Here is a 278,793-nt window from a genome sequence, read left to right as displayed (position 1 = left end):
GACAAAAGATTGAGGGAACGTTGGATGGAGGCAGAAGAAAAGGATAAATTTGACAGGTGTCCCCGGAGACAGAGGGAGAGACAGACAGACAGCACGATGTGATAGCCTTAATGGCTTTCTTCTCCTGGGTCCGCAAGGGTCACTTCCTGCAGCTGCATCAGGCTACTGTCCTACGCACAGTTGCTGGCCTAGTCCTGGAGGGGCCCCAGCGAGAGGGTCAGTTGGGTTGAATGGAGGTCAGGCAAGCATGCTGAAAGTGTGCTTTGATACTTTCCTCCCATTGGTTGAGGCATCAGACTCAGTCAAGTGGCAGAGAAAGCAACACCTACTCATCTACTCTCAGATAGAAAAATGGGGTGCTGGGGGTGGTAAATGCCTGGAAATAAAACCCACGATTTGAGAGTTTATAGTGAGGGAGCAGCAAGGGGGTGTTTGGCCTTTATTCTGCCTGACACACCTACACATCACTTTCTAATTTTGTATACACTTTAAAATAGTAATACTAACCCTCATGGTTGTTTTCGTTCTGGTTATGCTTTAAAATTAAGTGAGTGCAATAAAATGGCAAGTTATAAGCAATTGAAGTGTGTGCAGATTCTGGAAATGAGTCCAAATGAAATGCTGCTTGCAGGCACAAGCAAACCCTCCCACGTGCCCTATGAACAGGACACAAGGGGATTATTACAGAAGACAGGGTCAAGCATTGATTCGTTTTCTAAGGTGATAGCATGGATGGGTTATTGAGATCAGTTATGGAGAATGCCTGCTTGAAAAAAAATGTCGCATGTAGTAAGGGAAGTATTGTAGCAGGAAGGGATGAAATAGAATGGAAAAGACTGTCCGTAAGAGGTGAGATACTATCCTGATCCTGAGGATTGTGCTAACCCTAATGGAATAGCAGTGGTCGATGGTCATACCTGCTATATTCTTGGATTTCCTTCACCTCTTCTCCTTCTGAGGAGGAAATATGTGCGGACCTGGATGATTGAGGTCATAAAGTGTCAAGAGTGGACAGTAACGCACACACAACTGCAGAGGTACAGCTCTCAGATATGATAACAAGTCACGGGGGGGGGGGGGGGGGGCGGGGGAGTAATGACCACAGAGGAAGGAGACTGGCGATTACGACAGAAAGTGACAGTGGGTTTGGGTGCAAAAGGGAGAGGGTAACACATGAGAGAGGAAGAGAGAGCAAATTTAGTGCCCTTTTCTAAGAATTTAAAGGGAGTGACAGAGAGGTGAGAGGAACTGGTGTTTCTTGTGAACGTTCACTTGTAAGTTATATTTATTTTTTTATTAAGACAGTTATTGGACAATGTTTAAGAAAGCAGTTGGAAAAGGTTGATGGACTGGGCGCTGTTGTCCAAGTGAACACATTCTATGGTAGCAGGATGAACAGACTGCCTTATTGAGCATAGATAACAATATGGCAGTCTGTTCATCCTGCTACCATAGAATGTTGGGTGCATCCCAATTGGTTTCCAAGACTGGATGCTCATCCCCCCTAACTGGCGGCTGATCTCGGGCCCAAATTTTCTTCATCCAGTAATCACTGGTCTTTCAAAGTATGAAGAGAGGTAGTCGCCATTGACATCAGCTAAATAAGCAGTCCAATGAGAATGCAGAATCTTAGAAATAGGGAATGCGTATGGTGTTTAAAAGGTGGATTTAGCCCTGTTAAATTCCCTGACAAAGGCAGTCTAAAGCTGCTCTGCATGGGCACCAGTCTCTACTGCTTTTAATTTAGCTGATCAACCAGGCATTTAAAAAATATCTGTCATTCTGCCTGTGACTTCTTAGTGGCGAGTTCAGCCTTTCCAGACCGTGTCTCTTCAGCTGGTGCAACCACAACTATTTCTGCCAGTACCAGATCATGGAAGTAGAAGGGGAATATCGTTAAATATTGAGACTGAGAATATGTGCCCTCTATATTTTTTAGGTTTCTATTTTATTAACGGCTCTGTTGTTCATTTTTCACTTTGCAGTTTGACAGTAGACGTGGTATGGGTTACTTTGACTTTGAAGAGCAAGAAAATTATAAAGGAGCATTCAGTTATAAATGAGCATTCAGCGGCAGCATCATAAGCTACAATTAGCATTAAATCACTCAACCAGTAAAGCAATTCCAGAGCCGGGGTTGTGTGGTGAAATATTTCTCTACCCTTCTCCAAACACTTCCAGCTACTCAGCCCCATTGTCTCAGACCCCTTCCCTGCTTCTGAACCCTCCTCCCCTGATCCCCCACTCCAGCTTCCCTCTCCATCCCGTCTGCTCCCCCCGGTAAACCTAGGCTCTCAGCTCCATTACATGCCTTTCCTCCAGGCGTCTCAAACCTCATTTGAACAGATCTGTTTAGCCAACACAGGAAGCAGCCCGCGCCGCTAACGAAATTAGCGACCGGCCAACGAATAGGCCGCAGGGCTGGTCTGGAGGGACCAATGGTAGGCAGTCCGAGCTGTACCATGTTTAGGGTAAAGGGGGAGAGAGGTTATGTGGTTTTTACCGTTTACTGTAGATCTGCCATTTGTACCACATGGGTGGTTCAAATCAGAGTCCATTTCTTCCATGCACCATCACTCTCCCTCCATTTCATAAGATTATCCACTTTCAGATTCAGACTAGATTGATAGTAATATAGATTCATTGAGTAGTACGTAACATGTGGGCTTACTGTTGTCTGGTTCATGCCCATTTTAGTGTGATCATTATCTCTGTTTGACCCATTACTACATATTGCATATTTCGGGGGAAAAAAGACAGTTTTAGTACTCATAAGAGTTGACGAAGCTGGAAAACGGAGGACATTTGAGTGCACATTTGACAAAGCCGTCCAACACACACTGCTTGGGTGCTTTGAGAAAAACTAACCTCTTGATCAATTCTGGCATCCATGTTCCAACCTGGGCATGAGCAGTGGTGGGCATGTGATGGAGAAATAATGATCAGAGCACTGAACTCTGAGGTGCCTTATGTTGCTTCAGCACCAACACAATGATACAGGACTGCAAGTTTTGTAAGATATCTTGCAGAAGAGTGTCCACCAATCAAACCTATAGAGACATTTGAATTCTGAATGTAGAATGGAACTGATTGCAAAGAAAATGGCGCTAACAGGGTTTTACTGGTCAGCATGTTGACTGTGACGTCCCACTGGGTTTCACTCCCAGTGGTTCTCTTAATTGTGAGGCAATGTTTATCTGTTTCTCTGGCTGATAAATGTTTCATATCACCTTGTTTTTGGATCTTTATTTTCAAGGGAAACACAGGGCCATTGATTCACCATGTGATCCCCAAATGTGACTTTGTGTTTTGTATGCGCGCGACGCTGCTGTGAGCGGTGTGTGATATCTTTCCCATCATCCCTCTCTCCCACCATTCCCCTCTCCATGCGCGTTGCCCAGGTAATTAACTTCTTTTCCTGCTCCCCACGCTGCCACCCCTCCCCCACTTCTCTTTCTGCTTCTTATCAGTCCTCCTTTCAAACAGTTAAAACTATCTGCCTTTTTTCTCCTTCCTGGAGTTCTAATTCTCAGGCATTGATGTGCAGAATGGTAATTTGCTAATCTCAGGCGCCTCTCCCTCTCTCTCTCTCTCTCTCTACAACCCTTCTTCCCAGTTTTTACCTGTTCTCCACAGAATAAATGACCTGTACACGTTTTTTTTCTAAAGGGACTTCAGAAAAAGATTGTATTAATTAGAGGTGTTATCCCAATCTTTGTGAGCGAGACCCTTTACAACTCCATCCTGATTAGAGCTGCCCTTGTGATTGCGTGCACGCCCGTGCGTGTGTGTGTGTGTGCCCGTGCGCGCGTGTGTGTCTGTGAGAGTGTGTTTCACAAAGCCCCCACGGAATCAAAGAGGTGAACACACGAGGTTAAATCTCTGACTTATGGTACACAAGGAATAAAAAGAATCCTAATTACTTTTCATTCATTCCATTCATTTTTATTGTAACCTTCTAACTCGGCAGACAGAGAGAAAGGCGAACACGGAGAGGTCGTGGCTCTGAGAATAGTCTGGCCTGCCGCCGTGCATGAAGACATAAAGGAAGGCCTCAGCCTTCGTCTCCCAAAGAATGAAACCTGGGGACCCAAGCGGGCCCCTCCGCTCGAGCACCGACGCGACTTATTTCAAACGCAGCACTTAATGGAAATAAGTGGCCTTACATTTATGAATAAAGAGCAGCGGCGGTGTCGAGGCATTGATCCTTCCTGATAATCGCTTTTGTAATTATGGAGAGGTGATAATGGAAATGTCTGTCCTGTTATTGAATGTCAGAAGTATTAGAGGCTGGATATCTGCTGCTGTCTCCCTCTCTCTCCTGTAATATCACTTAGTCTTTATTTCCAATCTCAAGCCTCCTCACATTCCTTAGGAGGAACGCCGAGGTGAAGCAACACCTTTTTTTACCTGAAGAAGTGAGGAAAAATAGGTAGCCTTCATAATGGTGTTAAAGTGCTTAAATGGCGGTAAAGGCAAGACTGTAGGTACTGGGAACTCATTTGAAATAAATTTGAAAATATGTTGCCCATGAACTGTAGAATCTGGAAAAATTATGTTGGTGGAGACCATGTGGTGGGTTTTCTCCTCCTTTCTCTCTATGTTCGAGTTTTAATTCAGACAGTACGGTCAGCTAATGATTAAATGCGCGCATTGATGCGTAATTAAATGTTTTCAGTTTCCTTTGTGTGTAAAATTGTTCATCATGGAAAGGTGTGTTTTGTATGATTTGTATTAGTTTCAGATATTCAGTAAATGGCATTAAGATCATTCTCCTTCAATCTCTTTCTCCCCAGCTCTCTGTATACCTCACCCCACTCTCTTTGTGTGGTCAGGTCTGAAGGGGTGAGGTCAGGATCAGGGTTAAGTGCGTAGACTGGGCCTCTCACTGCTTGTGTCTGTGATCCAGGACAGCACAACTCCGAGGGTGGAGTCTTTTTTCTTAGGCAAATTCTGGAAGAAAATGGAAGGTTTTTTCTCTTTAATTTTGAGTTTATGGTGGATATTGTTTTAATTCAGAAGTAAATGGGTGTTCATCTGTATATTATTAACAATAATTAACTGATTAATTGGAAGATAATAACATCAAAATTTGAAAGTGTATTTCAGAATTTCAGTGCATTCTACAGGGCCTTTGGTACATTTCTGGATTCTGACAAAATGGAATCTTTGTTATTTATTGATATCTTGTGGACCTATGGGTGGGGAATGGAGGGGAAATGTAAAGAATATTATTTTGCTCAATGAAGGGCGGTTAGCAGTCTGGTTCTCTTCCTCTCTCTTTCTGAGTTTCGGAGGTATGCACCTCACCCAGCTCAAGTCGCTGCTGACTGTATCGTGTTGCTGGTGCAGCGCTATACAGAGCTTGGCTCTTTTATGCCTCTATCTGCAATGGCAGACAAAGGTTTACACACCCTTCATTTGAACCTCATCAAGTGACACTAATTTATTCATTCAGTCAGATAAATGATGTTGGATTATATTGTCATCCGCAGCGAGCAATCATACTGTGGCCATGTATGAGATGGCCCAGTGCAAAGGTGTTATGATTACCGCTTACATCTCATTTGTGTGTCAACAAATACATTTGGTCCCTTATCTAGTCCCTTCGGTTAAATTGAAACAGTATTTCACACGGGCCGGTGTTTCTGTTATAATTAATGTGCCTCATTGCGCATGTATCACGCCACTTTAATGGAACAGTTATTCGGCGCTGCTCATATTTGTTTGGCGGTACGTGGCTGGCCTGCGTTTTAACACAATGTCCCCTTGGGTCACGGTCGCACCGAGGCTGTTTGCTGATACAGAGCATTACAAGCACCGGTGCAGGCCTCTGCGCAAACCTGAGCAATGGCACGCAGACGGAAAGATAAACGGAGAGAGAGGAGGAGAGCGGGAGAGGGCCGTCACATTTCGCTCAAAGGGAAGAAAGCAGGCGATGAAGAGAATAGTGACACGCCGTATAAGAAAAGCATTTACAATAATAGTAAATAATCTCTCTGGGCAGTAACTCACAACAATAAAAAGACCATTTCATCTCATAACCCAACCCTGGTTTTTTCCCCTCTATCAATCTTTCCCTTCCTCCGGAATGAGCGCAGTTCCTCCTCTAGAGGTCAGAGTCACAGAGGGTCTTGACCCCCACTGCTTCTCCCCCCCCCACCCCCCCAAAAAAAGGCTTCTTCGAAAACTGTCACATTTTTTGGAAATTCATGATTCGGGTTCCGCCTGCCTCTCCATCTACACATCTGTCCCTCATACCAGTCTTAGATTTCCAACTCAAATTCAATGGCTTTGTTGGCATGACAAAGCGATCACCAAGTACTCAAATGACATAAGCAACATGTTACACAAAACAAGCATCTCTTGTATACCATATAATGAGAACAGTCATATAACAAGTTCTTTCTTTATCTCGCCTTTGTCCTCCGCCTATACCATCTATACGTGGTTGTTCTTCTAGACATTTCTGCACCCTTATCCACTCTCCTATCCAAAAGGTCAGTCCACGCTGTCTAGCTCCTCATCGCTTCATCATTGCTCTTGCTTACAAGTGCAAGAAGTCTATGACTGCTGAAAATACTACTCATATAATTTTTTATGACTGGGCCTGCATTTATATGCAAGAGTAAGAACACTGATCTGGGACCAGGTTTTCTTGTCAGTGCCCTAACTTTATCTGCCATCAGCTAAAATTGCCTAGATCAGCATTTGTACTGTGAGATACAGTATGAGTGTGATCCAAGGGCTTATTGTGGGCATTATGTATTGTGGTCAGTCTGTATTAGGGCCGTGTCTTCTGTTGTATTTAAGCTTCTGTTTTTCACCTCTACCTGACTGTTTGCCTGTTTTTGTGACAGGAATTTGTATTGGACGATGTGTGTGATGAGATTTCCCCTCCTCCTGCCATTGGTTCATTTGAATGTACATAATCCCACCCGTAGTGAACCAGTAGTGAACCAGAGCAACACAGATGCTCCTGGGGGTCATTGTAATCTGTGTCCTTTGGGGGATGGGCATAGGGGGATGAGAGAGAAAGAAAAAAAGTGGAAAATGGGTACAGCTGAGCATTGGGGTTAATGAGTGACAGTGTGTATTCTTTTCAGTCTGCGTTAACTGTTGTGATGTTTTCTCCTGGTGTGTGCAGAGGGGAGAAGTTATGGATCCCACAGATCCATCCCTGCAGGCTTGTCAAGGTGACCATAATAGGATTAGGATGGATGGACTAACTTCTGTAACGAGGAGAGCATTAGAGAATTGTATTAGTATGTGTAGTTTAGCCAATAGGAATCTATTCAATTCAATTCAAATACGTTCTGTGAGAAAACCAAGAAGGACAATTCAGTAAAGGTTGTATTTATTGCTCTCTGTTGATATAATGAATTATTCTTGTAAAAACCAATGTTGTTTCCTGTTGCAAAAATGAAACAACATTGGTTTTTACAAGAATAGTTCATTATATCAACAGAGAGCAATAAATACAACCTTTATACCATGATACCATGATAAGTGAAACAAACCACAAACACTGTTAGCCACTCTAGGAGTGGTAGATAACCATATCACTAAAAATTGCTGCTCAAAGTGATTAATATTATTTGTGCAGTATGGCAGTGGCTTTAAATTAAAACTACTGATATGAGAAAAAATTGCATTTTTTAATTTGTCTTGCTAAAATGTTCCGTTTTATTAATTGTATCTATTCAACCATAGCTTTTTGAAAATGTTTGTGAGTAGAATTCTAATTGAAACATTTAGCAAAGTTAGACACTGAATATGGCAAGTGAAACTATAATGAGGTTGAGGAAGGAGAGGTTCCATAGATAAAGACATTAACTCACTTATTTTGCTACTGGACCATAGTTGTTCGCATGGAGTTCAAAATTTTGTCTTGGGGCATTCATTTCTGATGAATCCTTTTTTTTGTGCCTCATCTAACTTTCAACTTCCCATATAGTGCAGTATATTAAATTTATGCACAATACTTTCAGGGTTCGATAATAAACAGTACCATTTGAACAATTAAACCTGAACTCGGTATTATTGTAAATTAAATCAGAATTATTTATCAAGACAAATTATCTAGGTTTGTGTTTATATGTCCTAAAGTATTTGGATCATTATATGGTTGTTGCATTGGGACAGTGCAGTCTTTTCATTTAAAATGGATGTCAGGAGGGAATTTTGTATGCGTGTGCGCTCCATGGTATGGAGTCTGCTTGGCGAAGAGATGGAGAGATCAAGCAAATGAGAAGAAAGAATAAACTTAATGAGTGAGTGAGTTTGAGTGAGTGGAGGGCCTCTCTCGGTACCAATCACAATCTGATCAGGGTGATGGATGAGCACTGGGCAAGCCCTTCAGACTCTCCTGTGCATCTCCAGAAAGCAGAGATTTGGGTCTCTGTAAGAGTGAGTGGAAACAAGGGACTTGGAAGAGAGTGTAGCCAGGACAGGGAATCAACTTGGATCTATGGCAAATGACAGAGAGGAGTCAGAGACACAGATAACCTTGGTGGGTAAAAGCATCCTCTATCAGTTAGCACAGCCATAATTAAATTAACGAGCTCTTTCCCCCCTCCGAACATCTGATCTCCCCACGATAAACGTAATTATTAATTAAAGAGCACAATTAAATCTGCATCTGATGGCCGGTCACTTGGCAATTAGGAGTTGGAGGACATTTTGTGCAGGAATCTATTCATGTGAATGTCCTCCCACACATGCTGACGTGAGTCAGGGGACACAGCCTGGGCCCCCTGCATCTTCGTTCCTTTGGAAGTGTGTGAGGGCTAGATATGTGACAACCCCAAACACCCTCAGTCCTCACACCCTTAAGCTCGAGTGCACCGCACACCCCTGAGCCTAAAGGTAATGCTAAGCATTTGGAATGAGTTGAATGACAGGGTCCTGAGTTGTTCAGGAAGAGCCTGTTCACAATTAGGTTCCTCGTGGAGAGGCTGTTTCAGGGCAGAATGCTTTGGGTGACAGTGTATGGATTATCCCCATACATGCTGTGTCAGGTCCAGGTGAGTCAGTTCGAAGAACTCAAAAATCGGCAGTGAGCTTAGATCTCTCTCACTCCCCTAAGCTCTCCTGATGAGAACACAAACTGACCTTCCGGCTAACAAGGGGCTATCAGAAATCATTCTACACACTTACCAGTAAATGTGTCAATATGTGTGTCGTTCTTATTAATTTTACAAACGTCTGTGTGGAAATCCCCTATTTCCTGACCAAAATTGCTTGTGCAATTTCTTGGTAAATTTAACATGAATGACCATGCATGATTAAAGTCCTTTTTCCAATAATTATTTTATTATTTTTAAACAGTCATAACACACAAAATAGCTCCCAATACAGATTAAAGTTCTTTTTAACTGAAGTAAAACTGACTAACATATCAAGATTATTTCTCAAAGACTCTTCCTTGTGACACAACAAAGGCTTTCAACGGACATCCTGGAAACCAGATAGCCATCATTTAAAAAGCAAAACCAAAAATGAGTACAAACCAGAGTTTCTTAAAAGAGTGAAAAGATAAGTACAAATCCATGTCCAAGAATCGGTTGTCTTTTCATCATACACCTCTCTGGACACCTTAAACATCAAAAGAGTTGTGTAAAAGAGCACACTGTATGACTAAAAGTGTCTGGACATCCCTTAGTCTGGGGCAGTTTTTCATGGTTTGGGCTTGGCCCCTTAGTTCCAGTGAAGGAAAATCTTAATGTTACTATCACATTCTAGACGATTCTGTGCTTCCCCAACAGTTTGGGGAAGGCCCTTTCTTGTTTCAGCATGACAGTGCTCTCGGGCACACAGCAAGGTCCATATAGAAATGGCTTTGTCGAGAATGGTGTGGAAGAACTTGATTGGCCTGCACAGAGCCCTGACCTCAACCCCATCCAGCACCTTTGGTATCAATTGGAAAGCAACTTTGAGCCAGGCCTAATCGCCCAATCAGTGCCCAACCTCACTAATGCTCTTCTGGCTGAATAGAAACAAATCCCTGCAGCAATGCTCCAACATCTAGTATAAAGCCTTTCCAGAAGAGTGGCCATTGTTATAGCAACAAAGGGTGGACCAACTCCATATGAATACCTATAATTTGGATGAGATGTGGGATGTCAGGTGTCCGCATACTTTGGCCATGTAGTGTATCATTGACATGTAAAATGGGGACTCTGGGTGTCCAAGGCATGGGATCAAAGAATAATGTGAGCGAGTACATCGTAGATTGATTTAGCTGATTTGTAACTCCTCCATCCCCTCCTGCCCATTTTCAACAATTTATTGCTATCAACTAATAGATGCCTACTGAAAATGAGTTCTCACAGGCATGCTAGTGTGTGGTTTGTGCTTGGTGACAGTTTCATTGTTTATAGATTAGGTGAAAATGCGGATTGATGATCGTCTTGGCAGCGGTAACCAGACATGGGGCCTAGGTCAAATATTATCACCTGGTCGATCGGACCTGCGGTAGAAACAAATGAAAGTGATGTACTTATCTGGTCATGATCGTGGGTCTGGACCACGCTGAGGGAGGTGAAAGTGGGAGAGATTTTTGGAGTGTTGGGGGGTGGGGCTATAAAGGCTTGGCTTGGCTTGGCTGGGGGGAGTTTGGGGGGAGGGAAGAGGGCCTTGGGGGAATGCTAGAGGATCAGATAATGGGCCGTTCCCAGGGCAGGACGCTATTGACAACATGTTTGAGGAAGAATGATGAGAGGGTGCCTGAGAGTGCGTGCTCTCTGTGTGGGGCGGTCTGCCCCCCTGGAGCACCCCAAACACTGCTACGACCCTCCCGAATTAAACCAGTCGCCCTGCCCTGGCCCTGAGCTGCTCCGGGGCTCAGCGCCGGCTGGTCTTTCAGGGCCTCCCACGGCCATGAGGCTAGGCTGGGCTGGCTGGGCCAGGGCCTGGGGGCGTTGGGGTTAGTTAGTTCTGCTGGTTCTTCAGGAACTAAAGGGTCAAACACATTGTGTTTAGGGAAGAGGAGGGGAGGGGTTCTGACATGTTAAAGGGGTGTGGATCCATTAGGATGGAGCAGCGCTGTGGTCCTCAAGGGAGTTGCTACAGCAATGATGGTGTGGATGGGAGATGCTGCCACACACTATTCCCACACAGTATTTATCACCACAGACGCTGGGTCATCACCAGGCCTCACAATATGGGAATGATATTACTACCTTGCACTGGGGAACACTTATGGAATGATATCTATGGTACCTCCAGAGGCCTGAGGGAATCAGGCAGGCTGGTGTGGGAACAATAGCAGTATCACTAGGGAGATAACACACTGATGATTCTCACTGATTTGACTAATGTCCAGATTCACATATTCATCGCCGCCTCTCTGACAAGCTGATGCACAGTGCTTCGATATCCTATGAAAAGGCAATGGCATTCTGGTCGCCCCGCAGTGGGATGAGTTTCCCACTGCTGTCCGGACAGTGGAATCCCCAGCCATCTTCTGACGCAGACTGGAGATCCATCCCTTCAGACTGTACCATGGTTCTCCTGAACCTATTAAGCTATAAACCTATTTATTTTGAGATAGTAATATTATAGTTATTGCTGTGTAAAGATAGACTAGGTGTAAAGTGGAATTTACCTTTTTACGCCGTACTAATTGTTGATTTGTTAGGCTAACTATATAGTTGGTCATAAATGGGCCTTCTGTGTCTTCTTCACACCTTTGTAATCATGAGTCTAACACTGATGTTCTCTACTTAATATGTCACTCTGAATAAGAATTGATTTTATGACTTTAATGTATTGTCATGCATTGCAGAGTTTCTGCCACGTGGCCCTTCAAGCTCTGTTACATTATTAAAGGCTAATCACACAAACCATTCGTACTTCCTCCTTTGTTCATCAAATGTAAAAACTTGGTTTTATTGCTCACAAAACTGCCCGCCAAAGTCCCTCGCAAACTCAGAAAGCACACGTCGGCTTGGTCTCTGACACGCGGCCATACACGACATCAGACCCCCCCAATGAACTCAGACAGACGCAGGCAGCAGGGAAACATCTGATGTGGCAGCACGTGCAGTAGCGCACACGCCACACGCCGCAGCCCCCTTCCTCCACCGCGCACGGCCACAAAGACACACAGACGGCGGCCGCGGCGCACAGACGGCCCCGGCCGGACAGACAGCCAGCCTGGCTCCCCCGCTCTCAGGCTAATTGAGTTGAGTGCGTGGCCCTGCGTGCCCGTAGCCTGACCCTTTAGGAGCCCGCGCTAGCGCTGAGGCCCAGCTTTGATACATTCGATACGGTTTAAGTGTGGAATGAAGACCTAAGCCTGTTTACATTTGAACTGGATTAGTGTTAGGTTGACAGTGGCGTCATTTGAGAGACAGAAAGAGTGAAGGAGACGAGAAAGAGAGAGTGCGAAGATAATGAGAGAGGCGGTTTTGTCAATCTGTAAACAGCGGTAATACGCACAGGAAGGTGATTAATGATTCATGGCGGCGTAGCATTTTGAGTTTGAGAGCAGGACTGGTCTATTTGTTGTGTTCTTCAATTGGCATTTACCACATCTCAGCTTTTCTTCTGCTATGGTTTCACCTTTTGACTCTTTCTGAGTCTTTTTGTCTCTCATTGTGTGTCTTTCTCACAAGGGTTTACAATGAAACATCTAAAAGTTTTACCTCATTTTCTTTGTGTGTTTGAGCTTTATCAAATAATTGTAGTTGAGGGAAACTGGAAACGGCAAAGGCACTGTACAATAGCTGAGAAAAAAGACATTAGACAGTTTGAATTTAAACTGTGAGGGCATTTATTAATTCCTCGCAAATTTTGGAAAAACTTGCCATAAATTCCTCAACTGGTAGTGTGACAGAGTTAAAAGAAGGAACACAATGAAATGCTTTTAATTTAACTTTAGTGTGGTAATTGGGTTTAAATTCTGTCTGCTCTTGTAGAAGAATGTGGAGTCTAACAGGGTTAGACATCTCAGTTTGTGTGTGTGTGTGTGTGTGTGTGTGTGTGTTCTGCCTCTCTCTCTCCCTCTCAAACCCTAATTCATTGTGTAATGCCGTTTATTATGGGTATCAATGTGCTTTTATGCATTAGTTAAATGGGCCCCAGCACATTACAGTAATGGAGTGGACACATGAAAACATAGGGAAACCTGATCTACCTCTCTCTCTCTGGCTGTACTGATTTGATGGCGCTAATGGCTTCCTAAATTTTGTAGAAAGGCCAGAAGCGGTGAAGACTCAGGTTACCGGTGTCTGGAGTGAGCCGGAGCTCGGGGAGAGGAGGGCGGGAATGACACGCATGGTAAGGGCTGAGATGCCCAGGTCTAGGGGTCTACATAATGATGAGAAAGAGAGGGAGAGGAGGAGGAGGTGGAAGTCATTGTCATGCTGTAGAGAGAGGAAGGAAGAGGAAGAGTGTAGATGTGGTTTAAGTGTCCCTGCCCCCCTCAAATCCACTCAGACAGGTCAGATGGGCCTGTTGTGTTCTGCAGAGGCTGGAGCTGAAGCCTTACCGAGCACGTCATAACTCAGCGAGAAGTGCAGGTGCGTGCGTGCGTGTATGTGTGCGTATGTGTGTGTGCGTGTGCGTGTGTGTGTGTATGTGTGCGTGCGCACAGGATTTATTTGGTCTGCATTTCTGGAGCAGATCCCAGGGTATGTAGAATACCTGTCCTGCTCTGGCATTGCCTCTACCAGTTGTCACATCCAGGGGTCATCTATAATTCAGTAACCTATGAAGAATTCATCTCTGTGCACTGCTTACTAGAAAATGACATTACTCCAGATCCACTTAGTCCTTAGACAAGAGGAGACATGCCTGACCGAGAGACAGAGAGTGACTGATCTTTTTTTTTTTTTTTACTGAAAGAGCGCAACAGAGCAAGAGTGTAAATCTGAAAATGCTCTAATTTGTCAATGTAACTTGACCTAAACTAGGGGGAAAAAAACTTTGTCGTAAAATGTTTGTTGTGAATCTCTTCTTGGGATAGTACAGCAATTGTACGATTTGTTGTTTTGCTGGCGTGACGTTAGCTGTGGTTTTGATGCTCATTATCACATGCCATGCGGAGTTCATCTCCCTTACACAGCCAGAGAGGTCATTTTGGTACACGTTAATGTCAGCGCTATAGGTGGATTGCATAAATGCGCGCAGATGTAGGCCACGGCCCAGCGAATACATAATGATGCCTGTGAATTAGCCGGTTGTGCTGCGCGTCTGGCAGTGGGCACCCCAGCCACATGACAGCCCCCTGGCAACCTCTGACAAACCGTGTAGGCGCCAGCGAGAGAGGGGGAGTGGTGTCTGACCCCGATCACATGAGCTGCTGAGTCTGCAACTGCTCTCCGCCATTCACACAATGGCGCTTTAATAATTATGCGTGACCCGCGTGCGTCGGGCCCGGGCCGGTCCGTCACGCGCGGCCCGTTTGAAGCGCCTCGGACACGCCCACCCGCCACCCCTCTGCCTGCGTTGGGCGCATTGCCGAGGCTCGCCCAAATGCTTTCGACGCAAACCAAAGAGGTGGCAAGTGCTGCGAACTTGATGGCGGTGGATCCCGATTGGCTTAGCTGGAAGGGCGGGGCTCTGAGCTCACACTGTCTCCTGGGCTCCCCAGGAGGCTGCGGTCCTTCAGAATGCAGGGGTTTCCCCGCCAGCTGAACTTCAAACTGCTCATCTGTGGGATTCCTGAGTAAAGAAAGCTGGGGAAGGGATGTTGCCCAGGGGGGTTCCCCTGGGCTGGGGGGGGGGGGGGAGGGCTGCAGGAGTGACAGACGGGGAAGTGCCCCCCCCAGGAATCTCTCCAATCCAGCCTGTTTCACCATGGTGACAATTTGGACATGCAGAGTGGCCAAGTGCAGAGAAATTTGAAACCAACTAAAAGCTTCTGCTGTAGGTCAGAGTACGCTAAAGGAGATTTACAGTGTGACATTGAGAGAGGGCATCATGTACTGTCATTGGAAGTTAATCCAGACAACTGTTTCTCTCAGTAGTCTTTCTTTCTTTCTTTCTAATTGCTTGAATGTGTGACAAATACACATTCATAATACGGAAAGAAAATTAAGGAACCGATATTGCGAATACATGAATTAAAATGAAAGTATTTTAGGGATAAAAGAGAAACATTAAGATGGATATGAAGATTTAAAGTCCCTAAGGCAGGAAGGAAAGACGTGTTCTATCCTTGGAAAGTAAGGGACTTTTCCTTCCCTGTACTGTTCACATCTTGAGGCCAAGCACAACGCCTTGACCTTCTTAGATTGCAGTCTGATCATAGCCTGAGCTCTGTAGGTTACCAGGTTTATGCTGGCCAGTTTTAATCTTCACGCTGTCTTCATTATCTTCACCCTTGCTTTTATTTTCTTACAAAAAAGGCCAGAGTATTTTTTGCTGAAATGAGGAAATGCACAAGCAGGAGTAGGTCTCAAGCTAGCTAAATGCTTATGTATGGGTGTCCCAGTCTGTTTATTGCACTCCCTCCCTTCCCTTTCTCTCTCTCCCGCTCTCACTCACTCCCTCTTTCAATGGCTGATCATTAAGGGATTAACTGGGTAAGAGGAGGTTTGAAGTGGCCTCAGTCCTGAATGAGCGTCCTTGTGTAAACAGACGGCGCGTGCCTTCTGCCAATCACTCACTCACTCACTCCATCACACTCCTCTGTTGTTGTCACCATGGGGATTGGCTCTTAATCACCTCTGCAAACTGCCATCTCAACTCAGCTTGAAAGCGTACCCTGGAGAGTCTTTAAACAAGTAGGCCATCAGTGAAGTCCACTGCTTATACTCAGCAACTGCGCTCTTCTGGGAATGTAGTTGTAATGTTGTACACGTCTGTGAGTAAAGGTTCAAGGTTCAAAGTTATTGCTCTCTCTCTCTCTCTCTCTCCCTCCCTCCTTCCCTCCCACGGTGCCAGCACTAAGCCTCCTGCGTCCCAGCATCCTTGGTGTGTGGGCCGGCTCCGGTCCCACTTCCTGTCATAGAAATTGGCGGAGCCACCCTCTCCACTTCCCCCAGGCTCGTCTGTAGGTGAGTGTCTGTGCGTCTGGGGGCCGCTGGCGCACACAATAGGGGCTCTTGCTAATGATGTGGGCTGGTCTGGCCCAACTCAGCCACAATGGATAAATAAATAAATACCAAAAACAGAGGCAGAAACTGGGCCCCAGGTCACGGCACGCTACCGTTATAGCACTCAGAGAAAGAGCATTGTAGTCTCGCGCACATACGAAAAAAGGTCCTTTCAAAACAAACCTGCGTGGCGTTCTAAACAAATGTCAGCTACTTTCACATGAACAATCTGCACTGGGAGGCTGGCTGAAAGACAAGTCTGACGTTCAGGTTTGCCTCTGCCAGTCATGGACCTGAATGGCTGAAGAGGGCCTTCATTGGTCCATATCGGCCCGTAACTGGGTTCAGACTGGCTGAGCCCATCTGGCATCACCGTCCCCACACCACGCCCATCTGCCATCAGACACACACTTCACCAGTCCTCCCACAAGACTGCTAAGGTGAAAACATGGACGAAAACGTCAAACTCTTTGTGAAAATCTACTTGTTGATCTCTGCTTGCTCTGTGCTTTTCACATGTGATTTGGTAAGGTCATCCATAAGTCTTGTTCACTTACAAAAACCCTCTTTGCTGAGTATTTAGTTTATATGGTCATTTTTAGGTGAAATAATTTCTCAAAAATTAACTGGAGAATAACCGTCTCCTTCTCTTGTTTGTCAAACTAGGCAACTGTTTCAACAAAGTTAATGAGTTACCAGGTCTTCCATTAGGGTTTCAATTAGTTCTTTATCACAAAACAGGTGATTAAAAAATAAATTAATAATATTTAATCAGGCTCAACAATAGTTGTGTTATTTTAGTTGTATGGGTCAAAAATGAGCAAAAAAGACCTGTCATCACAAAACCTTCGAACAACCCAGTTCTTTCACAGAGATTTAACTGCACAGGCCTGTCGAGAGAGGCATCACTGCTCTCTTCAATGAATAGCTCAGTCAAACCGAACTAATGGTGCAACTTGGAATGGGAAACAGGGTCTCTTGAGGACCAGGGTTTGAGACAGACTGGGTCATATGTGAGACACTGTTTTTGTGTCTTTTCTTGTTTTAGTTATTGTACCTACGTAAATGTGTGGCAGCAAAATTTAAGGTGTGATAAAACAATAAAAATAATAAAAATAAAAGAAATGATTAAGTAGAAAACAATTGGTTGCCAGAGAACTAGTGTTTATATTATTTATGAACAAATTACAGATTAGAACTTTGGAAGGGGTTGCACATAGCCATGAGGGAAGATCTTTGCACCTCCCTTGACAGCAGAACATGACAGAGAAGCTGGGAAATGTGATTGGGGGTGGGCGGGGTTTCTGAGGGGGTGGGGGGGGGCTAAGAGCAGTTGACTGATATGTGGGAAACTGACACTTGTAGCAACAAGCTTAGAGTAACTGCGTGGGGATCGTCTGAGCACTCCACCTCTCTCCTCCATTTAATTCCAAAAGCAAATAAGAATGCAGTAATCTGTGAGCAATGGGACCTAAGGGACAGAGAGCTCTGGTGCAGTCACTCTGAGTAACCAGAGTAACGTCCGATTTCGGCAAGACGAACGTCTCCGGCAAAGTGATAATGAAGTGTAACTGAGCCAGTGTACAGTTTGTGTGAGGGATTGGGGTTACAGTACATGGACTAATAACTCCTCTGTCACTCAATACAGTGTAATTTGCTCGGGTCGAGTTGTCAGGATGATCTTCTGTATCGACATTCGCGCCCGCGGGGCACCTTTTCTGAAGGAAGTACTTTCTTACATGACAATAAAAAATTGGGACAATAAAAACTGCTCATTTACACAGGGTTGTAAATGAGCAGTTTGATCATGTTTGCCTGCAAAGTATTAAAGGAGATAAGGAGAGCTCCATATCCAGGCTGTGTGTGTGTGTGTGTGTGTGTGTATGTGGGATACCATATGCTTGTGTGTGTTTTGTCAGTTGAATTTGTGTCAAGATCCACAAAAACATTCGGAACATAAGTTTGACACTCAGCAAGTTGAAAAGTTCAGATACACAATAGATTACACAAAGAGTTTATATGAATGTGTGTTATTTATGTATTTTTTGTATGGAAATGGGAACTGGATTTGAGCAGAAAGGGTGAGGCAGGGAAGCATTCCCAGGCAGCTTCACCTCAGCGTGACTCTTCTTTGGCTGCTGCGTTCAGCTAATTTGCGCTTTGCAGGTGCTTAAAAACCAATAGATCAATACTAGGAGTAATAGCTGGTTATACAAAAATATATATATATTACTTTCTTAATACAGTGCGTTAGCGTTTCATTGACAGAGTTTAAAAAGAGGGGACCGGGCTGTGCAGTCAGTGCTTGTAGCTGTGGAAAGACACAAAGTCTTGAGGAGTGGACGTGTCCGACCACGAGAACAGAGGCTACATTGCTGCTCACAACTGTTCATCACACAGACCGGGCTATCTTGTCATCTCCAATGAACTCTCAGTATTAATCACTGGCGGACGGAGGGTGCGAGCCTCTGTCATCTTATTTACACAGTCCGGAAGTAATGGCTGGCCCAGGGCCTGGGACGGGGGGAACGCGGGCGGTTGAGGGCGCACTGTGGAAATGGGCATGACAGTTACGATAGGCCGGCGTGCTCGGAGGGAACACAATGCAGGCAGTGTGAGGCCGGCGATCGCACTGGCTCTGTGGAAGCCCACCTCCGGACCACCGGCGCGAGGGCTCGCCCTCTCCGAACCCGGCCCTCGGGTGCAGCCCCGCTCACACCCGCGCTGGCACCTGTCACATGGTGTTTAACCATGTTCCAGTCTGCCTTGCTTGTGCCTTTTAAGAATGGACTGGTCTCTGAAATGGTCTGGTCTCTAAACTGGTTTCTCCAGTGTCTGGTCCGTGTCCGCAAGTGTACCTGGCCTTGGATTCTTTTCAGTGTCTTCAGAGGTCAAGTGACCCGACATGGCAGCTGTTCACACGACACCTCATGTGGTTTTCTTTGTAAGTGCGCGCTAATTACAACCGTCTGCATGAGCTGACTTTAAAGAGCCACTAATGAATCATGGAAACTTAACATGAGTTTCATTTTGTATACATTTCCAGTGGGCTTTTGCCAATCGTACGGTGTAAATGTGAAAGTTTTAGCCTCTGTCTCAATCATCGGGTTTTAAAAAAAGGAAATATGTCATATTTAGCCCGTCAGAAGTATGGCAGATGCATAGCCCTTGTGACACCCGTTTAATTAGTTTGAGGGAAAACATTCAGTCATACCTTGGCCTTCTTTCGTATCGTCTTGTTTATCTCCCTGTCAACACTTTCATCTGTCATATTTCCCTTTTGGGGCATGATTGAAAGAAATGAAGAAATTGCAGAAACTCTCAATGCCGCAGAGGAAGTGTGTGCAAATGGAACTTTATCAAATGTTATCTCTTATTTCAAAGAGGGTGGCTTTACCACTGGGGTGTGTCACGTTGTGGTTCTCATCAGCGGATGATACATGGTCTGTGCAAAGATGCACTTGTTCATATCTCAGGATCAATTGGTAAAAAAATGGATGAACTATATGAATGTCGGCAAAGGTGAAAAACCATGCTGTAGACCAATAGGATGACCTTTCGAGAGAAAAGATACAAGAGCAAATGCGCTGATATCCCATAATAAATATCCAATACTGAAAAATGTAATCTACAATATGAAATAAATGGCCTCCCATGACATGTTAGCACTCTGTCACACTGACATGCAATCAAGTGCATCCAGTGGACGATTAATCACTATCATATTTCTAGTTGGCTAATTCATAGCATTTCCCGTTGCTAGGGAGCACTCGGCAAAACAACATTTTGCTTTGGTTTGGTAGCTGATTTTCATGGAGGCTGTCTGACCCAAACCTAACTGGGTGACCATGTGGATCCTAGCGCTCGTTAGCCAGCACTGTACAGAGCCCTTTTTCTCATTCACAGTTCATGCCCACATCTACAGGCTCTTTGGGGAGAAGGTTTGTGCTAGAGGGATTTGCATTCTGAGTTTCATTTGAACAGTGCTTTGTACATTTTCTGATGTTCATGTAACAACGATTGATATTCTAAAATAATTTGCTGTAAAAAAAAAAAAAAAAAAGCTTGTGTGTTGTTCGATCAAAATAAATTACTAACAGACTTTTCATCCCCTAGGCAACATTCTACGGGTCGTTCTTAAAATTTTCAATTTACCACAGTGGTGGAAAACTTGGCGGGTAAGTCCCTCATTTGCAAAATGAGGTGCACAAAAAGGAAAGAGAGGAAAAAGCTAAAGAAAAATTATTATTATTCTAAGAACTATTTGACTAAAATTATAATTCTTGGGAAATATAAACACATTTAGTGATGCATATATGTGTATATATATATATATATATACCTATATTGAATTGGTTTAGCCAGACATGTATCATATATAGAACAAACAAGGAATACGCACACACAAAGGTCACTGCAGCTGAAGGGAACTCAGTCCTCTAATGTATCCCACCCATGAACCAATAACTATTTAAGATTTACATAAACAGCACTTATGTGTGTTGACAAAGAACTACGGCCCCGGTCAGGATCTCTTCTGTGTTTTATTTGTGCGTTACCGACTTCTCCGCAGTGTTTGATCGACGTCCAAATGTGTCGTAAGCCCATGCCGGGAGGATAGCTAGTGAAGGGGGAGTGGTCTGGCACTCTGCCCTTGGTGAAGAAGTGAGTGACGGGCAGCCCCGATGTCCTGACTCCATTAGCCTTATTCTAGAGCAGTCAGGCAGTCTCAAACCAGGCCTCTTTGGGGCTCTGTTGGTCCGTTAAACTTCCACCCCGTTCAAGAGGAGCCCGATGCTGGGTGACCTGGCCCCGAGATGCTGACCCGAGAACAGTACGCACACAGTCATGTGATTCTCACCGTAAAGCATGCGCTGTGCCTCCCCATTGGCTGTGTTCCGGTGGTGTCAGTGAGGGGTGTCACCCCAGCTCTCTCTCTCCTAATCGACAGTCTGGGGGAAATACAAGGAAGAAAAGCAACAGAAGCATTGAGCGGAGAGAGACCGAGAAAGATAGGGAGAGAGAGAATGAGGAGGAGGATCAGAAGGAAACAGAGAAGGCATTTTTGCATGGCAGGCTTGTTCAGCAGTCTGGCCTTCTTTCCCTCGCCTTCTTCCCGCTCCTTTCTCTCTCTCTCCCCGCTCGCCCGCATTCCTCACAGTTTTGTCCGCCTGCCAAGGAAACAAATCGCATGACCCTCCTTTTTCCCTTCTTCCCTCTCCTTTTCTTCCTCGTTTCGCCCCCGAAACTATGGTGGTGTCAGCGCCCCGCAGCCTCCGCACGCTCCACATTCATCCGCGCAGCCCGTGATGTCACCCCTAAAGCAGGGGCTGATGGGAAACTGACCCAGGGGTGCAGCGACATGTGCCAGGCTGACCTCGAGTGCCCAAAATGTGTTCGTTTTTGAACAACACCCCAAAGAAGAAGGCAGTATGTTTAAATGTTTTAATCTTTTAGCCTCATCTTAACTAAAAACATTTTGGGTGGATCTTTCCTGAATATTGTTTAGATCTACACACCTCTATTTTTAATCCAAAGGGGTGAAATAAGAGCTCAATCCATTTTTATTTACTGTATTTACTTTTTAAGTAGAAATGGCATTGCAAACATATGTGCATGCATACACGCAAACACACATTTTTATTTTTAGTGGTCATGTTCTTCATAAAATATATCCAGTGGGGACATGATCTGTCTAAAACCATAACCAATACATGACACAGAAAACCTTTTTGAAATTGTATTTTTAGGAAGCAGGAAATTGAAATATTGTAGCATCTATAAATGATAGCAGTGTTTTCTGTACACATAAAATGGCTTTTCTCTGTTGACAAAACATTATCATTATGTGGGATTTTATGGAGCACAATGCTACAGAGGGGCACTGTGAAACAGAACAATAGCTGTGAAATTGAAGACGTTAGCAGGCAGTTTACAGTGAAAACGTTGACAAGGGCTGAGGTGTTTCTGCTCTGCTATGCCTGGATTCCCTCTTGTGTGTGTGTGTGTGTGTGTCTTTGTGTTTATATGCGCATATGTGTGTGTGTTCATGTGTGTTTATGTGCATGCATGTGTGTGCATGTGAGCGTGTGTTTGTTTGCTTGTGTACATGAATGTGTTTGTATATGTCTGTATGTGTGTGCGAGTGAGTGATAGAGGAGAAGAGGGAGTGAGGGAGAATGCTTGAGTGAGTCCCAGAGCTCAAGCCCAGGTAGTGTGCTCCAGTACCCCAGGTGTCGTTCTCTCTCAGTGGGAGAGGCCCCTGGCCCGACCCCCTGTGTGAGCTCTGGCGGCTCCGTGGTGTTATAGTTGTTCTCCGTGGTGTTATAGTTGCCACATTGTGACTCTTTATGGCCACCTGCCATGGATTGGTAAAGTGGGAGGTGGTGCTTTGGAGTCAATGGAGGCCATATGTTCATATGTTTCACTAGCGGGGGTGGAGAGCAGGAGAATTTGGGGGTTTGTAGAATGAGTGTCTCAGTGTTCTTTATTTGAATGAACTGGGCTCCAGGAAACTGATATACAGTGTTCCAATTCCTACAGTGCCCATTGAGGCCTTTTCAGAAAGGTTGGGCCGTGGTTCACATGAATACGTGGTATTTGTGTGTGTGTGTGTGTGTGTGTGGGGGGGGGGGGGGTTACTCCTTACTAGGTAGCAGGCTTCTGTTTGCACATCATTGAAAGCTCACACTAGAAAATTAATGTCTAATACTGTTGCTGTGTATCCTATCCGCTTATAAACACTGTCAATCCCCATAACAGAAATAATGAAAGCACAAGCATTGCAATTCCCTCCTCCACCATAAGTTAGTAATCAACACAACGGTATGACCGATTACCTCACCAGTTCACTCGCAAACAAATGTGATTTAGCCCAGGCTTGGCAATACAAGTGAGTATTCTTTAAAGATTTTCTTTGATTAGGAGGACGTGAGCATTGGATGAAACATGGACACTTGAAAGCACAAACTGTTGACATACTGTCACTTTGAGTCTACAAGAATAACACTCGTACAGCTCACACAGGTTAGTGAAAATACTATTAAAACAGAACTTTAATACAGTTTTTCTGAGAAATTTCCGAATGAGTCCATTTGTGTGGTCTGATGAGGACATCAGCAGTATCTGTAAATGCTTTTGATATGCATGTCATCAGGCCACGCAAATTCTGCAGTCAAAACATTCTGTGGGAATATTCGGAACCAGGCTCAAGAAAATGTCTGACTGGTTTCTCTATGTGTGAGTTTTTACCTCCACTTCCATGTACTAACAATGCGCACAGGCCTGTGGTGGAAGTGGTGAATCATTTCGTCCGTTTGTTTTGTAGTACTGGTTCATTAAAAGGGGGAAGTATAAAGTCCCTGTCACTGGATGTACTTCATGTTCTTCCCTTTGGGCCGGAGACGATTTTTTCTCACGCCAGCTGTGTGTTCCACCGTGTGCCCGTAGCTGCAGAATGGTGCGTACCCATATAGCAGGGCGCTCGCTGCTGGAGCAGAGCTTCAGTGCTGTGCGAATGGTGCGTACCCATATAGCAGGGCGCTCGCTGCTGGAGCGGAGCTTCAGTGCTGTGCGAATGGTGCGTACCCATATAGCAGGGCGCTCGCTGCTGGAGCGGAGCTTCAGTGCTGTGCGAATGGTGCGTACCCATATAGCAGGGCGCTCGCTGCTGGAGCGGAGCTTCAGTGCTGTGCGAATGGTGCGTACCCATATAGCAGGGCGCTCGCTGCTGGAGCAGAGCTTCAGTGCTGTGCGAATGGTGCGTACCCATATAGCAGGGCGCTCGCTGCTGGAGCGGAGCTTCAGTGCTGTGCGAATGGTGCGTACCCATATAGCAGGGCGCTCGCTGCTGGAGCAGAGCTTCAGTGCCGTGCGAATGGTGCGTACCCATATAGCAGGGCGCTCGCTGCTGGAGCAGAGCTTCAGTGCTGTGCGAATGGTGCGTACCCATATAGCAGGGCGCTCGCTGCTGGAGCAGAGCTTCAGTGCTGTGCGAATGGTGCGTACCCATATAGCAGGGCGCTCGCTGCTGGAGCAGAGCTTCAGTGCTGTGCGAATGGTGCGTACCCATATAGCAGGGCGCTCGCTGCTGGAGCAGAGCTTCAGTGCTGTGCGAATGGTGCGTACCCATATAGCAGGGCGCTCGCTGCTGGAGCGGAGCTTCAGTGCTGTGCGAATGGTGCGTACCCATATAGCAGGGCGCTCGCTGCTGGAGCGGAGCTTCAGTGCTGTGCGAATGGTGCGTACCCATATAGCAGGGCGCTCGCTGCTGGAGCAGAGCTTCAGTGCTGTGCGAATGGTGCGTACCCATATAGCAGGGCGCTTGCTGCTGGAGCAGAGCTTCAGTGCTGTGCGAATGGTGCGTACCCATATAGCAGGGCACTAGCTGCTGGAGCGGAGCTTCACTGCTCTGCGTAGTGGGGTTACACTTTACCAACAGGTTGAGGCCCAGCACTGAAGTAGAAGGAAGACAGTATGGCACCTATAGTCGGCAGTATACTTAGTCAGAAGTAGACCTTTTTGAGCAAAAAGACGCAATGAGAACAACTGAAGAACAAAAACACGCGGTGTTGTGCGTTCTCATGGTGCAGTGTGCGACGGCCCCCAGGGAGAACTTTTAAGCCGCTTTTCCACCGCATGGTACCGGCTCGACTCGACTCTACTCAACTCTACTCGCTTTTGGTACCAGGTACTTTGTTTTCCACTGCAGATAGTACCCCCGTCAATGTAGCTGGTCGTCATAGCGACGCCGCATTAAACTGTCGTGACGTCATCTTCAACCCAACACACACAGGAACAATGGAGGATATCGAAGGGATGGTGTTCTTGATTCTCGGTATGTGGCTGTTTGTCACAGCAAGGAGACAAATTTTGTTTCAAAAGAGGCTGAAGGCAGCAAGACAAAAGACTGCTGAAAAAAACAGGAGAGTTTGGGAAATCCTACATCAGAGCTCAGATGACGAGACGACTCTGGTTGCTCAAAGGCGACGATTCTAGTTACGATTCTCTCTGACCAATCAGTGGTCTGCAGTGTTTTCACATCACCTTTTGGTATCGCCTCAGCTCGCTTGGAACCTCGATGGAGGTGATACCAATAAAAATACCAGGTACCAGGTACTATCCACAACTTTTGCCCGATGGAAAACCAAAAAAGTCGAGTTGAGTTGAGCCGGTACCATGCGGTGGAAAAGCGACTTTAGAAAATGTCTTTCTTGTTCTCCAACCTCCCCCTCTTAGCTATTGGTCCAAATATCACATGGTTGGTTACGTCACGGTTGAGAGTTCAGAGGGCTCACATGCTGATGTACGGAGAGTCAACGCCAATCTCTCTTCTGTAGAGATTTCTGTGATTTCCTGTATATTTGATGAATGGTACTACTCGTTTCAGCAAGTCATCAAAACGCCTAGCACACATTCGGAAATAAGAGAAGCAGACCCCCTCGTTTGAACTCCGCATTTGCTGAATGTACAGACAAAACTCTCCATTCTCCGTCCTACTCTGATTTAGAGGGCTTTAAAGTTTTTGTTTTGTGTTGTGATCTCGCGTAGCCCTTCTCTTTATACTTCCATGGCGTAACTGCGAGGCAGGTCTGGGTGAGATTCCAGTCCCGGTTAATAGCTGCCTCGTAATTATTCTGTGCCCCCCAGCGGCGTGGAGTGACATTGAACGGTGTGGTGTTCTCACTGAGTTTACCGACAATGGTGTTCGTGGACATGTTCGCCAGTGGTTCTCAATCCTGAAGTTCTTTCTTCTTACTGAGTATACCGCCAGCTTTATACTGTACAAATGGAACATTTTACAAAAGTCTCCAAGATTAGAGGAGTTGTCTGAATTTAAGACCTTATTCACAAAAATATATCTAAATTAGGAACAACTGTCCGTGTGCCATTATTCAGTCTTTGTGTCATTTTGTGACTGGCCTGTGTTTGGCTGAAATGTAACGCACTTCCCTGCTGACTTTCTTGCCAGGTCTTACTCGAAAAGATGTTTTCAATCACAGTCTTAACCAGATATCATGGTTATATTATGGTTAAATAAATAAATAGCAATAACCGATACCCAGGTAAAATGAAGATTAAGTAAATAAATGGGAATCATGAATATTCTGATTAAATTACGGTTAAATAAATAAATGGAAACAACTTCCTGCATTGTATGAGTGCCTGAAAATGGTCGGCCATATCGGAGCAGTGTAAAGGGTTAGTAGAAGAGACTGTGTGGGTGGTGTCAGTGCAAGGCTTTACAGAAAGGATTCATATTTCCGTGTGCATCTGTATGTGTATGTTTTTGTGCATCTGTATGTGTATGTTTGTGTGCATCTATGTGTGTGCGTATGTTTGTGTGCGTGTGTGTGTGTTCGTGTGAATGTGTGTATGTTTGTGTTCATCTGTGTGAATATGTATAGGTTGGTGTGCATCTGTGTGTGTGTGTATGTTTGTGTGCGTGTATATGTGTGTGTCTGTTTGTGTGCATCTATGTGTGAATGTGTGTAGGTTTGTGTGTGAGTGTGTGTGTGCAACCAAACACTGGGATAAGGATACAGGTGGTGTCTTTGTCTTTGAAGGCAAAAGGTCTCGTCCAGAAACATCCAGACTGCCATCAGGGGTGTGATTCCCTGGGAATCACGGGGCAGTGAAAGGGTTAAAGTGCCAGGCCTGAGAATAAAAAGGCAATAAAGCTGCAGTCTGCACAGAGGAAATGAAAGCGCCAGTCGATGCTGGCAGTGATAAGAGAGCTGCCGTCTGCTGAAGTGGCAATCAGCTGAAATTAAAGCAAGATTGAAGAATTGGCGTGAAGGAGAGGAAAAAAGAAAACCTGCGGGTCTTCTCGTAGTTCCACATCACGACCACACCCCCTCACCCGCCAGGCCCAAAATCAGGAGAAACTATCAAGGGGAAATCAGGATGAGATTTACACAAAATAGACACCAGGCAGTTTGATCAACTCAGACTACAGCGTGATAGGCCAATCTGAAATTGAAGAGCGGAACACAAAATGAAGGCTGGGGTATAGTGAGGGGGCGGGGATGCGCGGGTACAGCAGTTGGGGTTCATTGAGAAACAGCGCTTTGGCATTTTTCTTTTTCTTATTTTCACTCATCTTGCATTTTGGTAGGAGTCATTTCCACAGTTCTGAGATGCATATCAAATGCTGTGATCTGCTTCGAGAGATAAGGCCTGCAAAACGTCGCAGTTGCAACATCTCACCAAACCGGCAGGCTGTTTTTGACGCTGATTTGCCCACCGATAGGCCTGCTCTGTCGCCCTTCCTTCGTCTGATCCTCCTGATAATCTCTCTGAAATGGCTGCCCAGTGACACCCGTCATCCGTGCTGTCACATGTCCAGTCACTCGCCGATGTCAGAGGGGCGGCGATGCGGGGCCCGGTGCGGGCGTCACGGGGTTAACGCCATGCGGGAAGAGCCTGTGCGTGCTCCGGATCAGAATGACGGCCTCCTCTCTGAGCCCCACTGCGAGGCATTGCATCTGAACCCGCTCCCTTCACAGAGCGCCCAACCTGTCCACTGCTTTCATTCAAGGGGACTGGAGTTCATCACTCGAGAGATGATAGAGTAGAGTAGCACTGCTACGTGATCGCTGGAAACCGGTTCAATTTGCATTTAACTCTGAGAGCGCACTTAACACCTTCCTAAATTCTAATCCCTGAGGGAAGGCGGGGCGCCTGTGTGCAAAATTCATGAGCATTTGTGTGCTTTCAGGCGCAGTTAGTGTAATGGAAACCTCGCTGTCGTGAGTTTCCACTGAAACTTCCAAACTCTGTCCCAGTCAGGTGTTTTTACCTGCTGCTGTTCACTGTGTCAGTTATATTCCCTTTATTCTTGCTGTGTGAACTTCAGGAAGATTTTCTCAGCTAAATTTGTTACCCATCAAATAGTGCGCACATTGATCCAAATTTGTGAAAAAAGAGAAGGTGCCCTCTTACTTTCCTGGATTATTGCTGCTACCTTTTCTCACTTACTCTCCCTATTTTCTTTGTGGTTGTCTTCTTTTTCTCACATCTTCTCATTTCTGTGAAGGCTTTCAAAATGATTCTGGCTGGCTGGACAAAGCTGAATGTGTCTTTTCTGTAGTTTTAGAATCTATTATGACGCATATCTGTCCATTCAAAATTATGTGGCATGCTACCATGTTAATGTGGAAACTCCAGCAGCCTCTTTAGCCAAGCACAGCTCTGCTTCAGCAGAGCATGAACAGAGACTGTCTAGGAAAAAATGGATTCCCTGCTGCTGTCCCTGCGTGATTTTTCACCGGGGATGAAGTGTGGTGCTCTTCAGGTGTGTGTGTGTGAGTGTGTGTGAGAGAGAATGATAACTCTCTACAGACAGAGATAACACATTTATTTCACTCCACTTTCTCAATTCCCTAATGAAATGCAAAGGAAAACAAAGTCTTAGATGATTTGCTGTATCCATGTCCCATCTCTGCTGTCTCCTGGATCTCCCCTCAAATGTCAACAGTACAGTTGTTGTCGAAAGCACCATGTTAGTTCGCTGGAGGTAGCTGGTACCGAGTTGCCATGGAGGGTTGTTTGGGAGCTGTTGTGCTTGTTGTTCAGGGATGCGTGAAGTTTGTCTCTCAGTCGACTCGAACGGGCGCTCCTGAAGAGGACCAGATACCAGGGAGATAGGAGAGACTATGAGGACAGGAGGACGCAGACACAACAAACAACCCAGGCCACCTCCCTCTTTCAGAAGCAGCAGGCTGATTTTCAAGCCAGCGTGGTCAACAATGACAATTAGGATGGCAGTGTGATACAGTGGTTTGGGAACTGTACTTATAAGTCTGAGGATTGATTCCCAGGTGGGACACTGCTATTGTTCCCTTGAAGAAAGTACTTAACCAGAATTACTTCAGTTTTATGTCCATCTGTATAAGTGGATTGTCTCATAAATGTAAATGTACAGTTGCTTGCTGGCTCTTCACTCAGGCTGATTAATCAAGCCCTGAGATGGTTCAAACGCCTGTGTGCACACACTGTAGTTCTTTTGGTTTCTTATCTCAGTGGCCTGTGAAGCTCTTCTTTTGTGCCAGACTGCTAAAGAGAGTCAGTGTTGAACTGAAGGGTTGATTGGACCCCAGTGTAGGAGAGCCTGGAGCAAAGGCACTTGGGTGTTATTGGCATCTTTCAGTAGCCCTGAGGACTCTGGCTCAGCTGACTCTGGTTCTGCTATAACAGCATACGGGTGGCTGCAGCCAGCACGGAATTCTGTCCCAGCACCTTGCACAGCACAGCACAGCATCTCATTACCTCAGTGGCAACCATGGCTGTGAGCAAATGAGCTCCTCTTCTATGGGGGGGGGGGGGGGTAGGGGGGAGGTGTAGGTGGCCCCTGGAAGCGTGGATACTGTCGTCCGATCGCCTGCATCCAGGGCTTTGTGGGCCAGTCCAACAGCAGACACCCACACCTGCGGGGCTCCGCCCCCTGGCACCGTCCCTGGCCTAGTTTTCTCCCTCTCGGGTTACCTGCCGGGGAGAGCTCTGGACCATTGTCAGCTGCGGAACAGGATAGCAGCTCCAGACGCCCACTCCCATGAGCCCTCACACACAGGCTGCCGCATTAGCGCTCGCCTTGGCGTAAATAGGAGCCTTCTTTCTGGTGCCGTGGGTAAAAAAAGGCCCGATTGTGTGAAGACAGAGGGATGAATTTGTCTGCCTCAGACAAGAAAAGAAAGGTTTGAATGCTGCCTCTCCTCCGTGGGAGGGCTGTCCCACTTTTGGAAGAAGCGCAGCGAGGCCACACCTGTGTCAGCCAGCTCGGCCGGGTCCCTGGTTAACCCTTCGTTGCAAGTACGCGCGGAGACGAGAGCAGAATATAGTTCAGTTCCAGCAGTGTTCTTGCAGTTATTTGGCTGTCCTGATGTACTGATATTTCTCAGGATACAAGGTGCAACATTTCCAATAAAACAGCTGGTATCTAAAAAATGATGCTGTGCTTGAAAAGGAGACTTGCATAATGAAAACCACGCAAGCCTTGGAAATCTCTCTAAGGATTATTTGCTATTAAAAATAGAGCACTGGTAAGCATGATGAGGGGTTAAGGCATAGGATTCTTTCGCCCTTAACAACTGACCTTAGCAACTGATCCTGGGTCAGGATAAAAAGTGTAACAAATGGTTGATGTATGAGGTTTAAATCCTAAAGGAAGCATATTTCCTGTATGAGGAGCTTTGGATGAAGAGCTGCTTCTTTGTACTTTGTGCTCCACTGCTGCAATGTCCTCCAGCCTTTTCTGAGGGTATACTGTAGCACTCATGGCTTCTAAAAGGAGCTGACAGAGTCTGCCTCCATTCGCTCTGCAGTCCACCAGTCAATCTGTGTGGTTGTTGGATTTTTATCTCAACAGGACTCAGCTGGACCTGGATAAAGCGCCAAAAAAAGGTCCATGGATCATCAAGATTGAAAATAAAATTTTACAGTTAGGTTGAAATACCCCTGCCAATTTAAGCCTTCCATCCCTGGGCTAGTCTGTGGCAAGTTGTGCAACTACCCATGCACAGGCATAGGTTTCGTTTCAGCTTTGGGTGAGGCTCACTGCTCGACCACCACGTCATGAGTAGTCAAACACCAATTCTCACAAGCATACTAACTACTCTAGCAATGGCTTCATATGAAAATTTTGTACGTCTCCTTGTCTCCCCCCAGATGCATATGACTCCATGGGATACCCAGCCACAATCAGCACTGCCACGGTCAGGATTTTGATCTTACATAATTTGCAGATTACTGTATTTGCCATACAATGTCTGCTCTGGATACAGTAATGGGTGGAGTACCTACCAGCATCAGTTTTACGCTCCACTTAGTAACAGTATTGATTTTTATGTTATATTTAGTTATATTTACCTTTATGTGTATATGCCTTTGTTATTTAATTATGACAACGTATAACAACTCAGGAGTTATTTCTTTCAGGTCTTTCAAGTTTTTATCAATGAAGATTTGACTTATATAATATGAATCAATAGGTGAATACAGGTGGAATATACATTTTGTGAATACACTCAGAACATTCAAAAGTACGGAATTTTCCATCATCATATTCATATACTCACGAGTTTGTATACAGCTGAAAGAAAAACTTTGTCAACCTCTAACCATAGACAATGATATGAAACCACATCTCACTATCTCCTCTCTCTCCCTTACTACTTCACTCTTTCACTATCCTCCTCTCTTTTCCCCTCTCTTTTTGTCTTTCTGTTTCACTGCCTGTGTCAGCTTTTTTTATCCTTTGGTCTTAATAATACTCCACAAGTATTTCCTGTTTAAGTTTTTCACTTCCTGTTTTTTTTCAATGCTTGGAAAAAAATCTGGGCTCAGCAAAGCTAAAATGCAGCTGTGTTAAGGTGTGGCTGAACTGAGGTGGGGGTTTTTGGACAGCGGGGGCTCAGATGATTAAAGGGGGGAGGTGGGAAGGGGGTAATCAATTTGGAAATTTAGGGTGACAGTGAAAGTGGGAGGTGGCAGTGCAGCCACACTTTGTAGCATTAGTAGAACACCCACTGAGGTATTACCATTTTATGACCACTCAAAAAAGGCTTATGACATTTTTACTTCTTGTTTCTGGCAAACCAATAGGTTTGTTTATCTTGTTTTCAGGACATGTATTTAATCAGTCATCTCACAATGTCCTAGTAAGTCTTTCTGGATGAGACTGGCCCATGTATGTCACCTAGCACATATACTGTGTTATTCAGACCACACAGCATGGGTTAAGCCATGACTTCTGCCACTTATATAGGTTTTGTCAGTCAGTACCTTTACATGCACAGTTGAAATCGAGCTATATTAATAGCTCGATTTGGCCAAAGATGAGATTTGATTGGATTGTTGTCGTTGTCCCAATATATATGATTTGGAAAGAATCGAATTATTGACCAAGGTATGTCTGACTAAAGCTTCTTATAAATCCTGCTTCCTCCAATTTTGTCGCACCTTTTTTGAATAGTTCGTCATTCCGCGTTTTTCTTCCATCCGTGTATTTTAGGATATTTAACTCCTTTAGTTGCAATAGCATGAAGTTGGTCTCCTTGTCCGTCCAGAAATGTGTTTTTTTCACCATGATACTAGGGAGGGCAAAACGGAGCTTTAGAATGTCGCCAGTGGTGTATGCGTGTGAGCTCGACAATGCATTTCTCACAGAAAAGGTCGTCTGTCGCCTTTTTTAGTTCATTACAGTTGTGATAGAAGTGACAATAATTAAGTGGTACTGTGCTCTTAGCCTTTATTGATCGACGTACAAGGTTAATGTGAAGTACAATTGGACAGCACTAACCCATAAAAATGTACTTTGAATGGCAGGCTACTTGCTCAATGGAGCGGTAAATGTGAAGAACATTCGATTATAGTCAGCGACACCAAAATTTTCAGTCACACCCTCAATAAATGGCAAAAGTCCCGGTAGAAGATTGAATTAAATTGTTTAAATTTATATTTTTTTTGAAACGTTATCGAATCCACTTGGCCACCGTGAGCGTAAAGTTCCTATGTAAATTACGGAACATGCGTAGAACGCCTAGGCCAATTGTAGTCCGATTGAACCGTATACATGCCGTAGTAAATCGACCCCAAACTGCATTATCTAGGTATGTTAGTCCGACTTTGAAAAATTCGACTTCGTACGATTTCAGTCGGACTACGATGTTTACATGATTCAGTCCAGTTTTAGCCGGGCTAATACAATAAATCAACTTTTTCAAACATCATGAAAACCCACTGAATGAGATTTGAGGTTTTGTCAATGAGACTGTCTTTGGACCCCCTCAACAGGGATACTGCAGGTGTGAAACCTAGGGTGTGAGGGGTCATCAGACTTGTCTGGCAGTCTTTCTCGTGTCCCACTTTATTTTGGATATTCTTGTGGGAACAGGACAGGGCACAAGCCGGTCACAGGGTGAGCCGCAATCGGTATAAACGCATCGGTGTCAAAACCGTTTTTTGTTTTTTTTGCCTGATTAAAAGAAGTTCAAGATTTGTTGCACCACTTGCCTTCTTCTCTACTGAGATATCCAGCCATAACCACAAACTAACCAACCGAATGCTGTCCTGTAGTCGCATACTCTAATGCATTTTAGTCATTATTTGCCTTTCTCTAGTGTAGTTTGTGGGAAAATGGTGATCCAAGATGGATGGCCCATTCTCTTCATTCTGCATTCCCATTTTGTGCATGGTTTTATGTCTGTGCCAGAGGCTGTAGGCATCCAAGCTCAAGCCCTTTGTGCTCCTATGTTCTTGTTAATCGGCATTGTTACAGTGACTTGTGGATAGGATGAGGGTGTATGATGGATCCACTCGAGATCATCACTGTGGTGACCAGGATAATACCAGCATAACTTTTTAAGCACAGTGGATCCACGTGGCAATATGTTAAAGTCATAGGGAGGCATGTAAAGCTGCAGGATTACATCATGTGGCAAATAATTCTGCCACGCCCCGAACTAGCCATCAAATGTGGAGATATGAGCAGGTCAGCCTGGGTTCTGTGAGATTGTGGCCTTGAGCAATCTGTGCTCCCTTTTCCTGCTCTCACTCATCCCCCCAGCCCCTCCCCACCCCCTAACTGACACTGCGCTGTCAAGGGACTGCATTTCTATGAATCTCTGGTGCCCAGCTGAAAAGGGAAGTTCACAAAGACTTATTCTTAGCATTCTGACCCATTCTGGGGGTGCAATTTTCTGTCCTGTTTCATTCTTTCTAGGTGAACAAGGCCCTGTATCAAAGCAGAAAATAACATTGAAGCCAGTCAGAAGACACATGTGCATTCAACGTTTTCAGATAGTAATTAGGGTTGTAATACAGTGCAGGAGGTTGTAGTACAAGCCGGCAGCCTGAATATAAGGGCTCACATAACACACAATGGCATGTACTATAATTACTACCTTGATCAGGGCTGAGCATTTGGTCTGTGGAGGATTAACTCTTTTTTCAGTTGTTCTTTTTGTTGTTATTCTTCCAGCTTTCTCTGTGGTGCCCATGTACTTACTGCTATTGGTCCCATTTGAACTTGTCTCTCTTCTCCCACACATCTGCACTAAATTGTACACTTTCTACCCATGAACTGCAAGCCTTGGAACGGGATACCTCCTTTTCTACTGTCCCTGTGATCAGATACTGTCTACCCTATATACATTTAAATTTGCACAGCTTCTCCACTTCTACACCTGAACTTGGATATTCCTCTTCACCCTACTCCACCGCAACTCCAGTCTGCTTTAACTCAGGTATCTTTTATGTTGCTGCTCTGTTGAGAAAGCTCATCACATCCCCCTATCCTCTGTGTGTCTCAGTCTATACCCTTTGGTTACACCACCCAGTACATACTGTTAATGTACACCTACACCTCCCCCCCATAGAAGAGGAGCTCATTTGCTCGCAGCCATGGTTGCCATTGAGGTAATGAGATGCTGTGCTGCGCACGGTCCTGGGACAGTATTTTCTATGCTGGCTGCCGTCCCCCGTGTGCTGTTATAGCTGAACCAGTCTCCTGTAGTTGGGCAGTTCTGTGTCCAGTTTTGGTCAGATGGGATTGTGGCATCCCTCGGTGGGGGAGAGGGGGTGACGGTGCTATCAGGCAGATCAGGACAGGCTCCCAGTCCCTCTCCCCTCATAGGGACTGGGGAACTAGACTGAACCAACCTTCTTTCTCTTTCATCCTTTATCTCCATCTCTCCTAACTGCTCTCTCGCTCAAGCCAGGGCACGCATTCCGTTTGATTCCGTTAATTGAATTTGGTGAAAAAACAAATCTGGAGTGTGGGGGGAGCGGGGTCGGTATGCAGACCAAGGACCCGTAAACCTTTCAGGAGACTGATTTAAGAGACCCCCAAAGGCTCCTCCGGTTGCTCCCTGCTGTGACTTAGCCCCCCCCCCCCCCCCCGCCTTTCTTATCAATCCATATTCTGCTTTTATTTCATGACCAAGAGCTCTTTTATATATTGATATGTTTGTGATGTATTGTTCATAGATGAGCATGCTTGCAGGGACAATGCAGATAAGTGCTTGGGTAAAGTGAGATCCTGAGGGTCTGAAGGACAGAAGAGGCCTTAATGATTGTGCTCAGGCCAAATTATACTGCATGTTGTATGCTTAGCAGGGTTGCCTATGTGGTTTTTCAATAACAGTTCTGTGTGAGAATAGTGTATGTAACAATGCCAGTCAAAGTGCTCATAGAAAGCTTCTCGATTGTTTTGTTATTAGTATGTGAGATATTATACACCCATGCTTACCCCTTCCCCCTTATGTTTGTGACCTTGTTCCGCCAAGGTGTGTCCACATTTACAAACACAAACAGACACACACACATGCACAGACATCCATACACTCATACATGCACACACACACACACACACACAAACACACACATACACACATGCATAGCCATGCATACGAATACACACAAGCGCACACACACACACACGCAAAATTAACAGTGACTGCATAAACACATTCATTAAACCACATATGGAATGGTGATGACATCTTTTAGTCTTGCCTTATGTCCTGTTGTAATACTCTGTACTGAGGAGATGTATCCATAGTTTCTATTCTGTTTGTTTGTTGACCTTCTGTTTATTCATTGTGAGTACAAATCGGGTCATACTCTGTAGAGATAGTAATGCTCCAGGTAAATGTGAGAGGTTAATGGCACATGAAGGATCAGGAAGCATGCCCATTGTAAACTCACATGTCTGTGCAGACAGACAGACGGACGCGTGCCACTGCCCCGGAGGATGAGCGCAGTGCCGCCGGCGGACTGGCTGTCAGTCCCCGGCCTCCCCAGCAGAAGAAAGCAGCCTTTTAACCCGCTCCCGGGCTCTGACGTTGGCAGACTGCTTATTATTTTTGGGAACACAGTTCGGTCCCTTTGGAGACGGCATTGAAGTTCGCCGGCCATTTCATGCTCACAAAGGGCAGCCAAAAAATCTAAGTTAAAAAAAACACACACACACACACACACACACACACACACACAGTTTAATTCCCTGTAATGATTTATTAACTCTAAGTGCGCTGTGTCCGATGCTTGGCACCAGGGCCGGTGCCTCCATGTTTCAGACCGAAACCGTGTCGCCTCTGCAGCGGTATCCAGGCCTTACCCCCGCTGCTGCCAGCCCTCCACTAGAGCAGAGAAAGCAGGGCTGGGCAGGGCACGGGTGCTTGCTGCAGTGTGGTGCAGTCTGGGAGTGTTTAGCGGCGGAGGCGGGTGGGGTACGTGGAGGGGGAGCCTTAGCTTTACCGGACGGGGGACGATCGTGCCCGTAATTGGCCCTAGTCCGCTGCTCTAGTTAGCTGCCGGCTCGGCTGATTGTTTCCTCTGAGCTGTTTGTTAAATGGTTAAAAGTGAAAAAGGTTTGGGGCAGTTTCCTGAAGCCCTCAGCTGTGAGTACATCTGTGTGAAAGATCCAGCCCTCCCCACATGTGTGCTCACGGGCTGCCGGATTGTCTTTCCTTCCTCTATCCTACTAAAGACCTGCTGCCCTTCCTCTCACTTCCCTCAGCTATTCAGAGAGAGTCGGAAAGTGAGGGAGAAAGAGAGAGAGAGACAGAGGGGGAGACAGAGATGGAGAGAGGGGAGAGGGAGAGGAGGAAGTATGAAACAACATACAGAAAAGCACACAAACAGTGCTGTAGTAAAGCATAATGGCTAGTATAATGCCAGTGTACTATATAGGTTAGGTAACCAGGCTTGTAACTGAGAGGTTGTAGGTTCAATTTCCAGTTGGGGTGATGCTGTTGTACCTTTGGGCAAGGTACTTAAAGTGAATTGCTTCAGTTAAATGTCCGGCTGTATAAATGGATTGTATGTAAAAATGTTATCTGTGTTGTTCTGGATAAGGCCATCTCCTAAATGCATAAATTCACATACTGTTGGAGGACCCTGTAACATAGAAGCTGGATAGTGTGCATATCTGGCTGTTATTGTGTGTGTGTGTGTGTGTGTGTGTGTGCGTGCGTGCAGCGTGCGTGTGTGACTGAGTGTGTGTGTATGAGGTGGATCCTTCTTTCTGTACTACCCCTGTTTGGAGCCAGTAGTCTGGGTCACTGCGGTGCACCCTGAGCATCAGTCCCACAGCGACACCCTTTATTCCTGCTGCCACATCGCCCAGAGCAGGGCCTGCACACACACATGCACACGCATCCACACACACATGCACACACGCACACACACGTCCACACATACACACACACGGGCACCACACAGCCTACATGCACACACACCCACCATCACACCGCACCCCACACACATGCACACGTCTCACACACACATCCACACATACACACACATGCAAGCACACACACACATGCACACATATGCACACACACATACACACACACACGCACTCACACTCACAGGAGCTTGTATTGATTATATCTGATGATAATAAGAACAATGATCACTACAGCAGAGTAGCAAATGGTCACTGTGATAAATTTCAGTGACAATATCACTGTTAATCAGCAAAGGGAATTGTGATAACAACATATTATGATAATCAAACTGCAGAGTCACTGCCAGTATGCACTGGACATGTTAAGTGCTGGTGGCTGGGTGGCTTAGACTGAGAACACCGAGAAAACAAACACTCAGCAAAAATATGGAGGAAGAAAGCAAAAAAAAAAGAAAAAAAGTGTGACCTAAGAGAGAAGAGCCGGTGTCACTGTCCTGTTGCATTCGCACTGCCTGTCTGCAGGTTTGCTGCTCTTTGCCCCCCTGCTATCCTCTCTGCTGCACATCTGGACATCAGCTGGGCTACACCAGGTGTGGAAAGACTCACACATCGAAGCACACCTGCTTGCTAGTCTGAGGGATAGGATGCAGCCATGGGAACCACAAGCTGACATCATCTTTCTGTCTATCTGAACAGAAGTCTCTGTCTGTTTGTCTGTTTGTCTGTCTGTCTACTTTGGATAACTGATATGAAATGGGGAGGGGGGGGGGCATTTATTGTTGTTCTTGAAAAACTGTGAAGAACATTATTTTATTGTATTTTATTTCATAATATAATAAATTAAAGGAGGACTGCTCAATTAAGCCTATTTTTAAATAATAGTTTGTGTCTCCATTTAGATAAATATTGAAGAGGTATAAATGATTATGTATGATAACAGAAATATGGTTAAGATTTTGATTGCTCATCTGCATGCCAGTTTGGGACTGCATTTAACAATCAACGTGTAATCATAAGAGAATTATATCAACTCTGCGCCTCCATTGTAACGAAAACGATTAATCACAAGTGATGTAATGTCCCCTTTTTAGATTATTACAATAGGAAAATACTAGAACAAAGGTAATTCTCAAAGCGGCTGCAGACAAAATGGCAAAGGAATTTCACCTCAGAGAGAACAGAACGTGTGGCTGACTTGCTTAACCGAAGCACAAAGTGCTTTCTCATTGTAAATGCATTTGATAGATGCCAGCTATGAACCAACTCACTGAAGGGCTATGGAATTCTGAATGTTGGGTGGATCAGCTGCTTTCCTCTGTACAGGCTGCCATATTTGGAGTGATGCTCGTGAGCTGTATATCTGTGGAAGCTATTGGTTTCCTTCAGTATAAATGTTGTTGCTCACGTACACATTCTGTACCATAGAGCTTCAGTCCTGCTTTATGTCACTGGAGAGTGCCAAAGATTCCCCTTTTCAGAAGACCCCTTGTTGTCAGTCTGAGACAGTAGGGGAAAAATGAGAGCTAGTTCTTTCTTTCTCATGCTGACCAGTAATGTCCTGGTGGCGATCTAAATGTTGAACTAAACACAATAACAGTGCCATGTCTCAGAGTGAGATTTACATATATTGCAGATGAGGAGCAGCTGTCAGAAGGTCTTAAAGAAAAGAACATAATATGTATACTAACAACAAATATGGTGTACAGTTCATGACCTACTGAAGAAGTTTGGGTCAACAGTTGGGTTCAACATCACAAACTAGCAAAAATGTTTACACCCTAATTCATTATTTATTTATTTACTTGGTAAACACCCTTATCCAACACAAGTTGCATAGCTCAGATTTTGTTTAACCCATTTATATGACTGGTTGTTGGCTAATGTGATTCATTGCTAATTCATTAACATCTTGTTACAACAGCAGTGCTCAGCCTTCTGATTATAATCTCCAGTTCACTGACCACATTGTTCTGCCACCCTGTTCAGCCTGGGCCTTGCATTTCCAATGTTACAACTAACCATCAATGTTGCCTATTGGCCTGAAGTGTTTTAAGTAGTGTCTAAGAAAAGCAGTGATTGGCTGAGCCTTATCCACCTTTGTGATTGCCCTTGTCTACACCCGACAGGCTCAGAAAAGGAATGAAAACAAGATCTCAGAAGCATTGCTTTCACGTACAGTTTCTTTATTATCAGTATGCAATTGTTTCTAGATTGTCAGGTTATATTTACTTCAACAAGCAGGTAGAAGCCGGCCTTTTTTTAATTTTTATTTTTTAGAAAAAAGCTGTAAAGTTGACAACACAGAGAATAGCGAAATACAGGCGTGTGCACACTACAGCGCAGTGCCAAAGTGATGTGAAGCAGAGATATCCTTCCGGAAAGGTCCATGAGGATCTCTGTGCCAGAGACCTGCAGTCCATCAAAAGCCTCAGATTTCACATAAAAGACATTCATAAACAAAGCTTCTTTTCTAGTAGCTTTTCATTTAGGAGTCTAATGATGGAGCGGATATATAGTATCAAAAATGGATCTCTTTATTTATTTTTTTGCAGAGGAAACATTTTCAGATCAAAAGTCATGTTTTACAGCTCAGGGAAAGCACCTTGGCTAATAAGTCAGTGTTTGCTTGAATTACTATTAATAATAGAAATGATGACGATAACAATAGCCATATGTTTAGAGGAAAAGAAATAAAATGCAGAAAGAAAATAAATTATCCGAATTATAATAATAACAATAACAATAATAATAATAACAACAATAATAATAAACTGTTTTCAAATTAGGGTTTATAAACTTTTTTGTTGCTTATTTTTTTCCGTAAAGTCCTTTAAAAATAGGAGAAGTCCATAATCAGTAATCCAGCATATATTTAACAATGCGGAGGGAATCGCTCAGTCTCTCCCGGCAGATCCACCTCTTGTATCTAAGACATTTACAATATTCACAGTTTCTACAGACGTGCCCACCCTCTGCTTCAGGGCCTGGTGGTGGTGGCGGTGGAGAGATGAGGGAGGGGGGCAGTGAAAGGGCAGGGCTCACAAGGAGGGGGGAGGGGCAGTGCTTCAATGGATGGATGACATCACATGATGGGAGTTTGGTGGGCGACAGTAACCCCTACTGATCTTTCGAGCGCCGCTCATCTGAGGAGGTACCAAGTGACAAAAAATAATAATATAGTCTAATATTTGCACCCTGAATTCTCCAGGTGGCCCTTACAGTGAGGGTAAAGTAAAGAGCCCCAATTGTTTCCACAGCTCCTGTTATCCCCTCATCCTTATAGTACAGAGAGAAAAAAAATTCAACGAGTCTCTTGAATTTCACTATCTCCCTCTTTGCTTTATCAAGCCAGATTCTGTACCTTCTTTAAATTCCAAATCACACTGCTTTCCCCCCGATAAAAAAATATAGGAAAACAAAGCTCACTGCTCTCCACTTCGCAGCCACATGCACTCGCTCACTCTCTCTATCGCTCTCACTCACTCACGTGCTCGCTCACACTCCTGTGCCCCTCCTGTAGCTGAAGGGGAGGATATGGGCTACTCGGCGCAGCAGGGAGGTTTAGGGGGAGCTATAGGCTCAGCCCATGGCAGTGACCATGCTGGAGTGGTGAGGGTGGCCGAAGGACGGGTGGATGGGGGTGGGGGTGGGCAGCATGTGTCCGGAGTGGCCGAATGGTGGCAGGTGACCCATGTGTGTCATGTGACCAGCCAGCGCGGCGGCGCTGAAGGGCGAGGCCTTGTCGTGCATGCACTTGGAGAGCTCCTCGTAGCCCTCACCACCCTTCTTACTCTTCTTGGACTTGTTGGACATCTTGCGGTTACGTGTCTGAATGCCCTCTTTCTTCATGGTGAGAGGTCGATTCACCTGAAGAGGTGGATGTAGGATGTTAGACAAGTGGACATGGATGCGACTAGCTGAAATTTAATGGAAACGTGTTTAAAAATGATTACTTGTAATAACTTTAAGTATATATAGCCATAAACAAATATTGTCTGATTTTTATCTATTTGAAAACGGAAGGATTACAAGGGGTGTTCTTTTAGGTACAAATTTTTGTTAATTACAAAATAACATTCACAGTTTTCATTTTTCAGCAATCATCCTGGCCATAGTCCTTTAGTATTATTATATCAATATTGACCAACACTGAGAATAGATATTTAAAAATGTCTTTGCTGGACATGCTGTTCTTATCGTCACTAACTGGACCAAGCCTGATGAATAAAGGTAATAGCAAGCTGTATTAGGGAGCACTGAAATGACAATTTGTATAGTTTGACGCTTATAATGCTTTTGTCTAATCTCTTTTAAAAGCCAACATATCTACTTCAAATAAATAGCGATGGAAGCCACGCTGAATCTGAAAAGGCTACTTTTAACCAAACACCCATCAGTTTAACAGACGCCGTTGCTTGAATGATATTACTACCCTCTTCTGTCTCTTGGGGATAACGCCTCTAATGAAAGCAAAAAAAGACATAAAGAAAGAGAAAAACGGTCAACGGGTTGCGCTTGACGGGATAAATAGGCTTTGCGTCCCCGTCTTCCCCCTTGCGTTAATCAATAAAAGCTGTCCGCCCACTTGACCCATTCGACTGAATCTAGGTACATTTCGCCGTCGGCGGTAGACTACTTACGTTGTGCAGTTTGTAGTAAAGCCCGCAGGCGTTGCACACTGGATCGCCATTTGCATTGCGTCGCCAGAGAGTAGTCGTAGTTGTCTGGCAGTTAGCGCAGCAGGTGCCCGCTCGTCTCGCAGCAGACTGTGGAAAAATGAATTAATTACATTAGCACATGTCGCAAAATAATTGAAACTAGAAATTAAATTAAAACGGGAACGGTTATGTCAGTGCATTTACATTGTGTGCTTTTGAGTATTCTATATGCAAGCTTTCAGCTGAAAATGAAGCGAGAAATGATGCGTACATTAACAATTTACAATTTTGTGTAAACCTATAGATACTCATGGGAGTTTTATTTAAAACATTGCAATCGAATTAAAAGTAAAATATTGATGTTAGTTCCACCCGCTTGACGCTTTGAATTCATTACTTCCTTTGGTACTGCTTCAATTACGAACTGTTACATCTGAAGTGGCCCCAATGCTATTTAAAGGTAGGCCTACATGAATGAAATGCCGACGGCCAAGGATGAAGTACTGAGCTAGGTCTTTCTGTGTTTGGGGTACTTTAACAAACAGCAAGCTAATTATGGCAGTTTCGTGTTTCTGTTCTTAAATGTACTGGAAACATAATACCTTTCATAGACTAGCAAGTTTTTTCGCTCCCTTGGGCCACAGTTTGTTAATATATCTGATTACAATACTATTCAAATATTTTAATTTTTATAATACATTTTTAATACTAAGTTATAAATCAGTATTTTCTTAGGTGTTTCTTACACCTTCGTTCATTAGTAGATTAAATGTAGCCTACTGTCTGTAATGGAGAGGGCAGGGGAGCTGGTAAAAACCTCTGATGTACAATCTGTGAGTGCGTTCTGTACCCATTGCCGATCCATTTTCACACTTAATAAGAAACATTTATAAGCATGCAGTTTAAGTATACCCCTACAGCCATATGCGGAAATCTATTTTTCCTTCAGCAGTAATCTACACTGCAATAGTAAGGTATGCCCTGGTATGGAGTTGATGTGAAATTAGATAACTGTGAAAACAAGGGACTATTCCAATTTGTACAAAACAGAAAGTCGACAAGCGCGTGCACTGCGTAGGCTCCTGACCTTGGCAAACAACTGGGCCAGAACATAAATCCATTTATTTTCCATGTACCCCCCTCCCCCCTCCCCGTCGCCCCTTGGTCTCTCAACACAAAACTGGGTCCTACAATGTGCTAATCGCTTTACTGTATGCGCCGAGGTCTCGCCAGTAAGGACTATAGAAAATTCAGCGCGGTTAGTTGCAGACGGAAACATGCGTGAGCCCGGCTTCCTTATCGGTCCAGGGCAGATATCCGGATAGGAAACAACTGGATGGCCTTTGAACGAGCTCAGAAAACACTTGAGCTTAAAAAGTACAAAGTAGTGGCGAATGACTCCATGGAAAAAAGTGATGAACTTTTCAGAACAAGAGAGGGAAATTAATTAAACGAAAAAAAATTGAAAGAAAAGAAAATGGAGGCAGACTAGACTTAATGCATTCTCCTTGTATAATAGCGGTACTGCTACTATACTATCACTACACCTACTAATACTAATACTAATTATTATTATTATTGTTATATATTATTATTTATTCGTTTAGCCTACAGTAGCGATGTTAATGACATTTTGCTATCTAGCAGTATTTTGTTTGATACAAGCAGCTGGGAGTATTATTGTAGAAGTCAGACAAACCAGGAGAGCAATAACCCCACATCATGTTTGCTTTCAGGCACGATGATTATTATTTCTAGCTGAAATGTGTATTACTTTTTGATCCTAATCTCAGCGAATTCCAAAACAAACAAACAAACAAACAAACAAAAATCAATAAAACTTGCAGGGCTACCGGGCAACGTCTACGTATTCAAATGTCTGCGTGTAAACCTGATGCAGGCGCAGCGTGTAAACCACTGCTGAGTCAGAATCATAAGATCTGGAGCGCTAGATGGAATTCTATAGCTGTAGTAAGAACGCGCGGCCGCTCTGCCACGAATTCATGGGGTTAGGTTCGACGGAGCCCACGGCATTTTTGGAGACGCTAGATGCCCCTCTTTGTTCGGTTCCAAAACCTGTTTAAAAGCGAATAGTTATATCCATTTAAGTATTTTCTTACAACTACTACATCTGACTGGAACCTGTTGAACAATTATGGGCAGCGAAATAAAACAACTGGAAACAGGCTGTATTTCTATTTTTTAAATTCTGTCATGCACGCAGAAGCCACACGTATTTTATATAATTTATATTGTAGACTACTGCGATGATTTTACATGTAGAGGCCATATCAAATGTAAGCCTAGAAAAATGTCATAAATGCATAGCGCAAGTGGTTTTTTTAAAGCTAGACTTGCTACCACCTTAAATTAATTATATACAATTAGTAAATTCTGCTTTGTCCCATTAAATGCTTTGTTTCGGAGTGTAAAATAGAGAAAAGGTCACGGAGAAGTTGCGCTTCTATCTGTATTCTACCGACAGCATTTCAGGATACTAATTGTTTGCTTGAATTTCACTCTAATAGTTATGTTATAACTTATGTTATCCAGATATTCTAACTGGCTTTAAATTCAGTGACTAAAAATCATATTATATCGAATAAAAAGCGCTTAGCGCTCATCCGCCCCCAAAAAGTAAATCGACAATACATTTGCGGTAGTATCTGTTTACTGATTATTATTATTATTATTATTATTATTATTATTATTATTAGGCTCATTCAAAACGGTGGTATACTTTCAGTTAGCTTGGAACCGAACCTAGTAATAATAATGATCATAATCATAAATATCATACGTCTAAAATTCCACAATTTACTTCAATTGAACACTCGATGTCGTATATTATATGTTCAACAACGCAATAATAATATAACGGACTGTGTAAACAATGTCTCCATTTATATTATTTTTGTTTTGTAATTATGTGGTCTGTATATTTTTTCCTCTAGCCGATGTTAAACAAAATGTTAAATAAAAAGTACTACCACTGTACTTCTCTATCTAATTCTATCAGTAGTACTTTTCCGGATTATTTGTCTTTTACTTAGACGCCCTGCCATATCTGTGTAATTTGTTATATAACTAAAAAAACATTTCATTTGCATTTATTTTAATCCCGATGATGATAGGCTATCCTTTGATCATTTCCATTTGCTCCGGCGAAACTGTGCTTATTGTGCCTACATTTTGCATACTCGTTTATAACACTCCCACGAAAAGCGCAGGGACCAAGCAGTCCGACCGTAACCTCGCTAACGATCATCACACGTAAATTATGACGAATATGCACAGTAAAATGTCCAGTGTAGCACCAGAGTGGGACTAAATGTTATTTGTTAGATTGAATGAACACTGGACATTTTATTGTGTGGGTCTGACATTTAGCTCAGAAAGCCAATCCACAATAACAGCAACATTACAACATTATACGTTCAAAACAAACGGTCCTCTCTGCTGAGGCCTTGGTGTATACATTATTCAAATGACCATTCTAAGTCAATAAGATAAGTCTTTTAATAAGACTTATTAAAACAAATTAATTTAGAACACCAATAATAGCCTGTGAATTGCATTGATGATAATAAAACCCACACGAGTACTATCAGTGACAGTATCAGAAGTAGCAGCAATAATGATAGCAGTAACAATACCAATAGCCGTTGTATTGTAACAGGCGTTGTATGGGATCACCAGGGTGAGTGTGAAACACAATTCCAGGAAGCTGATCGGGAAAATATAACTTTCCTAGAATTGTGTTTATGGTCCCCTCTTGTGTTCTTAGTTACCCCCTTCTCAGAGGCCGGGCGATAGTTGTGGTATACGCACCAGTCTGCGTTTGGGCTTGATGAGGGGTCGGTTTTGGCCGTTCATCTTGTGGTAGAGGCCGCAGGCATTGCAGAGGTAGTGCCCGGTGCCGTCCCGCCGCCACAGGGGGGTGGAGGTGGCCCCGCAGTTGACACATTCTCGTCCCTCTGAGCAGCATGCAGGTGGGGGAAAACAAAGGGATATTTATAAAATTTATGAATAAACACCCCGGGACACAGGTATACACACAAATGTCTCATGAGCAAAGGTCACGGTATTGAAGTCGAATATTTCTGTAAGGCTATCATATTGTTTGGTTGTTCTTGAAAATATGGAGTGTGTTGTTATACAAGCAGGCTTTCAGTGCAACCAGGCTGCCTACATATTATCACTAAATGTTTGACTCATTAACTGTGACCAGACTGATAAGGCGTATTAGCCCTTCAGTGTTTGTCCAACAGTGTTTGTATAACATTAATGGATGCTCCATTTGCAAAGAGCAGTTTATAAATTCCAGAACAATATTGTGAAGTAAAGTCCAAGATCATGACAGATTGGGTGTGGAGGCAGGGACACGGAAATTATGCATATATCCTGTGGAGTTCTGTGGGCTCGGGAATTGTGTAGAATGTGGTCTTTAAATTAAGTTCCATGTGTTGTTGTCTTTGTTTTAGTAACAGCCCTAATTATTACATTCTGTTTCTGTCACTAATTGCATTTTCATTTTAGTGGTACCACGCAGGGTAGGGTGTTTGGGAAAGTGTATTCGGTATTGAGTGAATGTAGGCAAATGTGTTTAACCTTCCTCTGACTTTTAGAACAGAAAAATCAAAAACTGCTCCTGGGTTTTCTTTGTCTGATTGGCTTGTGTAACTCCATGGCTGGTCAGATTCAGCTGCTGACTGGATCATGTGAAGCTCATAACATCCAAGCTAGGCAGTGGTTGCCAACCAGAAATTTTAAGCTAATTATGGCTTTATAAATAATCTTTAAAAGTGGTGTAGGGTATCACATAGTTGTTCCCACATATAGTAACTACCTTAAATATTCGTCTGGATGCTGAAGCTTGCCATTTTTGTTGAGCGTACACCTTATGCATTGTGGCTGGTTATTTGCTTTTGTTACCCTTTATGTGGGCTTTAAGCACAGGCTTGTGTTCATCACCTGTCCTGTTATCCCTGCGGTCTTTACCGGCCTAAGAGCACAAGCCCTGTGCTGGGTTAGGGAATATGGATACTGCGGCATGTGTGGAGCAGTGATATAATTTGTGATTGGCATCTCCCAGTGAAACCTCAGCCATTGCTGGCTCTTCTCACAGATCGGTACCTACACTGTGTAGTAATCATGATGCCTCTTTTGGACGCACCTATTTTACAGAGGTTTTTCTTCCCTTGGTATCTCACTCAAACACCATTCCCAACCCCACCAACCCAAACGTGAAAAAAGAGTGTTTATTCCCCATACCCCTTTGCACTGGAATTCTAGTTGTGCTAAAGCGATGGAATTGATGAACTAACAGTCTGTGGGAACTGCACTGATTTAAATGAGGCTGTTGCTTCAGTCAGGGGAATACATGCCAGACGCAGACCATGTGAACAGAGCAATAGAGAGGAAGAGAGGCTGGGGAGAGGGGATGGGGCCGAATGCAGGGTTAGTCCGACAGGAAGCAGATCTAAGGTATGTATGCTTAGTGACTTCCAAAATTATACCATGCCAGCATCTTAAAGATTAATCTAGCAAGGTGACAGATATCTATGTTGGATCTCACAGATGGGGAAGAGGTTTTTTTAGCAACCGCTATCCTAATGTGCCAGGGGAAACTGGTGCTTCATTAATCTATCAGCAGAGCTGATGCACAGCCAAATACTTTGGTCCTCATAAAGCCTATAGTGTGATTCTGTCAAATGTGTGACTTAATGGAGTAAGAAGTATATTGTCTTGCTATTAACGTTTTACTTATGACACACTTTACATTATTATTATTATTATGTAGTCTAATCGACATTTGCAAGGTCAAAACAGTTATCATTTTGGTAAAAAGGCTACTACCAGGTTCCTGAATTCACATCCTGAATCAATTTAGCTTGAATAATAATAGTAGTAGTAGTAGTAGTAATAATAATAATAATAATAATAATAATACATCTTGAGGGCAATATCAATTCAGTCCGTTTACAAAGCAGTTAATAAACGTGTCAGAAGTGGGAGTATGATGCAGGGGTAGTAAATGGATCACGTTGGGACAATAATCTTTTTCAAAATAATGAATACTTGAAAAAAAACAAACGAGCTAAAATACTAATTCAAACAAAGGGCACGATGTAAATAAAATTTTTAAAGGTATTTTATGTCCTCAGTGTGATACTATAATTAAAATGGAGATACGAATCGAATTTTTGTTTGTTAAATTTACATTAGAGCACATAATGTAAAACGCATTATTATTATTATTATTATTATTATTATTAATAATAATAATAATAATAATAATAATAATAACAATGATGATGATGATGATGATAATAATAATAATAATTATAATAATTCAAATTGTTGTTGTTATTATTAGCCAATCGAACGGCTTTTGATCCGACGTGATGGGCAACCTAATATTACCACTTAACTTATATATAATTTACTGCCACTGAGATCTTCTAAAAGTACACAGCAAATTTCTCAACTCTCACAGAGTACATTTAATCAATATTGGACTCACATAAACTAATATAAATGTTTTTCTGTTTACATTCTCTGCTACTCAGTGCCGCAAGCCAAGACCTTATACTCAAAAAAACAAACAGATTTATTGTTGCCATTGATGGCGTGTAGCGTCGCAATGGTTTGTTAGTCTTGGGGAGAGGAGTGGGGCGGGGGTGCATGTCGTGCCCTGTCCACTTGGAGGTAGACAGGATATGGCAGGAGACGGAGCGTCGTGACTCCTGCCTTTAAATGTATAATATAGTCCACATTTCAGAAAAAAACAGCAAAGCATGAAGCGGGTTCTCTAAACAACAGACGCCACGAGGGACATATTAGTTCAACATGCAGCTTTCACCCTTACTACCTCTGCCCCAACGGGACGTCAGTCATAGTGTTCTAGCCCTGCAATGCGTAATTATGTAAAAGGAGAAAATTATGCCAGTACTTTTTAATATGTATCTATTTCATAAACGCTTAATTTATTCGTGTTCCAGCTGTCTAATGAACCGATTCGTTTCTCGTTTTAAGGTATCTCTAAAACAAACAATAGCCTGAATAAATAGAATTGTCTTGCTACGAAGGAAATGTTTTCCTACACTTATGTTTGAATTCATGAAAATATATTATATCTTCCATCTTTAAGCTTTTTTAGGATTTAGATATCGGCTGTGGATGTATTAAATTCGCGTTGTGTCAAGTGTTTTATATCTGTCTTCGCTTCGATTTAATAATTTGAAAGTTAATATAAAATAATAGATAAAATGGCATTAAGTCTTTGTCAGTGGAGGAACCCCATGCTTACATCTGCATGTAGTGGACGTATTTATTTATGAGACTTTGACCGCGACTGGTTTTGTTTGTGTAACTTCATCTAAGGAGAGTGTGTTTACATTTGGTGGCGAATTGAATCGACATGTGATTAGGGCTACTGAAACAAGTTCTGACAACTACTTCACGATAAGATAACCCAAAAGAGCGAACATTAGCCCGTCTGCACACACCCCATACCCACCCCCAGGTATCACTGAGACTAATTCAACGAAGATTTCAGTAGGGTACCTTTTGTCCCCGCGCTTGTTATGTTAACTAATCAGGTTACGCTTTGTAATGATAGGTCACTTAATTCTGATAATAATGCATACCACTTCTAATAGCATCCAATTTTATGATTAACTTAGAAAATCCGTCGACTGATGAACATTGACAGTACCAGACAACCCTGTCTAGTGTTAAAAGAAGAAGACTTAAGTAAGGAGAATATAAAGTTTGTAAAACTATGATTCTTTTTAAAAACAACAGCGACATCTGTAAACTTCTGGCCAAAACAATTAGCGAGATTTAATAGCCGTAATTTAATAGCCATTTTATACGAGTGAAACGCATGCTTACTAGTAGGACATTTGGATTGAAATCCACTTTGTGACTCTACGAGTTACATTTATCCCTTTTGCACATGTATAAAATAATAACTTAACTCAATGTTACATTTATACAGATCTGGCATTTTTCGGCTTAGGCCTACTTGATAAATATGGGTGATCACTTGGATAGGTTCTGGGAACATTTAACCGCGTTTTTAAAGGAACCAAAAGCTTTGTTTATTTTAAGCTGCCAACATTCAGAATTACAGTGATTCGAAGCATATTTTTTCTTTTATAGCTTTCGTGGGCAACATCTTAACATTTGTGTTGTCAATTACCAACTGAATAGTTTGGTTACCTTATCTGGTTTAGAGGACATGAATACGTTTTGAAAATCATATTTAGATGCATCGTAGGCCGACTTGTACCAGTTTGGATGCGTTTCTTTAACAGACTGTTAGTGTTTGAATAATACTCATGTTTCTCATTTAACTGCGAATTTGACGGACAGTTGCATAGACGTTTCATTTGTTCTCATAAAAAAAAACGGGATTTGGTCACAAGGTTTGTGCACATATACAGCCCCATAGACGTTTGATCATATTGGTCAAACACAAAATTGGACCACTTGTCTTTCTAATGAATATATTGGGTGTCACACGTGGCATATCGCAAACCATCTTTAAATTTTTATTAATGGCAACAAACCGTCCGTTGATAGAAACTTACCTGAGCAGGAGCGGGTTTTGCTTTTGCACTTTGGAGTGAAGCTGGACGACGATCCTCCGAGAAGACTACCAGGGTGGAACAGGCTGCCACCGTAGTCATGCGCCGTCGGGAGCGAATAAGCAGGGTAGGTCGGGATGGGATGGTGTGTTGATGGGGTCTGACCACCCATTGACGCCAGGCTGCTTCGGAGCGGACTGGATCCTTCCATCTTCATGCCATCCGCAAGCGACACATACTTGATGGACTCTTTTTCGTCCATTCTGTTTGATGAAGAGGAAGGGGACGCAGCCCCAGGATCCGGAGACACATCCTTTGGAGGGGTAGGAGGGAAGCTGTAAAGATGTGGGCTGGAGTGGGACGCCGGGGTAAGCGAAGACGCCGATGCAGTGCTTGAAGTACTGCTGCAGGAGTAGACAGCGGACAGGCCGCCTGGAGCTCCGGAGCCCCCGGGATGCAGCCCGGGCTTGCTGAAGTGACTAACTGCCCATGCGTTGGGGTGGTGAGCCGCGGAGAGGGCTGCTTTGCCGCTGTCCAGCCAGGGGATACCTGGGCTATGGATAAGGTGCGGCCGGCAGACTTGACCCCCTGTGAGGCGAGCTGGGGAAAAAATTACGCGTTTTATTCTTCGTGTTCAAGAAAGTATTGAAAGGCTATAGTATTGTAAAGAAAGTTTCCCAAGTGGTGAGGAATTTGATTCTCACCTGTTGTGGCAGACATACAATACACTCCTGACATTGTACCAAATATATTGTCATATGCCGTCATAATTGTAACCAGATAGCTGTGGCTAATGCTATAGCTTGAAAACGAAAAATATAACTCGATAGTATTTCCTTAATATTTACCTCATTTGTCTATTCGTAACTTTTAGGAACTTACACTTTTAAAACCTAGTGTCCCACATGCGCATAGTTTGCCTATATACCCCGTGTATAAAACAGTCTAAGAATTCCCTGCAAAAGAATAAATGTTTTTCCTGGTCTTGTTTAGTTTAATGTCGCCGCCAGAAAAGGCAACATGTAGCCTACGGTATGGCCTATTGCATTTCGCAACAAGAGAACTTAAGCTAATTGTTAAATCTGTTGCTCGATGCCATTGCAAACTTTCCTCGCACAGCTTCAGCGCGAATAGTGCGAACATTATTCACGATTTTCGTTTTGATTTCATATCCGGGAAGTGCTTCGCTCTCTCCTTTTATTTTTCTTCCCTCTGAAAGCCCCCGCTCCAACAGAGAGGGGTTAAATTACTTGTGTTTCCTTTTCCCTCTCTTCCTTTTTTGTTGTTTATTTTTTATTTTCGGTGAATATATTTTGTTGAGATAAAAGTTTGAGCACCCATTTACAAAATCAGAGGTTCACTTTATAGCAAATAATTGTCGGATACAATCAATGATGTGGTCTGTGTATAATAAAGCTGTTTAAACTTTTCGAAGGGCTGACGTTAATAGAGATTTAACGTCATAGTAACCCAGCACAAGATACGTAGGCTATATCATTCTTAGTGACTGAATAGTAAGAGTACGCCCGACACGCTACAACATATTTACACAAATAGAAGTAACAACTTCAACTTTTTGGAAGTCTTAGACATCTTACCGTGCGCTTGGCTGTAAGAAACTCGGGCCCGAGCATGAGCGGGATTATGGTAGTAGGGGTTTCCCTGCGAATCCAGATGATTAAAGAAAACGTCCACTTCATCCGGCGGCAGAAGCTGTGTAGTTGAATCCATGTAGTTGTGTGTCAAGCCAGGGTGGTGCGAGTCTGGGTGCTGGCCGCTCAGTACAGCATGGTGATGCGCCATCCACCGAGTTTGATCCGCTGCTACATCCATCTCCAAAACTTCTCTCCGCAAATTAGTAGGGTTTGCAACTGGAATGCCCCTCCAGGGAGCGCACGGTTGTTGCTCTCCGTTTATCAGTATCTTTTTGTTATTCGGCAATTCCTTTTCGTTTCTTTGAAAAAAGTGTTTTTGTCCAGAAGCCGTGAAAGGTGTTTATTTAAAAACTGGATAATAATGTCCTCCCAACTTGTTCTCACAAAGCCGAAGTCTCGATCTCTCTCTCAGACGGGTATCGGGCTATGCTTGGCATTGGACACCTGTAACACAACCAAGTAAAGGAAGTTAATATTTCAAACGTGTACTTTTATGAGCTAGAGTGGTTGTGTATTGGTAGTTGTTCCTGTAAAACAAACTACTGTGTCTCTCGCTCCTCTAAGTTGTGTTTTGTAAGCGATGCATGTGAGATATGTGATATACGATAAGGAACACAAGCTGTTCCCACCCCCTCTGCCGACCCTGTAGAGTTATACCGGTCATCACAAACGCCTCAAGTCAGTTGGGTACAGTTAAAACATGAAACGGAACAAGCTTAATTTAGACTTTGAAATAAATTCATTGCAATAAAAGGATACTTACAGTTTTAAAATCAGAAATGCCTTTTAGAGCCCCCCCTTTCTCGTTTAATACTTCTCTTATTCCGATTTACAGTCCCGTTGGGAGCATGTCCAGTCCAGAGTCACAACTGGATATTGCAAATTTTGCTCGGTGTTCGCGCAGCTCGAACAGTCTGCTTATTTTATTTTGTCTTGTTTTATGCAGCGTCGTCTACCGATTAAGCCACTGCTGACTAGAGAGGCCTTTTAGCGACATGCAGCTGTATAAACTGTCAGAGCTGGCGCCAGTAAATTCCATATCATGCGCGCAGGGGCGGGGTCTAGGGTTCGGCAATGACCTCCTGCTAGCCAATGGACATTAGCCTTTCTTGTGATTGGCTAATTCGTCAGCGGAGAACCCTCACTCCTCAATTTCCATTCCAAACTCAAACTGGCGGACAGCACCGTTCTCCGTGCCCCACACATCTCAAGACATATTAATCAACACGGTAATTTATTGAGATCTCTGCAGCGACCCGAATCAACGGGACAATTGCCCCTTGATAATGACTTATTTTCACACAAAACCTAAAGGAGAGAGAGAGGGAGAGAGAAAGTGTGTCCAAACGGGGGCATCAATTCAATATTGTAATTCTTTCTGAAAACAAAAACAATGAGCAGTCAATAAGCTAAGACAATTTTCACTTTGTAGCATATGGTTTCCAAATTTAAGCTTCTGACAGTTCTTTAAAATAGTTTCTGACATTTTGTCAATATAAAATGACTTGTAACATTGTAAAACATGTAGGAATATTTTACCATGAGCTTTTATAAAATAAATGTAAGTAATAACGCAGAATTTGGTTAATAAGTAGTTACGTTTTAAAACTGCGCTCGAAATAACTCGAATGGATACTGTTAATATTAGACTATGTTAGTTGAAGTATACCTCTTTTGATAAACTGAAATCTGTTTGCTGTATCATTAATCACATAACTCTGTGGCGGTAATTATACTGAGGTAATAGCCACGACATCCCTTTTAAAATAGAAAAGCATGGAAATAAATAAAATTCGACGCTTTGTTAATCAGGGAAAAACCTACTTTACATCTCAATAGCACTAAGACATGGTGCGCGCGTTTTAACTCAAAAGACAATTAGTTGCCATTTACTGGGTATGCACATTTGTTTTTCCACAGTTGCATGTTGTCAAAACAACCGAGTGTCATATACATATATAAAGACAGGGTCCCGCAAATTACGCTGATTTGTGATTAGACGTGAAGTCCTATAATTTAATATTTTGGCAGAGGCTACGAGGAGTTGTCAGAAAGGCGTTTGTTGTTGAAAACAAAACGTGAATTGCCAAGTGTTTCACATTTTGTGTCTGATGTTTTTTTATAACGTTACCTCTGCCCTGAGGAAAATAACGTGTAGCTATAGACTACCTAACCTTCCAGTCTTGCTGTAATTTTGCATACAGAAATGTTCCACGTGCTCTTTTCTCAATCGCTTTTTAACACCTATCGCCGCTCACCGGCCGCGAAACTCCTTGCAGCAACACTTGATGGGAATAAATTATTCAGTGAACCTGCTTGTCTGGTGTGTTACCATCTGCGGGGTTGAATGTCGCAGCAAACCGCAGGATAAACTCGCTGGCCGGGGTGTTCCGGCTTAGCCGCCCGGGTCAGTGACACTTCTCACTGCAGCCCCCCGTCACTTTCACTGAGACGGTAATGAGCAAATGATTCATCGTCCCGAAAATCAATGAAGGGAGCTTCGCTAAACCATGTTAATTAGGATATTGAAACAATAGAAAATCAGTATTAATAACAACAACATAATGACAAAAAACATTTGTGTACACCCCTTAAATACCGATAATTCATTAAAAATGTTTCCACTTCTCCCACGCAAATTGCGCGTGTGTGTGTGTGCGCGCGCGCGTACGTGTGTGTGGGATGGGGTGGGGTGGGGAACTTAAAAAGGATTGACAGGCAATAATTGGAGAGAGCTCGGGGCCCTGACCGGCCGACTAGCCGCCACTCTGACGCCGCACCCTGACGTCAGCGCATCACAGAGAAGAAAAAAAATATATAATCAGGAAATGAACTTTTAATAATACAAAACGAGAGAGTGAGCGAGGGGAAGGAGATCTATTTACGTCCCAGCGGACGGATTCTAAGAATGCAGATTCGTCAGTCCAGGGATTCAAGGATTTAAAGACAGCATATATATATATATATATGATGTCTCTAAATCGTCAAATCATGTGAGTCTGTGGTAAAATTAATGTTCGCACTGATTAGGTTCAATATTTATGTCATATCGGCTAATAAATCTAACATTAGCTCATCAACTGTATCTTTTTTGTCATGGTTATCTGAAATTTTATCATTAAATCATTTAATAGCGCGTTTTGTTGAAGAAATTTTATAAGATTGTGGTTGGAACATTTAAAATGTATTGATAATCAAGACTTATCAAGGCAGTAGGCAATTGGCTGATAGAAATCCCAACACCGATTGTTGTCTTTCAGACATTACCACATATTGAATCATTTACACTGTCCTCAGAAGCCTGCTACTTTGAAGTCCCCTTTAGCACCATATGTCTTTGAACCATGAGTCTGAACTAGACACCTCTGCACTCGACTCCACGTACAGTCCTATACATGCTGTGTTCAGGATGCTATTTTCAAACAGTCATCATTGCCACATCTATTTCCGATAGCTGAAAATTACTTTGGATAGTCGTGGATTGGCCTGCCCTTAATTACATCCACGTCATCTGGCCTGCTGGATGCATATTTTGGCTTTACGTCAAATACATGGGACAGTCACAAGGCGAGTACACAACAGGTTCCCTACAGTCACCCACAATATTTTATCTGAACTGTCCTTTCCAAGGCGGTGACTAGTCTGACTAACTTTGGTTTGGTGGGGGTTTTATCTTTTAACCTGATTGTAAGACTAAGTATTGTCCTACTATTGTCCCGGTAATATAATGACAACACGAGTATATATTATAGGCTTGGAATGTTTCTTTTTTTGTTTGTTTTTTTTAAACATTATTTTATACTGGTTAATACAGGCGAGGGTAGTGTTTATACTCTGAACACATCGCTGTTTTAGGATAATGAGAAAGATTGGTTATGATTGGCAAAAATGACATTCATAGCCGCAGTAATCGTTCAAATGATTAACAAGTGTCGCGACACGGATTAGCGTTCTTAACCTGTTTGTTCCCACCGCGCATGATCGCCTTCCATTGTCCAATGGGGCAAAGACCAGGTTTGGGCGGGTGAGGAATAAGCGAGCTCCTGATTACAGAGAGAGAAAGAGTGACACAAACCAGCTGCAGCATTATTGTACTACTCACGGATAATTCGATTGTGGCTTAGCAGAGGGGGCCTGAAACTAGCAACAAAAAGTCACAAGTCCAGCCCGAGGGAACACTGGCTCAGAAGAATAGAGACCTTGAATCCTTTGCCTGTAACTGGATTAACATTCAGGCTCAAAATCGTATAAGGCTACCGGAGTGTCTTTGTCTGACGTAATTCAACAACATTTGTCACAACTGGGGTGCAGATAAAATAAATATTTTCGCAGAGCAGTGGATATTTTGAAAAGTAGAGTGCATTTTGACCATATGTTTTTTCGGTCATATGTGACTTTTTGGCCTGCAGTGGTGTCTAGTGTGAAACACAACTGCCTTGTCATTGAAAAACGGGCATAAGCATCTTGTATTTTTGTTTTCTATTTGTATCATGGAAACGGAAACACGTTAGAGACCAAATAATTTGCAGCCCCTCCCCCAATAAGCTGCCATTAGCTTTTTAAAAGTGGTGATTTAATTTTGGAGTCACACGCCAGCAATACTCCAGTGTATTACAGACAACCCTTTTATATTTTTTCCCCATAGCTGGTGTAATTATAGGAAGGCTCATGCCATTGTACAATGGAGAAAAAACGTACCTTTTCAGGTGTGGACAAAATACGTTTGTTTATCTGCGGTGCTTTATTTTTCTGACTCAGTCTCAACCTTTGGTTTATCTCATTTCACTGGTTTTGAAGTAAAATGGTTCATTATTGGTTATGCTAAAGGTTTTCATAGCCTATTGTTAATTATCATTGTCAGTAGCCTATACGATGGAATGATTTAATCTCAATGTTCATTGTCACCAATTCTAAACAGTTTCAAGTATTCATCTCCAAGAAAGGAAATAATTCAATTTGCAGAATTACTTAACTAAATAGATGAAAGTGAATGTTAAGTTTCATGAACTGCAGTATTGTGTCCATTTTATTTAAATTAATATCGTGTTGAAACATACTGATATTGTATACTGATATTTTGGCAATTCGAAAAATATTTTTTTTTCGGAAGGATGTCACTACGTAGAAGAACACATAGCCTATACACAGTGAAATGTCCAGTGTTAATTCAACTCTTCACAGATAACATTTGGTCCCACATTCCAAAGTGGGACCAAATGTAATGGATTAAGAGTTTAATTAACACTGGACATTTTACTGTGTGGGGCCTAAAGGGCCTTGTTTGGTATGGTCGTACACTTTATTATCGTAACTTATGGTTTCTGATAAACTGAGCTTTTGAGAGTAAATCACGAGTTAATTGTGCAAAAGAGAATTTCTAGTGCGTGAATGGTCCGTTTCAGAGGCGAAAGAAAAATAAAATAATAATTTACTAATGCTGAATTTGGAAGCCAATCTGTTTTTCATTTGGAGAGAGTAATGCGAGACATCTAATTACAACATCTTATTAGAATTCCACGGGTAAGCGGCATAAACATTTAGAATTTCTGTATGTTCTTTGATTTAACCTAAAGTTCCGTGTGTGCGTGTGTGTGTCTGTGCGTGTGCGTGTGCGTGTGCGTTTGTGTGTGCATGCGTGTGTGTGTGTGGGTGTGTGTGTTATAAATGGTGAATGTTGCCGTTTTAAATCTTGTAGGCCTACATGGTAAGCAAGCAAGTCGGAAAATATTTTAAACGTTTAATGTATTAGTGTCGTTAGGTGCCAGTTATGATGTCATATTAATGTGATGTCAAGGTGTAATTCCGTGGAAAATTTGCTTTAGCAGCAGGAAGAGCGATCTTGCAGATGCGGTTTTCTATCCATCATACGCTCGATTTGCAGGTTTGGGGATAAGGCGTTCCCCTGAGCTGTTGATTTTCAGTTTGCGCTACCCAAATGGCTAGCGATATAATAATAATAGTAATAATAATAATAATAATAATAATAATAATAATAATAACATACGAATTAAAATGCACCAAACAATGCGGTTTTCAAAGCTGTATATGCTTATAATAGGTGGAATAGAGTTGGCTAAGTCACTGGCAATTGTGTATATTATGAAATAAAATAAAGTATGATTATTGGAATGAAGACGGTCTTTAGCTCAACCAGGTAGTTGGTGTGCGTTTTAAATATCCCAAGATATGGCATGCTTTTTCTACCTGTTCCATTTAATTGAATGTGGTGTGGGAGGCTGCAGCCACGCGACTTCACTGTGAGTCTACATGCAGGGCTCCTGGCTTCTGTGTGCAGACATATCTTGCATTCCATGCGAATGTACACCTCAATGGTACGGAGACGACTGTCAATACTTCCCTTTCTATTTCTTAACGCATTTCACACTGTAATACATTAATTGCAAGCGCTGTAGATTGATTTGCTATACGATCAAGCCTTTCCAATTTATTTAATCAATTTTCAACTTCAATTTACTCCCTTTGTATTTTGACGAGTCACAAAAATAAGCAGTTTTTTGTCCATGAAACGAATACTTTTTTGTTAATTTTCATTTTGTTAATAATCTTTTTGCTAATAGCGTATTGCCATACACACGAATGAAGAGAAAATCCATAAAAGTGACGAACCACTCACAGCCAACTCAGAATTACATCTTCATTCCAATGTTTGAATGGTAAGCACAGTGTGCATAATCACGATCAAAAGCAAGTCTTAATCGTACAACGTTACATTAAATCAGAGCAAGTGAAAATGATCTTACCATAACTGAAGAAAGGCAATGCGCATTTCAATAAAAAATTCCCACTTGCTTGATTTAATTGCGCACCATCGACCCACTGTTTTTCACTTTGATAGAGCAGTTGATCTGGGGGGATGGAAATAATCAGAGAAGAGCTGTGACTCATTTGTTTAAAGAAAACAGGGCTTCGCCACGCCGAGCTCTGCGGCAGTTCTTCAGCGTCCCTTCTTCAAGTGCATCAGTGCAAATCAAGATCATCCGCGCTTGGTTCTGGGTAACAGCACAGTTACGACAAGGGAAGCGAAGAGTCTGGGTGGCTCCGTGTACAGATTATGCCAGCGAGTTCTCCCTCCTCCCCCCTTTGAATTTTGCCTGTCGTCTTTTGCCTCTTGCTCTCTCTGCTTGCCAAGTCTCTCTCTCTCTCGCTCACTCTCTTTCTTTCTCCCCCTCTTCCTCCTCAAAACAGAGGGAGAAACTTCTGTACTCCAGGTATTCAAAAGTAGATCAACGTAACACTGCGTCAAATTACAGCTGCCCCTCACTCCCTGTCTTCCGGGTCGGAGTATTTGAGAATTACAGTCAGGAGAACCCACCAGGTTATGTGCTTCCCAGTCAAGATTTTTCCCAAGCCAGCGGCAATGTTCCCGATTGGGCTAAGGCATGATTCGACCGCTTTCTGCGCAACCCCGAAAGAGTGGACGAATTCAAAAACAAGTGAAAGTGTGAACGTTGTATTTTATTTAATTTGCAGTAGCATTAGCCTACTGTTCTTTTGCCATTTCGAATGCACTTATGTTTTGTAAGTCTTGTACGTAATGTACAATTAGCCTATAACAGCACCAGTCTATTCGTTCGCCCATGCAATCCACCGTGAAAAAAGTGACATCACCCATTACCTGCGCTGTTAATGGCATCAGTGAAACAAGTGTCCTCTGTAGTCGGGCTGCTAACTTGGGTTGCGAGGGAAGCAATATAAAGACGTATATGCAAAAATCCGTAAGGACGCTGACGCTGATCCTTGAGCAAAATTCCCTAACCAACAGAAAATCTGAGCGCAGTTCGGCATTACTTGGGGAAGGAAATGATCCTTAATGACGTAAGCAAATCGTTTTCTGGGTATTTTGCACGTATAGGTCACTCCGTTATTTTCTGTTAGATAATTAAGATTTTTGCATGGTCTCATGCACCATTAGCATGGTGGTATTATTTCTGCAGTGGGCACGCAACTTGCTTTGTTTTCATCGCTGGGACATTTTGGGAAAGTGTCAATATAGTCAAATGAGCATGTATTATATGGTACACAGTAAAGTGGTGAGCGTTAAATCGGCTCTTAATAGAGTATCCTTGACTCTGAGATTGTGCATTTGACCTATCTTGGGCTCATACCAGACAATTTACTGCATATCGACAGCTGTTGTGGAAGACGTTTTAAATCTACGACAGCTTCATTAAAATGCGCCTGCAGAATTCCTTTACCCCTGCTTCTACATACTAGCCACTATTCAATCTAATCATATAATCACCATACATGTTGCCCTTAACTTTTAAAAAAGTATTAGTTGGAGCATTGAATTAAAAAAGGGACTGAGACCTTCCTGTCAGGCCCACATTAATCTGACTTATATTATTATTACTACTACTACTAATAATAATAATAATAAGCACACACACATGTATATATGCATCTGTTACAGCATCCTTTACAATCTGTATCCGAATCCGAACTGAATAAGAAATATTCGTTCCATTTAATGAGGCGATTGCATGTACAGGTAGCAGCTCAGTCAATGAATGGAGAAGAGGCAGAGCAGTTTACTTGATCGTAACTATCGGTAAAGATGTATAAGAATATACACGACATTGAAAATGCATTCTCAATGAAGATATTATGCAGCCTCCAGAATTGTTTAAGTGTTTCTTCCACTGTCAACCCCCACTGAGACAGTGACCCCCCCCCCCCCCCCTCTCTCTCTCTCTCTCTCACACACACACACACGACCTATACTTTAAAAACATGCAAAGCCCTCGCAAAGCTCTTGCACGAGACTGAGGCTTGTGTGCACCCGCTGAAGCTGGGCAGGTGCAGCAGCGGTTCATATAGGCTAGGGCTTCTCTTGACTGTGTCCCCGGGTGAAAAAGGGTAAAAAAAAAAAAAAAAAAAAGGAAAGCAGAAAGAAACAAAAAGTGAAACTGCCAGAATGAATTGGATTATTCTTGAAATTAAATATTCGGCAACGATTTGAAGGCTCTACCCCAAAGCTTACTACTACTGGGTGAAAGCCCAATAGCCTAGGGAATTTTAGGTATAGATAGATTGCTGGGTACATAATTATATGGAATGAACGAATAGATTGTCCCCATTCCATATTATTATTGTTGTTTTTGTCGTCGTGATTGTTGTTGTTGTCGGTAGTTACAGTGATAACAACGAGCTTAGTTTTCAACAGTAAAGTTGATCCTGTTCATTTAAGGGAGATGTCTGCATGAGCATATATCGTCTTGAGTAGATGTTATGAGATTTATAATAATAAAAAAAACCAACAACAACAACAACAATAATTATTATTATATTTATTATTATTATTATTATATTTCAAGTGTTATTATATTAATATATAATGCATTGCAATGTGTCACAAGTAGATTACGAATATGACATACATGCTCTGTAAAGGCCTGTGACCTTGCGTCACCCTCTTTACTGTCTTTTTCTTCGTCCTTCTAGATCTGGCTCCATTAGTTCTATTTGGCTGTTTTCCTGAATGAGTCTGAATTACATTTTTTGGTTACAAACCTGACTGCTAGCATGGCTTCTGTTTGTACCTAAAAGAAAGCAGGGCCCGTCTTTCCTTTTCCCATTTTCCTTCACAGCGGAGATTGATAGATAGATAGATACCGAGAGAGAGAGAGAGAGAGAGAGAGAGCGAAAGAGAGAGAACTAATCCATAATCTACCATTCATATTGTGCATAGCTGTATTTTGTAACCTTTGCTTTGGCAACACAAGTGCCTATATTTGTCGTGCCAATAAAGCACTTCGAAATTTGAGAGAGACAGAGAGAGTCAAAGAGAGAGAGAGAGAAACAGACAGAGGGAGAGAGAGATAATTAGAGAGAGAGAGAGAGAGAGAGAGAGAGAGAGAGAGAGAGGTTGCCACGGTTTTCTTGTGCGAAGTGGCAGCAATCTCTCGAAGGGGTTTGGATTGTAAAAGACACACAATGAGCCAGTTGTGTATTTATGAACATAATAACGCCGCTCGTCCTTTCGTCTTCATTTGCATCATTACAATATCTTTACAAGCGCGTGTCATTGTGTGTCGCTTGCATCTTTTGTGTAGTCATCCTGTCAGCGGTCTACGCGACTTGACTTTCCAATTTCAAACGAATTCTTAATTCTGGCTACAAAAGCCTTGTACTGTATTTCTCATACCATTTCGACGCTGCACAGTCCACTGTTGGACCACTGGTGTCATGTCACCACATTTACTTGAAATAACTGCAGGCCTCTGCTTCCTTGAACTATAATGTCTGAATTCAGAAATAATGATACAGTGATTACTTGTGAGTAACAACTACAACAAATATAATAATAATAATAATAATAATAATAATAATAATAATAATAATACAGACGTTACCATGCAGATCTTATCTTTTGCAACTGTGCATCTACATGAGGTTTAAAATAGCCATTATCTTGTGATGGGCCGTGTTCATATTTATTTTTTTGATAAATGCATTATTATTATTATTATTATTATTATTATTATTATTATTATTATTGGCCGCATCCTTTCAGTCCTCCAACACATTTCACTTCTTTCAATTTAGTGTGGCTTTAATAACGCTTATTTTTAAAACATATGTCTCAAGTTAACCCATGACACATGGCACATGTTAGCCTATGTTCGCTAAAATGAATTTAAGAAGAAAGCTATGCCATGGCCTGTACGAATTACCTTGGAATGTAGCCCGTGCCACTTGTACCGACTTCATCACTATACGGATAAATACAAGTCTATTTATACTCAGATCTATATAGATGTATATATTTCGATGTGATGTCCTTATCACCTACAGCAATCACAGCGTCTTGGGTATCACAGTACCACAGAAAAATAAAAAATACAAAGTAAAGCAGCGTTACTAGGAAATTAAGTTACACGCAATTATAGAAAAGTTAAATACACAAAACGTATATTAAAATTTCCTGAATATTAAATGAATTTGCATGATAATAACTGGCGATCAATATTGGTGCGAGTGGCGTTTAGCGCGAACCCTTTGATCTAGTGTGGCAAGGAGAACAGCGTGCTCTTGATGTGCGCGAGATAAAGCCTTATCAGGGCTGAACATCCACTTCCATCTTGCGCCCGCATTAGAAAACACTTTTAATTAATCACGCTACTGCTCACCTCTCTCTCTCTCTCTCTCTCTCTCTCTCTGTCCCAGGCACACATAATTTCTCCTCTTTATTGTAGTCACAGGGTTTGCCATTTTGATTACAGTAAGAAAGAAACATGTATGCATTAACATTTTCGTAAGTAGCTACAATAAAACGCCGCTCAGAAAAAAATGTATGTCTCTACAGGGCATTGAATGCACTTGTACTGATTTTTAGCGGGACTATTTATTGTTATTGTTGTTACTTATTTCGACCGTAACTTTAAATTGAAAATTATGATAAACTACTCTATTACGTACCCACCATCTTCATTATTATTATTATTGTTGTTGTTGTTGTTCTAAATAGCCTAACCTATAGTCATTTTAAGTTCACAATTCGTGCCCAAGTATTTATTTTTGTTTTAAAGATTTAATGTCATATCAGTTGTTATCTTTCCTGTGTGGGACCATGGATTTTATGCCACCATCACTTTGCAGGAGTGACAGGCAATACGTTATTTGTTTAATAGGAAGAAGCAAGTGCAATTTCAATACTGATTTTATATGTGGGTATATGACAGAATTGGACGAGGGCGGCGGGGGTTGGGGTGGGGTGGGGGGGGGGGCGCTTGGTTGTGGGGGGGGGGGGGGGGTTAAAAATGCTTTACGGATCCCCGGGTCCTCCTTCTTCTGATTATTACCATCCAGGGGTAATTTTTCATCGGTGCTAGCTAATCTTTGTTCTTTGTGAAGATAATAAATAGCCTAATCGTTATCAGCGAGCTGCTGGAGGTGTCGGGAGAATGGGGCTGATCGGGGCTGGAAATAGGCTCCAAAGTGCCGCTGAATAAATGGCATTTCTTATCTCTCACTCCCAGATTATCGCCGCCTTTTCAAACTCGCACAACAAATACATTCAATGCATCTAATGCATCATTTACCAGAGAAGATCTAGCAGAATGATGGACAGATATGGAACGGGACCGAGAAATATTTACAAGTTAAACGCGCTTCATGTGTATGAGCACATATATTAATTTTTTGTGTGGGTTCATTTTTTGTGAGATCGTCTAGATAAATACCGTTTCGCACATATAGCTTAATACACACCACACATACACACGTGTGTGTGTATATGTGTGTGATATTGCTCTTCGTTGTGCAGAAAATTCTTTTCTAGTCTGTAATTTTAGAAGATGAAAACGAATAACAAAAAGTCAGTACATTCTCGTGAATAAATCACCTTTATATTTTAAATTGTATTTTTATTTCTTTTTTGTCTCGTGTACTTTTCCAACTTAGATAACTGTTCAGGACAATCAATAACATTAAAATGTCATTAACCACATTTTTGATATGTGGTTAATAACATTGGAGGAAAACATGTAATTAAGCACATTTTAAAGATTTAGCTGAATCATGGAGATATTTAACGGCATTTGAAAAATACACGTTAAGTTAGTAGCCTATTAGCCTACAAAGGATTGCCGAAACAACCTTAAGCGTCGACTTTTTATCCTAGGCTATATATTCAGAAGATCTGGGGGATCTTTTCTTGTGAGTGTGTGGGCACGCATGTAACTCATACAATCCGTATACAATGCCAGACGCTGATTCGTAGCCTAATTATATTAGTAATAATGCATTGTATAATAATAAAAATCAACGCCGATTTTAAAGCAATATTACAAAAATAAGACTTAAGTACAATAAATATAAATATATTTTCCCTATAGCTGTGACATTAAATAGAACGTTGATTTAGCTTTGCATCCGGTACATTGAGCGAAAATAGGCATATTTAAATTTTATCTTTTGAATTCAGTACAATGATTTTATTTTATAGTGTGTATTTTGTCTGAAGACTAATTGTAATTCTGTAGATAGTAGCATATACGCATATGCCTGTAGCAGGACGAATAGTATCCACACCTTTTACTATACGGGATTTCCTTCTATGATAATAGGCTAGGCCTTCGAAAAAAATATAAATTAGTACCTACACGTTAATAGAACTCTTCACATCCGAGATGTATATGCATCCGACATAGCTGATTTCTGTGAATCAAGTCAAATTAAGTTTTAATCTTGAAGGAAACTGAAATGTAGGCTTACTTACCTGCTTATATCTTGCAACCGCTCGGTAGGCTACTCACATATAGGCCTCAGATGATTTAAAACAGTACTAACCATTAAAAGTTCACTATATAGTCTAATCAATATTTGCACCAATTTTAAACCTACTCACTATCTACTAACATGGAAGGGAGGTGTCACTTTTACATACCCCGGAGGCCAACCCTTGTAGATCTGTTTAATTTAGTCCAAAAGTTTCACGTTATATGCTTACAAATAGCACTGGAAAGTTAGTACTGTACAGCATACTATCATAGCCTGCGAATTGGTTCTAGTTAGCGTAAGGCTGAACATTCCGCCACTAATTTGCAAAGAGCAATTAGTCGTTGTGTCATAATGAGCTGGCAAGGTGTGTCGGTGTGTGTGGCTGATAGATTGGGAACAGATCCAACGCCATTTTCGGGTCCCATTCCCTAGCTGGTTTTGACCATGTGCTGCTTTACTCACCGGACCTCCAGCCTGCCTCTGTTGGGGAGGTGCCTTTAAACGTGTAATTGAACAAATTAACAGATAATTAGGTAATTACAGGGCACGCAGTCACCGCGTCCTTTACGCACTCGTTTCAGATCTGTGAGGTGTAGAGAATCAGTGACCTCGGTTCATCAAGCGACACATTTTAAAGAAGACACAAAAAAAAATTTAAATAAAAAATGCATCATAATTGTTTATCTTAACAAGTAATAATCTCTTCACTCAAGAAAGGCAGGCAATTTTTGATGATTTGATTACATGTGAGTAAAACTGTCGGTATCTTAACAGAGAATAGCCTAAACTCGCTGGACGAATCAGGTTGGGCGTTGAAGAATTTCGAATATAATTTTAAGTTCTCAATGGAGGGAGTTTGCTCAGGAAGTTGTTATCCGGACTGAACCCCATGCTTTGCGCTTTTAGATTATTATTTAGGTTATTAGTTTTTGTAAGAAATAGGCTAAATACTTCCAGATTACGTGGTCGAGTCAATGATGTTGGCCAACTGCAACTCTGCTAGGTTGCCTGTAAATTATGTATTTGTTTGTTTCCTATTTATTTACGCCCTACATTAATCGGTCGAGTTCACATTCAAGTTGTTTACATGCAAGACAAAAAAGCCTCAACGCGTACTCTAGGTTATATACTATAGTACAGCTGTTAATGCTGTTGTAAATAGGCTGCCCTATGCTTCATTCTAGTAAAAGCTAGTTCAATAATAGTTTTTTTTTCTCCATCAGTGCTGGATATCCGTCGCATTAAGTCTGATTTTCTTGTAAAAATGCTGACAAGACAAATCAGATAAAATTCTCAAAGGCCGAGGCTACATGTCCTACATTTTGCATTTTACCTGTCAGAAGCTACAGGGACAGTGTAATTCTCCTTTGTGTTAACAGTAGAAACAAAGAAAGAAAATTCGTACTCTTCACGGTATTTGCATGATTGAAACCTTACTAATCTTTCAGATTATTTTTTAATTCTCTTAAATGTGTTTAAACAAATTGTAATTTATTTATAATGGTAAATATGGACTACCCTGCAGACCTAGCCGATACATCGTTGAATGGATTGCCAAAGCGTTTGATTTATGTGACTTTTGGGAAATACAGCTAGTTATTTCCAAGGTTATTGCCCGGCTACAGCCTTGCCCATTTGAATCACTGATTTTTTATTCTAAAAATGGATACTGTTATAATCTAAATAGCCTACGCAAAATACGCATGGATGAGAATGAAAATCATTGGTCCCAGCCTATTGGCTAATTCCTACTATAAACTATACTTGCAATAACCAAATTGAACTGTATTATTATTATTATTATTATTATTATTATTATTATGTAGTTCGTGTTATTTCAAGGCAATGCAGGTTGTGGTTATGAAAAATATCAGTTTGAGGCTTGTGTAAACTGTTACTGTTCTTGTTTTGTACTGGATACAAGGCATTGTAAAATATAACGACACCCGTAAAAATGAACTTGGAAAAAGTGTAGCCTAAACTACATTTTGCATTCCACTTTGTTTTGCATCAATCTTCCAACTATATATCGCCAATTTTGTTATAATTCTTATCTTTGAAAGCTCCCTTATAATGCAAAGTTATAATGCAAAGGTTGCGGTATGATGTGTGACGCCTGTAGCACCTATTTACGAGGCATTTGAATCCTGTTGTAGCCTATTTATAAAGACCTTTAACACAAACAAGGATGAAAAGGGACGAGCCTACAGTCCCTTTCTCAAAAAATTACATTCATACTTTGGCAGCGATGAAAAACGAAAAGAGTGTGAGAGTGGAAAGAAAAAACAGGCATGCACTTATTATCTAGCGAGGAACATTAAGTATTAGTGGCTCTGAGTGACACGTTATGACAAAACGCTGCATTTTTCCAATATACACAAACTCGCCTTTTAATAACCAAGCATCTCCACCGGCCCAGCGCTCTGATGGTCGCCCAGGCAACCCTGATAACGTTGCAGCCATTTTCCATATCTCCGACAGAGTCTATTATATTCAGGGATTAGTTCTTTTTCCGGAAAGGTCAAACACAAAGTCATGAAACCTGGAATATTCACTCTCCTCGTGATTGCATATAGTCATATTTATACATCCTCGTGTCATCTCGATTAATTTCATTATAATGACCTTTGTTTTGTTCCAGTGAGAAAACGTCAACATAACCGGAGCAGCCCTTTTGCGATTCTGTCGGATGTAATAAAGACCTTTACAAACACAAACACAGGGCCATGGAGTGTGTAATTATTTTAATGTCGGCATGGAGAAATGCATTATGCCCTTTACATGATTATAGTCTATTAGCTGTGAGTGTCTGTGAGGCGGACTGCTAGCCTGCGGGGATAGCGACTCTCGCGGGCAGACAGTGACACCTAGTGAACATCATATGTCGATATGTTTCAAGAAATCAAGGAAAGCTCTGTAACGGATGTACCCCTTCTTCACATGGCTAATCATTGAGGCTACATTCGGGTCTAATTTGGAATTACTTAAACTGGTATGCATGTGTAAATAATTTGTAAGTTCCTTCCCGAGAGTTCATTTTGGTGAGATGATGGTGTTGTTTCAGCAACATTCAGGTAAACGAGGACCAGCACTGTACAAGTAGAGTACATCACTGGGCAGGGATTAACGTCATTCATAGGCAGCCTGTCCATTTCTAGGCGAAAAGGATAGTGTCAATGAGTGCAGGTTTTAGACCTTTGTTTCCACCTCTATTTCCGGTGTTCTTGGAAAACAAAACTGAGGGAGAGACGGGGGGAAGGCAAAGAGGAAACAGACAGTGAGAGAGCACTCCAGATTCTGGGAATCTTGGGCCTCCCTCACTCTCTCACCACAGCACCACCTTTTTTGTCCCCTACCCCCACAACCCGTGTGAACCCTGCGCTGAATCACAGTCCTGAAAAGCACAGGTTTCAGACGAATGTCTTAAAAGTGACTAAAATAAACGGAGAAGTCTCTGGGGTTTAGCGCAGGGTCAGGGAGAAGGGCACGGGGTGTGTGGGGCTGGCCATTAGGGGTGCAGGTAATGTGCACCGTGTTTGTTATTGTACGAGGTTAAAGGGGAAGTCTCCCCCCCCCCCTCTCTCACTTTCTTTTTCTCATCCTCTGCTCTCTGCCTTATTCCCGCTCCCAAAGTGAAAACTGAATCACACAAAAATACATTGTGTTGATTGAAATATGGAAGTAATGGCAGAAGTTCTGTATTTCAAACAAATGCCTTTGACTCAAAGGTTTTTTTTGTGTGTGGCTGTTTTCATGTTTGGTGCAATTAATATACTCTGTCTGGCTGAATGTCATGGTTTCAGAATCCTGAATTTATCGGTTCAAGAAGTGACCAGAAAATGGTACTGCAAAACTTGCATTTGCGTGAACTAGGTGCTTAAATTTTAAGATGAGCCCCTTTGCATTAAGATTGATTAAGTTTTTATTCTTGTTTCTAACCTTCAATTCATTCCTCCTATGCAAATCTTTTTATTCCCCTCTTTCTGTAGCCTGCCCTCTCCCTTCTTTCTCTCTTAGGACAGTCATAAATACCCCTGGAAAGCATCTGTCCGAATTTGGCAGAGTTGAACAGTTCACATCCTGCCTGAAGTGCAGCCTGCGAGATCAGGAAGTCAGGGTTTACAACACCTCTCGCCTGACAAGCTGTCAGTCACTCATTTTTTTCTGAAAATATCCTGGGGGTTGTAGAATTCAAAACATGTCTGGTGGTTAGCACGCTTGTCTCCATCTGTCTGTCTCTATGTTTATCATTTTTCTCTGTATCATCCTTTTTTGAATTTCATCCTCTTGAAATTCAGTTGAGGGATGTGTTAATGGCTTGACCAGTCATACATGTCACGCCATTCAAACATTTCAGGTCAATGAGAAGAGAGATAGCATCCTATTGCATTCATGTTCTTGCCTGCTTTTTAGATGTCTGTTTGTGTATGAGTAATATAAGGTACAATGAGAGTGAGTGTGTGAGTGTGTGTGTGTGTGTGTCTAAATTGTGAGTGACTCTGCAGGAATGTTCCAGCCAGGGCTCCCAGTGGCTGCACAGGAAGTGTATGGAGTCCTCACAGGAAGTGAGAGGAGTCATTTGTGGAAATGTGTGGCGAGAGGGCACCCGCTGGGTGGAGATTGACTGAGAGAGGAGTATGCCCTCTTAACTGAGATCTCTCAGCTGATTCTCCCTTTGGCTGTTGCTCCATCGCCCTTTTTATGCCTGCACTTCTTTGTGTTCCTTAGTCTCTTGGTCCTGTTCTTTCTTCTCTGACTCTGACTCTGATTTTAGTTAACCCAAAGTTATAATGAGTGTAAGATTGATGTATGCACACACACACACACACACACTATGACACTTATCCTGCCATATCCCATACTTCATAACCCTGCCCCTTGTTGTTTCCATGCCGTTCCGTGTATCTCCATGGCGGCATTTCTGTCTCTGCCGCTCCTCTCAGCTGAGGCTGGGAGTCGGGGCGTCCGCAGCGTCTGTGACTTGAACGGCTGCCAGGGCTGCTCCGACAGTTTTGGTGGATGGTGTGCCAGGCGAATGAAGCGTGGCACATGCAGTGTCAGAGCCGGCTCCTGGCAGCCGCCCGGCTGCCCTGTTTGTTTCTGTCTCTCCGGGGCAGCGAGCGCCGCCGGATGGGGGCCGCAGCGCTGAGGAGGAACACGGGCAGTGCAGGGGAATGGGGGACATACAACACCAGGCCCTGGCCAAGGACAGGAGCTCACTGCTGAAGGCAGCATTGATCGACACACAGGCATGGTGGAATCAGGGCAAATACAGTAATATACTGGGTGAATTTGTGACAGTAATTAATGAGATGAATGAATCCAAGGTTGTGTTTTAAGCCTGAGGTTTTAGGAATACTTTGGATGGGTTTTTGTTACTCACTGTCCCTCAGGTGGTGAGAGGCCATGGAAACTTCCCTCCCTGCCACTATTATATCACTCAGGTCCTCTCTGAGGAAGGGAAGTCATTTTTCAGTGTCCTCTGGACCTTAGGATGTTGAATATATTTGTGATGTTTTAGGGAAGTTCCCCAGGGCTATCTGTTCCCTATATTTGTGGAATAGTTTCCCTCTCTTTCAGTCACTGTCTTTTTTGTCCATCACTCCTTCTCCCAGTCTGTCTCTCTCTTCATTATCTCAGATAATCTGGGTTTCCTATCAGTGCTGCAGTGGGGGGAAGTTGTCTGGCCTGGAAGATACAGGCCATTCTCAAAGACCAATGGGAAGTGCCCTCGCCCTACTCCAGCACACTCAGAGCTGATAGAGTGTGTGTGTGTGTGTGTGTGTGCCTGTGTGTGTGTGTGTGTTCGTGAGTATTTAAGTGGGTGTGGGCATATGTGTGTGCGCGTGTAAGTGTACGTGCGTGCGTGTGTGTGTGTGTACGTGCATGTGTGTGTGTATGTGCGTGTGTGTGTGTGTGTATGTGCATGCGTGTGTGTGTGTGTGTGTGTGTGTGTGTGTGATATCTCTCAGTCTGTGGTGTGAGTGTATCTGCATGTGTCGTCTGCCTGCAGATCTGCTCTGATGATGAGACACAAATCCTCTGCCTGTCCTCCCCTGGCGCAGAACTGTCCGCGGCTCCCGCTAAGACCTCCTGATTCCCGCCGCCTGCCGCTCCATCAAAGCCCGCCCGGTCGCGCTTGTCAGATGGGGTTTCACAGGAGCACGCTGCTTCATCTGTCTGGGGAGGAGGCAAATAAGTTACTGATCTGGATGTGTGTGTTTTATTCACCGCACCACGAGAAAGGACAGAATACTGCTAATACTGGCTAAATGCTTACTGCGTGTGTGTGTGTGTGTGTGTGTGTGAGGGCGTGTGTGTGTGTGTCTTTGTTCGTGCGTGTGTGTGTGTGTGTGTGTGTGTGTGTGTGTGTGAGGGCGTGTGTGTGTGTGTCTTTGTTCGTGCGTGCGTGTGTGTGTGCGTGTGTGTATGTGTGTGTTGTGAAGACATGAATTCATAGTGTTCAGAGCTCCCGTGAATGACCTGCTTCAGAAAGGTGCCGCACTGTAAATGCATCCATGTGACATGCATCCTCATTCAGGCTATGAACAACAAACCGTCCCTCTTCTCCAGCTTTGTGCTATTTTCCCTTCTCTTCATCGATTCATCTTCATCTGTTCCTCTACCACTCCCTCCCTCTCTGTCACTCCTACTCTTCCTCTCTCTCTCGCCCTTGCCAGCACACTTTCCCTCTGTCTTTCTGCTGTCCCCTCTCTCAGACCCCATGAGGAATGCGTCTCTCAGCACCAAGATCTTCTCCACTGTTTGAAGTTGCAAAGGCAGGGCTTGCCGTCCGTCTGTCTGTCTGTCTGTCATGGCCGTCCCCCATCTCTGCAGCTGTGAGACAGAGAGACAGTCGGGGTTATTGTGCTGCGGTTCCTCTGACTGACCCCCTCCCCCCAAAAAAAGACACCTGCACAGGATGTAGGGCCACAAAGACCTTCATCCCGCTGCAGAGTGTGAGGCAGTCTGTGTGGAATGAGAGGAAAGGTGTGTCAATGTGGAATTTCAGATGGATGATGGGGGATTTCTGTTGGATGATGACAATTTCCATTTTGGAGACTTGTGGAGCATGGGGCAGTTAAGTGGAAATGATTCTCAGTTTATGTGTGTGCTCACAGCAATGTTTTGTGTGTGTGTGTGTGTGTGTGTGCTGGTGTTGGTGTTTGTGAGTGCGTGTATGTGTGTGTGTGTGTGGGGGGGTCTGTGTGTGTTTTTTTTGTGTCAGTGCGTGTGTGTGGGTGTGTGTGTGTTTGTGTCAGTGTGTGTGTTTGTGTGTGCATGTCTGTGTGTGTGAGTGTGCGCACGTGTGTGAATATGTGTGGGTGTGTGTGTTTGTGTGTGGGTGTCTATGTGTGTATGAGTGTGTGCATGTGTGTGCGTTTGTGTGTGTCTGCATTTGTGTGCTTATGTTCCCACTGAAATTGCGGGAGGCAGACAGTCACGCTCTCTGTCTGGCGCTGGTGGCCTCACTTCCTGTGCTGGGCTGGGACCTCAAATCAGTGTTAGAGTGAGAGAGAGAGAGAGAGAGAGAGAGAGAGACTCCAGATCCAGCCAGTATTTTCACCGAAGCCTACATCTCCCTGCATTCTCATATCTCAAACTCTCTCCATCCCTATTATTCCTCCACCTTTCTCTCCCATATCCCATATCTTACGTACTTCTCCTTTCCCTTCTTCTTCACATACATCCTTTCACCAGTTCCCCACTTCACAATCTCTGTGATGTAGCCCTCCTGACATCTGGTGGTGATTAGGGGACGTGCAGGAAGGACGGTTGTGTTTTCAGTATTGGTACAAGGATGCACGCGCCACATATATTCTCAGTGTTTGTGTTGTGCTCGGATATGCGTATGTTTGTATCAGTAATGAAATATCACTATATATATGTGTGTGTGTGTGAATGTGTGTGTGTATGCGTGTGTGCGTGCATGTGTATGTGTGTGCATATGTGTTGTAGACAGTGTGTATATGTGTGTCGTGTGTGTGTGTGTGTGTGTGTGTGTGTGTGTGTGTGTGTGTGTGTGTGTGTGAATGTGTGTATATGTGTGCGCATGTGTGTGTGTGCGTGTGTGTGTGTGCGTGCGTGTGTGTGTGTGTGTGTGTGAATGTGTGAATGTGTGTATATGTGTGCGCGCGTGTGTGTGCGCGTGTGTGCGTGTGAATGTGTGTATATGTGTGCGTGTGTGTGTGTGCGCGCGTGCGTGTGTGTGTGTGTGTGTGAATGTGTGTGTGTATGCGTGTATGCGTGTGTGCATGCATGTGTATGTGTGTGCATATGTGTTTGCTAGCACGCATGTGTGGGTGTGTATGTGTGCGTGTGCATGTATGTGTACGTGTGTGTGTGCATGCGTGTGTGTGCGTGTGTGCGTGTGTGTGTGTGAATGTGTGTATATGTGTGTGCATGTGTGTGTGTGCGTGTGTGTGTATGTGTGTGTGTGTGTGAATGTGTGTATATGTGTGCGTGTGTGTGTGTGTGTGTGTGTGTGTGAATGTGTGTATATGTGTGCGCGTGTGTGTGTGCGCGTGCGTGTGTGTGTGCATGTTCGTGTGTGCGTGTGTGTTCCTGTGTGGATTAGGCCAAAGATGGCAGGCTTATCAAAGCCCAGCTCCCCTTTGATATGAGGATTAGATCCTGCCTCATCCGCACTCTCTCCTTCATTTCTGTTTTCCTTTCCTTTCTTCCCCCTGTTCTTCCCCTTTCTTGTAAAGGTGATGGATGACAGTTGAGCGCAGGATTAGCCGCGAGCAGCAAACAGCTCACACTAGCCAGACTTAACCCCTTCAGCTCCATGTTCGCACCGCCTGAGAGGACCAGCCTTACTGCTGAGAGTGATGACATTAATAAGCACCAGGGCTATGCTTCCATGAAATGTTATGTGTTGCTGTGCTGAAACGTGTGTGTGTGTTTGTATGCGTGTGTGTTTGTGTGTGTGTGTGTGTGTGTGTGTGTGTCTGTGTAGAAGTGCATAGTATTAGTGAAGGATATCCCAGGATATCTCTTGTCAATGTATATATTCTGAATGTTGGCATAGTTGATATGCATTGGTTGTGCTGCTGCACTTAATTTGCAGATAAGCGATTAGTTGATTTTCCACAATTTGTATGTGACATAATCTGTATCTTTGCTCACAAATATTTTTACCCTTCCAAACCCTTCTCCCCCAAACACACAAACAAACACACAAATTATGTCTGGATCAAACAAAAGGATATCTGAAGGTATAGAACTGAATGTGTTGAAGTGTTGAAAATGGTGAAGTGTCATGTTCATGTGTCATGTGAAGTGTTCGCCTTAAAATCAACAACCAGTTCAGACCCAAGGAACCAGGTGACGGGAGTAACTGTGTAATTGACTGCTTTGATTGATCAGTTAAGTGCCGAGCGACAACAACAACCAACAGACCCTGCAGCTCTCCAGGACCAGGATTGAAGATCACGGGTCTGAAGAGCCTGTGCTCTGATGACTAAGTATGATGTAAGGTGTGGTCCAGTGCATTGGTGTATTCTCAGTGTCAGAAATGGATTTGAGTCCCCATCCACCGTGTGGTCTTTAGAGGGGTCTGGTGGGGGAGGGGGGTTGCTGTTATGAAACGGCGGACCCCAAAGCCACCTGCGTGGCACCACCCGCCTCCTCCATCCCTCCTCATTTGAGAGCTGAGGGATGCAAGTTTCAGCCCAGCCACACAGCGACCCCTCTCCCCCCCTCCCCCCCCCCCCCCCCACCTCAGGCCTCTGCTCCTCACCACATCAGGATACACTTCTGCTCATGAATTCCGGTTTAAACGGAATTTTGCTCAGCTTTGGTCAGCCGCAGCCCTGGTATATTTAGCAGATACATCCCGTAGATCACTGCAGGCTTGCCAACAGAGAGATCCACCTCTAACGAACTCCTGTCCCTCTCTAGCCCACACCCCACCCCCCAACCACCGCCCCCCCGACAGATTTGCCAGGCTCTGTGAATTCACATGTGCGCACGTGTGTGAAGTCTGATAAACAGTTCAGAAGGCCCAAAATTAGCGCATAATCAACCATCGAGGCCTGACTCTTTGGAGGAGGTTATTCTCTGGTGGTAACTGACACCACCAAACACTACTGGGACATCGCTAGGAACAATATACAGTTCCAAGTAGGGCCTGGGTCACAGATATCTTCCAGAAAAGCCATTATTTAAACATGTTTTGACCACTGACATCCTTTGGTGGACTGTGAGAAAGGTGATTCAATTGAACCACTAACTGCTCAACAGGTTCATATGGGTTTGCAGTCTTGCAGCTGATGTAATGCAGCTTTCTATATTGTCAATATAGAGAATCTTACATAAAGTGAATCTATCTGTTCTTTTTTTTTAAGAGAGAAAACATTCCACCCACCTTATGACAGGAAAGCACAGAGGGTTACGACCCTGGGGGAGTGGTGGGGGGGTTGAGTAGACGGTCAGTCGCCCTACACACTGTGCCACCCAGTCTCCCCGCTAACCATGGTACTGTTATGTCAGTTTGGTTTTTTTCCCCTGGTGAGCACGTGTGGAGTCCTCCCTGGCCTTAATCAGCACTGTGTGTGCAGTTGTGCACACCCCCCGCACCCCCAACATTCTGCATGGCTGTTTCCTGTTTACTTCCGAAGTCCTGCAATCCAGTGCTCTGACCCAGACAATGTCATTCCCCCTCCTCAGGCGAAACATACCTGTAAGCACTGAAACTGGTACTTTGTCCCCCTGTTCTGGGCCTGGCCTCACTTTTCCTTCCACTTCCCTCGACTATTTCAGTTGGCTCTGTTTTTCTCCCGCCTTCACTAAGGCTGCTTTTGAGAATGATAACAGGCTGTGTCGGCCTGTTAAGATCACATTCACATGCTGCGTTTTCGTTCAGTAGCTAAAACAGTCTGGCTCTTCAGAGCACAACAGCGGTCTTCCTCTTCAGAATGCTGAAACTGTCCGTCAGTCATCCTCTTCTGAAGACTGAAGCAGTAAGTGTGCCTCTTCGGAAGGCTGAATCAGAGCAGCCTACCTACTGAAGGCCTGTTTAAAAGGGCTCCTCCCTGGTACGCCGCGCTTATGCAGTCCATTTACTTGAAGTGCAGTTAGAAGGTAAACACAACTCCTCTTTGATGTGTGTCATTATATAAGATATGAAATATAAAGAAATAGGTTAATTCCATTTTGGCATTCTGCAGAACCTCTTATTCAGATTAATTTTGCCCATTCGGTATTTTATTTGCTGTTCTCATGGATTTCTTATTGATGGAATTAAACACTTGATGATAAAAAAGTGTACTGTAATGAAAACTTTGCACATTGAGGCCTTACACAGACCAACAGCAGTAATTTGCTGTGAGTGCCCCTCTCAGTGCTAACAAAAACTTTCCGCTTTGTAAATAACAAGCGATGTTCCTGTGGTTCAGTTCCTGTGTCATTCCTGGGCTGTGGCTGCATTTCTTACCCAATATTTCCCCCTGGTGGAAGGAGTGCATCATGGCTGCAGAACGACCACTGTGAAGTTAACAGAACACTTGAGGAGTTTATGCTCTGTGGTTTGCTATAGGTGTCTTAGGCTAGTGGGCCTGGAACCGCTTACACGCTTCAAATCCAGGCCCTGGTCTATGAGATCCTCCACTGGATGTGTCATGGAATCTACAGCCTGATATCATTAAAGACCGCCTGGCTTTCTGTGAATGTGCTATCCTAAATAAACTGATGCAGACCAATAGATTCTTGTGGCACCACAGAAAACCTGTTCAGCAGAGCTTCAGTCTTGCACAGTACTCACTTTATCAGTTTATCAGATCAACATTTCGCTGTGCTCAAGTGCGCTGTTATGGTAATGGAGAATATCACAGGCACACAGTCTGCAAGCTCTGGAGGCCTCAGAGCTCTCAACGTTCTGTGAATGAAGTGAGGGGCCCGGCGTGTCTCGCCTCCCAGGGGCCCGGAGCCCGCAGCCTAGCCTGCTGCAGCAGAGGCCCCCGGGCTGCCTCTGAGCCTGCAGGCTCTCCACCTCAGCGCCGGCGGCCCCCTGGGGCCCCCCGGGGCCCCGGAAGCGGGGCGGAGGCGGGGGGCTCTGGTGGCTGCCGTGGAGCAGCGTGCACGCTCAGGAGTGTTGAAACACAGGGCAGGCGGCGCGGGCACCAGCAGCTCTTTTCCTTCCCCCCGGAGCGCGTGTGTTACAGCCCTCGGGGGGGATGTGCTGGGTAACCGCTGGCAGTCCTGGGCTTCCGGCCTGGGGGTGCAGGGGCTGCCGGCTGGCCCCCGTGCCCTCCCGTGCACCCGCTATCACTCCACTCCAGATGCTGCGCCAGGATACTGTGGTGACAGTGACGAGACCTTCGGTTCCTCCCGTGTCATTAAGACTGATAGCACAGAAGGGAGGAGGAAGAGGAGGGAGAGGAGGATGGAAGAGAGAGATAGAGAGAATGCGCATGATGAAATAAGGTAGAGAGTAGTTATCAGGAGTTAGAGGATACCCAATGTTACAACCACCTGTAATATTACCAAATACCACATCAGTGGTAGTCAATATGTTGGATTGTCACCACATTTATTCTCCAATGAGGTAATATTATTGGAACTCCAATGCCAAAACAGAAGGGAATGAACAGTGTGCTATCTCTAGTGATACAGAGTCTCTGGTACTCCCTTAAACCTAACCACCTTGGGTTCCTGACTAGACCAGAAGGTTCTAGTCTACCAATCGCTTTATCAAGTAATCCAATCTGGTAGTGCATAACCTTTTATTGCCAATTGTTCTACTATGGCAGTCTTCTACATCTTAACCCAGAGCTCTTGTTTTTGATCAAACAATTCCTCTTTCGTATTCTGGTGCTCTTGTTTTCCACGTATCTTATCAATGACCCAGTCCTATGTGTCTGCTACACTCCACGGACTCAGACTTAGTGTGATTTCATAACTGAATGGAAAAAATTGAAGGAAAGGAAATTGGCACAATTGGCATGGAACGACTGGTTTCATATGTGATATATGTGGCCAGTCGCAGGTCTCACTGTACTGGAGGGTACTGAACTGTACTGAACCCCCAGGAAGGGTTGACATTGAATTATAAAACTACCGGGATGACCACAAGAAAATTAAATATAAGATTTGAATCTTATGGAATCATGTGTGTCTTTGATTATCATGTTGGTTTAGTATAATATAGTGTATAACATCACGTCAGAAATACTCCTTTCAGAGTTAGATTATTTCCAGTAATAAATGAGACTGTGTCAATCTGAAAAAGGTGCTGACAGAGGACCTCCCCACTGTCTTTCACCACCAGATGGCCGTATGTTTTCCATTTACCCAGAACAGTTGAGCATCGCAGTAAGGATTTCAGGAAAAGTTCATCATTTAGATTTTAAGTCTCACTGTGAAAAAAGTTTTTCTCAAGAGTTTAACATCACAGACTGTACTGTTCTGAAAGTGAATATCTCTCTCTCTCTCTCTCTCTAACTCAGCATGAAGCTAATTTATCTTTGCAAAATCATTTACGTTATTTATTAAATTTATGATGACAAACTTGTTCCAAAACATGATTTTGTGTTGAATAGTTATAAAACATGTGAAACCTGGGGCATTTTACTGCAAATTCACTTCACAGTAATTTTGGCTGTGATTGTCCACGAGAGTGGACAATAGAATACAGTTACACTGAGACAAATGCAGAAAAATACATGAATTTGAATGTGTTTATGTATCCAAGTTATGTATGATTATTTGTTAACGTACAGATACAAAAACAAAGAAGTACATTAAATTCTAAATACCTTTTGTATAATGCAGTTCATCTTTAAAAATAGCATTTTGTTTTAAGCCATTACTACATTATGTCTGTTTTCTGTAAAATAGTTCAGTTTATGCGGCACCCCCATCAAACAAGCAAACTTTCTCTCTCTCATTCTCTTTTCTCTCGCTCACTCTCTCTGCCTGTGGGGATTGTTTGGGTTTGTTTTTTGAAGTTCTGTCATTTTTATAAAGGAGTTTTACATCTCCCTCTCTCTTTCTCTCTCTCTCTCTCTCTCCAAGGGGAGGTGCATGATGTGCTTGACTTGATAAAAACAGACCTCTATCAGATATGGAGTGAACCACAGTAGCATCAGAGCTCTGGTTCACCCACCCCTCTCAGCTCGCTGTTTGATCACACCGCCGAGTTAGCATCCTCGCTGCAATCAGCCCACATACTCATTCCCTGCCTCGCCACACTGTTACACACACACACGCATGTAAGCACAGGCATACACGCGTATGGGGACGTACAGATACACGTAGCAACCATTCTGAGACAAAGTCTCACCTTGTGTCTGTGCAAGTCTGAAGGACAGTTCATGTGATTAGTGCGATGTGTGGTGTGTACAGATGCAGCTAAGGGAGGAATATTTGTGACCATAATTATGTTCTCATGTAAATGGTAAATGATAAATGGACTGCATTTATATAGCGCTTTTATCCAAAGCGCTTTACAATTGATGCCTCTCATTCACCAGAGCAGTTAGGGGTTAGGGGTTAGGTGTCTTGCTCAAGGACACTTCGACATGCCCAGGGCGGGGTTTGAACCGGCAACCCTCCGACTGCCAGACAATCGGTCTTACCTCCTGAGATATGTCGCCCCGCCCCGTCATGTGAGTGCCAGCAAGTGTGTGTGCATGTGGGTATGTAAGGATTTGTAGTTTATTGAGTACATATGGTCAGTGTTGTAGGTAATGTTTGTGTGTGTGTGCAGGCATGTGTGTGTGCGTACACACGTGTGTGTCTGCGTGTGTGTACCGTGCAGTGTTGTAGGCAGCGTGTGTGAAATACCACAGCTGGTCAGGAGTCTGCCTCCTGTCTGTCTGTCTGTCTGTCTGTCCACATCAAAGCTCCAATCTGCCTCCTCTCCCCCCTCTGCGTGCTATTAATAGCGTCTCCCAGCTTGTCGGACAGACTGGCAGCTCGTCGCAACCAGCTAGCACCTGCGCTTAAACAGGAGCCGCAGTTTACACACCCTCTCGCAGCCCCGCACTAAACCCACTAGAAAAGCCGGGCGATCCTTCTGTCCCGACCCGGGCCGCCTGCGAGCCGGTGCCAGCGGTTGTCCCGCCCCACCGACGCTGGGCTCAGAGGACACCCAAGGGTCAGTGAGTCTGCAGCATCAGCAGTAGCACCAGGGGCTCACAGTGCCCAGTAGAGGTGCCCATTGGAGACAGGAGGTAGGAGCCAGCGCAACAGACTCGCTCTAGCCTATGTGCCATCATTTTAAAACATTCTGGCATGCCGGCATTAAGGTCGCGCTCCTGGAAATGGAACAAAGGGTTCTGGTGTGCGTGAAGAGCGATAAGTTCTCATTTCAGTGACTTGGCAAAGTGGTACTCTGTCCTGTGTCCATCTTGGACTTTAACCTATGAAAGACTGAGTTTCAGACTGATAACTGATCCCTCTTTATAAAACTGTTATTGGTTGACCAGTGAACCAGAAGATCTTTAAAGTGAAGGTGGCCACAGCAATAAGTAGATACCGTGGCAGAAAGTCAGGAGACACTCGATATCAGGCAGTTAACCCCAATATGACTACTATGTGACAAAGTACTAAAGATGACTACTTTAATTTACATAACATGATTATGTCCCAAACTTTATGATGCCCTGAAATAGGGAGACTATGTATAAAAAGTGCTGTAATGTCTTCATGGCAAAACCAAACTGTATAAAATACCCTTTAATAAAAGCTGAGAATGCACTTTAACCATATGTGAATTTTTGAAAAACTAAAATTGCTGAGTACAGAGCCAAATCGAGAAGAATTTATGCCTTTCTCCCAAACGTTATGGAGTTCACTCTATTTAGCCCAAGTCACAAATGCCCATACCTGCCCTGTCCACACACAGAAATGTGCCCACACATACACACACAGACAAAATAACAAGCACATGCGCATGTATATCATTGCATAAACTACAGTTTTTCTCCAGTTTTCTGAGTTTTTGTGTAACGCAGCAAGAGTGCTGTATTCTGGTAAACAGCCACAGCCAGTAGTTGAGCAATCAGAAGTCTCGTGGTCGAGTCTTCATTTCCACCGTCTTGAAGGAGTACCTCTCCCCGCTTCGAGCGTCTGTCAGGATGTACCACGTGCCCCAGTATATGCCGTTGGTGAGTCCACTGTATCGCCCCCGGTAGTACCTGCCATTAAGGTTGGCTGCCAGACAGGAATCGAACCACCAGCCAGCTCCGTAGTACTGGGCGCAGTTTCCAGACGCGTAGCGGTCGTGATCTCGGTCGGCAGTGCTGAACGCACGACCGTCATGGTTGTAGCGTTTGCTGTAGCTGAGAGCATTCCCAGCATCTCCGGAGAACTCTCGCGCTGTCAGACGATACCTGAGACAGAGATAATTTTTTTAACTAAGGGTGGGCAATTCCGGTCCTGGAGGGCTGGTGTGTATGCGTTACTGTTTCCACCAATAAACCTGGTTAAATGAGCTAATTGGCTCTATATACACGAACACTGGTTCACTCGTAGGTTAGATCGCAGGAAAACGTTTCATACGGAGACGCAACAACAGCTTCAGCTGACGTTCATGCACTTATCAAGAAATTTAGCTAAGATGTAAGGTGGCATGAATATTAAGGCTAACTAAATAAAGTCAGCGGTTGCCATGAAATCCAGAAACAGATACGGCCCTTGTTGCCTACCTCTGCTTTTGACAGCCACAAGCCATGCTACCCTTTAACCACTTTTGGCAAATCTCAGAAGCTGCAGTACAAAAGCATGAAAACTGCAGGAACAACAAGATTTTGGTTTGCTCCAGTACCATGCCAAAAGCAGCGTGTGTTGGATATTTTCTGCATCCAAATAAAACCTTTTTTTCTTCTCATTAAAGAGATGGCAAGGGCATTTGGCGCCCTGGCCAACAGTTGAATGGCCTGCTCTAACCTGTGCGCCTCTGATGCCACCCTGAAGGTGGAGTAAGTGGCCTGTCGTCTCTGATGGTGCCAGTCCTCCAGCTGCACGCGTAGCTGGTGCTGCCCCGTTGCCGTCAACCCATGCAGTGCCGCATTGCCCAGCCAGTGTTCACCCTGCGGGACGCCAAAGCCGTCACGGTATTCCTGCCAGGTACGGTTAAAGTCCACCAATCCATCACGGCGCCTCTGAAACACCGTCCAGCCTCCGCCGGCCGTTTGCATGTCACAGACTGCCTGCGGGGGAGGGGGGTGCTTTTATTTTCACACTTACCTGCACAAGACAGTAGGTTTCCAGTACAATCATAAGCTATGGCGATACTGTGGCATACTCTATCACTCTGTCTCCTTGCGAAATTAAATGGTTTTGGTAAACTGTGTGTTCTGTACATGCATGCAGCACCCCCTGGTGGGAAGGGGTGGAATGACCTGACCTCCACTGCCGGGCGGTGAGGGTCAGGCTGAATGGTGTAGATTCCGTTTTCCTTAATCCCCATTTTCTGAATCTCGGCACAGTCCCGAGGATGCAGCCTTGTTAATGGGGCCGCTGGAACACACAAACACACACACACACACACATACACACACAGTCACACAACACATGAACATACACACAGGAGCACACATAGAGTTAATGGGAACTCCATCTACTAATCCACACATCCAGTGCTAATGCCCATTGTGATCACTCACCTGTGGGGGGGTTCAGTGTGATGCTTCTCAGGAGAATAAGGAGATCTTTCTCTCCGTCGCGTCCAACTGCAGCTGCTTCTAACATCCACCCATCCACACATACAAAAACAGAGAAAATGGGGAAAAACACTGATTACTCATAGCTTTCAGCCACTCAGTCATATTGTATCCTTCTATTAAATTGTGAAAGCTTTCCACTAATTCAGCAAATACTTTTTCTGAAAGATATATTTTCAGTACTTCAAATGGTACATATGTGCACTCACAAACCTTCCATTCACATATTATAATTAACCTGAGAACTCTATGAACTACTATTCACTCTCAAATAGTTTTTCTCCAATAGACAGAAGTAGTATAGCTATTTATCACAGTATGAAGAATGACCATTAATATTTAATTCCTTCTCATATATGTGGAATGTTAATAATGGTAATGAGGCAATTAAATGTAGGCATTGAAATGTGTTATGCCATTATGATTTTTAAAAATGACACTTATAGTATTTACCAAATGTCATGGTGTCCAAGTAAACATGAATACAGTAAGCATTTTTTTTTTGTGTGTTTTGAAGAATTTAGTTTATAGGCAGTAGTACTAAAATAACGGCTTTAGTTATTGGTGTTAAATAAAACTGCTCCACTCACATAGCCATGCAACATATTCTTCATCTGGATTAGAATTCATATCATTCATGGAACTTTTAAAGTGCGATTAAAAAATTTTACTGTCTGAGCATTGATTAGTGGGGAGCATTTGCTTTCTTTAAGTGGATGTGATGAAGTTATTTGTCATGCAGTTGGATTTGTCTGGCTGTAAGATAAGGTTAATAATGAGGTTATTACTCTTAAAGATTATAATGTGTACAGATCTGATAAAGAAACAAGATTTGAGGAGTTGCAATTTATGTTAAAACTGTTTTGCTGTTTCTGTACTGTAATCTCAATCTGTATCAATCAAAACAATTTGAGTTTATCATGAAGTATTTTACTGAACCGTGCCGAATCCATAATTGCTGTGGGGGTCTATTGCCCTCCTAGGGCTACCTCTAGCGTTATAGATAACAGTTTTTAACTCTGCTTGAAACTTCTGAGCTAGTGATAATTGGTGATCTGGACCTCGACTGGCTATCCTCTGCATGTGTTAGTCTGAGGAATTATTGTAGTGAATTGAATCTTAAACTTGTGCTAGACCCTACTGAAACTAAATTTATGCTCTTATTAGATCTACTGTAAAGAGAAAAACATAATTGGTTGTAATATTCTCACCACAGATGATGTAGAAATTCAAAGGGCCCACTGTTATAAATATGGGTATTTGGTTAGACAAAATCATACAAGGTGCACGTCGACAAACTGTTAAAAAAACTGAAATGCAAATGAGGTTTTCTCCATAGAACCAAGCAATGTCTGACTATGAGAGCTAGATTTCAAATTGTTCTGGCAACATGATTATCACTTTTAGACGATGGCGACATTTATATGCATACAACAGCAACTACTCTGAAGCCTCTCGATGCAGTTTACCATAGTGCCCTCAGGTTCATTACTGGATGATGGTTTTAGAACACATCACTGTGTTCTCTACAAGGAGGTAGGCTGGCCTTCACTCAATATCAGGCTAGAGCAACGCTGCCTGCTATTTATCTACAAAGCACTCCTGAGTAAGTTGCCATCTTATATAACATCTCTTTTAAGATTTAAAATGTCTGCTTATCATACACGTTCCCTGGAATATATTGGTCTGGAAGTTCTTCACACTAAATCTGAACTGCGGAAGTCAGGCTTTGAGTTATACGCATCAAAAAAATGTCATGACCTGTAGAGTACCTTAAGATTAAAACAGTTCATTCCATTTAATCAGTTCAAATTATTGTCATATGATTTGGTTTTAATTGAGTGCATTTCTTCTTAAATATTCTATTATTGTTATTTATTGTTGTCCTTATCATTGTTCGTACTGCTATCGTTATCATTATTCTTGTTATTATTTTTTTTATATTGTAATTTATATTTTTTTAGATCATTTTTATAATTAATTGTGTCTTTTAATTGATTTATTTCTGCTTTGACTGCCCTACTGCTTCTGTGTAGCTTCGCCATTGTAAAAGAGAGCTTCGCTCTCAGCTGGCCTTCCCTGATTAAATAAAGGTAATTGATTGTGTAGTAACGATTGGCTGCAGTGTGTTGTAGATGTGTAGTACTTGTGTACCGCAGTTGTAATTGGCCACTGCGTGTGATGGCTGTGCAGCAGTGAAGTATTTCTGCTTGCGCATCTGTTCAAAGTGATTGACATTCCAGAGCACTGACCTCTGACTGACCCAGACCAGGCTCCTTTGGTAGCCTGTTTACTCCTGTGTGTGCCTGTGTCTCAGTGTTTGTGAGGAGATATCACTAATGCATGTCCGCCTTTGTAAAACTGCATGTTTGTGTGCAGGCTGTTATACCTGACTGAGAGGAGGAGAGGGTCTTTGTCTGCTACTCACCGAGTCGTTTGGCCATTGACCTCAGTGCCTGACTGTGGCAGTGCAGGTCACACTCTGTCAGGACAGCTGCCATCAGGGCTAAAGTGGCCCCCAGTGAGCCCCCCGCCTGGCCCCGGTGTCCCCCTGGTTCCTGGATGGCCCCCATGCAGCGCTGAAGCTGAGCTAGCCGCTGGGACACATCGCCCACCTCAAAGCAGGCAGATCACATAGACTCAGCACGTGACCCCACCTTCTCCCTCACTCAAACACAGTTAATGTAGAGGTAGATAACTTAATGATAAATTATAACTCCTAAAATGAATCCAAACCTGCATGCAGACATTAATAACGATATTGTCTTCAATGTCATTCATACAGAATTAGTCAATAATCATTTTGGATGGCAAAGATATTCTTGTGCTATGTTATTCGTGTGATATTGTATGGAATACTTACTGTAGGCGCTGAAACATAGTGTATTTCAGTAAGTCTTTCTCAGTTGATAGGTGTACTGCCTCCTAGCATACTCTAATGTGTCAATATATGTTCAGAATGATTTTAACAGGGTTGGCAACATCAGATTTATTCACTCTTTAATTAATCATTGTCAGGAAAAATATCTCATGAATATCCATAATATCCCACATTGCAAAGCTCTGCAAAATAAACCTTAGCTCTTTTAATAATTCATTATTACTGATTTGTATGCCTATAATTGAATATTATGCATATCAGTATAATTTCATTACTTTTGGTATGGTATACTTAATTAATTTTTCAAACAAGAAAACAGACCAATGTTTGACCTTAACTTTAAGAAAAAGATTATTAACCAACTGTTCAAATGAATAAATTAATTATTTGGAATGGTTCCAGGCACTAATTGTTTATTTGTTCTGTTTTCAATGTGCGATGAGTCAAATAGAATCATACTCGCAGAAACTGTTGAGAATTTAATGAAAATATTCAACAGAATGAACAATGGGCATACAGAGTATATGGAGTTAGACTGCGTGGACCACTGACCAAGGGGGTTTCCCCGTCATCTGCTCAGTGGTTCATAGCCTGAGCACCAACACGCAAACCAAGTGCCATTGTGTTGAGCAGCCAGATTTTTCGCTATAAGAATCGTGCTAAAAGACATTGTCTCCATCTTCCTCCCTTGAATACAGTCAGGATGCTTATTGTATAGCATTGCACATTATCTCAGCTTTATCTAAACAGAAACAATGGGGGCTGTTTTGGAACGCATGGGAAACATGCGTCGGTGACCGAAGGTGACCCCAGCGGGAACGCACTCACCTCTGATTGGCTCTGTCTCACCGCCCGTCTCTCTTCTGCCCTCGCCGGAGGGTCAGAGGCGGTGGGCCCAGAGATAGATGCCCTGCACCCCCCAGCGCCCGAGCGCTCCTCGCACCCCCCTGTCCTCACGGAGGGGGCAGCCACCAGGCTGTCCCTGCAGGGCGGGCGAGTGCAGGCGGGGACATCAGGCGGCAGCACCCCCAAACCCGGGGAGAGCAAAGAGAGGGCACACAGGGCCCAAAGCAGAGACATGGGAAGCCTTTTTAACCCCTAAACACGGCCTGGACTTTTGTGCTCTCCTACACTATCGGCTGGCTTTCTCTGTCTTCCACATGAACACCTCCCTCTTCTTTTTTGTTTCACCTTGTATTCCTTTCACAGCTGCTTGTCTCCTGCAGATACTTGTCCTCTCTTGGTTGGTTTTTTTTTGCCTCTTGAGCTCAGCCTGTGAGCGAGGAGGTTTGGAGGTTTGCGGTGTGAGATGGATCTGAATCACTATCTCTCTTCTTCTCTCTGTTGCTCTCTGTGAGGCTGGTCTTCCTTTGCTCTCTCTCTTCTCTCTCTCTCTCTCTCTCTCTCTCTCTCCCCCAGTGAAGCTGTTCTGGTGGGTCCTCTGTTTCAGATTCCTAGATAACTGCTGCTGTCTGACACGCTCTGATGCACCCACCCCCTGACCCACACACACTGTCCTGCTCATTCACTCACTTTTACACACACACACACACACACACACACACACACTCATTATCTTGTATCATGTTCATACACACATCCTGTGCATACATTCGTGTATATGAATACACACAACAGTGACACAAATAAATCACACACAAAAACATACCTACAAAGAGACAAACAAGGCCATGTTCTGCACACAGTGAGCTGACCGGATACAAACACACACACAAACACATCTGCATGCTGTGTTTGGGTCTGGTGTCAGGAATCTCTGTCTCTGGGTCACTCTGCCATTCCATCTTCTTTTTACAGATGAATGATCCTTTTATGCCTCCTCCTTCCCTTCAACACACACATACACTCAAATTTACACTCTCACAACACCCTTCCCTCTGCCATTCCCTGTCCCTTTGAAAACCCATCCCAAGCTATTCCTGCCTCTTCATCTTTTCATACTCTCCAACACCCCCCAAACAAGTTCACCCCCACCCCCACCCCACCTCTCTGCTCTAGTGTTTTTCCCTCTAACCCAGCTCTGGGACTTTTAAACAGGGCTCCTGTGTGCCAGAAACCAATGAAGAGCGCAGACACCCAGATTATCTGAATCATCAGACTGCCCCTTAGAAGGTACCGCAGAGCTCCTCTGACATATCACTGTCATAGTGTTGCACAGATCGTCCTCTGTGACATTCTGTCTGTGAAAAGCCACTGTGTTAATATTTTACTGACTGATCCACTTATACAATACTGTCAAGCATAATGTCCCCTAGTCCCTTTAATCCAAAGAAATACTTCTGGTAATGCAGGAAAATTATGAGATTTTCTGTCACCAGCTGTTAGAGAGGAGAACCCTGCTCATTTGTTCAGACAACAAAGCTTGGAATTTGAACCACATATACACTTTAAGTCTCAGAAGAAATGACCTTTCACTCAGGATTCAGTGGGTATTGTGAGTGCATGTCTGATGCTGAACTCTGTGCTGGACCTTTCTATGGTCAAGTTGCCACCACACAAATGTAAACACAATCACTTTTGAGCAGCCAAACTGAATGCACAGTCATGTCAGATACAGAAAGCATATGCCACTACTGATTAGATGGCCCATTTGTCCAGCAGTGGTCAACCACTGATGAAAACAAACTTGAATTGGTTGACCACAGTTGGTTAACATACTGTATGTAGTCTGAACCATAAGCAGAGTGCTCCCTCTACTGGCACACTCTGAGGATAAATTGCATTGCCATCATTTAGCGAAAACTCTCATATCCAGAGCAACGTACGCAACTTTTTTTTTTTACATAGAATTTACATTGCATTCATTTATATGTATGTGGATAAATACTGAAGCAATGCAGGTTAAGTACTTTACCATACCTTGTCATGTCTCTTAAATAAAACGTTTAATTTTTGATAGCAGTTTGAGCTGTAAAAATCAACTTTTATTTTTGAAGTGTATAACTTTAGGTAAGCTTGTAATTGAGCATTACTGGAAAGCATTTTAGAAATGCAGTTTGTTTACAAGTCATTCATTCAAATAAAAAATAAAATTCTCCATCATAGTTTCTCTGCATAAGTCCAGCTTTGATCTGCAGTTGGTACAGGGACCTGAGGAACACCTTATTGACTGAATCCTCTTTCCCCCAGCCACCGTCTGCACTGACATGGTTAGGTTTCAATCTGCATGGTAGCATGCATCATAGTGATAGCTAGATATGCCAGCCAGAAGCCTACGACAGTTCCTTTAATGTCAATACTAAATGTGTGAGTTAGCATGTAGATATCCACAATTTAGACAAATGAGAAAGTTAAAATCAAAGCACATTGAAGGAATCACCACCCTGTGAAATTCTAGGTCATACACCACATGTTGTCACATCAAAGCTCACCCACAATCCCTCCCCTCCCTCAGTGTGAAATGTTCATCCTTGTTGAGTCACTGCCTGTTTCTTGTCTTCTGTGGAACTATCCCCACCTGTGATAATCCTCAAAGTTTTCTAGATGCATTTTCTCTCCAGATCTCGTTATTGTGTTTTATTCCTCTTGTGATGTTGCTCTTTGATCCATTTCAAAAAGAGAGAGCTCATCCTCCCATCTTACACACAATTACATTTAAATGTTGCAGCAGACAAAAATAGACAGACATGATTTAAAGTCATATAGAATATGCTTTTATTAACAGTTGGAAAATTAAAGAAAACAATAAAGCAATGAATACAACAATAAATTTACTTCTCAAAGTTCCAGCCTATGGTGGCTGAGTTATTCCATGCATAAAGCAGTCCTCTGTAATTCAGAAACAGCTTGGTCCAAGGATATGGATCACACATGTCAAATTTTGTATCGATAACCCAACAGTTCATGAGGAATTGTTATTTCAGTCTTTTACAAAATTTAAAAAATGGTGGAATATGTTGTTTTGCGCAGAATTTATCCTTGTGAGTAGAAGAACCTATGAAGCAAGTTTGAGACCTTTGCTGCAGGTAATTTATTATGGATTTTAAATAAGGGAAATCTTTGCTTTGCTGTTATAGAATCACCAAGTATTTGATTAGTACTGTATTCCTTAGGCTCATGGACTAAGTCACCACTTGTCTGAACTCTATGATTTGTAAAGATGTGATACATCTTATATATGTTTAACAAAAAATGCAAAACAATGGAAAATTCAACATTGGCAGACCTTACTGTAAGAGTCTTTTTGGTTACTTTTATTGAGTGAATGGGAAACGATAGGGCCTATCTTGCATGCAGAATCATAATTCATCGGGCAACTCAGCTGGAGATGTGAAGTGTATGTGGGGGTCCAGTTAACGTCTGCGCTGGAATTTTATTTTGAACTCCTAAGCTGGTTTTCTCAACATACTTGACTGAAAATAGTATGGCTTATTAATGTTATCTTTTTAATACTTATGGAAGTTCAACAATGATAATGATAATATGATGAATTAACTCATTATTTTTACAGGTCAAAGTTCATGACAAGATGATGGTGTGAAAGATCTTCCCAAATATAAACAATTTTCTTTGCACTGAGCACTCCTATACTTAACAACATTTACTGGTATGCATGGCAGTACTAATGATTATTCACCATGCTTGCATCTTGGAACAAAGCCACGCTCCATAAAAATGTGTTAGCCCATTATAAAGACAGTAAGCTGCAACCTTTCCTTCACCAGAGGAAAAACATAGTCAACATTAATTTATTTTGCTTTCTCAAGAGTCAGGTTGTCCTCTCCTGGTGAACAAGCAGTCAATAATTTTAAAAAAATACTGTTATGAAAACATAACAGTAATAGAAATTCCCTCACAATTTTAGTAACAAAAACATTTTTAAAACATATAAATAGAGTATCACATTGGCCGTGTGTGTGTGTGTGTGTGTGTGTGTTTTGGTTTATTATCTTAGGTTTTGAATGTTCTCTGATTATGGAGTTCTGGCTGTGTGGTTATAGCAAACGGATATCTACAGCGAACCTCTCATAAATGGCGATAAAAATAAACAGGTGTTGCAGCAATCTGTTTAATGGTTAGAATTAGAGTTGACGTCCTTGGACATAGATCAGAACAATTAATGCCAGATGTCAGTCTTGGATGATGTCTCAAATGGACAATAAAGGCGTGGTCACTTCCACAATCCAATCAGGGAGGCCAGTACAAACTGTGGGCAGGGTTTAAGGTGTGTCTTGTAGAGCGTGCGCCATGACGTCAGTGTCCGCTGACACAGGAGTTGTTTTGGAGGAAGTGAGAGAGGAAGGAAAAAAGCAAGAGGGGAGCGGGTTGCATTCTGCAATACTTAGCTGCAAGAAAGTGAAAAGGCAGCCACCAGTTCGCAAGCTAGTTTAGGTAACATTTTATTGTCTGTGCGAACACGTCAAGACAAAACAGGTTGAAAAACCACAAAACGCAAGACAACGTAGTCGCTAGCTTGCTATTCTTTACACTAGTCCGCCTCCTGAAGGAAAAGCTTGAAATCATTATTAGCTCGCTATAGTTAGCTAGTGTCTATTTCTCTATCCGCGGAAAGGGTGTCAGCTATTAAAATATAGATTATATTGGCAGCTATTGTTGAAAATATACATATTGAAACTAAGATTACCCTTGATCTTCTGGAAGTACGCGGTAAGTTCAACAAACAATGCGTTTTGCCAACATGGATGCTGGGACTAGGTAGCGGGTAACGGGGAGGCCTCCTTAAACTGGGGTATGAAAAAGGGGAGACAGCTTTCTGGGTGATAGCTACATCGCTACGGCAAGTGTCTTATGTTTATTTGCAAAGCGTTAGAAGTGTAACAGACCACTGATACGGTGTATACGTTTTTGAGCACAGTTAGAGATCAGTTTAATCTATAAAGTAGCTAACTTCCATAGCTTTGCTCAAATTCTAGCTAGCGAAGTGACCAGTTAACTTAGCTAAGTTAACACTTATCTGTAGTTGACTTGTCAGAAGGATAGGCCAGACGTTGTAACGTTAGCTAATTGTTAAATACAGGCAAGGCCCACTGACACGGCTTGGTTTTTTTATCATTAATTTGTTAACTGTTCGATTTAAAAAATATATATAGTCTATATGTCGAGCTACAGGAACCTACAGTTGGCTAACTCGACAATATTTGTTTGACAGTGCCATGGTTACTTGGTAAAGTAGCTTGCAAACTACCAGCTTACCTAGCTAGCTAACTCTATACATTTTTCTTCGATGGCTAAAAGTGAAGCTCTCTTTCTGGCTGAACTTGTCTCGTTGACGAGTTGGAATTTGTGCCACTACTAGCGTGCTAACTTTAGACTAGCTAGTTTTAAGTTTGCTACAAACCAAGGTTGATTGGACGTGTGTGGTTAGATGGTCAATAATTAGACATAGACTAGCTAACAGCGCTAGCTTAAATATAACCCATTCAACTAATATACTTTACATTAACGTAAAGCAGCTGGCTAGTTCCGTGGTTAGCGGTGCAAGAAGTGAGGTTTTCCCTTTTATACAGTCTATGGGTTTTTCCCCATGTGATCTGATTTTCTGGAATATCATGAGTTGCAGATTAGACGGATAGCTCAGAAAAAAATACACTACAGACGTAATTTAGCTAACATTAGCCTTCCATCAGTATGCATTGGGGTGTGGGTAGTGACAACATAGTAGTTTGGCTTTCTTCTAAGCCAGAAAGTTAACGCTAATTAGGCCTACTAGATATAAGAAATAATGTTCAGCATATATCAGCCCAGTGTTGCTCATATTATCAACGTCAGGGAAATATAATTGATTTAGTATGAACACAGCCTGTATCCTTGGCGAATAATGTTAGTGGTTTGTGAGACAGTCCTCGCACGTGATGTGCTGCCCTGTGTCTGTGATGCTCGATCGTTCGTTTTGTATTGTAGCAAAATGAATATTGATTAGATTATGATATGTAGTTGCTGTTCTAGCCTGATAAGGTGCACCTACTAGCTAGTCACCCTGGATATGAGCTTCTGTTAAATGACTATATTAATATCGTTGTTCTGTGAATGGAAATTGAACAGTAGTCGTACTATTTAAATTCATAGAAAGCTGGGCTAATAGAGTAATCCTAGAATAGTATCTGTAACACGCCTTCCACCTTCGAATCATGGCTCTAACATTTTTCGTCGCACTGCCCCAGCCCTTTGAAGCCGAGCAGGACGAGCTACGCCACCCTCTACCGAAAAAATCAAGAGAAATATGCGGCTAGAAACAGATCTTTGCGTGCTTTGGTCATCATTTAGCTTAAACCAAGACCCAGTAGTTTCCGAAGGCTCAGATATTTGTAATCAAATTGAAAGTATGAAAGATTTCACGTGGCAGAATGATGACTGTATGGTTCAGTGAGCATGGTTTTTGCAGTGTCATCTAGCAGTGTTTTAGTATGTGCTTTGCTGTGCTTAATGATAAATACATGTCCCTTTTTGAATGAGAAGTGGTCAGAGATTGTTCGGAATACATTTGAGAGCACAGAAAATTGGAGTTGTAATAAGAGGAGGATTGCAAATTCTGCAGTTTGAAAGGGTGTGCATAAAAATTCAGTACTGGTCATATACAAATGTGCAGAATGTGTATTAGACTGTGTAGTGATTGAGAGGATTATTGTTGATTTAATTTTACATTCAGGTAGCAAATAAAGTAGCTAATACAGAGAGTAGTTCTGTGGCAAGTTTGTATTCTCGATTTTATGTATGCTCTCCAGTGCATGTTGCTTCATAAGTGATCTAGAGTTTAGGGAAAATGAAAGCTTAATTTAATCTTTTGATATATACACTACATGGCCAAAAGTATGTGAACACCTGACATCCAACATCTCATCCAAAATTATGGTCATTAAAATGGAGTTGGTCCACCCTCTGCTGCTATAACAACCTCCACTCTTCTGGGAAGGCTTTATACTAGATGTTGCAGCATTGGTGCAGGGATTTGCTTCCATTCAGCTAGAATACCATTAGTGAGGACAGGCACTGGTTTGGTGATAAGGCCTGGCTCGCAGTTGGTTTTCCAATTGATCCCAAATGTTTTGGATGAGGTTGAGTTCTGGGCTCTGTGCAGTACAATCAAGTTCTTCCACACCGTTCTTGACAAAACCAGGAAAGGGCCCTCCCTAAACAGTTAGGGAAGCACAGAATCGTCTAGAATTGGATTGTATGCTATAGCACGAAGCTTTACCTTCACTGGAACTAAGGGGACTAGCCAAAACCATAATAAACAGCCCCAGACCAAGGGGTGTCCAGATAACTTTTGTCAAATAGTGTATATCAGTGTTTCTCAACCCTGGTCCTGGAGACCTACTGCCCTGCATGTTTTATATGTTTCCCTGCTCCAACACACCTGATTCAAATGAATGGGTAGTCATCAAGCTCTGCAGAAGTTCTGTAGATCCACAGTGTCTTGACCCAGTGTTTTACCCATTGGTTTCCACATTTCTGTGTTTCCCACATGAGGTGCTATGGTGAGTAGTAGTTATATAGCATAACATTGACTTGGTTAAGGTCTGGGCTAGCAGTGCTAGACATAAGGACAATGGATATGGAGAAATGTGCTTAAACTCCCCTGGGTGACTTGAATGAATTGTATTCTTCTTGAGGACTAGTTGTGGCTCATGAATGTCCCGTTGAAGGGGAGACCAGCACAGGCAGTAGTACAGTGGGGGCTGAGTACAAGGGGCAAGGATGCTTAATTTATTTATTTAGCTAATTTTTGGGTTGTTCCACAAATGCATCACCAGAGAAGCACTGGACCAGCCTGAAGGGGAGTCTTGTGTTCTGTATTTGTGGCAAAGAGTTAGAGTTTTGCCCCAGGCCCTTGGGGTCAGTAATGTTCCTTCTGACAACTCCTGATGTTTTGGGGAGATGAGATAAGTCGGAGAAGGGGGTGGGGTTGAGAACTGGTGAGGTAGAACAACATTTTTTAGATGAAGTGCCAGTAAGGAAGAAGTTTCTGTGGTAACCAAGGTAAACAAAAGCCTGTTTATATTAATCGGGCTGCGGTTTTGGTTTATATCTTTTTCGGCAATAGTAATATAATGCGCCGATTAGGCTTTGTATTGCCGTGCAGGAGCAATGGTGCTATTGCTGAACCTGTAATCTCTGTGAACACTTGAGACAAGGACCATTGCTAATGGCTCCTTCTGTACCGCTTTGGTCTGTCCCTGATTCACAGCATTCGTGGCAAAAGATCCCTGGCTTCAAATATAGACTAATTACAGCAGGTTTGTGTTGCACAGAACCTGTCCCAGTTTGTTCCTGAGGCTTTATCTGTCCTTAAGAGTACCGCGTCAACCCACAGTTTCGCAATGTATTTTTCTTGTTGTTGTGCACCTCATTGTAAACCTGCCTGCGTGTCCCTGCTAGCTTTTCTCATACCCAGATACCTCGCACTGAAGTGACAGCGACATGTGGAGCAGTCCTGGTGATGCAGAGACCGGCAGGGTTGGGAAAGACTGGAGCTTATTTTGTTGTTGTTTACTTCCTCCAGCCAGTGTAAAGGGACACGTCGTGTCTTCCTGTTCAGTTGGTAGGGTTACACCTGGATGACTGACGGCCTGTCAGAGAGGTTTCATGCGAGAGAGCGCCGTATTATCCTGATTGTGATTAGCCTACATGTGTGTGCTACAACCGCACATTTCTTCTTTAAAGAAAATTACAGTTGGTTGACAAGTTAACATGTTATTCGAAATGTTTTTTGAACCTACAGCCTGACCTAGTACAATATGTTCTCCAACATATAATGTGAGGCTAACATCTGTGCCCTTTTTAGATGGAGATTTCCTTTCTTTGTGGATGTGAGGAAATAATATTTTTGTTTCTGTAAAATTGATGACGTGTGTGTGTGTGTGTACGCGTGTGTGTGTGAGTGCGCACACGCTTGTGGTGTGTGTGTGTGTCAGCGCATTTGTGCGTACGCTCGTGGTGTGTGTTTGTGTGTGTGTGTCTGTGTCAGCACGTGTGCATGTACGCTTGTGTTGTGTGTGTGTTGTGTGTGTTGTGTGTGTTGTGTGTGTGTGTGTGTGTGTGTGTGTGTGTGTTGTGTGTGTTGTGTGTGTTGTGTGTGTGTGTGTGAGAGAGAGAGAGCGTGTACGCTCGTGTGTGTGCTGTGTTCCTCGTGACTGCCGGCTGCTGAGAGAACACATGACTGTAGTGAGGGTGAGCAATGCTCAGAGCCCTGTGTGCGTACAGCACCACTGCTGCACTGTGCCACACTGGAACTGGAGTTCAGTGGTCAGCTGACTAAGGAATTGCACTCATTCCTTTTTATTGTCATTCACTCAAAGCACTCCTCTCACACACTCATTTTCTTTCTTCTTTGTGAATGTCCTTCAGTGACTGTCCTGGGTGCTCTGTCTTTTATCAGTCAAGGTGGTACGTGCACATCCTAATAATAAAGGTGCTTGGCTGCCAAAATAACTATCGAGCTCCAGCAGATGATGTCGGACAATCCCAGCATGCATCTGCCTTGATCAAAACAACGCCAGAATCCGGGTGTGTCTCTGATTCAGCCCCATTCTCTTTAGTTTAATTGTTACTTACATTTTAAAATGGTCAATAGTTGTTGTGCCCCAATATGTCGGAACAGGTGGAGGCAAGAAATATGTTGAAACAAGCTTTTAAAACAATGATGACCTTGTGCCCAAGAATACTGGCAGGCTTTGGTTGAGTCTTTGTGCCAATATACAGAGTTGGCATACATTGGTGGGAAGGAGTTTTTTATGAAACCATGTACAACCAGGTCTGTGCATGTTTGTGAGTAAGAGTGTCTTTATAATCAGAAAGAGGTGTTGCTGTTGAGTTTTCCGACCGTAAATTTTTGTTGCTTTGAGCGCCTCAAATGTTGGCACCATTGAGGTATGTTGTATCAGGCTGAGCTGCAGCGGATATCTAACTCGGCAAATCTTAGCAAAACTGAGAAAAAAATTTTGGATGGATAGATGGCACTGTGGTCAAGTGGAAATATAGCTTTATTTTATTTTTGGGTGAACTTTCCCTTTAAAATCACACTAGGACCTATTGTTGGACAGAGCCCTTATTCCCACACTTTGCGTCATTAACGTCAAGCGACACCTACTCTTCCGGTAAGGACTGTGCCGTTTTTGATGCTTTGCAGATGAACGTTCACGACTAATCCAGCCTTTGTCCACTTGTAGCCTTCCTGGCTTTTGTAAGCCTTTAAAGAATCACTGGACTACTTGAAGGGAAAGTTTATCAGGCAGTTAAAATATTGGGATATTGCGGGTCAGGAAGCCCCCTTTCTGCAGTTTTGATTATTGTAAAAAGCACCACAGGCGCATGGTAAAGGGTCGCTGATATTCAGCCTGTCAAGCTTTTTAATATACTGATCAATGTCTTTGATTGAAGGATGTCCTGTGCTCTATAATAAGAAATCATGCACAACGCTAATGCCCCTTAACTGCCCATTAAAAGACACAGAAAAATGAAAATGTAAGAAATCTCTGCGTGTAATGGGCACACCTTGACCTGTAATAAATGTATCACACTGAGGGCATTGAAGCCGCTTTTAGTTGCTGTTTTTTATTTTTCAGCATGCAGTGTTTTTGCATGTCAGTGTGCCTTCACAGGTCTTCTCTATAGGCTAGGTGTTTGCTCATTGTGTGTTTCTCCCTGGATCAGAAGCTAGACTGACTTTCTGCCTTGGAGGGATGAAAAAGGCTACAATCACAATTACAATGAAATGTTTAACTTTGGAAAATATTGAAGGGTTGAATGTGATACTTGGCTAGACAAATAATTTCAAAGATAAACTGTTTTGCAAGTGTTTACAAAAAATAGTTTTCGGTAATGAAACTCAAGCATTAATTTTGTGTTAATCGCACAGCAGTCATGATGGTGGACACAGTTCTGAATTGTCCATGGAAACAATTTTCAGCATCAAGCACGTGACGCGCACGCCATGACACTTAAGGCTAGTTACACTCAATGTGGTTTTCCAGCCTATTTTATTTCTTTTTATAGCCATTACAAGTTTGCTTTGATTCTTGAGATTTGGCACCGGCATGCTGAAGTGAATTTAACACCTACGACCATGCTGTGAGTTGGGTACTTGTAGACAAAGAATTTCTGTTGTGTGTGTGCACCTGGCTATGCGCCGCGAGTCAGTTTCTTGCCTGAAATCTCGCTCGGTGTGCATCTGTACCCACACAGATGGTGGCCAGTGAAAAATACACATTCAATAGTGTAATGTGTCAGCAGGAAGCAGGTTTCTATAAAATTTGGTGTTCACTGAAAGCTGAAGTTGTATGAGAATGTGAGGTTAGTTCCACCATTTTTGGACTTTTTCATCATCCAGAACAAGGATTTAGCAGGGTTTATGGGTATAATGATTGTATAGTTTTACCTGATTTTTATTATGTGGCTCTCAGTATTTAATTTCAAACTAAAGGAGAACAGCTTCATTTATGCATTTACAAGATAATTGCATTTGTGGCACTTCATTTATAACTAAATTATGAATATAAACAAATTTGCAAAACAAAGTTAGTTTTTATCTTACTTCAAAACATTTTGAACAGTTGCTGCCATTCTGTGGATTTGTTTTTGGATTATCACTGTGAAGCGCATTGGAGTAATCAAGGCTAGTGGTCATGAAAGCATGTATTGACCTGTCTGGATGATCTTGTGTGGGCCTCCTCATCAATATGTTTGTAAGTAATATGGCAATAAGCTGCTTTGGCTACTTTTCTGGTAAGCAGAAATCACCACCTAAAATCACCATCAATTGGTCCTGACTGCCAGTTTTTATTGAAATTTTCAATAATATTTATTTTGTTGTGACTTTAAAGATTTGAAGTTGTATAATGTATAACATGTTTTCTAATGTCTGTCAAGGGGAACAGCAGTGGACCAGAGTTGATGTTTGTGGTATCCACAAAATGTCAGCTCGTGTTGTGTCCAGTTTTTGGAAAATGTAGGATACATAAAAAACCTGTTTTTATCATTTTTTTTTTGTCATTCTGTTATCACACATGCTGATATTAATACTTATTTATCATAAAGTGTTTCTTAGATGAAACAAACTGGCCTAATTGATTGACAGTAATCATGCACAAACATCTACACACACACATACACACACTACGCATAGTATACGTATAGCCTAGTGTTTGCATGTATATGTGGGTTGTTTCACACTGCAGTCAACATTTTTGGTTTTGCACGTCGTTTGCACTAAAGTTAATAATGTGCCTCTCAGCGTCATTCTGTTACTGTGGAATTTACCAGATAAAATGGCAAATGATTCCAAGCCAAGAGTACATTGAACCGTAGCCAGAACAAAAATGAGGATATAATTGAATCCATATTCATGCCAAACACTGAATGGTGAGTGTGGCTTTGTACATAATATTGCAGGTTTGTATGGGTCAGTACTTTACAGTAGTGTTTCCCAAACTCAGTGAAGGAATCCACTTTTTTTGGAACCGAGCCCATTAGTGAATTGTGCTTGGACATGTGCTAAAATATGGGATTAGAACTACTAGAAAGTGGATTTTTTTGTCTGATGTGATCATCATTTGGAAACATTATGTACAGTTAGTTATATTTTTCAGCATTCAACCCAGTTCAGCCCTACCCATGACCCACAGGTTGGCCCTGACCCACTTTTCAGGACCACTGTAAGGTACTAAAAAATGATTGGTAATGGGTATAAAGGAATTCCTCTGTGATTACTGAAACTACTGGTGATTTAGTGTGTTAAATTAAGCACTGTACAGTCTTCTTAGGCAGTAGGGCAGCTCCTCAGTGGGTGGGACCAGTTGGCTCGGGAATCATAGTGGAATTCTAAGGCGGTGGTGCGTGCTGCATCTGTCCAATTTCGAAACTGGTTTGGTGCGCAGCGTCACTGTTGGCTCTTCCCGTTCACATCAGCCCACAGTAACCATGTCTGCCTTTGCTTGCGTCAGACTTGTGACATCACTGATTTTAATATTTGTTAGACATTGAGTGCACTGTAGAACTGGTGAGATTGTTTTTGTGTCCTTTCTCCTTAGCTGTGACAGAATGACGTCCAGGAAGAAAGTTCTCCTCAAGGTTATTATCCTGGGAGACTCTGGGTAAGTGAGTCGCATGCTTTCCCTCTGTGGCATTTTCTATTCTCTATTATATTCTCAAACACCTGCTCTCTCCAGGGTTAAAAAGGTTGAGAGTTGTGACTGACAGGTTTAAAACCGCCTCTGGTTTAATCTATATTGTGAAACATTGTTATTATTTTGTAATTATCATGGCGGATGACTAAAACTGCAGTAGTCCCCCTCCCACTTACTGTTTCCCCAGCTTCCCACATACTGTATGTAATCTGACCCAAGTGTAGCCTCAGATGAACATGTCTAATATAGATGCGTTTAATGCAATGTGAAGGATCCCATGGACAGAGGCGTGTGCAATGCAAGATGACAGTAATGACACTGGGGGGAGGGGGCTTCTATGAGCGTTCTGGAGATTAATTTATTTCAAAGCTATTTCCTGAGTATAGTATTATGGTAATAAAATTATGTATGGTCATGACTTTGACTTGCTCTTTAGGATTGGTCCACAGCCGGAAAGGAAGAGTGGTTATATTTTTATTTCATTTAGCCCCTCTACATTATACTTGGCTCTTGAACAGTATGAAAATGTAATGGGCTGTGGTTTTACTTTTCAGTTCAACAGGCTGATATATTTTTAGGTTTTTTTGGTCTTCAGCTTCATCAGTCTTTCAACATTCATGCCAGTAATGGACAATGAAGCACTTTTCACTCAATGTAACCTTCAAACAGTTACATTGTGTGTGTAATTTCACAGTTTCTTCTTTGATAATAATTTACATATATAGTGTTCTCCAGAATTATTGGCATGCACTCTTGACGGAGTGGAAGGTGATGAAGCTCATACCTCTGGCCTCAGTCATTTTCCTTTTTTTTTCATTTTCTTCTGCTCCTTTCCCCCTATCTCCATTTGTCTGTGTAGAGTTGGGAAGACTTCTCTGATGAACCAGTATGTGAATAAGAAGTTTAGTAATCAGTACAAAGCCACAATAGGAGCCGACTTCCTGACAAAAGAGGTGATGGTGGACGACAGACTTGTCACAATGCAGGTACCGTTTCCAGCCAGCTGGCCTAATTCGATGAAATTTTGTCAATGATTATTAATGCATCAGCATATACACTAGGAATTATGGTAAAACTGATGTAATTATCTATAATTAAATGAAACTGCTATATAATTAACTTAGAACAATTGGCCTGTTTGAAACCATGATCCCAAGTCAGTTTATTGGCTCTCATGTGGGCTGTGAGCATTTAGTCTCCAATGAGATGTGAAGGATTTTCATTGTACCTCTCATTGCTCCAAGAAGGGAGATCAGTGGTGCTTTTGGATTTGCACACATCAACCTTTTAGACTGTAGATGATTTTGTCTGTGTACTTCCTGACATGAAACTACAGAACTGGTTCTGTGTATGAAACCCAAGAAAATTTCTAACACCACCCACGCTTAGTTAACCTTGAATTTCCAAATACAGTCATATCAGAAATGAAGTAAAAGATGGGATGGGGGAGAAATCTGATCTAAGTTCCTCACAGTGATTCCAGACTGAGTATGTAAAGCTAGAAAGAAGGAACAGAAACTAGTGGTGTTGGCAAGTAAGATTTTAAATGAACAAAACTGAATTGCAGAAAATGTGAATTCTGGTCTGTGTTTATCATTTGTTGTTTTACAGTGTGTAACTAATTGTTTAGTGTTTCAAAGTTACCATTTTATTTTGGCATCTTGAAGCAAAATGAAGCAGTTCATCCACAAGTTATTTACCTCAGAGAGTAGGATGTAGTTCCTGCATTCAGGTAATAATATAGCAAAATCCAAACAAATATTCTGTCAGTCAACTTTCTGTAACATACTTTCAGAAAGACAAAGTCTTATTTCAAATTCAAACTTGATTCCAATTCAGGGAACTTTAGTGGCAAATGGTGTTGTATTGACTTGAGACCTGCAGTACACAGAATTACGATACACATGCATAGAGAGAGATGGACAGCATGTCAGTCGTTTGGGGGTGCTGTCTGTGGCTGCAGTCTTCCCATTTACCTGCTCCCCATTTGGTGCAGATCTGGGACACGGCAGGACAGGAGCGCTTCCAGTCCCTGGGTGTGGCGTTCTACCGCGGTGCGGACTGCTGCGTGCTCGTGTTCGACGTGACCGCGCCCAACACCTTCAAGACCCTGGACAGCTGGCGGGACGAGTTCCTGATCCAGGCCAGCCCCCGTGACCCCGAGAACTTCCCCTTCGTGGTGCTAGGCAACAAAATCGACCTGGAGAACAGACAGGTGGGTGCTGCCGCTGGCCTTTGTGTGAAGATACTGGGACGGGCCTGGGTTGTCTGACATTTGTCTGAAAATGCTCAGTTTTTCTGATTCAGGTGTTGTTCATTGGCTCTGATTTTGAATATACTTGAATAAATGAATTGCATAGTTTTTATATGTCACAAGGAGACTTATTTTAGGGGGTGGGTAGTAGATAATTTATTAGATGTAGATTTATTTAATGCAGCTAATGTGCAAGTTATATTTTTGAGTTTCAGCTGTTTCCGTTTTCCTCTGATGCACTTTGTTTTTCATTTTCATAAACTATTAAATGTTAGATAGTTTTTAAATATACTGTATATTTAATGTTTTTAAATGCATATTTACACAAGGCCATTGGGAATGGGAATTCTAAGGTCATGAAATCATACTGATGGATGCAGATTTAGCCACAGTAAAACTAGGCCTGTACGCTGAAAGTACTTTTATTGTGCCATGATAAATCATACACAGCTTAGTTATACTCATACTGTTGACCTTTAAGCCACAAAATTAAACATAAAATTGGGGGGAAGGATAGCGTGATAAGTTTACATGTAATTGATACGGGCTTCATAAAGCCAAATGACTGTATCGGGGAAAGTTCCAGAAGGAAAGGTTTAAAGAACAAAGGTAGCCACTTGTTTTTATAAATGACTTTAATTTTCCACTCCATGCACAGAGAGAATAAAACGGATGTGTTTTAGATTTAGTCCCTCGCTACACTGACAAATTACACTGGGAAGTGAAGGTCCCGAGTTTCTGAAAACGAGCGGTTGCTCTGGTTGGGGAATTGGAGCGTTACATTGGCGGAAAGATTTGGAGCGCTGCGAATCCCTGTCCCTCAGGTAACGACCAAGCGTGCGCAGGCCTGGTGCCAGAGTAAGAACAACATCCCGTACTTTGAGACTAGCGCCAAAGAGGCCATCAACGTGGAGCAGGCCTTCCAGACCATCGCACGCAACGCCCTGAAGCAGGTAAGGGCCGGCCCGGGGGGGAGGGGCAGGCTGCCACTCGGGTTAACATGTTGAGCACCTGAGGGGAGATGGTCACTGATTTCTTTGTCTTGATCGTGGCTGCTCCCCTCCCCCGCCCCTCTTTCACTCTCCCAATGTATTTGTCTGCCTCTCTTCCCTGCACACTCCACCCCACTCATTTTATTACTGTTTATTGAATACTACCTTTTTACTTACTACCTCTTTTTTGTTCATTGCTTTCTTCTCTTCTTGTGTTCTCCTGGCCCTCTTCCTCTCCTGTCTTCCCTTCTCCCAGGAGACAGAAGTAGAGCTGTACAATGAGTTCCCAGAGCCAATCAAACTGGACAAGAATGACCGAGCCAAGCCATCGGCAGAGACCTGCAGCTGCTGAGGGACCCTGGGACCATGACTGTGCCCTCTGATTCTCTCTGGCCTTCCAAACACCCCTTCTCCTGAACACCCCCCCTCCCCCCAAAAAAACACATATGCCCACACGTGCACATACATGCACACACACGCACACACACACAGATGCGCTCACACGAACACACATACACACACTTTCTAGAGGCTGAACCCTAGGCCCAAAGAGCACTCAGAAAAGAAATGCCATTTTAGACCCCTTCCCTAATGCCTCAGCATAGCTCGCCTTGCCCTAACAGTCTCACCTTTATCGCTAGGCACCTAAACACAGATGCACTCTTCCTCCGCCTTCTAAATCATGCCCACTTTTCCTTTCCTCTGTCTGGCCAACAGTGAGGGGACGGGGGCTTTGCATTTTACAGGACGGGGTGGGATTTTCTGGAGAGAAGTGTACCGGTCTGCAGCTCGGATTGTGTTTGCTTCAGTTAGTCCTGCAACTTAAGTTATTTTGGAAATTCACTTGATTTTCTTCTAAACGATGGCCGTTTCTGTCAGCTAGCTAAGTGGATTCCATTGCCTACGCAACTGTGGAGGAATAACCTGTTGTACTAGTAGATTTTTTTTTTTGGTTTTGTTTTTTGTTTTTTTTATTGGCCTGGATTTAAAATCTGAAGGCAAACAAATGCTTGTGTATTACTTTGCACTTTGTTTGATTGACATGCCTTTAAACTTGGTTAAGTGGGGAGCTCCCAAAACTGGTCCTGGCTTGATGGTGATGAAAACGTCCATTTCAGTTCTGCATTAAACCTGCCGTCTGGGTCGTGGCAATGTCCTTGGCACCTTATCATTCAAGTGTTAAAGGCAGGTCCGCACCCCCTCCCTCTCCCCTGGGGAATCTAAGTGATAAAACCCCCCCCTTCAAGATCTGCCATTCTGCTGGTTAGCCTGAATTCACATGGCAAATAATCAAACACAGATAAGAAGATATGATAATGCAAAGGATAAGACGGACACGAAAAAAAATGAAGAAGGGTTCAGATTATTCTAAGATTATTAATAATACTTACTATTTAATACTACTACTACTATTACTACTACTGCTGTGTTGTCTTCTGTTTACTCTGCCAACCATCCTGTTTGAAGACTGCAGTTGCAGATCAGTCACAGCTCCTGCTCCTCTGGCGATCAGTGTTGAAGGTCAGCTGTGTGTGTTCAGTCTCTCTCTCTCTGTCTCTGCAGGTAGCTCAGGTTGGTGAAAGATTTAAGTGCTTGATATTACTTTTAACTGATCAGATGTCTTTTGAGTCTGTTCATGTACTCTGACTATGTTTAGAAATGTAACTGCGTTACGGGGGAGAGCTCAAAACTGAAACAAAATTGGCTGTTCGTCCTACAAAAAAAAATCTCTTGTAAAGATTCATCACGGTATTATTAATTAAATAATAAATTCAATGCCAATGATGTTTAAACGTAAGTATTTGGGTTTCAAAGTAATAATGATAATAAAGGGTTATTGAGTAAATTAGTTGTGATGCGCTGTTTGTTTCATATAGGAATAACGGCGATGTGCTTTGAATAGGTTCTTCACATCTGAAAAAAAATAACTGCTTTCAAGTGCTCCACGAGCTGTACCCATTGAGAAAACGAAGCTTTTGGCAAAATAAATTTAGCCAAATATTTTGTGTAGACATATATGCCAAGATGTTTAATCCTTTGTTAAAACATCTTGGGATTGTGCATATTTGTACATATAAAATTAACATTTTTCCTTTCAAAAATACACATTCTACATTTTTGTGCCATAAAGTAGTATTAGGAACATATTGAAAATTTCAGCAGAAACTGGGACACTGTACAGAGCACACCACAACACCGGGCCAATAAGCCTTTAACTAACCTTCTAATGTCTTTGTAATGCCCACTGGTATGATATGGAAAGTATAGAAATCCGATTATATAATTTTTGCCTTTCAGTTCCATTACAAGGCTGAATACCTCATACTTGAACATGGAGGGCTATGGAAGATAGTTTAGTTAATTGGAAATGACCTTATCAGTGACTTCATCTTGGGTAAATACTGTACAGCCCTCTTACTTTGCTTGTTTTGAGACACGGCATGACAGCAAGAGACAAATAATCAACCTTGCTTATTGATTATGCTGTGTTCCTTGCTGTGTTTTGTGTTGTGGTCCACAAATGTACGGTTATCAGAAATGTTTTTAATTATCGCAATGTAAGCTTTTATTGAAAGTAGGGAATCTGGAATAAACATATATTTCTGAAGGCTTTGACAGTAGTTTGATTAAACTACAGTAAGAACATTTAGGAGATGATTTAGAGATTTTGCCTCAAGAGGGATTTTGTTAAGAGGTAACTGACTCCAGGCATTGAATTTCCCTTCAGTGAACAAACTCTTAACCATTTGGTTTGAGTATTGACAGTTGGGACACACCCTGAGCTAAGCTTCACTATATTCCTATTAAATAATCATCCAATAAGAGTAGAAATACAGTACGGACAAGCCTTCCAATTAGATTAGTGCCATTTCTGCACAGCCTCTTGGCACAAGTGACCCCAACTGCTTGCCCCAGACTTAGATCAACCTTAAAGCGGTACTTCACCCCAGAATGAAACGATCAAATTCACCTTTCCTAAAAAACTCTGAACTGACACGTTAGCTGTCAGCTCGCTGCTTTCAACCTGCCATCGCTAGGGCAGTGATACAAAATGAATGCTAGTCTTTTGATGAAGTAGAGTCATCTAAGCTAATATTTAACATTATCTGCAAAATAAGATATGCAGTCATTGAAAATAATGAGCCATACCCATGATGAAATAACCCATTGAAGTGAAGCTATTGTGTTGTCATGTACACGTCTGATGTCCTTTTTTGTATGATATTACTATTTATGCACTGGAGTACATTGAATACAACTGTAGACTGAATTCACTTTTCACAATAAATATAGGAAAGGCAAGGTGTATTGTCATTTTAAAAAAGAAAAATCAAGTACCTACAGGACATTTAAATTTAAAATCAAAACCCCTGGCCGTCTGGGTAGTGTAGAGGTATAAGCACTCGCTTACCACCGCAGAACGATTAAACTGGGGAGAAAATGGGAGAAATGGCCAAAAAAAAAAATCAAAACCCCTGCTTCATACAAAGAACTGTTTATTCAAACATCTACAGTTTGTTTTCATACACAAACAAATATGTATAAAATTGACAATATTACAAAAAAGATGGCAATGGAGTTAAACTTAAGTTGTCACAGGTTCACAGTAACACCTGACCCCGACATGAATTACACACGTACACACACACAGTCCTGCTTCATTCTGTTCTTCAATACAAGGGTTAATGTCAGTGCCTTTAAACACAGCTGGTGAAACATTTCCAGTCATAAAGGCATACATATCCACCTTTTCTAAAATCTCTACAGATGTTTTGCTCTCAGTTTAAATAGCTATAAATCTACAGCAAGTCTGACTTATTTACATTGGTGACTAATGCTAAGTGGTCATGTAATGAAGTGGCTGACATCAAGCTGTGCACATGATAATGTCAGCTGGCATAGAATGGATTAACACCCAAACCACACTGTGATTTAAATGACTGGAACATTCACCCAATCCAACTGGATCTCTCCCTCCTTTGTAAGGATGCGGCCTTCACCCACCCCTCTCTACCAATTGTTCCCACTATTACAACGCACCCTTCCTTCGCTATCTCCACTCCTTACCCTCCCTCGCCTCTATCTATCCATCCAGCAGTTTCAGAATGCTGTCCCTCTCCTTCAGGGCCTTCCAGGCCTGATCCTTCTCCTTCTTGGTGGGTGTGCGCTTCTTCTGTCGGGCAGCCATGATGCGGCGGAAAGCTTCCATGACCTCGTTGTCGGAGACTCGAACCCGCTGCCTCAGTTCCTGTTTCCGTGTCTCCTCCCTTGCCAGTCTAAAGGGGGTGACCCAAACGCACAATAAAAAAAATTAAAAAAAAACTTTTAAAAAAGGACGAAGAACTTCTCACTACTCTTGCGGTGTTCTAGCCAAATGCTCAAAGAAAATGTTATAACAGCGGTGGACTTGTATATTGTAAGTTGTGTCCCTATAGATTGTAAGTGAAATGTAAATTTGTAAGAACAAGTATATTGAAAGTGCATTGCAGAAGCTCCCTATTGGGCAAGGTAATGTTTTTCAAGGACACAACAGGAAACCGCTTTGCCAAGAATAATGTTTGATAAAAAAAAAAAAAAAAAAGGAAATCCAGAAATTCTAAGATACACACTAAAACAACCTGCTGTATGTTTATATGAAATACTGCACTGTTTTGTCTTTACCATCTCACAGACTGACCCATTACCAACCAGCCTATGACTGATATGCATCCATAGACATGTTCCTCTGCTCTAGAGCAATAATACTTGATTTTCATGCTGACGGATATTTAGCACGAAACCATCAGTGAAAGACACACTCTTTACTGGTAGTCTCAGTACTTAGTACCCCCCTCCCTCACCGGAGTAGCTCCTGTTTGCGGGCGCGGTTATGTGCACTCAGGGCCTTCAGTTCTGCCTGTCGTTTGTGCAGTTCGGCCAGGACCTCATCCTCTGAGTCGCCCCCAGTCCCCGGCCGGTCCTCAGTGTCCAGCAGCCCCTGAGACACCAGCTCCTCCTTGATTCGTGCTTCCAAAGACCGTGTGTGGGGCACACTGGGGGAGAGAAAAGATGGTGGAGATTTGACCCAAGAATATAAGTAGCAGCGGTGGCCCACTGTGTCCCAGAAAAGGGTACCGACTTGGCTTTGGTAGGCAGTGACTTAAATGTGACTTATGTTGTTCAGACGTGTACATGGGAGTTTTACCTGAAAGCTTTGCCCTGGCTACGGGGGGATGTGCTTGCACCGTCATTTGCAGAGTCCTTCACCGGGACGTCTGGGATTGGGGAGTCTTCCATGGGAGAGATGATGTTCTCCTAGGAGTTTGGAGATAATCCAATCAACAAGGGATCCAAAAGGAAAAGGAGGGAGAAGTAGACAAAGGGAGAGATAGGAGTGAAAATGGCATGAGAAGGTGAAGATGGGGTGCACAGGAGAGCAAATGGGTGGAAGATGTGGAATGGAAGTGGAAAAGAAGTATGAAAAGGAAGGAATAAAGTTCAGTGCACATTTCTATAAAAAGCAGCCTTTCAGTTTGTGATCAGTATTAACAAGACTGGTATCCAAATGAGGGTAGTACTCCGTAGTATTGCAGAATTCCAGTAGTGCTTTCACTTAAATAGTAATGTTAGGAGGGACACGTCTGAGGGTTACCTCTACAAGAGCCTGAAGCAGCCGCTGTGTGAGAGGACCAAAGGGGCAGCCATCTTCAGGGGGGTCGTGCTGGGACTCTGACTTCTTAAGTAACGCATCTACATCTGGGGGGTGAAATACAGTACATCTTTAGGTAACCATATTCTCCATGTCCAAAAACATCATCTTAATTTTGAAGAAAAGTTGCGGTACAAGGTAAAGTGTGTTCCTCATCTCTCGCTTCTTTACTAAGACTTCTAAACAGCCCCTCACCCTTGGCATCCAGCTCTGATAGAGGTCCCATGATGCCCTTCTTCTTGTCATTGGCTCTGGCTCCATCCCTTTGCTCCTCCAGTAGGTCTTCCTGAGCCCAGCGTTGTGAATAGTGTTTTCCCAGGGCTGGCACCTACAACACAGCACGTTTGGGTCATCTGCCGGCCCATGTTCAACAGAACACATTGGGTCACTCACATGCAGCAGTACCACTGTACTGTACCTTGTAGTACTCTGCCTCATCCTCTGGGGGTTTCAACAGCTCCTCCAGAACTCTTATCTCCTCATTGGTGATGTCAGCACAGTATGGCTCCACAGAGGCCCAGAACCTATGACAGGTACGCAGATTGACACTCCTGAGAGCCATATGTGGCGCTTGTACAGTACATTCCTGAGTTGGAAGTTGGGACAACATTCTGACATTCCATCTTTCTATATCCAAGTGCAGCTCCACCAGAAGGGTATACTTCTGGCTTTAAAGATGTAGTACATAGGACACTGACATTACAAAAACTTGGACCTGACACTGTTAAATCTGTATATGCTAAAGGTGGAAATTTAAATGTGCTTGCATATGTCAGTGGTGCCCACTGGAAAACCCAGGTCATACTAATATAGCCCCACTACAAACTGGCAGTTGAAAGGCATTTCTAAATCCTTAACCACCGTGGATCTCCAGGGGCAGGACTGGTTATTAAAGGTATATATTGTGCATGGTACTGACCTGTTGGGAGCATCATTCTTTGGATTGCGAGGCATGTCCTGTGGATCCTCATTAAATTCGTATTCTGAGATCTTGGGTTGCAGGTTCTTGGATTTGGGCCGTCCAGGACCGGGCCCTGGTCCATGGCCACCTTTTCCATCAACTTTTGGCTTCTTGGGCTTTGAGTGGCGTGGTGTAGCGGAGAGGTCAGCCTCCTTCCCCAGCTTCAGGAAGCGCTTGTCACCTTTCTTGTCCTGCCAGTCTGTGAGGATCTGAGAGACATGCAAAACACAAGTCACCAAGAATGAGTTTAACTTGCCCAGCTTCATCTTTTTTATACATGTTTTCATTGGTTGTTGCCTCGCATATCCAGAGGATGCTTTTGCATCTCCAGTCTCCCTCACCTGTCTCTGCTCTTCCAAAGCTCGGAGGCGACGGCTTGCTGAGGACAGCAGCGTCTCGAGCTCCAGCTGCAGGGTGTCCAGCTCCTCAATGCCGATGCCATCGTCATCAGAGCGGCCCAGCACTGCCGTGTAACGTGGGCACACTCTGCCATGCTCAACTGGCTTGAAGTCGTAGTATTTGAGCGCGGGGCAGTCCTTCAGTTCACTCATCCTTACACTGAGAGAGAGCTGTGGAAGAAAATATTCAGTCAAGACAAATACACTCAAGACACTGGTAATGAAAGATTCATAGAGCAGCCTAAATGGCTCGGTCTAACGTTATATGAATATGGGTCGAATGTGATTAACGTTAGCTCGTGCCAAACAAATATGGAGACAAAAGTCGTGGATATTTAATTTGTTATTAGCTTAATTCCTAATGTAGATAGCAACCTAAACGTCTAGTGTAAGTCCCGACGACGTTACATTCATGACAGTCGAATTGGCGCTACAGTAAACTCCAATTGAAAACAACGACCTGCACGGACGCAGACACGGGTTGCTAGCATGTTAGCACGCTGTGAATAGCACGTTTACAAAGTTAGTATGAATCAATCAAACTCCGGCTCGTTGGGTGCAATTGTTACCCGTTATTAACCTCGCATTATGCATTTAGGTGTCCCACCAGCGTTGTCGGACAGACCAAACTGATTGTATATGTATTGAAAACATTGGTGCATTTACCTCCAGAGAACAGCATCCATTACTGACAATACCATCGGAAGGCCAAGGGAAGGAGCAATCCCTATTACTTTAAATTCGTGTATTTTTACGAACAAGGAACAAGTAGCATGCATATACTTGAAAATCTACACCATGTTTTGCTGTTTTGAAAAAATACTGCCCTTGGGATGGTGTGGTAAGCTTCCTTTAAATAATGATCAATACCAGTACACCCCTATCTACGGAATTGGTACAAAACATACAGCATGATAATCTTGGCGTTTTTAAACTCGACAAAACACGCACTATTCCTCGATTGGTTTAGACGCCCAATGCGAAATATTTTGGCCAGTTACAGCGGAGTACGCTTTCTTTGCGAAGAGAATAAAAACACGTTATTATTAATATATTAACCTTCTAAAATGGTACCTTCGCACATGAAGTCAGGATGCATAGTGCACTGCAAATATCAGAAAAATAAAACGGGACTATATATGCAAACATATAGGCAAAATTAAATTTCCTTAATTTATCTATTTCTCACTAGAAAACTGGAGCAATTCAATTAGATTACAAATACCAAACTGGACAGCTAATTCACCCACACGAATGGAGCATAATTTGGCTCCCCCGTTTACCTTATAAGGAAGAATATATCAACTACATTTAAAAACGACGTATACTGGCGGTATAGAATAAACTAACACTGGCAGAAGCGAAAATAACAAATACACAAACATAAAAAACGATTATATTGTAAAGCAAAAAAGATGACCAAGTGGATAAATATAAATTATACATATTTATTTTAAATACAGGACCAATGTTTGAGAAAGAAAAAAATAATGGGGGAGACCAAAGAACAACGACGGCCGATTTAAAAAAAGTTACGACATTTAAAGCTCAGGCTGGTTATATAAACAATGTAACGGCCGAAATGTATATATAAACGATATATGGAAAAACGTTGTTCAGAAATATGGCTTGAAACGTACTGAAAATGTACATGTTTCCCCGTGAAAAATTGAACATGGTATGTCCAATTGAACGGCGAGGTTCACGGAAGAGTCATTTTACGCAGGCGTGGCGAGTGTACTTCCGTCTTCTTCCTCTCCAAGAACAGAGAAATGGTAAGGGAACGGAATGGAATATATAATTCTGTTAAAATTGTTAATCAGTATATAAACAGAATTGGCTGGACCAACTAGCCTTTTGTCTGTTGTTACGCTGAGCGATAGAATATGCATTTGATGAGGGGACAGCTTGATGCTTGCACATAGTATTGATGCATGTAGGCTTGCTAGCTAACGTTAGTTGCTAATATTGTCTGTCTGCATAACTACCAAGCCAGCTTGAATCCACACCCAAATTTCAGACCAGCAACGAGTGCAGCGTTATATGACAGATTATATATAATTTATACCCGCGACAAAATGAAGTGAAGTATTAATACGGTGTCAAAATTGCACGAAATCTAGTGCGTTGACGTCACTGAGCTAGTCTACAGTAGAAACTAACTGGCTCGGTATGCAGTCATTCAGTTAGAATAGCCCTACGTTACTGCGAAGCTTTAATTCAGCAACACTATGTTCCGTTCATGAATTAAACGGATATGAGCCTATGACCTACTTAATTTTATACCTGATAAACTTGGCTTGAAATAACATCAGGAAAACAAGTTAACTTTCTGGTCAACGAGCTAGCTATATATCTAACTTTTAGCTGCCGCTAACTTTAGCTAACAGGCTGGTGTTTGTGGATTGTGCTTTGTGATAGCTGTAGTGCATCTGTGGTTCATGTTAGGCAATGCCCTCATTCTATGCACCCTCCATTGCCTACATAGTACACCGAACGACCCATTTTACTATCATTTGGTTCAACGTTGCTGAAGGGTTCAAAAGCGTCTTTTCAGTCTTAACCAGTTTTAACTCCGGAACTGTTGTTGGGTCGCTTCTGTTGCAATTTTTCAAAAACATTTTGGTGCATTCGTGTCATCGACAGCAATTCTACAAACATATGTGTACTGTTTGATCATGTATGTAATGTTTGATCATGAAAAACCTTCCACTTAGTGGGGAAAAAAAACTTCATCTCATTCTCTTAATAAACATGGTTTATTAAGTGAAACTGACACCCTGTGGTTGTTGCAGACTCAGAAGCAGAATGAACCGTGTGCTATATATACAAATTGATACTTCCCATGTGAAAGGTTTAATACTTCCTCTTTTGTAAATGTTTTGCATTCATCCAGAGAGTTTGCAGTTCTGTAAACTCCTTCCCCACGGTATGGGGTCATCGTGTCATGTTTGTATAGTTTTAAAATTACTTTCTGCTTCAGTGCTCCAGTGAGTAGAATTACAACCAGAAGTTACTGGACCTTTTGCCATTTGGTGCCCTGCAGTTGAATCTAGAGCAGAGGTACTTAGCATGAACTACTTCAGTAAAAAATCTGTGGTATTTTTCAAATACAAGCCTTGTAATTGGCTTTGTAATAGGTGATCTGTTTAGAGGTAGTGTAATTATACAGTAGCTGACGGTGAAATCGTTGATTGTGTCTGTACCCCGTTCACTAATCTGTCAATATTGAGCTCGATCAGTACAGAGGTGTGGCTCATTTGTCATATATAGATTGGAACAAGTGTGTGTGTGGGTAGGTTATTGTTCTTGTTGAATACCTAACTGTTTAGTAAACATTTTCTTGGTCATTTTTTGTGAAATGAGTAGTGGTACACATTATTCTATAGAGTTGAATCTACCATTTTACCCCCTTGTCGGTGTTGGAATTCTCCTGTTGCCATGGAAGAGTACAGTATCCCAGGAATTCTGCCTGCAGGTTGAGACCTGCTTGTCAGCCCATTGCTTTGACCTACAGAGGGAAGGTGGGCGGGTGCCAGCTTTGGAGACAGGAGTTTCACTTCCAGCCACGGCCACCAGCCTGGCCTCAAGGCTGTTTCTAGTTCTGTCATCATGAGTCGTGTGCATATTTATCCCTTTCATTTTGCCCCCGGGGCGTCGGGCTTGCTCTGTGTGTGCTGGAATGTGCTTTCTCCCTCCCCAGACTGCGACTCTGCGCCCGTACCTGAACGCCGTGCGCTCCACTCTGCAGGCTGCCCTCTGTCTGGAGAACTTCTCCTCTCAGGTGGTGGAGCGCCACAACAAGCCTGAGGTGGAGGTCCGGTGAGTGACCGCGTCTGTGTGTGGGTTTCAGTACAGGCGTGGAGGTGGCAGTGTGAGTGGGCATAGGTGTGTGAGTGGAGGTAGGCGTGGGTATATATATATATCCTTTATTTAACCAGGTAAAATTCTCATTGAGATTAAAATCTCTTTTTCAAGAGTGACCTGGCCAAGAAAGCAGCATAAACATTGTTACACAATAAACACAAACAGACAAATACAACTGTCTCACACTACAAACGAGTGAACACAATATCTAGTTAATATGCAATACAAGGTCAAGGATCTTGTATTGCATATTAGGTGCATGGGGGGTAGCAGTGGCATTGGGAGTGGTTGTGTATGTTTTGGCCTCATTTCCCTGCCCTCTGTGTTACCTCCTGCTCCTGCTCTCACCTCCTCGTCTCCCTGCCCGCCCACAGCCAATGCTGTTTTGACCCTCCTGCCCTTTCCTCTTTCCCTCCAGGAGCAGTAAGGAGCTGCTGCTCCAGCCGGTGGTCATTAGCCGCAACGAGAAAGAAAAGGTTCTGATCGAGGGCTCCATCAACTCTGTCCGTGTCAGCATCGCTGTCAAGCAGGTCAGCCAAACAGTCACTCAGTATGGGCTCTCAATGTGCAGCTCAGTCAGCAATGAAGTGTGGAGCAGAAGTACACGCCTGGCATTGGGGAGTTTGTTAGGTGGAGACATTTATATTTTTTGTGGTCTCTATTCCCAGTTTTACTTTTTGATTTAGGATTATAATTGTTCTTGTGAGAATGCATGATACATTATGATTTTGCAAGAAGGGAACATTTTTCAGTATGGCAGCACAGTGAGTGCAGGTAAATTGCATGTAGATAACTTTGCCAGGTAAATAAACGTCTTCACCTCAGGACAAGATGGGTAAAAGAGAATGATGAAACAAAGTCTGATTTCATTGGTATTGTAATATATATATATATATTTGTCCCCTCCCTGCGTAGGCGGATGAGATTGAGAAGATCCTGTGCCATAAATTCATGCGCTTCATGATGATGCGAGCTGAGAACTTCTTCATCCTCAGAAGGAAACCTGTGGAGGTGAGTGAAGACCGGATGTGCGTGGAAGAAGATTGAAGTATGGAGGATAGAGTGAAGACATTTAGAGGAGGAAGTGAAGAAAAGATTGTGGATTAGAGGTTTCAGGAACCCCATAATGGGGAGATCTACCACAAGCTGTAAATCAGTGACTTAAATGAACATTTCATAAGGTTTTACTCTTCACAACAAACCAATTATTGAATCAGTGAGTCACTGGCAGAATTTGGTTGCTCAGCCCCTTTTCGGTTTCAAAAAAGAACACTCTCCCTTCAGTAGTGGAACATATGCGTAACAGAGAATACAGAGGCAGGTTATGGAATACACAGCTATTGCAGGGTAAATAGTGTGTTTGAGTGGGAAGACTGGGGAGGGAGAAGTACTGAGAAGAGGTTCCCCCTAGTCTGATCTCACCTCTTCCTGTCTGTCCACATGTCTGCACCAGGGGTATGACATCAGCTTCCTCATCACCAACTTCCACACGGAGCAAATGTACAAGCACAAGCTGGTAGATTTTGTTATCCATTTCATGGAGGAAATAGACAAGGAGATCAGCGAGATGAAGCTGTCCGTCAACGCCCGTGCCCGCATTGTTGCAGAGGAGTTCCTCAAGAACGTGAGTCTGTCCTTGCTATTGTGTCCCGGTTTTATATCTGTTTTTAAAACATAAAACCTAAGTATGTAGATGTGAACGACTCAGTAGTCATATGTGGGTTCGTATTTGGGAGTTGTAGCAGTGCACTCTCATTGACAGCGTTGCACAAGCTCCTCCCATAGTTGTGCAAATGCACAGTGACACAAAAATGTTTGCAAATGCTTGCGTTGCTCAGACAAGCCTTGTCATTATCTGCCTATTACTGGGAGTTCACAGTTGCAGGACACAAATGCTTCACCCCGACTGTTTTGGGTGGGTTTATGTTAGCTAGTGTTCCTCTAGTTGCCATGCTTCAGCGCCCCCTAGCTGCTTGGACACATGGTCACCTCTTGTGCCAGTTGTTGCTAGCTCTTCTACAGTGCAGCCTAGTTCTGCCGAGCGGTTTGTAGTCTGTCACAGTAGTCTCTGGCTCATGGGTGAGTGAATCACAGGAGTACTTCTGTGCTAATATGAGGGGTGAGGTGACAACATAGTAATTGTGATAAATGATAAGATGTTTACATGCATACATGACTATGTATATATAGTACATACACACACACACATATCAGGAGGCAAGTTTCCTTTAAGTGTTCAATGTGGCCTATATCTGCGCATTACTGTGTTTATTTTATGCAGGTAGATGTTTTTATAGCTCTGGAAAGCCCACAAGTAGAGTCATGTCATAAATTTTTTTCGTATGTTTTCGCAATTTTGTTTTTGTAGTTCTGAGGCAGTATCCCATCATCCTTCATGCTGATTACGTGACGTGGCCATCACCTTGGTTTCCTGGAAGGTGGGAATAGAAATAATGGGCAGGAAGGGATGGCAGACAAGCTCACATGTAAGCAGCCAATTGCAAGGAGAACCACCGAAGCGAGACCAATCCGAAAAGGGGGCGTGGCCTTCACTCATTAAGTTTCCCTGCTCTTATGAATATTGGTATTTGTACATAAGTATTCTCAGCATCCTTAATTTCTGCCTTCAGAACAAAACTCAAAATCAGGCGGGTCCTTAAATCTTAAAATTCATGAGAGCAGCGAAACATTGAAAATTCCAGTAATTTAAACGCTTTTTGTTTTTTTATATGTTATATACAAAGATTATGTCCTGTTTTTGTTAAGTTTTTGTTACGAGAAATTTTAAAACCAACAATGCATACTTGTATTTTGACACAAAGCAAAAGGCTCACCTTATGAACAATGATGTAAACAATCATAATGATGATTATGGCAATTAAAACCCAATACAGCTTGTTTATATCTCTGGAGGTTTCTTCCTGTGTAACATTTACAGTATATTGAGCAAGGAAGAAGAATTCTGAATCTTTTGGCAAGTGGCTAAAATGTAAAATTACACTACAGTTTACAATTTAAATTCAGTGTACATTTTCATTTAAGCTCTGTGCTGCAGTGAGTGAGACTGTAATGTTACTGAAGAAAAGAAACACCCACATGTAGAATCAGGTAACATTTATGATGAACAGTTCAGTTGTTAAGATAATACATTCAGAGAACAAAATGGATCACAGTGACTAAAATGAAAAAAAGCAGTTACCAGCAATATTTAATTATTTTATTACATAATCATCTCCATTTACCCAAATGGACTATGTGACAGAAAGATCAGTGCCATATCAAAATTCACTTCAGATCTGTGTGTGACGAAGTACACTGAGCACAACAACAAAAGACAATAGCTGCTCTAGCAGGACAAATACAAGAGGAGTGTTCAGTGTTTACATGTTTCCTGGTGGACTGAAGACACAGGCTTGTGTCATTTTGATAAATGCATAACACTGCTGTGCAGTAACAGTACTTTAAATAATTTTAACAAAAACACGCCTATGCCACTAAACATGCAATTAAAAGTTCTGAGTACATTGCTTCCATGTTATAGCGACTTTAAAAAAAACGGGTTAAAGTAGCAAAAAGTAGGTATGATGATAAAGCAATGCTGGATGGAAGGAAAAATTTCAGCATATAATGATGGTACACAACATGACAAAACAACACCATTGTTTAATAAAACCGCAATGCATTATATCCTCATAAAACTTTAATATAGGTCTACTGTAATAGTCCTGCCCGCATTTTGTTCTTGCCAACAATACACTCATGTGGGTTTACCAGCAAACTGAACACCCAGAAGTACTTCTGATCAATTTTCAAGCCAGTTGTAAAATTCACTGGACTATGTAGGTAATAGGGACAATCTCCCAATCAGAATCCTTTTTGCAACACTGCTTCTTTTGATCAGGACCATCTTCCACACATAAAATCACTAATACACTATTATTTATTTTCTGCTGGTGTTGAGTGTGTGTTTGTGAGTTTCCATTTGTTTTAAATAATGCATTTGTATACATGATTAGCTTAGAGAAGTGATATTGTGGTGTGGAAAAGGTTTCTTATGGGAGAACGTTATGAGGAATTGTTGGTGGCTGGTGAGAGTATAATGTGGGGTATACATTGTTGTTATTCTCTTTTGTAGTTGAGATGTAGGCTAGGCCAAAACACACGTTGAACGGAAATTTCATTAGTCAAATGCAAAAGGAAAATTCGGTGCACTACACTGACAGTGTATACTATAATATATCCTTTTTTCCCCATGTACTCCTTAATCACACACTCAAATAGTAGCATACTTGAATGAAAGAACTAAAATTCTAGGACGTCACTCTAGACTGCAGTTGAGTTCCGATACCTTTGCCGATTTATCAAGTGGTTTTTATATATTTTTTTTACTTTAAAATAAATTCTTCATTTCCCAAAGGCTGCCTTTGAGGAGATTGGAAAACGGTGATCAGTTAGGGTGACAGACCAATGTGTTTCAGTGCTATTACCCCACAGCATTTTCAGTTTTTATTCACATCATTTGACACCATGTACCCAAAATGGGTTAATTAGCCATTACTAACAATGTAATGTGTATGTTCATAAGTATGTAAAAGAAAAAAAAGATGAAGGCAGGTAGTTGTTTTCTGGGCAGGCTACGGGCTGCTGACCCCAGCAGGGGGCTGGAATGGGGTTCAGGTGTCCTACCATGCAGGGTGTTGAGTTCCTCAGACAGAGGCAGTCCAGACTGGCGCATGGGTGAAGTCGGGGTCCTGGAGGGGGGTCATAGGTGGGCAGGCACGGTCTGCAAGGCGTCCTCTCTGCTGCGCTGCACAGCCACGTTCTGGAAGACAGGCAGCAGAGTACAGAACAGTGCCGGGTGAATTCCCCTGGGTAAACACTGTAGGGCCTGAGGGCAGCCCTTTTGTACATTACGTGGTTTAAAAAAAAAATTTTTGAATGTCTTTTTCAGCAAGGCTCCACACGAGAGTGACATTTCAGCAAATACTGCTTCAGTTCCCTGAGTCAGCAAAGCCTGAAAATAAGTATGTGAGCACACACAGTAGAGCAGAGGTGAACGCTGTTAATGCACACATACACATGCACACATCGGCATTTACTCAGACAGCTGATCTCCGGCCATCTTGTGCACTTCCTGTGTGTACTGTGGAATAACAGATGAGGGCAAACTTACTCCGCCTTTCTTCAAGCTCTTTTAAACCGTGAATATCTTCACATGTGGGGAAAGGAGTCTGTTGAATCGGTAAGAAATTTGATGCTTCAGAGCCTCACTGTAACAAAACTGCAGATTAGATGCTAAAAGTATCTGGTGCTAGGGACAGCTGGACTTGGACTGTCTTCACAAAGCAAAGGCTGACCAATGCTGGCCAAAAAACCTGCAAGTCCTGTATTTGCAACTCGGTTTCAGAGGCAAAGCTCAAACCCAATGAAACGCATGTTTAAAAATATACATAAAATGTCACTAATGCCAGACCATTTGGTATCCCAAATAAACACAGCTATACAGAATGACATTCAGTCATCTCATCAGGGATTTTAAGGGAGGAAGTGATAGTGAGAACCATTTCCTCAATGAACTGGAGATGAATTAAGATATGCTTTAGACTATAGTTCCATACACTTGGGCTCCTAAACTAAACTGACACACACATCTCTTGACCTGTCGTAATGGGCAGGCAGAAAAAAGAAAAGGCCTTGATAGTGCAGGTATTAGGAAATCTCATATTGCCCAGAATTTGCCATCGTGGTGAATGTGTTTGTTGTGGTGAGTGACTTAATCTCTACTTAAACTGCTTGCTACCTTTTTTTACAGAGCTGGCTTCAGCTTAGGCAGGCGTTCCTATTTAACGCTGTGAGGCTACTGAATGGGCAAGATTTACCTTTGCCTATTTCTCTCAGACCTAACAATTCTCTAAAAATTGGCATCTATCAGAGAGAAAGGTGTAGGATATCAGAAAGGCTTGCCCAATCAGAACAGAACTGGACAACATGAACATATTTCCAATGGATTATTTATTTATTCACATTATCTAGGCATGTACGTCATGGAGATATCACAAAATACACCCGTTACATTAATCGGATGTACAATTAGAATAAAATCAAAACACTTGATCTTGAGCAAAATTAATTTGCAATAATTTGAATAAAATCAAAACACTTGATCTTGAGCAAAATTAATTTGAAATAATTAGAAATTCCTGATGGACAAAAATGACTGTAGTCAACAACATGGCCATAAACAAAATGTTGATTAAAAACACAATTTGAAGCCCCTGTGTTTTGTTATTACAAGAAGCACCTTGAGACATGTACAGAGTCTGAACAGAGCAGGAGGCCAGGTTACAGCCAAACATGTCACATGCAGTGTGGAATAAAATGCACAATGACAGTTTGTTTCAGCCTGTTCAGGTTCCCTGTACTGAGCAGTTAAAACCCCAGTGTTCCCCATCACAACCATTTGCGATATTCCAAAGGCTCAGAAGTTTGCCCATGTACTGTATACAGCCCATCCAAGGCTTAGTTTTTTTCAGAAGAGAGTGAGATTGTAGGTCTTTGCACAACAGGACCAGATTCTAGACATGTATTTGTGAGCAAATAATGAAATGATTGATTCGATTTAATAATCTCTTCAGAGATATTCATGAAGCAAGCCACTGGACAAGACCCAAACAGGACTCAACCATCAGGTGAGAATTTCTACTTTTCACCAGGTAAAGACTACGTATGGCACCCAACTTGTAAACTCTACACACAGTTGGAAATTATATGCTTTTTTGTTCAACCCTGTTCTAGGGTTAGGGTTAGGGTACTACAGTGGGTTTCCCATGTAGACACTCTCTTTTCTTATTTTATTGTTTATTACTACATTATCAACACCTAAACCAAGCTTGATGTCTCACAGATTTGTGCATATCAAATGGCAATAAGAACATAAATAGCAAGGTAAAAAAATGGTAAAAATAAATCACAATTTACTTCTAATGGTGCTACTTTAAATTTTGGTGTTTTTAGCTAGACAGTGCCAAAGTAGAAAATTTAAATCTGACATAAAGGAATAATGTGAATAATCTGAAAAGCCTTTGTCTTATCCCTATTTTGTCAACAATACTGTAGCTCTGTATTTTGCTTTACTACCATCCACATTTCTTTTTGAAAGCTAATTACTAAGTGAAGGTGACTTGTGACTACACACTTCTGGAGAAAATACAACTTCTAACTGGGAAAATGGACAGAGATGTGCAAAAAAAACAAAACATTGAAATGTGATAAACTCACAGATACAAAAGCATTCATTTTCCGCAAACGCACCAAAAGGAGACAAACATGAAATCGCAGCACGATTTCACGTTTTGGCCAGAAACTGAAATATCATCAAAACAGCACTTCTGAAAATGACATCCTCTTCAATATTTTTGATCCCTAAAAACAACTTCTTTTGTCTCAATTTTCCATTTATGTTAACAGCATAAAATAACATGGTTTCACATCAATTCCCAAAAACTGAATATTTCTTCATCATACACAATATGCACAGCCCTACATATGGCAAAATCACACACAAAAAGAATTCAGACCCCAACAGCAGGGTAAAAATCATCATCTAACTGGATTCCAGTTAATTATTCTTGCAACATGAAAAAAGGTGAGAAACATATTCTGAACCTCATGGAGTTAAAATGTACATTAGGTTGTGCTTTTCTGATTCCCAAAAAGAAAAACAGTGGGGTGGGATGCTGGTGTGGGCTGGACAGTCTGACAGTGGTGGTTAGTGAGGTCAGGAGACATGCTCATTGGTAAGCGGGGACGGTAAGCAAGGCCTCTTCCGATATCCGTGTAATGTCTACATTCTGTGCAATGATAAGAACACAGGCGTCAAAAGCAGGCAAAACCGCGTGTGCACGCACGCACATGCACACACACACAGGCGCAATCACATAGCTCTGGTTTATCTTCTGAACTATGATGACCAACCCTCATTTTAGACTCTAAAAACTGGCACTGGGCCCCTTGACATAAGTTTGGGAAATTCCTCTCAGTCTCACAAGTTCATCAATTCATTTTACAATTAAGTTAAAACATTATTTAATACCCATTTTACTTTATCCTCCCAATTTGGAAAGCACAACCAAAACAATTAAGCTGTAACACCCTTATTATACAGTGTACAGGCCCACTGAAACGTGAATGTGCCCGAAAACTCTTACACCAGAGCCCCAGTTAACATGCTGGGTGTGAATTCTGTGTTGCTGGTAGGCTAGTATTTACAGGCATGCTGTGAGTGATGGTTGAAGTAGAGAGTGAAATACTGATTTGTGCAGAATATGCGTGAATGGTGAAGGGAAGGAAGAGATCTGGTCTGTGTGCCCTTTTTACATAGAAGAGGCTTTCAATCCTGATTTTTTCTGTATTGATACACTGGGCTGGGAATCCCAGCAGTGACAGATATATTACAATACAGTAAATGTTTCAAGCCCCTTAATCCTAGTAGAGAAGACACACCAGTGAAAATCTGTACTCTCAATTTCTAATTTAAACTTTTACCCTACAACCAGTTCTACAAAGGGTATAGATGATTTTCGATGTCTTTTCATTTAATTACTTTTAATTATATGTCTTTTCCAGTGATCGGCAGGAACTTTGCTGGTGTCTAAAGGGTTAAAGCAGGGCTACTGAACTCCAGGTCCTGCAGACTGCAATGTCGGCAGGTATTTGCTCCAACCATGCACTACACCACCAGATTTCACTAATGAGCTTACTTCCTGAACCAAAGAGGTAAAATAATGAGTGGAAACGGGAGGTGTAATGCACGGTCAGAGCAAATACTGTACCTGCAGACACTGCGTCCCAAAGGATTTGAAGTTGAGTAGCACTGGGTTACAACATTCCATAAAAATTATTTGTCAAGGTGTCTGCTGTCTAGATTCACTGACACCACATACAGACCTTATACTGCAAGAAGAACCAAATCATTCAACAACAGGCTACTCTTGCCACTGTCATAATGTTTTGTGCGCAATCTCAAATATGTGAAATGACAAATGCATTTGGATACATTCATATAATCATAATTCAGCACAGAAACTAGAACACATCCATAAAATGTATTGCACAAAACATCAACTACATTATGAAAAGGGGAGGGGAGGAAAAATCAACATATAAATTACTACCAGAGAGAACCAAATCCAAACCAAATATAAATACCAAAATCTAAAAACCAAAATCTAAAAACCAACACAATTGCAAATTTCCCACTCAATCCCAAAGTCAATCAATCAGTGAATAACTCCTTCTTCATCCCCTGAGCTTGTTCGACACCATCCTGTTGAGTTTACTTGATTGATCTCAATAGAACTGGCATTCCCACACCAGCAGTTTCCTAGACTTGTATCACTCTGTCAAGCCTTATCTTTGGATCTGTTTCATCCAGTGGAAGTAGTTTCTAATGTTTCACTGGAAACCTTGCTGTACTGGAAACGCCGCTGTTCTGCATAAATGGCCAATGGAGATTTCTATCATAGCCAAAAGATCTATGTGAGTGGGTGTTTTTTTGGACAGACCTACCTCTGGTCGGTCCCTGTGGGTGTTCACTGCCTCTATGTTCAGACAAATGGACTCCACCTTGCAGCCTGCAGATCCCGGGTAGACAGGTCAGGTGATCAACAGTGACTGGGACAGATTATGAATTCAAAGAAGAGTGCATGTGCTCAAGCTGAACACCACTAGGGGGCAGCAGGACACTCCAACTGATAGAAGAGTATTCCTCTCAATTTCCTCTCACATTACTAAGTGCTATAATTATGAAGGATTTAATCACGTCCACATCTCCAATAGTCCAAAATTATATATTAAAAATAAATGAAATATTACATACAACCAGACAGTTACATAACTTCCTCTAACTTGGATTACAACATATTTTGGTTCAGATGGTGGTGAACATTTATGGTCTTTGACAGTAAAAATTCTCCTCATTGCAATTGTCATACATACCGTAAGCCACTGGAGTGAGTTTCAGGACTGTATGCAAAGGGCATTTTAGGTAAGGAAGTTCCTCTGTAGAGAAAAACAACACATTCATTTTTTGAGTACCCAATAATGAGTTAATTATTTTAAAGAATAAAGGTTTATAACCATATCATGCCTTGGCTGAAAGATTGAGCTGCAATGCAGTGTGAATGAGGGCTGATGTGTTAGGGAGGGGGTTTACCTGCAGACTTGTCCAGGAAGTAGGCCAGGAGACAGCGCATGACAGCCTGGTGACAGATGACCAGCACGTTCTCCTGACGCTCGAGCTCCATGATGACTGGCTCCAGTCTCTGCACCAGGTCCTCATACGACTGCAGATACAGAGCTACTGTCAGCATCATACTGTGAGTTTATTACCCCACAATAAAATCACACGAGAAGGCCTTATCAAAGAGCAAAGTTCCTGCTGAACATCTGTAATTATAAATCGTTTGTTGCTTGCTTACGGTTTATGTTTCTTGAGCTTGTTCATTTTATCATTTTGTGTCCCACTGACATGAATTATCAGTAATGGATCACACCATGCACTTCACGTCACATTGACTATCTGCCGAAAAATGGCATAGACAGTATTTATACCATGAGTTGCCCACCATGCCAGTTTGCTAGTAAACAGTGATGGAGACTCTTCTGTGCTTCACCAGTAGAGAAAATATACTGGTCATATCTGTTAGAATCTACAGTATAGCTATTATCTTGGATCACTGACAGCAGATACTGATGATGAATGTAATTATAAAGATGGACAGGAGTAGAGCCTGTTTTAAACTAGTTAAACCAATAAGTGGAGTATTGCTATTATCTAGCAAGTACCTTCTGCCACTTTCTGGCTTGTTTAGCAATGTTCCAAGTCTCCTCAGGTGTGTGTTGGGCCTGGATATACGGGTAATCGTACTACCAGTGGGAGCAATCTAAAGTGTCACCACTGCACTGAGCAATCTGTGGTTTTGATTTTCATACTTGCTACCAACAAGTAGGCCTTTCATAAAATATCCTACTGTATTTTACCACCTTGGTGCAACTGTCACACAAGTCCCTCTAGGAACAGCAGTAAATTTTAGCATGTCAGGCTCTTTCTCTCTTTCACTCACATACACCAGCAAACATGTAGAAATATTCAAGAAGACTGGCAGAAGCAATTTTCCTTTCAGTTTCACATTGAAAGGCTTAACGATTAACAGCATAATAGTTGCTTGAGGGGCGGCGGACCATGTTACTGCTTGTGACTTGTGACTGAGCAGAACAAATGCATTGTTAAAGAAACACCTCTAGATAGGTGATATGTGAGTCTGGCTCTGTGCCTGCCATAAGAACAAACAGTGAGGAGGCGATGGGCGGAGGCGAGAGAAACGAGGTGTAATGGGGGGAAGGGGGAGTGAAATGAGGTGTAATGGAGGGAAAGGGGAGTGAAATGAGGTGTAATGGGAGGACTGACGGTGACTGGCGGTGATGCGTGGGCGGGGCTCACTGCTGCTCTGAGAGCAGCCTGCTGAGATGATCCTCACTAATGGCGTGATTCTGCTCCGAGGCACAGTCTGTCAGACGGAGCGATTATCCTGACAGATGTGCGTCTGCACAAACTGGTGGCAGATATTAGCCGCGTGAGCACCAGACGCTAAGAGCGCACACGCTATGGCAAAGCATGCGGCCTTTAGCCACTGGTCCCCAGAGCCTCAGAGAGCACAGGAGGGTGAAAAGAATGTGCTCACGCCAGCTTGGATCTCCACTGAGGCAACTACCGGGGTCCTTAATACAAAGCTTAATTCATGAGAATCAGTGCGTTACAGACAAGTCTTTACACACAGAGGCACATAAAACAGCACTGGTGGCTTTTGCCCCTTCTTGTGTGTCTGCAGGCAAGTACACATACTGAAAACACTTAAATCTGACTCACACGCTTTGCTTGTTTAAGTGCGACAGCTGGACACAGCCAATTGTTGCATTTTTTCTCAAGCAACCTGGTTAATAGGCACAAGCGATCTCACATCAGTGACACCATGATAGGAAGTAAAGAAAAAATGAAGATAAGAATCACAACCAGTTGTGTTGTTTGGAGAGTCAGACCGGCAATCAATACTCTGTTTAGTTCCGTTGTCCAAAAAGAAATTGAGCGTTAAGCTGTACTCCAAAAGCCAAATACCGTTTTTATTCATTCTAGGCTGACCAAGACTTGAACATATTTATAAGTATGCTGCAAAGAAAAACCAACTAAAAGAAATAATGTTTGGAATGTACTCAGACTATGATTTAGGGGGTCATTTGTGCAGGTAGTCCTTGGTCCATCAGTAAAAAGTATGTTGTATGCTATAAGCACAGAAGCTGTTTTTAAGCCAGTGTTGAAGCAAAATGGACAAACCCAGAGAGAGGTTTAAGAAAGAGGCCAAAGATGGGCACTGTTTTGGTAGCTCAATTCCTGGTCTTGTTCAGACGTGGCTCAGTAGCGCCAGTGCAGCTGGCTCTAGTTTCGGGTTTTCAGCCTGCCGTTACAATGTAAGTCAATGGTACCAATACGGTCAAAATACAAAGTGAATAATTTTTTTCCCACAAGAACATGTGGCACAACAGGTGCTTTGGCTTCATCTAATGTCTCCTCATGTGCTGATTGGTTAAGTTATTGTGTCATTTAGACAAAATTGCAATATTTTGTGGACGAATCAGGGACAGTGGGTCGGTATCTCTCGAGGGGGCGGTATCTCAGGCGCTTATTGGTTGACCCGAACCTGGCCTGGGCTTCATGACCATATAAGGGTGCCTCATTTTCCCTCCTGTGCAGTCTCTAGCTACAATTTGTACAACATGGTGGCATGAGAACTGTACTTACGCGGTTTCAAAAAGCTGTTCACAACCCCATGAAAAGTCAATGGGTGAGATCACAGTCATTTTGTCCATATTTTTTCTATAGTCTATGGGCTTAACACGTGCAGTGCAACTCCTGGGTCAGCTCTGAGGGTGTTTGGATGCATTAGCCTACAGACTCACCTCCCCTTTGGGGTAGCGGTAACGATACTTGTCTTGGTCCCGCAGAGCAAACTCCAGTGGGTAGTGCTCCTGAATCTCCTCATACATCATCTCCTCACACACGCCCTGAGAATGGGGAAACAGTCCGGTCATCTCACACGCACACACACAAGCGTAACCGTCACACACACAGATGCAGGTAAATGAAGGATTTCTCACCGCGTCAATCTCGTTGAGGGCCTTCCACTGCTCGTAAGGCATGCCCAGGGCCTCTGCCGTCTGAATGGTCCGCTTCATCTGGCTGGTCCATACCTTCAGGTCCCTGATGTTCTGGTCCTCAATGAAGCGCCCCAAACACCGGGCAAACTGGGCCGAGACACAGAGAGAAACCTGTGAACCTTCCTACCAAACACAACCACCTATCTGAGACACCCAGAAGAACCTTTGACCTGTCCTACCAAACACAACCACCTGTCTGAGACACAGAGAGAAACCTGTAAATCATCCTACCAAACACTACCACCTGTCAGAGACACAGAGAGACACCTGTAAATCATCCTACCAAACACTACCACCTGTCAGAGACACAGAAAACTGTAAATCATCCTACCAAACACTACCACCTGTCAGAGACACAGAGTGAAACCTCTGACCTGTCCTACCAAACACTATCACGTATCTGAGACACACAGAAACCCCTGTCAATATTCCTGACCCTAATCCTCATCCTGTGCCATGTTCCATGTGCTTCAGCAACAGCTACAAATTATGCAGCCTAATTAATACTAATGTGCAATAACAAGGTTACTTCCGTCCCTTGGAAAAAACAGACAGAAGTCAAACTCAGTGTGATGTAGTCGCTGATTGACTTGCTCTTTTGCTGCAGATGTGTAATTTGACTAACGTCACACCCTGAAGCATTTCTATAAAATGACTGAACGATGATCACAGTGTGAAAGCTGACAACTTCAATGCACAAGACCGATCCTTGCCCTGCAAATTCACCCGCAAAAAATCTACATGGAAATTTCCTAGTTATCTGCAACATTAGAACTGTTAATCAGCAATCTCTGAAAATCCTCCATTTGATCTTTTGTGCTGAATTTAGTGAGGGCCATAAATCACCACATATCAGAAAGGATTATTTACAGACTCACTTCACTTCTCAAGCCCATAAGCATACAGTATTATCAACCTGGCCAGGTTGACGTAAATCAGATAAAAAATATGGTGTCAGCACTTCATCCAGGAAATTACAATTATAATATACAAGGAAGGTGCCTAGTCCTTGGAAAATAACATGGAGCTGTTAAATAAACTTAAGGACACCACTTTTCTTGGGAGATAAATAAACAGATAAATATCTCCCAAGAAGACTGCTGTCCTTGAATTTAACGGCTACATAAATCAAAGATTAGCCTGCCCAAATTACAGGGATGTGCTTTGCTAATAATCCAGTGGTCAGTTACATCTGGGGTACCAACTGGAGGTGGCAATCACCATAACCATATAACAAAACAGGAGGCAGGAAATTAATGGAACAAACTAACTTTCCTACCCAGATGCTCTATAGATACAGCGCCTGAGGTTGAGACTAAATACATCCTTGGCCACCTTGTGCACATAAAATTCCCTGAAACGGACCTGACCCAACACTTCATATTTATGTGCCAAATGGTCAGCGTGTTCTGATTTGGCATCTCCACGACAGGCTACGGTAAAGAGTGAGGCAGTAAGACAGACTAGCAGGGAGGCACAGGACTGTTTCACAAGCAGATGAAGGAGCTTACCTCCTTGCCCCTCAGGGACAGCCCAGAGTCACCCCCGATGCGACCCTTGACGTTGAGGTCGCTCTCCCCGTGCCGACACAGGTAAATAGAACGGGGCGTGATGTGGATGTTCATGAGGTAGTACACAATGCGGCTCTGGATGTGATCCAGGACCCGGTTCACCAGGTAGCGCCGGCCCACATCCATGATCTTGATGAAGGACAGGTCCCTGTATTGGTGGAGGTGACCAATGAGAGCACATCCACCACAGGCACTGGGGTCCCACTCATGCTGCTGATAGTTTAACACCTATGAACTGGACACTTATCAAAGCTTGTGAAAAAAATTCATGTTTCCACTTATTGGCATGCAATTTCACCACACACTTATAGTATTATTATTCCATTAAACAAAGTGGTTGAGTAGAGAGCACCCAGGTCTTTTCTGTTACAATTGTAGAGCTACTCTTGGCTGGCTGGCCGACTGGCTGACTACTGACTGATGAAGACGCAATGAAATCGGTCTTGACATTTTGAAATCTTGATACCATCAAAACCTGTTTCCAGGATGATGGAATATCCATCAAATCTTTTACATGTAAAGACAGTTATTACGAAAGTAATTATGAAATCTATTCTCTGAGTTAACATCTCTCTTGGGAAGCCCTTTGTCCCAAAGGCAGAAAAAAGCTATTATCTCCAAAAAGGCTGAACTACCAATGACTCTTTACCTGTCCAGAACTTCATCCAGAGGCTGGTATGAGTTCTCGTAGCACTTTATCCTCTTCATGAAGTCCTGTACGGCCTCCTCTGTGTTACAGTCTATGTAGTCTGGGCAGCCCAGCTTCACTTGCTGCAGGGGCATGAGGAAGGAAAGAGAGGAAATCAGATAGAATGGAATTGTGGGAAAGGATTCTGGGAAAGAAACTGTCTCTAATTTTTTTTTATGATTCTCTTTGTCTGCCTTTATGTTCACATGCTGGACTTGGATTAATGCTAATTAACCAGAACTTATAATAAATGAGAACTGACAATAAATGTTTGCATTTTTACACTGACGTCATGTACTTATATAATAAATTCTATAATTAAAATAGAATTATACCACAGCCATTCAGGTATAGTAAACAAAGATAATTTAATCTTAAACTGACTTGTAATTTACAGTTAATTTTATGCAAGCTTAATATGACATCACCGCAAAAAAGCATAAATCCACAAACCACAATGTTCTGTGCAATGACCTCAGGGTCTTCACAGACAGACTCCACAAAGAACACCTAAGAAATGAACACAATGTCAGAGTGTAAGAGAGAAGACTGGTGCAGGGGTTTCAAGCTCCAGTCCTGGAGGACTGTAGTCTCTGCTGCTTTTTGTCTTTTCCTTGGAAACTAAGTATGCAGACTCTTTAGCCAATCAAAAACTGAAATTAAGCACTCGCATGCAGGACCACATTAAAAACCAACAGATCCAGTGGCCCTCCAGAATCTGAGTTTGAGATCTCAGCCGTAGTGCAAGATATGGTTTTGCACAAGTTTGTTATACTTTAACACGTCACTCTATTTCTAACCTATTTCCTTCTGGTATATCACTTCTATGGTTCTGTGTATGCGGCTCAGAACTGCTGAATTCCAGCTCACTCAAGGGAACTGAATTGTGTTCCGCTCCTATGACTTTGGCTCCACGCGTTTGCTACAGCAAGTTACAACCCTGAGAACTCATGCATGCATTACAAAAATTACAATAATTGCTGTAAAAATATAAAATACTTCATATCCTGCCATTCCACATTATATTCCCCCAAAAAATCAAGTAATTGCCTATTTATTTGCCAAACAAAAACAAATTAAATTAATTTTAACCCTATTCTCAGCAGATGTGCCCTTGCTCTGTTCTAGAATGCCATCCCATGCCAGTCTACACAAAACAAAAACTGAACTACCTTATAGCCATTCTGTTCCGCAAACTTCATGATGGTCCCTCTTCTCTCTCTTGTCGTATTGGTGGCATCAAACACCTGATTCAGAAAAACAAGCAGGTCAGTATCATTGTAAACACAATCCAGCTCACAGAACAGAACCAGTAAAAGTAAGGCTGATAATAACATGAACGTTGTCTTAAATGCATTTTGCTCATAAAGGTGCCTTACAGGAAAAGTGAAGCAGTGTGATCGTGCGTAGAAATGGAAACTCACCGCCACCTGCCCACCCTCGTCTCTGAGGTACCGTCGGACATCGTTCAGTGCTGCTGATGCACACTGCCTGAGATGGAAATGCGAATAAGGTCAGGAGTGGGTTCGCCCATCGGTCAGGTCGGACAATATATCTATTCTCTCAGCCTGCTCTCTCTGTAATGTTCCACATGTCAACAGGTTGACAATAGCTTGACTGCTTCCCTGATTTAAGTAGGAATGAATAACTAAAAATAATGCAAAAGTTCAGACTTTAAGGTCAATTATTATTTTCTCAAGCAAGCTTTTCCTTTCTTTACTTTAAATTCGCATCAGTTTTCTGAGGTGCAATGCAAGTATACTAAATCACTCTTTTCTTCTTTGCTATGATTTGAATGCGTGAATTCCACTCTGGCAGAATATGGCACATAAATAGACAATGACTCGGATGTATTAGCTTAGGCTGCATGTAGCTTATCAAGATACAGGTCTAAGACTCTGTGTGGGTTTTCAAGACTGCACTAAGTCCCTGTCTAGGAATTAAGGTACTGCTTCAGAACTTTGCTGAGTCACATGTGTAAAAGAACACTGCACAGTTAAACTTACTTCCTAATCTTTAAACCCTCCTCATTGTCTGGACGGAAGAACTCAAAGGACTTGTAGATCTTCACACACTCCCGCCGGTACTGCCCCACATTGAACTCTGGAATGAAAGAAGGACAGGGGGTCTTGTCATATGGTTCTGGCAACTGATTACCAGTCTGAATACCACTCAAAATGTTTAAGATACTACATTTTCCATGTCTGCTTGGGGCAGAGGTACGTGCGTCAGTGCCGTGCTCATGTGTGAGTCCTAGCATGCATGCGTTCCACGCGTGTGCTGTGTGCACGTATGTACTGTACGTATGAGTGAGAGGGTGCATGTTGCGTGGGTGTGTGCAGGGCTACTTTGCTTTCTGTAATGGTACCTTTGGTGGGTACGTCTATCCAGTTCAAGTAGCGGGTCAACTTCTTGGAGATGTAAGTCTTCCCTCTTGCCGGGAGGCCCACTGTGACAATAAGGGTGGGGCAGTTGGTCATGCATACTGCAGGGGAGAAGAAAGAAAGAGTGAATGATCTGTAAATGACCCAGTGTAAGCACTTGTGAATACCACTGAATAGCAGTGTGTTAAACTGGACTGACAGATTAAATTCCCTGACCTGCTGTAATCCTAGACTACCCCCACTGTCGAATGCTAAAACAGATGGGATACAACTAGTAGCTGTTTAGTCTAAAACAAATTGCCAGATAAGCCTAGTTTCAACTGCTGAATCTACATAAAAAGATAATTCTTCGGGACCAAGTGACCACAAAATTAAGTCTACTAAGTAAAGCATCAAAGTTGGTTCCTAGACACTGTTAGAGACACAAAGAGATCCTCACACATTGATTTTAAGGGCAGTATTGAGTTAACAAATTGTTGTATTTATCATTGTGCACATCTCTAACCTTTCATTCAAGTAATCCAGAGTACATATCATACATTCACTCAGCTCAGGCATCAAAAAACCATGCTTCCTTCCCCATCCTTTAAAAACAAAGGCCCAGCAGACATCAAAAACCTTCACAGATGGTCATATCAGCCCCACCTGATGCCACATCTGAGCAAGTGAATCAGAGAGCAATTACTGCAAAGAGCTGAATAATCTATGCAGTGGTCACATTTCTGAAGACCACTATGGAAAGTGTGAGTGTCATCCCTGTTTCAACCTGGAAAGCTGAGGAAACAGATTAGCCTATCTCTCTCCCTTCAGAGCTGCTGGGATGAAGAAAGAGGAGAGCGGTGGATACTTAAGATGTGGAGGGACAGCTGAGGAGTGAACAGAAAGGAAATCGGAGCGAGTGAGGAGAGAGAGAGAGAGATGGGACGAGATGAATGGTCTAATTGTGCTGGTGCTACACGTGTCTCTGAAAATTGGTTTGCATATCGGGGGCCAATCCAAGCTGACTGAATCTATTGAGGAGCACTAGAGCAGTAACCAGCACAGTGACGCATGAGTACCCGTAGGCTTGTCCTTGCTCCTCCAATGCCAATCCAGCTCTCGCAAAAGGCACTCAGAATTAGGCTATCCCTACATATCGAAGTGCAGGTGATGTAACACGAAGAGGACAGGGTTGCTTCTCTACTACAGTACACATCACACTTCCAGTAGTCCCACTTCCAAACAAACACAGAAATCATACCCTTCTCATACACTGGACTGTCAGTGACTTAATACTTTTAATGGACACAGGCTTCACAGAGTCAGCTTTAAACTGACTTCATGATAGACATTTGCTTGACAGGATAAAATTATACTTGAATTGTTCACACTTAAAAAACAAGCAGAGATCAGTCTGACATGGTACAACAAAGCACATGTCACACTGCTTAATGGCAAATAGAGCTAACAGAACATATGAAAGCTTAGACTGCCTGGTGAAACATGTAATATTCCTAGACAACTGTAACACACAGAAACACGGGCAGCTTACCAAAGCAGAACTGTATGCTTTTTTAACTCCTCCAAAGTGCACAAAATTAAATTACAGCAACCAAATTCAATTTTTGCCACTGAATTGAATGATGTCTGCATATTCTACTAACTAGCCTAAATTATATACAGGGCTACAGTTTTTATATTTATTAAAAGTAAGAATAACATCAAGTGTGACATCTAGAAACATTTAAAAGTTTTGTTTCTGTTTTTCAGTCATCTGAAAACACTGCAGTCTCAAAGTACAACTCGTTTGAGCAATAATATCACCCAATCATCCATAAAAAACCTATTTTCTTTTATTGAAGAGAATAAATTCATATAAATGTGGTTGATTTTTCATGCACACATCATCTCTGTTCTGTAATACCACAGAGAAGCTGCTCATCCCCCTCCCTGTGTTTGTCAGAAAGCAGTCATATCAAAGCAGCCTCGTTCTCTAACACCTCTGCGCTAAGAGATGTCAGGACTGGGAAGGACAGAGTGGAATTCTACCTGTGGCTGTGTGGCAATTCTGAGAAATGAAGGAGAAAAACAACGGCACATTTGCCCTTTAATAATTAAATAAACATCTCATCTTCCTGGAAGGCATAGGGCTACGTCAAGAAAACATTCAGGGGGATTTTTTTTCAAGTAGACATGTCCCAGCAACATGTTCTTGGACAGTGTGAGCTTTAGGATTCGTAAACAAGCCCTTTCCAAATAACGTAGATTGAGAGTGACTGCTCACTCTGAATCTAATCCTAACAAACAGAACGTACTCACAACTGACAGATTCCTAAAAAATCTCCCAGGACAACACACTAGATTAGCTAGCTTCACATCAGTCTCATAAACACATTAGCATGGTGAATGAAGGTTAATAGGCTTCCACAGTATAGTTTGTATATTTTATAAATAGAATGTTATGTTAGCACTGAAGTCAATAATAAATATGACTAGGTCTGAGTGGTCAGTCAGGTCTCACACAAATTCAATTCCTAAGTGCACGCACAGCAGTTCCCCTTTCTCAGAGTACATTTGTATGACAAGTACACATCAAACAGGCCATCTTATTCAACGAATTAGCATTGGCCAAACAAAAGCTATTCTATAGTGTATGCGCTATAGTACCCTCAAATAAGGAATGTTTGTGCATTATTACGACAATTGCCTTTTGCTAGTGAAGGAAAAGACTAAATACGGGAGAGCCTTACACAGAAAATCATTAGAGGTTACAGTGATAAACACTGCAGAAACTGGCCCTGAAATAAAGTTAATGAAATCTAACCAAAGTACAATATCTAAAGTAAACTAAGAAAATTGGTCGTTATCATTTGGTTGGTCCTAATGAAATAAGTATAAGTTGCATTCGTCATCATAAAAATTCACAAAGAAGGGATAAAGAAACCTTGCACGGAATTAATTATTAATGAATTGTCCTGACAGGAAGTCAGAATTAATTCCATTTTCATTGAGTCATTATGTACACAACAAGAACCCAAGTTTCACACAGCGCCTGGGAAAAACGAGCACAGCTGAATTATTGGAATGTTCAATCTCAGATGTCATGAAGTATTGGGAATCACCGATTGAAATAGGCTAAGTGTCCCCACTACAGGTGGTTTCAGCGCACATCCTTTCATATTACCTGTTTCGGTTTTTGTCCCTCAAAACTACAGACTACTAAAGAAGTGTATGGCAACTGCTTATCATCTCCCGGCCTCAAAAAGTCTCCTACTCAGCACTCTGTAACTCACTATAGGAGCCATTTACGTCACAAATTAGATTAACAATCTGCATTGTTGTATGAATTTGTCAATCAAGGTCACCTTCTTTCTTTTCACCTGAGACATACTTGGAGGCCTGCAAACAGTTTTACCGCCTCTTTCTGAATTCTGCACCTTCAGAAAGAAATTAGGAAATGTTTGAGGAGACAGCATCTCCAGGGTTTAAGGTCTGCTGGGCAAGTCTACGGGTCTAAAACAGAGGTGAGTGCTAGCACAGCTGGGAAGCACATGATAACCGGAGAGGGGCCTCGAGAAAAGAGAGAAAACGTATCGGCACAGTAAGAGAATCTGCAGACTCAGACTCCCTGCCTGCTCATATTGCCACACACAATTAAATCTTTTAAAGTTATATATTTTCTGAAACGTTATCGATTCTGCTTGGCCACCATGAGCGTAAAGTTGCTATGTAAATTACGGAACATGCGCAGAACGCCTAGGCAAATTGTAGTCTGATTGAAGCGTATACATGCCATAGTAAATCGACCCCGAACCGCATATCTAGGTATGTTAGTCTGACTTTGAAAAATTTGACTTCGTATGATTTCAGTCGGACTAGGATGCTTACATGAGTTTTAAAAGTCCAGTTTTAGCCGGACTAATACAATAAATCGACTTTCTCAAACATCATGTAAACCCACTGACTGTGGCTTTCAATGAGAAGTAGCCTACTAACTGTGTAACTTGCGTTACAGTGACAATGCAATCCGGGTGATCTATTTTAAAAGTCCATGTAGGGATAATGGCAGGTTATTTCTCAGATTTAGAGACCTGTATTCCTATTCTGTTTTTGGCAATTTTATATTATTCCACAAGGGCTACTAAACATGTTTATAAGATTTTTCTAAATAAATTAAATTACAAAGCATTAAAAAAACCCAGTTTCCCCATTTTGAGCTGAAAAGGCCATTTTGGGTGGGTGTTGCATGTTTTTTTCACATGCTCTGCTTTGTTCGTTATCTCACCGGGAATGACAGGAGCACTGCTCCCGTGTCCTGCCCACACAACTCCTGTTCTAAATGTGAACGTGGCATCTGTAAATTAGCCGGCAGTGACTGAACCATGTTTGAGCCAGGGTTGGATCCTGAAGTTGAAGGCACAGAGGAGAAACAGAACCAATGGCGCAGCATCAAAAGTAACCAATTATCCTCGTAATCAATTAATTTTTTTACCATTATGTGACTGATCAATGAATATCAACAGGTGCACCTGCGACAACTGTTCAAGAACACCCACTGAATGGGAATACGTATGTTGCAGGGAGTGTTTATGCAAATAGAAGATCAAAGATGATTCACTGTTTTGACTGAAATCCAGAATCTACGTCAGATCTGGTCGCAGGCTATAACCATGTAGGCTATTCAACATTGGGGGACAGGCAAATATGACTGAGGGTGGGGGTGGAGTTTGTGGGAGTATTTTAAAAAAGATCAAGTACATTCTTAAGTTTTAGGTGAATCTGAGTGTTAAAGAGTACATGTCCACAGTAATACTATAAAAATATTTTAGAACTTCTATTTATTTAAATATATTCTGAATTACCTTTTTTTCTATTGAAAAACATTTGGCTGATAACAAATATGGTAGTAGGCACAGCAACAACTGGGTCAGTGTTAGGACAGTAAGCACAGAATGAACAGGAACGTAGGAAGCCTACTGGTAATTATGGTTCTGGTCTATTCTGTTTCTCCTGAAATAAAGTAGCATGTCAACCACATTAACCTGAGAAATATAGCCCACGTATTGTAATATGAAGACAAGTCTACATACTGAGTCAATGGTTCAGTGAATAGTTTATTTAGATATCTAATGTCTAATTGCCATGAAGGTGTCCTCTTTTAAAATCAGACTCACTGCCATGATGTCATACTCACTTTAGTTAGAGCATGTAGGCCTAATTCAAGGATACCAGACTTTATTGCAAGCTGGGCAAACTTGGCTGTCATTGTTAACTATATAGAGCATAGATTCCAAACTGGAATCTAACAGTTACTGTTTTCACGGCAAGAGACCAACATGAACAGGTCAGCGGAGCCCGCACACTGGAGCTCGATATAAACCTTTATTAAACAATCTTTCGATCACGATCGAAACATTGTTCAATAAACAAAATGCTATCCTAAAGCCATGTTACCTTTTAGTAAACCAGGTTAATCATATGGCCCAAATGTGAAATAAAGAAGTAGAATGACCAAGGATTGTTTTAAATCTACAAATAGTAATCACGGTGATGAAAAAATGAGAGACAAAGTGTGTTCTAAAGCTATCATCACCTCCAGATTGGTTTCTGGACAATTATGATACTGGGGTTTGTGCTATTACAAATGAAATGAATAATATTGATGAGGCCCAGCTGGGACCGAGATATGTGCCCAGGATTCTGCAGTTCACGTCTTTTCTTGTTGCTTGGTAATGCACAAACACAGTTGCTTGGTAATGCACAAAGTCTTTGCTCTTTTGCAAGTCAGGACAGATTCTGCCAGTTTTAAAAGGGACATTGGAATAATGAGTCACAAGCTCTGCATGTCCAACTTTCAAGGCATCAACAACTCAAAAATGCCTTAGTTTCCCCCTTTCAATCAGTTAAATAATATAACAAATAAACAATAAAACGAGTTATCACTTCAATTCAATCAAAATAAATGAATTCTAACACACAGCCAAATCAAAGACATCCATATCGAGAAACAAGGGTATGTACCATAGTGCCACTTGCAGTGCCCTGGGGGTCAATGCACATTACCAACACGGCTGCACAACTCCATTGCTGCAGTGCAAGGACAACAATGCAAATCAGTTTTTGCAGGTTTCACTGGCAATGTTGCTGATCTGTCTTTTACTTGAAAAAATACTGCCATTTTTCTGGACATTATGCATCCATCAAGAAAATGCTATTTTGGCATAGCATAGGTTTTTAACTATTATTCACTGGAATTTTCTCTGACTTAGGCAAAAAGCAGAGGCTTCAGCTATTTATCAAAAAGTAGTTATCACGAGATCTGTTGTTCTAATCTAGACAGATTCCCTATCACGAAATGGGCCTTCACCTTCATAACAGACAGCTCGAAGTAGGGGGTGGGGGTGGTGGTAGTGGTGGGGGGGAGGCATCACATCTGTCATGATGCCGCTGCTATTCTATTGAGTACAATACCAGTGGGTTATTCGGATGATTTACCAGTCCTTTCTCAGTAGTGCTGGGATACAGGCCGGCAAACAGAGCTGTACGTAATTAGTTTACTTCAGAACACAACTACCCACGCTATTAACAACTTGTGTCATAAAAATGTAACGTTAGCAACAAACAGAAAACCATCAAAATACTAAAAGACTAATTAAGACGCATACATGAAAATAATAAAATGGTGTTAAACACTACTGCAGTGCCGAATAAAACACCAGTCATTCCCAATTGACACCAACCGTTCGATAATATGCTATAGCGCAACTCTACTGGAAGACTAACTAAGGCGGCACTGCTGTTGCGTGAGACTGGACAAGCACGGCGCTCAAACCGGTCGACTCAAACATAAACTGTCATTGGGACCCGAAGTGCTGACGTCTGAACACATTCTATCGGCAACATTAAGCAAACTTATTTGTTACAAAAATCTAGCCATTGATCAACGCATAGTGTTACACATTCGCAATTATGTTGTTTATTTCCCCCCAACAAATAACATAAACACAAATGACACACCGCGAACATTGCAATCTTGTGGTGATGAATTGTAGCGATTCTAAATTCTAAGCATAGGCTAAGTAAACTGCGCATTTAAAAAATTAATAACTTTCACAAATAGCACAGGGCACGTTGCATTTAGGTAGCAATTACTATTAAAACATGTTTGTCAGCTCAAAAGAAGAAACTGATGCAATATTTCACCCATCTGCCTAGTCATTAAGGGCACTGATTGCCCACTGAACACATCTACTTGGATTAGAGAAAGTAGTCATGAGTTTTTCCCAGACAGTAAACCCCATATAGGAAATTAAATAGATTTCAAAGTTTTATTTGCACAACGTCTTTAATCCATGAATAGGCTACAACTCGAATCGCGCTTAACGCATCGTCCAGTATTCCGGGGTGATACACGGTGCCTTACCCTTTCTCTGAGAAATATGTTTTTCTGGAAGACCATTTTTATAGGGCATCCAAATTTTCTTCAGCGGGTTCTGTGTGAGCTCACGGGGTGATGTTGCCATAATAACGTCTTCGTATAGTTATCCTGGTTGTTGCACCATGACCGTTTTCTGAAGACTGCAAATGGGAATGCTGCTCACAATACTGTGGCACCCAGCTAGTAGCTACAGCAGGGATGGATGTCATATCGGCTGAGGAGCATCAAAAGAACATCTCTACCGTAATCTCACGAAGTTAGGCGCATTAGCAATACTATTTCACCGAGAAAACAAAATGTATTTTAAATTTTCACATAATCATTTACTCTATTCCACAGGACTACCACGAGTAATTGCACGTAAAATGAGCAATATTTACACATTTAGTAAGGAAACATGCCCACATTTCTTTAGAATAGACACTTGTTTAATAAATAGATCCGATTTTATTTTAAAATATTGCTGATAGGCCATAAAATTTAAGTTAAGGAGAAAATGGCAGATTGGTAAATCCGTTTCGTATTGCTGTTGCTGACACATCGAAACTTATTTTCTGGTTTTTTATTTATTTAACTGTAATCATAGTCATAATCATAATCTGTCCTATCTGCTCTGAAATAAGCACTCATGAAAATAAATAGTAAAAATACATACATTGTGATTTGTACCGTAAATACGGCACAGTGATAGCACAAGGGCCATAGAAAAGGGAAAAAGAAGAGAAACTTCAGAAACGCGAAAACAAGAAGTCTTAACTGTTCACATGCTACGCACATGGGGCGAGGATGTTGATACGATTCAAGCCAATCACAACTAAGTGAGGAATTGCGTAGACCAATGACAGGGCTGTACAATTGGTCGGGAAGGCGTGCTCAGTGCTGGGTACGAGCTCATAAACACCGTGAACAGCGTGTGCTGTGCTGCGTTCTGCATTATCGCAATCCAGGCACATGATTTTACTTTGCTGTTTAAAATGACCTCCCTCTGAAACCTTCTCAGCGATTATTTCGTTATTATATAGATTATTATGCAGCTACATTTCCTTGTATTTTTATGCACAATAATAATAAATTGTAAAAAAAAACTAAAATCGTCTAGGCTACTGATGCAATTATCGTTTACTTTACATTTTTCTATCATAGGGGGAAAAATTCCTCATACAGTGCTTTATTTCTTGTCAAATGCCGTATAAAATACATAATGTAAACGAAATTAGTATTTTTGCAAGAGGAGCTACATGTACATAATATTTAGTTCTAAATCCTTACAAATTACCTATTTTTATTTATATGAAGGGTTAACTCCTTTGGAATGTAGGCTACTTTAAGACAGTGTAGCCTACTTAAAGCATTTTTGCATGTTATTTTTTCTAGATTATCCAAGACAGTATGAGAATTTGATCAACCCCGTCAGAGTATTGCATGTTCTATCCCAAGCAGTAGCCGGACATACAGAACAGCGGAGGTTCAAAAAGTTGGTCTAAGGTAGCTAAACTGCCTAATTCCTTTCCCCCATTTGTATTGTAAGATATAAACAAGGACAACTGCAGTTCATTTGAAGGAAGAAAACCAGCATTTAAGCAGGAAAGGTGAAATACTGTTAATGTTAATGGTGTGGTCAATTTTCAGTTTGTCTGGGACATTTTCTCAACAAAGTGGTAGAATGACCTCCCCCCACAGCCAGAACAGCAGTCACTTGGTACATTATCTTCGGCACGAGACTGAGGACTCATGTCTTCAGAGAACACCTGAACTAAGCACCTCCCTACCCTGCCCTTACCTTGACAATTAAAACTTCCCTGACCCCTCACTTGACTTTAAAACAGCACAGTTTGTGGACAATAGGTTTTTTATCTTAAGAGGGTCTGCCACATACATTATGTAAATGTACACTACAGAACTGCTTTAGCAAGTATTATTCATTTCACATGCCTCTAACTCCTGGTCGGAGCACTTCAGCAAGTCAAGTTTGGGCTGGGACAGTTACATTATTACATTTGAATTCACAACACTGCCACCTTATGGAATAATATGAAACCTCATCAGGCAATTATAATCCCAGAGGCTAAACTGTTTTCAGATAACAATAATAAACTGCCCTCCAAAATTATCCACACCCTTGATAAAGATGAGCAAAAAGGCTATAGAAATTAATACATACAGGTACTCAGCTATACTGTCTACTCAAAAAGGGTAAAAAAGCAATACAAATTTTCCAAAAAGGGACAATTATTCACACTCATAATACATAAATCCTCGCCTTAAAAAAACAAAACAAACAACTGCATTAACATGTTAGCTACTTTTTTTCAAGTGAAGTGGCGCTGGCTTGCATTTTCATAAAATGCAGTCACTTAAATTGTCCATGTAAACAAGTTAGCTTGATGTGATGAAAAAACATGTCTGGAAACAATGTAATTTAGTTATAAATTTTTACTTAAAAGTAAGAAGTTACAGATACATCTTAACTAACGGTCAAACAACTGTGTTGCTCAATGGACTTCCTTCAACAAACTGACAAATTGGCAACAACGTCACAGTAGGCTAATCTAACGAAGAATCAAATAGGGATATTTAAATACAAGATATTTCAGTGTACCGATACATTTTTACCATAATGAAATCATGGTTAATGTATTGATCTATTAACAGATTCATATATTATACAGCTATGAAATCACATTTAAAATGAGATATAAATCTAAGACAAAAAATGCATTTTCTCTGCCAATTTATGGCTCTTACATCAATTACATCATTCCATAAAATGCATTGATTACACAATGAATTCTTGCTTAACACAAGTCAAGATCTTCAATTGACACTAAAGATATACAATTCCAACTTGTAGTGAGTGAAAGAGTTGTGATTTAAGATGTGAAATATCACACTTCATTGTTTCATGTGAACATTTTTGTTGTAGCTGCACAGCACTGAACACAAAGACTGACTTTGAGAGATTCGTAGAAGGATTATGTTTACAAGCTGAGAAGGGGCGGCATAAGTGGGACGTTTGTAGGATTCCTAGAGCCCAGCCTGATAGGGGCCCACAAAACATATTCGAACATCAGATGTTCTGGAGTGGTGGTGCCCAATGTGAGATCTTTTCATGGGGCCCAAACTTCCTCGTGGTTCCCCTGGAGGTTAGTGATAGGGTAACTAGGCTATCATATGTTAAAATTTTGTAAATGTAAAAAGAAAAATGTAAAAATGATCTATAATTAACTTAGAGTGGGTGCATTGCATGAATAAAGTTTATCTTCATCTCATTGTCTCATGTTAGCCAGATCAGCAATACGTCTCTGGTTAGGTGTACTGTATGGCTAATGTTAGCAGCCAAAATTGTAGACAATTTAGACAGAGCTCTATAACTGAAAATAAGGAAAACAAAGATAACAGGTGAAGTTGCAAGTGAGCAAGAAAACCCCCAGTTAAAGGATTATCTGGCATTGCTTAAGTCCAATGTTGTGAGCATTATGGATTTAGTTTTAACAACAGCAGTGAAAATGGAGGTGGACAAAACAATGTTTGTGCAAGCAGTGCTTCGCAAGTGTGCCATAATGTAAACACGCTGAACATGATGGCCCAGTTACGTTGACATCACCCTGGTGTTCACAAAAAGGGGAAGCCGTGGCTCTGCACCGATACCCGTCTGAGGTCTGTGTCCTGAGGTTGCTCCATGAACACAGTTTGTGTGACAACTGGACATTCAAAATGAGGGTGGGAATTGGACATACACAGCCCTGCACTGGATGCCCAATTATTAAAATAAAAGCACGAGAATAAGAGAGGCAGAGAACAGCTCCACCTCCCTGTAGCATTTCTGAAACACCCTGCCATGCATATTCAGACAGGGTGAAACATTCAATATTGATGGGCTTAGCCTATAATGTAGTAGGCCAAATTATTTTCTATTTGAAAATTACTTTGTTTTATTTAGCAGTTGCTTTTATCCAAAGCAACGTACAATAATTGCATGCCGAGGGTCACTGGAACAACTACATAACACAGGTCAGATAAGGTACAATTCTCATAAAATATCCGTTATCCATCAAGTCTAGTTCACACGGTAAGTATTTGCTACAATATCAGGATGAAGATACAAGTGCAACATAAAAGTGCTATATGAAGATACAAGTGATATATTAAAGTGCTAGAAGATCAAGATACAATTGATATATGAAAGTGATACTAGATTGGGGGAAGCTCTGCAGAGGAGCAGGGTTGGAGTTAGTCAAAGTACAGTCTAAAGAAGTGTCTGGGCAGTGTCTGTGCCGCAGTTCATAGAGGCATGGAAAATAACAGTGGTACTTTTCTTTTTGAAAGAAAAAGGAAACCTGTGAAAACCTGTCTGTTCTCCGGCTTTTGATAATGCTTTTATTACATTTTGATAACATCTTTTGTCAAATAAATGAAAATTTGATAACTTTAGCAATGGTACTCTCGACCAAAAATGTACAGAACTGAACCAACCCTGTTAAATCAAAACCATGAACCAAACTGAACCATGCGTTTTGTGAACTACTGCACACCTAGCAGATACCCAAATAATCAGAGGAGTTGGTCTTAAACAATGAGGCAGGAGGTCTGCAGACTGCAGACTCTGTGGTAGGGCTGGGTAGAGATGTGCTGCTGGATAAGGTGTGGCAGATTTGGGGAAATAAATGTGTCACAAGCCAGCAGTCAAGCAGCAAGGGTTGGTTTTATTTACAAAAGCCATGCTCAGAGAACAAAAAAAACAAAACAAAACAAAAAAATCCAGAATGCTGCAGCCCAATGCTTGGCCAGGTCCATAACGTCTCCTGCCTGGCTGCCAGGTGGTGGAATGATCTCCCTCTTCAGTCAGGACTGCAGAGACACTCCCCAATTTTCACTGCAAACTGAACACTCAGTTCAAGCAACACCTCACCCCCAGCATTAGCCACAGCACCTGACATGGTCTATCCTAATATATAGACAATTTATCGCTGGTCCACTATGCACTTACACTTGGACCCTAGGGTTATGACACTACAATATGCTCCTATTGCAAGTTTTGTATTAAGTTATTTGAATACTTTACCTTTTGCTTTGTACAAAGCAATTTTTGTAGTCTACTCATTACTGTCAATGTACTTATTGTTTCCATGGCACTTGAACGTTAATTATTGACCCTACCAGAGTTCAGTTTTCTCCAGATGCTGTACTATTTTGTAAGTTGCTCTGGATGAGAGCATCTGCTAAATACCAAATTTTAAATTGTAACTGTACAGACGGACTAAATACTGCACAATGGCTGCATCAAGCCTCTCAACAAGAAAAAATAAAAAACAAAAACAAAGACAAAAAACTGCCAAGTAAAGGTAACTGTCAGCCTTACAACACCTGTCCATAGTTGGACTAACCCATTCAGACAGGTGGGGAAAATATATGGCATAAAATGAGATAAATGAGAAATATGTACATTTCCCATGTGAACAACCAATATCCAGAACAGAGAGAGAAAATATTTATATTTTTTTTAGCCCGACAATAAAACAATACAAAAACAAAAGATACTGCATATCATTGCCTCTCTGCATTCCCCACACCCCCTCCACAGAAATGGCGTTTCCCGCTCCGTGTTTTAAATAGAAGGACAAACGGGCGCGCGGTCCTACCTGCCCTGCCCCCCTCCCAGAATACGGAACTTGGAAGTTAGACGTGCTACAAGTAAGTTTTTACACAGGAAAACGCGATATTTCGTGCAAAACATAATACGTGTAAGAATGGGTACCAAATCGTTGATGTCGTACGATGTTAGAAATGAAAGGCATTTACAAAACTGTTGGACTTTCACTTATGGACAATTAAACCAGAAAAAAACGAAACTCAATCTCGACGCTCATGCCATTGCTACCGCTTGCGGGTTGCTTCGCTTAGCTGCAAAACGCTCTTTCTCACACACCCCCTCCCAGAGAGACACAATTTTCGAATGGTTTTGGAAACTTTCCTTCATGTCTTTGAGATCATACGTTTTAAAAATGAATGCGTGTTCTGTTCACATAATGCTCTTGACTCTATCATTTACTTATACAATTATTTATCTGGCACAGTACATTTCTGCCAAATGGTACTAATAAAAAATACATTTTGGCATAACGTTCCAGTCTTAACCAATACTTATTTTGCAGTAAGACATTTTCGAGGAAGGTAATATGTTTGGTCAAGGTAATCATACCATCAAAACGTCATACTAGCCCATTTACTACCTCATTGCACCAATGTCTAGTACTTCAAAAGGACACGCCACCCTGATTGCCATTTAGTAAGCTCTTTCAGGCAACTTTTTTTTTCTTGCATCAGAATTTCTCACGACTGTGAGCCAGGCTCTTTGTTCTGTTGAACAAGTATTGAAACCAAGTGGTGAGGATCAAAATGTTTGTGGTAATATAGTGCACATCTCGTCATGTAACAAGAAACAGAACTTGGAAGCCAGCACTGTACCAATCAGTTTTGTCTGTCAGTATCTCACTGTTCAAACTAGCACAGTACAAGGGAATCCCTCACCTTTTCTTTACAGGGCTGTTCAAACAAAACAACCCAGCAATGGAACATTAATGGAATCATCCACAATAACAATACACTTAATTGCAGCTTATAGAATTACAGTATGAGCACTTGAGCTCAGGTTCTTAGGTTATGAAACATGTGACTGACTGCTGCAGACAGCCCACAAATCTTCCTTAGTCACTAAATTAATCACTAAGTATAAGCAAAGTGAGAACAAGAACCACCACCCTGTAACAACTGTAAAAATCTGCATTTATGTTCCACATTGTGCAGCTAGGCCTACTGCATTTGCTGCGGAAATGGTGTGGCTCATATTACAAAATTAAGGGCTGGGATCAAGGACACAGTGTATCTATAAAGTATCAATTTTCAGTTTCACTTTAGCTGCCCCAATTAAATCTACCCACTGACTGGTCGAATGGATTCAATCTTCATGCTCCACACAAGGTATATTCTTAACATCAGTTTGTTTTTTTGGCTGATCTGGACTACATCTGTGATCCACGCACAACTATAACTGTTTTCCAGTGTAACTGTGACCCATACAACCTGGCAATGCCATATATGTACAGAGATCACATCAACTGATTTTATAGAGTCGTAGGATAGATAGGTACAGACAAGTAATCTTGTTCTTTAATAAACTTATCCATACGTTTCTAATCAGGTTGTTAATCAATTTCATTTGCACGAGGTGGTTACCTGGAGGGTTATTCTATTCCATTTCTCACACCATGCATCTCTGATGGTTCCAAAATGGCTTCTTTTAAGTTGGCGACAGATTACATAAGCATTCCTTTTTGCAGAGCAACTCTTTGTAGAGTTAGTATTTGGTATGTGAGAGACTAATTGATTGCAGCCTAATGTAACCTATTTAACCTTGGATCTCCATGGTTGACAAGTAGTACGAAGCTGTAGTTAGGACCGATGTTTCTTTAACCTTTGATGCACTCTTGGTGTAAATGGTGATGATTGTTTTCTCCTGTACAGAGTAATGAGTCAATGAAGCTGATTTTATGGCCCCTCTTACGCTGTGATAGTACAAGGTTCTTTCCACCAGATGCCGCTGTTCCTGCTATTAGGTGAAAAGGTGTGTTTTGAAATGTTTTGAAAAATCTTTTTTACAAATGTTCTGTAAAACAAGTGGAAGTTTAACTTAATTCTTCAGTGCACATTGTTTGGTCTCAAGATGCATCAGTGATGCTTCAGAGCTCTCTAAATCCGTAATGTATTAAAAACAGAAATCTATGCCATCCTGGATGAAGGCGTTTGCTATTTAAAAGCTAATACGTTTGATTGACTGCTGTGTCAGTATGGATTTTGACAGCATTTATTGCTGTGGGCGCTGCAGCTCTCATGGCCCTAGGTTATTCCCTCCGTGCTAGATCAAAATGTTCTTCTCTACAGCCATGTGGACTGCGTGACACTGCCCTACTTAGCAGGCTCTGGAAGAACAGGAGCATGTCCAGCATCTCCCCTGACAACTGTTCTATATCTATGCATCCTGGAATGTCCCAGCTAGGCCCTCTGAGTATTGTGTGTGCGTGAGTGTGTGTACGTGTGTTTTTGTGCCCATGTGTCTCCAGTGCTGACATACGCCAAGGTCATCATACTTTGACAATCAAAATAGGCACGGCCCAAAGGTACATCGTCTAAACAAGAGCGAATATTGGTGCAAAGGTTCTCTTCAGTTGTTATGTAAGGGGGGCACAGAGGTTATTATTTCAAAAGGAAACCATGTCCTGCAATTTGCTGAAACCAAATAGTATAGCATATTAGTGATACCATTCATCAGCAAGACAATACAAAAACAGCCACATGACGAGCTTACAGCAAGAAAAAGGTCATTTCATGCCTAAGCAGTAACTGAGCCCATCTCCCGTGGCACCAGCAATGACCGACTCTGCAAATTCTGACAAATCATCGTAGCATTACCTTTTACAGTAATTTAACATCCCAAAATGTAAATAAGTGGAAATTCAGTCACTAGGGAAAAAGCCTGGGGGAAAGGTGGAACTGTTTCTTTGCTTTACAATAGCAATACCTATTATCTAACTGTGAAACCTTTAACCTCAAATGACCTTACTGGGGCCTTGGGGTCTGCGATAAAATAGTACTGCCCCTCCTAGATTTCATGTATATGTTATGTTATATGTCCAGTCGCGTAATCTTAGTGAAGTGTCATGTAACTGTGCCCCTGACAGCTACAGACCGGTCAATGTTGAGAATGCACTTCCTTAGGAATAGCCAGAGTCAGTGCCAGCAAATCTCTCTGAAACCCTTAACAAGATTGAGAGTACAGAGCTGAACTTTCACACAGATATCAATCCACTGTGTTGCCTCTGCCAGAACGGGAGGAGCGAGCGAGCAAGAGAGAGATGTCAGAGGAAGGCAGGAGGAGTCCGAGGAGATACAGCACTTAGCAGCAAAATCTAAACACTGCTGGGAAATAAACAGACATCCAGAATTTGTAACCGGTGGCAGATTATTTATTTCTGAACAGAATTCAGTCCTTTTCATATGTTTTTTTGCTCACCAGGCATATGTGTTCAGTTTTTTTACAAAACTGAAAGCAAGCATTTCTCTCACCTGTCCTCTTGAAACAGCTGATTTGAAATGGGCTTGCACCTACGACCCATATTGCAATAGTGCATAACACACATTATGAATGACCATCCTACCCTCAACATTTCAACACACTGGAGCTATATGTGCTTTTGAATCATTGTAATAGAATGGTCATTGATATAACTGTGTGTCTGATTAAATATGATGTGCAAAGTAAAGATTATGCAGAGGGACCTTCTGGTTGAGTGACTCCAAGTATGTGAGAAAGCTGCAATTTATAATTATCAGAAATATGACATTGCTGTTGAGAGGTCAACTCCATCATAGCTATGATCAATTAATTATGCAAGCTTTGCTTTACCAATTCAACATTGGATTCTCTAGAACCTAGGAGTGCTGCTTGTCCACATGTGTTCTTATCACAGATGCATCAGACATTGAAACACGATTATAGCACATCAGAAATGCCATTTCCTTCACACAACTGTGTCCAAACGTCCCAGACAACGAACTCCATCCTTCAGGTGGACGAGAGCGAACTATGCACAAACCGCCTTTCAAAGAGGCCCGAAGTGACCACAAAGGTAGCCTACCCCCAATCACCCAGCAGTAATCACATGAGGATTAGTCTTGTTCCTACTTTGAGATAGACGGGTTTTCGTTGTATATCCTACTGAAAAACGTGACTTTGGCAGGCAAGTTGTTTGACAGTAGGCCAGTAGCCTACGTTATTTGTCAAGCCAATACAAAACTTCCGAACTTCTTACCTTCTGATCCTGATGTTGTTTAATAAAATTCAAAAACACAAACGACCCGGCAAGTTGCATCGTATAAACTAGTAAAAAATATTATTGCTTATTACATTAAGAAACGATACGGTTAGTAGACATTACAAAGTTTTTTTTTTAATATAATGTATTTTATGTCTTGGCATTTGGAAAACAAGGTATGACTCTAAAGACAGACCCTTCCCTGTTTAATGGTCTTCCACGGTATAATTAACTCTTTGGTAACCTTTTATTATGGAGCTGGTAACAGCCCTCAACAGGCTGCTGGTAATGGAAAATACGCTAGCTAGCTAATAAATTGCGTCTCCAATTGCACGACTTAGGAATTGAAATATGTTACCAGACGAAAAATAATACATCTCTGTAAGAACAAAATTCCTAATAGCTAAACGTGAGTAAATGGTAGCTATCGTATGCTTTTCAAACATGCAAAATGAATGACCGTGTAAACCATAATGTGAAACACAATTAAAGCAAAGCACCAAATATGACCGTATTAGTCAAATCTGTGGTTTCACACAAAAAGAACTGGACGAATAATTTAGGATGACAAGCTTTCCCTTTATTGCAAGCAAGCCAACTATTTATGGATTTTTAAATGTATTTATTGCCATTACTGCTCTAGTTCAGAAGTCAGACTCTTGTCAAAATGCTCACAATTTCAGGTTAATTTCCGAAAGAGTCTCGTACTGTTTTAGTGCATAGCCTGCTGCCTACGTGACTGACTTGTTTACTTCCTCCGTCGTGTTCTAACCTCGCAAGCCCTGCGTTGCAAATCGTTCGGAAAACTATATGCAGTCACATATTATGGAAACCAGCCGAAATACACAGCCCGATGTGCAAAGCCTCGTCTCCTTACCAGCCCTGTCCAGGTTCTGTGTGTTTCTGCAACGACTGGAGCTCCTCATCATCCGGGTTTTGCGGGCGAGGTGTCAGTTACCAGTGCAAACACAGCGATTCACTGTTAGTGTGCGTCATATAGTGTCCCTCACTCACACACTGAATGAAGCTTGGAGTTGTTCTAGGTCTTGTACAGCCGGACGGAAGGGATTTTAAAGCGCTCCCACGCTAGCTAATGTGGCATATTTTCGAATATAAGTGGCACGGCCTCCATCTATCTGTCATACCTGATATGAACAAACATATTTAATAAATAAAGATTAACTTTTGGAATAAATTATTTCTCTCGTTGTGTAGTCAATAAACTGCAGAGTAATTTATTTTCAACTTTGTGTTTCATCCTTTTGATACACTTGTTTTCAAAATAATCTCTGCTGTGATTTGATTCAGGGGTTGACCCTTGGATTAGTTTGGTTCTCATTTATTTTAAATGTATTTTTTCCTCAGTCTTTTTGGGACATAATGCTAAAATTAGCTCTTTCCAACATTTCTAATTCTTGGTGACCATTTTGTATGTTGTGCCATTCATGAGAGATCATCTTCTGTTTATGTTTGAAAAAAGGAGACTGTACAGCTGTTTGTGTTTGCATAAAAGAAAACAGCATTACTACTTTGTTCTTTCAACAGTCACAACTTGCATGGAAACAACAGGCAGTGTATTTTAAGAAAAGAAGATAGCAACATTATATAAAATGCAGTGTGCTGACTTCACATTATAGGAGTTGAATACACCCAGCTCATCAGTCACAGGTCTGTGCTAGGTAGTTTTTGGCCTTCCCAGTCCACTTTTGTGCCTGATGGTATCCTTAGAGCAATTTCTGTGATGTCATCCTGCAGTATGTGGAGTACATGGCCTCGCCTTCACAGTTTTATGTTTTCATTGTCTGATGCTTCCCCATATTTTCTTCCCAATTTGGAATGTCCAATTGTACATAGATTCAACATATTCCACTAAAGCATGTGATGTCACCAGCTGCTTCTTTTCATACTGCTGCATACTAGATAAGTTTGCACAGGCATGAGTCAGAGGAAGACACTTCACAAGCTGCTTCAGCAAGTGCAGTTCAGGCATTAGATCTAATAGCAGAGGTGACTAAAAGAGCGATGAGACACGGATCCCAGCCAACTGAACTTTCACAATGTGGGGCTACTGACTGTAGGTTGCACCGGCACAGTCAGGATTTTAGCCCAGGTTTTGGCATTCCTCCATTCACAACAATAGGATGAGCCTACCAGTATCACAATGTTTAATTTCTTTGATCCGCCAGCATTCAGACCTGCTCAACCAAATAAAATTGGTGTTGTAAAGGAGAATCTTAGTTTTGACAATGTACTGCTTGTACCTCCATTTGGGACTAAGTCGGGAAAAGGCACTCAAAGCCTGACCTTGATGTCTTTTTGGACCCCACTGTCTTTGCTGATGGAGCCACCCTGGAAGTTGTCCACAAACGCCAGTGAGTCACTGTTTATGGAAACTGGTGCTGTAGCGGTGGTGTGGACATACTTCACTTGAGTTTTGCAGGTGTTATTGTTAAGACCTGTCTGCTGGGCATATTTATTAAGCCAAATGGTTGGTGGAGAGGACAGCAAGGTTGTCTGGAAAGTCTAGGCCTTCTAGATGTGTGAAGCACTAAATAGTTCTGATTGTAATTTGTTTAGTATTTATTATGCATATATATTTATTTATGGAATTTATTTAGTTTTACCTTCAATATTATTTGCAATCAATTTAGAATAAAAAAAATTGCCAAAAAGCTAACCATGAAACTTGTTATCTAAAGCATTTTAAATAAATCAAGTCAGGTTCCTTGAAATAGGCATCGTTGTGGTCTTCACTGAAACTGCACCACTGCTATCCGCAGCTTCCACTGCTACTGATGCTAACATCACCACCATATCCTTGTTGTGGAAATCACTGTTACCACCCATTTCTTTTTAAAGGTGAGCTGTTCAATCGTATCTTCAAGATCTCAGTGGCCACCACAATGTCTGGATTCTCATCAAACTCGTTAGACTAGTAACTTATAGCTCGAAGGACAGGGAAGTTTCATCAAAATATACTGGCAAACTCATGGTTTTTCTTTGCGTGCTTTAGATGCTGCTGTGACTCAGGGATCATATGACCCTGGAACATGAAAATTAATCTTACCTGCGCATCTTACTGTGACAAATGGAGTGAATGTGTTTGTTCTCTCCAGATTAGACACTTGGCCCTCCTCTAAATCCCTGACTGTTTCATGCATTAGTGCAGGTATTAGAGAGCTTTCAGTATCTAGTTTTGATTCAGGCTTTTTTATTGCCACATATAGTGATTCATATTTATCCATGTGCAGTAAAACACAGTTGTTTTATACACTGCTCAGGCTGGTTTTTCATAATTAATCACTGTTAAAAAAACAAAACAAATAAAACTTGTTCTCATGAAACATTGCCTCAGCCAAACAGCAGAGGAGGAGTGTGAATACGAGAGGTAATGTCTGTAATGAAGGTATCAATGTACTGTTTGTGATGAAGAAGCCATTGTGTGCAAAGGCTGTAATTCCATAAACGGAAAAATAGGAACTCAGTGGAATGCCAGTTCTCCCACCGGGCCTCTGTATGAGAATAACAAAATCAATCCTCCAGAATACAAATAAACATGAATATGTAGGGCTATGATTTCATTATTTAATTAAAAACACACAGAAAAATAGATAGAATTATCTATTGTTAAGCACTGGACTCTCGATCAGAAACATTATTAAATATTATTATGGACTCAATATTTTTAGGGAAACTGAAAAACTGGATAAAAAAAAATGAATCATGTTATCTTGATTTGCTCTTTATTAATCATATTGAGGCACTATATGCATCATGTACCACCCAAGCATGGAAAAATGGTATGTTTTTGGTCATACCATCCACCCCACTGTACCCCATGGGTCCCTTCATTTTCAGCTAGAATTAGGTCACCCAAAGAATCTGGGCAAATGCATCCCATCATATCAGGATTGCTTCCCATTACCTGAGTACACTTAGCAGGCAAGATTAGGATCTGTCAGGAAACAAAAAACAACAACAACAAAAACTATTCCAGATGAACATGATACACCCTGCCTGCCCTTGAGGCGCTATTCAGAGATAGAAGTAATTCCAATTATCACCACTGGGAGACATGATTTCTATCATTTCTATTCAGATTTTACCCTTTCTGATACTGGACATACTGAATGGCTGCATAACAGCACATCCCACGCTATCAGTTCTTTTTTAATCAATGGCCAATCAGTCAAATATTTTGGTGGAATGTTACAAACCAGTTTAACTGGTGTGTTGGCAAGTGCATTCACACACCAGGTATTACTCAACATCAGAATGTGAATCAGTTTTTCAAAGAAAGATTGTGAAATTTCCCTGATTAAGTATCATGGAAACTGATTATATCTTCTGCTGTTTGACTTGGTTGGTTAAATACACTGAATGAGAGTGCCACATGTTTTATTTATTTCTCCAATAAGCTTGTTTTGGTCTCTGAAATGCTCCTATGTCAAGACTAAAATGCACAATTAGCAATTAAATGCATCCTTAGACAGACTGTTATTGAGAGTCAGGGTTCTCACCGATTTGAAGCTGACCATTGGGTTGGAGAAGGGTGACCTGGGGGAATTCTGGGTGCGGGCATTGAAGGCGAAGGGGGAATTGCATCATGGGTGAGGGGTGTGGCTGAGAAGGGCCCCTTGCGGGAGTCCAGATTGCTGATATTTTGGGTCACAGAGCGGAGTTCCCTCCCAGGAGGCAGCCCAGCCTGTGCAGGGAGGGGAGGCAGTGGGCCTTTCTTCAGGGCCAGGCTTGAAAAAGCACGTCTGCATTTGGGAAGCCTCTGAGGTTGAGATACTTGAGGGAGATGGAGGAATCAGTGTAAGTGCTTGAATATGTACATGGCACAGATAACACACATCAACCTCTTTGAACACAGACACTCTATACTGAGATGCATGCCCGCAGACTTGACGCATGGAGACAGACTGAACTGATCCACAGATACCGGCAGCGGAAGTCAATATTGGCATTCAGAGAAATGGACGTGAGGACAGTGTGCATCGTCCAGCCTGCATGGGGGCATATGCTTACCCTGGGAATCCTTCTGCACCGTCTCCAGTCCGCCCTGGCGCTCGGCCATGGTGTGGATTCTGGAGACCCGTTTGCTCTTCTGATTGGTTTGACTGACCTCTGCCTTTGCAAAGAGCTTCTGTTGGGCTGGGTCAAGGGTATTTACCTGTGCACAGAAACATATGCCATACAAACATGTATGCGCATGTCCACATACAGTACGTACACACACGTGCGTGTGCACACAAACACAGACCCATGCACACATACACGCACAAACACACCAGTACGCACACAGAAAGTCAGAGACAGAAAGAAGACCAGCACATTTACAGCTTGTGTCTCTATAGAAACACTTTCTTGATAAGATCACTGAGCTGAAATGTGTAAAATTTTGACTTGAAGGTTTTCCTTTTGAAGTAATCATTTTATAATAGTAATGTCAAAAAGTGATATTCTTCTAGAGATCATATATTATTTTACTCACATCAAAGCTTTTCTCTGGGTTTTTGCTGGCACGGTCCACGAGGCTGTGAAAAAAAATGACAGTGTAAAGCACCATAACATAGAAAAACAGGGAAAGGGTCCTATGCAATCAAAAGGGACAGTTGACATTTAGCATGTGAATGTATCAAGAGTTGCTCACTCTAAGTTTTCTGGTTGGAATTGTAACGTCTGAATCTGTCACACAAAAGTGGTGGATTGCTAAATCCTGTTATGAATGAATGATATCACTTTGAGATATTTCCTAGTCTTAGTAGCTCTAGCCTTATCCAAAGGAGTCAGCACAAGGTTCTAGTGGTTTAACATTTTATTTCAACATCATTTCGACTCTGCTCTATAGCGAAATCTCAAAACAGTTTGAACAGCACATTGTTCTTGCACAACCTGACATGATTTAAACAGTCCCTGCATGTAATCACCACCCCACCAGGGGGACCTATCTGTCTGAGTTTCTCACTAAAAGTTGGGAAGAAGTATGGTGTCAGATTTGTTCAACATTCACCAGAAGAACTGTCCCGAGGAGGGCTTCAGGTTGTGGGCGAGGGTCATCTGTGCTGAACAACTTGGAGAGTCTAGAACAGAGCGTACAAGAGACTGCACTGAGGCAAAAAAATCTAACTGATTTGAATGACTTAGAAGTGGGTAACTGCTAATAGTCTGCCCAAAAATGTTCTTGCCTTGAGTGTTTTCATGCAAGCCATCAAATGACTTTCTCCCCTCATGCTGGGTGCTTTTGATCTGTGTCTCGACTGCGGAGAGAAATCTTTCTGCCTCCTCTTCATCTGCAAAATTCAGGCCTGCCTGAAACTCCTACAGGCACAAAGCAACAAAACTTGTTCATGCAACACAGCAGTCAAGGGCAAATTGAAGTGTTAATGTAATATTGTGGCAAACATGCTCAACTGCTAAGTTTTAACAGTGTGGGCAGTATTGGGTATCTCAAGTGGCCAAAATCTTGAAGGCTACAGGCCCGGGCTACCAGTAGTGTTCTGGGGTGTTCTGAGAGAAAGAGAGATGTTGGAGTGCCCTTACATCTGCAGGGAAGGTGTGAAAGAAGGGGCGGGGTGCCGAGTATCTGAAGGGGGTGTAGAGCTCCTGTTCCCATAGCAACTGTGCTCTCTGGAAGGAAATGGGGAGAAAAGAGGGGAGACAGAGATAACTTGTAATGTATACTACAGTTTGATAAGAGAAAGCATGAACTGAAAGAGGATGTAAAATGGAAAATTAGGGATGAAAATTGATTAAAATTATAACTGACGTTCACCCAGGCTGTTAATGCTCACCTTGACACAGTAGAGACGTAGAAAGTAGGACTTCAGTGACTGGTCGTTCACCAGGCACACCACCCCAGTGCCTTTACACCTCCAGGTGGCCCCATGGCCCCCTGGCTCCATGGATGCCACTAACACCTGAGCCACTGCTGATGCCATGGCCTGCAGGACACACAAGGGTTTTACAACAGAAAAACGCACAGACTTGCCGAAGCCCATCTGAAGAGTAAAAAAAGCAGCAGTCTTGAGTGGTTGTAGCTACAAAGTATTTACTTATCCTCCCTAAGCTTTATAGTGATCATTAATCCAGGACCTCCCTGTACCAAGCATCTAAAAAGATCAAGATCTCCTGTCTGTGCTTTCACAGTGGCTCCCAGTGATTGAATGACAGTTTTACCTACCATCACTGAAATGGCAGTGGAATCACAGAGACATGTCAAAGTGAATTTAACGTGCAGTTCATTTCATGCAGTTTTCACGTCCTAAACTAAGTTCTGTAACCTCAGGACTTCTAATAGAAGATACAATATATAACTCGAAGTAGTGATTACTCAAGTGTATAATGTATTCTTTGACTTTCAAACACATGCTCAGGTAAAGAAGAGTCTCTAAGAGCAATAAGTGAAGAGATTTGACTTTGCGTTGCTCATAGGGTGTAGTGGTAATCGACCTGGCCCTTGTACATTATATTATCATAAGATCTTTGACCAGTGATCATAAGCACATTGTTTCTCGTCAATGAACATCAATGTAAATCTCAGATTGATTTTGAGTTTAATGGGTATGGCAATTACATGTGTGGTGATTGATTGATCGAATCTCATGATGGTTAGTTTCATTTTAATTTCTGGTAAATTTCATTGGGTTTGATATCTGGGTAAAAAACAAATGTATGTCACTAATGTAAATACAGCTTTAAAATGTATTTGCCAATGATAAAAAAAAATCATTTGCCATCTGAAATTGCCCTTCATTCTCTCCAGGTGGACGCTGACAAGTCAAGAAAAAAGCAGAGGAGCACCTTTTAAAAACTGTGCTGAAAGGTAAGCACAGCAGTATTAAATATATCCTAAATAAGACCCATATGCTAAGGAGAAGCATTTAATAAGAAGCATCTAACCCTAACCCTGGTGCCTTAGACACAGAAGCCTGGTGCGCTACACTATATGGTATGATAATAGGGTGCTGAAAACAAAGGCTAGGAATACACGGACTGTTACTTTACTGTAATAGTTCTCTGCTTAAATTGGTTAGTAACTTAGTAATAAGCCTTATAGTAATAAGCGATATAGTAATATGCACTTTTATATGTCGCTTTGAATAAAAGCATCTGGTAAATATTTAATGTAATAAATTTGACAAAACCAGATGTCATTAAGAATTCATACCATAAAATATCCACTGTAGTTATTTTAGAACTCAGGTCATAAATGTGTTTTGTACAATTTATTTTCTTCTTTTATATTTAAAGAAAAATGACACTACAACCAAGGTGGTTTGTTATTTATACCCTAACAGTTCTGAAACAAGAAAAATGAACATAGACCCAAGGCAGAAGCATTAACCTGAAACAAATCACTGTTCCCTACCATACAGGAGGTGGCATTATGAACTTGTTAGTGGGGGATGTTTGAGATTGATGTTTGGAAGATTACATGGAAACACTGGAAGATGAGTCATGGTCGGTATTAGTGCATCAAATGTCACTCTGCAGTTTGAACACAAAAGGTCTGCTGGAGGAAGAGTTTTGTGCTATCTATGTCTGTTCGCAAAGTAGTGTATGCAGAATTCAGCCAAGATGCAGTGTTGCATTTACGTGTAGAATGGTGAAACCTTTCTATTTGTCCACCCTTTTTGCCTTTTTTCTGAATAATGATTTAATAATTTAGCAAAATATTTGACAAAGAAAGGAGGGAGAAAATGAGACATTTAGACTATGAGTAAGGATACATTTTTTTTACAACTTAAACCAGTTTGGTTGCAATTATTACTACTAAAGTTGCCGCAACCAATTAAGTTAAAGTGGGAAATTGCTTTTTCACATGAGTGATATGGCTGTTCAATAACCTTTTTATTAAATTAATAAATGTTTTTGTGTTATATTACATTTTGTCTAAAACTCTGAAACCATTCAGCGTCATAAATATTAAAAAATAGACGATATCAGGAAGGGGGCAAGTATTTTTTCACGGCACTTTATTTTAAATATCAAGCTTGATGCATGCTATATGATGAGTTAATATGGAAGTAATGCTCTCTGATGCAGCATGTGCAGTATTTATATAGTGTTTTTAGTTGTGCCTAGTAAGCTAGACTAGTCGTTTTACAAAAGTTGCTCCATCTTTTTTATTTATACGTAGTCTTACATAGATCCAGCAGAGCAGTATAGGTGACATCTTTAAACAGAATTCAGGAGAGTGAGTTTTTTGCCATTCACAGTTGTTACCGCATGAAAAAGCCTTATGTAGACCAGCAGCATTATGCAGAGTAACATAGAAGACCCATTGTGTTTAGTGAATACCCGATTTGAATATGGATTTTGTGCCTTGGCGCCACTGTTGTTTACTACATTACCTTCTGCAACTCAAACAGCAAATCCAAAGTTACCCTTATCCAGGGAAAGAGAACTTACTTTAAGAATTTATCTTAAGCTTAAAATAAATTAAGGCCATGGGAGAAAATATTACATGCGTGTTAAAAAAAAACCCAAAACAAGGATCATGATATTATAGAAAAGAAACAATTGAATGATTCAATAGAAAATAAAAGCAGTGAGTGAGCCATTTGAATCACAGCTGTCATTTCTTCTAACCTGCATTTCTTATTTTGACTTCTGTATCAACAGCACGAAAGGCCCCATTTGTTAACCACTTTTCACAGAATTAAAAATGTGATCAGTTTATCAATAGCAAAGCTTTATCTGAGACCTTGAAATATACATTGTTTGTCAGTTCCCTTCCTGTGCAAAAATTAGATTTGTGTCTAAAGTGTTAAGTGGCTGTTAAAATAATTCAGCTTGGAGCTGATTTTCACAGAATTGTGTGCAATCTGATGACTGCAGAGGGCAGGTAGACTTCTGGGGCTTTGACTCACCGAGCACTCTGGTCCGAGCAGATTGAATAGAAGTGCGTTATCCCGACTGGAAATCAGGTGGCTGTAGACCATGAGACCCCTATCTGTCATCTTTCACTGCCTCACTCAGTCTATCTTTCCTTTTTCTTTCCTTCTTTTTACTTTCCTTACTCCCTCTATCACAAGACCACTTGCTGCTCTTACAAACAACAGCAACTTGGAAACGGTTCAGTACTCAATGCCAAACTAATGTCATCCTATAAGATCTTAAGTTCAATTCCGTTAATTAAAATAAATGCTTTCCTGTGCTTTTTCTGACAGTCTTATCTGTCTTTGCTACAACCCTCTCTTCACGGCTTTACTGTGGAGACAGACTCTTCTACGCCCAGTCTATCAACACAGATTCACTCATGCAAATCCATGATCTGTGCCATCATGTGTGTCCTTATTCCAGGAAACTGAACACAGGCACATTTCACATTCAATGGAGGTGCACCAAACATGAGGTCTTGATGCACTATGGCCATTAAAGGGTCCTGTGAAAATTGCTAACCTGGCCATCTAAATCCTCCCCCAGCTTAATTGGCTAAGTAAATTTACATCTTGACTTCAGGTGAATTATGCTTGGCATTCTGGTGCAAAATGGCAGCTCTGCTTCACCCAGGCGAGTTCTACACATTGGTGGTGCTTTAAGTGAGTTTCCCCTTAGCACGGTAAAGTGCTTTGACATCATGAGATAAAAGGCACCATATAAACAATTAATAATTTATTGCATTACCCAACCCTATTCTACAGTCCGTGCACTCTTTGGACTATGGTACTGTGGTTTCTTTAGGGTCTGTTATTGTCTGGCTTTGGCTCTGGGTGGGGATCAAATAATATTATTCACCCTAGCAATTTCTATGCCGTAGCAGTTTAGCATACCAGCCCAGTTCTGTGACATATTAGTTTCAATGATGTTTAGACCTCTTAGACTGAAGACTTCCAGGACTTCCAGTGTTGAATTGCTGTGATTGATCATCCATCATACCGCTTTGTGCATTGGAAAGGCAAACTTCAGACCCAATATAAGATAGAAAATGTAATATTTTTATTACTGAAAAAGAAGAACAAACAACAGTAACAATATCAGTAAGAGTAATGATAACCTTAATAAGGACATAAAGAAGACTGGGGTTCAGAAGTGCTGGTGACATGGAGGGTCAGAAGTCCCTTTGCTTTTCCTTTATACTCACAGTCTGATACTGTGGTGAATCAGAAGGGTAGGGTAGGCAGTGTTCTGTAGGAAGATGAAGTTTTCAGCTGAGGGCAAGAGCACAACACTCTGAAACACAGCACCCATACACACACAAACTACCTCTTTCTTTCTCTCACACACATACGGTACACATGTGCACACACATACACACTCAAACGGCTAACATGCTGACACAAACTGATACAGTCATGGATACGTGAAAGTAGAATTCCAGCAGTGAATAAAAAGATTTAGTCTTCTATGTACCGTTATTTTACAGGTGAATCTGGTGCTGAGTACAGCAGCCTTTTCTACCTTTCCCTGCTGTTCCATTCAGTAGCACCTTCTGTTCCCTAATGTTTTACTCAGTCTCTCATTGGCTGTTGCACACAGTGCTCCCGCCCCCTCCACCTCCTTCCGCAGCTGCCTTCTTGCGTCTCTTGTTGAGCAAGGGGTTGCTTGAGGTGTCGAGGTCTTTGATCTTCACCTGGTCGTAGTCCACACGCATGGTGGCTAGGGCACTGGTCATCTCTTCCTGCAGCAAACAGCATGGGGAAGGACCAAATGTTCAGTAAGGGGTTCAGAAACACACAGCGAATAAGCTTTTCCTCATTGAGCTGTAACCTATTTGGATGAAAGGCTGAGCTTAGCAATGATTAAAAAGGTCAATTTAAGATGACACCCAAGACTTAGTTCCCTGTTTGACAACCCTATGGATTGACTGAACTTTTTAAAGTACAAAGTCACCCTGGTGAGTACAGTATATTTTACAGTAGATGTTCCTCTCATTATTATAATGCCTGTTGCAGACTTTGAAGACATATCAGTGGAAGAATATCTTACAATCAGATTTTCTGCTAAATGTATTTTCATTGATTTAACTTTACTTTTACCTAAACTTTTTTTTACCTTTATGCGATAAGCTTCAGTTGAAGGAACTTGGAACACAATTGACTGTAATACTCAAGAACAAATATTCCGAACAAGCTCTTATCTTTCAATTCTCACATTGTGATTTTGAATAAAACATTTTTCCACCCTTTGTGATATGTACACACATATGTAACAGCCCTGACTTCTATGGAATTTTAAGTCTACCTAGCAAAGAATACAAACTGCTGAAAATGGGCTTTCAATACTGCCACAAGAGGTCAGTGTTACAAACACTCACCTTCACATCGTCCCACATTTCCTTGTCCTCTGTCAGCACCCGTGTTGTGTGGAGTGGTGTAGGTGGGACCACCATTGATTGCTACAGCACAAACACACAAGCACTATTAGATTTAAGGGTACCAGGCCTCATAGCAATGACATCAGTGCAGTCATATCAATGCTCTGACAGATTGAGTGGCTCACATTAATCCAAGGATGGTTCATGAACTGCGTGATGGTCATCCGCTCATTAGGGTCAGTCTTTAGCAGCTGATGAATCAGCTGCTTGGCTGCAGAGATGGAAAGTAAGAGGCAAAGATCACTTCCAGGCAGAATCGCAGATGAAGCAGCAGGATGAAACTAATCATTCACATCAGTGAAAACTTCTATTAAAGGACGGAAACAAATAAGGAAATAAGAAAATGACCGTAGACCATAGAATACAACTATTTAATTAGCGAGTGTTCCTGGAGAAGCACAATTAAGCAAACACTAATTTCTCTCATTTATGGCACAATTAGATTTGGCTAATTTTGTGAGTCTGGCTGCATGTGTTGTATATTGTTTAGCATGGTTTCTCTTAGGTAGAGGTCACAAAAAGCAAATAAATTAGATAGCTAGAGAGGTAATATATCGCATTATTCTCATTCTGCCGGGAGATGAGGAATCTGCCCTCTGACTCAATACATAACTGCTCCATTCAAAGGCAGTGACATTCACGAGAAGAGGTCGGTAGATTCTCTTTGAGGGAATAAGCATTGTAGGTTCTTTGAAGTGCATTGTGGGAATTCTTGATTGATTTAACAGTCTAGACTCAGAGTATCTCCTTCAATGGTTTTTTAGATTTGGATTTCTGTCCTGAAAGCAGTTTCTCTTTATGGTGTAAATGTGAGTGTGTGCATGTGTATGTGTGTGTGTGTGTGTGTGTGTGTGTGTGTGTGTGTGTGTGTGTGTGTGTGTGTGTGTGTGTGTGTGTGTGAGTGTGTGTGTGAGTGTGTGCGTGCGTACGTGCGTGCGGGCCTTGGCTCTTACCTTCCTCTGACACGTCAGCCCACTCTGGGTTTGGGAACTCGTACTGGCCCTGCCTAATGCGACACTTCATTCCAGGGGAGATGGCCTGCCCTGTGTTGGAGTAAAAGGGGGGGAAACCGCAAAGCCTGCAGGAGAGAAGCGGTGGCTGTCACTAATCTGAGAGAACACTAATTTCGGTCTTAGCCTGGCGATTCATAAAAATGCCAACTCAGCCATGCATGAAGGAAGAGGGTGGTGAGCAGGGAGGGAGGAAACCAGATATACAAAGTGGAAGTAGCAATAGTGAAAGCTGAAAGAGAGGTTTTCTTGCACACACACACACACACACACACACACACACACACACACACAGTCTATACTCACAGGATGTACATTATCACGCCCAGAGACCACATGTCACATGATTTGTCATATTTCTCCGGACCAAGCACCTCAGGGGCTGACAGACACATAGACAGACAGACAGACAAATAGACAGAAACAAACAGGTGGAAAATGAATAAACTCACATTATATGTACTGTCTATACTACTACTACTCCAGAGTTATTCTGGGTATGGGAGACAGCTTTAAAGCTTAAAGGCTGCTCAGAAAAAAAATAACTTGTCGGAAAAGATCGCAATTATGTGTAGTGTACAGTATGTTAAATGAAAGTGTTATTCTATGTTAGATGTGAATATTAAAATGTAGGAATGTATTACTGTTGTAGGTGTAATAAACAGGAACTCCAGGATTTATTAGAATTTTTTTGTAAGAGAATCCAAGAATTTGAAATTTTTTCCCAAATTTGCAGTAAAAAACTCACAAAAGGAAAAATGTAACAAATACTATGTAACCAGTCTGGCTTTAGATTTTAAAAGTACATAGCTCTGGCTAACAATTTTTTTTAACAATGAAACAAAACAAATCTTTATTATTTATATGTTATTTGTATGTTCTTGTATGACATTATGATTCACTGCAGTAAAATGGAAACATTTTCAACACTATTCCCCCTATTCCTCTCTGCTGGCTCCCATTATAATCCCTCGCCCTCCCTCCGTTAGTTCATCTGAGAAACTTACCCACATAGTAAGGTGTATAGCATGGTGTCTGCAGTGAGTTTTGCAGTGTGGTCTCCTTGGCAAAGCCGAAGTCTGTCAGCTTGAGGACAGCATTGCTCTGCTTGGTGGTGTACAGCAGGTTTTCAGGCTGAGTGGATAGACACTTATTTACCACCATCGCTGCTGACGATACTATTACTCTGTCCACTAATTCAACAGCTGACATAAAATATCCTTATATGCATAGGTGAGAAATTGTTTTAAAATTGCAAGACACCATATTCTTACGAGCTTGACCAGTGTGTAGCCTTTTTCTGTGTATTATTTGTGTATTGCCATTCCATTGCATTGTTTGTAATTGATTGTTTGTCAGTTCTTAAAAAATTGATTTTCTCTGAATTAGAATTCCTGGGTAGATAAAGCATATGTAAAATAAGCAACTTAAAATGCCAGAACAGTCACACTCATCAATACCATCATCACCGACCTTACCACATCCACACTACCACTCTATAGCCTACACCCATGTCAGAACTGACAAAATTATCTCCACCATCTCAGCATGGTTCGTCTAGCACTAGTATCTCGACAGACCACAGCTCTTATTGTGCCTTGTATCATTGTATCATTGTCTTGATGTTGTAGCTTGTAATGCCTCCTAGTTTGACTTAGCACAGGTTAGTAATGTTCACTGTGTGAACTGGACTTAATGTGTTCATGGCTATGAATAACTGTACAAAATGAGTACCTTATCGGACCTGTGTTTTCTAGTTGTTCCAATGATCTTTGGTAAGCACTTACTGTATGTCGTTTTGGATAAAAGCGTCTGCCAAATTAATGTAATGTAATGTCACTGCTCAGATTCGCACTGCTCTCTGCTGCCCTGTGATTGCCTTACCTTCACATCTCTATGCGCTATGTTCATATGGTGGAGGTACTCGATGGCTGTGCCAATGTCGCGCATGATTTCTGATGCTTCTGAGGGAGGGGCAGGACAAACATGATGTCACAAAGAGCATTATGTAACATAACACAAAGCACCATCTATTATAAAGCACAATAGCACTACACAGAACATAAAAACACAGAGCACCATGAACACAGAACACCTTACTCTGTGTAACAGGAAATGGAGCACCACGAAACTGAACACAAATAGCCATGCTACATAGAATGCCTCATAGGACAGAACACAGGGCGACATCACATGACACAACATACCATACAGCACTGCAGACCAGATTATAAACTACCATGAGTCATATGGCACCATACAATAAACTTAAAAGCACTGTGTTATATGTAATACAGAATATTATGGAGATATCGAGCTGGAAAAGGATGAGCACAATTACTTATTGTAATTACTGCTACTCTGGCACATCTCAGTCTCTCTTCACAGAAGCCCCTCCCCCTCACCTCTCTCAGTAAAGGCCTGGTCACCTCGTGCCTGAATCCGACTGAACAGTTCGCCCCCCTCCATGCTGCAAAAAATCAACAATATCTGCTAGAAACCACATTCAACTATACACAAACACACAAATGCAAACACACGCACACACACAGTACAAACACACACACACAAGCACGCACACACACACCTTCATTTCCATAGATCTGGCTGTTTACAGCAGACATTGACAGACAAAAGTAACATTGTGCTTGTTCACAGGCAATTGCTGATTGCGGAAATATGCTGCTAATGAGTTTCCATGGATCTGAACACAATCAACCGACAACCAAGCTAATGAACTAGGGGAAATAGAACCCAATAAAACCCATTTTATCAGGACTGATTACCCATCTGCAACATGAAAGGGGAAAAGAGGAGTAAACTAAGCACAGAAATAGTAAAGCACAGTGACTTGTGGTGGGGGTGTGTGTATACAGGATATAGACAGGATGCCTCGTTCTGGACGACACAGACTGCACGAATGCCCCCAGGCCACAGCGTAGCTAAAGCAATGAATATTCAGGCCGCTCACTTCCTCAACAGCACAGAGCACTGTGCACCGTGCCCAGAAATGAACCCTGTTCAGCTGCGTGGGAGAGGAGTGCACTCAGTCACACAGAATTTTTTCCATAAACACCAAACTGCACTCTTTCGTACTTCTGTCACCCTGCTACTCATGGTTTTTGTGACAAAGACATAACAAATGAAAGAACAATACCAATTGCCTCTTCACAATTTGCACTGCAACTCATTTAATCTGTACCTTACTGCAGCTGTTTTTGTGGGGTGGGGAGGGGAGGTGAGGGGGTGTTTATCTGCTTTGGTTGTCATAGCGATTACCATACTTGTGGCTTTTCTGACATCATTACAGATGTGAAAATGTGACTGCTTTGCACAAGGTTCTGAAGTTTGTTTTTTGGTCATGGCAAGTTCCTGTAAGTGAACTAGTTAACGGAAAAAGGTAACACGTGCAAAAAATCATCATGTACGCTGTAACTAATGAAGTGAATGTATCAATGGCTTGTATTTTAAATGATGTGAAGATCCATGGAAAGTATGTTGGATACAGGAATGCATTTTATATTGTTATCTCACAATCAACCTTATGCCCTGCATGGGCAAGCTGGGAGCAAACAGCAACTAAGCTGAAATGTGACCGTATCAGAGGAAAGAGGAAGAGTGTAAAACGTGTGTGAGATGGAGTGGATGGGCAGGGCATACGATATGAGCAAAAGGACTTTTCAGATGAACTAGCCTATCCAGTTCAAGTATAGTACTTATATCCAATTTTAATTTCTACCCTTATGAAAACAGCTGGTCAAACAAGGCCAAGCCCTCTTATACTGTAAAATAACCAAATTTATGAGACTATATTATGTGACGGATATTGTAGAATAAACAGAGGCAACTACATTTTATCCAATAACTGTCTCCCCATCATAAAATCATGATAAGAAACAACTTTATCATAAGGCCATGAAGTTGTTATTGCTGCTTCATTATGGAAAGAAGGACAAAACCCCCCATATGTAAACAAAATCAATATGTCCTGTTTGAGAACACAGCCGTTTTGTAAAGGACAGTATTATATGCAATATTATATGCTGCAAGAAACAATATGAATAAGAACCATTAATTTTAACTAACTCCCTTAACTGTGGATCACAAGCCATCCTATGTATCCTTGTTATAGTACAACCCTCATATACAACCCCCATGACTAATATAAATAAGTAATAGTATTACTGTAACACCCATTGAGACAGACTTAACCCCAATATCATGGTCATCAAACTACTCAAATCCTGATCTTGCTGTCCAGAGAGCTGCAATCTCATTGCCCTCCTGTGTAATGTAACCCCAATATCTGTCTCCTGCTACCTGTTAACCCTGTTTTATAGAACCTAGATTGAAACTATGAAAGTAATGTAACCCTAAAGTGTTGTCTTGGTGCTACGGCAACCACAATATTCCTATCTGGCACCATGTATTTCCAAAGCTTTCGAGACAAATTGAGCAAAGTGCCTGAGAGTTATTTTGAGCTGGGTTAACTACAGTAGTACCATGCTGATGAAATTCAATCAAGAAATCAAAATGAAATCCAAATGAACTTAAAAATAAAACTCTGGTTACTAATTGTAAGTCGCTCTCGATATGAGTGTCAGCTAAATGTCTAAAATGTAAAATGTAAACCATAGTGAAGTGTAGTTCATACTGAGGGAAGAATGCAGGAATCTCAGCAGAATGTTGGGTGCTTTGGGTTTTGTGGTTCCTAGGTGTGAGGGAAGTAGGGACATGTAGTTGTAGAAGCAGGAGGTCTTTACCACTCCATGATGATGAGCAGGCACTTCTTCCCATGGTGCATGTTTTCATACAGGCTGAGGATTCGAACAATGTAGGGACCCCCCGACACCCGCCAATGCAGCTCCACCTCCCTCCGTGCCTTAGGGCTGTCATAAAGAATCTGAAACATGACAGCGGGAAGGAAAGAGAAGTCAGGCACATCATCTAATCAAATGGTTTTACCCAGCACACATTCCCTTAACCCAACATCCCCTTAAAAATACAGTCTATTGATACAGTTCATAATTTATGGAAACAAAAACATTCACGCAAAATTTAAAATACAGTATTTGCTTTACAGGCTGCCTTTCAAATAGAACCTTATTGCACACAGCTGGCTACAATTTTACACATTATCCTGCCACACAGCTGGATACATTTTAAGGTATTCAGGAATGAGTATCTGGTTCAAGGATAAAATAATGGTGCCCTGCCAGGAATTCAAGCTGGCAAACCCCTGGTTCCGAGCAGAGCTATCAAACCACTACTCCAAAAGACATTGACAGATTAAATAAACATGACTATTTAATCTATGGGTTTAACATCTCTGAAGACACCAGTGAAACAAATGTCTCTCCTTTGGATTCAGTAGGTCAGTTTAGGTCAGTCATGACACCATGACTCATGTGTTTGGACTGTGGAGCTGAACAATGATAATGTAGACTTAACTCCCTTTGACTTGCACTCGAGAGGAAATGGCATTAGCACAAGTGAACCAGGTCCTCATTTCCCCTTCTGCAGAACTGAGCTATCTCACTTCCCTCTCCTTCACCCAGCCCCCAGCCTGGACTCTGTATCCAGTGATTCCCGAACACAGACAGAATTCCCGCTCTGACATTCCTCATCCTGTTCCAGGCGCGGGGCCTGGACCATGCACGCGCCGTGCCACAGTGTATTTCAGGAGCCGACAGCAGCTCAGCTCTCAGGCCCTCAGGCCGCATACTTTACACCTCCAACGTTCTGAATCTGAATCCAGGTCATAACCCTTACAGCTCCACAGCTTTAAGACTACACAGCAGACCAAATAATCAACTAATTCTTGTCAAATAATTACTTGAAATACTTTAACCATTTAGACAGCAGAAAAAATCCTGCAGCTAACTGATCATTTTAAAAGAAACATCTATTTTCACCAATGCTTTGAAATTCTTCTTGATTCACATGATTATACATTTTTGAAAGTGAAATGTTTTGTTTAAAATTCTCAGGGTCTGCAGGAGTGCTTTGACATTTACTTTAGATCTCAGAATTTAGCAGATGTTCTCATCCAGAATGGCTTACATAGATGGCACTTACATTTGCACAGTGCAATTCATAAAGCTGGCTATTCCACTGAAGCAGTTCAGGTTAAGTACCTTTCTCAATGATATTATAGGAAATCAAACCCACCAACTTTGAGTTAAATTATACTACACTGCGGGCACTTACTGGCATCTAAATATTTAAAGTACTTTAGTTAAAATTTGTATGTTACCAAAATATGAGGTTGACTGTAGATTTGTGGGCCTCTCACCTACAGTACCCCTGGGCAGTTGGCTTCATACATAGACACAATACGGGATATAGACTGCGGCCCTGTTTCAGAGGAATTTAAATAGGAGCTGTGGACTTCCTCCAGCTTCTTTCATCAACTGACAGCCACTTCCTGTAAACTGCACAGAGGAATGCCGTGTTCTCCCCTTCTCCACTTCCTCTTTCTCTTATTCTCTATGACAGCTACTGTAGCAGCAGCCATTACCAACAACACATCAATCATAATGTGTGAAATTTTAAGCACATATAAAAATAACAAAGAACCTTTATACACTGTTGGTCAACATAATTTTTAAACAGGACTGTCCACAAACACACACATTTTGTGGCATGCTGAACACCAGTACACCAGCTGGAGATCACAATTATGTACACTGTATGTATGTGAACAATGAAAAATGCTTGTCCAATGATCTTCTGACATTAAATTACAAAGTAACACCAATGTACAAAATATCAGTATGCTCTATTGGGCCATTTTAGCCATTTATCGGTTTCAGAATTTTAATAATATCACTGAAGGGCAAGCTGCCCCAGGGACACAAGGGACCCTCTATTCCTCTTTTTGACTTTGGCTTTTCTGTGTACTGTATGTGAGGCATGAGACTGGAGGAAGAATAAGAGTGTTAAGATTAGCAATGCCCCTGGGAGAAAGTGAAATGAAAGAGGTCCACAGAGAGAGATGGGTAAAATGAGTGTGTATTCTGATACGAGAGATAAGTGCATTCGGGGGTGATGAAAAAGAGAAGGTGAGAGAGGAATCCTTTTTCAAAGAGAGATTGAGAAAACGTATAGAGATGGAGGGGGTTTTCTAGGGAAAATAAGGAGAATAGGATGGGGATAGGGGAGGGGTCCTTTGTGAAAGAGGAAAAGAGGAGACCGCGAGGAGGGAGTGTATATATATATATATATATATATATATATATACAGTGAGCTCCATAATGTTTGGGACAAAAACAATGTTTTTCTTGAGTTGGCTCTATACTCCACTTTTAGGTTTGTAATCAAATAACCCACAAGTGGTTTGGTTTCGTACATTTTGGTTTGGGGAGATTATGCATAAAAAGTGCTGTAATTTCTACATTGTGAAATGTGCACTTTAACCACATGTGAATCGTTTGATTAAATCTAATATTGTGGAGTACAGCCAAATCAAGAAGAAAAAAAAAGTATTTGTTCCAAACATTATAGAGCTCACTGTGTATATATATATATATATATATATATATATATAATAGATAGAGAGAGAGAGAGAGAGACTGACAGTAAAACAAAAGCGGACAGACAGAGCGGCAGTTTTGAACAGTGAGTGTTCAGTGGGCTGATAGCTCCCATGGCTCAATGTTAATCACACATGACAGCACTGGCTGCTGAGTGTGGGGGAGCCACTCCTGGCAGTGATTCATCCCCTGTTAATCGGCTGTGCCCAGGCTCCTCCTGGCTCCCAGCGATGACGCGCTCGTCCAGGATCGATGGGAGGCCAAGGGAAGGGCTTTAATCGAGCTAAAAGCCCTGTTATGCCAGAGTGCTCCCTCCAAACCCCCCTTGAGAAATAAACGCACCATTTACACTGCAAGCCAACAGCTTTTTTCCCCCCACTTGTGCCTCTGACTGCTCCGTCTCATTGCAGCCATTCATATTCATTTTCCTCACTGACCCGTCCAGGGTCACTTAAAATAACTGAGTGCATTTGAAGTGCTTCCAAAAAAATGAAAATGAAATTAGGTGAAAAGAAGGTGTGCATGGGTACAGTACTGGCAGTACTGTGTGAAGAGAAAGGAACACAGGTGAGACACTAGCCCCTTTCACACATAAAGTATGGAACATTAAGAGTTCCAGCAATCTAGTAGTGTATGTTCTCTTTGTACTTTCTTATTTTAGCAGTACTAAGAAACAGCTTAACTTGTAATTTATCTTAAAGAGACAAGTCCAATTTTGTTTATTGCCAGACTAACTTTCCCAGCATGCAGACTCTTAAATGACAAACGGTGAAGTTCCAGAACACTGCTGGGTAAGGCCACGTGTAAAAAAGACTACTGTATGTTAGAGGCTATAGGAGCACAGGTCACAAAGGCGGTATAGGCTCTATAGTCAACAGACTATAGAAGTGTGTTTGAGAGAATGCATTTTGTGTACAAATTTTGTGAGACACTCGTCAGAATATTTTATCTGCACCATGTAAATTAGCAATATCTTATGATAATGGACTTGTATGTTGCTCTGGGCAGAAACATCTTCCAGACAAAATATTTTTTTTTAGAAGTGATATAAAAGTCAACATCAATATCTCCTATCTCATGAAGGCAACATATTTCAGTATGTTCCAACAGAAACCATCAATTATTTCTCAGTTGTAATGCCTACAATCATTAACTGCTTCTGAGCTGTGCAGCTGGTGGAAAACTGTGCATCTTGCGCAGCTGGTGCAGGAAGTCAGCAGGCACCTGATTAACCAGAGGAGTCACCACTCCATGGTCAGCCTGCAAACTGCCTGTGAGACTGTTCATGCAAAGGCGATGCCATGGCCAGCTGTGCATAACTCTGCATAGCGATGGTCCCTGCATAGTGATCTAGGGGTTGGGGCTATTCATGTGTGCTCAATGAGACAACAAGAATTATGTACAATACGTGTGTCTGTGTGTCTGTGTGCGTGTATGCATGCGTGCATGTATGCGTGCATGTGTTTACGGTGCATGTGGGTTTGCGTGAATATGAGAAGGGGTTGAGGCAGTAGGATGCCCTGTGCACTGCCAGCACCAGTTAGATGGGGAGGAACAGCATTACCCAGAAACCCACGCCCTGGGAATAAAAAAAACCATGAAATTATACTCCTCTTTGGCAAAGAATTCTGGGTTTGAGAAGAGACACCAAGAAAGCACCCATCCATTAAAAGTGAAAAAATACTACTCCCTGTCCATATGTACCATACAGCAGAGACTAAAACAATGTGACAGCTTCTCACTTTTCTTGTGTAATTTTCAAAAAATTCTGAGCACCATGGCTATGAACGGTCACTTAACTGATACCTCCCCACACCACCTGGCTAAAGAGGATAACTACTGTTACACAAGCGGAACACCAGTTATACCCAGACACCCATTACCTGCTCAGACAGACCTATTTAGAGGGAACAGGGATTCTGCCAGTGTTGGACCTATCCGCATACATAAGACAGAACACACAGAAACCTGATGTAGGCAGAGTGTGGCAACACGATCTTGTGTACTGTCTTCATGTTTGTCTTTTAATTCTTAATATGTTTCATTACTTTTGATCTTTACAATACATTATTGAGTACTGAACTATAAGACTGGACAGACTTACAAAGGACCTACACGCACTGAATCCACAGCATGTCCACACTCGACACAGAGCCGGCACAACATAACGGTTTACAGATGTAATAGAGAGCCTGTCCTAAGTTAACACAACCTACCCATATTGAACAGAGCTTGCCAGCTTGGAATAGCAGGCTTTTCTGAGAGAGACAGTCTGGCAAACAGTCGTGCACAGACTGAGAGAATGAAGTCGAGAGTAATTGAATTCCATTTAAAGCATGGCTTCCCTCCATCCTGGCACAGAGAGTATATTAGATCTGTACTCATCTGTCACAGTTACCAGGTCTCTGTGTGATTAATTAAAACAACTTGACTTCATAATCTTCTCCCGCTCCCCCCCCCCTTGCATTGCCCTCTTCTTGCACGTTTGCTGAGTAATTAAAGCAAACAGAGATCATACATCAATAATACCGAGTGTGGGTGTGTAATAAGAAGAGACTATCAAACATACTGACGATCTACTGACGTGAAGCAACAATGAGTCATAAAGGTGCTACAGTACTTGTTTACTGGATTATGCATCCATACATCCTATTACACACACACACACACCTGCGGCCATGGATGGTCATCACACACACACCTACACACACATATGCGCACACATGCTGTATATGTATAGCTTGAAGTCTTTCTCAACAAGTTATCTAGTTGCCTTCTAAAAATTTAAGTCCAAAGCAGCAGTAAAACAGAAATGTGATGTCACAGTACATCCTGCCTGTGATAGGTTGCAATGCGAGTAAAGCCTTTAATACCAAGACAGTTCCCTTCCTGCTAAAACATGTCCCTGTTTCTGTGCTTTGAAAGAAATGTAAGAATCTGAAAGGATTTGGTTGTGGGCTTTCTTGCTGATATTTATTGGTATGTTCATCCTGACTTCATCTTGTGGTCAGACTACAAAAATACAGTCAGATTCCCTCACTAAGACAAAAAATGTGTACTCCATACATATTACTTCCAAAAGCACAGAATTTCCTGTAACACAAACCATGCTGCACATATCAGGCATCCTCATCTCTCATATACATTCAGTAGATAATACTTTCCCAAATCACTGAAAATAAAAATATTTTAGTTTTAAGTATAATTTAAGTGTCCGTAGGTATTGCCAACCATCAACATTCACTTTCCAAATTGAGATTAACACGTTTCACAAGAACCAAGATCCATATCAGCAGCCCTCATACACACCAACATACCTGAGATGCATTTTGCTTAGTTCATAGCTAAAGGTGTGAAATATTTATGCAATCCTAAACAGGCCAAAAGTCAGGAAGTTGGTTCTAGCAATTGAAGCTCCTGAGTGGATCAGTAAGGGTGCTCATCATGACAGCAGGTGACACTGTATGGTCTAGCTCCTTTTCTCTTAGGTTTTGTCCCATTGGCATAGGTGAAAACTGTGCCTCTCATCTAATTGATCCTAACTCACCTGTAGAACACCACATATCTTACAACATGACAAACTTTCCCTTGCTTGTGAATGAGCGTATGTGCTTTATTTGAAGTGCTCCCTGCTTGATGGTGGCACAGTGGTGACATAAGAACCCATTCTAGATTACATAATGTGAGAAAAAAGGAAAGAAAGGGTACAATAAAAAAAGCAAACTCTCCACATCACCACAATGCCCCGAATAGCAAGAGTGCATTGTATCTATAAAACTACATGTCTCCAGGTTTCTTTCTCAGAAATACTGGAATCAGTTCATTTATGCCTCATAAGAATGAACTAACAGGACCAATCAAATCTTTGTAACTGACAGGAAACAGTGGTGCACTGTAATGTGTCTTTTTGTCCCCTCCTACTTTTGTCCCCCCCTTTATGACTGACTGAGTATGAGACCATGGGAAAAGTGCAGCAGAAATATTCTCCCCCGAGCCTTGTGTGGTCAGCGTGCACCCAGAATAAATGCACCCTGTGTTTGAGGTGGCCCTTTGGGGAATGGATTGCTACGGAAACTGGCATCAGCCAGCACTTTGACAGACGTACATGCCCTGTGAACCCAGGCTCATAATGTATCCCATAATACCACACGGGAGATTTTCCCACAACCGGCTTGAGACATATAATTTTAGGTGATTGGGTTGTTTCATTAGTGTTGGTCCTTGTTGCATAGGATTTCAATGTAGGTACGGATTATGAGTTCTAATGGGAAGTAAATAAAAGAAAGTACTCAATGTAAATTAATCAACTAAATTAAACTACCACGACCTTCTATACTATGGTCATGAATTGGATTTCATATTCATAGCCTCTGTTGGTTGGTTATGTAGTTTACTCAGATCATATCAGTTGTGTCCTGAGTTATTTTCCACGGGTTGTGGAAGGACTGTGATGAAATCTGAGCCATTTCAAGCAGACATGTCTTAAAAACAACTGTAAGAGAAACATGAATAATTGATCAAGACACTTTACGTTGCTATCAATATCACAAAGACTGCATTGTTTCTACAATTCATTAAATAAGATATCAGCAAAAACGGAGATGCTTGTAAGTCACAAAACAATTACAAATTACAATATTCGAGGTTCCAGACCCCTCTAATAAACGTAAAATTCTTATTTTTGCAAATTTACAGCTGATATGTAATATTGCTGCCCTAACACGCATCCATAGTGATAACATTACAACCCTTCATAGACACTCACATGCACACATACACTCTATCCACAAATTCCATTAAGACAAAAGGTAGAATTGCAGTTGCCACACCTGCAACTGCACACCTAACCCACAGTAAAGCGAGGTAACAACAAATCACAGAAACACACTACAAACCATATGCAGACAGACAGAAGAAGTTTCAAGGACTGGTGTGCCATGGTTGCCATGGTGACATGTTGTCCAGCTGTTTTAGACAGGTGAATGATGGTAGAGGCTACATGGCTAGTGCTGCCCATTAATAATGCGGGATGATAAATCCGAGGCAGGAGCTAGATCAAAGGCGTGATGCGGCGAGGTTTCTTCAGTGAGAGACGAAACCTTACAATTCACAAGGTGGTTTTTCTGGGGAGCTAGTCTCCCCAAGGTAAAATATACACAAATTGCCCACGGTGATATGGACAAAATCACACACATATTGATATGTACACACTTCAATAGTGGAAACGGTAAAACTTTCCAATCATTGTTAGAGAATGGCGTGGGGTAGCCCACTGGTTTCTCCGCGGTTACTGAAGGTTCACGTCGACATAAGCAGGACCTGTATGATCTTTAGAATCAACATCGCTCACACATTACCTATAGATATAGAATACACACATGCATATACACACATGACAAAGACTGCTCGCGGAGTCAGACCTTTAGGGCGCACTTCTCTGCTGTTTTCTTATTGTAGCACTCCAGCACTTTGCCGTTGATGCCGAGCCCCAGGACCTGGCTGGAAATTTTGTATTCATCCGTTACCGCATTGCGCTTGATTTCCAGCTTCGGGAGAACAGGGAGCGGGAATTGCGTGGGGACGGTGTCGCTGTCTGGATTGTGCTCAGTGTTGTCACTCGGCGCCTCGCCAATCTCAGGAATAGGTTGAGTCTGAATCTGCGGCTCTGGTTTTTCCGCGTCGCCGTTACCATTGTGCAACATGTTCAGTTTAGTGCTCTGTATTACGAATCCTCCAAAGAATTAAACTTTCAAGCGGTAAGTAAATTAGAATAGATAAAGAAACAGAAGAAACTTGCAGGTAGGAACTGTCACCCGTCCCGCATATGCCTCATAGGAGCGAACGTCCGCCATCAGCTGAATTCAGTTTCATTTTTAATCCGTATTGCAATTTGTCTACTAATAATGGTCCTACGCAATCACGAAAATATTTGATGGTCTCTTTGTCATATGAGTGCTTAACAAATTTACCCTTTAAAGTTGATAATGTGTAGTCTTAACTCCGTATCTCACTTCCTACTGTTCCGTGCTGAATACAAGGAAACTTCTTCATACCAATCCATGAAAGAGTTCAAATGAAAAATTAAAAAGATGGTCAATAAGTTGAAATACAGAGTTTCACTAGGAATCAGACCAAAGCGGTGAAATATAGGCTAAACTCCTTACTATAATGATAAAAGTTGTATCATTAACAATAGCCGATTATTATTATTATTATTATTATTATTATTATTATTATTATTATTATTATTATTATTATTACTACTACTACTACTATCTATTTCACAGAATAGACCAGGAATTGTAATTCGCGTGCTAATGATAATCAATTAGGCTATCGGGTTTTATCCGGTGCTACAATATGATTAATATTGAAATGTTTTACGGTTAAATTGAAAACCTGTTGTCCTGTGAAACCTTTGAGACAGAACATCGGATCCGTTTTCTTCTCTCACTCTTCGGCCATGTCCGCTTTCAGATACAAACTCCAACTAGTCCTTACGTCAGTACCTCTCTGTTCAAGTTCAATTTCTCGTAAGGAAATCTCTTAAAGGGCCAGTGCTTCTCCTTTGGGCAAGAAGAAGCCTGACCAGGCATATTAATTATGTATCCAGTCAAATGAAGGCATACATTTTAAACATATAAATAAAATCTCAAAACCCTTTTGATATTGTTTTCATTGAACCCCCATTTGAAGCATCTTTTTCTTCATTAACTGAGTTTGCCAGTTTGGATGGATTGTGGATTAATCTGGAATATGTTAATTCAGTGTTCCACACAAGGCTAATGGGTCAAATTTACCTGAAACAGACTTTTGTGATGCACTAGCTATGTAACTGGGAAGACAGCAGGATGATGGAGGGCTACAAGTCTGGTGCTGGGCTGTTTCTACAGAAATCTAGAACCTAGTGTGCTATTCCATCGCTATAGCAACAATGCAATCACACAAACCCGCAGACCCCTTGCACATTATCTGTCCATCTCCAGCTCTTTGTCCATCTCCTATCCTTTGTGAAAGCAGGGTCAGGGACTGGGGTCTGAGTCACAGAAATAATACTGAGAAATAGTGATTCAGGAACATGGCAGTCAACACCAGTTTTGACAGTGTGAACTTTGGCTGTATTCCTGACACTTTGCTTCAGTAACCATTTACACACGTGCACAAGATGAGCATAGTGAATTTCTCTCGATAAGGCCAGCCTGTTCCCTAAATAGTCTTTGGGCCTACTTCGAGGCCAGTCAGGGTCCTAGATTATTTACTGCCAAGACAGTGTGATTTGTGGCCACTGTCCAGCTGAAGATCCTAGCTGTTTTTCAATGGATGGCTCCTATTTATATTGTGCTACTGTTTAAGTAAGTCAGTAAGTTTATTCATTCACTCCTGGGTGGTTGCGCAAAACTCTGAGAAGATATGGAAGTGTTTTTCCCCATTTTACACGGTTGGAGTTCCAGTCATTTCCACCCTGTTCTCTCCAAGGGCTGTGTGTTTTTTTCTCTCCTTCATCCTGGCACCACATCCACTGTGGCCTAAGAGCAAAGTGGTCTGAAGAGCCTTGTTTGGAATGAGCAATTGTGACAAGGCATTGTCAAAGAATGGAGGTATGAAGAAAGGAAGAGTGAAAGGGGGACAGAAGGCTGAAAAAAACACTTTCAAAATTCTTGTTTAACTAAATGAATGCTGTCGTGGGAACATCAATCATTGTGCAATAAAAACAATTTGTTATGGAGCTCAGTTTTACTTTATGTTGTCAAACATTTACACTGGCCTGGAGTCAGTCAACATTTGTTCTGTGACTTACTCATAAAGGGAAAATATTTATTTTATTTGACTATTATCATACAAGGAATTGAAAATTCGTTTTTAGCAAATAATTTAAGAGGGCTGTTCATTATAATTTAACGAGTGTCACAATTTAATTAATGCCACAAAACACCACAAAACACTTTCACCTGACTTAATTTTTTGTATTCATGAATTGGCTGCACGATTATAGAAACTTCTACATTCAGTTTGTTCTCTTTCCCCCTTCCTCTTTGTGTAGCTGTAGAAACGTTGCCAAAACCAACAAGAACACAGGAAGTACATTGAAATCACAAATTTTCACTGTACATGAATGACATTCCTTAATTTTTGTCAGACCCTAATGTCTCAATGCATAGATTGTTTTGACAAACCATCACTTACAAACCTACTGACATTTCTGAGAGTCTGTGATTAACTTTAATTAACAATGACAAAATGTAAATAAAGTTAATGATTTAAAAAATTAAATACTTCTTTTAACCATATTTGATTACAGTAACTACAGGAGGAACAAGTAGTGTAACAATTCCTTCATGAGTTCGCCACAGTTCAAAAAATGGAGCTATACCAGCCAACAACAACCTGAAATGTCTACACTGGTTTTATACAACAGTACTTTCAGAACCTGATTTATGGGGCAAATGACCAACTATGCTTTCATGGGTGGAATTAGATAAATGAAACTATAACTACTTACTCTGCAGCAAGATTTCTCCTTTAGTGGTTTGCGGTTTCCTACTAATGTACTACTCTATAAAAATATACTACTGGGAAGCACAGGCAAGATTCCTATCCAACAGATCCAGACTATGTGTCCCCACCTGCATGTGCATAGAAATGCTTTAATTTAAGTTTGAGGGATGGGCCAATATGATACATGTTTGGCAGCCCAAAACCATCTCAAAATAACAAACAAATAAATAAAAAGACAATTCACTTTTAGCATCAGCTGCATAATTGTTTGGAGGAATTTTTGTCTCTTTAAAATCTCATCACAATAAAATAGATTAACAATGACTTTGCTTGATTTACACTCAAATTAGCATTAGAAGGTATTAGAATGTCTTCAGCTCTGATTTTAGGAATACCAAATTAATTTGTAACATTGTTTATATCATTTATAATGACAACTAGATTTGCTGTCTGCAGTGAAGAAATATTGTGAGTAGCACTAATGCATATTCTTTTCAGTCACATTATGCTTGGGATGAGAATACAGTTTCACCATAATATGGCTGATGAAGGCTTATGGTTTGACTTTGTGAGATCAGTTCTGCTAAGACAAATTTGTTGGGTACATAAATAAATAAGTGCCAAAAAAGGTAAGAGGAAACATTAATAGTGGCAGTGTCCCAGAAGTGAAAGGCATAGAATGAGAAAGAGATTGTCTGTGTGCCCAAGGGGAAGGATGAGACAGGACCAGATGGACAGAGAGGAAGCATCCCCATTCACAGCTGCTGCAGTTTGTGGGTGACAGAAGAATCATTTCCCCTAGTCCCCTTAATGCTAATGCCTAATGCTCCAGCTGTTGCAGATCAGGATTCTGGAACCATGCAATTACATAATGAACGTGACAAAAAGGGCCTGATAAACATAAAAAAATAAAAGTCTGAAAAATGAAAGAAATGAGGGTGAAGGAATGGAATAGCAGGGGAAAATTCTAATGGCACTATTCAGCAAAAGGTCTGCACTTCACCCCCCATGCTCTCTGTGAAATTTTTTGTGATGCTCTGCCTTACCTTACCTGCCCCAACAATGGGAATGGGCAGTTAGAGGCTACATCATATTAGACACAAGAAACATTATTCATCTATGTGGTCACAGCTGTTTGTTTTTGGTTTCTATATGCACTTTAGCCACTCATGAAGGATATGTATGTGTTGTTGTTGCAAATGGAAGCACTTTTTTGTCCTCATTTGGCCATATGGTGTTGAGTTCAATGGGGAAATTATGAGGCTTGGATAAATGATTATAAATGATGTATTCCTGGCTGATTTTTTAAAAGCACAGCCTTAATCATAATGCATAAGTGCTGCTGTCTGATACTCTATTATTGCATCTCAGGTACTGCTGAGTGCATTGAGGCTGCACCTGGTGGAACCATGCGTGTACTGCCCAGAGCTGAGGTCCAATACAGGATTGCCCTGTTGTGTCAAAGAGTTCTTGAGCAAGACACCTAACCCCAAATTGCTCCCAATGAGCTGGTTGGTACCTCTCATGGCTGTCTTGATCACCGTTGGTGTGTGTGTGTGTGTGTGTGTGTGTGTGATTGAGTGAATAAGAGGCATTCATTGTGAAGCACATTGTACAATTGTTGCCAGAAAATCCGCTGTACAAATGCAGTCAATTTACCATTTACTTGTTGAAACAATGAACATATCAGAAGACAACTGTGATAACATGATTGAACTGCTTGTATTTATGATCCTGCAGACCAATGTCAGTCTTACCTCTTCTCCAAGAGCTTTCATTGAAGAAGTCTCTACAGTCACCTCTGTCGAGCTGGCATCTTGTGGTGCCAGCACATTCAGTGGGTGTTTCCTGCTCACACAGAGCTGGGGCAGATCTCTCCAAGGTGCTGCAGCTCAGGTGAAAGGCATGCTGTCCAAGGTGCTGCAGATAGTCTGCTTCTTTACAAAACATTGGGAGGCCAAGGCTGCCTTGCGCCGAGTCATGAATGCAAATGAACTGTGCCCACTCTGAGAGATCTCAGCTCCCAGGGGCAACTCGAGATGCCTCTTTCCAGTTGTGGTATTTTTACACGTAACTGTGATTGCTCAGAAGTCTTTTATTTTGGTCATGCAGATTGAAGGGAACAGACTGAGGGTGCAGATGCACATTTCTGATGATCCCTGACTGTGATCCAGTCAATAAAATTGTTTGAACAAAGCTTTTATACTAAGTTATAATTAGCTTTTAGAAGCAAACATTTATAAATTCAACTATCGTATGGTTTAATCGAAATACAGACATAATGTAGACAATTTTGTGATATAGATTGCAGTCAGGCAACTGTGCATAAAACCAAGTACACCTGCAATGCTGAGGTCCTGGATGGTTGTCACACTTTTTATTGTACCTCTACATTGCATTTTTCAGCCTTACTGTATTCTGCAAACTTCTGGTTCTCATTAAAAGAATGTGTCGCAACCACTGTTAAATATGTGTTTTTGTGCAGCCTGACTTAATTCAAAATACTACTTTAGATTTTGAAATGGGTGGGGAGAAGTGGATCTTATGTGATGATGTGTGCCCCATGCTATATTTGATTGTATCAATTAGCAGACAATAGTACAACATTTATAGTCATAAAATCACAAAAACATGTATAGACATGTCCATCAGAACACATATATAACAACATAAGTCTGGCACTGTATAACATTTCTACATTTAAGACTGAATGCATAGAGAGGAAAGTAGAATGTCAGTCATGATGGCTTGTGCATTGACTATAACCTGACAGAGATCTTCTAGAGCAATTAGCTTCCTGTTTCCCTGACGTGCACTGTAGGTGACTATGGGAATAGAGGACCAGTATGGAAAAGCAATCATTTTTTTGTAAATTATGCTGAGACATGGGGAATTTCAGGTAATTTGAGTATAAGAGAAAGATAGCACACTTGTGCAATCAATTTATAACCTCAATCATGTTTTGAAGATTATACCAGGCCAAAGCTATTTATTAACTACTTTCATACTATTGAATATATCTCTAAAACAAACCTTGCTAAACATAAAAAGATAGTGGGTAGAACTAAACACCAAAATTCATTAACAAACGCCTTTATCTTTCCTACATTGTGTATTGAAACATGGTTTAAACACTGTAATAATGAAGGAAACAGACTAAAAGACAAGAAGAGCAATGTGTTGCACCCTGGGGAGTGGACTGCTCCTCAACTATGTGTTATGATCGAGTGTAAGCATAGGTTTCATTTCAACTATGGGGTTAGGGTTAGGGTTAGGGATTAGGGTTAACTGCTGGACCATCCAGTCTCCCACAGTGAAATGTCGAGTCTCACAAGCATACTAGCTATTCTAGCGATGAATTCACATGGAAATATTGGGGATGACATGCCTCCCTGTCTCCCACCAAAACTACATGCATGTAATAATGAGTGAGGATAGAATGTGATTAAAATATTTATTATTTTTATTATTATTTTTTAAATTATTATTATTATATTATTTATAGCAGGTGACTGTGTTATTAATTTGTTGTAATCAGCCTGCTTTAACTGATATACTCAACTGTCTGTTGTGCAATAACAACGAAACAACGAAAGCCAGCGGCTCTCCATGACCAGGAGCGAGGACAACTGGCTTAGACATGCTTTTATTAGGATTAAAACTTCCACCTATGTTCACATTCCATTCCATCCCATATTAGATCAACTAATTGTTTTTATAAATGTCTCAATTACAAACTCAGTTTTACAATTAGCCACTTGGCTGTGCCATTGGAGTCACTTTGGGGACCCCTGGAGGACAATCATTGTAATAAAAGTTCAAATCCCTGTAGGTTACATGATGAAGACCATCTGGTGGCCCTAGTTACTAGCAGTGCAGCAGTTCCCTGTTATTGTAACCAGCTAATGTGATAGTAGCAGCAACAGGAGCAGCACAAAAACAAAAATAACCATCATCATTACAATGCTACAAATGATTTAGAACATCGTAATGTATAATATTTGAGGATGCTGCACTGAAGCTTTCATTATGTATTAACAATGGGACAGAAAATACGAACTTCTCAAACTTTGATTTCAAGCGCCATCTTCTGGTCATTGTAATGGTGCCATGTATAAATCATCAGAAAAGCTCTGGTCTGGAGGTTTCCACTGTCACCACTGACACTACTACAATACATAATATCTGTAAGTTCTAGAACCACAGCTACATTACTATGCCAAAGTACTTCGACAGCATAAACAAGCAAATAGTAATACAAATGTTTATTTGATCTTTTTATTATTTGTAATGCTTTATGTGAAGGAAGTAAGGATGTAAGATTGCTCTGTCCTTGTAATTGTTGAATATTTCATGTTTAATTGGCTCCATAAAATGAGACAAAAGCTTCAGCATGCAATATAATATAGATGCTAAGTGTCTTAATGAGATGAGAAATGTTTTTTTTCTGTCTTTATCATGCCGGCTAATCTTCCGCCTAACAGGATATGAGAAGTCACTTGAGATCTTGTGATGATCAGCACTACACTGCTTTTGTAATTGAGCATTTGGATGCACAGGCCACATCCTTCATTTTCAATCCTCCAGAAATTATTAGCTGCTAAAGCTTTCTGATTCCCTGGCTTTGTCATGGAGTAACAAGGTGCTGGGTTCTGTGTTTGGTGTATTTTTGTGTTCCTAACAATCAGCATGGCATTTTGTGTTTGTGTAGTCTTTGTGAACTCTGAATGAGGCAAAGAGCTTGGAGCAGGGGTGAATTTGGTTGGTTCCCTTGCTTGATCCCTGGATATGTTTTCACTACAGTAAACATACTGTATCTAGAGTAAACATATCATTTAGCTAATCAATTCTGGACCACCCCAGGTGAACTCCATCCCGATTCAGGGTTGACACAGTTTTAAAATCTGCCCTACTACAATGGCAATTTTGCCCATGATAGATATCTATGGATCCCGTGGCAACCACCTTTCTGTTTTTTTTTTTTCTAATCAAAATTACCCATGGTGACACTGATACCCTGGTTACCAACTGCACCCCCTGGGCCCCCTTTTTACTGTACACATCTCACTGTGCATTAGGAGGTGATTTTCCCACTTTTTACATGTGACCCTGTCTCAAACAAAGAAATACAGCAAGCCGCTCCACCCTGAGGGATGTCTGCACATTCTGTGCTTCTTCCTGAAGGTTATTCACTCAGCTTTCGTGGTGGAGGCTCATGACACAGGGCAAATGCATGTACTCAGCCACAAAAAACAGGAACTGTCCCATATGTCTGTCCCATTCTGCTAAAAACAAAACAGACAAACATAAAAACATGTTCACAGAGGGTGCTGGCTGGCCCCCCTGATTTTTTTTGGCTCCCAGGACATCATGGGGACTAGGAAGGATAATATTCAAAGATATTACCCATTTATTTTATGCTATTTTATAGCACTGGGAATAAGAAAAGAAAAACACGACCAAAAAACTGTCTCAAATAAAAACACTAATAAATCCTAAATATTTATGTTCAGGTTTTATATTTATAAGGTGTGTTTCTTTGTGCCATTTGAAGAGATGAAAAATGGATACTCCGTTAGGATGAACAAGCTGAAGTTGTAAATGGAGGAGCTCCAGCAAATTGCTAAACAGGTTTGCCTGAAGCATTTAATAGCACAAATGGAAATGTGGTCTGATTTGACTGATCACTCTTGGTCTGTAGCAGATGTTAATGGCTGTGATGAGGCTCAAAATGGAAACTGGTCGTGACAGTGCTATTAACTGGAGTGGCTGAAAGAACATTGCTACATTAAGAATGTATTTGCAGAGATTCCCAGTACAGATCAAGAAAGGGATGGATTACAAAATTGTACCAGACAAGAAGAGAAAACCACAATAGATATTGGTGATGTCATAATAATGCAAAGATAACCCATTTCAGGGGTGGGATTAGATACTGTGTTCAGGAGAACTTCACAATAATTTATTTACAATTTATTCCTCTTGTTGGATAAGGAAATTTATGAATGCCAGGTGCCCAAAAGCCCACCCCCCCCCATCCCCCACCCCACCCCACCCTACAAAGAATAACACTATTGAAAGCTATCAGTTTGAGTTAAAGCTTTTAACTGAATGGGTGTGTGAAAGAGCTAGGGCTCAAATAGTAACTTTTACTATAGTAACACTCACAAGGAGCTTTGAGATTTTTTATTTTTAGAAAACAAATATAAAATGTAAATTCACATGAAAGAAGAATGCTTTTTTGGCATACAGGTGATCATCAGGTGTCATCAGCCTGCAGCCAGGAACTGTACTGGTTTGTAGAGTTTAAATATTTGAAATAATGATTTGACCCAGGTGTGGTGTGAATATGGCAGCCAGGCCGCAGGGACTCAAACAGGGAAGACCGAGTTTATTCAGAGTGCTGCAGAAACCCTGCAATGGGATTGAAGCTGGTGAAGGGTTATGAGAAAGAAATATTACATACAGAAGCAGAGCCCCTACAGATGGGATGGAGTTAATGCTGGACTTTAAAATAAGTACTTACAAATGTAATTTATAACTTAAAACTGAGTTTGCATAGCACCTTTTGCCAAATAAATACCTTACACACATATTAAATCTGTGGATTCAAAATACATGTATTGTATACCTAGAAATCTTGAGATATTAACACTGGAAGTTGCAATTTAGACGAATGTCCACAGGATATATAATGTAATAGACCCAAATGTAATAGATGTTCTACATATATATTTTATGTTGAATATTTTCAATGAGAATTTTTGTTTTAAAATGTAAGATGAATAAATTAGATTATTATATATTTTTAATGTTTCATATTGCTAAATGTCTCTTTATCATAAATATTTGGATATAAATCAATCATTTAACATTTGTACTGTATTATGCATGGAATTGATATTGCCCTGTTTTGGTAGAGGTGTTTGGGCTTTGTAGTTTTTTCTATTCATACATGAAATGAACCACTTTTTCCCTCTCTTTCGCTCTCAATATGTTTCATTCAAATGACTCCCCTCTCCAGCTTGCCTGATTTATTATAGAATACCCTTTAAAAGCATTTCTTTCAGTTCTCCGGCAAGTTCCCACCTCGCCCTTGGTTTGAAGAAGCGTGATAAATCTTTTACAGGCATGCAGAATGAGAACACTTCACTTCTGATTACATCACAAGAACTCCTGTCCTGCTCCTTAAAAGCTTTCCTTTTTTCTAGCATTGGGCCTGACATTCTGCTAAAAATATACAGGTAGTATTTTTGGAATTTGTGTTTTTTATTTATTTTGTAGCACAATACAAAATAAATAAAAAACACAAATTCCAAAAATTGATTTTTTTGCAATAAATCAAATATATTATCCACCACTCATACTACTACTACTACTACTAATAATAATAATAATCACTATCACCTGCTCATACTTCTATTCATTCATTAAATCTAAGTCTGAATATGACTGTTTGAGCCTACAGTATATGAACAATAAAAATCTATTGACTGTCAACGCTTAATCATGTTATTATTGCTATCCATGTGCAAATGCACTGCCTATCTAGAAGGAAATTCTATTGCTGTCTTATTTCATTTTTATATTACCCAAAGATGGAAACATTTACCGTATTTATAATGCATGCATTTATTGTTTATACACACATGCGCTTGAGTACAGAGACGTGTTTGTAAATAGCTTTTTTTGTGCAACCACATATTGTTTATCACACAAAATGGTCCATTTGGGAATATGGTCAGAAAAGAAGGGCATCTGGAGTCTGGTGAAAATGCTCTTGTACGCCGGGTCCTTTAACACCTCCCAAGCTTGAGAATGGCTGGCTGTGCCTTTAGTGTGTATGTCTCCCCTGAACCCTGAAGGCTCCTCAGCCTTCATGGCTGCTAATGCAAGCTGACAGGTGAGTCACTGCACTGAGTCCTGGGCTTAGACTTACATTTTAGAGACTTCCCACATGGCAAAGTGGAATAAAAGCAGAGCCTACAATGTCCATTACAAAAAAAGGCTTCATGCAGTCTCTCCCTAATGAGCTATTTCAGACGCACTGATAATGACCAGGAGAAATTGGCATCCATTGACAAAAAGTTTTTTTTGGTCGTTTTTTGAATTGAATCTGAATTGTTCTGATAATGGGGCATTTTATTGCATCCATGGATACAGCTCGATTAAGGTAGGTAGTCGTTTGTGCAGAGCAGAGTTGTGTGAATGTGAAAGGAATAAAGGCCCCCTCTATCACTAGCTTTTTTACAAAGAGTACAGGCAAGCAAACAGTCAGGAAGTCAAACAAACTGCTGAAATCGCTGGCTCACTTTGACTCTCTAAAAAAATACACTTCTATAGCCTACAGTAAATTGTCCAGGGTTATAAACTCAAGCAGTGTTTATTAAACTCTAACAAATGACTTTTAGTCGCACTTTAGTCCAGAGTGGGTCCAAATGTTGAATGAACACTAGACATTTTACTGTGTATTCTTACTAGAGCTTGCGTCTTATTGTAATTGTGTATTTTACGTTCAAATAAATAACTTATTGTGTGTACATTTGCTTACAGTATTTGGCTGCATTGAACGGTTGGCTAACTTATGTCAGGCTATTGTTCTAATGATATAAATGGCAAAAATGTTAAATTCAGAACCGTAAAATAGCCTGCAGAAAATAAGTTGAAACCTGAATTAACTCATCTTCTAGTATTGTAATTAATGTTTTATTCTATTATATTTTCGAGTGTAAACGCTTAGCTAGCGACCTGTTGCCGATCAAGGCAAGTGAAACTTGTTAGGTTAGGTGTTTTCATCCATTGGCTACTTTCATCTTAAATGTTTATTCCTGCGTAGGCCTACATCTATTTACTCAATATTCTACGTGTATGAAGTTCTCCGTTGGGGGGCGCGAGACAGAAGAGACCGTTTGCTGTGAATGGGAAGGTTTCCCTCCGTCACATGGTTCAGCTGAGCCGAGCAACCAAGCACAGATGGGGCAAGCTTGAAACCAAGAGGCAAATCTCTCGGTCTTACATCTGGCACCAACGAAAATAGATCAACCGCTACTGCGTGCCTTGAACAAGGAGGCGTAGGAGGGGATGCGGGGCGAGGGAGGTGACAACAACAGAATAGTAGCATCCTACGTTAATGTGCTTTGTATCACTAACCAGAACATATTTATGAACTTAGCTACTATCGATAATGATTATGATTGTGTTGCCAACTGAGTCTAAGAGAAGACAAAACGAATTTGATATGAACGAGATGCTGTGCGACATCGCTCTTCATAAACCTTTGAGAAGCTGAGTGAGTATGAGGTCTTGGCAGAATATCGAGGAGCAAGTCTTTCTTTTCTGGACTTGCCCTGTTTTGATTCTTTCAGAAAGTTTTATTTTTAGATACTATACAGTCATCACGTTAATACATTTGCATTTAATTGTACTTGTATATTATTCGTTGTACCTGCACTAACAATATGTGGAAACGTCTAGATTCTATAGAACCTTGTGAAATCATCTTGTTTCACCAACTGTCCTACATTGCATAAATCCAGCTATATAATAGTTTCATTTTAGATACACGTGTTGAACGGCGGCATGACAAATTATCCTCAACTACCTTTGAGGAATCTTTATATCTCGTAAAGTGGTAGCCTATAATTTCTAACGGGTTGTAATACTCAAGAAGGAAGCAAATTTCAGAATGTGCAATAACACAGATTTAAAAAGCCCGACAAAACTCACTAGCTGACCTCATCTGCTGTCAACGCCTGATTAATGACAAGCCGTGATAAAAAGCGCTCCGCGCAAATCTCTACTTTGGTTTGATTTTTGACAATTATAATAAAAAAGCAAACCAAAAAATCGCGAAAATAATATTGATGATTTCATAAAAACAGCGTGCTTGTTGCTTGTAGGCGCAGCTACAGAATGGTTTTGCAATGTAGTGCTGCTGACAGTAGAGAGAGATAGAAGTCTTGTGTTTTAAAAATGGCATTCTGTTTTTACTCGCCTTTTGCATTGGTTATCCTACTTTCCGTGTCGATTTTCTTTCCAGCAAAACAACTTATAGGCCTATACTTTTAAAATGTATACACTGAATCGATTAACGTCTACAGCATTGGTGAATTAAGTATTTTGTGATAAATTAGAAGAACAATACTGTATGTAGGTTACAACGTTGTATGTATACAGGAGATGTATTGTGTTAGTTATTGCACCGTCGTTGCATAGCATAGTCGCTCATGGTGTGAAATGCAGTTAGTGTAATGTAACTGAAGTTGAGTACTATGAATGAGTTCTGAGCACGCATACGTGTGTGATTGTGTCTTGTGTATGCGCATAAGTGCATGTGTTCTGGGAACATATCATTTGGAGAATATATAGATGAATTAAATCAATGGTTGCATTTGGAGCTCTGTTTCGCTCTGCAGGAATGTCTTTGTGGTTGAGTAGTTGATACAGGCCATTGCAGCATTCACTTCATTACTTCTATTGTGTCGATTTTTGAATCCGATCCCTGCTGTCATTGTCTAGGGAGGTCATTTTCAGCAGTCTTTGTGGATTTGCATTATAAACTCAATGGCATGTAGACACATGCGTGCACGCACACACACGCACACATGTATATGCGCACATGCAAATACACACTACAGACACACACAAACCTTCACACATACACACACTCACACAACAGAACTAATGTTGAACAGCTATCTCCATAACAAAAAAAGCAGAGTAATATGTCCTGGTAAAATTGATCAACAACCTTGTTCTAACAGGACATGCTTTCAGTTTGTGTCTGACAGGCCTCATGGGCGTAACAGCGTACTGCATTCTGCATCCATTTTTAAAAGAGCTTTTAAATCCTAGTGACATCGTAGGACATTGCTGGGATGTGGCATCCTAGTAAAATAAAGGTTAATAGTCTTCAGGATTAAGTTTATAGTACATAGACTCCTTATTTATTAACGTGAACCATGCACTTGACTGTGGATGGCAGAAAGGCATGCTGTTGCATTTCAAGCTCTTGCATGGCATAGCAGCACAACCAGGCAGTTTTATTTTCTTTTTTATTTTTTTATTATTTTCTGTCAAATTCTTGTTTGAACTATACTGAGAGAGAAACCCTGCAAAATGCACCCCTCCATTGAACAAATGCCTGTAATCAAAGCATTACGTAGTGTGGCCAGAAGTCATACCGGTGAGTCTGTAAAATTCAGGTACTTCACAGCCGGAATCAACCAATAAAATTAGGCCTGTGCATCTTTGACTTTTTAAATGTATTTTTTATTTTTTAGACCTTTTTTAACCAGGAAAGTCCCTTGAGATTAATAAGGTCTTTTTCAAGGAATACCTGGCCAAGACAGCACACCATTACAAAGCTGCAATACACAGACTAGACATACAGTACAATTGTAGACCCAGCTTAGGAAAAGCAAGTACACTCTTCAGTTACACAGTCACTTGGGACAAGAGAGTGTTGTCTCACTTTCTCCAATATGGATTGGAATGCTAAATCCATGCTGGGGCTTTTGGGCACAAGATGCAATGACTGTAAAATTAGCTTCAATAATTAATGCCTGCGCTGGACAGTTGAGGTGGCCAATGAAGGGTCTGGAAAGCAGGGCGCACCAGGAGGGTGTGGGGAGACACTGATGGATGAGGGTCTGTATCCCATCTCCCCACCGGGACCGCAGACACACTGTGGGAAAAATGGCCACTCCCACATCACTTAACGGCCTAGGGAGAAAGATATCCTTTGAGAAGGAGGAGCAGGAGGGGAATGAGAAGGAAATGGGAATCTTGAGTGTGGTCCCTCGGTGGCACAGAGCAACGCTAAAATGCCAGGCTGTATGGAACACCTCAAAGTCTTGGATCATAATGTTTATTTCCACGCAAAAATGAGTAATTTATCATAAGATGGTGTATCACACTTTCATTATATCATGTTCTGGTCATTGTTCTGGTATATTATTATGGTTGCCAAATACTGAGGTCCAGTAGTATTTTTCTCAGAGCCCCAGAGCTCTTGTTATTGAACACTGAATCGATCAATTACAGCAATCAATTATACAATTAATTCCCACACTAGGTTTCTTAGGTCTGAATTGGTAGCTGATATGAAGACATAAATGAGCCACTTGTAGCTCTATTATAAGGGCAAGAGTGAATACCGCTGCCATTTTCATATATTGAGTACTCCGGAGTATTTCACTAAATGATGAAAGATGATTTTGGCGAGCGGATCTGTTCCACTGTACAAGATGTTTTTCTCAGGCACAGATGGCTTCATGTAATTTCTCTCCATTATAATTGGTATATGTGCAATTTACAAAAGGCTGCTAAACATAATCTATACTCACTTTCCCCCTCTAAGTTCAATTTCTTGATGCTCAGCTCTTTAATAAAATAGACCAGGCTGACTCACCTTTTAAAAACACATTGCAGACTTTGCTAAGTTATGTTCAGCTTTCAAAAAGTTTGATTGAAATGCATTTTAATCAAATCCTATCTTAAATACTACCTATATACTTACAAGTCACTAGTAATATACAATGCCATGGGCATGTTGAGTTTGGATAGGATCGATAAATGTTAAGAGAGTTGATTTTGTGGTATCATTTCCAGATGTAATAAACCACCAGCTTTGTGAAGCCTTTTTGTAACGGTGAAAGGCTACAGTTTGCATGTATGCTGCAGAGGTATGATCATTCAGCTGTGTTCCATGTTTATCTGCCACACCAAATGAAGGACATTGACTCATGAACTCCTGAACTGACAAACAGATGCAAGTGTAATAAGTGTATAGATAGTACAGTGACTGGCTCTAAAGTATACCTGCAAGTATTGTATTGGCCAGTCTCCCATTATGCAAAAAGCTGTTCAAAAGGCACCACTTTATTTCTTATTTCAGTGTTGATGCCAGATGAGAATTTTGGATAGATTCTATTGCAATAGCAAATTCAATGCAGGTTTAATACAGCTCTACCTTATCAGCGTAGTTGAGGGGTTTTTATAGATGAGCTCATGCCAGTTATCCAAACATGGTTAATCGTTGACCTTTATCTGGAAAATAAAAACTAGCTACAGTAACTGAGTTACAGTTTATGAATGGTTAGAGGGGCTGCTGTGTGGCTCATCCTGCTAAGGTATTACTCTAACGTGTGGATGGGTCTGGTTCACAGCCATAGCCGTAGCATCAGCCTGGGAGGGATTCTTCCAGCTGAGATTACCACTTCTCATTGCTCACCAGTAACTTCATCTGGTTATTCAAGCTGGGCATGAAGCGTCTTCTTCTAAATCATGCCATCAGATGAACTCGATGTGAAATAAAACCCCAGCTTGATGTTGTGTTTTAGAGAAGAGAATGCACTTGTCTGCACTACCCAAAATTGCTTTGCTTTCCTGGGCATTGAGGGAGTCTGGTGTCTCCTGAAAGTGAGCGTGGATGGCCGTGGTGATAGCGGTAGCGATGTAATTGCAGGTTCACTCTGTCTCCTGGGGTCCCTGGGGTCCCTGGGGTCCCTGGGCCCCTCAGATGGCCCTGGAGAGCACAACAGAGACGTAGCAACTCAACCTGCGGAGGGGTGGACTGATCCCTAACCGTTGAGCAAGGCCAAAGTTTGTTGTTACCCCAGCAGACGGCAAAAACTTTCTGGAGAGTGTCAAACAGAGTGGATCAGAATGTTGCCAGGTTAGGAGCTGCCCTCCTCCTTCCTCTATCCATCCAAGCTTCTCATGGCAGGTCACAATGGAATGAGGGATGGGGACCTTGGCTCTCTGATGAAGTCATGATGGAGATCAACAGAACGGGCCGTCAAGAAAGTGCTGTGAAGAGTGGGGGTAGAGGGGGTGCAGATAGCATATTGATTGGACTGTAAGTGAATCTTCACTTTAGTAATGCTTCATAATGACAGCTTGTCTCTGGAGTGGAGCTGCTTGATTAAGCCTATAGGGGAGCAGAGGACCATACCGGGCAGTGGGGTTATGGTATCTGGTTGGCAAGGTTGACACAATTATTGGCAGAAAGATTGAGGAAGTATGAATTATGCATTGTGTGCCATTTTGTCTCTGTCTTCATTTTTGTCATAATGTCTGATGGAAATGTACAGAAGTCTGTGGTGCAGATGCTTTGCTGTAATGCTGCTGCTAGAGGGTGGAGACTCTGTGTGTTTACAGCCAGGACTGGCAGGCTGTGGTTTCTGTGCTGCTGTCAATTCACCTATGATCTCGAAAAAGGCAAGGTTATTTTTAGAGAACAAAAGTGGATTCTGAGGTGTAAAACATGAACATTGGAAATGGGAGCATCTCTTATGCTCAGATAAGGTCTTGTTTTTGAGACTTTTGCCAAAAGGGCGTGGGGGTGGAAGCATGAAACTTGCAGAATTTCATGTGTTTTTCAAAATCTCAATGTACATTTTTCTCATTCTTAGCTCTTAGAGGATAACACCAGTAATTTTCATTTTTTGGTATTACCAACATATATCCTATGAAAATACTAAAACTGAAAATCTACTTTTGTACAGTTTCCTACCCAATTTAGCATTCAGCGAGGAAATATATTCACTCCATTTGTGCACAAGTCATTAAATTCAACTCAGAAAGACGTATTTTCATTTTCAGAAAATGCTGCCTATTCTCATACAAAAATATGGTCGGTGTAATTTTTAACACATTTACTTTAAAACGTTGCAAATGGTTAATTTAAATGGGGACTAAATTCTGTATTTCTGTGCCGTGCCAAACTACTTTCCACATATCGAAAAAGGAATTGTTTTCACTTTAGAAAGTTGTTTCAGTAAAAAATATAAAGGCCAGGTTCTTGGTAATAGTGAATTATGTTGACCAAAACAGTATTATGCCTCTGACTTTTTTGGACAAAAATGGAGTTATATGACTTTCTGTATATCAGCATTGGCTAGATGGACAATAATTGTTTGTAGGCTAAATTCATTGTTGGACAGAAACATTATCAGTTTTGGTCTTTTCATAGGCTATGCTGATCATACTGACAAACTGAAAATATCCTTTAAATTGAATAATTGAATATACTCGCATGCACCCGGTTATGAAGTCTAGACCATATGGTCTCGTGACATGAAGCAAATAGACACACACAAATAGTTATTAGAGTAATAATAAACTATTTGGTGTTAACATTAGAAAGAGTCCCATACTGACACACACACACACACACACACACACACACACGCATGCACACACGGACACACACACACACACACACACACACACACAGTGTTGGGCTTTTCAAATGAGGGATTACTGGGGAAACACAGACAGTTACACTGATGAAAGAGAGTGCATGCAAGTGGAGAAGAGAGGGAGAGTCAGGGTAGCCATGTTGGTCAGATGAATCTGGGGAATCAAGCTGCTTCAATCCTGAATAATGTTTTAAATAATTAACTTTAAAGGAGAAGGTTTATTTAGCCATACTTATTTAGCTTTATTTATGCAGCCATATTTAAAAATACTCCTTGCTGTATATTTTAGATACATTTCAATAGCTTAAATGGGAAACAATTTGTATGTTTGCCTATGGGCTATATTGTGAAGTGTTGCAATATTCTGATAATACTGTACATTTATTTTCGTATTTCGATGGTGTATTCTATTTCCATAAAGGTTGATGTTGCCTACACCTGTCTATATTGCATTTGTTTTAAATATATTTTGCTTGCCAAAGTATTTTGTCATTAGCTTATGATGAAGGATGAAATCTGGATGTATGTGGTTTTATTTGGTTTCTTGAGAGGCCACCAAAAAATATTACGCACAAATCTGTTGAAGCAGGAGATCGCTGCTTGTTTATTTTTCAGCCTGTAAAATATTTATCGCTGCCACTGATATGTTGACAGGTCTGTATACCTGCCTGATTATGGTTTTACTGGATAAAAATGTGTACCGTGAGCCACTTCGGGGTCCATCTACTGTTTTATATGGGATTGGCCAGCAAAGGCATGCATTTCATCCATTTTGTTTCATAAATAAATGCTATTTTTATGATACATTTTAAAGTTTGGTTAGTAGATTTACATATCTGAACTTGCCAAAACACACACATTCATTTATTTGTAAGCTAAATAAGTACAAATATTGATTAAATCAAGGTACTGCTACTACAGATCAGTTTACTGTAGTAATAGGTACAGTAGTGCTTTAAGGACCTCCACAAGCTGTTTTCATCACCAGTGAAAAAAGCTCCTGAAAAATGCTTTTTGTGTGTCTGCGGGAAGGACATCCTTGAAATGAAAACCACATATTGTAAACATTGTCCATTTTCATTAGATGACTTGGGAGACCTTGAGGAAGGCCTTGCAGTTAAGAAGCAGAGGCCTGCTGCTTTGTTTGGTACAGTATCTGTACCGTTGTGTCTCTATGGACCATGTTTCCAGGGAGGGAGGGAGAGAGAGAGAGAGAGAGGAGAGAGATTTTAATTCATTCACCTGGGATTATGTACTGCAATTTTTTCATGCTTTCAGAACTTAACCTCTCCTACACTGGATGTTGTGCAGTGTTAAACCCTGTATAAAAACACATTATCAGTTCATCTCTTTGGTGCTATCATAGTAGGAGGTTGAGAAGGAACATCAAAAAGTATGAGCATATTTAACAGTGTTGGTCAGGAGCCATGTCCACAGCAGTCATCAGGGTGAACTGTCAGGGTGTGTTACTCAGTTACCACCTAAAAGACACTTGACCATAAATTCAGGGCTAAACTCTTCTGGGATAATGACCTCTCAGAAGAATAGTGGCACTTAAATCAAATGTTCCTGAAAAAAACTTGCAGAATGCGACTGTTGGGGTGAAGCATTATCCCACATTTCTGTAAATGACCCAAAGCTCTGAAAGAAAAGGGCATAGCTCATCACAACTCATCTACTCCACACAGGATCCTCTGTACCAGCCCTGTCACTTTATGACAATAGAGTTCTGTGACGGAGCTGACCTTGGTTATATGTATTTCAAATACTTTTCACCACTTAGACTTTCACTTTTGAAAACAGTCATGTAGATCCCAGAGAGTTTTCCACAAAGAATGTGACTAGCCAAAACATACAGCAATGACAGACAAGAAATTGTTCTGAATTTTGGTGAAAACATGTTTTTTTAATGGTCTGCTCTTTGCAGAATTGTATTGGTGTCTAACAGAATACATTATTTCAAATTGAGTTTCTAACCCAGGTCTATTCATTCTAGAATTGGGAGACTGTATTTCCCTCGTAAGCATTAAAACAGAACAAACCCAGTTGTTCTCCAGCTGTTTACAGGGGGCTGGACATGATATTTCTCTCTCTCTTGTGTCCTAGCTTTTCACCACTGATTCCAGTGGTGGGGTGGGGGAGGGGGAGCTTGTAATTAACCTTCACCTTCATTTTGACATGGAATCCTGCATCTAATTGACAGTCAGATGCATGAAGGCACCCTCCACCTGCCTCTCCACTTGGTGAAGTGCTCTAAGACAAACAGAAAATGAAATGGCTCACTGTCCATTTTTTTTTTCTAAATGGGACGATGACAGTTAATGTAGAATCATAGTCAGTCCTTCACCTTTTAAAGCAGAGGAGGTTTCAGGCACACACCAGCAGAATGAGACTTTGACTAGCTTTTGTCTTAGCGTTAACCTAGTTCTACGTGTGTGTTTTGGGCCGGCCTTTAACCACATTGACAGTTTTCCGTGGGCTTTCATGGAAAACAGAGCTCAAGTTTCCTATCTTCGGTTTCGCAATCAACTTGCACCTTTGCAACTGTGACTGCTACAGCCCTCAGAAACCACCAACAGGCAAGAGCACAAGCGAAGATCGCGCAGTCGAGATTGGTACATTTCGCTCAGTCGCTTGTTCGCCCCCTCTCTCGCCTACACGCCCACTCGCTCACGCACACACTCACACCCTCATTCACTCATGTGCTCGATCGCAGTCTCTAAGAGTTGTACGCCCTTTTTGCTCATACATTGAGTGTTGTGGACTCAGGGTTGCAGAAGCACAGGTTCCCAGCTCTGTGATTTGAGTCATAGCCTTATTAAACATAGCCTCTCTCGTGTGCAAAACAGGTTTCTGCCACTGCAGCACTTTTAGCCCTGTAAATAAGTATTTCTCTCTTGCCTCTTAAATTAAAGTGCAAATTACATGCCTTTGTGAATTCCCTCCTGGGAGAACTGTGTTGCAGTCTAAGTAAAGGCTTGTAGGTGGAATTGGGATACCAAGGGGCTGGATGCGATCTGAAAGAAAATACCCTCTCTTTGGCTATCCTGAAACCAGCCCAGGCACATTAGGAAGACAAATGCTACGGAGATGCACTTCTGCTCTCGAAGACAATTACAGGCACAAAGTGGACCCAATGGTACCGCAGTGTCATAAGTTTGCATTGTTTTGAGTGACCTCTGACCCCTGGCTGACAGCACATAATCATAATGATTCACTTTTGTATGCCTTCGAAGGAAACATGCCACAATAGATATCAAGCCAGTGGGGACCTGACCATGACTATGAGAGATCAGATAGTTTAACTTTTGTCTTGTTTCTATGGCTGGGGAAAAGTGAGCACCTGGTCATTTCTATCCCATTATACTGTGCAGTTTACAACCATAGCTATGACTTGAGAAAAGGTAGTAGTAGCAATAACAAGTGAGCTTGCTTCCATTGCATTATTGTTATTACTTCAATGAAAGGCCAGGTTGACACCAACCTATGACTGTAATTGTTGTCAAGATTACTGCTCCCTCAGTTTTTTTTTTCCCTCCCTTGTATTTCCAGGGTTGAGTGCCTTTTGTGTGAGGTAGTTTTTTTCCCCCGGAGCCTGTCTCTCCATTACAGAATGTTCTAGCTACCTGCAGACTGCTTTCACTGGAGAGCTGGCTATCTCAACATGGAAGACATAAATAGGGAGCGGGTGCAACAATTGCCCCTTTCACCCTCAGCTACCTTCCCCCACCCCGCAGCCTCCATCATCTCTGTGCTGAGGGAAGAGCTCCGTTATCTGGCTGATGACAATGCTGACTGAACACTTCAGCATTTTCCTGGTCTTGCTTCTCAATTCTCCCACAGAAACAGGCAATTTCATCTCCCCGAGATGATTTCGGTGGACTCCAGTCTGATAGCGGCAACCGGAAACCTCTCCGCTTGTTCATTTGTCACATCTCTGGCGAGGAGAAGGCAGTCGTGCCTGTGATTGTGTGGCTATCAGCGTTGACTTCAAATACATGTTATGTAACTTTAGTAGTCAGCTCTTATGCAGCTGGGATTGCAGAAGAGGCAGGCTTCTTAGGCATCCAGATAGATTTTATATTGACATTTAAATTTGCAGCTTTCAGTATAATAACTAGATATGATAAGAATATATTTGTATTAAAATATTCCACTGGTAATGGGAGTGGTGCTGATGGTTCTGTCAAATTCAATAGTGAACATGTAAAAGCTTAATGCACGGTATTGAAATGAAATTATCATCATTACAGCTGAAATGTACTGTACTGGCAGTACAGGGAATGTGTAATGACTGCTTTAAAGAAGGTCTGTGCCACTGTTAAAGTGAGTCACAGTGTCCTGCTGTCTGTTACTTAATGCTGTGCAATGTCCTGAGAGCGTGTGGTCATGATACTTGGCCATGGATGGCCCACTAATGGAGGCTTGAAAGAAAGTGACGTGGTCTTGGACAGACATACAGTAGTTGAATTTCATTTGAGATTAATGCATTTGTATCTAGATTATGCTGGTGTACAGACAGTAAACTCTTGTTTTACATTTAGCTGGAGCCTTGGAGTAGGAGAACTATGAAAAGCTGCTGTCTGCAAAAAGGCCAATCCTAACACCGCAGGTCTTACATATTATTTCTTTGAGAGTATTAGGGATGGATACGAGTAATGGATCGATCAATTATTTGTTGGATACGTGCCTTGATCTTTTCTTTTCTTTTCATGAAGGCTATGCATACGCCTACAACTATGTGTTGGAACTTGGCTCCATTTATTAATTTATCATGTAGTATGGCACAAATTAATTAAAATAGAGGATATTTTTCATCTAATTTGAACAGAATAAAGCAACTATATATTTTGAAACGCATGTTTTGATTGCAATTATGCTTTTAGTTGATAAGCCGTTGTAAGCGGGATAATATCCGAGTGGCTGAGCATTACGCAGTTTGAATGTCCTGCACTGAGGGAAATTGCCCGAGGTGAATTTACTACCTCCATCAATTGTTATGAAAATATGTGGATAAAAGGATGCATCAACCGGGTTACCTAATATTAAAATTCAGTTTGGTTTTATGTCAAAATGGTCTCACAGCAGTTTGTTATCACATATAGCTATCAAGCCAACTATTGAATTAGGCTATATTCAAAACAGAGGCTGAACTATAGACGTATCCAGGTTATAACTAGGCTAGCTAACTATACAGCCATTCATCGACATCAAGCTGACATTGTTGCAAGTATGATATTGTAACGGTTGGCTTATTACTTGTCATTACAAATTTCCACCTTAGTCAGACCGATGCGCATTAAGTTAGAATTAGAGATATAACTTTTGCGGGCGTTTCTTCGCAGCCAAGTGTTTATGGGAAAATAATGCGTCTCTGTCAATCAGAAATGAATATTTTGCTAAGCCGTTGTATATTGTTTTTGTGGGCGCACAACATTTGGGAGTTAAGAATCATTTTTTTGTATCATATCTGACACTGGTTGTGTTTATTGACACAATAGGCTAAGATTTAAAGACTTTATTATGAGGGGAAAAAGGGTAGGCCTGCCCACGTGTATTGTTATGCCTGCATGCATTTTTTATACAGTGAGTGGTGCCGCCTGGCCAAGATGGGTTCTAAAAATAGCTTGCTAGGAATCGATTTGGAATCAAGCACATTGTACGATCACTCGATCTGTGAAATTATTGAAAATCACCATCCCTAGAGAGTATGTTGGTGTATCGTGAGGTGTAAAGAACTTTGCAGTATTGACACACTCTGTTGGACAGTATGATGCTGGGAGCCTGAAACAATGCTTTGGCGTCCCTCGGTGATGGTAGTACACTGTGTGTGGGGATTCTGTCAGATCTGACAGCCCTGACTTTTAAATGTCTCATATAATGAGCTTTAGCTTAGCCTTGCCTTTTTGCTGACAGTTGAACTTCAGCGAGCCTTCATTTTCGAAAACCCCAGGAGACAGTTGCGAATGCTTTGTCAATTGCATTCTTATGCTGCCTGGCATTCGGCTCAGTACTGAGGCACTGTGGGAGGTTTTCAGCATTTTGTGCTTTTGAAAGCACCTTGGGTGTTTGTTCAGTTGTTACTGATCTGATACTGTTTATGATGGGTTTTTCTGTAAGTATATAGTGGAAAAAAAGCCTCCAGGAAAATAAATGGATTGGTCAAAAAAAGATTCACATCTGTGTGCAGAGGTGCACATTGTTCTATTTAGCAGCACATAGGGGTTTGACTGTTGTTTACCGAGTATCCAGTTTGGTGGCGCGGAAAGGCAGGTCACCAGAGAAATTCAAAAGAGCTTCAATTTTCGTGTGAAAGGCCTCGTTCTTGGTGAACAAAATTTCTCATCAGCTGCCTGCAGCCTGTCCCTGCTGGCTCATTTCAAACACCCGTCACCCCTGCCACTGATGGAAAAGCCCGCTCCAAGGGCACCCTGCAGGCTCGCTCATCTTCGTCAACGTCGAATGTGGAAACGTAGGAATCATTAAAATGTATTCATGAATAAAATACGATGTGTCTGCATTTGTGCAGAGTATGAAGGGAGTGTTTCACTGGCTCTCCAGACAGTTGCACTGTCAGTACCAGTGTAAAGGAAAGGTCATGCATTTTACTTTGTTAACCCAGTGAGCTGCAAAGTGTTTGAGATTGGAAAAGGAGCTCTGACCATGCCTTTCGTGTACTGAGCCTCTGTCCTAAGTCTCATGTACTGAGAGCCTACCGTATACTGAGGTTTCTGTGCTGAGGCTCCTGTACTGAGGCTTTTGTGCTGAGTTGGCTGTACTAAGTTGCCTGTACTGAGTCTCCTGTACTGAGTCCCCTGTGCTGATTTGGCTGTACTGAGTCTCCTGTACTGAGTTTCCTGTGCTGAGTTGGCTGTACTGAGTCGCCTGTGCTGAGTTGGCTGTACTGAGTTGCCTGTACTGAGGCTCCTGTACTGAGTCCCCTGTGCTGAGTTGGCTGTACTGCGATTCCAGATCAGACGATCTGATCTTTAAAGGCAAACACATTTAGTAAATGCAACCTTTATATTTAGTTTATTGTCTCATCAAAATCAAAAATGTCACAGATGAATAAAACAATATATTGTACTAAAAACAAAAGCCACACCAATGAAAACCTTCCGCAGAATAAGAACATATGAATATATTCTCATTTATGTTTTTTGCCCCCGTACTATACGCAATGTAATATTCAGCCTCTGTGTCTTAATACGATTAGAAACAACAGTAGATGTTTCTGCTTTATCAGGCTTTGGTCCCACAGTGTGCCTTTATGCCCTGATACGATGTGGGAAAGTGACAGGGTTGTCACTGCAAGCTTTGCTTTTTACACTTGAAATGTATTCCAGCATGTTAAAAAGGATTGAGTCAGAAATACCATAGCCTGCTGAAAGTGTCAAACTGTTGCTCCTTAACAGGAAAAGTGCCATTTTGTTGCCATTCGCTGTCACCCAGCTCAACCTTTGGTCTGACTGAGAACCGGAAAACGTACCAGGCTCATTTAAGCTTGTTTTTTGTTCCATTTGTATATGTCTCTCTTCCTCTCTGTTCATTCACCCTAATCAGTCAAGATAACTAGAAAGCAGACAAGATGTCCCTAGTAGCCATTTTGTGTGACACAAGAATTGTAATTAAGGAACTCAGTTTAACTTACAAGTTTGTGCTTAACATTTATGATAATCTCAAGATATGTAAGACAGTCTCCAAGAAGAACAGCTGAAGGCAATTTGCAACAAACCTTGCTTTTTTATTTTTTCTTCAAGTCGCAACAGCAGTGTTCTTTTTCTGATCATTTGCATTGTAAAACGCGAGCGCATGAACCTCACAAACTGGAGCCACGACCGTATTGAGCATGCCGGGTCGGGGAATTAATCATGGATGACGGCAATCTCTGCCCACTCCCCATGCTCAACACTGTGCTTGCATGCCTGCCTTTCTTTGATTCTATTTATTTATTTATTTATTTATTTATTTGGTAATACATGACTATGCAAGTTTGGACAGTGATGGTTTAAAGGTGCCCAGTGGGGTGCCCAGTGGGGCCTCCTCTTTGTGTTTCCAGTTGATTCAATTGTGGGGGTTAAGTCACTTTATTTCAAGCTATGTATTGAAATCAAATTAATCTGCCCAGAACAGACGTCAGAATTATGGGTGCATGATAAAAATCTCCTCGAATTGTTTTAAATCCTGTTTTGATGTTTCAATACATCAGGACCTTCACATTAGAACTGTGGTCTCAGACATGCCTTTATCTACTGTGGTTTAGATAGCTGATTCATATAACACAAATATATTTTACAGTGCAATGATTTTTTTATTTGAAGGCATTGGCGATCAAAGTCGTGCTACTCCCTCTCCCCTCCTACAACTACACGGCAGTGTAGTATAACGGGTAAGGAGCTGGTCTTGCAACCTAAAGGCAGGTTTGATTCCCAGGTTGGACACTGTTGTTGTACCCTTGAGCAAGGTACTTAACCTGCATTACTTCAGTATATATCCTGCTGTATAAATGGATGCAATGTAAATGCTATGTAAAGAGTTGTGTAGGTCGCTCTCGATAAGCGCTTCTGCTAAATGCCTGTAATGTAATGTAATTTTATCCACTTCACCGCTGAAATAATTGCTCTTGTATGTGTTGGCGTTGTAGGCCTACGAAAGAGGCAGCTTTAGCCTGCATGTCCGGATGTCACTTAGTGTTCAAGACAGGTAAACAGTTTAAGATTTACTGTTAAAGGTTTACATCCTTTGTCACGTTGCTGACGTCAAAACTGAACAAAAATAATGTGCTGACGTTGATCTGGAAGAGCAGCTGAGTGATTGAGCTTGGTATACAGATTTAATGCTATGCTGTGTATGCTATTCCAAGCATTATCTTCTCTACAATACATTATCTTCTCTCTACAATTTATTAATTGCTGTCAAATCATCACTGTGATCAGCACACTAAGCATTAAACAAACCATTCATACAGAGGTACAGTATACACTCAAGAAGGACTTGATCTACCAGTGCAATTAAAATATTTTCTCTCTGCTTAACAGATTCTGGTTAATTACACAGCATTAGTTCTTATGTTTTTAAGGTCAGGACAACATTATTCCTGTTTGCACCGACATAGGGCAATAGTCCTCAGTCCTTGTCCTGGAGAGCCACAGGTTGTGCTTGTTTTTGTTTTCACCCATCAGTCAATTGATCATTTAGAGCAGTCAATTACTCGATTCACTCAGCTCACCTGGCTTCTTTGGTCTGAATTAGCTGCTGATTTTAAACTAAAAACAAAATAAATAGGGAACAGGGTTGAGAACCACTGTCTGGCTATGAGGATAGTTAATTTCTGTGTTGGGGTTGCATCTCAAATTCAACAGGCAGTATCCCAACATCTGAATGTATGGTGTGACTTGTCCAGGTGGTTATTTGTAACCTTAAACTTAAGTTATTGCTTTTCCTGTCAACCCATAAAGACAATCACATAGCTCATAGAACAAGATAACAGCACATCCGAAAGGGTGTGCTGCCACAATCACAGCCTTGTTTTCCAACAGAGAAACAGCAGCCCAGGTAGCGCACAGAACTTGTTGTGCAGATGTGACTGTTAGTTAAATGATGGAGGTTGTGCAGATGTAAATAATGTACACTGCATGCTGCAAACAGCACAGATGCTTCGTTGTGGAAGAATCGAGAGCCCAGCGGTGAAGTGTTTATGGTTCAATCTGTTGCCTAGCATGCTCTGGAGGAAGGGTTTTCTAGACATTTTGTGGCATAACTTGGGGCTGAGGTGAAATGTGAGAGGGGAATGGCAAGGCATTCTGCAGTCCATTTAAAAATGTTACTTTATAACACTGGGTTATGTTGGAATATACTTGTTATAAACTACCTGTGGTGGTGAAGCAGCTGGTTGAGGACTAGTTGGTAATGCTCTCACTGTTGTTTGTGCACTGTTTGACACATGGAGCCAAGCTTGTAAGGGCCTAGCTGCAGTTCCCCTCAACACCCATGGGTGTCACTAATGAAATACCAGAGAAATGACAGCAGATGGATGCTGCAGGCTGCCTCTGAACAATAAGCTCAAAGTATGTCTGTTTATTGCATTTCAGATGGCATGCTGGGATGGGGAGTGATTGATTACACCGCACCATGCACAGGCTTTCATCTGAATGGGATTCAGATGAAATGTCGCAAGGATCAGTAATTCATTTCAACACATGTGAATTAACCGCCCCAGCTCCACTGACTGTCGACATATTTCAACAAGCAAACTGGTTACTTTTTAATGATTAAAATGCAAATATGTTCAGAAAAATAATGCTGAGGTAGAATCAAATGACATGGAGAGAGGACAGGTACAAACAACAACCTCCGTATTTCTAGCAACAATTAGGAAATTGCCGTTGCCCCAAAATCCTGTGAAGGATGCAAAAAAAGACTTTTGGTTTGGTGAAACATTTAAGGATGAGGGACGCCTGGCTTGTTAAGGGAGCATTGATGTGAAAGTGCCTGTCAGTATTACAATACAACCAGGGCTGTGTGTGTGTGTGCGCGCATGTGTGTGTGTGTGTGTCAGTGGGAAGGGATTGGAGTTGCAGAAGCAGTGACACAAGTCTGAATGGCTCGATAAGTCCGAATCTGATCCTCTGAACCTGATATTGACACTCTTCATCATGAAAATGTCACAGACACCATAGATACTATTTAGTTAATTATTACTCTGGCATTGAAATAACAGCTCTTGTGCAGTGGTTTTGCACCATGCACTTGTCATAATTACACCTTGCTGTATGATGTTCTGTATCATGCACCAATCCTTGTGCATATACTTCTTACCCCTCAGTGTTGGAAAGTTATCATATTCACAGCATTTTATCGGATTTTAGCCCTGGTCGTTTAGCACTGTCTTGTCCTGGATTCCATTTCCCCCCCTTCATAGATTACAACATAAAGCATATCTATTATTGACGATGGAAATTCAGAATTGGACTTTCTCGCTGTGTGATGATAATGGCAGTACCAAAAAGTAGCAATTGTTACATATCCATAGAAAGCAAATGGGAATGAACAATGAGTTCATTCATTCATTCATTTTGGATTGTGGGGTGTTAATGACTGACTCTCCCTTGTGCATTTTCTGATTCATCCTCAAGGTTTTGTAACAAACCATAGAGATCAAGATCTGTTCCTTGAGTCTTTGCGTGTTCACTTGGCATTTATAAATGTGTTTTATTGCTTGAAAGAAGAATAAGATCTGTTCTCCTTGTGGTTGTTCTGCAAGTTCTACGAAACTTTTTTGCACTTTGCAGTTTCCTGCCTTTGTGCCTTGCACAGATATTTTCAGTTTCAGGCATGACTCATCAGCCTGTTAAAATTTAAAGTATTGTGCAATAATGAGAAAACATGGGGGTTTACTGAATCTACTCCCAGTTTAAAGAAACAACTGAATTATCAAACCGAAGAATAATTTCATAGTGTACATTACAGTCACTTGGCAGATGCTATTATCCAGAGCATACAGCTTTTGCTTCCTGCTTTAGAGCTTGAATGGAAGTATTTTGTTAGAGACAGGGGATTTGGGTTGAGTACTCTATGTGTTAATTCTTGCACACTGAATTACTTCCCCTCCCAAAATGCTTTGTGGCATGTTTGTTTGCTGACAGTGAGGTGTATGAGAAAAGTGGACATGCTACTGTCCATGCAATGTGTAAATTTGATTATTTACGGACGCAGATGAGGTCGTCGGGGGGATTTTGGGTCAGCTTCGTGAACCCACCTCTCTCATGAGCACTCCATGGGTTAAGATTCTGCCCAAGGGGCCATTGGGGTCTCTGGCTGGTGCCTCTACTGGCATCATTTAAATTGCACTGGCAGATCCTGAGAAGTACTGGCCCTGGCTGGGCTTAGTGTGCTAGCGCTAAGGCAATTTCATTTGTTGTGCTCAGGCTTCCACTGAACTGCCCCCGTCTCCCCCAGGTTCCTTAGAGAGGGGGGAGGGATCTAAAACCACACTCTGAGCTAATGTGGCATTGTCCCTCTGTACCAAGAACACAAACAAACCGGGCCGACACAAACGCAGCCTATTCCTCCCCATGACCTAGTTTTCCAAGCCGCTGCTCTGTTATCCCCCACACTCTGCATCATCTTTTTATCTCACTCCAGCACTTGACTGCATCGCTCCTCTGCAGCTTGGACAGCATGGACGAGGACATCTTTTCAGTAGCTTGGGCTTTCTGCAGCACAGCTTTATATCAAATCCAAAACAAAACTTCTCTAAAATGTCAGGTTTTAAAACATAGCGTGAGGGAAAACTGAGTTAACGTATTAAAAATCTGCTCGCCATCTGACGCTGAATAGAGCCAAAATGGACTCTCAGTTTTTCCTCTATCAAAGATGAAAGAGGTTTCAGAACTCCAAAAAGGCATATATCTTTTTTTCAAACCCTTTCAGACATTGCAGCGCTGATGTGCCTTTCTGTTGGAGTCAAAGATGATCAGCAGCAGATTCCTCTGCGGTGTTGTAAGAGCTAATGCCATCCTTTCATTAGAGCTGGGCGTCGTCTTCCCCCTGTGTGAGGTGTATAATGGTGATGAATGGCGTGTCGCTGGTGGGGTGTTATTAATCGTTGGAGCTGGCGTAGAGCAGCCTGTTCCCGGGGGAAACAGGAAAGACGCCGGCCTTGTGACACTCCCACCCATCTAATCATTTTATTTCATGTGCTTTTCTGTGGCAGGGGAGGGGGCGGGGAACATCATGGGTGCCCTGCATATAGGCCAAACTACATAACACTATAAAGATTTAGATGTTCTCCTCACTGCCAAGGCAGAATTTTTAGAAGAACAGAACCCTGGTGTTCACCTGATCGTGAGAATCGGGAAAAAATGAATCTGCCCCTAGTTTATTTTCTGGGGTCCATTCAATTTCGTTCCTATGAAAAATGAATTAAATACATTTGTAATAAAATGTAGCATCTGTGCATCTGTGCCGTGTTTTGTGCCGTGAGTGAAAGTTGGTGAGTAGGTATAATTTCAGAGAGATACTATTTATTTAATCCCCTTGATGATGAATCTACACAGTAGCAAGGCTCCATACACCGTTTTAGTGGATAAAACTGAAATGTTTAGTTCAATTGGTTTTGCCTGTATTTTTAGATTTTCATGCAAATGAAGCAAAAACATTTTAATTGAGAAAACTTTAAAAATATAAGTGTAACAAACTGAAGTAAAATTTTAGGTTTATCCAATGAAGCATTTTTTTCAGTGTATGTTAATGTACTCTTTCAATACCTAGACAGCCAATTTTTAAATAAATCCGATAACATTTCCATATTTGTAGTTGTTTGTTTTTCCCCCTGTTGTTCAGTTTCTGCACGTGTGTACATGTGTGCAGAAGTGAGACCTGTGGAATATTCTGTGGGATTTCCGGTGGACATTCCGGTGGTATTCTGTGGGCATTTTCTCTCGGTCCTGTCCTGGCCCTGCGGACAGAGATGCAGCCAGATGGGCAGGAGGAGGCGGCTCAACATCTATCTTCATCACGGCGGGACGCTGAAGCAGAAAATGCGCCGCCCTGGTGAAGCGATGGATCCACGGCCGTGTGGCTCCCTGGCGGGGGCGCGGGGGCGCAGGGGCGCCGGGGCGCGGGGGCGGGAGGCTCGCAGACCGCTGGGAGGGGCGACCCAGACGTGAAAGAGACATGGCCGCTCTGTGGAGCTGGCGCAGCAGAGGAAAGGCAGGCAGCAGGAGACACAAACCGCAGGAAGCTATATTAGTGCTCTGCTTCTGTGAAGATGAAGGCCTTTTCACCATGAATCTGGTTCATGAGAGAAATGTTTGTAAATGTCATGAAGGAACAGGTCTTCTGTTTAACAATGCTATAATTCCAGTCTGCCTTAGACTGCTAATAGTCTCAATCTGTGATGATTAAGGCCTGTTACACACCTGCTGATTATTGCAATTGACATAAGTTAGTTAAAAGCCAGTCTGTGAAGAGCATAAGAGAGGCCATTTTGTAAGAAGCAGGTATTTTTGTAATACTCCCTATTTCAGATGGTTTAAAAGAATTATTTAAGGAAAAGTAAAAGTCTGCTTTGTCATGTATGGTGGAACCTTGCTGTTTTGGGGGACCCAAGCAATTGTTTCTGTTTTCTGAAATAGGGGAGGTGCATAGCTTGCATGCTTAAAGTGCATAGTTGCATGACTTAAAATCAAAGGGTGATGCCAGAACAGTTGTGGTGTGAAGGACTATGGACACTGATCATACATCCGAGTTAACGGAAGCCACAGTTTGGTGAGGAACAGCAGGTACCCATGGAAGGGGGAGCTGTTCTGAATTCCCAGTTGCTGATGAGAGCAGTGGAAGAGCTGCTGCTGTTGCCTCTGGTGATAATTCACTGGCTAAGAGGAGCACTCCTCAGGGAACTCCACATTGGACAGCGCAAGGCCCGGGGTAGGAAGCTGCTCTGGAGCCCAGCAGACTGTGTGGAGTGTAGGTTGAGTTGGGCTTTCCTCGTCATTGAGGGGAAGTTGGCCCTCTGTTTATTGGGTAGATCACTGGATCATATGGCTGTCTAAGCAGGAGCAATCTGTTTGTAGAAGTAATGGAGTAATGGCCAGCTTTGTCACACCTCCACCAGGCACAGGTGTGCCTGAGATATGTGCCCTTTCCCAACTTAAGCCGTTCAAATGAAATCAAATTTTATGGACTACCCTTGTGTATTTAAAAAAGGTAAGTGAGAGTTGGCGTGAGACAAAAATTGGGAATAGCTGACCAAGCCTGTGGCCACCTACCCACATATCAACAGGAACAGTCTCAATGACCATTCTGGGGCAGGGCTGCAACACAGGGCATTCTCATAAGTGTATCTTTACTGGGTGGATGCGTTCTATGTGATGTATGCACATGCCATAAGTACATAGTGTCCTGAAAAGACCAGAACATAGGTTTGATCCCCCGCCCTGGGCGTGTCGAAGTGTCCCTGAGCAAGACACCTAACCCCTAATTGCTTCCAGGCAGCCTTTCACCGTTGGTGTGTGAATGTGTGTGTGAATGGGTGAATGAGAGGCATCAATTGTAAAGCGCTTTGGATAATAAATGCAGACAATTTACCAATCAATTTACCTATTATTTATGTGAACAAAATGAGTACAAATATTCTGTGAGTGGAGATATAGGTTGTGAGATATATGTGGCTGGCATGAGCCTACAGTTCATTTGAAGCCTTGGCTATATTAGCTTAATTCCTTTTTTTCAAAGACGTAATTTAGTCCAACTGCCTGACCCGGGTACAGTGCTGGTTTCTTAGCAGCACACACACCTCCAGTAGCCATGACAACTCTGGTCAGTCAGTGTGTCCTGCAGTAGTGTCATCTTTAGACTTGCACTTGGTCTCTGTCTTTTATGATTTTTAATATGGACAGTATCTAGTGAAACTTGTGCATGCTATTTTTAGTGGTTCTTTTTATTTTCTTAATTCTTATTTTCCACTTGAATTATGAACTTCAATGATTAGCTTTCAAAATCTATGTCTGGTTCTTTTCTTCTCATTTTTTTCATGTATCTCTCTATCTCTCAAATGCAGAACTTTGTGATCTGTGGAATGAAACCCTCCTGAATTCATGTCAGCTGTGACAGTAGAGGTGGTTTTCTTTTGGAGACGTTTTTATTTTCTTTGTGCAAAGCTTGATTCAGGGCCAGATCAGAAGAGCTGTTTCTCAGGCCTCCTGGGTCTGGTGTCTGCTGAATAAGTGAAAAGCTTAGAACACAATTCTACCAAAGATATACTGCTTCACACATCTTTCTATTGATGATAGAATGCTTAGGTAAAACAACTTCCAGGTTGTCTTTGCAGTGTAGCATCCCAAGTTCTTGAAGATCAGAGAAGGCTTGTAGTACATGTCTGGGTGAAAAGACCCATATGTATTTGGTCTGCGGGATTTTCAACATGTACATTTTAAAATGCTAAAAGCAGCCCCTGATCCACTGCTCTGACCTCATAGATGTTCAGACTGTTTCCGTTTTTAGTCAAATATGTACTGCCTTTCCATTGACATGCATTTGCAAATGCGATGTTTTTTATGTTTCAGAATTACGGCAGCTGGTTTACGGTAGTTAGTGTGTGTGCTGGGGGTGAGGGCAAGGCTGTGGTGCAGAGCTGTCACTGTAATACATCCTATAGATTTTGAATAAGGTGCCCTTTGATGACAATGTTCATGTTTAATTTAACATTCTCGTTAGTGTAAGGTAGTACTTGTCAGTATGGCTTGATGGTTTATATTAAACATTTTGTTAGTACAGTATCTAAAGTGGTGGAACTCTATAACCATATATTTTTTTAAAAGTGTACATCTGCGTATGTTTTCCTGAATATATGAATCTTTAACAATGTCCCGTTTTGTGAGATAGGGTGCTAAGCTCTTCTCTGAGAGGTCATACTTGGCTCCATGGAGTAAGAGCTATGAGGATTCTACTTTATCTCAAAAGAATACACACGTACTGCCTCTCCTGAGACTTTCTTAAGAGAAGAACCGGGAATCAATCCCATGACCATCTGGTACAGTTTGAACCCTCTAGGGAAAACCACGATTATCTAAAATGTTATTTTTCATCTCGCCCCCCTGCCAGATCTTGAGGAGCTGTCAGTGTGTGCGTGTTGGACTCGGCTCTGTCCTGTACCCCATGGCCTCTTCACAGGACGAGACGAACCTCCCCAGTCTCTCCTACAGCAAAGTGCTCCTCCTGGGAGCCATCGCGGCCGCCTCCGCCTTCGTGGTCACGATCCTCATAGTGCTGCTGTGTGTGGGCTGCCAGAGGTGAGTCTCCTTCTGCACATACACCCCCCCCCCCGCCCCCCCTTCAGTCTTTACTCAGTCAGAACCCACACTTCCATAAAAGTGTTCACATCATTCCATACTGATGCATCCTTTTTTACCTGTATATTCTCAACAGTTCTGTGGATGATTTTTTCTTTCTTTGTTTTTTCATCATGGTGGTCCCCCATGGGAATCTTTCATGTCGAGTAATTAGGAATCAGTACACCAGATCTAATGCTAATATGATTATGTGCTCTTGAATTGATCATTCAGTCCCATTGTGTTACTCTCATTCCCAATAAAAACATTCTCCTTTCATGTAGAAGGAACTTGAAAGGAGAGTGTTTTGATCATTTCAGCTGTAATCACTGTGAGCATTTCAGCTGTGTTTGGGCTCTCCTTTTGTCATAGTGTACACGTATCAGTGTATCATAGTGTACACGTGTGTGTGGCTTCACATTATAGCTGCTGTGGGCTGTGGGGATGTGGGTTTTGCAGTGTAACTTCTAATTGGACATTACTCGGGCTCTGTGTGAAGTGATTTTTATGATGGATGGAGAGCACATAAAACAGCCACAACAACAGCAACAATAATAATAAGCCACCATAATTGTAATGGTGGTAATGAAAATTACCAGCAATTAACTGACGATCATAAAATTGTAACATTATCAGCATTTATCTGGAGGGCAGGTCTGGTGAAAGTGCACTTTTATCAGGGAAGCTGATGTAAGTAAACGAATGCAAACACTTCAAGCTGGATTTCCCCTCTCCCCCCTGGGGAGGGCCTGTGACAGCTGGCTGCTCTCAGACTGCACAGGGCCCCTGGGGCCACACTCTGTACTGTGCACCACATCCCACTAAGGATAGAGGGGATGCCAAAGAGCCTGAAAGGGAGACAGGGCTTATTCTAAAAACATGATTACTGAAAAAATACAAACATCATGCATTTGAATGGAGGTGCCAGAAAATGAAAGAAATGTCCTACAGGAAACATAACATTTGAGACGCATGCCCACCGAAGATAGAATTAAAATCCTGCATTGAATGTAAAAATGTTCAGTGATGAATCACCTCTAACAGAGTGCATTTTATCTCATTTAAAGTTGCAAAAACTCTGCTGGAGTTGAGCTGATGCCTGATTTACAACATGAACAGAATGGACACTGTGCAACCTCCATGCTAGTGAATTAGAACTTTTATATCAGCCCTGGTCTGGCGCAGAGCAGCAGGTATAACAGCTATAATCCACTAGCATGAGGGCTGAAAGGGAGTGGTATAAATCTGGCACTTACACTAGACATTTTGCTGTTTATTTCTTTCCTGTGGCTCAGTATCTCAGTCAGAGTAACCATTGTCAATGCAGTGAAATAATCTATTTGCTGTGGAATAGAAGTGTGGAAAAAATTATTATACCTCAAAATGTGTTGAAGAATATTGTACATTCTAATACTTTATTTCGGAATGTGTGAAATATATATATATTATTTATTTATTTATTTTTTGAAAAGTAAATGCTTGATCAATATTAAAAAAGAGCAATTAATGTTAAACCTTGTACCCTCTTTTAAAAACCATTTTGTGCATACCATCTCACTGGTGTCCCTGACTAGTACTGATATACAATGTTGGCTGTATTGGAATTTTTCAGAACCATTCTGTGATCTTCAATCATGCAACTGTGGCCAGTCATAATTTTATCCCTTTCATTGTGGTGATTTACAAATGATTACAACTTCTGTTTGCTGTGCTGCACTTTGATGAGACTGAAAACGTGCTGCTGTAGTGCTGTTCGTCCTCAAGGTGGAACAGTGAGTCTAGAGGGTTTTAGTATCCAGAGATGTGATGTAAAATCTCTGATCTGTGTTTGCAAAGCAGCAACAAGGATCTTTTACAATCATGCTGCGAGCCTATGAGGTACCTCAAGCCTGCCAACTTAATTGTGGCGTTGAGTCAATTTGTACAACAGCCCAAAGACAGCTGCAAAGACATGCTGCGAAGATGCGCAAAGACACACTTTAAAATGTGAGGTGTCTGGGGTAGAAACACCCTCTCGTTTGTTTAGAAAATGGAGGGGGAGTGGGTGAGAAGCTGACCGTGGATGTGTAACAGCAGAGATGGAGAATAATTGGCACCGCGCAGGGAAGCACGCGGGTTTCGTCTGTAGTTCACACCCACGTTTACACCTACAGCGCACTCCATGCTCGCGTCTTCCATCTCTGACTGTGACAGCATTCCCAGTGCCGAATCGTGCGAACCTCAAGAAAGCACATCTCCTGCCTCCGCCGTGAACAGTGAAGCACTGTGTGCGTCAACTCACCAGACAAAATGGACGAACCTTGGGTTCAAAGTGAGAGCTATCTTAACTTTTCCGCATGATGCAACAGCACAAGCCCCCAGCCAAATTAGAGGGCAGATTGAGTTCCATTTGCAATAAACGCAATTCATGAAAAACATTTTTTTTATTTTGAGAATTGATGCTTAAATCACTCAAAATGCTGTTCCAGGGGTGAACAGCGTGCTCTATAACCTGGGATTGGACAATCATTTCTGTAAGGTCTTCTTAAGAGAACGGCTAAGTATCAATCCCATGACCATCTTCTGTAATGTGTGACATCATTTCATCATTTGTGTGAAATTCTCCTTTCCCTTGCAGTCTAGCCTTATGTGGATCTAAGCATAAGGCATCGCAATTCATAAACAGCCTCTGTCTGCACATCACCCATAAATCACAGAGAAAATTCAACCTAATTGAGCATGATGCAAAGCCAGTGTGACCTTAAGCCACTGTAATTGGTAACAGTAAATTACAGTATAACATGTGGTCATGGGTAGATGTCAGCAGACATACTGTAATGTGTGGAGCAGCCATCCTTAGCAAGGTGCATGTCAACCTGCTGTCATAAAATAAACTGGGTGTGCTGGAGGTGGAGACACTGCAAGAGCCAGCAAAGCCACAGCTGTTAGTGCTGAGAGGTGAAAGCCAAGGCCTCTTAGGACATAATTAATAATTTAAAGTGCATTCAAACTGAGGCAAAATAATGTGTCCCACAACCACTGAAGGCACTGGAATTCGGAGGCTCTCAGAAGCATTCAGAGATGAACTTGGTAGCCTTATGGCAGCGTGGCGTGCTCTTTGTGGTCCATCTGTGATGAAAGTCAGCAGTGAGACACTTGGAATGACTTTACAATTTCATGCTGGGCTGTACTGTTTGTGCCTCTTTCGCAATGTGATAGAACTGCATCCGTGGTGATTGCAAGATTTTAAAAAACTAGCATCTCAGCTGAAATGCCTGAGCAGCACTGTAGGTTGCTGAACTACTCTACCCCCCGGCAGAGGGGAAGTATTTTTTCATAGCCGGACATAGGATGTGCAGACCAGTACTTTTTCTTTGACAAAGATTGAAATATGGCTGTACATGGGGATTCATATGCATGCATGGCTTTTTGGTGCATCATCAAGGTCTGCAGACTAAAGACTATGTTTCAGAGAATCCCTCATGTTGCTGTTTGTCTTGGCACCGTAGCGATGGGAGCTGGTTAGAGTGCGCCTACATACTTATATTTTATCTTCACTGGGAAGAGTATTTATGTGGTTTCTCATTCAGTATATGCTCAGACCACACACAGCTAAAAAGTGGTCTTTGTGAGACCAGAATAGCACCTATGGCCCCAGTAAGAGCCCACTGCTTATATCCTGTCTGTATATGGGTGATCATTACATTACATTACATTACATTTATTTGGCAGACACTTTTATCCAAAGCGACATACAAAAAGTGCATTTCATGGTCATAGACAACTAATAAACACGGGTTCAATAAGATACAATACTTATTTTGTACAGCTATTTCTAGCCAAGAACACAGTTTAGTTCACACAGTGAACACTATTCTGACCACATGATCAGTCATGTGCTGAGCTGCAGGGACGTGCAGGAGCACACGTGTGGATACCTGCCTCTCCCAGAGAAACTGGCAGATGCAGGATGCACGGCAGAAGCCTATTTTTGTGTATTGAAGATGCAGTGGATACTGTAAAGCTGTGAACTGACTGGGGCCTGGCCTTGCCCCCAGTTCCTCTGGCAGAGCAGGGGAGGAACTGAAAGCCCTCGCCAAACATGCTGTTGGAATCAGGGCTGATGGTCCCTCGCATGCATGTGCCCCAGTGCTGATCTCAGGGCACATGCACAAGATCGATGATGTTGCTGTGACATCATACACGAAGCTCGCCCCAGGCATTTCAAGGATAAAGGGCTGGGGATAGATTCATGATCTTTGCTGATTAAAGTTTTATCCAGAGCTTATATGTGGCTTAAGCATGGATAATGACCAGGAATACAAGATAATGTTCTATGGGAGGTGCACAAAGTTGTGAAGAATGGGAGGAATTATTATGGTTTAGCCTGTGAAAGGGACGGAGCTGCACACAGAATCTGTGTTGGTTTTTACAGCCTCTCGTGTAACTCCTGTTTCTAGTCATGGACGAGCATCATATTTGGCTGGAGGTGCACTTTAAAAAATCAATAGTGAGTATCCCTATTGACATATTGTACCTGGAAGAAATGATGGGGATCCTTTAGGGTCCCCAATGCGGGTAATGAAGAACCCCTGTGGATGCTGGGTTTTTACAATCTCTTAATTCATTAAGTTTATTGAAAACATTACTTAAGATCCATAAATTTGTGCTGTAGCAGATTTTAACATAGTGCCAGTTTGGCTTGTTACTGGTTTTTATTCAAACTTGAAACATTTTCAACATCTAGGAGTTGATTTATGCTGTACAGTAGGTCCTTCAATCAAGGAAAACAAAATGTACTGTAACATCTTTCGAAAGCAACCATCTACCACAGCGCATTACAGAAAATGTAAACGTTAATTGCTTGACAACTGAACTGACTGAGTGGAAGTCCGTAAGTTAATATTAAATATTCATTCTGACATAATGTGGCATTAACAGGGTAAACCATCCCTTATTTGACATTTATATAAAATTTATTTTAAAAAGTTTAACAACTCATACAATTCACAGAGGTCCCCAGAAACCGAAATGAAAAGCTGCTTTATAAAAAACTAGAAATGACTACTATATCTTGATTGTTTGTAAAAAAAACAATTGTCTTTAATACTAAGAATGCCTTAATAGTACTGTAAGCATACATGATGAGATGTTTTAACTGCTTTTAACTGTGTGGCTATCAAACCTGGGTCAAATATGTATGAAATGTGCTAGCTCTAAACTTTGAAAACACTCCTACAGATCTCTGAGAATTTTCAACAAAACATGTTACTAACCAGAATGTACACATTTTGTTCTGGATATGGATAAAAATATGTTTTTTTTAAACAATTATTTTAAAAGTCAGTAATATGCAGGGTATTACCACTGTATAAAGGGTTAATGCATTTCATAAAATGATTTGGCCCAGGATGTTTAGCAATAGTAAGTTCTATGGGGGATCTGTAGGGGACTGTAACTGTGTAGCTCAGTAGCGGCATGAAAGCTTGTTTGCTGAAGAGGCCTGTGGGCTTTGTTAACCAGTAATTCACATGTGCTTTTTCTTGTGCTTTTTCCAGTCAGGTAAAATGCATCAAGTGCTTTGTTTTCTTTCAGATGTCACCACAAACACGTTCAAGAAATTTGTTCGGGAGTTATTCAGTTAATTTCAGTATCCTGTCACAGACCTGTGCAACCAATTGGAATTATGAAATGATACATCTAACAAAATGACTGGGTTTATGGGTGCTAAATCTAGTAGCATCTCAGCACAAATGATGTGAAATTATGCAATACCACCAAATTTTAAGTCATTAACATCTTATCTTAACCTTAGGCTTATTTACAAGGCATATGTAAATATTTTAAATTGGAATCATTTGTGTTTTAGTTCAAGCCTATTTTATTTGAGGAATAAAATTGTAATTGTTGTCGATACAGTAACATACCTATAAAGTAAATTTATAGACTGAAGATATTTTACAGGTTCAAAGCTGCGACAATCAGAAATTCTTACATGGCGGTCACATCGCATATTGATTTGCATTCAGGGTGATTGATGCGCCGTCCTTAAAATGCAGCCGCAGCAGGTTTGACTGAAGACCGCATGGCAAAAATGCGATGGGAAAAGCGCGCCTGATATCGGCGCTGAAGACCATCAGTTTCATCAGCCCATGAAAACGTCCCCGAGTCTCAGCCGCGCTTCATCATCGTCTCGTCAGAGCGCTTTGTCATTCCATTCCTTCCTGTTCCTGTCAGGACGATACTGCTTCTCCCTGTCACCACAGCCTGCATGTCTGTCTGACAGTATGTCTGGCTGCCTACGCTGCACAGGCCTCAATTCCGTCTTTTTTGCTCTTTTTTCAGGAAAGGGAGGACAAAAAATGCGCAGACGGACACGGCCAATCACAGAATGGCAGACACGGTGCGTATGTAGCCCGCCTCGTTTAGCATTGCGCCGCGCCCTCTGTGTCATGGCGCTCGCCTTGACCGGAACGAGCGCGACCCGTCGCCGCCGCTCTCCCGCCCTGCTCACCTCTCTTCCGCCCCGCCCCCTCCCCCCCCCCACTCCGTGCGTCCACAGAACGCGCTGCGGCAGTCCAAGCTGCGGGCCATGAGCAAGTCCGACACCGGGCTGCACGAGATGAGCCGGCGGGCCTGCAACGGCCATGGTGAGTACCTGGCGCGCGCTCGTGCGCGGTCATGCGCGGTCATGCGCAGTCATGCGCAGTCGTGTGCGGTCGTGTGCCTCAGTAAGGCTCGGTTGCAAAGGAGGTTTTGTGCGTGGAGCTGTGTGCGGAATGTCTCCGGGGGTGGGGGGAGGCTTTTTCCAGTTAACCGCACTGCTGCGCTAACTCTAGGAGATTGGGCGGTACAGCATGTGTGAGCTGCATCGAGCACGCTGAGTGCCACTCCACACATTTTTCAGCACACTCCACGAGGTCTGCATGCTCTCCCTCTGCACATGAGGCCTTAATTATTCATGGAAATGTCTCACAGCAATTGCTCTCATATAAATGTGCATTACATGCCATTAACTAGAGGTACATAGATTGCAAACATATTGTGTATTATTATTATTATTATTATTATTGAGATATAGATGCCAGCGAAAAAAAGGAAAGAAATCCTACATAATCCTACGTTCATAACCAAATGAGAAAGTGGTTTAGCTATTTTCAGAGCTTAATTATTTCTAATGCCAAAATATTTTGTGGCTTTACTGATGTGAAATCTTAACCTGAACTATTTGATATTCTTATTTAGCCTTTTTTACTTCCCCTTTTGCTACTGATGTTTGTATCATTACGTTTGTGCTTGTTTTCAATCTGTGTGTAGCTCTGACAGACCACATGATGGGCTTTGTTAACCCCACACGTGTCACTGTGTATGTGTGTGTGTGCATGCATGTGTTTCACTGTGTGTGTGTGTGTGCATGTGTGTGTTCATGTGTGTGTGTTTCACTGTGTGTGTGTGTGTGTGTGTGTGTGTGTATGCATCTGTGTGCTCGTGTGTGTGTTTCACTCTGTGTGCGTGTGTGTGTGTGTGCTTGTGTGTGTGTGTGTGTGTGCTTGTGTGTGTGTGTGTGTGTGCTTGTGTGTGTGTGTGTGTGTGTGTGTGTGTGTGTGTGCTTGTGTGTGTGTGTGTGTGTGTGTGTGCACGTTTATCTGTACTTGCAGGTGTCTTGAAGAACAGGCCTGCTAGCATGGACCTCCTCCTCCTGCCCAGGCAGCGCTCCAGCTCTGACCTGCAGTGTTCGCCAGGCCGGCAGCTGCCCCAGATCCCACCCACTCCAGGAAAGGAGTGCGAGCACACGTACTCCGAGGTGGGACACCGCAACCCCCCGCCGCGTTGCCCCGACGACGTCCTGTACGAGATCGTGGGGGGTGGTGGGGCTGAGCCGGACCCACCTGCCGCCCCGCCTCCCGTCTCCACCCAGCCCCAACCCTGCAGCCCCGCCCAGGGCAACCGCAAGGGCAACGGGCTCGGGAAGGTGAGCGACGGGAAGGGAAGCAACGGGGTCCCCGTTACCGTTATGATGGCTGCGCCCCAGGATCCCGTGACCGCCGAGTACGCCTGCATCCGCAAAGTGAAGAAGGTGGACCGTGCCCAGAGGAGGGAGAACGGGGGGGAGCTGGGGGGGCAAGAGCAGCAGTACTCCTCCAATGCGGACCTGCTCCCTGCAACACCCCCATTGCACCCCAACATCCACGAACCCAGGAAAACCAAGGAGGCCTTCCACATGCACCCCTTCCCCAAGGTACCCTGCTTACTGCTCGCTCAGTGCACTGCGACCCAGTACACTTGGGCCACTTAATTACTTTAAATACTTTTATGCTTTTGGACACACGTACACTTCCAGCAGATTACTGACAGATATACCTTTTTCACAAGTATTCAAAAATCCTTTCGTTCGATGTTATATTTTAGCTTGCAGCATGCTTGGTAAGGATTATAATGGATGGCAAATCAAAATTAAAAGTTCATGAGCACCTAAAGAGTTAAACTATTTCATTTACATATTCAACCTTGTCTGCTAGCCTGTCTGCAGTTAGGTTTCTAGGTTTCCACAAAGAGGTTTCATGAGTAACTCAGAGGTCAACATTTTTCTGTCTAGTACAGTACATATCACCACAGAGGTAAAGCTAGTTGCCTCTTTTCTAAAATTGATGTTTGTGGCCAGTGAGCAGTGCTAGATTGCAAGTCAGCTTGCAGAGAACTCATTTTTCAGTGTACTCTTCTCCAGTCAAGGTTTCAGAATTCACTCATGTAATGTCTAAATTATGACGAGGCCTACATTTCTGGGCAGCTTGAATGGGTATAATTTAACATGTTTGCTTCAAAGCAAAGCCTGCATCACATCAAGTGATTTTATCAGGCCTGTTTAAAATGTCTGCCCGTTATAATCCATAATAATGGGAAATGATATATGAGGCATGTCTCTTGAATAGCAGTGCCGCCTGGCTCTGAAAGTTGTCACATTCATGTAATGGATAACAACCTGGCAAATCAGTCTTCCTAAGTGCAACGTCTGACATACATATTTCCACCTAACCGACATGAGAATATTTTCACAAGCATTAAATTACAATACAAAGTCAACAAAACAAATAATTACACTTTATGCAATTTCAGAATTGAAAGAGAAGTGTAACGTACATACCTTACAATGTAGCTGTGGCTGTGTAATTTAATTTCTATTTTAGTAATCAAAATAAATGTGATATTATCTTGCAATAAATCACACATTAGATCTTATTTTTCCTTCTTTGTCCAGTTTCATGAAATCTGATGTTAGTGTTGATCAATGGGGGAGCATGATTACGTCATTGAACAAGATTGCAGTTTATTAAATGTACCACAAGGGGGCATTAAATCATCTTTTGACACCTTATCTAGCCTGCAAGAACAAAAGAACAAGGTGCATTCGCAAAGTTATCAGTGGATGCGCATTGCATCACACTGATTTAAAATTGAGTTTCAGCCTGCGAAAAAACAGTGGCTTCCCTTTCAGTCTCTGAACTTTAGTATCTGTGGTTTGTGGTGACCTGATGTGGGCATTGTCTTTGTGTTTAATTCAGTCATTAAACTGTTGTAGAACTGTTAGGACATAATAACACCACTATAATCTCAGACCCTGTTTTTATTTACAGATTTAACAGCTCTTAACTCTAAACAGTTGAGATATATTTCTAGTTGTAGTCACTTTAGATTTGTGGTAAACTATTGCTTGGAAATGTAAAAATATGCTATATATGCAATATAAATCATCAGTGGTTAAAAGCATCACTGTTCTGGCAGTGCTTGTGACTTTTATCTGAATGAAGAGAAAAGTTTGCATGAATATAGGCTTGATGAGCTGTCATATTCAGTTGTATTCAAAATAAGTGTCCGACGGTTAATCCAGGAATATAAAAAATACAAACTAGGAAAAATGAGAAAATTGAACTGTTTACCATCTGTAAGACCAGCCAATAAATGGTCAGAGATGTGGCAGAAAGACTATTCGTTGATTTCAACAACTTTGTGGGTAAAGAGAAGACTTTAGGAAAAAGAAGTTTCCGGATTAAAATAAAGGAAAAATAAAGAATTGTTGTCTTGTTGTATTAAAGAGTGTAATAAACATGAAAACCATTTTTAAAAAGTTTGCTGAAATACACACTTCTGTCAGTCTTGCATAAATTGTCTGTTAACAGTATTTCCTTATTACTTCTTAATAGGCAGATTGGGATCCATTATGTACAAGTTACGTGGTCAGTAGTGTACAGTGTAAATGGTTTTACATTTGGGTGCATTACCTTTCAACATAATGCCCTTGGAAATGCAAATGTGATCTTTCAGGAAACCTCCCTTGGATCTACCTGTATTTTTGTTTCACGCACAACTTGGAAGTTCTAAACTTGTCTGTCACTTGACTGGACCGTGACATTGTTGTTCAAACAAACTCCAATTCATAATGTTAGCACTGTGTGTGTGTGTGTGTGTGTGTTTGTGCACAATGTGCATGCGCATGTGCACTGCGTGTTTGGCCCTGTCCCTCTTCTGTTCAGCACATGATGTAGCCTATAGAAGCTGCCAGCACACTGAGCCCGATTATGTAAGAGCTTGGCTCGCTACTAGCCTGAGTGCTTTACGTATGTGTGTGTGTGTGTGTGTGTGTGTGTGTGTGTGCACGTGTGCGTGCGTGTGTGCATGTGTGTGTATGTGTTTGGGTGTGTGTGTGTGTATGTATGTGTGTGCGTGTGCGTGCCTGTGTTTGTGTGTGTGTGTGTGTGTTTGTACTGCTGGGGAGGGAGAAAGGAAGACAAATAGTGAAGGGACAAATAGGTAGCAGGGTGAATAAATCAGTATAATAGGTATGAATGCCAAGTGAATATGTTGCCTATGTATATCCAGTTTCAGTCATTGTATCTCATACAGTATATGTGCTCCTATTAATGGCATTTGTTTGGAATAGAGAAAGTTCATATACAGTGTAGTTACAGGAGAGTGATTCATCCTTTACTTTGGTTGTTTCTAAATTTTCTATGGCTTACCCTTTAGATATGAATAGATTCAGAGTTTACCTAAAGAAAACATAAGTGCAGATTCAAAAGGCCTGTTCCTGTCTTTTCTGGCTGTATTATTAGCTGTTTTTTATATCTAATTGAAATGGGCATGGGGACATCAGTGTTTTCTGATGCTGCATTTTGTTTGTGCAGATGAATATAAAATACAAAGCAAGTGATGAAGGACTAAATCTAATTTGAATATTTGAAGGCAGCATCTGATTTTAATTTATTCACTTTTGATATCTATGCCACTGTAGGCTTAAACAGGGACACTGCGGTGATGGTTTTAACTAGCAACTACACAGGTTTCTTTAACAACAACTGTTTTTTTTAAAAAAAGTCTATCTGGTAGTACAATAATGTTGAGGTGTTCATTAAATGTAGCAGCAACAACCTCCTTGGTCATGTCACAGAATCTGTTTTCCATTCTCCCTTAGATCATGCACACTTGCACATTCTGTCTAGGGGATGGTCTCACGGCTTTTTGTGTATGAATACAAAAACACACATCATAAAGCAATATGCCAATTTCTACAAATGAATGCTTATCTGATAATCATTTATATAAGACAGTGTACAAAGTCTTACTCGTGAAACAATTACCCTGCCTGTCCCTTTGCTAAGGAAATGGCCTGATTAAGGAGGGCCACTGTCCTGTTTCTACGCCTCTGTAGTAGTGGCACACATTCACATAGTGTCTCCTGTACAATCCCTATGTTTAACATCAAAATATGCCATTATAATAGCTATAAAATATATTTATAAAGGGCTTTTCTCAAAACAAAGAGATACTATATATCAAAATGTCATGAATATATTTTGGATTATTTATGTCATATTTTTGTGAAATGACAAAATATATCATGGGAATGTGTAAATGAAATTTAAACATATGCATATACATTCTATAATATACTTTCAGTAACATTGAACATATATGGAAATTCTTAGTGAATAATCAGCATGAATCAGGTTTTGTCATTTGAATGCAATCTAAATACAATGTACTGTATAGTTTTGTGTCATCAGCAATATGAGCAAGTCTGGTAACTACTTCAGAAGCCTTCAATGAATCAGTAACAAAGTGTGGCACAGTTGAATACAGGTACCATATGTGTCATATACACTTTAGCATTTTTTTGGATGTGGTGACTGGTGTGTGTGACAATGCTTGTCGACAAAAAGGTTGGATGGTGGCAGCTTCCAAATGCTTTTGGCTCTTTTCCCACCAGGAGACAGTGTTCATGGGAAATGGAGAGCAGTACATATGGAAGCCACCGGAGGACGATGACATTACCATGCTGCAACACAAGCTGCCGAGCCTTCCCAGCATGCCCCACGGGGAGAGCGGACAGAGCCATTCGACCGCAGTGGAGGTGAGGATGGGTGGGGGCTTGGATCATGTCGATTGCGGTCACCCTTTACCTAACCTGTGCCCAGATAATTGATTACGCCAAGCCTTTTTCCCCCACTCTAGCATAATGCCCTCACCTTCATGCGTCAGCTTGTGTTTGACTAAGGATACATGCTTCGCTCTCACTTTGTGTGATGAATGACCCCTGACCCTGACCTGAACTACAACCTACTCTGCATTCAACCATAGCCTTACTGCTCTTAGTATATACCTGTCCTAGTGCTCTGAGGAAAGCACACAGTTTGACATCAGTCACATTATGAGGGTTAGGGCTATGTTGTGTATGTTCCAGGTATGCACATGTATAAGGACCTGATTCAATCTCATACATCTTCATCTAAGTCTGAAAAATTGTAATCTCTCTTACACTTTTAGTTTTTCAAATAGGAATGATAAGCATTAATGGAGGTTTTTTTGTCAAACAGGAGACAGTATGGAGCTGTATAAGGATGGTGTTTGGGCTAAGACTCCTCTCTCTGAAAGTTCCATGTCTTATTGAGGAAAGAAATATCTGTGGTTTGTTCGTGTTGGCTCATAGAGTCTGAGAACAGGACAGGTCACCTTTCCTTTTTAATGGTTTACCCATATTTTCAAGGATTAATAACTTGCGTAATATTAAAAACAACAAACAAAAAAAACAACAAAGATGAATTGTAACTTATAGAATTATTAGAATCACAAATAAACTTTATTAATGATAGATTTATTATGAATCAGTATGGGCATTTACTACTAAATTGATTTAGGTGCATAAAAAAGGAATTGGTGAACAAAATAATTTGGTGCAACTAATGGTTGTGTAGACAAGAAGATTTGCCTGAGCTTGTGTGTGGAAAGCTGGAGTTTAACCAAATAGATAAAACATTATATTTATCTGTCTTTAATCCCTGTTGTTAGCCATGTGCTGTGACTGCTTATCGGGAAGCCAAGTAAGACTAGGGACAAGGAACACTGCTGGTCTCCTGCTCAGATATTCCAGGCCCAATCAGGCCCTTGCCAACACACAAATCACAAAATGCAGTGTACTCACTGTCCCAGGCATGGGCATGCTTAACCCCATGTGTTCAGAAGGGCCTGAACATAGAGGATACAGGAGCAGTTTGATTGCACAAGCTATGTGTGGCTTATCTGTTGCCTGGTTACGGTGTAAAGCCTTGTGCACACAACACGTTTTTTAAGGCTTTGCCTTGTAACTTACGAGGCAGGCCCAGTCCTCAGGATAGCAGTTGCTGAAAATGAGTATAATATTATCAAATTTTTATATCAAAAATATAAATTGCTTAGTATTATGCGTGAATGGATTTTAGAATTTGAAATTGCTGAGGGGATTGTTATTTTCTGATTCTAAATTGATGTTTTTATTGATGTGCATACCACAAATTAATGCAGCTGTTGTGAATATCTAACATTTTGCTGAGCCACAGCTATTAGTAAATAACTGATCCAGTGCCTCATAGAATAATTTACTGTACTTGAAGCAGAGAAATACAAATACAAGCGTTAATGAAGGCTAGCCTGCTGTTGATACTTCTGCTTGCAGCATAGTCTTCACAAGAGGCAACCGCCAACAAGGAGCAGGCTTTGAGGAGCGGCGACAACAATAACAACATCTGAGTGGAAAAAAAAAAGAAGAAAAAACTTTCTCAACAGCTGCTGCCGTTTCGAAACACCCATCATCTTGTGACTTCCTCTCTCCGCAGCACACTGTATGCTGTGTGCAGTGTTGTTTATCAAAAGGCCTGATTTGGGGGCGGGTTATAGAGGCCTCTGTGCCTTTTTCCAAGAGTTTGTTGTTTTATTGAGGGGTCCAGAGCAGCAGAACTGAATGTCGAACGCAGTTTAATATGGGCAGCGTATTGATTGACTGTACTTGGACTGACATGAGAGACAGCAGTGTTGTGAGAACAGTTAGGCACACCACATAGTTAAAAGTAAGTAAACTCTGCAGTGTACTCTACAATATCAGACTGCTCTCAGGGGTGCTATGTTCTTTTAGTGATATGTATAAAAAAACTCACCTTCCTTAGCATGTTCCCACTGTTGAATCCTGCGGACATAACAGTGCATTGAATCACAGTAATCCCTGTGCTAGCCGACAAGATTAAACGTTTTTGCAGATGTGCAGGCAGAGATTATCCGTCCCTGGGACTGAAACAGTTGCAGTATGTCTGGAAGAGATGTTGACAGGGGTGTGACTACAGTCAACATGGTTGTATCCCAGAATTCCATTGGTCTGATTATGCAAGAGCCGTGAGGTCACTCATTTAAGGGTTGAGGAATTAATAATTAATTTTTTAGATTGTGTTAAATTGTTCAAGTAAAGCATTGAGGTTGTTAATACAGCTACCGTTAAAGATGCTTCCACATATGAACTACAAATGTTTAGAAAAGTACAAAATCTTATGGGGTAAAACAAAGATTAACTTCTACTCTTTTGAGAAACCAGTGGTATTGAAGGGCTAAAACCTAAAGTCACTTCATTGCTCTTTCTCAAAACATCGACGCAGATACTTAAAATAAGTATTATATAACTGAACAGGAAATAGCTGAATTAATCCAGAATTCAAGTCTTCTGATGAATTGTCGCGGATGTATTTTACCACAAGCTCTCTGGAGAGTGCTGGTGAAAATTTAACAGGCTTATCTACTGCTTAGGTAGTGCTGGTGCAACCCCCAGCCAGCTCTGAGAGATAAGAGCATTTACACTGCTGGCTAGCTGCAGGCTTACCGAAGTGGGTCAGGTTTCTGGGTGCAGCTGCAAGGCCACAGCCCTCTCATTGACATGCACATACAATGCACATATAGTACACACATCATTTATGATACTGACTAGCCCGACTGCTTCCATAAAGCTGATTGAGCTGAGCTGATTGAGTACATGACAGTTTGGACTGCTCCTTTATCTTGAAATGATCAACAGTAAAACTGTCTGGGCTACAACTGAGTTTAATGAACACCATAAAAAGAGAATGTGCATTATTGCATGCGATTTTAAAGCTTTCACATTGGCAAAGTATTAAAAAGATGTTAAAACAGGTGTTGTAACATTTGTGGTGGAGATACAACTCATTTTTAATGTGACAGAGAGCTTATTGAACTCACCACTATGTTTTACTTAGGTCAAAAATAACTTTTTACTTTTACTTAAATAGTTACTTTTAACTATTTTTTTAGATTAATAATGTCATGTAGAATACATTCCTCTTTTATCTAATAAGTGCCCAGAATTGGAATGGCATTTTAGGAAATCAAAACTTTTTTTACAAAATAAATATTAAGAAATAAAATTGCATAAAAAACAAGACTACACATTAACTCAAACAGATGCATTCTTTTTGTTTTGTTTTATAGCAGCTTGTTTATTATATGGCATACTTGGCTACAAAAACAGTGTGTTGAATTATCCCCTTGATCATAGAAGATGAATTCTGTGATGTGTAGTGTTGAAGTACAGCACATGTGAACTGATGACAAATGATATAAACCAGACTAGTTTTATGTAAGTTAAGGAGGATGGAAATTATTCAGAACTCTTTTTGCTGGATTTCCAGTGTGCCTCATTCCTATAAAAAAAATATTGGTCAAAGAGAAATACAGAAAAAGGTAATGCTTCAAGCTTAAGTTTTAATACCTTTCCTATCATTTAGGCTGTGATTCCACAGCCCTGTCATTGACATGCACATACAATGCACATATACATACAGTACACACATCATTTATGATACTAATATGCCAGACTGCTACTGTGTATCTAACTGGAGGAAGCAGATCGAGTACGCAATTATTTTTCATTCTTAAAGATGTCTGAAAAACTTGAGGTATAGTCTTTTTTATCACTGATAACACTTTTGAAAGCTACTATAACTATTTGGCATAATTAACAAATAATTTGTTATTTTTTAAGAAATTATTGACTTTAAGCTTCATATTGTGGTCTGATAGTATTTTATCGTGTTGATTCTGGAAAAAAAAAATCTCCAAAGGTTAAGTTTTGACTTAAAAACCAAATGCCAAAGGCATAAGTGGAGTAGATCAATACAGATCTGACCATGATGTGCTTTCAGTACACTTTTCAGAATAATATTTTTAAATAAATCCAGGATCCAAAAATGAAGGCTGCTCACTGACTGAATTGAAAGGTTGTTTTGATGAATGACATTTTTTTTCATAACCAATTTCCATGCTTTCCAAAACTTGCAATGCTTTGCAATACATCACAAAATTATTAAATAACTGTATAGAAGAAATGTGTGATACTTTATTTAAGTCAACTTAATCAAGTGAAGCTATTATTTCATTGGTAGAGAAATGTTTGTATTTTGCATTAAGGCACCAATTTGTATCTGGCTTATGAAAACAATGCCCCTTGAAAGTGTATTAATGGTCCAAGCCATTTTTTGAGATAGGCAAAACAGTTGTTCTGGACAACTGGAAGGAATTTATTTCTTTGATGTTATTTTACCTAACTGGTCATTTTCATACATGGGTTTTGAAGTGTTTTATTTTTTCTGTAGAGATATAAAATGAATGCTTGATTATGTGGGCACTCACAGAACAGTTATACATACATAGGCCCCCTTTCACACTTGAGCACATTTAGGCCAGCAAGTTCCTTAAAATCTCTGTTATTAGAAATGTTGATGGCAAGATCAGAGTGGACACATTAAGGTAGAAACAGGACATTTTAATAGTCTTCTTCTGTCAAACTGTTTGCTGAATATGTATGCCTTTTTTCCTTTTTCATTTTCTGTTCACCCTCAATTTTAAAGACATTAAAGCATTTGCAACTGAAAGCTGCTCCTTGATGTTTGTCCCCTGGCGCAATTCATTTGGGTTTCCCTGAGTTACAATGATCCTGTCTTTTTCTCTTTTTTGTTTCACAGATCTCAGAGATGTACTCCAAAGTCTGCAAGCCTATCAAGAAAAAGCGCCCCCCTACGTCTCCGCTGGCCGCTCAGGACACCAGCGTGGGAGATGAGGAGGGTGTGGCGGGGTGTGACAGGCTGCAGCCCCAGCTGTGGGCAGGGATGGGAGGAGGACCCCCCATGGAGGATCCCTGCTACGCGTCCATTGGGGACAAAACCTTCCCAAGGGGGTCAGAAGAGTCCGACCCGGCATATGAAACTATCGACGCCAACTGGAAACGTGATGGGCCTCCAAATGCAACACTGAAACCCAAGAAGAGACAGCAACAGCAGCAGCAGCAGCAGCAGGAGCAGCAGCAGCACTTACCCATAAAGGCTCTCCCCAGTGAGAACTTCTACGAGAGCATCAGCGATGTGAAAAATGGGGTGGCCAGCTCTAGCACCACCACCATCTTCACCTTCAACGACGGCATGGAGATGTACGTCACTGGGCTGTAGTGACCTGCCAGCTTCTGCTGAAAACAGGCTGGACAGATGCCTAAAACTCCCAGCATTCATCTGTTCGGTTCCATTTGTGAAAATGTTTATTTTTTATAATACGTTAAGGTGTCCCCTTAAAAAAGTTTAGTATACTGGATAGGCATTCTTCTCCAGAGTCAGTGATTCTAGCAAGCCTTCAATGCTAGATGAGCAGTCCACTGCACAAGTTAGTCCTGTGCAATGAATCCAAACCGGTTTTGAGTCCCCCAAAGTAATTCTTAATACAGGGTATTAAATTATAGACAGTGGTACATGGAGGACTGCAAAATTAATTATCAAAGTAGTATGAATGCAGATTTCATGCTTCGGCAATGTACAGTTATATACAGTTCCATTGTTTATGATAATATTATTTGAACAGATGTCTCCTCTATCAAAATCAAACAGGTTTTCTTTGCATCTGCAATGAGTACTGTAAAAAAAATATCTTTGATTTTACCATACTGTACTTCTTGATGACTGAGCATAGACCTGGTCTGGTGTAGTGGCCTGGAACAAATGTACTCGACTGTTGAAACCCAGTTCTGCAAACACACCCTCGCTCTTCGCTCTACAAAAACCTAACCCAAAACAGTGAAAAGTTCTGAAGGAAAAAAAAACATTCCTTTCACCACACACGTCTTGCATGGCAACCTGTCTCCACCCACTCCTGGCTCTTTAGCACAGGGGCAAAATGATCAGCACAACACACACATAACATCACCTTAAGGCGATTTTCCACTGAAGAGGGGGCTATGGCTCCTGCCATCTGGAATCAGGATATACACTCTGCCTTTTGCTGTTAAAAAAGGTGAATATTTTAAAAAGGCCATTCCTTAATGGAGACAGTTAATATGTCATTGCTTTTGGGTGTAATTAACATTTAGTTTTATTGCTCTTGCACCAGGGTATGGGTACGCTTCAGGGCTGAGGCTGCATTGTGAGAAGTGTAGTAAAGGCTGTTTGTCTTGCAGAGCCTTTCTTGTATGGTTATCTCGATGCCAGGACTCCATTCCAGCCTTCTGAGCCACAGTCTCCGAGTTTGAGTATTGATGGAGGAAGTGATCCAAGGAAAACAGAGTAATGAGCACAAAATTGCTAGTGAGAATGAGTAGAGGCTCTTTTTCTGGTGGCTCTCAGCGCTCAGTCTATTGTAAACAGTCGCTTTCCCATGTAGCGCAAGAACCACGGTATAGAACTCAGAAGATGTTAGTATTAGAAGAATAACTATGTCTGATCAAGATGATAAAATGAAGCTCAGGGAAAGTAATAAAATATACTAAAATGCTGAATAATTAATGCGACTCAGTTATAGTATGCCTCCTTAAAATGTTTTTTTGTGAGAAAGTCAGATATATGTGTTAAAATTGACCCTGTGTCACTTTATTTATGGTTACAAATGCACTCTATTTTAATGTAAGCACTGTCTTTTTTAACAGAACAAGAAAATATGAAAAAGTCCAAATCACTGCCATGCATAGATATTTTACTTTGTTGTTGCAATTACCCTGCTTGAGTATTCATGGATATAAAAAATGTATTGGTATTTGAGACCTTTTTATTTATTGTAGTTGGGTTTTTTAAAATAAAAATAACTCATTTGTTTTTTATACATAATAATGTCATTTCATCTCAGGATAAGCCTGCTCAACAACAGGGAATAGAATAGTTCTGACAGGACTCAGATATACCAGGATATATGGCACAAAACCGGTAAAAGCCATCCCATCACATGATGTGATCTTAGACTGCAGCACTAGGCTGAAGGCAGGAGGAGAAGGAAAAAGAGAGAAACCCCCTCCCCAGCTGCGATTAAACTGTATAGTTGAGACATGCTGCTTGGGGAGGCAGTTACAGTCCTCATGGCCTCTCCTGCTCCTCCCCAACCCAAGACTCATCTGGTGAAACACAGGGATGCTTTGTACAGCAGCTGCTGATAGAGTCTTTGATGTAGCCATTTTGGGGAAACTGAAGGTTTGGCCTGCAACCCCCAACATCAGCCACAGCAGCACTGGCCACTGGCTAACACAGGCTGGATGTTAGCTGTTCTGAACCTGAGAAGCACTGAAGCACTCTATCGTTCATATACTGTCTCCACATGACACTTCTTAAGACAAACAATATCTTTGGAAAAGGGGCAAAGCAAACCGCACCAGGAGGTATCCTGGGCTCAAGACAAGATGTGCTTATTATTCCTCATCAGATGATTTATCTAGAATGGAGATATATGTCAAAAACAAACCAAATATATACTAGCTGCATCTTTGTGTTTATCAAACTTTTCTGATATATTGTGAAGTTTGTTTTTTTAAATGTCCTTACTGTTATGAGAACCAATGGAGATCTATAATTTATTCAATTCATTGTGTTCAGAATGACAATTTTCTAATGGATATCATGAGTTATTGTATTACTGTGTATCAGAGCACTTACCTTGCAGCTGTTTGTTTCTGTATTTAGAACTGTTTCTTTAAGTGCAACTGTATAAAGTTAGTATGGCAGCTCCTGCATATTATATAATTGCTGTAAAGTATATCACAGTTGACTGTAAACTAAAATATATCAGTTTTTAACTGTGCTAATCTGCAATAGATTGCAATGCTTTTTATAAGAATTATTATTCCGAAATTTTTAAAGTCATTTTTTACTTTTATAATAAAGTAGCACCTCAGAAAAAAACAAAGCAAAAACAGATTAACTCATGTATAAACTAGGCCTATATAAGCTCTGTTAACAAACTGAAATGTATTATAAGCTATATGACACCTTTACTGAATGGCAAACACCTATTATTGAATGACTTGAACTGAATGTGTGTACGAATACAGCGTAGAATACATACTCCCAGATAACACCTCAAGGACAAAAGGTTTTACTATTGGATGTCTTATTCCGTAACAAATCACTTTTGCATAGAACTGTCGGCTGATACTTTTGGACATAATAACCATACATCCATTTGAAGTTCAGAAAGGGTTGCCTACATTAACACAGATATTGAACTGTATATTGTTAAAAGAAATTCAAATAGTCGTCATGTCAAAAACTCCACCTGCAGAAAAACTCTGGTGGAACAGCAAAACGAGTAAGATGTTCAATTATTATGAACCAACACCATATAGCTGGGTAGGCCAACTCATTAACTCAGCGTGTGTGTTTGTGTCAGGTGATGTAATCATAACCTACATTAAAACAGTATAAGCTATGAAACGATTTATTATATTTAGTTCAGATCTTCTAAACTCTGTTTACTCCTCCCATAGTGGAATTTTCACCGCGAATGACAATGACTTCCTGATTCAAGCATTTGGCATGTCTTTGGTTGCGGTATCCTGGCTACATCTTGAACCAAATTATTCCTAGATCAAGATGTCAACTGTATTTGAATGTTATCGTAGTTTTAAAACCAATTGTAGTTTATTAGCTGCGCAGCTAAGCTGCACTCGCAGTCAACAGCTTGTGATAGTAACCCGTAACTTTAATAGTCAATTTTATAAACAATCTTTCCTTCTCTTTCAGTTGATAAGCTATTATGTAATAGCATGGCGGTTTAGCTTCGCTTCTGTCGCCTTCTGTTCCTGGTTCATGCCTAGAGAGGGCGGAGCTGCTCGACGAGGGAAAATACACGTTCGATGTAGTTTTTAACTCAGTACAAATTCAAATGTCTAAAATATCGACGGATATAAAACTAAAGCATGATATCAAGTGTTGCCATCAACATGTATAGCCAAGACTTATTTAGTGTATTGCAGTAGCCTAGATTCGTTTGAACATTTAAGGGGCGTGAGGGAACTGATTCGGTGCGCATTGGTTGGCCTATGCTTCCCTTACCCAAAAGCCTTTAGTAGGAATACATGCTAAAGAAAGAACTGCACCATATATATATATGTGTGTGTGTGTGTGTGTGTGTGCATGTGTATGTATGCATACATATGTGCTTCTACTTTGTTTAAACCGACTCAAATTATTTCGAACACTACAGTTAGTTGCACGTAGGGTAGGCTACTTCTGCTTTTCTTTCCCCTACACCGGCCGGCGAAACGCAATTGACACACCTCCAGTATTTGCTGAAAAAAATGAAGTGAACCGTCCAATCATCGACTACTTCATCGTGGCTGCATGCCAGCACGGAATGTTTATATATGCGAATAACCAATAGAACTGAATGGAAGGCGGGACTCACTGAATCTCGCCTGGTTGCACGCGTTGGGTGGGGGAGGGGGCGTGGCGATCTTTTAGAGGAGAAAAAGCAAAACAATATTTTTCCCCCGACCGGGCGGCTTTTAGGTTTTTAGGGTGGTAGAAAATCATCTTGGTAGTACTGCCACAACTAAGTAGTTAAAGTAAAGATCATCTAATTAAATGTATTTTAATTCTAGGAAGTTCAGCAGCATAAAACTTTATAGAAAGCCTGCTACCTTTCTTTAGTCCCTCTTGTCCTGCCCGATTATGAATTCCAAACGTCTTCTCGAGAAGTCTCCGGCTGGGATAAGGGTCAGTACTGCTCCGAGTAATGCCGGTAATAACCATTCAACAGGGAACACCAAGAACTATGTCAAGACTGTTGGAGCAGTGGACTGTGGGGTAATATTGTCATGCAAGAATGATCCTTCCTCGGGAAGCTTTCTATATACACTAATGTTGGACAATGGGACATCGAAAGAATATCCCAATGAAGATTTCGCTCAGAACGGAATTGCATTGACAACACCAAGGAAAGAAAAGCACATCGATTCAAAGAAAGTAAGTAACCCTTTTCACTGATTGGTGACGTGCGAAGTGTACCGCGCATGCTGGATCTTAAATTACAGTTCACTGGCATTTGCATGTACAACCAACATTAATATTTTGTTTTTTTATTCTAACTGGACAACGAGCACTTTTAATATACCGCATATACTGCTAACGGTTACAGTTGCAACCTAGTCAAATAGTCACTAAAGTAGGTGCCTGTTTTCTCCCTCGTAGTCGTAGTTTTATTTAACGCGAAATTGCAGTCTTATATTGTATCTTTGGCTATATAACTTGTGTCGTTATGTCAGGTTCAGTCTTTACTTTTCTGGCTAAGTTGTTCGCGTCAGTTGTGCACAGTACATCGAACTTGTATTTATTAAGATGGCGACTGTGTGCACGTTCAAAGTTTAAAAGGAAAAGGGGCTGGGTCATCAAACTAATATATTCCCACTCCTGTTTAGAATACATCTAGTCTCTTATCCAGAGGTAATTAGCCCCGACTTCTGAAAAATAATAATAACGTCTCAAAATGATTGTGTCGTGGTCTGTTGTATTTATTTAACACAGATATGGGCTACCCACTTTAAATGACGCTAAAATAATTCATAAATGTATTTTATGACAGTAAGGGTGGTTTGGGTGGTGTTTTGTGACAGTGCGAGTGTGTAGAGATAAGGGGTGTCTGAAGAAATCCTCAATGCAAGGAAATCTTTACTCTTCGTCCAAAACAAAACGCTAATTTTAGCCATAATTTGCTCCCAAATCATAGTTGAGATAATTTACTGTTGCTTGAGAATTGATTTTATTAGCATAAACTGGTTGCGATTAGTTTAGGTTAAAACAGATGAAACGACGGACATGCACGCACCACCTTCGTAGCTACTAAAAATCCTCCATAATTCGGCCCCGGTTGCAGTGCTTGATACAGTACGCTGCTGAGCGCGACACACCCCCATTTTAACCCTACTTTAACTGGATGCTTTGTTACTGTAATGTCTATAATCGGTTCCCGCCATCTTACAATAGTGATTCAAAAACGCATTTGCATGTCTATTCCCTATAAAGCCGAATTTGAAGAGTTGCAGATTGGCCACATTATCTTAAGATACATTAAATAATATTGAGTTTGAATGTAGAATCTGTGTTCCAGTTGCATTGTGAGCACTGACTATGTTTTTTTTGCAGACATGCTGTGACAGCTCAGTGGAGGAGAGGGACACAGGGCCCAGTGGCAGCATCCAGAAAAGAGGCAGTCCCACATATCGGCTGATTGTCAATGGGAGAAAGCTAGATGACCAAACACACATGGAGGGCAGAGGTCTGGGGAGACGTGGGGAGGAGTCAAAGAGGGACCTGCTGTTGCTTGGCTCTGATATCTCACCTGAGGAGCAATACCCACACACCTCTTCGCACATCCCCGTCCCACGAAACAGGTATGACCTGCCACAGCTCCTGTCCGAGCTGGCCGTGCTGTCACGGTTGCTTGTTGTTGCTGTGCTGTAGCGGTGCAAAGAGGAAGCTAGGATGTTTGTGCAGTCACATGATTAGTAAATGATGGACAACAAACATCATGCTATAATTGAATCATTCCACAGTCTCTGAGTCCCTTCTCCATATGACAAAGGAAGCTGGGAAGGACCTATGCTGATGTGTTTTTACAAAAGTTCCTTTTTAACTCAGCCCATTCCCTCATATGCAAAAATATGTCCTTTTAGTATGTTTATGGGCATGAAAGCCAATTCACTCCACATTAATTCATTGTTCAACAGGTGTGTTTAAACATCATATTAAGTGCAATAAGTAATTTAACCTTTGATTTGTCAGATTATTTTGAATTGTCTCAAAATAAACATTGCACAGGATGTTGCAGTATAATGTAAACCTATACCCCCTCTAGCTTTGATGTATTGTCAAACTGTTCAAAGTTTGATGACATAATCTCAGTTGAAGGAATATTAACAGAAAACAAAACGGGCAATGTGCATGACTCAGCCTGAACTTGCTGAATGTTGGTCTGTTGGGTATCACTTCAGCACAGATTTGTAATTTGATGTTTAAAATGAAGTAACCTATACACTTTTGCCCAAGCGATATGATAAAGATGATAATAGCGCACTACTGAGGCCTTGTGCTGTGGTCATTAAGCACTGACCCCCGACCCACAACGTCATTACCCACAGCAAGAAAAGACTTTCTATAGTACTACAGTACCTGTCTTGCTCTGAGCAGCAGAAAGTTTGTTGCTACCAACCCAGCCTTGTGACTTGACCTCTTACTTTTATGATTTGATAATTCTGAGATGACTGCTTTGGTGCTAAAGTGGTGAAACCGAAATGGAAGGTTTCCTGTACAAGGCCTGCTTTCTTACAGCACATTGAGAAGACTGGAGGGCATGGCTTTAAATTCTCTTCTTGGTTATTGTGTCACGGTGATATGTGGGACGTGGTTCTGGATAGTGATTGGTTAATTTGGTCCAGTCCACACACATACACACACACACGGACACACACACACACACACGCCGACGCAAGCTTACACGCGCACTCACACACTCACAAACACAGAAGCACGATCAAAGATCACTGCTTGGTCACAGCTGCAAAGAGATGATTGAGTTAAGGTAATGACATCAATCTTCTGAAAATAAAGTGATTGACTGCTTTATATCTTTGTTTGTTTGTGAGAAACCATCAATACTCAGTGCTGGGGAGAACATGCAAGGGGACAAGATAAGACTGTGGCCCTTGGTTATCTTATGATAATCTTGTGAGACAGTGTAGCAATTCACCAGCAAAAGGCACTGGACACCACGTAATATGATTGGTTGATTTATGGATGGAAGTGATGTAATACACTATATGACCAAATGTATGTGGTCTGGGGCTGTTTTTCATGGTTTGGGCTAGTTCCCTTCATTCCAGTGAAGTCAAATATGAATGCAGTCACACTCTAAATGATTCTGTGCTTCCAACGTTGTGGCAACAGTTTGTGGAAGGCCCTTTCCTGTTTCAGCATGACAGTGCCCCCGGGCACACAGCGAGGTCCATAGAGAAATGGTTTTGTCAAGATTGGTGTGGAAGAACTTGACTGGCTTGCGCAGAGCCCTGACCTCAACCCCATCCAACACCTTGAGGATGAATTGGAAAGCCAACTGTGAGCCAAGCCTAATCGTCCAATCAGTGCCCAACCTCACTAATGCTCTTCTGGCTGAATGGAAGCAAATCCCAGCAGCAATGCTCCAACATCTAGTAAAAAGTCTTCCCAGAAGAGTGGAGGCTGTTATAGCAGCAACGGGTAGACCAAGTCCATATTAATGCCCATAATTTTGGATTATATGTTGGATGTTAGGTGTTAATATACTTTTGGACATGTAGTGTATGAATTTTTCTTAGGAGTAAATTATTGGGCCATCATATAGTCAGTGATGTATGAAGAATGATGTGCTTGGGGAACAAGCATGACCGAACATGTTTACAGTTCTGAGCTTTGACAGTACTTTTACATATGGAAGGCGGTTAACACTCCTAGTCCATGCTATTATCACCTCCAAGCAAACACGATTCGAAATGACTTCCTGTGATAACTACTGTGTGGAATGATGAGGACAATGTGATGTCGGTGAGCAATCATTTTTCAGCCCTGGAAGAGGCTCTACATAGTGGGGTGAACCCCAATGTACAGGACCTCAAACTGGAAGTGGGAACCACTGGAAAAACATTGGAATTGTAACTGGTGGTTGCTCTTGTAGGTTTGGTCCAGTTGTGTACTGACTCAGTGCTTTATTTAGCATTTCTGTTATGCCTTTCCTTTTTTATGTGATCACCGTAGTCATTCACCTTTCACACTGAAACAGGCTGGCCTTCATTTGTAAGATTCCAGGTTATTTTGTGGATGTTTTGACAGATATATTCTATGTATTTACATGGTAATGCTGGTCCTGTTTCCTAAAATGACAGTGAAAGGTAAAATAGGTACACCAAGAACCTTTATGTCTACTTTGCCTCAAAGTGGAGCTTATAATATTCCTTTATGGACAGCCCATGGGAATGTGGTGAATGTTGCATTGATTCATTGGCCTTGTTTGTGAGTATGTGGTGTAAACATGTATCTACCTATTTATGACCGAGTAATATGTGGGTGGGTGGGGGGGGGAGGAGAATACCTCTAGTAATTTTGATCTGCGCTGACATTTTAATAGGTCCGTTCAGTTTGACATGCGCGTCGACTCAGACTGTGGGTGGTGAAAAAGTACTTGTTCAGTTCAGTTCTAGCCTTCTTCCAGCGGTGCAGTCAAAGAAGAGGCATGTAAAGGCTTCTGGGCAGGTGTACCAAAGTCATTTTCACATGTAAGTGTCAATGACAAGCCCAAAAGCCCTGAATACTGTTACCTGTGTGATCCTAACTAAAGAATGTGTTTACCAGCCCTTGTGGGATGAAATGAAAGGCACATGCTATAGGTTTAGTAATTCATGCAAAAACCTTTCACAGATAGGCAAATCATTATGGGACTCTGTGGTGCTGGGATCAAATATTTGGGGAAAAAAAGCCTACAGTATGTAGGTTGTACAAATAAAAGCGGCCACACCCACTTGTCTTATGTTTTGTTAAAGGTGCGCAATTTTATAGTTGACATTTTATGATCCTTCTTCGTCTTCCTTATCCTGCACCCACATGGTGTCTGCTACTTGTGGCTCTCTGGTATGCTGAGATATGTAACCATATTAATTAATGTGCTGGGAGCTTGTCTGTAATTTTTTCCCCTTATTCTGTTGAAAATGAGCTTTTTGCTAGCACTAGTGGTGTGGTTAAGGAGCTGGGTTTGCAAGCCTGAGTGTTCAGTTTTATTCATGGAGGGTCCATTGTACTGTCCTTGAGCAAAATAATTTGCTGAAATAGCTTCAGTAAAAATGTCCCTCTGCATAAATGTATCTATAAAATGTGTGCACACGTATTGCCCTCAGTATGCGGATATGCTAAGCTGGTCAGTAATAAAGGTATTCATTATGTTTCAGCTTTGCTTTTTGCTTCCAGCAGACCTCATTCATTAAGACACTTCTCAACAGCTTGCACAATAGGACCAGTCATGAAAGATTTGACTGACTGATGCTGACCTTGGAAAAAGTTACCCACTGTTGTTGGTGCAGTAACTTGAAAATTAAAGCAATGGCCCTCTCAAATAAGGTAAACAGATTACAAACCCTTTTTATATATATGTCATATTTAGACACATTGGCAAGCCTTTTTCAAATGTAAGTTGAATCTTGCATTATAGAAGGCATGAAAATGCCGTTTGAAATACAGGAGCGCCGTCGATACAGACTTATTTCTTGATTTTTGAAAACTTTTGGAATGCTTTGCAGTGCAGTACAAATGTAGTACTGCAAGTTCAAGCCTGTATTCCTGTTTGACACATATTAATATTTATGACATTGGCAATCATAAAATATGACTCAACCTAGTAGATAGGATTGAGTACATGTCAATAGAAATGCTTACAATTTGAGGCGTTAACCTTTGAGGTCCGAAGAAATCTCGTACTGGGGGCCTTTCATTTCAGTTGCTGTCCTGATTTAAAGGTTATGTGGCCAGTGAACAAGTCCAGACATGTCGCACCTAAGAAAGTTAATGCAGTCACCACACCTTCTTGTGCCTTCATGTGTACAAAGGAGTGTATGTGCTTCTGTATCTTTCTTTATAGTTGGTGATTTTGTTACAGAATGGAAGAGCACCGACAGGCACACTGCGGATTGGAGTCCAAATTACCGAAGCGGATTGTAAATCCATTGAAATTCTCTTTATTGTGACTCAGGTTGTGAAGGCTGCCTTTCTGTCTTCGTAGATCAGTCTCTATAAAAAGACTGATGATGAAACGTGTGGACAACCGAAAGCATCTCTCTCTGTAGGTCCCGGAGCGACCCCCCCACCCCCCCACCCCTAGGAGCAACCCCCACCCCCCATCTACATCTGAGGGATGTCCAGCATGGTAAAGGTCACAGAACCCCCCTCCTAGTCCTGCTCCTTAATCTGGAACTCATTCGCACAGAAGAGTACCCCCCCCCCCCCATACGCACACAAGCTGAAAAAGTGAAAGCTCCTTCCTGTCAGCTGTGCATGTGTCTCCAATCATCAGCGAGGTCCATGCTATAGAAACATTTTTTGTATGTTTTATATAGCATAGGGTATATCTGTCTATCTATAGAAGTCTGCCATTTATCTTCTTCCGTAGGCCTCTTGCCTTAGGCTTGCCATGCAGCATTTATGAATGTTTCCCTGTGTGTAAAACGAAAGCGATGTCAACACAAAACCACACATCCAATTACGTAATGAAACAAAAGGGAGTAAAAATAAAAGGATTGAATGTGACAGTGTGTGTCAGAGTCAGGAGGCTACGTGAGAGTGTACCCGTGTGGAAGAACAGACTCTGGATACACGGTGTACAAATTCGAGCAGCACACGGCTCACTCACCCGCTGCCGTTGACCCCCCCCCCCTTTTTTTGGAATGAGCAAAGGAAAAAAAAAGCCTAAATGTGTGCAATATAATTCTCAAGACATCAATGGGAAATCCCTGTTTTTACTTCTTTTGAAACTACTGAGACAGTTTGTTTTTTGTTTGTTTTTTTTTGGTGTAAAATGCAAAAGTATTATAGCTACACTGTATACTTTAAAGAAACTCAGTTATGATGGCCACATTTAGTGATTTGATCATAAATGTAAAGACCTCAAATTGTAACTGAAACATAAAATGTGAGATTCTTTATTTTCTTTGTATATGTAAAACATGCACACGTGAAACTGTCCAAGAGAACCAGTTATACTCTAATGTACTTTGGGGAACTCACATTATGCATGGAGTAGCTGGATATCTTCATTGCCTCTGGTACTGTGTATTGCAGCATAACACAGATATGAAGAGTCAGCACAAGAGTGAAGGTGTCACTCTTGGCTTGTAACTCAGATCGTTAGAACTCGGTACTAAAAATGAGTAAGATAATAATTGTACTGTAGATAAGAATTCTATGATTGTTCGCTTGAAGATATGACTTGATAAATACAAATAGCTTATTTCATGTGGTGTCAGAAGTGCACTTAAATGTGTCCGGGCACTAATTTAGCATATTTCAGTTAAAGGAAGAATAAAAACCGGTCATATTTAAATTAACATCAGCTTTAATAATTACAAATTTTTCCCAAAATACAAAATGAAAGAAAGCATGAGATTTGGGTTTGGGCATGAGATCTTGGGTTTGATTCATGAAGCAAAATTAGGATAATCCATGTTCCTATTGTTCCTAAACTTCTAGTGAACCTAATCATCATTGCAAATTTAATTGAGGCAATTGGTGTAAATTGCAAATCAGCACATGGAAGGTGGAATTTGCAGTCTGAAGTTCTTGTGAATTTCGCAAGTAGTTTAAAGAAACCATGTCTAAAAGCTTCTGTATGTTCTCGCAAAAATAGTTTAGTGAAGAAACCCCACCTTGACATGCATTCAAGGTAAATACAAACAAAGACACAGGAGACATTTTGGGATTTGACCCTTGTTCTAAAGAAACACCAGCATGTAGGAAAGTATACGCTGAGAATTAAGCTGGAAAAACAAAATAATTTGGCTATTCTTGACAGGTTCTGGCAGACTTACAATGACGTGTCCTACTAAAAAAAGAGTAGTTGGGCCGGAGGGCTTGGCTGAATACTTTTGGCACATGTTATAATAAGCTCACAGTTGTTGTTTTTTTTTTTTTAAGATAGCGAACATTCTGATATAACTGTATTTTTTGCACTGTCCTTCGGGGAAAAGGTCTGTTATGTTAGGGTCACAGTTCCCTTTGTGGGTCAAAATGCCATAGTCTATTTCTCTTCTTTTCCATTATTATGAAGTTATATCTTCTTGGTAAAATCGATTCTATCAATCTGCCTTGTATTTATTGCCTTCTGTTTAAAAAAGAAAGTCGAAGATGGTTGTACAGACTTTTTAAAGATGGCCTGAAAGCTTAATCTGTTCATAAATAACCGACGATCTTTAGCCTATTACGGGAAGCTGTGAAACCGGTGAATTCCATTCTATTTCAGTGATTCGATGAATCATTGCAGCCAATAGAGGAACTCTGGTTTGCAGCAAGTCGTAGTTTGATGAGGTGATTACCACCATAAATAAAAGTGTTGTGGCTTGTTTTATGAGCTGCATGCCGTTAGTGGTGCTGAGATTTTGCATTTGATTTCGCCATTAATGCGGAGAAAAGAGCAAGTACTGTTTAGCTGGAACTAAGCTGATCATTGGCCATCAGTGCTTGATTCCTTGTTTATCTTGTTGGTAATGAGGTCCTTAGGCCTTATGTTTGTGTGTGTGTGTGTGTGTGTGTGTGTGTGAGAGAGAGAGCGAGACTGAGAACGAGAGAGGGGGGTAGGGGGGCGAGTGAATGAGCAAGCCTGGTTTTGGAGACGTTGCAGTTTCCAGCTGGAGTATGTTGACCCATGCCTGGCTGCTGGCCACACAGCTCTCTGACAGGGAGAAGAGACATGCTGTGGCCCCGTTAAATAGGAAATGTCTTGTGCAATGTCATGGAATGTTTTACGAGTCCCGTAACCGCACTAATGTTCTTATATAATCCATAATAATTACTGTTGTGACAGTTATAAGAGCTATAGCTTCTTGGACTTATCCTCCATATAGGAGCATTGTCTGGTGACTAATTACACCAGTTGTGTCTGCTCTTCTCCTGCATGCATTCCATCTTCCCTCTCTAGTCTTCCTTTCATGCCTCTCTCTGTAGCCTACATTGACAGCTTTGGCTGGTTCTACTGAGGGGTTATTAAAAGGCTTTACAGTACAGTACATCTGCACCATTGTTCTCTGATGATTAATTTGTTTGTGTGAAATATTTCTCATTGTTTAATGGTGTCCGGTTTCAGGCATTGCCTGCAGTGTACATTGCGGGTATGCCTCTACTCGCATGTCTTTGGTGTTATGGCTGTATACTGTGAATACTGTATGGGAAGTGACCGCCATTTTGCTGACCAGCCTGTCTCTGTGTCAGTGCTTCCAACACTGTTGGCAGTTCTTCCAGCTCATCAGAACTGCCAACTCTCTCATGGCTAAGCCATTTTGCTGAATGGATAGAACTGAAGAAAACTTTAGGTGCACCAAGGGTCCTTTTGTGAAACCATCAGGGGAAATGTATATTTGGCGGTAAAGACTTAATAGCTTAATAGCCTTTAAAGAGCTTGATTAATTAGTAAATTGTCACCACGCACTGGTCCTGGAACCGTGTCCACCCTTTGTACAGAATGATCGTATATAGGATCAGGAGTAGGTGAGATATTGTATGATTGGTTGTTGGAAGTGTGTAGAACTTGGAGCCAAAAAAAGAAGGCTGGAAGAGTCTCTGCTATGGGTCCATTGTTATGCCTCATGGAGAAAAGTGCGTCAAAAGTAAATAACATTTTAAAATTACTGCGATATCTATTCACACGGGACTGGTATTACCAGAGGACCTTGGTTACCTACCTCCAAAAAACAGTAGGTTATTCAGTCCGGGAATTTTTTCTTTGCAGCCAGGTAAAAATGACCAACATGGCAGATTCTGACAGGAGATTAAAATCACAGGAGTAATAGGTAATACTGTAATTCCCGTTACAAGACGTCCTTGGGTAAGACTGATCTTGTCAGAATATGGCTTAAAACAAAAATATTGCCAATGAGGTGACACAGTTTGACTCATTTCAAGATTTGCCAGTCGGGGCATAAAGTTTCACTTGTCATTCAAACAGTAACCTTTAAACAAGCTAATATTTTCTACTTGAGAGGAAGAAATAAGATTTTAAGTCTTAATTACAAGACAAAAACTCTGTTAAAATGGTTTGTTTTTGCATTGTAGAAGCATTGTTATAAAATTGCCCGATTCTATGTCACGTGAAGACTCATGGGAAGTGGATACCTCCCAGGGTGCTTCAGTCTCTGTCTGTTAGGAGCACATATTTCATGGTCTTTCAGTTTTACCGTGCCTTACTGTATGAGAGCAGTGAAAGTCGTGCCAGCTGCCTGTCCAGCAGCCTGCTCAGCCAACGGGGTGACAGCACCTTGGGGTGGTCATTTGGCATTATATTGTGAAACGCTTATTGATACAGGCCCAGAGTCCTTTCTTGAGCTCTTATCCCCATCATTTCATTAGATTTTTTTGTGCATCAGTATAGACATCTCATTAAAATATTTTTTATTTGTTGACGTTAAGATTTACAATAGCGTTGGAGTCTTAACTACTTACCAAAACATCAAAGTGACATTTTCTCAATTGAAAAATAATTTTCCCATACTGAATAATGAATAGTTGTCCTTATGCTGTATGTTTACAGATACTCATTCTTCTATTCTATTGCTTTTAGAAGAACATATACAGTGTAGTCCTTTTGCCCTGTGGAATTTTTGTTTCACATTGCAGTGTGTATAAAAATCCCTTACCATAACTAGGAAATGTCATTGGGCCTTTTAAAATGACAAAGAACAGAATTACCCATCTTTTAAACATTCCCCCCTCAGTTGCAGTCATTGAAGGTATTGGTGTTCTGGGATTGTCCTGAGATCAGCTGTTTTTGGCTGAAATGGTCCCTCTGCATTTGAACAGATTGTCATGTATTCGTTACTTTGGTCCAGACTCAAGCTTGCCGTATTTTTCCAATTTGCCCAATCATAATCATAATCTCTCATTATTTTATTTCATTTATTTTCTCTATTTTTGGAGGTGGGTGGGGGGTGAGGTGGGGTGGGTGTTTAGTGGGTTCAGTGTATTGCGGAAGTATTCACCCCCTCTGAGTTTACATTTTGCTATGCCAAAAAAAGATTTCAAAGTGCATTTATTATTATTATTATTATTATTATTATTATTATTATTATTATATTTATGATGTATTCAGTTTCCATCTCAGTTGAATGAAAGTTCTTCAAATTAATGTATTTTAAAAAATATTTACAGAACCATAAAATGTGAATTACAAAAGTATTCAGCCCCCTTGTTTCAAAAGGGATAGATTACCTCAGTGGTAAAAATTGTCTAAACATTTTTACTGTATAATGTCCAGATCTCATGTTGAGGCTGATATGATGAATATGAAGCAATATTTCTGGTAATATTGTGCATATTTATCAACAAAACTAACATCAGTAACTTTCAATGTAGTAGGGTTTGGGGTACAGGATGGATGCTACCTCAATACTAATTTGCATATGGTTACAGGGTAATTCCAGTAGTTCCAGTTGTATTTTTTCATCCATGACTACAGAGATGGCACTCTGTCTCTGGCATACTGTAGAGGTGAGCATTCTGTGCTCAGAAAGCAAAGGTTTACTCTCCATTTATCTGCTGACTTTAATCTGTAGAAAAATCATTACAGTTCATACTTCAGGGGAGAAAAATCATTTAAAGTGGGGTCATTTGAAACATCTGTGGAGCATTTTTCCAACATGGCACTGGGATTTGATTCAGTAGATAGATCGTTAAGCAGGTATCTAACGCACACAAACATGCTCCAAAGCCAACATTCAAATACACAGAGGTCCAAGTGTATTTTACAAGGGCTTCTTAATAGAAGTTTGTTTCTCATCAGTCTCTGGTGAATTTGTTTTTGAAATCCATACTCATATTGATGAGCTGTGATACATTTTTTGGACAGTGTGTAATGCGATTCATTTTTTATTAATTTATTCATTCGTCTGACCTGCTTATTCTAGAGTGCAGATGTATAGTGTTTGAATATACAAGTGAATATGTGTGAGAATGTACTAGTGTGAAACTGGGGAAAGGAAAGCCAACCACAAGGGAGTATGTCTAATAAACAAAGCTTAGGTAGGATTTTTGTGGTTAAGGTTTATGCTTCTCAAGTTTAAATGGGGTGTCCATTCAGTAAGAGAGCTCTGTTAGTTGAAGTTTTTTTTTTGTAGAACTTTGCAGTCAAAAAAAAAAAAGAAAAAAAAAAACGAAAGAACTGGGGCCACACAAAACCAGAGGAGCAATTACGGTTTGTGTGTTTGTGTGTTTTCCCCGTGTGGCTGTGTCGTCAGTGCCGCTCCAGTCTCCGGCTCCTGTTGTTCGGAGGTTTTGTGCCGGTTTAGGCCGGCGCAGATCCCCTCACATAAATAATGTAGGCCTGTATTTACTGTGTACTGTTCAGGATAATTGTACGCCTCTGGGGAGAAGGAGCAAAAGAGCGGGAGAGGGGGAAAACGGACTGCGTTTTCTCGAAATAAAATACCGCTGGAATCTATTTAGGACCGATGCCCCAGTGCCGAAATGTTACGCGCGACATCTATGAGACCTATAATGTGCGGCAGATATCAAATGTTTTTTTTTTGTTTATGAGCATGACTACCAGCTGCCACTTTCTCTAGTTTCAGTTCAGCCTTTAAAGCAGTTACATGAAGCACTTGTTGTCTAGTCTCGTTGCAAACCAAGGCGGTCGGTGTTTTGGAGTATGGAAGCTTGTTTTTTTGTGTCCTGTTGGCCTTGTAAATGTAGGAATTTGTGGTGTTCGGGGATCCACATTCTGTGAGCCATGTTTTGCTTGAACAATGTGCACATGAATGATTTCCCAGCATTCTGGTTTTTGGCTATGTACAGTTCAGTAGTACTACATTTCTCAACTCTCAAAATGCTACTCTAAATAAGCCTATATAATTGTTGGAATTTTTGGTGTTCATGGATACGCATTTATCTGTGAGGCCATTGTTTCTTGGGAACAGTATGTCCATGGGTAATTTTCCAACGTCTAGGGTTTTGGCTGGATACAGCATGCAGTAGTACTCTAAATAGAGCATCGATATTAAAACCACTTTCACAAGCCGTGACGGCTTACAGACCTTGTGGGCCACTGTGTGTGTGTGTGTGTGTGTTAGTGGGGATATGCAGTTGCATTACTGGAGATACGATGTCACACTTTAACAGGGTCATGGATTTAGCACTGGTTCTGGGGTGGAATTCAGAGGATTAACCCCTCATTAGTTAGAGGTCCGCGGCTCTCCTTCCCTATCACCTTCATACTACACATTATGAAATATGTAACTGCGTGTGTGTATGTATGTCTGTGCTTGTGTGTACACGTGTGCAAGTGTGTTTGTGTGCGCACGTGTATTCGAGCGTGTGTGTGTGTTTCTGTGTGTGTGTGTGTGTGTGTGTGTGTGTGTGTGTGGGTAGTAGGGTGATAGTATCACAGATTAAGGAAGCCACATGGATGCCAGGACTTGTTGATACATCAGTGTGCTGGAGGCAGGTGGGATGGCTGTGTTTCTATTTCTGTATTTTGGGTTTTTGGTTGTCATTGTTTTTAAATTACCCTGCATAATTGCTAAATGCATTCTTCTTATTTCACTGCATCCAAAACATGTGAGCTCAGGGGTTTCTGAGCTTGGTAAAAATGGCCTGCAATTCTTTAATGTATCTTTAAATGGGCTTCTGTTAGAATGGGTCTTTGGTCAAACAAGGCAGCCTTTATGCTTCAGTCTCTGATTTCAGCAGTAATAGTATTTTCTCCTCTAGTGCCATTCCAATGACTCCTGGAATCTTAACTTTTGACCAGTTGGTCAGGCAGTCTTCTTGATCTGGTGACAGCAAAAAAGTGTACATATTGTACCTTCAGCTTTTGGGAAACATAAGAAAACATAAGAAAAACTATGTGACCTTTTTATGAAGGAATTACCTTACAGAATTGTATGTACTCATGCTCACCATGAAAATATGCTAGAAATATATACTGTATATAGGGGAGAAAAACTTATTACCATTTATTTTACAATATACATTCGTAATTGTGGGCCCATCGCTGCTTCGTCCTCCATTAATTTGGGAGTGCACACACCCTCTGAAGTTTGTTTACGTGGTCATCACTTTTTCTTAAACAATAATCACTTTTAAATGGTTTGTCCTGAATCCCTCCCTCCATGGGTATCTCTGTGGCCAATTGCACATTGCCTTGTGTTAGCCAACCACCAGATTCAGTTGGGGGAAAATAATAACTATTCTCATGAAAGATTTTTCTCTGTTAGCAGCTTATTATTTTGTTGTAGAGAAACATTAGCCTAGTATGTCCAGATCCTTGCACATTTGTGCATACTTCCAAAAAATTCAAGAAGTATTTATTCAGTTTTTCTGTAGATGATGTGCCATACTGCCCTCTGTGTTTGGTGACCTCAACTTCGACACAGTTCTGCTTTGGAAGGGCTGCATGCTTTTTATAGCAGGTTCTTCAGAGGAATGTGTGTGACCTTTGACCTCAGAAACTTCAGGGTTCCAGGTTCGCAGATGGTCTCTGCCAAGCTGCTCGGCTTATCCCAAACCAACTCAGCCAATCCTGAGCCCTGCAAACTTTTGACTCCTTCTGGGAAGAATTTCTCACCGATGTCTTCCATAAGGAACATTTCCCAGCCAGTTGTACAATCTTTGTATGAGTTCCTCTACAGTATGAGTGTTATATCGCCGACGTAGCTTTGTCTCCATAATATAATCTTTTCACCTCATCCATCACAAAACTGCACGCTGAATCATCTTTTGAAAGCAAGCCGGATTGCCTTCTGGATAAGCGAGAGAAGCTTGCTTTAGGATGACCATATATGCTATCTGGCTCCATCCTGATGGCTTTCAAGCCAAGAGAAGAAATATTTCCCTGCGATGCCCGGGCCAGTGCGGTATGGAGCGATAGAATTCCATCTGTCTTGGGCTGTGGAGGACGCGGACTTTAGGAGAGCACGTGATCTTCGGGGGGAAGCCAGCGCTGATACGTGCAGCCGTGAGCGAGCAATAGAACATTCTGTCTCACCCCAAGCCCGAGCGCTTCCGGTCCCTGTCATGTTGGCTCATAAATCGGCTCCTTTCTTTTGTGTCTGCCATGCTCCTCCCCCTCTCCCTCTCTCCTCTAGCAGGCGAGCAAACCGCACCACGTATATTTTACTTCAGTCTCTGCTGCAGCTCACAGGCATGGGGAGAGTCCCTGCAAGTGGGTAACAAGTTCACAGACAGGGTCCGAAGTCTTACACTGCAAATTGCCTTAAGTCTGTTGGCATGGAGATCAGTTTGCTTATACCGCGGCCGCCTTCCAACGTTTCCAAGCAACCTGTGCATTGTTTGGAATGCATAAATGCAGCTGAGATGTCATAGTCAGGTTCTGTTAAAACATCAAAGTTTATTTCATTATGCATCTCATTTATTTGATGGACAGATCCCATCCTAACATTTGAAAGATTTCAGACCGATTTCTAGATATATTTTCATCTTAAGAGAGACATATTGCTGTAGTATTTGATAAAGTCATATTGTATTTCAGGATTAAGTGCTTATTTGGAGTTGGAATTTTCATTTTAAGTCTTGGATTCCTCCGAGAGAAAATTGATATCTCCAGCAGAGGAAGTTAGCCAGGAACCCAGCTCTGCTTTTTTTTTTGCTACGGGTTGATGAACCAGAAATAAAGTCAGAACCATGATTGCTTTCCTGGGGTCTTCTATTTTAGTATGATAAACATCAGCACCATTACTTTATTTCAATACTGTTACTTTCTTTCTATTTTGCTTGAATACATTCATTTAAAAACTAGTCTGAGAGGTACAAACAAGTATTCCTTTACACGCAGGAGAAAGAGAGTAGGCTGTGAACTAAGGTGAGTGTGTCTATAGGAATATCTGATGTATGCAAGTGCCACAGCTTTGATGTTAATCTCATTTACTTTGGTAAAGAATATATTTACCGTGGGTGCTCGTGATGGTAATGAGCTGGCTGCTCACACTTGTGCACGCTAGCAGACACAACTCATCGCCGTCACGGTTCAGGACAGCGCACACAAACACACGCGCACGTGCAAGCGTGCGCATATGCGTGCAAGTGTGTTTGCACTCTCATGGGGGTTTCTCTTTCCCTCGACCCCAGTAATACCTCCAGAGCTCCCTTCTTCCTGAGGCCGTGTAGCAAAGTGGACGTTCCGCTGGCTCCAAGGCCACAGGACAGGAAGAGAACAACAAAAGTCACCGTGAAGCTGCATTAAAAGTTAAGAGACCAGGACCGTGTTTGTTTTTTAAAATGTCAGAGACACTGCCTGTGATCTTGTGCTGATCAATGAAAAAGAGGAAGGAAGGAAGGTCTTGGGGTTTTGCTCGCAGCGCGTGTGCATTGTCGAACCGCTAGCAGGGCTCCTTTCTGCTGCACCACAGTTTTTTTGCAAGCTGCTGAATTCTGGGATATCTCAGGTTTGCTTTGGAGTACCTCAAATGTGTCCACAGAATCCTCTTCCACTTCCTCAGTATATGTAGGCTTATTCCCAAAGATTTACATATTTTATATACATGTATTGATATTTAGCGGTAGGTTTAATTCTGTTAAATTTGTGCACAAGAGGTAAAATCAGGCCCCTCTTGACTGACAGGTAAAGCACAAACAAGAGAACAGTATACAGCACATGCTTATGCAAGCAAAAGTAAGCTCAGTGTAATGGCAGAGATGGCAAGCACTTGTGAATGCTGTCTTTAGTCAGTCCATGGATGTGTTGGTCTCCCCTTTATAAACTAATTTGGCTTATGTCCCAATCCTTCACTCAGAACTGCCAAGTTTCGAGTGATACTTTATTGTTTACTTTACGTTACCTGTGACTTCAGTCTTGCTTGTTTGCTAGAGATGGGAACCGAAAAAAAGTGCACATTGTTTATTTCACACTTGATTCCACTGATAGCTGGGGCTAGCTGTAAAGGTATAAAATATTTTATATAAATTATTTTTTTTGTTTTCCAAATTATTCTTTAATTATTCTTTATTAAAATCCAGCCATCTTCTTCCCTTCAATCAGTATCATTCTAAGAATTTTTGGTACTTTTCTGGTGTTGATTTGTACCTTGCATGGCAGCCTTTCACCATTGGTGTGTGAGTGTGTGTGTGAATGGGTGAATGAGAGGCATCAATTGTAAAGCACTTTGGATAAAAGCACTATATAAATGCAGTCCATTTACATTTATGGTGTGTTCTATGTGAATGTTCCAACACTGTCTCTTATCTTCTTTTATACTGATTGGCCCATTTTTCGTACCCAAGTTAAGCTTTGTAGGGGTCATTCCTCAGACTGGTAATAATGTTGATCCAGTTGGGTTTCTTCTGTGTTTCTCAAGCTTGGGGTCTTTGTATCAAAACTGATGCCTCAAGGTTAGGTTTTTTAGATCATCACACTTGCTGTACAGTGGCCAGGACTGGCTCTTTAGATCACGACACTGATTATACAGCGTGCTGCTCATTGGTCAGGATTAGCTCTCTGCATGGCCATATTTTGGTTGTGTGTATTGTGTGAGCTGTCGGGGCTTGATGGCTGGATCTCCGGGGCTCTGAGGAGCGAGCCGCTGTACACAGCGGGGGCTGGGTGAGCTGAAGCATGTGTGATGACAGCAGCGAGGTTGTGCTCTGAGAGGTTACCAGCCCACACAGGCAATCTGCAGCCTTCCCGTCCCGCTCAGCTGCTGCCCGCTCTTCACAGTCAGCCCAGAGTATGACACTGTGGGCAGACGCTGCTCGCTTCTCTAATCTCCGTCTCCGGCCATCTTGAGCATGCTAGAGGAGCCAGCGCGATGATGTCAGATGAATTATCTAACGCTGTTTAAAAAAATAAATAAATAAAGGGCTAAACAAATGCATGCAAATAAATAAAGACTAGTAACTGCAAGAGTGCAAATTTGCATAATGGGGAATTAATTTGCTTTTCTGATGTCTCACTTGTATGATGAAATCCGCTTTACTGTTCCTAAAGTTGTGTTTAATGAGCTAGCTATGTGCCAGACAGCTTTTGTTTATATCCTTTTCAGTCACACTGCAAACTAGCACATTTGGAAGAATGCTTACTTTTTTTGGAGGCTGCTTTTCCTGTACGTATCACTGATGGAAACACAATGTGCTCGCAGCTGACAATAGTTTAATAATATTGTATATGTTTGTAATTTCCACTCCTTTGTTACAGTCAGCTCATATACTTGGATAAAATACTGGCTCTTAATTACTGTTGGCATAGCTAAATGTTTTAAAGGAATTACTTTTAGAAAAATCATACTAAATTTGGATCCACTGCAGGCACATACATCTGCCACCACAGGAAGTGAACTGTTTATGTGATGCGTATGTGTGTGTATATGTATGTATGTGTGTGCGTGGGCTTGCATGCTTGCATCTGATTTGCTGAAAAACTGTGGTCACTTGTAAATGAAAAAGCCACATAGCAACTGCGATCTCATTGGTGGACATGTCTCCATAGTTACAGTGTAACCTTGAGGCTTTAATAAATGGGCAGTAAGGCGATTGTTTGCTGGTTGTTTTTCCTGTTTCGACTGCGCTTCCTGCTTTCATGGAGTGTTACATTGCACAGGATTCTGATTAGATTATGTACTGTTCCCGAGCTGATAGCTGGATGTTTTCCTCTGACGTCGAATCTTGTTGCTGGAGTTTAGCACACAAGGAGAGACGTTCAGCTGTTGTCACTGCAGCTGTAAAACGGCTCATATAACCATTTGTCCTCAGGTACCTTGGATTCTTGATATTTTCCTCCAACCAGTCTAATGGCACAGATCGCTCTCTGTTATAGTCTGGTTAATAGGTAACAATTAGTCTGCTTTACACATTGTAGTATGTTATAGCTGTAAAGGAAAAGGAACTGTGATTTTTTTTCTCCCTTCAATAACAACACGGAATGCAAGTTGATTTTTATCACATCACATTTAGAATGTGGAGCGGGAAAATATAATCAGGATGGTGGTGATCTGTTATGTAACACCATGGGGGAAAAGAATTGGGGTCTATAATTAGCGGTGGTCACAGCAGTGGTGTGTACAGGGGCAGGGGAAAAAGAAGGCACAGAGCTGTTTGATTTGGGGTGGGGGTGTTGAGGGGGCATGAAGATTACTTTGCACATTTGAACTAGGGGTGGGACCTTGTACAATTTTCTATAAACGAAGGCAAGCTGAGTTGTCCTACGTGTTTACTTGCAATTGCTATAAAAGGAAGTAGTTTATGCATTGCTTTAAAAGGAAATATGTTTATTAATGGTATGCCAAACTCTGAAGCATTAGATTCAAGTGCATTTCAAGTGCAAATAACAGTATTTCCTTTTTGGTCAAGAAACAAACAAAATAACATAACCATGTGTAAACAGTTGATTGTATGTCTTGTTTTTCTTTTTTTTTGTAATTCAAATTTTTTATTATTTTCAAAGCGGTGCAAAATGGTACAGATACAGTACATTCCAGCATTTTTGTACATTTTTAGAATACAGCCATTCCTTACAGGAAATACAAAATAAATAAAATGAAATAATAATTCCAATAATATAAGATAAAAGCAATAATAAACAGAAGACAAGGTGGACATAAAAGGTACAGTATGAGGTCGATGTTTTTGTTTTCATTTAAGATTTACATGAGTCCAGAATCGATCGCATGCCTCTTTCATTTTTCCCTCACCATGAATTCTTCCCAACACGTGTTCATATCATGTAATCTTGATCATTTCCTCATTCCATTGTTTGAGATCAGGGGTTCTGGGGTTTTTCCAGTTACGTAATTCTGGCAGCTGTCATAAAACCAATTTTTATAATGGTAAATTTGTTATTTGTTATATTGGGTACCACTGCTCTGTCACCGAGGAGACAGAGCCGTGGCTGTGGGGGTAGTGTGGATCCCAACCATTTCTCTAGGAATTCAAGAATTTTACATGATATACCATGGGACATTCCCAAATCATATGTAAATATGTGCCCACCTCATCCTGACACTTCCAACACATATTATTATCAGCTATTCCCATTTTATAAAGCCTAGTTGGTGTCAGGTAATATCTGTGTATCATCTTGTACAGAGTGAATTTTCCTTTAGCCTCTCGAACCCCTTTTCCTACATTTGATAGAATCCTTGACCAATCGTTGTCTTCAGTATTACTTCCCAGATCCTTCTGCCATATTATTTGGAGATTATTACATGAGTCACCCAGAATTTGTTTAGATGTTTTGTAAAACACAGATGCTGTATGAGCTTCATGTGGTAAACTAAAGTATTTATTTAGTGGATATTATCACTAACATCAAATTTACTGCTAATACAGTATCTTATTTGTAAGAATGTCCATACATTCCCTTTATTTTCAAGATTATATTTTTTCTTCAGATCCATATATGACATAAAAATCCCATTCTTGTCTTGTTTTTCTTGCAAAAACCTAGAAAATAAAATATATAGATACATTTTTTACTGTATACTGTTTTTTACTGATTCACTGTCACAAAGACGCTTCACGGAGGAAATTTGTATATATACACACACACACACACACACAAGATATATATATATATATATATATATATATATATATATATATATATATCTGTGTGTGTGTGTGTGTGTGTGTGTGTATACATATATATATGTGTGTGGTTACAGTGCACATTTTCAGCTTTTATTTAAGATCATTTTTATACATTTTGGTTTCACCATGTAGAAATTACAGCACTTTTGTAAACGGTCCCCTCATTTCAGGACACCATAATGTTCGGGACAAAAGGCTTCACGGGTGTTTCTGATTAGTCAGGTGTGATCAATTGCTTCCTTAGTGTAGGCATAAGAGCTTTCAGTATCTAGTTTTCATTGTAGCCTTTTGGTTGCCTTTCGAGTCTTTTATTGGAGTTTGTCAACATGAGGACCAAACTTGTGTCCATGAAAGTCAAGGAAGCCAATATGAGGCTGAGAAATAAGAAAAAAAACAGTCAGAGACATATGACAAACCTTAGGCTAACCAAAGTCAACTGTTTTGAACATGATTAAGAAGAAAGTGAGCACTGGAGAGCTCAGAAATCACAAAGAGCCTGGTAGCACATGCACACACAGACACACAATATGACATCAGCAATTATTTATTTTTTAAAATATTTTTTTTATATTTTTGCGTATGTTTATAAGGCCAGTTAAGCACAGGGCACCCATGAAACAGAATAGCAGGGTTTTGGCAAGCAGAGACTAACACACTCAGTCCTGTATGACGTGTGCAGTTTCTTGCCTCCCATCTTCTGCTCCATTTAAAGATAAGGCTCAATACATCTCAAATACAAGCCCATAAACCAAGAGCCTGGGTAACTGCAGCATCATCTACATGGGCTGCATCGGCTAGCTGGGGGTCAGCCTGTGTGATGATGAGGAGTACAACTTAACCACGGTGATATGCACAGAACTGTCTGCTCCCAAAATCTGTACAGAGCCCAAGGGTTTGCTGGCACACATCATTTGTCTGTGAAACTTTGCCCACTGTACTTTTCTGTTCAAGCTGAGTTTATACAGCGGTTTACTGAAACCCAGCCCTTAATTGTTGTATTTGTGACTTTAGTGCTGAATCCGAAATATTTATCTTCCCGTAAATGAAGGGTCTATTACGAATTCCGTGTAGTGGAACAGTGATGTTTTTAGCAGTGAGGCTCTATGATAGATCTCCAAGTGGCACACTTCAGTCTTTACACTCCAGAGAATATTTTCATCCATCCATAAATGAATAGCCACTAAGCATTCCTCTCCTCTAGAACAATAATACCTAGGGTTTTGAGAAGAAAGTACATTGTTTTCAACTTGAGCATGCTGGGTACAATTATTCTGCATTTCCTCTCCTGTTAGACAACGTGACACACATCTACATCCTGAAACCACTTTCTGATGTTTTCTCAAAGGTGGTGAAATGGATTTAACAGACCGGGAGGTTGTGGCGGGTGTGTAGTATGGGGGTTGGGTGGCAGTGAATATCTCACTTCAGCTGTCTGTGTGAGGTAGGACATGTGATCTGCTGTGTTTACATGGAGTGTGTATGAAAGGATACGCGGTGAATATTTGCACTGGTTAAAACTGTCTTAATCAGGATTACGGTTAATGGTATTCGTCAATATGAGTACAACAATTTAGTAGTTACTTGCAGGTAAGCATCCTGGATTGGGCTACATGCATGACTTTGGCTTTGCTTTTATACTCAATATATTCACATACCTGAAAAAGGTTGAGGCCAACTGTTCCTTTAAAGATCAAAGACAAATGTGTGTGAAATGGGTATTTGGGAGCCATATGCAAATGTGTAAAAGAAAAAAACGTCCCGAAGTTTGTTTTCTCCCTGACTAGCGAGAAGGTCAGGCACGTCACCGCGTGTTGGGGTACAGCGGAGAGGCCGAGCTCAGGATCACGCTGGAGCGTTTCCAGCGCGTCCATGCGGGCACTGCGTGCTGGACCCCCTGATTTATGCTGTATCAGTAACTCGAGTCTGCTGTTAAATATAGACATGTATTTCCCCAACAACTGTGCCGTCTTAGATGTGGACAGTGTGTGCGGGGTGATGTCTCTTCAAAAGATAAGCATTAACTTTAGCCCTGTGTTTTTATTTAGGTCTGGCCTTTGAAAATATATTCACTATTGGGTCAGCCGACACAACATTATATCATTATGTGATGTTTTGAAATAAAATCTATAAAAGGGCTGCCGGGCTGTGGTCTGTATTACGGTAATTGATTTTCGTCTAAGATACAAGCAAACGTGGCTAACAAAACATCTTTGGTCATATTTCAGTGGATTGGCTGCCAGGCAGAAAGTTTTGCAGTGCCCTGCTCATTTGCAAACAAATGTAAGGAAAAGGAAAAGTGTAGAAAAAAAAAAAAAATGTAATGTAGAACCAGTAGGAAATGGATCAATTTCTCTTCATTATCGCTATCGATTTTTTTTTATTCACAGGCCTTACCTTCTAAACGCCCTTAATATTTAGAGTGGCATGAATTTTCAGGCTCATTCCATCTGAGCTGCCACACTTGGGTGAAAAATGTGCTTTGCAGTGTTGAAAAGTTGTCCATCTCAACAGCTTGGTGCACACTCTACAGAACTGTAGGGATTACGTATCCTTGAAAAACGTGTGGTTGTGAAACATCATAATCTCTCGTACCAGCTCTTTTTCTGTCTCGCATTGCACGACTTTGGCTAGGGACTATTAGGACGATTTTATGGTTTTTTAAATGGTATTCAAAAAACACTGAACAATTTTTTTATCATAGTATCAGCACTGTATAGCAAGGAAAGAAAATGATACAAGGTCACTATTCTTACATGCTACATTTTTTTTTTTTTTTTTACAATGCTATCTTTTTTACATTTCGTTGTTTTTATTTTTGCAGTTGTGGTACCAGTAAAAGTCCAGCACCACAAGGTTATATTATTGTACCAGTAACATGACACAAGGCATTACTTAATATATAGCTAAATAGGTAGGGTGTGCATTTAAATACTGTTTCTCGTGCAACAGTAGTTTGGCTATCAAAGCAGCGCGTCTAACTTTTGGATCTAGGCGCTCTTTCATGCCATTTTCTTTTTGAGTTATGGAAGGAGTTTTTGGAGCATATGCTTGAACTGCAGACATTATGAATTGCAGCGTACCCATGAATCAGTCTTTGGAGAGCCAGACTCTTGAAATTGGGGAAGCCTCCCAGCTCTTTGTACCTCTGTAATGGCACAAGGGCGTATACGATCAGACACATTTTCATGTTTTCTTTAGGGGAATCGGTATAACATCCATTTCATCACTGGTGATCGGCCACATGAAGCGTTTCTTGTAGGGTCCTTCGTTTTTGTGTCTGGTTTGCAGTTCATTTAGATTAATTGTTTGTGAAAGGCCTTTCAGAAGTGAAATTACATCTCCTCAAACTGAAATTAAAACCAATATACATTATTCTGGAGCTATAGAGCAATAAATACAAATTAAGCTGTTAACAAAAAAATCTTTAAAAATGTGGTGAAGCAGATTCTTGAAGTCCAGATAATGAACTACTAAGAACTGCGTACAAACGGCCTGTGCTTCCAACAGATAACATGCATTAGTAAGCAGCCTGTTGTCTTGAGAAGCACATGAAGTCTCAAGGAAGTCATGAGAGGAGTTGTATAGGTAAGGCCATTATTGATGATGAATCACACATCACAGTCTTTCTCCCTCTCCCTCTCTCTCCATCCTTACTTAAAGAAAAATGTTAAAGTGGAGAGTTAAAGATGTGAAAATGGCCTCTGGTGTGCGCAAACTCAGTTTCCAAGAACAAATAAAATGCTTCATTTCCGACCCCCGGCTCTGCCAGGCTCAACCTGGATGTCCTCCCAGCATTTCTCAAAGTTTATTTCAACTATTAATTCAGATCTGTTTTTCCACACATATTTCAGTGTCCACATTTTGGAGAGGTTCCTTTTTGGTGTGGTTTGCTCATAAAGCACCGTTGGTGGGGACGGATTGGAGAGACTGTATCAAGTGGAAACAGAACTCCATTGAGCTGCACTATTGCTAGCGTGAGCGCAAGCTAACTGTTGCCAACATGAGCTGGATATGAAGTTGTGCTTGTGCATTACAGTCATCTTTATGTTGCCCGTTAAGCGAATCATAATAATAATAATATATGGGCCTCGTGAGAGACCCTGTCCCAAGAAAAGCAGCCCGCACCCCACAAAATGTGTTCCCTGTTCTCTAGTGCCCTGTTTCCTCCTCCTCCATCCCTCCCTCCCTCTTAGCTTTTCTCCTATCTTCTCCTCCCCCTCTTTTCTGTCTCTTCCTACTTCTTGTTTCCTCTCTGTCTCTACCTCTCACTGTCAGTCTCTCACTTCATTCTCTTCAACCCTGAAAAGTGTCTGTGCACATTTGTGTGTATGCGTGTGCATGCGTATGTAAGAGTACACATTACAAGTTTATTCACTTTGAGGGATTGAGCATTACAACAGCAGCAGTGCTGAGAAGAGTCCATTTATACTTTCTCTGGCCTTGAATAAAGTGAATTGACTGGTCTTTAGAAATGTCTCTGAATTCAGAAGGCTCCAGGGGCTTTTGGTAGCAACAGGATCAGACCAGCTTTGTGTCCACTACTCCGGCAGCACTGTGGAAGTGCAACACGCTGAAAGAGCATGCTGGGCTCCCGCCCTGGGTACGGACAGCGCATGCCAGTTGCCTGCCCCCCTCCAGCGGGTCGCCCCAAATGCCAGAGCGCCACCACAGCTCTCCGAGCAGCACCGTTTCTGCCGCTCTGTGTTTGTTTTTTTCATACTGTTGCAGTCGCTCTCCTGCTGGAGTTCAGCCTGTGGCCTGCGTGTTGAGCTCTTGGCCTGCCATTCCACTGGCTGCGCTCCAGCCAATGGGAGACGAGATATTTAAACGACCCATTCCTCCGGCGCACTATCTTGCGCTGCCCGGCTTGTTTATTTAAGCCGGCTATCGGCTGACACTCGCAGCCAGCGTGTGGGGGTGGGGAGGGGGAGTGGCACTGCTTCTCTCTGCCTGCTCCAACCTGCGCCGAGACGGCTGAGGGCCAACTAGTGGCGGGGGGGGGGGGGAGTGGGCGGGGCATTTATTCTCTCACAACACACACCCAGTATGGAGGTATGCCTTCTCCTTCATCGTAAAAACTCAGTCTTCTGTGTAGGTGTGGCTTGCTTTCATTAAGAAAATCTGAGCTTTTGTACAACCTGTAGGATTCAGTCAATCATACCACTGAGGCTAATTACACCTTCAAAGTGTGTCTAATTTGGAGATTTCAGCCAACCTGTGTGATTGTCAGCTTTATATTTCAGTGCTCACTGAAGTGATTACAGCCATCCAAAAATAAGACGCAGAGAAGGAAGTAGAGACCTTGGATGTTTTCCCACTCAAATAAACCGTCAGACATATCCAGATGGGTTTGTGTGAATGGTGAGCTCTTCGAACGCAAGTCACGGTTGGAGGGAGGCCAAGCCTGACCGTTTAAATGGAAGTCCGTGTTCGCAGCCAAGGAGAGCGGCGTAAGATGGGGCTGCATCTCCGAAGCGCAAGCTTCCCCCATGTTGAGGAAACAGGTCCGCGGATCCATTTTACAAGGCCGTGCTCAGCTGCCTTCCCCATGGACCACCCCCGCCGTGCAGCCAGCGAGAGACCACGCCCCCTTTCCCGAGCAGCCTCCTTCCCGCCTTCCTCTGCGTGCGCTCCACAGCCACAGTCCACTTCCCTAGGCAGTCCGCCCACTCGCTTTTAGCCGTTTTTTTTTTTTGTTTAACGGTTTAAAACTTTTTTTTTCTCCAGAGAAATTTCCCGCAATTCTGCCTAGGCCAAACCAGCATTTTCGCCTACGTTATATGTCATAAGCAACTGTAACAATAGACTGTAGTCGTATGTATTTATGGTATCTATGCATGTTTTAAATCCCACTCGTAAAAATAAATATTAAGGTTGACACTAGATTAAATAAAGCAGCGACGGAACACAAACAGAAGTAGAATGAGTAGCCTAGCTTCAGGCAATTAAAATTTAATTTACAGATATATCCCCTCTTTTTTATCTTTTGGCTGAACATCACTGAGAACTCTTACGGGAAACACAGTCAGTCGGAATGTTTCAGTGTCAGGAGAGAAGGGGGAGAGTATTAGTCTCATATTGAAGGGGTGTGTCTGGGGAGTTTGGGGTGGGGGTGGGGGACGGGGGTGGGGACAGAGCAGTGGTTGGCTGGAACTGGAAGTTCTGAGTTGGATGCTCCACAAAGACCAAACGGCACTTCGTCAGTGCCAGTCGTTTCCATGCCAGGGAATTGCATTTTTTTGTACTCCACGTAATTTATTGCACAGCATGAATGTCGGGCCCCTTTTTTAAAAGACAAAATTTGATAATGGGAGAAAAATCTGTGCGACTGGTCTCAAGTAGGGACAGGGTGTGAGTGTGAAATCACCTGCTATCACAGGAGAGGCATGCAAAGTGTGCCCTCCGAATCCAGCAAACATTCCATCCAGTCCTGTGCTCACCCCTGAGAGCCAGTTCCCCTCCTGCTCGCACGCGCAATTTAATCAACACCGTCCGCACGGGGCGGCCCCCCGACCTTCACCACGGGGCCGTCGAATCTCCAGCCCGTCCCCGCGGAGGCCCGTGGCCCAGCGCGAAGGGCCCGTCCGTCCCCCTGTGTGGGAAAGCAATTCGAATGCGCCACATCACCACCTTCCTCTGGTTTTTATTTTTGTCTCACTTTGTGAAAGGGCACGTTCGCTTGAGATTTTATTTATTCATTTCGTTCTGTGTTCTGTTAATCCAGACCTTGTTTTTTTGTGATATTTGGAAGTTGACCCACTTGAAAAAAAAAAAAAAAAAAGGCAGAAAAAGTTTTGGCTAAAGTTTTGCTGAGCTCTGCCAAGTTTTCGGCTTGGCTTTAGCATACAGCCCAAACCAGTTTGCTCTGGTTGTGTAGCTGAGCGGTCTGGGGGCGGGGATGGGGTGGAGGAACTCCAGCAAGTATCTCTTAAAGAGACAGCGTCTGTGCGAACGCTGCCTCTCCTCTGCCCCTGGCTGTGTTGGAACCAGGCTAGTCTTCTTCAGAGTTGCCGTGCAGAAAAATACTCAAGGACGTTTTTTTAATATTTTCCACTGCCACCTCGGCTGCATTGTAAGATATTTCACCGTCATTAAAACCAATTGCACACTCGAATTGTCTGGCTCGAAATCAAAGTTTCAGCTGCCAAGTGGAAAACTAAAACACGGGAAACGGAAAACATACTTCATATAGTGTCGGGGGAGGGGGAAAAAGCCGCAAACTGTTTAGACTTTTTTAACCGAGAGGGAAGCTCTGGTTATGTAATAACGAGAAATCAGGTTTCTGTGAGCATTTCACATGAGCTGATTGTTTGTGTTCTCTGTCCGCCATGTCTTGTGCATGGTGCGGTGGGGATTCCGCCCAGCCACACAGCCTTTTGAGCCGGTGACCTTTTCCCCGAATGCCAGTCTATCTGGCAGTATAAATAGAGGTCCGGCGCACGGCGCAGAATGGCGCTCTCGTCAGAGAGAGATTAGGCGGCAGTGAGCAGCCCCACCGGACACCACGGGGTTCACATCCCACTCCACTCTGTTCTCAGCCAATCCCCTTTTCCCTGCCTCCTCCCCCCCACGCACCCCCTCCCTTTCTTACAGTCCTCTGTCCTAGTGCTCAGCACCAGTGCACGCAGTCAACACCGCTTTTTTTTTTTTCTCAACACAGTTTTGGTTAAAGGCCGATCAGAACCCCATTAGCGAGCGCTCTGCTCACCCTGGACCTCTCACAGGAAGACACAGCCCCCGTGACAGCCAGGAGGGGCTCAAGTGAAGACAGAACAAGAGACAGAGAGGACAGACAGATGACTAAGTGGATCAATCTGCTCTGTGCTGCATAGAGGAAGCAAGAACAAATCAGGGGACTAGGGACCACAAGACTCTGTTTATTATTACACTGAAACTTTCCATTACACGCAATAAACTGATTTTTTTGTTACTGTATAAAAAGCCTTGATATGCGTCAGTCCGCCTATTTATCACCGGGCTGGGCTTTTCCTGAGCGGTTGCCAATTTGGCATCCAGCAATAACAATTGGCCAGTTGGCGCAAGCCGGAAAAAAACAGAGACCCCTTTAACACAGCGACAGGTCAAGCCTTGCTGTGGTCTTGGGAAAAACAAGGATCTCAGCGGGATCAGAAAAAGAAATGCTCATTTGTAGTTAACGTTGTTGGGGGGTTTTTGAAGCACTTCTTTGACGAACCTTTGAGTTGGACTGTATGCTGAGAAAGCAAGTGCCCAATCATCATTTTTGCAAAGTAATTGCAAGAATTATGTGATGGCATTGGTTCTCTGAACTGTCATCCCAGACTGATGGATGTCATTGATTGGCTGAGCCATGAGGGTCCACGGGATGTCTGGGACCTATAGGTCGTACAACAAGATCATCCCACGTTCATCTTTTCATCATCACAGTGTTTGTCGCAATGTCACACAGACCTTGAAAAAAGTAATGCGTTTGGCTTTATGGTCACTGTGTTGTGGGATGCTGCCAGGTCATCAGAATTGTGATGTCACCTCCCCAGCACTGGTTTATGTCACTGGATCACAGGGGTCTCATCTTTCTGTCTTGCAGAAAACCATCCGGTCATGCTGACAAGGAGGTGATGGCTGCCACGGTCCTGTCGTCCCTGTCCACCAGCCCCATGGTGCTCAACCCGGCCGCAGGCACTCAAGGTACCCCCTCCCGCTTCGCCAGCCACAGCCCCGCCCCGCAAGTTCTCCATGCAAATCCGCCCCACAAATACTCCAGATGCACGCTGAGAGAATCAATTTCAGGATTTTCAAACGGCCATACAGAAGCACTATGTTTCCACTGTCATTCAGGACACCCAAATCTCGCTTTAATAGGAGCGTAGTGAAGTTAGATGAAGGGATGTGGGGGCCGAGAGTTGTTGAAATGGCCCGTGATGAGGTGGCAGAGCGTCTGGTGGTCGGCGGGTCCAGCCTGGCTGTGAAGCATTAGGATCGGTCCTGCTCCGCTCTGCTCTTACGGCTACAGATGGAGCCGATGGTTTGGGTTCATTCTCTGTTTATTACACTGCCTTATGTCACGAGCAGCAATGTTTTCAATCATGCAAATGCAGATAAGAATTAAAGCCCAAATCCATCAAGCTCTACAAGGTCTTCCTTTTAACCCTGTAATGTACAAAACAAAATAAAGGAGATTATTTCTCTTCATCGAGCGAAGGATAAATGAGGCTGAACAAACTGCAGTAGCAGTGCCAAAAAAAAACCCTTAATCTCCACCTCCCGTGGAAGCATTAGGTACCACAGCTTTGCCGTGGAACTTTATGCACATTAAGCTCAGCGTTACAAAGGTCAGCAAAGGGCTAGCCTCAGCTTAAATTAATATTATATATTTAGCCCCAGCGCTAAAGCTCAGAATATGAATAGTTCATGATATAACACCAACAGAGCTTTCTTCAGTGTGTCTCATGGGCTCTCATTTCTCACAGCCTTCCCTGTACATTTGATTCACTTTTATGTTTTTATTGGCATGTAAATTATCATGAAATATGCAACCTGAAACTTTTACATTACATTACATTACATTACAGGCATTTAGCAGACACTCTTATCCAGAGTGAGTTACACAACTTTTTTTGCATAGCATTTACATTGCATGCATTTTATACAGCTGGATATATACTGAAGCATTGCAGGTTAAGTACCTTGTTCAAGGGTACAACGGCAGGGCCCTACCTAGGAGTCGAACCTGTGTCCTATTGGTTACAAGCCCAGTTCCTTACCCACTATGCTGAAGTAAATATCTGTTACCATGGAAAAGGACACTGCTCCCGTACACAGGAGGATATGCACTATGGCTGCTGTTAGCGGGTTATTCATTAGTACACATTTTGAGAGAGTCTTTATTTTTATGTAGCTGCAGTTACAGAGCCCACCAGCAGGGGCTGGAAGGAAAGCCTGTCTGCCAGCTACAGCAGCTCCACCAGCGGAAACTGGAGCTGGGACGCCAGCGACCAGTCGGTGCCCTCCACGCCATCTCCGCCGCTGTCCAATGACGTCAGCAAGAGCTTCCTGCTCTCTTCTCAGGGGGATGACAACATCGAAGAGTCGGAGACCACTCACTTCCTGTTTGAGGACCCGATCCCCAGGAAGCGCAAGGTATGATGAATGGGAGGGGAATGAGCTGGAGTGACATTTACAGGGTCGGATTTAGGTTTAGTACGGTCCTGGGTGTGGAATATTGGTTTAGTGGTCATAAAGACAACTTGTGGGATCTTTGTGCACCAGAATAGATTATATTTTTGGACGCAGAGTTTGGGCTTGAACACAGAACAAATAAGGTGTGGAATGTGCATAAGGTTTAGTATATATTAGGGAGTTGTGGTGCATTATGGGATATGGCTTTTTTAATTTTATATTTGCATTATTATTGGCTTTTGCCATTTCGGGCCTATTCATTCAATCCTTTGCTGCTACTCCATTTCAATCAGAAGCCGGGGCGATGCACGTTTGCTCGCGTGTTTGATTGTCATGTATAATTTGTGGCATGCTGCACGTCAGCAGTAGGATCAAATCTCTTTCATCGAACTCTGCTGGCAACTGAAAAGCTACTTAAATGGAACACCCTGAAGACTTAGGAGATGGGAGTGGGGTGGAGGAGCGCTAAAGAGATCAGGCGCTGCCTTTTTCTGAACCCTCCAGCCAAAAAGTGGCATAGCACAGAGGAGCCAGTATTGTAGACCTGAGGGGTGTACTGAACCCACAGTTCAGATAGCAGCTCAGGAGTGTCACCCCATACCAAAAATAAGTACCTTTTCAATATCTACTTACATATTTCGTAGTTCTTTTCTGTCATTCATAATTCATTTCTGAAAATGGTCAGCATAAATATTAATTGGACATTCATTTACAATGAAATTTCCCAATGTTCTGTGGCTTTTTTTGTATACGTTGCAGACTTTTCTTCCATTAAATATTGGACTTAATGTTTTTTTCTTTGGTTTATGTACTTTATCATGTATTTGTTATATTTGCCTTATATCTATATATTTAATATGAGTAAGGCTCATACTTTGTACATCATATTAATTTTATTTTCCTGAATATTTTTTTTGTTTTGTATGAGAAACCAAGTTTGTATTGAAAGTCACCTGTACATGTTATCTCTCTGGCCTTGCCGATGAGATCTTAACACCTTTGCTTAATGCGATTTAGGAATTATGACAGTGCCCTTGGCCATGAGACGGCAGGTAACGTCCTGTTCCCCGCGTAGCATGATATAGTTCGCTCCGAAACCTTCTTTTTTCTGTCTCTCTCCTATGGAACCAGTCCAAGATGTAAATGTGGTTTCAATATCATGATGCAGTGAGCCCCTGTGGTAATGCTGGGATGGAGGGGGGAGGGGCCCTATGAGAGAGGAGGGAGTTTCTTTCATTAGAGCTTGCGATAAAACAGAAAAATTGGGTTATTTATTCTTCACTTGACAGTTTCTTCCCCGAGGCTAACCTTTGTGACCAGTAGAGATACCAGCACCCACGTGATTGGTTGCCCTCGTTGAATGTATCCAGGAGAGTCAATTTACTGGCATGTGCCAAGAAGTAGAACTGGCAATAGTTACTGCTGGCATGCCGGAACCGTTTAGACACTTGGACCTTTATCTGAATGATATGAAACAGTTGTATTTTTGAATGATAAATAAATACAATTCATAGAACCATGTCTGGAGTGCTAAGTGTGTCTGCTGTTAAAATGCAGAACGGCCCTTGGGGCCACCTGTCTCCCATCCCGGCCTTGTGTTGGCCTTGGCTTATGGTTTTGTGACCTCTGACATGCTACTTGCATTGCATCTGTAAACATTAGTATTTAGGTGGCTCTATTTGACCTTTGACCATTTTTGCCCATAAGATGTGAATGTTTACAACTAGCTATTTTTTAATTAAGCGTTTAATTAAGTTTTGCGTGAAGCAGGGGATACCCACAGTGTGTGTCACTGCATGGGACTTTCACCGCCAGTCACGGCGTTGGGATTCAGTTCCGGTCTGTTGGACATTACGATTCATTTGTGATTTGTAATGTGTTACAATTGAAGAGTGTAGTCAAATTGTGAAGATTGAATCCCTCTTTGGGTCTATAGTGCTTATGACTGCTGTATATGGTGGTTATGAGTAGTCATGATGGGCTATGATGCAGTTATGGTAAGTTATGTAGGCTGCATGGAGCAGTGGTGTCTGAAAGGGTCACCAAAATGCCAGTGGTATATCATTTGATGATGAGTTGTAGTCTCGTAAATTAGAGGGTAAGGGTTAACTGGATCCAGGAAAACCTGTTCATATTGTGCTTTGTTATGCCCACTGGCGATATCTGAAAGAGCGACAGAAGCACACCCACCTATTCTCATTAAGCATGGGAATGCGGGTTTGGGCTCGCTGCTGAAAACCATGCCAAAATCCAGTCTGCACGTATCTTCCTTCCCCCCTTTACCCATCCAAAAAATTAACTCACACCAGCTCACACACAATTGAAAATATCTTAACGGTGGCTATGTTTTCATGGGAATGGAAAAGGAATGCTCCGTGTTGTGTGTGCGTGTGTAGGTGTGTGTGTTTCGATAAATGAGAGGAGAGAAAGCCTGCTCTTCGGAGTGACTAGGAAGTCAGGATTATGGTGAGTTATTATCTGCCGGTTGGGTTTCCGTCCCGCGCATCTCAGTAATGGCCTTTATCAGAGATTACACGAGCGCTGACGTACTGCGGCGGCCGGGGGAGGCCGGTGCTCGGCACAAAGGCCCGCTTGCTCTGGGATTACTGCGCGCCGCGCCGGCGAGTCAGAGCAGCGAGGGGGAGGCGCGCGGGGGCGGGGAGGAGGCGCGGCGTTGGGTTTCATCCGCGTGGGGTTGTACAAACCTGGCCCGTATCGGGTTACTGTTTTCATGGGAATGCTTTTTCAATAGGTGGTGAGCGAAGCCTTATTTTAGGCCGCGCGGCGAGTGTGAGACAGCGTTACAGCGGGGGATGGGGAGAGTGTGTGTGTGTGTGTGTGTGTGTGTGTGTGTTGGGGGCAGGGCGCTTGAGGAACATTTAAGATGACATAGCAACAGCTGACAGTTGACCGCACATCCCTGTCTGCACAAAGCCAACTGTTAATGCCCAGGCCAACAGACACGAATAAATGCAGTCCATTAAGCGTGCAGACATAATCTCACTCCGAGCCCCATTCCTCCTCCCGCTGCACAGACCTTTCAGTGACACGCAGCCGTCTCTCTCGCCGATCGCCGTTTTTAATCTGACTGCTGTGGGGGATGGGGGATGGCATCTTTACTGACGTTCGCCATCTCATCTTTCACCACTTTTTTCTTTACTGTGCGTTCGTTTGATTTTGCATTGATAAGAAACCCCAAAAAAACGAAATGATCTCGTCTCATCTCTAGTCGCATGCCGGCCGAGGAGACTGCTGCAGCTGAGGCTCGTTTGAGCGCTGATGTGCCGCTGGCCTTTTAGCTGCGGGCGCAGGGGTGGAGGGAGAGCCGGAGAAATCTTCTGAATCTAAGTTCAGGTGTGGCGTGTAAACTAATCGCCAGAGTGTAAAAGTGTGTGTAAAAAATTGTGTCTTTCAGAATTCCATGAAGGTGATGTTCAAGTGCTTATGGAAGAACTGTGACAAAGTCCTCAGCACCTCCTCAGGGATCCAGCGGCACGTTCGTACCGTCCACCTGGGGTAGGTGTGTTCTTAACAAACCGGGGACCTCGCCCGTGGTCCTTTTACCTCACGACTCGTAGAAATCGCCTCGGACGTATCCTAGCGCCCGGGATTTCAAGTTTCACATTTCCTTCCCTATTATGGTGAACAGAAGCTGCCGAGAAGAAGAAGCAAAAGAAAGCGATTAAGCCCGAGCACCTGGTGTATTTTTACTCCCTCCAGTTGCTGCCCTCTTTCAGTGTCTGCAGCTGTACGAAACGGGCACTGCTCGTTGTCGCCCCCTCTTGGTGGAAAAGGGGTATAACAGGGAAGAAGATCATTTTATTGGCCTATTCATAAACATAAAATGAAGTTGTTTACACTCATTCCGAAAGCACGCTGCTTCATGGTTAAAGACACTGTGTTGCGCTGCGGTTATCTGTGGTGAATGTCGACAGACCTGGGGCAGTAAAATCAGAACATCCAGAAGGAGCGCTCAGAGAACTAGCATTACATTACATTACATTACAGGCATTTGGCAGACGCTCTTATCCAGAGCGACGTACAACAAAGTGTATAACCATAACCAGGAACAAGTATGACGAAACCCCTAGAGAGAAGTACCGGTCCAAGTACAGGGAACAACCGCATAGTTCAACCTGGACCCTGGTGGTTAAACTGATTAACACTAACAACGAGAACGGCAACAACGCAATCTATGGAAAAATAAAAATAAATAAAAATACAAGTAGTCGTTAAGACTGGCGCATCAACTAAGTCACCTATTAAACAGCTGCCTAGTTACAACCCTAAGTTTAGTCATTTACAGGGGGGGAAGGGAGGGATGGGGAGAGGTGCAGCCTGAAGAGGTGGGTCTTCAGTCGTCGTTTGAAATGGGTCACAGTTGCAGTAGTCCAGGCGGGATAGAACCATTGCTTGGACCAGGAGCTGGGTTGAGTAGGTGGTGAGAAAGGGGCGGATTCTGCGGATGTTGTATAGGAAAAATCTGCATGCTCGGGTTACTGCTGCAATGTTGTTGGAGAGGGACAGCCTGTTGTCCATCATCACTCCGAGATTCTTGGCGCAGGGTGATGATGTCACTACGGTGTCCCCTAAGGAAATGGAAAAGTCGAGGAGGGGAGAGGATAGAGCAGGAATAAAGATTAGCTCCGTCTTTCCCGGGTTGAGCTTCAGGTGGTGATTGTCCATCCAGCTCTGTATGTCCCTCAGGCAAGCGGAGATGCGGGCGGGGACCTGTGTGTCCGATGGGGAGAAGGAGAGAAAGAGTTGCGTGTCATCGGCATAGGAATGATAGGACAAGCCATGAGCAGATATTACAGGGCCAAGGGATCTGGTGTACATGGAGAAGAGAAGGGGACCAAGGACTGAGCCCTGGGGAACTCCGGTGGTGAGGGGACGGGGTGGTGATACCTTACCCGCCCAGGCAACCTGGAAGGAGCGGTCAGAGAGGTAGGACTCAATCCAGTCAAGGACTGTGCCGCGGATCCCTGTTGCTGCCAGGGAGGACAGGAGGGTAGAGTGGTCCACAGTGTCAAATGCAGCGGAGAGGTCTAGAAGAATCAGGACAGAGGAGAGGGAGGCTGCTCGTGCGGCATGGAGTGACTCACTGACCGAGAGGAGTGCAGTCTCAGTCGAGTGGCCAGGCCTGAAGCCAGACTGGTGGGGATCAAGCAGGTTGTTCTCAGAGAAGAAAGCAGAGAGCTGGTTAGATGCAGCACGTTCGAGTGTTTTGGATAGGAAAGGGAGGAGAGATATCGGGCGGTAGTTCTGAATGACTGAAGGATCTAGTGTGGATGGTCTTACACTACAGGGCTCTTGCCTAATACAGCTACAATGTGTTTCTTAACTGAACTCCCTGAGACAGTGGCTTCGAAGTAGAAACACTGGTGCCACGTTCTGCTGAGGCCAAACCCTGTCCCCTCACCCCTCACCCCCCCATCCTGTGCTGGCCTCACACCCACAGGCGTAACAGCGACTCGGACTACAGCGACGGCGAGGAGGACTTCTACTACTCCGAGATCGAGGTGAACATGGACACGCTGTCGGAGGGGCTGTCCAGCCTGACGCCCACCTCGCCCACCACGGCTGCGCCCCCGCCCGTCTTCCCCACCCTGGAGCTGCCCCACTCGGAGCCGGACCGCGCCAGCGTGCGGGGGGCACCGTGCCACACCCCCCTCAGCCAGTCGGCGCCCTCCACGCTCTGCCACATCCGCACTGATCACGCCTACCAGGTACCTTTTCCCTGCAAAGCCTCGGACGTCCAATCAAGTATAGTGAACTGGCATTTTTAAAGTCCCCCTCCTGTGAGCGTTTCCGAAGCCATTCAGTTCAGTGTACTTACTTTGCACCTTAGTGACCCCTGAGGGAAACAGGAGGTACAATACACCACACAAAGGGCATCCTGCAGAAGAAGCAGTGCTGTAGGCCGGTGCACTGTACCTAAATCCCCCCCACCCCCCCGAGGAATGCGCTGTGTGAGGCCTCGGTGAAACTGCCTTTGTCCTGTATTACATGCCCGGTGAAACTTGTTCTCCTGTAAATAAAAATTTCCCATATTACTTTGCACTACATCTTCTATGAGTCAGAAGTAGGCAGTTAAACACTGAGCATGGTTTAGCCCTTTAGGTTGATGGATGTGGTCCTGCTCGTTGGTTTGTGCGGCCTTGCCTGGTCACGCTCGGCGGAGGCTGCGTGTCCTCCGCACGGTCCTGCGTTGTTCACTGCACGGTGGCCGGCTATCGATTAGCATGCCTGACCCTGCCTTCCTGTCCAGGCCCTTTCTTTATTAACCTTTGTGCTGCCATTGGCTTCTGTCCCTTTTCAATTCTGCGCAGTCGGCATGGAATCGTCTCCAGCGAAAACGCTGCCTGTCAAGCCGGAGCTGGTTCCATGCACCGTGTCATGTATACGTTTCTATAGCAACTTACCGAAGGGACCTGATGATTAGCCCTGTACTTTTATTAACTGAGTGTGGGTGTGCGTGCGTGCATGTCTGAGTGTCACTCATCACCCGCCACGGAGCCGGACCGCGTTCAGGCTCCCGGAGGACTCCTTTCCTGCGGGGTGGGGGCCTTCCGCCTTGCATGGAGGGGGGGGGGGGAGGGCAGTGTTTATGGACACTGACCTGCACTGTGTTTTTCAGGCAACTGCTCCTGTGAGCATTCCCATGTCTTCCAAGTTCATTCAGAGTGAGAGTGGGATCAGTATGTCCTGGCAGTCACCCCCCATCATATTTAAAGGGCTACCGGTGAGATGGCTTCCCTTCATTCCTCTTTCTCTTCAGCGCCAGGGCCTCAGAGTTCCAGTCTTCTTCTGCTGTAGCCCGACTCTAGTTCACCTGTCCTTTTTAAAGAATGAAACGTGGGTGACTTCAGCTGACATATAACCTGGTGTATAAATGACTAATCCTGGTGTATAAATTTCTATGTCAGTTTGCTTCCTTGCCTTTTCAAAAAAAACAAACTTAAAAAAAACACCTTAGAAACAGGCTCTTGCATTTGCCAGTTTATCTGCCTTTCGTGGCCCAGAGAAAAGACAGCAGAAAGATGCCTGAGAAAAAGAGATTTTTACCTCTGATGTGACAGTGTTTACCTCGGGGATGCCTGAAAAACACTGTGCCTTTGCTCTTGCTCTTGCATGAGTTCCTGTTTCCTGTTTCTTGGGTACTCTTGCCAGAAAGTGTGAACCACTGAGATGTGAGCTTAATCTGTATGTCTTGCTCCCTGCACAGTAAGAGCTGTGGTTTTAAACATGACCTGATAAGTCTATTTGTGGATTTTCAGTCTCTCTACATTTAAGCCCTTCACAACACATTTTTTGAGATATGTACATGGATGTATACTTTAAAATGTGTGGGTATTAATATGCAAGCTTTAAAATGTTTATGTGGCAAATGTGTCATGTATGTTTTATGATGTTTCAGATTTCATTGATGGGTTTTGGTGTGGCTGTTGGACACTCATGCTTGTGACCTTTGACCTCTTCTTCCCACAAAGGGTCCTGTGTCTCAGATCCGCACTGTTGGTATTGGGGAGAAGCGGCAGCCGACCCAGCATGCTACTGTTACCAAGATCCACTCGTCTGCTGCCCCAGCACCCAAGCCCTCCACCGGGACAAGGTAGGTGCAGTCCATCACTGTGCACAGGCAAGCTCTCAAATCTTAAAAGCCTCCCAGAAAGCAGGTAGGTCTGAACTGTAGCACTGTTATAAGTAGGGCTGGGCAATATAGCCAAAATAACATGACTTTCTTCATACTATCGACGGTATGACATGCCATTAGGCGACAGTATTGCAAAACCCCATACTGTTGCAGAAATTCATACCGGTATACCAAAACATAGGGTATATACAGTTCATGTTTACTCTGGCCTGGCGATATAAAAACCCGTAATTATTTGGTGAGGAGTATGCAGTCCCAGAAGTGTGTGGGCGGCACACGGCCTGAATCCAGGTCAGCATTTAAAAAATAAAAAAAAATCTGCAACATTTTTTTTGTACATACTCGCATTCTGGCAGTCGAATTGTAATTGCTGAATGCGCAGAAGGAAGGAAAACAAACAGGACAGAGAGAGAGAGAGGAAGAGAGGGATGGTTAAATTGCCTTGGTGGCAATGCGTGTGCCGCGTTGCCGTCGTCTGATTGGGTGGCTCTCGTGCGTTTGCAGGAAGCCGCGTGGAGAGGCCAAGAAGTGCCGGAAGGTGTACGGCATGGAGAAGAAGGACATGTGGTGCACGGCCTGCCGCTGGAAGAAGGCCTGCCAGCGCTTCACTGACTGAGCCCTTAAAGAGACAGACACTTCCCATTCGCCGGTGCCCGGCGACCCCCGACCCCCGACCCCTGACCCCTGACCCCTTCAGCATACACGGGGAATCGGTTTCTCTGTGACGAAACCCCAGGGCTTTACTGCTTTGTGCACAAGGGGGCTCTCAACCCCCTCCTGCGTAAAAGAATACAGAATACTTAACAAAAAAAACACATAGAAATACAACAAAAAAAACACAAAATCAAAAATTGGACAAAAATAAGAATATTATTGCTTGGGCAGCAATGTTTATGTAGGTTTAAACTTTTTTTGTAAAGTACTTGGAAAAACAAACATACAACAAACAAAAAGAAATCTGATTCATATGCTTATAATACTTGTTTTGTATTTTCCTATTTTGCATGTCTTCATCAGAAAACACATCTGACCGAAGATTTCGGATATAAGCTCTCAGTGTAATATACTTTCACAACACGCTATTTCTGCCCGGTTAAAAAACAACCAGTAAGCTATTTTTTGATATTTGACTATCAGTAGATTTTTTTTCTTTGTCTTTAGTTTGGTCCCAACAATGTTTCTGTGATTTATACAGATTCTTCTCCACTGTAAGTGGTCTTGTAAACAATCATTTTGTGTTTCTAAGCAGCACTTTCACCAAAGGAAAACAGATCTATAATCTGCTTTAAATGTGATTGTCGAAATTGTGCTGAACATTAATATTTTCACGAGAATATTTCCTCTTTGCTAAATGGTAAATAATGCAGAGATTCCTAATGCTTTTTGGGAAGCAAATAATACATGTAGGCCATCTCAAAGGCTCTTTCTCAACTGAAAGATGGTCTTTGGTCTTGGGCTATATCACCAAAATGAAGCTCAGCTTTGAATTTCCAAAACTGTTTTAAATGAAATAATATTTTTCTTTTATTTTTCCTTTACGTCTGTCTAGATATGCACCTTTTGGATTTTTAAAGTTGCTTTCAGATTATCACTGTTGGCTTTAACCACAGTGTATGCACATGTGTGGGAATGTATTTGCAAATATTTGTAGACTTTTCATGCCTTTGACATAGAGTTGCAGCATGCAGTCATACAAAAAAAATCATGAATATCATGTTGAAATACTGAGCATACATGTGTTGTATACAGATAAGTCAAATATCTGAAATATTGATAATCTGCTGTCTTTTAACAATACACAGTATTATGTAAGTGTATGGCATCTTATTTCAAGACTTGCTATTGGAGAGGGTTTTAAATGCCTGCATTGGAGAGTATTTTCTGGGTTAGCGTAGAATTTCTGTTTGAAATTTTTCTCTCATGGAGAGTGTAGATAAACACACCATGATTTGTTGGCTGTAAATGAAAATTGCAGTTAATGGCCCCATTTAATGCTTTTTTTCTATTCGCGTTCATACCGTAACACACCGCCATTTATATGCTTGTTTATAGCTTATTAAAGTCTATGCATTACTGTTATAAAGGGATTATTTGCTTCCCATAAACCTTGCTTGGATTGATATTGGACTTCGATCCACTTGATGACATTATGAAAATATGGACGTCCTGCTCAGCTTTTCTGATACCGCCACCACTGAATGTATCTTCTGCTGTAACACGGACTCTACCACCTTTCTCTGTACTCAAAGGATTGACTCTGTTATTTCCCAACTCATTTGCTCAAATGTGTTCCCTCAGAATAGTAGATATTATGTTATCTATGACTCTGTACTCTTTGCTCCGCCTCCTTCCCTGACACCCAGATTTGTGCTTGTTGCCCTGGCGATGCCTACATTCCACATTTCCCAGCCCCTCAGTAGACCTGAGGTCAGTGGGCGTGGCAACGTGTGGCAGGCTGCCGGGACCCACAGAATCTTGTCCGTAACTCGGTGAGGACGGACGGACGGCAGGCACTGACCTGCCCAAACACTCGGCCGCCAAGCTTCCCTGCCGCCCCAAAGCACAGATCTGTACCGAAGGGGCGCGAGTCTTAGTCATGTTTGGAAAACTTCACCAAGTGCCAATGGGAAGAGCAAAAAAAAGAAAAAAAAAAACCTAATTGATTTGCACTAACTTGTACTGCACAAAGACATATTTTGTATGTGGAATTTTTATATGCAGCATTTGAAGTTGTTAAAGCGAATGAGTTTTGGTCGTCACTGCCTTTCTGGAATATGGGTTCAGAGACAGTTTCATTTGTTGCCTCCCTCAGTGAGAGCTGTTGGGTTCTGTAGTTTGACTGGGGGTCATCATTTGGAATAGGCCTTCAGTCAGTGAAGTATATTGTTTCTTATGCAAAGCGCTAGATGTAGCACAGATACAGTAGCTTGTGTGTAAAGGCTCCATGTTTTTTTCGTATTTTAGCCAATATAACTCCTTTATTCTGTCCATTCATCTTCTCATATATAACCATATTTTGTCTTCCCCTGTAGAATGAGATTTAAGTGTGTGAGTCACTCATGGGAGGTGCTAGTAGGGTATTTGGTTGTTTTGGATAATACGGCATCTGGACAGATTGCCGTGGAACACCACTAAGCTCCTCCCACTGCCACCTGCTTTTCTGATAGGCAGCAGCACAACTTCCTTGCAGGGATTTATTATGCTGTTGTTCTGCTGGCTTTTTAGCCAATCAGTTAAAATAACAGCAGTGCTCCTCTGTCTGTACCGCCCCTTTGACTACATAAGGCCCGCCTCTCTCCGGCCAGCTAGATTCATACTAGTGTATTAGCACGCTGCCAGGCACTTTTCCCACCTTGTTGCACTAGAATGGACGTGCATTACCCAACTGAGCTAAAGCAGTGGGAACAGAAAAACTTAACTCAGAATGATTTTTGCCTCCAGCTCACACTTGTGACAAAAAGGTAATTAGGGGAAAGACAAACTAGTTCAGACAGGGGTGTATGCTGAAGATTTGATTACAGATAAACTCATCTATGGAGGCAGTGATGATTCACAACAAATAGTTATTTTTGATGTTTTCCTAGACATGCAAAGTAAAGAACGCCCTGATTCATTTTCATCTTTTTTCTATGTTTTGTATTATAGAATGGAAAATTTTAAAATAGAATTGAGATGATTTTTGCTGATTTCTTTTTTTTTTGTAACAATTGAAAAGTTATATGGAAGATAACATGTAAATATACTATACAGTAAATGTTGTGGGGTGGGGAAAAACATTGATGAATGTAAAAACTACAAAAAAAAAGCCTAATCATGTTTTTTTCCCTTGGTAGGTGGTCCTGGGGGTGTTTTTGTAGACCCCATCGGGCTTTGGTTTCTATGTGTCTTATTCTGTATTATGGGCTGAATTCAGAATCTAAAACAGTAACAAGTTCACAGCTGTTCATTTAATTTCACATTGTATCACATCAATAATCCAACCACATGCAATAATGCTTCTGCTCCTTTCCTTCCTTTCTGCAGTGTCATGTTTTAAAAGGATATGACTTGTTTCTGACAACATGGACTCTGATCTGCTCCAGATATTCACTTTGTATTTGTTGTTGTCGGTCAGGACAAACTCGATTTGTTGATCTGTTTCCCCCTGAAAAGAACTTCTGTATGTCCTGCCCTGCACATTCCATTGGGCTGCCTGACAGTGTGTCCGTCTCTCTGTCTGCTCGATCATCTGTCCTTCTGTCCACCTGTCGCACTCTCGCTCACACCCCTTAGTGCATTCAAACACACTGTAGGCAAACCCTACAGTCCAGCCAGGATGTTAAGCTAACCAAACCCAAACAATGTGCAGAAAAATACCTTTTTTATTTTTTATTTAGCTTTTTTGGTTTTCAAATTTCAGTGTTGCGTTAAACAAGACAGCGCTAAGCCAATGGATTGATGTACAGCTTTTTTTTGTTTTGTTTTATGGCAGCTCCATTGAGCGCGAGACTCAGATTTGTGCTTCTGTCATTTCCTTTTTAAATCGCTTGTTTTCGTCTTTCTTTTGTTCTCTTCAGATACGTGCCATCGGTGTTTGACCGAGCTGCGGCTCGCGAGAAACTGACGCACTTTTGATTGTGTGTTTTCATCGTCGGGTTTTGTTTGATTGGTCTGAGGTTTGCATGTTTGCAGATGTGCCACATCTGGGCCGTCACATTCTGTTGAATTCTTACGAGATCTCAGACTTTTACTGTACCATGCTGTGCTGGCAGCCAGTCCCGTGGCTGCAGGCAATGGTGCTTTGGCCCACAGGATTGTTGCATTGCATTGTTGTCTGCCTTTGTATAGCCAGGGCACAGAGCCGGAATGTACTTCCATTTGGACAATTACATGGTTGAAAATATTGGAAAAAATAAACGTGAATTAAAGCTGTCCTTCTCTTCAATTTGTCTGTTCAGTATTTTGATTGACGAGATTTTGTGGAACCAAAATGTTTTTTTTTTTTTTGTGTAAAGTGCCAATTTTTAGAATTTAGGATGTGAAAATTGAGCAATGTAGTACAAATTCTTATAGAGCTATTCATGTTTATGTCCTAGGGCACTTTACAAAAACTTACAATTAAAATAAAAATATGAATTATCAAAAAATCCAAAGTAAGAGACAGCAGCATACAAGAGCAGGTGAATTTTAAGGCCTGGTTTAAAGAGCCTTTTGTTGCCAATATAAAAGATAAAACATAAAATAGCAAATTAATGGATGACATAAAATTGACTCCAAGTAAATGTAAATGCTGCATTCATTGTTGACATGTGGGGTTCTAACTGGCATTACTGCTTTGAGTTTTTCATAGTCTGAAGCCAGCCCTCCAGCTACACCTGTGATCAGAAATGAATGGACGTAATTGGCTGCCTACAACATCTAACCTAAACAGACCGTACAGTGAAGAGGTACTCAGTCAGTATTTTGGGGCAAAATGTATCAGTCCCTGTGGGAAAGGAGGAGGTTCAAACTCAGCAAAGGCCATTACATACAGTTAGTCAGTGTCATGATCTTTAAACCATAAGTCAAGGGCTTGTGCTCCGTTGACAAGAGTATTTGTTTCTTAAATGACACCACTTTCTGAAGGGAAGACATGCCTTATTGATGGCAATCATGATCAAATAATGATGTCATCAAGGGTATGAGTGCACCCTAACAATGCCAGTTATTCCCCTCACCATCACTGTTGAAAGTTTTCTCAACATCTGTGAGCCTCTGCCCCCAATAAAATCACTGTGGGGAGTGCTGATGTTCATGGGTGAAAATGCATATGTGTGTAATGATAAAAAAACATACTGTATGGACAAGTACTATAAACCTGGACAGGACAGATGCCCAGAGACTGAATGCAGACATTGAGCCCTCCATAAAATATTCACCCAAGTTTTTATTTACACCAAGGTTTGCTCCACTGTTTGAATACCATTTTTACAGGTCACCACTGTAAACCTATTCTATTAAAGCAGGCATTGTCATAAAATTGACAACTGTATATAGTGTATAGCAAATAGGATGTAGTGTGATAAGCTCACAATTGTTTTTGGATAGCTTTGCTGCAGTCCTTTCCCAGAGGCTGAAGAATGTAGCAATCATGACAGTGATTATTGTAAAAGTACTGATTCAATACAAAATCTTCACAATATTCATTTTTGTTTTTAATTATTACATTTTAGTTTTCATAATTCAATATTATGTGGTAATGACAAGAAATACGCTGTGTGCAGTGGAATCCTAAAATACAGAACATAAGTGCAGACACATAATTCTGAGATAATGAGCAATGCATTTTAGCCTGATGAATCTGATGCTTTTTTTATGCGGTGAGTGTCAGCAACATTTGTAGGCTCTACCAAGGAGCCATTTCTTCACCAACATGGACCCATACTTGGGACCATATTGTACTCTGCCATAGAATACTTTGTTCCAAATCTGGTTTTGAATGACTTAGGTAGAAACCTGACCAGTAGAGAACAACATTACCCAGCAAACTGTGTGTCTTGGACATTCTGTGAACCTTATTTCCTTCTTGGACAATGCTTACTACGTGATTCTTGAAATGCCTGTAATTTTTAAAGTATTGCAGTGAGCAATTCCTCCATTAAATCAGAATTTGAATAATACTATGTATCTCAGTACTTTCTTTCCACCCTGACCCTAATTTTTTTTTATTTTAAATGAAAAAAAAAATCAAAATAGCAAAAATTCTAAATTTATGAAAAATACAAAACTAATTAAAAAAAATAAAACATAAATAAAATTAAAAAATTATAATAAATCCAATATATATTCAGGTTCCATGCCCCTCCAACAAAAATTCAATCATCAGTTCTAAATGTAATATATTTGTTCATGTGTTGAGAGAATAGCCTTTTACATTTCCTAGTCATCCCCCATACATCCATTCCCAACACAGGCTGCAAAAAGTTCAGATAAGTAATGTATCTACAACTATTATTTATTATTGAATACAAATTCACTGAGAATGAAACTACATCAAGACAAGTGTACTGCATTTGTCAGTTTGTTCAGCTATAGAGGTTAAGCAATGGCATTTTGACAATAAATCAAATACAACAAAAATTGTTGAAAATGACATTGCAGAATTTAGCTGCCGATTGCGACATCAGCCACTTAGCACATTAAGACAAATGCATAAAACTATGCATTATAACATCTTGTCAGAAAATTGAAATATATTCAAAAAAATATATTGGATGAGATAGCATCTTAATTCAACAACCAAGATCAAATAAGTGAG

General features: G+C 41.8%; 10 protein-coding genes and 1 long non-coding RNA gene across 24 annotated transcripts; 4 read left to right on the top strand and 7 right to left on the bottom strand.

The window, feature by feature from the left end:
- Nucleotides 1-39,402: 39,402 nt before the first annotated feature.
- Nucleotides 39,403-65,604, bottom strand: gata2b (GATA binding protein 2b). Of its 5 annotated transcripts, none has more exons than XM_064298681.1 (6): nucleotides 65,390-65,604; nucleotides 52,090-52,590; nucleotides 50,496-51,091; nucleotides 45,726-45,884; nucleotides 41,877-42,002; nucleotides 39,403-41,103 (listed from the first exon to the last, which is right to left on the bottom strand). In XM_064298681.1, exons 2-6 carry the CDS (start codon nucleotides 52,322-52,324, stop codon nucleotides 40,816-40,818), a joined length of 1,404 nt encoding a protein of 467 aa, XP_064154751.1. In that variant the 5' UTR covers nucleotides 52,325-52,590; nucleotides 65,390-65,604; the 3' UTR covers nucleotides 39,403-40,815. The 5 variants fall into 5 exon arrangements, with proteins under 5 accessions (XP_064154751.1, XP_064154752.1, XP_064154750.1 ...); XM_064298682.1 differs by lacking the exon at nucleotides 65,390-65,604 and adding an exon at nucleotides 59,783-59,801; XM_064298680.1 differs by lacking the exon at nucleotides 65,390-65,604 and adding an exon at nucleotides 58,908-59,379.
- Nucleotides 65,605-80,005: 14,401 nt separating this feature from the next.
- Nucleotides 80,006-87,583, bottom strand: si:ch211-157b11.8 (fibroleukin). Its single transcript, XM_064298684.1, has 6 exons — nucleotides 86,773-87,583; nucleotides 85,492-85,678; nucleotides 83,007-83,084; nucleotides 82,748-82,860; nucleotides 82,288-82,550; nucleotides 80,006-81,731 (listed from the first exon to the last, which is right to left on the bottom strand). The coding sequence occupies exons 1-6, from the start codon at nucleotides 87,022-87,024 to the stop codon at nucleotides 81,401-81,403; spliced, it is 1,224 nt and encodes a 407-aa protein (XP_064154754.1). The 5' UTR covers nucleotides 87,025-87,583; the 3' UTR covers nucleotides 80,006-81,400.
- Nucleotides 87,584-91,159: 3,576 nt separating this feature from the next.
- Nucleotides 91,160-105,138, top strand: LOC135234253 (ras-related protein rab7-like). Of its 2 annotated transcripts, none has more exons than XM_064298677.1 (6): nucleotides 91,160-91,296; nucleotides 99,951-100,013; nucleotides 100,906-101,032; nucleotides 102,043-102,261; nucleotides 103,125-103,253; nucleotides 103,549-105,138. In XM_064298677.1, the coding sequence occupies exons 2-6, from the start codon at nucleotides 99,961-99,963 to the stop codon at nucleotides 103,642-103,644; spliced, it is 624 nt and encodes a 207-aa protein (XP_064154747.1). In that variant the 5' UTR covers nucleotides 91,160-91,296; nucleotides 99,951-99,960; the 3' UTR covers nucleotides 103,645-105,138. The 2 variants fall into 2 exon arrangements, with proteins under 2 accessions (XP_064154747.1, XP_064154746.1); XM_064298676.1 differs by having other exon boundaries at nucleotides 91,164-91,572.
- Nucleotides 105,139-106,772: 1,634 nt separating this feature from the next.
- tada3l (transcriptional adaptor 3 (NGG1 homolog, yeast)-like) lies at nucleotides 106,773-111,242 on the bottom strand. 4 transcript variants are annotated; one of them, XM_064298670.1, is made up of 9 exons: nucleotides 111,007-111,242; nucleotides 110,284-110,511; nucleotides 109,901-110,151; nucleotides 109,400-109,505; nucleotides 109,177-109,309; nucleotides 108,925-109,028; nucleotides 108,478-108,587; nucleotides 108,134-108,325; nucleotides 106,773-107,569 (listed from the first exon to the last, which is right to left on the bottom strand). In XM_064298670.1, the coding sequence occupies exons 2-9, from the start codon at nucleotides 110,491-110,493 to the stop codon at nucleotides 107,377-107,379; spliced, it is 1,299 nt and encodes a 432-aa protein (XP_064154740.1). In that variant the 5' UTR covers nucleotides 110,494-110,511; nucleotides 111,007-111,242; the 3' UTR covers nucleotides 106,773-107,376. The 4 variants fall into 4 exon arrangements, with proteins under 4 accessions (XP_064154740.1, XP_064154742.1, XP_064154741.1 ...); XM_064298672.1 differs by having other exon boundaries at nucleotides 110,921-111,007; XM_064298671.1 differs by lacking the exon at nucleotides 111,007-111,242 and adding an exon at nucleotides 110,910-110,999.
- A 726-nt stretch (nucleotides 111,243-111,968) lies between these two features.
- On the top strand, nucleotides 111,969-117,109 carry LOC135234254 (actin-related protein 2/3 complex subunit 4). Its single transcript, XM_064298678.1, has 6 exons — nucleotides 111,969-112,115; nucleotides 114,044-114,162; nucleotides 114,626-114,737; nucleotides 115,123-115,218; nucleotides 115,661-115,831; nucleotides 116,576-117,109. Exons 1-6 carry the CDS (start codon nucleotides 112,113-112,115, stop codon nucleotides 116,579-116,581), a joined length of 507 nt encoding a protein of 168 aa, XP_064154748.1. The 5' UTR covers nucleotides 111,969-112,112; the 3' UTR covers nucleotides 116,582-117,109.
- Nucleotides 117,110-117,306: 197 nt separating this feature from the next.
- On the bottom strand, nucleotides 117,307-150,447 carry LOC135234249 (6-phosphofructo-2-kinase/fructose-2,6-bisphosphatase 4-like). 3 transcript variants are annotated; one of them, XM_064298669.1, is made up of 14 exons: nucleotides 150,283-150,447; nucleotides 132,104-132,220; nucleotides 131,742-131,838; nucleotides 131,160-131,226; nucleotides 130,908-130,982; nucleotides 130,189-130,245; nucleotides 129,697-129,818; nucleotides 128,988-129,195; nucleotides 127,417-127,563; nucleotides 127,219-127,323; nucleotides 124,421-124,550; nucleotides 124,204-124,266; nucleotides 123,775-123,839; nucleotides 117,307-119,029 (listed from the first exon to the last, which is right to left on the bottom strand). In XM_064298669.1, the coding sequence occupies exons 1-14, from the start codon at nucleotides 150,332-150,334 to the stop codon at nucleotides 118,970-118,972; spliced, it is 1,365 nt and encodes a 454-aa protein (XP_064154739.1). In that variant the 5' UTR covers nucleotides 150,335-150,447; the 3' UTR covers nucleotides 117,307-118,969. The 3 variants fall into 3 exon arrangements, with proteins under 3 accessions (XP_064154739.1, XP_064154737.1, XP_064154738.1); XM_064298667.1 differs by lacking the exon at nucleotides 150,283-150,447 and adding an exon at nucleotides 139,522-139,746; XM_064298668.1 differs by lacking the exons at nucleotides 117,307-119,029; nucleotides 150,283-150,447 and adding exons at nucleotides 120,205-122,057; nucleotides 139,522-139,746.
- Nucleotides 145,183-231,295, top strand: LOC135234248 (uncharacterized). 2 transcript variants are annotated; one of them, XM_064298666.1, is made up of 8 exons: nucleotides 145,183-145,227; nucleotides 157,174-157,233; nucleotides 210,583-210,770; nucleotides 217,134-217,191; nucleotides 217,351-217,438; nucleotides 218,447-219,027; nucleotides 223,051-223,194; nucleotides 228,116-231,295. In XM_064298666.1, the coding sequence occupies exons 3-8, from the start codon at nucleotides 210,637-210,639 to the stop codon at nucleotides 228,593-228,595; spliced, it is 1,485 nt and encodes a 494-aa protein (XP_064154736.1). In that variant the 5' UTR covers nucleotides 145,183-145,227; nucleotides 157,174-157,233; nucleotides 210,583-210,636; the 3' UTR covers nucleotides 228,596-231,295. The 2 variants fall into 2 exon arrangements, with proteins under 2 accessions (XP_064154736.1, XP_064154735.1); XM_064298665.1 differs by lacking the exons at nucleotides 145,183-145,227; nucleotides 157,174-157,233 and adding an exon at nucleotides 187,743-188,060.
- Nucleotides 153,132-159,580, bottom strand: LOC135234252 (actin nucleation-promoting factor WASL-like). The gene is made up of 7 exons (XM_064298675.1): nucleotides 159,284-159,580; nucleotides 156,203-156,352; nucleotides 155,952-156,038; nucleotides 155,422-155,729; nucleotides 154,903-154,945; nucleotides 154,437-154,581; nucleotides 153,132-154,199 (listed from the first exon to the last, which is right to left on the bottom strand). Exons 1-7 carry the CDS (start codon nucleotides 159,371-159,373, stop codon nucleotides 153,922-153,924), a joined length of 1,101 nt encoding a protein of 366 aa, XP_064154745.1. The 5' UTR covers nucleotides 159,374-159,580; the 3' UTR covers nucleotides 153,132-153,921.
- On the bottom strand, nucleotides 160,331-176,775 carry LOC135234251 (MAP kinase-activated protein kinase 2-like). 2 transcript variants are annotated; one of them, XR_010324053.1, is made up of 11 exons: nucleotides 175,696-176,775; nucleotides 167,504-167,643; nucleotides 165,146-165,210; nucleotides 164,625-164,704; nucleotides 163,748-163,874; nucleotides 163,047-163,122; nucleotides 162,684-162,808; nucleotides 161,856-161,941; nucleotides 161,671-161,751; nucleotides 160,767-161,034; nucleotides 160,331-160,541 (listed from the first exon to the last, which is right to left on the bottom strand). XR_010324053.1 is itself a non-coding variant. In XM_064298674.1 (10 exons), exons 1-10 carry the CDS (start codon nucleotides 175,975-175,977, stop codon nucleotides 160,873-160,875), a joined length of 1,224 nt encoding a protein of 407 aa, XP_064154744.1. In that variant the 5' UTR covers nucleotides 175,978-176,775; the 3' UTR covers nucleotides 160,331-160,872. The 2 variants fall into 2 exon arrangements, 1 of the variants encoding a protein (XP_064154744.1); XM_064298674.1 differs by having other exon boundaries at nucleotides 160,331-161,034.
- LOC135234255 (uncharacterized) lies at nucleotides 224,682-225,423 on the bottom strand. The gene is made up of 2 exons (XR_010324055.1): nucleotides 225,251-225,423; nucleotides 224,682-224,842 (listed from the first exon to the last, which is right to left on the bottom strand). It is a non-coding gene; the product is annotated as an uncharacterized LOC135234255 (long non-coding RNA).
- Nucleotides 231,296-232,840: 1,545 nt separating the features above from the next.
- slc2a4rg (SLC2A4 regulator) lies at nucleotides 232,841-276,441 on the top strand. Of its 2 annotated transcripts, XM_064298662.1 has the most exons (9): nucleotides 232,841-233,359; nucleotides 234,536-234,783; nucleotides 262,269-262,369; nucleotides 263,580-263,821; nucleotides 267,276-267,376; nucleotides 269,322-269,589; nucleotides 270,501-270,605; nucleotides 271,354-271,475; nucleotides 272,022-276,441. In XM_064298662.1, exons 1-9 carry the CDS (start codon nucleotides 233,066-233,068, stop codon nucleotides 272,131-272,133), a joined length of 1,593 nt encoding a protein of 530 aa, XP_064154732.1. In that variant the 5' UTR covers nucleotides 232,841-233,065; the 3' UTR covers nucleotides 272,134-276,441. The 2 variants fall into 2 exon arrangements, with proteins under 2 accessions (XP_064154732.1, XP_064154733.1); XM_064298663.1 differs by lacking the exon at nucleotides 270,501-270,605 and having other exon boundaries at nucleotides 232,842-233,359.
- Nucleotides 276,442-278,793: the final 2,352 nt, after the last annotated feature.

Source organism: Anguilla rostrata, chromosome 11, assembly GCF_018555375.3.
Source record: "Anguilla rostrata isolate EN2019 chromosome 11, ASM1855537v3, whole genome shotgun sequence".
Taxonomy (NCBI): Eukaryota; Metazoa; Chordata; class Actinopteri; order Anguilliformes; family Anguillidae; genus Anguilla; species Anguilla rostrata.
This window is presented reverse-complemented; position numbering and strand designations above follow the sequence as displayed.

Excerpts from the sequence above, each read along its gene's own strand:
- LOC135234253 (XM_064298677.1), top strand. The coding sequence starts at position 99,961 with ATGACGTCCAGGAAGAAAGTTCTCCTCAAGGTTATTATCCTGGGAGAC. Across the intron at positions 101,033-102,042 it reads ACAGACTTGTCACAATGCAG|ATCTGGGACACGGCAGGACA; the intron begins GTACCGTTTCCA and ends CATTTGGTGCAG. Across the intron at positions 102,262-103,124 it reads TCGACCTGGAGAACAGACAG|GTAACGACCAAGCGTGCGCA; the intron begins GTGGGTGCTGCC and ends CCTGTCCCTCAG.
- slc2a4rg (XM_064298662.1), top strand. The coding sequence starts at position 233,066 with ATGAATTCCAAACGTCTTCTCGAGAAGTCTCCGGCTGGGATAAGGGTC. Across the intron at positions 262,370-263,579 it reads CCCGGCCGCAGGCACTCAAG|CTGCAGTTACAGAGCCCACC; the intron begins GTACCCCCTCCC and ends ATTTTTATGTAG. Across the intron at positions 271,476-272,021 it reads AAGCCCTCCACCGGGACAAG|GAAGCCGCGTGGAGAGGCCA; the intron begins GTAGGTGCAGTC and ends GTGCGTTTGCAG.
- LOC135234249 (XM_064298667.1), bottom strand. The coding sequence starts at position 139,621 with ATGGCAACATCACCCCGTGAGCTCACACAGAACCCGCTGAAGAAAATT. Across the intron at positions 131,839-132,103 it reads GATAGACGTACCCACCAAAG|AGTTCAATGTGGGGCAGTAC; the intron begins GTACCATTACAG and ends CTTTCATTCCAG. Across the intron at positions 129,819-130,188 it reads TCATTGCACAGAACATTGTG|CAAGTGAAGCTGGGCTGCCC; the intron begins GTTTGTGGATTT and ends ATGCCCCTGCAG.
- si:ch211-157b11.8 (XM_064298684.1), bottom strand. The coding sequence starts at position 87,024 with ATGTCTCTGCTTTGGGCCCTGTGTGCCCTCTCTTTGCTCTCCCCGGGT. Across the intron at positions 82,861-83,006 it reads CACACTGAACCCCCCCACAG|CGGCCCCATTAACAAGGCTG; the intron begins GTGAGTGATCAC and ends TGTGTGTTCCAG. Across the intron at positions 81,732-82,287 it reads GTGGCATCAGAGGCGCACAG|GTATCGTCTGACAGCGCGAG; the intron begins GTTAGAGCAGGC and ends TCTCTGTCTCAG.
- gata2b (XM_064298681.1), bottom strand. The coding sequence starts at position 52,324 with ATGGATGTAGCAGCGGATCAAACTCGGTGGATGGCGCATCACCATGCT. Across the intron at positions 45,885-50,495 it reads GCAAAACCCGCTCCTGCTCA|GCATGCTGCTCAGAGGGACG; the intron begins GGTAAGTTTCTA and ends TTTCCCCCACCT. Across the intron at positions 42,003-45,725 it reads TCAAGCCCAAACGCAGACTG|TCTGCTGCGAGACGAGCGGG; the intron begins GTGCGTATACCA and ends ATTTTTCCACAG.
- tada3l (XM_064298670.1), bottom strand. The coding sequence starts at position 110,493 with ATGAGTGAACTGAAGGACTGCCCCGCGCTCAAATACTACGACTTCAAG. Across the intron at positions 110,152-110,283 it reads CTTTGGAAGAGCAGAGACAG|ATCCTCACAGACTGGCAGGA; the intron begins GTGAGGGAGACT and ends CATGTCTCTCAG. Across the intron at positions 109,506-109,900 it reads AAGAATGATGCTCCCAACAG|GTTCTGGGCCTCTGTGGAGC; the intron begins GTCAGTACCATG and ends TACCTGTCATAG.
- LOC135234248 (XM_064298666.1), top strand. The coding sequence starts at position 210,637 with ATGGCCTCTTCACAGGACGAGACGAACCTCCCCAGTCTCTCCTACAGC. Across the intron at positions 217,439-218,446 it reads GCGGGCCTGCAACGGCCATG|GTGTCTTGAAGAACAGGCCT; the intron begins GTGAGTACCTGG and ends CTGTACTTGCAG. Across the intron at positions 223,195-228,115 it reads GCCATTCGACCGCAGTGGAG|ATCTCAGAGATGTACTCCAA; the intron begins GTGAGGATGGGT and ends TTTGTTTCACAG.
- LOC135234251 (XM_064298674.1), bottom strand. The coding sequence starts at position 175,977 with ATGTTGCACAATGGTAACGGCGACGCGGAAAAACCAGAGCCGCAGATT. Across the intron at positions 164,705-165,145 it reads CCAGGCCTTTACTGAGAGAG|AAGCATCAGAAATCATGCGC; the intron begins GTGAGGGGGAGG and ends CCCCTCCCTCAG. Across the intron at positions 163,875-164,624 it reads TAGCGCATAGAGATGTGAAG|CCTGAAAACCTGCTGTACAC; the intron begins GTAAGGCAATCA and ends CTATCCACTCAG.
- LOC135234252 (XM_064298675.1), bottom strand. The coding sequence starts at position 159,373 with ATGACAGATAGGGGTCTCATGGTCTACAGCCACCTGATTTCCAGTCGG. Across the intron at positions 155,730-155,951 it reads TTCACACCTTCCCTGCAGAT|GAGTTTCAGGCAGGCCTGAA; the intron begins GTAAGGGCACTC and ends TTGTGCCTGTAG. Across the intron at positions 154,582-154,902 it reads ACCCAGAGAAAAGCTTTGAT|GTAAATACCCTTGACCCAGC; the intron begins GTGAGTAAAATA and ends TTCTGTGCACAG.
- LOC135234254 (XM_064298678.1), top strand. Across the intron at positions 114,163-114,625 it reads AAGCCTGAGGTGGAGGTCCG|GAGCAGTAAGGAGCTGCTGC; the intron begins GTGAGTGACCGC and ends CTTTCCCTCCAG. Across the intron at positions 114,738-115,122 it reads TCAGCATCGCTGTCAAGCAG|GCGGATGAGATTGAGAAGAT; the intron begins GTCAGCCAAACA and ends CTCCCTGCGTAG.